We start from the raw sequence: 282,384 nt of genomic DNA, 5'->3' as shown, positions 1-282,384 counted from the left end.
CTCTTGGAAAGCTGGGCTGCACATTAGTAACTTCCCTTTTGAAATCTAAACTGAAAAATTATGTGCACTAGCAGATCATATTGTGCTCTTACTCTTGAAGCCAAGCTCCCCTCGGGTACCTATACAGCTTAAAAAAGCAGTGACAGGATATACGGCCGGACAGAGTATTTCCAGTGGAGCCACTTTCCACTGGACAGTGACATTTTGGTGGAATGTGTTGATTCTGTTAGACTTTGTGCCGAGAGCCAGTCTGGTAAGCAGGTGGGTGGCCAGAACCACAAACAGCAATTTTTTAACAAAATTCCATTATAAATTTCTTTTGTCTTTCTGACTTTTCCTTCCAATTTGAAATAAAAAAGAGAAAAATCTGGAAATGGTAATTTTTCTGTGTAGCAGGAATTCCTAAGCCTTAACCAAAAAAGAAACTATTTGTTTATTTTTCCATTTGGCTCTTCCTCTCTGTTTCTCTGGCTTCTCTCACACAGCTACCCTTCCCACTCCCCCTTTTTGTTCCTTCTGCTCATTTTTCCCCTTTCACCTCTTCATTTCTCAGCTGAATTGTTCTCTCACTCCTGGCTTTGCAATCTATTTCACGGCTGATCCTTTGCCGAGCGTGAACTCAATAACACTGGAGGTGAACTTTCACACTCATGTCGATTCAGAGGATTAGGGTAGACAGGTTTGCCCCCTCTATGCAGTAAGTAAGGTTAATGTATAAACTTCCTCTCTCTCTGCTTTATATTCTCCTCGTTTTTATTATCTTAACTTACCGTTTTGTTTTAAAACCCTGATCCGTATCTAAACATAACCTCATGTGAACTGCCTGGCCACCACCTCCGCCACTTCGCCCTGGCCCAGCTCCCCTCCTCGAGTAGCAGAGTTGCTGTTTGAAACGAGACTTTGAATTGGAAATGATTTTGGTGTTCAGTGCTGTACCTTCAGTAATGCAGTTCAGTAATGGAGTTCCTGCTATAGGCACCTTTTTCCTCTCGGCCTGAGAAAAGTTTTACCTCCCTTATTAGTTTCACTAGCAGTAGCACAGGTTGTTTTAATATTCTGTGCTGCCTGTAACATATTGCAGATGTACCTGTGTGAAATGGTCTCTCGTTATTGGAATGCAATAAAAAGAAAACAAGCTTCTCGAGAGGAAAGAGGGTAAAAGAAAAAAGTTAACCCAGTTTGGGCCTAAAATTCCCCAGATTTTTATACTGACATTAACATTTTATAATACAGCTATTAAATTACCTATAGAAGTGCATTTAAAAGGGCTCTGGGCTAAATTTCATATTCTTTCCTTTACTCAGTCCCTGTATCTCTGTTGCCGAAGCAGTAATAGCGTTCGCTTGATTAAGGCAGGAGAGTAACATTTGCAAAAGCGTAGCGGCGATTCTACGACCTCTTCCCTGAAATTCTGAAGCCTGGGGATACGCTTGTGTCCTGCCACAGAGAACGACGCGGAGGGACCTGACGCAGCAGAGACCACCACACGGTTTCGGCAGCAGCGGGAGTCTGGGCATCTCGTCTGTGCTGTGCCCCAGCTCGGGGCAGAGCATTTCAGCTCAGCTGCACCTGGTTGACCTGGCTGCAGGGTGCTGGGGACCGGGGCTGGTGTTCGCACGCCTTTCTGCGAGCATCTTTCTAGTTTTGTTATCTGTGCGCTGTGTTTCCTCGTGTGGTGCAGATCTACTGCGAGTCAGTTTTTAGATGGGGCTCAGGCTCCTAAGTTAACTGGAAACTTGCAGAATGTCCAAGGAAAACACGAGGGCCAAATGCTTTCCCCTGAAGGAAAGCCCTCATCTGGTATAGATCTGACACACCGTGTCTCTTCTCATTAAGCACGCAATGTGTTCGGGTATTTCAAATGAGGCAAGATATATCCATGTATTGGTTGTCCCTAAAGGGAAAGGGCCGAATAATCCAACGGAATAGCATCTGTGCTGATCTGAAGTACGTTAGACGCAGCACAGAAGTGGCAACAGGATCAAAAGATGTGTCTGTGCACTTGTTCTGTGCACCCACCGCCACCTCTGAAGGGCTTTTGTTCAACTGAGCTGGCAGATGAACTCATTCTTAACTTCTAAAAGCACCTTCAAATTGCTTGCATGCATGTGTAGAGGTCTCCAGCTTGTAACTTGAAGCCAGTACAAGCATTTTAATTTGTTTTAATTCACTGCCTCTGTGAAATGAGACCAAGGCAGAATGTCCCTCTCTCCCTCAGAAGAGCACAGGGTTGTGCCAGTGCATTTCTCAAGGCAAGCTGCATTATTTCACACCAACTTACTCCAAGTTCTGTAAGTTTCTTCATTTTTCCTCAGGGCTTGCGTTTTCAAGTGTAGTGTGCATAGCTGATCTCTTCCAGTCTGAATGCTATATTACCTGTTGACGGTGGAGCTAGAAATAGGAGTGGTTTCTTAGCATGAGAACATCATCTATGATCTGAATGGACGTAGTGTACTAAAATATAAAGGTTGAATTCAAACGTGTGGTTGTTGGTCCCATGCCAAAACAGAGTTCACTAAAAAATGAGTCCAGGTCAGCATAGCCTGGGATTCTGACTTGTGTTTGCATAAATCCATGAGTTTTGTGATCTAAACCTAGGGAAAAAAACCTGTGTTTGGCCCTCTGCACCTCAAGAGATGAAGAGCGAGAAAGAAACTGGATTATTGTAGTGAAAAGAAAAAAAAAATAAAATCATTGTGCAGCCCTAGTTTGTAACGGGCTGGGTCATCAACCTGGTGTAATTTGGCAAAGCTCTGCTGCCTTGAGCGAAGCTGCCCCAGTTTATACCAGCGGAAGACCTGGCTTGCCGTAGTTTATCATTACTGTCAGCAGTCTCTGTAATTTTAATCTTACAGCATCTATGAAGACCAATGTGTTATGCACAGCTTCTCTTCTGAAACCATAAGGGAATCATAAGCCTTCTGGTAATCTTGGATAATCCCTGAAGCTATGAGTCACTGGAAGCAGAGGCCCTTCATAAATCGTTTGAACCCCTAATTATCCAACACGTGCGGGTGAAAAGTGAGAGGCAAGAGCAGGGCCAGCAGCAGACAGAAAACACTGGACGAGCGATTTTCAAGGGGACTTCCCGTTAATATAAACAACCTTCTTTCCTTCCTAATAATGCACCTGTTAGCAAATATATTCCTGGAGAGCTGCTCTCATGCATCTGCTTACGACTTCGCAGAGGAAGTAGCTAATTGACATTAGGGGACTTTGAGGTGTTTCCTGACTATAACTGTGCAGTATTTAACACTGCTTTATAGAGCACAATGCTCAAAACACTGCCAAAAACTCCGGAGCCCTGCTGAAAATGTGGAACAAACAAAAGGTTTCCGTGTCCAGGATGGTGACCTAGAATTTAATCTGTTTCCAGGTAGAATTAATAGCACTCTGGCACGCAGCCCAGTCTCTTCCTCGGCACAGAATGAGTCCCGATGAGAGCTTTTTTCCTCTCCGAGTGACTAATCGCATCCCTTTTCAAAGAGATGCGATTCCCTTGATCATTCTCTGTTCCTTCGGGTGGAAAAAATCAGAGCTATTGAAGAGAAATCTGAGAAACTGCAAGAACGTTTTAGAAGCAGGGTGCGGGCAGCGGCGGCAGCAGCAGGTCTCACGTCGTGCCAGGCTCAGCACCGGCTGCGCAGGAGGAGGGACGCATTCAGCCCCTTGGATGTGTACCGCTTTGAAATCACTTGTTGCAATAGCCTGGTGTATGCACTACCCAGCCAGGGTTCATGCTCTAATCTGCAGCCTACTGATAATACAAATGAGCAAAGGGTTGCACTAAGAATGCAGGTTCTTCTTTGGGCGTTATATTTCGCAATTCATTCGAACGGAAAGATTTTTAGGCAAGTTTCTGGAAGGAACAAGGTTAGTAAGCTTGCTCAGCGAGCATTGTTTTTCCCTATCTTTTGAATATTTCGGTTGATTTCAGTGCTATTGAGGGCTTGCGTACCTTGGAGAATCCACCAAAGAGTGAGAGACAGAGCTTTATGACTGTCCCAAGCGTGTGAAAAGCTGCAGTAGAACCCACATCTTCATAGACACAGGAGTCAACCAATCCTGACACACAAGCAAAAGGCAGCTCCATTAGTTCAGATTCTCTTTTAATTTAAATACAGCTTCTGCTGCTTTTCCAGTCAACCACAAGACAGAACTGAAGGAATTTCTCAGGGGACGTGTGGGGCCTTTGATAGAAGTAATGGATAGGGCCTTTTTCGATCAGCGGTGTTACTTCTGGTCATTGCTCAAGACAAAACTGGGTATTTGTGCTTTGAGCGTGGAATTCCAGAGGGGAACGGGCTGGTGAAAGTTCAGCCAGCAAGAAGGTAGAGAGGATTGAGACTCTGTACTCATATGCTACAAAACGGCTGTTGGTTTTAAGACATCTGCAAGCCAGGCATGCCTATTTGGTGTCTTAGATTAACTGGAATTATTTGGGCCATTGCTGAAGTGTTGCCTCTTTAAATCTTCAGCAGACCAGTATTGGTTAATGGGGTGAAGTATGCTTCTGGGGGAAAGGTGGGATATAGGAACTACCCCATCTCCCAAAGGTACGTTCAAATTTGCCCCGATAGCTGCAGAGCACAGCTGGATGGTGAAAATCCTGTGGATTTGGCTGTGGGCTTGTTACAGAAATTATTGCGGCAGAGCACTCTCAAGCAACAATCTATTATATTTCCGGGAATATTTTTTTGTCTTCTCACTGTAGCTGGAGGTTTTGCTCTTTTTTTGCTTTTAGTTTAGCTTGCCTAATCTGTTCCTCTCTCTCTTTTTTTCTCCTTTTAGGAAATTCATTTGTGAGCAACTTCAAAAATGGAAAATATTTTTAAAACTATAAACAATTTCTTTTGTTTTCTTGCGGGGGTCCGTTAGCTGGCACCGGTCTAAAGAATAAATCCCATAGCTCTCGCAGCCAATTTGTTTTGGTTTTCTTCTTTGGTTTATTTTATAATTACACAGGCCGGATGGGTGGAGATCAGATGGGTATCGTTGCGATTCCTGTTATATCTGTCATCCCACAAGCCTGCTTGCTTTCCAGAAATGATTGGTGTTGATTTCAGCAGTTCTATCAGCTAGTATATTGTACTATTCAGTGCTTCTTTCACCAAAACACACCTACTGTGTCCAAATGCAGGAACAAGGTTACTTATCCACAGCCTGTATGTACATCAAGAAAGCTCTAGCAAATCCCCGAACGTTGTGAAACAGCCTCTCCTTTGCTCTGCATAAATTTTCCATTTACTAAACAGCTCTGCCTTCTTTCTCACCTGCTGGTATGACTCTCTCTGTGCAGAAGAGGCAGCCAAAATTCCACTTTTATTATTAAAAAAATCTCCCAAACCCTAAATCCTTTGTTCTGCTGAAGACACTGGAAGCAGCTCTGGGCTGATGGAAATCAGCAGCAATGTTGACATATACTTCACAGGGTCTAAGCTTTCATTCAGTAATATTATGCCAGAGTGTAGATCTTCAAAGAATTTTCTCACTAGAGAATTTCTCAACCTCTACTTTCTTACACAGAGTCAAGCTGGGAATAGATGCTTCCCCATTAATTTAAAATGGTGCTTGTCTAGATGCCATATCCTTAAATCAAGGCAGTATTACTCTTGTCACTGGATGATTTTGCATATGTGAAGCCCCAGAAGATGCAGACACTGGCACCACACAAAATAGGTAACAGAGGAGATTAAGATACTTTATGTGTCTTGCAGACAAGAAACCAGACCAGCTGCCTTGATCTCTGTCAAATGGGAAAAGGCGTTAACCAGAATTAAAAAAAAAAAGAAACCTTTGTCATCTTCATTTGCTCATTTTAGTACTCAGCTCTTACGCAGAGGTAGGTAAAACACTTCTGGGCATATTTAAACTACTCTGGTTTTCCAAGACTTCATTTATACCCAGTTTTCATGAGAGAGAGAACTTGAGGACATCAGCAATATGCAATAGCTCAGGACGGAGCAAAAGACACATGCAGCGGGAATCTGCATTAGGACAATGATGGTGCTCAAGACTAAGAGAGCCAGTGGCCAACCACAGAAGAGTCGGGGCCAAGTTTAATGTTACCTTAAATAGTATATCAGTTCCAGGCAGGTATGAATCCAAACCTCTGCAGAACTGGGTATTATAGAAAACTCATATAGTTTTGATCTTCAGGAACTGTGAATAAAAATTAAAAACAAGGGAATGGCAGAAAGGGAGCTATAGCAACCAATAAAGATGATAAAAAATAACATGAGCGAGAAATATCACTTAACGTGTCACTAGCGTTGCAGGTTCATTCTACCATGTACTGTAGCACATCCAAGAGTGGCATGTGAAAGCCAGACATGAGTCTTACAGAGGAATAAGGCTGATGTTAAGGCCATTTGCATATGTATATGTCTTTGGCAAAAGCTGAATTCATCATACACTGTATTCAAGACTGTTGGTTGAATCAAAGCTGTAGGTATAAAATAAAAGTGGCTTTTAACCTAAGTTGGTTGGTTTAGTATTTGACTTGAGGACATAAAGTTGTTGATCTTCTGTTATTTTTCAGTTGCACTGCATTAAAGTGTGTTCAGACAGCTTGATAAAGTATTTTTCATAGAACCATTATTGTGTGACTGATTTATGTGGCCACTTTGATGGTAGGGAAGTTTAATTAGTCATAGCTGCAGTTCTTGAAGGGAATTTTAACAAGGTGCCTCACATAGGAAAAGCACAGAAGTCTCTTTGTTCTGAACAACCTCTAACAGGGTGTAGAAGGAGACTTTTGCTCACTCCACTCATTCTGATAAATTAGTAGGTTGCTTTGAGCAAGTAAGCGGAACAAGATCACAATACCATCGAGCATCAAGTCTTGGCCCACTGAGGGAGCAGTTGCACCATTACTAAATTGCTGCAGAAGATTTATACCGTCACAACATCAATGCTGGGATTTCCTTCCTTCCTTCATCGAAATGGGGCTTCAGACTCCAGAAGCCCTTTTCTAGCTGTCTCTAGCTACATGTCCAAAAGCTAAGCTATTTGCCTTGTGCATGGAGACACATTGGTACAGCTAGGGACTGAGTCACCTCATCCAAACACGGGAGTTTAGGATAAGCTGATTCAACTGCTGTAACCAAATCTGCTGAAAACAACCTTCCATGCTTTCTGTTACAAAAAACCCAGGTGGGGCTGGTATTGCAAGGTCCCACTAATTCAGACTGTGTAGCCATCTATAGAGCATAATGTATTGTCATATTTATGGCTATTAGGTTTTGGAATGAAAACGGATGAACAAGTTGTTTGAATCCATAAATCTGATAAAACTTTTAATAAATCTTTTGGTGTCGTCTAAAAGGCAGTGCCTACACCACCAACTAAAGGAGGCCAGGGATCATTCTCTGTAGTAAAGCCCAGCTGGCATCGCATGGATCCTGTCCACAGACCCAAATTCACTGTCCTCTCAAAACAGAGATGTCAGGCTGCTTTGTGGGAAGGGTCCCGGCCAGGCACTGGGCTTGGGCACGGTCTGCGGCAGCACCAACAGGCACCGGCCAGAAGCGGGCAAGAGCACGCTCATCGGTTCATCGCACTTGTGAACCAGGGTGTGGGCTGTGCCCTGCCTGTTGCTTATTTCTGAGGGTAGACGTAGTTAAGAGGCTTTAAAAATATAGTTACTATTGAAAACACTTCTTTGAGCAGCAAAAGACCAGAGGCTCAAAAGGGACAGTGTTCGCCAGCAGGGCAAGGTTATGTTTTCAGGTTAGGAGGACTTACAGATAATTTCATATGTTTATGGATATAATTTCATATGCTCTTTAAGAAAGATCCCCAAAGGGAAAGCCACATTGCCTGCATGGTCTCTAAGTGAATCCTGATCAAACGACTTTTGATTACTTTAGCTATATCAGTTAGATTACCTGATAGTGTCTTGAGTCCTTCTCTAGGTGTAGAGGTGGTGGCTTTCATACATTTTGTAAATGCTCTGAAAGCTATAACAGTCTGGCAAGAGAGCCGTGGAATGGAACAATCATTTATTTCTGGCATCTTAGCTGTATGGCGCATAAAAGAAAAAAGTAGGCTGTGCATTTATCAGACATCAGAATTTATGATAAGACTAGGAGAGGTCAAAAATACTATCTTCAACTCTTTCTTTTTGATGAAGAGCTTTAAAATTCTGAGGTCTAGGACAGGTCTGAGGTTCTCAGTTTTGAGGGGATAAGTACAGCGAACAAAACCTCTCTCTGCAGCATCGTGAGGGAACTACCTCTCTAGCTCCGAGAAATCCAAAGGGAATTGTGCCAGGGAGTTAACTCAGTCTCACAAGAACTGCAAAGGAGATGGACGGACACGAGAGAGGGACTAAAACCAGAAACTATAAATCACTCCCACGGTGTCTGGAGCTAAACTGAATTTCCAAATGTTAGTGAGATGGTTTAGAAATTGGCTTTTGTGAATACGTCTCCCGTTTGCCATAGGGATCCACTTTGAAGCTTATGTACATGGAATTGGGAAGCTATTTTGTGACATTTTGTCTTCATCTTTAATCTCCAGAACGTGAAATCCTGTGACTCCATACAACTCTCACATTTGACTCAAAGCAATAAGTTATTAATAATAAGGATGAGTGTCAATGATGGGACAAAAGGGTGAGTTCCCAGGTTTACTTAGATTAGAGACTGCCATATTCAACCAAATCTGTGATAACTGCAAACGTGTTAAGAAGTACATAAAAAGATGGATTACAGAATAAGACTACCCATTTCTAAGCATGCAGACCCAATGGTTATACAAGCACAGGCTTTAAGGAAAAGAGGTATTTCTCACTGTGGGCATTTGTGCACTCTGAAAAAAAAGACATTACATAGACTCGAGCAGAATTTTTTGGTCTTGGATATATATTTTACTGCAAAGACAATGGGATTCAGATGTGCCATAAAAAACCCAAAACCGAAACAAAACACATGTATTTCTTAGGTGGCGTGAGATAAAGAGCTGTATTATAGCCTCTTATAGTCGAAGCATCTCAAAACCAGACGTGGGGATTTTTAGTCCCCCAGCACTGCTAACGCCTAACAACTTTCTAAGAGTAAGGAAGCAGAATGTGTCTCCTGTTCCTCAGCCCCGCTGTTGCAATATCACTGCAGATGCCCGTTGTGATAAAGGTTTCTCGTAATGTAAACAGTTATCGGCTCTTCCACTCAGAAGGGGCTGTGCGCTGAGCCAGCTCCTGTGCTGCTACCTCTCTTCCGAGGGTCGCAGGTGTGGGGCTAGAGCCCTGCCGTCATCCCCCCCGGCCCCGGGGAGCCCCCGCCAGCTGGATGCACTGCTGTGCTTGGTCCTGCTCGAGCAGCTCCCTTCTACCTAAATTCAGCTGGAGAATATCGCCGATGGGGAAGGAAGCACGGCAGCCTGGGTCCGGCACGAGCGATGCGGACCTCTTGTGGTGGTCAGAACTCAGTATGTTCCTGCTAGTCAACTGGTGGGTATTTTGCAAAAAAAATTAGCTGGCATTTTGCTCTTAAAGTTTTTTTTTTTTAGAAATTGAAAATTCTTTGCAGCATGTTATTCTTTCTCAAATGTCTTGGTGTTTTTTTTAAAACAGTCTCATGCACAGACTTTTATTTACATGTTTTATATACCCTGTAATTTGTGGCTTCCTACAAATTTTTCCTTCAAAATGTAACAAATTAAGCAGAGACCTGAAATGTTATTAATACAGGTCTTTGTAGTGCATTTCCTGTCATTCATACTTCCACGTGTCCAGAGAAATCTGATAATTGAGAGAAGTCAACAGCAGTCAGAAGAGTTGCAAGACAAACTGGGAAAAGCAACAGTAATTACGCAACAAAGTAATGAATATATTAAAGTAAATGGAATTCTTTTCTATTGCAGAAAAAGTAGACATAACTAAGAGTAGGGACCAATTAGTGTTCTTCTGTGTGACAAGGAGAAACGGTAAGGTAAAGGGCAGGTGGAACAATTAAATTATGCAGGCAAATCAATCTGGGAGGTAGCAAAAGTGAATGATTAACCAAAAGCCCTGGTTTAACCCACCAGATTACTACAGCACGAGAATTAAACAGCAGCATGTGCACAGTTACCAGCAAAAATATCTGGTGTTACTTCAATTTCACAAAAAGAGTAATGTTTTAGACTCACATAGATATGTATAGAGATATATAGATACATATTACAGCTTTTGTTGTGCAAGAAATCTTGCAGACTTGGCCTTATTTCAAAGAACGGTGGCTTTGGGCCATATCAGCGTGTTACTAACAAGTATTCTGTTAGTTCACTCTTGAAGGCTTCCCCAGGGAGGACATTCCGTGGGCACCTGCACTTCAGATCTTGGTGATACCTTCAGAGCCTCCCAGGTGGATTCAGCCTGGACACAGTAACTTGTATGACACGCATCCCATGGCACTCACAGTACACTGAAATGGCCTTTTTAGCATTTTCCTCTCCAATTTGGAACACGCTGCCTATACTATCTGCTGGCATTGCCCAGGAGCTAGACGTTTGTCGTGAGGAGCCTTCCTCACACCCCCACACCCCCACCCACCCCCGCTATCAGCCCACCTCGTATTCCTACAGGTAGCTCTCTATTCTTTGTTGCACATAGTTTTTCCTCAGTGAGGTCCTGGTAGCAGTGCTTCTGGCCTCGTAAGCCAGGTGGCTACACGCTTCACATGTATTACCAAGTTTTTGGAAAAAAAAAAACCCAACCTCACCAAACGTCGTGGGCTCTGGGGTGAACACAGCCATATTCAAGTCATCCTTGTGGAGAGCTGCTAACGGTGGGCTCACCTGGAGAGCATAAGGGAGCACACCACAGGGTGAAGTACTGAGTATCTGAACCAGAAGTTTTCCCTCCCAGAAATCCCAATTTATTATGGACTCCCCAGGGTATTGTCCAAGACTAAGACGTTTGCCCTCAAAGGTCTTGGAGTCGCAAGAGCATGCGGGCACTACCAATGCCTTCAGAGGAGCATGGCTGCTTTTTATATTTGTTTTCTTCTCAGCTTTTCTCTGAAGGGTGCACTGGGAGAGAATATACTGCACTCCTCCAAATCTGTATCTGCATTGCTGGACACATTGCCTTCTGCAACTTTGAGCAGCTGCACCAGGACCAGATGTTCAGCAAATTCACTGGAGTCTGAATTAGCACTTCGAAGTGTTTTTTTTCTGTAACGTGAATGCCTTTTGGCAAAACTAAAGGCAACCAACTCATATGGCATAGGCCATCAAAGTACAGTAAGAATGCAAATTTTTAACTGGTGACCGGTAGATGTTTTCTCTATTTTCTACTTCTGATGTTTGGAGTTCTCCAGTGTCCCAGGATAGATTTTACTGACATATAGAAAGAGAAGACAGTGACAAAGACAGAAGTTTTAATTATACAAAATGCATTGGTACAGTTTGCATTTCCTTTTTTTCTTTTCTTTCAGTCTTATTGTGATTTTTAGCTGATTTTCACCACTTTGGTCAAGAGTTGTTCAGTTTCTGATTGCTGAGAGCTGGAAAGTGGTTAGTTTTATGACGAGTAGTCAACAGCTTTTACAGGAGAAAGTGAACACTTTTAAATTAGCTTTCTTTGATAAGAATATAACTCGGTTAGAATCAGATGGGGTCACCAAATTGTCGTTAGACTAGTGCTGATGAGGTTATTGCCACTGCTCCAAGTCTCATACTGATTCTGCCCTTACTGCGAGGGCTAGATTGCACATTGCTTCCACTGCAATAAGGCACTTAGATGGCTCACGCACATCCATCTTCACTAACTTTCAGGAAACATAATTGAGTCTGAGACTCCAAATCTGGGTTTAAATTGCATTGTAACACTGTTTTCAAAGACAGGTACACTTTCATGTGTCCTGGAAAGAGTCAGACACATGCTTTGATGTCTTCTTTCTGATAAAAAACAACAGCGCCTGCAGCCCAGACATTACTTTTGAACAACTGCAACAAAAAAGGGAAAGTATGTGGAAGGAAAGGAAACTACACAAAAGAAAACCCTTTACAGAGAAATGGTAGACTTTGTATGATATTACTCCATTTTTTTCTTACGAAAGAGAATACACTAAGGTTAAGAGTTACATTTCATAGGAAGATAGTATCAGTAGGTTAAGGTAAGCAGACTACTCTTTTCAAGCTGAAATCAGAACGTAAACTGGGTGATTGCACCGGGTTATCTGCATGCTGTAATTATTCTAACTCTCCACTGGATGTCAATACTGCTTAATACAAATGTTGGCTCGGAATTCACTGCTTAGAGCAGAGCAAGCCCTGCTTTTAAAGGCGATTACTGTTTAAGAACATAATTAGGGAAGCAATGTAATACAGCAGGTGAACCTTGCCCATTTGGAGGTAGGCAGAGGACAGCCTTTAATAGCAAGGGCACTTCTTCCTCCCTGCCCTGAAAAGTTGAGGTTGCAATTGCATTTCCATTACATAGCTGATGTGCATCTCGCTGCAAAAATTTCTGTCCTGAACAGTCTGGCAGAATCGGGAACCTGGTGTCTAAGATTTCTACTAAAGAGAGATAAAGTACTCTAGCAAAAACCACCCTAAAACCATTGCAAGGCTACCTTCGACTTTTAATAGAGAGTGGAGGCTTACAGAATTCAGGCGCTTGAAACCTGGTGTACAAAAGAAAGACACACAGATTAAGTTTTCGTTAAAAAAAGTTGTTAAAACCACATGGCTGATATTAAAGCCAAAACTACTGATTGGCTTGAGGAAGCCTTAGTCAAGCTCTGAACCTCCAGGAGCTTCCACCCATTTTGCTCCTACCTACAACTAATCCCTTGGTGCAGAGTTTTCCTCTGCAGAGCAGGGCATGGTGGAGGTGCTGAAGGAAAACGCAACAGCAGCAGGACTGCAGAAACAGAAGAGGAGATGGTGTGAAGGTAAGGAAAGAGGAGGAATAAAAATTCCCTGTCCTGCAGATATAGGGGTTTGGAGGATACCCTGTATTTCCTCTGAAAACCCAGTAAACACTCCCTGGTAAAAATTCCATTACATGAGTAATTCTGTGGTGCAAGTGCAGTAGAGTTTAGTGATCCCTATTATCCTGCTGCTGCTGTCAGGACACGTGAAAACATGATGCCCCTTGAAGAGGAGAGGAAAACCGTGCTGATCACAAAATCTGAATTAGAAGTAGCAGAGTATGATTTTTAAATGAACAATATTTTAAAAAATCCTTTTCTGGTTTTCTTTTTTTTTTTTGGCAGGTGACTCTGAAAGACAACCAGTTTAACATGGTACTTTTGGCAAAGTTGGGGGTTTGGGGTTTGGGTGGGGTTTTTTCACTATGATATATAGCAAATCGGCTGAAACGAAACCTAGAAAACAAAATGAACAGAAATGGTGTTTCAGTGACTGAGCTCCCAAAGCTGAGCTGATGCCAGTGGCACCCCATGCTGCTGTGATTCCGCCTAACGATGCCTGTGGTATTTAACTTTTCATAAGGATTTAATATTTGACACTGTGACAAGATTTTTTCCAAGCATGCATGGAGTGTTTTTTATACTCTTTTCTGGCATATTTATTCAAAATGTACTATATTTAAGATTGCTGTAATCACATACATACATTGGCTACTGGCCACAATGTTTGAGCTATTAATCATACCCCAGAATCCATGGCAGATGTAAAAATTAAGTTTTATTTATCAAACCTACTCATTGGAAATGGCAGCCCAAGAAATTTACTCCCTAGGATTTTGACTTTTCTTACATACTTCTGGCAATGGGTTCAAGGTTTTAGAAAGGTGTAAATCATATATTTGCTCAGTCCAGACAGTGTTGGCACAAGACTAAAATTATTTTTCCAGAAATGCAAACCCTTTTGTTTGGATGGCCTTTATTTTTCTGCCAAATTATACCACCAGTGCTATTTCTTTAGCCTGACGCTATTTTCCACTATAATCCCATCTTTCAAGAAACAAACCAAAGTCTTCTACCCTTGCAGAAATTTCAGACCCACAGATATGACTACCTTTCAACTGAGTTGGGAAAGTGGTCTCCAGCGACGGGCTTAGAGGATTCTGGTTACTTTTTCCATAAATAGCTGATTGAAAGGCCAATAACCTGATAGGCAAAACCAGGTTCAGGAGGAAGACTGTTTCTGTGGTATGACCCCCAAAGGTCTGGCTCTGACAACCTTAGTAGTATATGGGTTTATTTACAAAAGAGAGCGTCATTGTAAATAACCAGCATGTTTCTGTTTGCTAGCATAGGAAAAGCTCCTACAACCTGAACTTTCTTGAGTTTTCTGGTAAAAAGAACAAATTAGGTACAATAATAAAGAAAAGAAGAAAAAAACACAACTCACAAAGCTAACCTTATGGGACAAAAATACATCCACCATATGAGCATACAGAGTGCTACAGATTTGTTGCTGGGGTTTTTTTTGCTAGCAAATTGTTTTTGTTTTGCAAGCATTCCTTTTAGATACATATATAATATATTGAAGTGTAAGAACTAAATTAATTCCAATTGTCTTCTGCTTGGACTAAATATATGTTGATGTCTGGGCTTTATTTTATCTGCCTTCACATTCCAAACATTGTCATAATACATCTTTTTGTATTTGTACCACAGACCTACATAGCACGTTATCATTCAAAAATCAGTTTCTTTCTTGAGCAGCTTATAAAGTAGCCCAAATGAAGAAGGTACCTGAAGGGCAGTGTGTAAGAGAGCGTACGGACACCCGTGGAGAGCACGTCAGCGCAAAAGGGACTCCTCGACCAAGGTAAAGCAAGGGATGTGGTTGGGATTTGTTCTCCCAGCCCTACCTGGTGCTTGCATGGTAGAAGGCTGGTTGTGTTGGTCTTTCCTTATAAACATTGGAGAGAGGGTGATTCAGACACGACATGAGCTAACTCATTAGGTGCCTAATGCTAAACGGGGTGAATGCTTTGTGTCCAGGGAACAGAAGACTGTCCCAAGTACAGCGGGTTGAAAAGGAAGTTGTCCAGTTTGCAGGAAAAGCTGTTAAAAAAAAGATACTCATTGTTTAATCCAGGCTGTTCTGGCTGGGACCCCAGTGCCCCCCCAGGTGGGCAGATATCCCTGTCACCAACACCGGCGTTTCCCCCTCCCAGGTGAAGGTACTACCACCCGCCGGCACAGCCCTCGCCCTGGACCTGCCAGAGCTGTTCTGGTATGGCACGGCACGGCACGGCACGGCACGGCACGGTATGGCACGGCACGCCGGTGAGACACGGGTATATGGGGCAAGAAGAGGAGACGTCAGGCAGGAAGATTCAAGCTCTGCAGTCTGCGCTGCGTGTCCTGTGGGACGGGGACGTCTTTCCCCCCCAGGAGCCGCGGTTAGTTGGGGAGCGTTGGCTGAGGGACCGGCTGGGTCCAGGCTGAAAAGATGGAGGTTCCTCCTGCAGCATCAGGGGTTTCACCCTTCGTTTTATTCGCCTGTTTTATTTTCTGGGAAGCAGAACTTTTCTGGTTTCTCTCTTTCGTGAGGAAAGCAAACACAAAGAATATCCAAACTCCGCTCAGTCTGAACCGAATCAGTGTATGACTTGGCGTCCAAACTGAAATATTGACTATCTGCAAAGCCCTAAAGGAAACCATCGTGCTGATTTGAGGTAGACGGATTATCAGTCCAACAGTTTCAATAGGCTACTTCAGGCATTACTGTTAATATCTGTGCAGCTGTTACGAGGGGAAAGGTAAGCAGTATCTACCAGGTTCTGTCCGTGACTTGAAACGTGGTGATACAAATTCATCAGCTATGGCACTGCTCAACACACTCATTATTTATTTGTTCCTAAATAGTCCTCTCCGGTTTTGTTTTGTAAGTTTTCCTGCATTCCTCCTGCTTCAATGTCTCGTTGTTTGCCAGCATCCTACTTGTACTCAGAACGGGTAAGATTTGTTTTCCGAAATGTCAGCATTTCCAGGTGTCAATTTTCTTCCCTTTTCAGGCACAGAAGTGCCAGCAGAAGGTTGGCTCTCTTTTTCTGGCTCTACTATGCATTAAGTTCAACCTTTCCTGAAAAAGGTTTGTGTTTCAGAACAGCTAATTTAAAAAAAAAAAACAAAACCCAAAACCCCTGACCCAAGCCCCCAAACAAGACATTTAATGGAAGAAAAAGCTCTCGGCTTCCGTTTGAAAGTTCTTCAAGAGGAGGAATGCAAAGGGCCTAGCGAACACAAACAATTCTCATCCATGCCCCTTTTCCATGCCAACATATTTCTTCCTTCCAACTTCTGATCACAAATTAGTAGTTTAGTAACTGACCCTGTAGTGTTTTGGACTATTATTCTATTTGGGTCTGCTTTCACCTAAATAACAACCATCTGGTGGTGTCTCAAACCAGATTCGTGTGATGGACTGTATATAATAACCAGTTCAAGGATTGTCAGGGGAAGGGTTAACATTCTTGCCCTGAGCAGAAGGACCGCAGCTGCATGCCGTAAACTTTGCACAAAGATTGTCAGGGTGGAAGGGCTGGGTCAGCTGTAAAGAATTAAGCAAATCCCCCTACTACAAGAAGAGGGAAGAAGAAGAGTGGAATTAAGAAGTCCGTTTCTGTTCTTGTGTTTGGTTCGTAGTAAAATAGATAACCGAGAACATTTGAGGCGTACCTCGACCCTTAACCTCCACACAATTTTTCCTCATGGAGGGCCTTGCTCCTTGATCTCACAGAACCTGAGTAATTCATCTTCCGTTCCAGTAACGTCTGAGGTTTGCAGAAGCTGTGTGGAAAAGAGACCGCATGAACCTGCTAACTCATTCGCTATTTGTCTGGAAATCTCTATCCCTGCCGCCCATCTAATGTTACGTTCCTAAAGGAAAGGTGGAGGGTTTACCCTACGCTGAAATGTTCCCTGCGCAAATCCTTCTTCAAGTGCAAGATTGAATTTATTAATTGGACCAAGTTACAGTCCCAGGGCCGTGGTATTGCCAACTTTGAGAAGGATAAAATCAGTAATAATTGGCTTGAACACTATAGGGGCATTCCTCACCGAAAACTCCTCACGGCACTACAGTTGAGAGCTAACGTGTACCCCACTAGGGAATTCCTGGCAAGGGGGAGACAGGAGTCGCATATAAAATCTTGCCGACACTGTCAAGCGGCATGAAGGTGTATTGTTTTCCTCAAAGTGTTAATACCCTACTTCAGCACAAACAGAATGTCCAAAATGCAGAGTTCCCTGAAAGGTTTATCACAGGGCTATGGGGAAACGGCAGATCTTCCTGCTACAATAAGTCATGGGGCAGCTGGAAACAAAAGTATGTGTCACAGGATGTTAGAGATGGAAAAAAAATAATAAGGGCTGGTTGATTTTGCATATCCAAAGGCTCTTTTGTGGAGAGGAGGAATGTGAAATGCTGGAGCATGTTGCAGAAAGGAGGCTTTCACAAAAAGACGTGGCTGAGGATGCTATTACAGCTGGGACCATGGTAAGGGTATAGTCCGGACTCCTTGTGATGGCTGGGGAAGGCCACATTCTGCTCTCTTGTTTCTTTCTGCTGTCTTGGGTTCTCTGAGTTTGTCGGGGTGCCAAGGGTTACCAGGCTTTGGGCTTTTTCTTTGTTCCTTTTCAGCTGTGGGTTGGGAAATAATTTTCCTCTATGTATCTATGTGAATGTAAGGTAGGTATGTATACACAGAACCTAAGTGTGTATAGATCTAAATATATGCACGTGTATACATACGAAAGCTTCTTTAAGAATGTAACTTTTTATATACCGAGTTGTGCAAAAGCACAGCCACACACTTGTGTTTGTAATCATACCGAATCCTACTGAAATCAATAAGACTTCTTCCAGCAATAGCAGATGCGTGGGGTACGTTTTGACAGTTTCAAGTACAGGCTGTTTTTTTTGTTCTGAGCCCAAATCTAGGCACTTGCTGTTCATCGGAAGGCTGGTGCACCTCTGGTGCCTTTGGAGGAACTGCCTGAGGGAGCAGCAACCTACCTGAACCTTCGCTCCTGCTTTTCCTGAGTTGCGTGAGCCGATGCTTTATGAGCTTACTTGTTTTCTCTGTAACCATTGCTGCGCTGCGTGTCACTGAAGCTGCTGTCCATCTGCAAGATTTAAAGCAAGACTTGACTGTAGCTGCTATTGACAATGGAAAAAGCAGATTTGTTCTGGCTTTTTTCTTTTTTTTTTTTCCTGGGGTAAGACTATATTTGATATATGAAAACATTTTTCAAAATTATTAGATCAATCTCTCTGTAATTTGATTTGTTGGGTGGGAGGAGGGGAAGAGGGAGGGAAAAAACCTATTGTAGAATGTTTTTCAATAAAACTAAAACAACTAAGACTCCAGACCAACAAACACACATGTGCTTAGTTTTAAATCTGAGTTAGACCCATGGGGCCTATATTTGTATTTGATTAATGACAATTATTTGAAGAAAGATGGACTGGGTGGAATCAACTGGAAAAAATATGTAGCTATAAAAATGTATGCTTGCTGTAACCTATTTTTATACTGTTTCAGTTCTGTTATATTCTTTTATCTTGCATATTTGGCATACAGCTGTAGGTTTCTAGCATAAGGAAAAGGTTGCACTGTCAATTTCTGTTTAGTTTTAATCAGAAGTGTGTAACTAAGTCCCCATTTGCCAACACGAGCCCAAGCAGAAACCCTATTAACACTAGGGAACCTGGTTGCAGAACTGGGACCTTAATTTGAATGAGCTCCAGGGGCTGATCTCCCTTTCTTCCTTCCTCTGGTGAGTTCAGCAGCCCCGCTTGTACGGTTACAAGATTGAGCTTACAGTGCGATAGCACGATCACTTCGTTAACCATCGCCTTAACACCCATATGTGTTTCGTCCTGTCTGTACGCAAACTTGGCTGTTTGCAACCAGGCATTTGAGAGCAAAGTTAGGCGGACCTGGCATCTTTCAGATAAGAGCTTGCCACAGGATCTCCACGAGAGAAGAAGTATTTTTAACAATAGGAGAAGTGGTAGAGTGCTAGGACGGGTCCTACTTACGATAGCATTGTCACTGCTCCTACCCCAGCATCACTGCTCCTGCCTCAGCATCACTGCTCCTGCCTCAGCCTGGCCACCTCCTTTAGACCAGTTTTAGGGAGAAGAGTTTCAGGATTGCAGGAGAGGAGGTGACGCAGCCACCTAACTACTCTTTTCCTGCTGGACAGAGGTCCTTGTTCCTGCTGCCCAACACTTTTTTTCCGCTGTGGTAGACAGGAGGAGGAAAGTTGGCACGGGACCTGCTCAGCCTCAGCTCAGGTTAGCAGCTTAGAAAAGACACTGCTTTGAGAGCACAGCTCAGGTGGGGAGGGCATGAACGCGTCCCCCCCCCCCGCGCTATTCACATTCCCTTTGCAGTGAGTGGTGAGAAACAGCCTGTAATTCACCTCAGCCTTAGGGCAGGGGTAGGATTCAGGTGTCTGGTGTGGTCAGTGGAGATATAGTGGGTGAGGGGAGTAGCAGTCTTCTCTGGACTGTCTCTGGCTCAGGCTTCTAATTCCTAGCAAACGGCTTCTAGCTCCTTCTGGAAGTACTCGTTTTCTAAGTGTATGGGTTTTCCTTATGCAAACTGGAGAGCCCAGACTGGTTTAGTTCACTATAGTCTCTTCTAGAGTTGGATCCCTAACTTAGAGTTCAAAGAGAAATACAGACAGATTTGAGATGTCTAAAACCAAATTGCAGTTCTGCACATGTTAAGCAGTGCCTAAGCTCTTGAGATGGCCAGACAAGACCCCAAGATAATGCCCAACCCTGGTGCTTTACAAACAGTTGACCGATAAAAATTGGGACCTTCGCTGCAGGAGCCAGGTTACGACCGCGAACAGTGAGTGCAGGTGGGCATTGCCCTCAGCACAAGGAAGGCATGCTTGCCCTCTAACTTTCAGTGTAGTGAGCTTCTGTTTAGAAAACGTAGGTTAGGAGGACTGGAGGTGGCCGTCTCTGTATTTCCTAGATTAAACACCCTGAGCAGAAAGCCATTTTACCATGTGAAATCTGGTCTGAGGAACCTAGCTCTCCCAAACCATCTGTAAGGACTCCCTTGCCGCATTTCAGAGCCGGGACACAGAAAGCTCAAGTGAGATGATAAAGGTGCCACCACCCAAGTTCCTTTGTGAAGCTGGTCCTTGGCTATACCTCTACAGCCAAAGGCTCATGAGGGTTAATATGTCTTAAGTCTAAACTGCTGCTCCAACCTCAGCCTGAAAATACCTTCCTCTCCGAGCTGCTGGGTGCTGCTGTACATCGGTTAAACGGCCGCAGAGCTCCGCTCCTGAGGGACCTGCAGGCTTGGACTGGGGGAAGTCTTGTACACGCAAACACGGTTTTGTGTACTTCTTTGGAATCTGCCCAGGTAAAAGGTGATATATAAACAGAAGATCATCGTTGCTGTGCAGTGAGGATTGCATGTCTAAGCCTCATTAGCTCTATGGCTGAGATGATAGATTTTACCTTTTTTTGTAGTACTGCCTAAATGGAAACCACCAAAACTGAGGCAATACATCTACACAAGACTTAGCCATTTAGACTGCTCCGTTCTGACCAAAGGTTCAGATTCTGCAAACGTGTCTATTTTCTCCCAAACTGAGTAAGAGAGTTGTCGCAACGGGCAAACACGAGTTAACAGAAATGACGCTGCGTCTATCTGTAGTGCACAAGGTTGTTAGACACATAGGAAAATTTATCCACAACTCAATACTGTGAATTCAGTGGCTATAACAATAGATGCAATAAACCCCAATCCTTGCAGTAAAAAGCCTTTGCCTGGTCCCCTTTGGGACTTCGGCTCAAGAATTCCCAGTCTCTCTCCCTTCTGCTCCCACCGCGGTACAATTCCTGGGTCAGGAGTACAGGGCTGTAGCTGGGGTGAGGCACCAGGAGGGAGATTTGCCTTCCCAGAGCCTGTAACTCTGGGCTATAATCACACACAAATTTCCTGCGGAGACTCTTTGACAAACTGCTGGGAAGGCGCAGGAGCCATGGATTCATTTAGCAGAAATTGCGGTTTGACATGTCAGGGATTACTGAAGTACAGTAGAGGTTTCAGATTTTATTTTCTATCAAAGTGTGTTTTGCATCTCTTTAAGGACTCTAAAGTAAATAAACTGAAGAGTGCTTGAGTAGCCTAACATAGTTGTTATTACACCAGTTTTTTTAGACATATTCTCATATTTAACGATACATTCCAGAGCCGAGCAGGGAGGCCTGTTCTAGCACTGTGGCATGCATATATATAATTTTAATATATAAACTACTAATGCAACAGAACCATGTGTATGTGTAGTCAAGGCCAATTAAATTCCACATACGTTATCAAGTGAAAATAATTATTGGGCCCTATTGAGTGCAAATTTCTGCAGCTGCCTATGATGACAAGCTATAGAAAATGAAATGTTCGGCTTCCTGACATCATCTCAACATTTTCCGGCTATCGGACTTGTGAATCTCTGTACTTGGTGAGCAGAATCTGGGCCGGAGCAATGGTTTGAGCCCCAGACCTCCCTCATCTCAGGAGACTACTGCGAGAGCTACATTTTTGGCCGTCCAGTGGGGGTCCTCTGCCTGTAGTTTTGAGCAGAAATTCCACCTTTGAGCAGAGAACACTTTCCCAATCACTGTTTCATTGAAGCTGGCACATACTGTGAAAAGCTGTATTTTCAGTGAGTCAGCGCTTTCCGAGTAAAATCTGTTTTGTCGGAAATTTGGCTACTAGTTTTCACCCTGTGCTAGCTGCGCACATTCCCTGTAAGGAGAAACCCCCGCTGAGAAGGATGTTTCAGCTGCAGTAGGTGAAGCCTGACAGGGGATTTACCTGCTTTTTCGCATTCCCTCCCACGGATGCATCCGACCGTGTCCTCTGGCTTTCCCAGCCAGCAGCCTGATCCCTGTTTCACAGGGGGGTGATGCCTGGGAAAAGAGGCCTCCGACAGCACCGATGCTTGGTTAAAGGCACAACACAGGAGGGTGAGCTCGGAGGGGTGAAACAGGGAATAATCCTGCACAAGGCATGAATTTAACAGGAGATGTGCTCTGCTGTTAAAGCAATGATTTCCGTGCAGTAATGAGTGTCACAGGTGAGATCAGGGTCTTACCTATCTTTAGTACACAGCCTCTGGTTTTCTCCAGTGCAGGTATTCCATTTTTAAATTTGTTTTTGTTTTGTTTTTTTAAAATAAAATAACATAAAATAAGCATGTATGTATATATATGTATATCTCAATACAAATGGGAACAAAAGTGAATGCAAAAAAACAATGAAAAGGACAATTGGATGTGACCAACTGACACAGGTTAATTGATTTTAATATACACAGCTTAGGAAAGGCATTTATGGAAGGAAGAGGGAGGAAAAAAATTTTAACATGCGAATAGTGAAGTAATGCTGTCAGAGAGGAGCAACTACTTCAGCAGGTTGTGAGTGGGAATAATAAAGTGAAAGAGCTGTAAATTAGGGAAGGTAAAATTCACACCAGGAAAGATCAGAAACATGACAGAACTGAACAACTTGCCTCATACATGTGAAAAATCAGGCAAAATGAGACCCGATAAAATCCGAGAAGCCCAGGTCTTGGTGTTTTTTGGTTTTTTCTCTGAAGATGACGACAAAATTCTCAGTAGTTTCAGGAGGAGCTGGTTTGTGCTGTCCCAAAGGGTTAACCATAGTTCAGCTCTGGGGCTGGAAAATCTCCCAGTAGTGGGGCAGAAGGAGACAGGGGAAAGGCCCAAGTGGTGCTTCATCATCTTCCCTCTTCCTCCTCTCCCCTCCCTCCAAAAGGAGGATTAAACACCAAAAAAAAGACCTGCAATCTTAACAGTCTTGTTCTTAATTTAAAGGCTGTTCATACACAACCTAAAGGTTAGGTTGAATTAGTCTACAGTCCACAAGCTACTCTGCCTTATTCTGAGGGGTATGAAACATGAGGAGCAGGAGTTGATATTTATAATCTTACAATAAGTTATTCTGATCAAGAACAGCCTGATAGCAATTCATGTATATTCATTTCTTCTAATCTGTCTTGAAGGACATTTACATAATCAGTTAAATGAGAAATACAATGTGGTTCCTTTATCCTACTGCCTTCATTCATAAGTATTTTGCCTTAATCATGGTGGAAAGTTCAAATGACACCACATTTCCAAGAGTAATCATACCTTCTTCTCATCTCACAAGACCCCTTTCACCAGAGAAGAGCACTAAATACATTGGCATTCTTTGCATGTGGCACTAGTTTCCCTAGTTTCTGGGATATAAAATTGTAAATCTTGGAAGTTTCATATTTCTGCTTAAATATGTTTCCCAAATTCAGTTTGGGAGGGAAAGAAAATTACTGAGCTCTATCAAAAAAAAAAAAAAAAAAAAAAAAAAAAAAAGCGCGCTGGTAAACTGAGTTTTGAGCTAGAAGTGAGAGAAATATTTATATTGTAGATAAGTGGGAGTTTTCATGGAATCTCATGACAGGGATATTTCAGCAGAATGCCCTGCTCTGCACATTCAGGGAACATGTAATGGGACACCACATAAATGAGTGGAAAAAAGTCATCACAGCACTTTGAGAGGGAAATAATTGCACTTTATTACCCATTTGGGCAGCATGAAGGAACACCACTTCCAGTTTGACCCTTTAGTGTTGCTAAAAAGTGTCATTTAGTTTAATAAAAATATCATTATCTTTTACTTAAACTACAACTCTAAGTCATTATTAGAGCTGGGCAGAAGAAGGAAATTCCATTTCATGCAGTACTTTGCCATGTCAAATTAGACTTCCCTCTGATTTGGCAATGCAAATAAAATAAATGTGAACTTTCTCCAAGAGCAGGAACTGAGGGTTGGCCAGAAGGTCTTGAAGCTATTGTTGGACCCACCTGGCTGGAGGCTGAGGAGCCAAAGCAGAAGGTGCTAGAAATGATACAGTTCTTCTGTAATCATTTTTGGTTTGCAAACCCGGGCTTAGCTTTCTGTATGTGCTTAAGTACCACTGACTTTACTGGGATTAAGCTCACGTTTAAGTTTGAATGGGGATGAATCCAAGAGAGTTCATAAATCCTCTCCTGTGAGCTTGGAGGTTGGTGGCTGGAAGCCAGCACAGCTGTACTGGTGGTGCTCCCCAAGTACGCATAAGGACATGCTAGGCCTGCCAACCCAGAAAAACACAGGTTCTTTCTGCTTGAAAAGGTTCAGCTGGAGTTTGGAAACTCCACCTCACCATTGTACACTCCTACAAAACAGAACTGATGCAGTGATAGCGTGTGCTAGGCAAGGGAGCTACTTCTAAACGTAGAAGTTTGCCCATAACCCGATTTTAGATAATAAATAAAGTTTGTTTAGGATGTGATGTGATGTACTGTCTCTGCATTTCTCTGTATTTGAAGACCTATCGATTGCATATGAGGTGCTAACATAAAAAAAGGGGGGAAAAGGAAGAGATAGTATCTTCGTATGGCCTTTCCCCATCTTTCATCAACGCCGAGCAAGTTACCTCTTTAATCTGCTTGGGCTGTGCTGGCTGGAGGCCTGGGAACCAAAGTCTTCACTGGCAGCCCCACAGCCACTGCTTCACTACCATCTTGGCGGAGTCAAACTCATTTTTATTAGCAACCAAGTTATTGCGTAACGTAGGCAGCAGGAGGGCATTTCAAAAACAATAAAAGTTTTCAAAGATTTATGATCTAATAAAGACAGCAAAATATGCTTTATACATAAACTATGAACACGAAGAGATCGGAATTGTCTTGAGCTTGAAGCATAATACACTTGGTCCTGCCTAGCAGCTACTTCTTTATCTGACTTTACTAAGGTGACCAAGAAGCAACTGGGGTTTTGTTTACATATTATTAAAATCAAAATCACAATATGCATCAGGTCATGAAAATTCTGTGATAATAGTGTTTACAACTATAATGGTCAGAAATTTCCTTTCATTTAATGTTAAGACATGGCATGCTTTAAAATCTGTTAGAAGAATGTTATTACATTAAAGGATGGGAAAGTAAAGGCTGAATATTCAATAAAACTTAAATGTGAAGAAATTTTTGTCAGTCTTTGTGAATACGCAACATACAAAGCCTTATGAGTCCTCTAAGAAGAGATGGAAACATAATTCCTACCGTCATTGCCTTACTTATAAAAGCAGAAGGTATTCAACAAACTGATATTCACAGATTTCTGCTGACAAATATCGTTGTTCAAAACTATATATAAACAAAACAGTATTTTGAAGAGATGGTATATTGCATTTTCTGTTTCTTGTACTAAATTTCTGTAGTATTATTATTATTGCTGTCTGCATTTCAAAAATTGTTCCTCAAAATCCTGAAACATAATTTTTTCTTCATTTCAGTGAGCAAACTAAGGAACCTGATTTACATGGCAGCTTTTAGGTTTGCTGCTGGAATTGTCTTAGACGAAAAGCTGGACTTTGTGTTGAATGATATTCTTCATGAGCAATGCATGGGGAAAAATGTGAACTCCTCCTTGATAAAACATGTCCAAATTGAATGGTTTGGGGAGTGTTGATCAAAACCAGAACACTTCAGTTAAAATAAGCGAAGACAGTGGGTTAGGAGGGAAGCAGTGCAAATACCTCCTACGTGCCCTCGCTACGGCTGGCTTCCCCAGCTCAGTGATGTTCCTGCCCTGCACTGCAGCCAGGACGCCTTGCAGGACAGAGCCCGGCTGGACGATGGTGGGACCATCCTGCATCCTGGGACGTGTAGTCTCACAGAGGAGGTGAAATCACACAGCTTTTGCAATATTCTAGGGGAAAAAAATCCCACAAGGATTGGGCTATCTTAGCTTCCCATCAGCTAAAAAGGATGAATAACCTGCTGATACTTATCAGCACTTCAGCCAAATAGCGTTCAGGGTATGTGCAAGAACCTTTATTGTTTCCTGCTCCTCTATCAGTAAAATGTCGCAACTTGTAGCTTTTGGTTTTTTAGAAATATTGTCTGATAAATTGGGTGATTAGATCAAATACAAACCTCTTAGCAGTTCAGTGCTGTCACTGCTTTCTTGGGCATATCCCTCACGCAAACTTTGATATTATCAAGTGTTATTGCTAAAGAATATATACTTGACCAAAGATATCTGTGCAGGCAGTCTATAAACTTTCACTATAGCAGAACCTTACATGTATGGCTTCTTTATCTAACCTGTTTCTCAAAAAAATCTATACAGTTCTCTAATAGCCAGCACTATGAAAGCCCAGTTTCCAATCACTTTATTCTTATAATTGACTAAATCTTTTAGCGAGTTATATTATACACTGGGGAATCCACATTGACTATCACCAGTCACAATACAAGGAACTTCTTTCCTTTATCTGACAGCATATTCTCATATCTTTTGAAACCCTTATCTTAATACCAGATTAGGCTAAAACTGGTCTGAACATTATAGGAAAGGAAACAAAGAGGACTGACTGAGCAGATGAACCTTGCCTGCTTCAGAAATCAGTTAAAATGGCTCCATGCCTCTAACAAAGGGATAAGTAAATTTGATATTTTGATTAGCGTGATTGATAGAGCTTTTCTGGTGGAGTAATTTAATTCTCATATCCTCATAATTTTTTTCACTTTGCAAAATATTCAGGTGTCATCCCATTTTACTGGAACTTTTTGAAAGGGAAAAAAGGAGATATGCAATATTAAAATACCGAGTCTGCCTTTGTCAAAAGTGCCAATGATCTGTAGTGCTGGGAAGTCCGGTGTGGCTGAGGTCTAGAGTGAATTAAACCCTGGAAGTATGGCTGTATTTTAGTGCTGAGCCATCAGGTGTGAATATTTGAAAAATATTCAAAGAAAGTGCCCTCATTTGTTACTACTGGCTGGGCGTCCTGACCATAAATCTGAAGTAAGGAAAGGCATTGGGCTGAATTGGCACCCCCAAATACTGAGGCTTGTAAAACCCCCAAGTATTCTGTTATGTTGACGCCTGTCTGACTGGATCCAGTCACCTTGTGTGACTGCTTTTTGACATGGGCAACTGCGTGCAGAATAGGACAAACACCTGAGGGGCAGTTTATTCTGCTCTCTGCAGCTACAGCTGAATTAGCGCTTTTCTTCCATGACAGCTATTTTGTTAAAACCAAAGCGTTTTGTAAAACGTAGCAGTATTCTCTGAAAATGTGATTAATGAGGTTCTCAGCTTCAGGAGTGTTATCGGGGAGAGAAAAGCTTTTACCTGGAAGGAGGGAAGCACAAAGTCAGCTTCTTCACTGCCTGGTTCCTTGTGGGGAGCCGAGTTTGGGTCTTTTTTTGTCCAAGGGGAGTAACTAATCTGTAGGTTATAGACAATATTCCAGCTGGTCTCCTGAAATAGGTTTCTTTGCTTCATCCTAGTTTAAAAGGAGGCGTTGGTGTTGTTCATGTTAGAACAGGCCTTGAAACCTCAGTATATTTCATGAGCTGGAATTACTGCTTTTCAGCCAGCCCCAATGTGACCTTTGGTTTTTACCGTGCCCAAGGGTAGTTTCTGTGATACTGTTTGATAGGTTTCTGGTAAATCCCCAGGAAGGTCTAATGGCGACGAGATAAAAGTGGCTGCAGAGATAGTAATGCTCGCCTTATTCTAGTATCTTGTTCAGAGCTAGAAGATCGAAACTGTAGTTATGATGCTTATTCCGGCCCTAGGAAATAGAGAAAAATATATACTTAACCAGTGCAGGAAAACAGAAAATATCTGTTTATTAATAATGAACATAGAGAGATACGATAATGTAATATTCTGAGGTTTTTCTATGTCAGTGGGTGGTCAGCAGGGCTGGCTGATAAATCTTTAGTACTACTATAGAGGTCAAATAAATTGAAGAGGCCGAAAACAGAGGCGAAGAGTTCACTGAAGACCTGACCGAGCCAAGAGCTCAGCATCAACCTGCCAAACCCCAGTGACCTGAATACTACCGCTGTGTACTCAGCTCCTTAAACAGAGGCTCAAGGCAGCTGACATCTGTCTACAAAGTAGTTTTTCATGTACCACAGATCTTTCTGCCTCCCCTGGTCAGTGACTGAGCTTGTCACACAACGTATAGGAAACTGCTCACCACAAGTAAGCATCCAACATGCTATATCCATTTAAAATGACTGCATGGGAGAATGTTTTACTCTGTTGCTTATTCTACTGAGTATCAGATCTTTATGGTTTGTGATAGGGATGCTACTTCATGTCCTGTTTCCATCAACAGTCATTAATACAACCGTTCGGACATCCAAGCCACAAAATGCCAGCCGAGACCTGGGTCACAGGCAGTCTATTCATCTATATTAACTGGGAAAAAGGAGTAGTCTATTGACAGAAAAATTAAGAAGAATGTCAAACCTTTTAATGATGTTTGACCTAGTTGTCTTCATTTTATGTGAAAAGACACCAGGCATAAAGGGAAAGGAAGAGTAAACAGGACTACAGTCATAAAAGATATGATTGTGGAAGTTTCTTCCCTGAAACAGAATTACCAGTACACTGTACAGTGTTTCTAGCCTACAACAGAGGTGTCACAGCCATGTTGCTGCTGCTTGTTTTACCAGCATCCTTTCTGAAGCCATCGTAAGTCTCTCTTTCTCCCTCCCACTCTTCCTCCCTCCCTCCCTTGAAGTCATGAACTGGTCCTGTTTCGTTTAAACCAAAAGAAATTATTTTGCATTATCTGTACTAAATGTGACAGAGGCTGCAAATAGCAGTAGCAGCACTCAGGCACAGAGCAGTTTAGATAAATAGGAGGGTAACTTGTTCATACAAAACAAGTCGTAAATTGCCTTTTTGGTTAGTGACCCTTTTAAAAAAATCTTCACTAGCTGTATTAAATATACTTTCTTTAACTAGATTATTCCCAGCTGAGTGACTAAAGCTGCTAGGAAAGCATTGGCTTCATCTTATTGGATTGTTAAATGTTAAAAAGATAAATTATATTTTATTCTAGACAAAACCATGGATCACAGCATGCATTGCTTATGTTTCATTGTATACTGGATTCTTTTTGCCATACAGTCTATGCACACTGAAATTTAATTCCTTAAGAAATTTGTGCAACTCCCTAAATAGTTACAGACAAATGCTGGTTATGCCTTTGGTATTTTCCCTGCAAATGGAAAAAGTAGAAAATATAAATTAAACCTTGAGGCATTTCATTTCTATTATCAAGTCTCCTGTGATCTCTTTAGAGAGATTTTTGGAAAATTAAGGTCTGAGCAGTATTTTAGCACAAGATTTCTTTCCACAGATGCAAAGCATTGGTAAAATGCTATAATTTTTAATGACATGATAACCAGGCTTTGTAATGTTTGTTGGAGATATATATATCTACACGTGCATGGAACAGAAGTTATTATTCCTAACTTTCTGAACTATTTGGTTCAAAATTACCTCAATATCTGCAATCTGGAATGTAGACCTATAGTCTAAATTGCTCACCTACTCTCCCACCGTAGCTGATAAAAGGAGTATATCTCCTGCAGGCAGGTCATCCCACCTCACAGACATCTCTCTTAGGATGGGATGAATTACTCTTTGCAAATATTTCTCCGCTAATTGAGGAAGGAGCCCGTGTGGTGAACTTAGACTCAACGCTTAAACTTTTCAATATCTAAAAGGAGGAGAGCTAAGTCTCACTTGCAGACAATATGCTAATTTTGACTAATTGGGATAGGCTTTGTCCTGCCAAACCTTAGATGTCAGCCACCCACACCTGACAAAATCCCTGGAGGCTGCCCAGGCTGAGGAGCAGTTCCTTCATTCTGCAGTGGCCACGTAAAACAGACTGGAGGAGTTGTCCAATTCCAGACTTCCACACGGGTGACTTTTTTTCTGGAAACCACTGCACAAGCTTCCCAGAAAGGCCGTGAAATCTCCCTCCTTGGAAAGTTTTCAAGACAAAGCCAGTGCTGACCTGATCTATGCTGCCGATAGTCCTGAACCAGAAGACCCCCTGTAGATCACTTCCAGCCTACATTTCTGTGTTATTTTCCCCCCACTGGTGACAAAACAAGTCCAGATAATGAGCTTTGACACAGGCACTGATGATTAGGTGACATGAATACAAACTCTGGTCTTAGGCTGCTTCTGTACACGGTTTGCCTCATTGTGATTACAGAGAGAGATTCCTGGTGGTCTATGTGAACCAGAAAAAAGTCTTCAGTATCAATAAATATTAATTCATGGTTAAGCGTGTTAATACCTAAATGTAGAATGTTAAGGGGTATCTCCGGCTGGACTAATTTAGGGCAATCTGAGAAAGACATTTAAGTTGGATAGTGTCAATTCTTCAGAGGGAATATCCACCTCTTTTTATAACGATGGAAGCTTAGACAAGCAGCTTAAACTAGATGTCTAACATGTAAATAGCTAAATATGAGAGATGGATGGAATATAGCTGGGAAGTCAGCTTTTTTCTAAAGAATCTTCTGCCTCCTTTTCTTGCCTTTTTTAGTTACCAGGGAAGCAGAGACTGTATTGTAGATACAGCTGCTTGAAAGAAAAAAAGAAAATATTCTTCTTAAAAAGAACAGTTTTATTTGCTCTTTTTATTAAAAAAAAAGAAAAAAGGTGGGTTTAGAATTTCCCCTTTTACTTTTTTTTTCATTATAAATTAATCCTTTCACCACATACTGTTTTTTTTTTTAATTTTATTTGTTTCACAATAAATTAAAGTCTTTTAAGTTCTCATTGGAAACAGGAACATTTCAGACAAACCAAACCTTTCTTTCCCTCCAACGCTTTTCATAGTAAAGTAAAACACTTGTGATCTTGCTGAATAAAAATAAGGGTTTGGAATGTGTTCTTGGATAATGAAAGTGTCCAGAAGAGGAGATGGAAAGCAAGAAATTTGTAAGCAATAGGATGGCAGAAGAACCCTAGGCTGCAGTAGAGGAGAGCATCAATGACAGTGAAGAGACTGCTGTGGATCACTGCAGTAATGTTGTTACTATTTTTGGAGCGTTACACATTAGGTACCTATCAGAGATACCAGCATCTGTTCTTCAAAGATTTGATCAATTTAACAATTCAAGTACATATAATTATTTGTGAAGAGGGTTGTTGTTGTGTTGTTTTTTTAATTTGTGGGTTTAGCACTTCTGTTATCTCTCACTCTTTCTAACTCCTTTCCTGCACTGAGGTATAGCATAAATCTTATTTTAGGGACGTGTGCTGTCAGCCACCATATTGTCTGAATCCTTTCCATGTAACGTAGAGGGCAGCAGTGAACTCCTTGATAGACCTTATGGAGGTTCTGGCTCTTCTCCTTCTTCTGTTCTAGAAAACTCTGTTTGCCACGGGGTGTTCTTTGGGGATGTTCTGGTTATGATAAGATGTACTCTATCAAATAAATGGGGCTGGCAAAATTTCTGAAGTGTGGTTAGAATCTACATTCATTTAATCTCTTCTGAAACTTCATTCCATATTTTCTTTCTGCAGTCACACATGAAGGACTAGATCCTCAGCTGTTTTAAGTCAACACAGCATCACTGACATCAGCGGCCTGTTACCCAGGATAATCTGGGTGTTACAACACTCTGGCACACAGAAACCTAGGCAGTGCGATAGTTTCCAGACCTGAACTGGCTCACACAGAACCGGTTTAAGCCTCCCTGCGCTGAACTGCCCCGTGTATCTGGGACTACTTCAGGTGCTGAGCCATGTGAACAAGCGAGACTTGTGAGAGTTGAAGCAGTCTGGTTGTCCCTGTGCCCGAGTTACCAAAGCTTTCCAGGCATGGGTGGGCAAAAGTCAGCGGAGGCATTGGGGGAGCAGCCCCGTGGAGTCCAGCAAGGCCAATAAACTGGGCATAAACTGGAGGTGTGAGCAGAGCCAGCTTGCTTTCCAGAAGTGGGGAGTCTCTTTGAGGGCCAGATCAGTGATACAGGCTCAACATTCAGCTGTGTTCCTCGGCTGCCAGAACACTGTCAGGCACTAGATTGCTTCTGTGGAACAAGTTCAAAAGCGTCTTTTCATAAGGACACAGTATATCCCAAGGCCTATCTACCTGTCTAGACTATCTGTACAATCTATTCATATGTAATGGAGACTGATCTGTTGGTTTGTAGGAGCTAGAGATCCAGTCCAAAGGCTTTGCCTGAAGTTATGCTCACCTTCTTTGGTATTTGAGTTCATGTCACCTTTCTTTCATAAGTAGAAGCTAGATATTTAACACCCATGAGAAAATACTTTTCAAATTTCTCACCGAAAGCTTCGCGGACGAGGAGAGAACAGACATTTAAAGAATCAGTCGCCTAACGATAGGTGTCTTGTGCCCATTTAGATCCCTGAGGACATCCTGTTTAGCCTGCAGGTGAGTACGGGTCTTCTACAGGTACTGACAGCCCCAGATGATTGTGCTACAGCAAACCAAACGGCACTACGCCTTTTTTGAGTCAACGGAATTGAGTCCTAAGACTACTCACTGAATCTGTATTTGACTTGCTGGGCTAGAGCTTCTGCGAGCCATGGGCAAAGGCGGCAGCCCACCAGAGAGTCCAGCGATTCCTGCATAGGACGGGCAGCCACAGAATGTTAGCGATGTTTGGAGAGGCCCAAGTGTTTAGGAGAAAGTTGATCTGTCGGACCGTGAGTAGTGAACAACACGGACAAACTGGAGAAGATGCTGCCTCTTAAACTGAGTGTAGGGAAGAAACACATTTTTATGAAAACAACAGGTAATGTCAAAACAAAAGGTCTCTGGCCTTTTTTGACCTTTTTTCTTCTTGACTTTTTCTGGAAAACGTTAACCAATCCTATTGTGCAGTCCTTCCACTTCCTGCAGGTCTCCCTCTCATACTGATTCATATACATAACCGCTGCTTATCAAACCCCTGTGGCTCACTGTTTCTGAGGTGGGACACAGAGTCTCTGAAAAGGGAGTAATAAGAGGCTAAAAGGGATCATATGGATGCAAAAAGTGCTCTAACGAACACTCAGCAAACACAAAAATTGATTGCCTTTAATTTGAGAGAAAATCATATTTGTTTCCAAGTTTATACTAGTTTTGACATGCTAGCAAGTACTTGAATTAATGTAGCACTTTAAATATAAAAATTGCAACCCAAAGGGAAGGAGCAATAATTTAGCTCAGAAAAACCATAGAGCTCTCTATTTCTCATTGAGTTGGCAGAGAAGCCCTCCCATATCCTCAGAAGAAATGAAAACAGATGAAGAAGTCCTGCATAGTCCATTCTCTAGTAGGAAGCAGATCATATTTCTCACATCTGTTACCAACATGGCTGATCTGCTCTGTTCCCATCAGAGGGATAGTCAGGATATCAATGATTTGAGGTTTTGCCTTTTTAGGAGATATATTTCTCATCTTGTTATGTCTTTTGTTAATTTTATAGCAGTTTGATGTTATGAAGGAGCTCCTCCTTTTCTGTCAATAGTACAAGGTCACCCTATCAGAGTAACGTAATACATCACCAGCTTGCATGCTTCAGGCATTTGAATAGATTAATTTTGTTCTGGTAAAATTTAGCAATGCATCTTTACTTCCTGCTTTTCTGTGGACAGTCAGTCCGATGTTAACGTCAAAAGTAACCGCATGTTATGGTGATATATTAGGTTTAAAAAAAAAATCAGATACTGTGAAGATCTGAAAGTACAATGTCATAATACTTTAGTTCTGGGAAAGTTTTTTTAATTTTATGAGCTATAAATAATGAAATGGAAACCACCTAAACTTTTTATCCATTTGCCAACTTGCCAATATGCAGCAAGGAGAGAGACAAACAGGTTGACAGGCCTTCATGTCTGAATGTCATACAGAAAGAAATTCAGGGATGAAACTGAAGGGGCACAGCACACCTGTAGGTTCCACAAATGATTTTAAACTGCAGAAACTGCAGCCTGAAACAGTTCTGAAGTGTAAAAGTCTTTCTCAAATCCAAAGAGCTATTCCTTTGTAGTGAAAGCTTTGGAAGTCTTAAGTAAATTGAGTCTCCCAAATTTTAGAGACGGAAATTGCCAGAATAAGTCCATATGACTTGTGTTCTTGTGAATCTCATATTCTAATAAAATCTTATTATTTTCTCCTACTTCTATCAAAGGTTTAGAGCACACAATAATATTTAAACATAATATGTAAGGTAGTGATTAGAAAAGACCTTGACAGACTTGTGTAATAAGGTAGCCAATAGTGAAATCTAATCACTTCTAGAAATTACTTCAGAAAAGAAAGAGGTTACGTAAAATAGATGCAGGAAAACTGGGAGATCACTAAAAAAGTAGCTGCAACCATAATTTTTGTTGTTTGTATTTTACATGGGTGAAGACCAAGGGAGCACTGGAGGAGAAACACAGAGAAGTAACGAACAATCTCAGACTGCTGAACATCAGCCATCAGTTAAAGAAATACTGAAATACTTATAATGAGATGGATAAACCACACAAGAGTTTGAAGGATCAAAATCTGCCACTTTTTGCTCTGTAGAAACACTTGCTACATATTTCAGGATGAATTGTCAGTTAAAGGCTAAATTTGCCATGGGTTATCTTGGGGACCAAGGACTGGAAAGCATGTTTCTGGTGGATCACTTGAAAAAATCAGTCTCTCAGAACAGCAGAAGAGCCTATTTCTGCTCAAAGAGGTGTCACAGAAATACACACCATTAAATAATATACATAGAAGCAGCAATTTGGACAGTTGATAAGAAAATTGGTTGGTAGTTGTGAAAGCTACACAGGCAAAAAAAGAAGGTGGGAGCAACTGCCACTGCATAATGATTTTCATGTAATTTATTAGGTTAATACACAGGGCTTGTTTCTGTTTTTATTGGGCCAAAACCCATGTGTGTCCATTTCAAGGTGAAGAATCACTGGGGCTTTTAGTTCTGAATCAGGACAGCACTTAAGGGATAAAATGCTTTATTCTTCCAAGTGACTGAAAAAAAGCTGAGATCCTTACTTTGTGTCTTAACTTTTGGATGTCAAATGCATTTTTAATTATGTTGTTCTTTCTACTATGATTAGCATTGTTAGCAGCTGGTTTTGCTCAAGAATCAAGACTATTGGAAACCAATATGTTTCTTAAACTAGCTATGTTTTTCCTCAAAGAGAATTCTGATCTAATTGGCATGTGTATTAAAGGGATTTCCTGTTCTAAATATACTGGTTTCCTCAACTGTTGTGACTATGTGTAACATATGTCTCCAAAAGCAGAGTATCCTCAATTACCAATGTTCCAGAGTTCATGCTGTGAAAGCTCAAAGATCTCATACAATTTCTAAATTTCATTCTTAACTTCGGAGTTCAGTGGGATTTCAGGGCATTTATGACCTTTCACGACATGCTCAATATGTCGCAGGATCAGGCCCTTAATTATTGCCACAAGAAAGTATTCAGAATATGACTTTCTGGATTTTGTCATTCAGAATGTCATAGAACTGGCTCAACAATTGCAAGAAATTCCAAAACATCTGGAAGGAATCACATTTCATACTGATGGTACCTACTAGATTTAGGTAGAAAAGCTCCAGATAGTGTATCTTTTTTTTTTTTTTTTTTTTTTAATGCTAGCCCTGTTGGAAAGAAGTTGATACACACATAGCTAAGTTCTTAAAAATGTAGAAAATCTCACCAGACCTGAATAGGGTTTAACAGAAGGATTTAGAAGAGACTATTATGACAGCCTCGGGCATGTCGTAAGTGGGTCAGATTGGATATAGCAGAACAGATAGAAGGTGAAAGAACCAAGATTTGCAGGAGAACTGGAGTTTTAACAAGAAGTATTAAGTGGAATATGAAATATTACATCCATATGCTAGAGAAACCACATGTCGAACAGAAGGAATGGTAGACTATCAAAGCAGTGACTTAAAATTTGTTGGGTTTGGCAAAGCAAGTCATAATCAGTACAATAAACAGAACACTTGAATACTTAAATAACCTTGAAGAAATGTTTTAACTGCAAACAATATTTTCCTCTTGATTAAAAAAAAAAAAAGTGGCACCAATTCTGTTAGGTACTATTATGTTTTAGGTTTTGTAAAATTTGAGGGTACCCAGCATTGCTACATTTTGTTTTTTCAGAAAATACTACTCTCTCATGAAAACACTACCACTTGTTAAATATTGCATGAAAAATTTCTACACTTTGTGGGCAGTAAGTAAAAACAAGTACAGCATATGCAGCAGCAAACTGCTGAGGAATGGAAGTGCTACGTGTGTTACCTTACAGTATTAGTTCATAAAAAACACCATGCATTATTTACAGAATTACCTCACACTGTGCAATGCTGGAAGCTTTATCCTTTCTTTTAGAACTTCTGAGGACACCATATCATCTTCAAAACTCTGTTTTCTTTCAGCTATTACAGTATGTCACACTAACCAAGATGCTACCTGGAGTCAGAAGTTTAAATTGATTTTCTTGTTTTTGCTTTAATGTAAACTGAAGCAAACACCTTTCATAGATTTCAGAGAGCTGTTACAAAACAGCAGAGCTTGCTTAAAAAGTTTCCACAATGTCTCATCATTTACACTAACAGTGTATGACTCCAGGAGTTATTACTAGTATTTACAAGCAGATATTACCCCTGAGGCATAGGACAGCAGTCTTGCAAGCTGGAGCATGTAGGGTGTCTCATACATCTCTGAGGCCAATAACTTCTTGAGAAATCTTATACTGGAGATGTTCTTTTTTTTTTTGGCTTGTGAGGAATCTAATGTCAGGCTGCAGCAACTTATGTTATTTAGGTTTGCTGAACTTTACATGTGTTTTAGCTACCTTTCTGTGCTAAGATAACAAATTGCACACGAATCGGTCAACAAGAGCACATCTATAAACAAATAATGCCCAGCAATCAGCTTTTCATTAATCATTCCCAGTAAACCACAGTGACAGTCTGAAAAAAGGAGATGTTGGTGGAATTGGAACGTTTCTTCTAGTTTCACAGGTATGAGAGTGCTGGGTCTCAACTCCAAAGGTCCAGAACATCTCTGTTATACCACATCGGACAACAAGGTGTCCCAAACAGGACAGTATCAATTGTGATCCAGCCTTTGTTTTCAGCTAGAATGTATGTAAACACACATTGTGAACGACTTGATTTGGAAAGGCCAGAATACATGGACTTCCTCGCTCACTTTGAAGGGGCCTGTCCCTCAAGGAAAGGGTATGTGATCTCTGCTGTAAGATCCTCCCAAGAAGCCTAATTTCTCTCTGAACATTATGGTTCGTGATAGACTGAAGATGAAGTGCCTGAAATGCATTTGCTGTGATTTATAAGAAACTTGGGCATCAAAAAATACTGTTTCTGTTTGTCAGGCGCTGTTTCAAAGCATGTCATTATGAAGAAGTCCCGTCACGCACAGCAGCCTTCTGCAGCATGGGAGAAAACCTATGTGGGCATGCACTTGTTCTTTAGTGTGGGTTATCAGTGAAGCAGCAGAGAGTGATCCATGCGGTTATACTTGAAAGGAGAGGGGGCAGATACAGGGTGGATTCTCAAGGCAGGGTTTCGTTGTGAAAGTAGGGCTCTGCACAAGCGTCAGCCATTCAGATGTGACCTGCAGGACTAGCCGTACTTTCAGGGAGGGTGGGTACGTACAAGCAACGGTGTGGTAGGATGCTTGCACCTCCTCCTGCTTGAGCCGAACAGTGACGGTCCATAACTCTAATGCCTTTTGTGATGGTTGCTCCAGTCACCTTTGCTGTGCAATTAAAGAATTACATTTTGGAGCAGTTTTCTACTGCAGTAGATATGCAATCCTTTCAACGCACTCAGATGTTTTTACTGTTCCCTTTTCCCCATCGATTTCCAGGCAGAAACTGCAGTGGTACACTCTGCTGGGGCTTCATCTGTATTTCCATCCCACACGGGTGCATCAGGAAACGCTTAGTGGGGAAGAGCTCTCCTGTGCCCCCTTCCTCCCTCCAGAGGCAGAGGGCATCCCTCCTTCCTCCTGAGGACAAGGCAGAGGAAGACGGAGATGGCTCCATTTAAATATGGGGAAGTGGGAAGGAAGTCAAGAGGCAGAAGAAAGCGTTTCAACTCTAAAACTAAAGCATTTCAATTGAGATTAAGGTTTCAGTTCAATAACTGGAGCACAGCTTTTTCTTCCCAAATTAAAATTGGCAAGTGTGTAATGAAGATTAATTGCATATTTTGCATATTAAAAATATTCAGGTTTACTTACACCCTACAATCGAGATTTTTTTGATACTGATTTGGGGATATTAACGAGTCATGCCTGTTTAGTAGGGGTGATTTTTAATGGATAGAAAGTGCCCATCAGTGGCTACAAAGAGCCTCTTTGGTTCCTTTTCTTTCTTCTTTGCAACAGTTTAATAGCCTTGGCTTGCTTCAGCTATCCTTAACTGCAGTACCATTGCTAGCAGAGGATGATTAAGAACTCCTTAAAAGAAAGGAAACTCCTTCAATCCCATTGCTTACTATAATTTACATTACCGGACAGTTTAAGCCTGTAAAACTACTTTAAAGTATATGAAGTTGGTTTGAGGGATTGCACATCCCAAAAGCTAGATCCTTTTTTTTAGCCAGGCTGCCCTGAAAACCTCTTGTGTTTCTTGATCCCTAGACCAAAGGCCAAATCACGGCACAACTTGGAGCAGGCTGTGAAGGCAGAAGCTCATTCCTGCTTCCTGCTTCTTTGTGGAATGGCCCATATCTGGGACCCAGAGGAACTGATGGTACAGATGGTATCGATATAAACAAATAAATTTTATGGTATCCAGTATCATGCCCACTCATATGCTGGAAATTCCCAGCCCTCCATCACCTTGTCCCTTTTTATCAGTGCAAGGAAGACTGAATGCAAAGCCAAAATCAGGCTTGAAATGTCTGGTTAGTTTTTGCTGGGCTGTAAAGACCCACAAAATTCATCTGGAAATTCATCTGCAAGTTTGAGCCAGACAATGAAGCCAAAGACTAAAGGAACATTCAGCATGGTGAATTGCTAAGGGTGTTCAAAGGGAAGCTCTTCCTCAGTTTATCCATTCTGGGGTCACTTATGTTTTTTGTAGGGTTTTAAATGCTAGTCTGCTGCTGGCTTTTAGCCAGGCCTATTGCTGGCGCCAGAGAGACTCATCATTTTATCAGGCTTGCCTCTGTTTCACGAACATTTAATTGTTTGTGGGATATTCTTAGAACACAGAAATGATAGATCTTTCTGGCATTCAAATGAATTCATTCATTTGATTTATTTGTTTTCCCTAATAGCACAAGAGGTTTCAGTTGAATATTTATTTGGAAGGGCTTGGTATATAAAGAAATGTGAAGAAAAACAAATGTTTTTATTCCATTCAGATTAGCTGGCTGTAGTGCACATGGAGAATACACAGCCCATGTAGATGCAGAAGAAAAGCCAGTATAAATGTTTGCTTTACAGTATTCAATAAGAACTGCTAGAGGCATAACTTGTTCCTGGGAAAAACTGCTTGAGCTCTGTCTTCGGTGTTAGCCACATAGCTTTCTGTTTTTCAGACTGGGCGTCTTCCTTCGACATTAGTATCTAGAGGCTCTAAGAGCGGAGTACCACTCCAACACGTGCGGAATACACACAGAGCAAGTGTACTGGTGCACGTTCACTTTTAAGAAAGGGTAGAAGTATCATTTCCATTTTCTGGAGGAAACGAAGGCTCAGCAGACTGTATGCAGATGGCCACATGCCTGACTTAGGGACTAGAGTACCATGGTGTTTACATTAAAGAGGGCAAAGACTAACTCAAACTTTCTGCTCTCCAGGGCATCACATTTGGATCCCTATGCAGGTGGGGACAGAGGGATGAGAGAGCGGTAACACAGCAAGGAACAATAATCAAGGGCCCTGTAATTCCTGTAATTCAGTCCATCTAATTTAGAGGTTGGGATTTCTCTCCATTGGCTACATAGGCAGCACGGATTGACAGCCTGGATGAGAAGCCAGTTTCACATACTTGCTGCTGTTCTGAAAGAAGATGTCATCCTGGTAGTGCTGACCACTAAAGGATGACCTGTGATCATTAAGGCAGCTGACTGTTGTAGAGGCATTGCAGCAAATTGCCCAATATCATGCAGTTGAACGAGTGACCTGACAGCAAATTGTCCTGTGATCTCCTAAATCTGGCTGCATAATTGTCACAACAAGAACCAGCACAGATCTAAATGACAGGTGCCGCACTGTCTGTGGACACATCCTACGATGTGGGAGACCGTGCCACATTGCTGGTGTAAATGATGGAGATAGGAAAGGAAAGACGATGATGTTTCTCTCTCTCCATTGTATACCTGCACCTGACCCCATGGTAATGCTTCTCTCAGCATCATGTAATGGAGCATATGGAGGCTCAGCAATGCTACAGATTTCCTCAGTATATAAACTTTTTCTGGTTTAGTTCTTGTTTTAAAGAGTTCAGACACAGAGTACTATCATGAAAGTGAAAATGTCAGTTTTACTTTTAAAAATCGACTTCTAAATCTCACCCCTGTAGATAGGAAAATATTTACCAGTATGGTTTGCACCTGGAAAATACAGCATCATCAAGGTTTAATGATTTTTTATCAGAGAAAATAATTTCAATCTTCCCATATTAATAAAGCTGAAAAAGTTCATCTGGACTTCAAATTAATGGTGTTTCAACATTATCAGAATGAAATATGCCTGTGTTTTCATACCTCCTTTTTTTTTTTTTTTTTTGAAATTATGTTCCACAACACTTTTTAACAATTTAATGGTTTTGTCTGTTGAGGACAGAAATTCCATTTATGAATAGCTCTAGTTGTTGAGGAAAGCTGGAAAAAATGATCATGGCAGGCTCAAAAAACAGAAGACCAATAAAAAGAAACAAAAAATGTAGTATTTCTTAATATTTGGATTTTATACTAATGCCATGAATGTTGGTGGCCTGACACTGTGGTTTGGCAGTCCTGCGTTCATTCAATTCCTAAATATTTTTCAGCTCAGTTGTGCTTTCAGACATTTGTGCATATGAACAATTTGCATATGAGCAAGGCATCTGTGCAGAGTTGAGCCCATTTGTTCTCAGCCATATTTGTTATTGATTATTTATTAGTCAGTCACATGCGAATAGCAACACATTGTGGAAACTGCATTGTTTCAGAAACGCTATATAAACAGGACTTAACCAGTCCCCAAACCAAATCTCAAATATTTGTTGTGATAAAAACTGTAACTCTTCTATTGCTTTTTAACCACGGGTCTTGAAGAGCGTCCCAGTGAAAAGGCATGGTGGTTACAGAAAGGGGGAACTGAGGCACAGAGCAGTGAAGTGACTCTTCTGAGGTTCTGCAACAGGTTAGTGACAGACTTCTGTATCCCTTCAGGCACCTTGGCCTTTCTTGGCTTGTAAGGATGCTCTGTTCTTGGTAGTGTTAAAACACTGAAATGCTTTAATGGCCATTTTTTTTGACAAATTGTTCTGTGTGTGCTTGTCCAAAATGGGTAACTATTGACTTATGCTGCTAGACTCATATGGGATAGATTAATTTATAAACTGTGATTTTTCACAACCAAAATGTTCTTTGAGTAGCAGGGTAGTAGAAATAGCTGTTAATACATTGCATATGCTAAGGGGAAAAATTTAATTTACCTAAGACTTTCTTGCAATATATACAGAACTCTTCTTATTCTGTCCTATATACTGAAATTTATTATTGTTTCCCTACTTTGACTCCTGTATTTTCTGACTCCTATTTCTTCTGTACTATCCTGGTTGACACCAGAAGATTTGAGCTATACCAAACTTCCATTTAATCTAAAATTTGAGATTATGTCCCCGTGGACCAATGACAATTAAAATTGACACTATTTATAGCCTACAATTATACATATGTGTGATCAGGCTAAAAAGGATATGTCCCATCTGTGACTTTTAACGTTTTCTCCATATGTACTGTTAAGTTCTAAGACATCACAGTCAAGACATATCTTATGACATACCGTGGAAGGAACTATTACTATAATAGGTTTTCATAAATATTTGTTTTAAAAGTTCTTATATAAATTTCTAGGCAAGCGTTGGAATAAAGCAGTGTAAAATTAAGGCTAAATTTTGCTGACCTTAAACTGAATAAGAAGTGAAATTACCCCTTCACATCAGACCCAGTACATCAATGCACTTTTGATGAGATGACAGCTGAAAGAGATTTGAGAAGGGTTCTGCATGCTGTCACTTAGACATTAGGGCTAATCTTTTCAGACTATTGGCAAAATGAGTTGGCCACAATCAGGTTGAGGTTTGAAATTTACATAATTCATTATACAGTTGTCTTATGGTTTGGATTTGGTTGAGAAGAGCAAGTAGGCACCATTGAAAAAAATCGGTATCTTTCATGTCGGTCTGCCGGGGGACCCTGAAGATCAAAATCTGGCTTTCCAAGTGATAGAATTCATATGGAATCTGGTGAGGGTTTACAATTTTCACATCAGCAATAGTCAGTTTGTTTCCATCAGAGAGGTTAGAAGCTGTCATTTTGATTTTTTTTCTGCCTGCTGGTATGTTACAGCATTCACACCTGCCAGAAAATGTCAGAATGTTTATTCCAAGAATAAAAATGTGGGCACATGTCCGCCTCCCAAAATAAATAGTACAGCAGATATATTCTGTAGCGCCTCCAATACTCACAGGTTGGAATTAGTCATTCTTCCTGTGAGAGGGTGGCCATCAATCACTGTCAAAGGGAGCCTTAGGTTTGGAGTCAAGAACAGGGGTACTTGGATCAATGGACAAGGAGCACAAGGAGCCTGTAGGAGAGGATATGCCTTTTTGTATGTGTAAGTGGCAGCACTATAAAGTCCCAAGAGCATCTGGGCTTGAGGAAGGAAAAATTGCAGTATGGAGAGTTTGCTGGTTTGCCAAGCAAATCATCTTTCAGTCACAACCTTCTCCTCCCACAAGACCGAAGGGTGAATATTTTCATACTAAAAAGAAATCATTAGATTTTTATCCCTGCCAATGGAACATATTCAGCAATCATCTGCATTGATTTACTGGAAAAAAGGAAATCTTTGTTCTGTTGTGAAGTGGTACCACAATTTTAAGATGGCAAATGTGTAAGAAACACCAAAAGTGATATTCGGAGACTAATTTAGTCTGTCAAGCTTACTCTTTTCAAATAAGTTCTAATAAACCAGTCTATTTTCAAAATCTTCTATTTAAGTGATCTGAAACTAAAACAGAACAAGTCAGGAAAGCTTTACAGGGAATGGCAATATTGTCTTGTATTTAAGTGCTGGAATAGGAATTGCCTAAATTTCTGGCTCAGCCACAGACTCCTTGGGTGACCCTGGATGAGTTATTTAATCTCTTTGCCTCAATACTTACAGAGAAGAAAATACTCCCTTTGAACTTGTTGCTTTACAAGGAAAGTATTGAGGGGCAGGTAATGTGGTGTAGATTCTCATCTGACACAGAGAATCCAACAGAGCTTCCTCAGTGAGGAACACGCCAGCTTCAGGCTCTGTCTACAGTCAGAGCAGGGGGATAAGAAGCTCCTTCGACCATTAATTTAGTCCAACTATGGTTGGAAGGGCCCTTTGACAGCACCTCTGTTCATGCATTCACAGGAGACAAAACAGGGCGACGCACTCCTCATTTGGCATTTGGCTTAGCTGGTTGGCCAAAAAATGATTTTTTTTTCCCCATGCTGTTATGACCTCCTCCAGAAGAGCTGGTAAGTTCTTTCTTCTTTGTGTTTGATGGGTCAAGCTCCATAGCTAGACTGTTTCCCAAGAACCACTGCAGGAAAAAACACCTCTTATGCATGACTTCGTCTAAATACAAGAAGACGATGAGGCCTTAATGGCCCTGCATCTGCAGTTCTCACAAATTCTGTGCTTTCAGTCTTTTTTCTTAAATGTATTTTATGAGATGTCTGAAGCATTGTTTTGGTCAAAGTTCTGCCAGTAACAACCTCTTGACTTTCTGAACCGCACCTTAGATGATGAGTTGAAACAAGCAAGAACCCTTTGGCTGCCAAACAGCTACTTATTCACAGAGCAACCAAGTCCTCAGCTTTTCTACAAAAAAAAAATATTTTTGAAACAAGGCTCGTAAGGCACTGAAATATTGTGACCAAAGCATAATGGCAATCTAAGAACAGATGGGAAGCTGTGGCACAGAACATAATTGCAATACTCACACTATTTATGAATTTTATTATGTTGGACTAAAGAGAATGGAAAAAAAATTCAAATATTCTGTTTGAAAATGAGGGCCTGGTGAGGTGCACCCATGAAACACGTAGTTTTTTTTACAAGAAGAACCTATTTCAGCAAAAGAGATGGAAAATACCTAGTACACTTGGTACACTAGTACATCAATGTCCTGCACCCTCCACACCCCAGAAGCCCCCTGAATATAAGAAATCATCAAGGTCTCTAAGAAAAATAAAAGTAGGATAACAGAGCAGAATTGTCCATTTCCTTGCAATGCAAACCACAGTCAGAAAACGTATTGTCTCCCACTCCTCCTTATGCCTTTTTATTGAGTGCCTTCTATTTCATAGATATAGGTTTATATAGATAGGGTGATATCTGAGTAGGGAAACCAGAAATGGCTTACTTGGAAAAAAAACCCCAGCATTTATTTGATTTTTAGCCTCCTTAAATGCAGGTGAAGATAAATACCTGCATCACAAACCACAGAGTTTTGTAAGTCTCTGGCAAATGCTTGCTGGCCTTTAAAATCTCTGAATTTAGCATTTATTTCTCAGCAATGAAGTGTAACCAAGGAGACACACATTCACAGACAGAATATCTTTAAGTAGCATAGGCTCCCAGACATGGACAAGAAGAGTAGAGAATTGCTTGCTTGCAACCTATGAATTAATGTTACCGTGAATATGTGTTCTTAGAAACAAACATCCTGCAGACAAAACCTAGAGGTGGCTGGCGAAGGCAGTCATCAGTCCAAATCTGACAACCATCTGATCATATATTTGAAGACAGTTGTATTAGCTTCATCCTAAGGAAGTTCAATGAAATCTTTGAATTTCTTTGAGAAATTCCACATGACAGTAATTTCAATTCACATAAGAATCTTGATGCTACAGGCTAGTTAAAAGACTTTGATTTTTGTCTTTCTCCTAGTTGCTCCTAGCAAAATAAAGAATCAGTATCTCCCATAGTACTTGGCACTTTGTAGTGCAAAAGACCATCCATGAAATGTTCTGATACGGTGTCAAGAACGATGTGAAGTTTCTGGACAAAATGAGAGCAGATGACAAGCTGAGGTAAGTAGTAATGACTCCTGAGTGTAGCTGATACAGACACTTGGCAGTCACATACGGGTTTGAAGTTTTTGTGCTTTTTTTTTTTTTTTTTTTTACTTCAGTCATCTAACAGGGAAACAGCTTGATCTTTTGAAATTAAATTAGACAAGCTGTTAATGAAGACTAATTGCTTTGCATAATTTAAAATATGTAGAGAGAGCTCCCTTGATCTGCGCAAGCTGTACTTGGGTTAGCACTGGGGCTGAAGACAAAAGATATCTCCAAGCCATTCGCCATCCTCCTAATCTGTAACCAGACTGAGAGCCAAGATGCCCCTGAGAAAGTTATAGCAACCCAGAAACAGGCATCACTGCTCTTTTATTCTGCCCTGTCGTATAGCTTAGCTGTGCTTTCATGTTTTACTCCCAAGGGAATGTGACTGTCCTCTCCACCCAGCGCAAGGTTCTCACTTCATTGACAGAGACCCTTTTCCGTGCTGTGCTGGAGAAAATCTTATTATCTCGTGAGACCCAGGAGCCAGAATCTGCCCTGGAGGTTCTGCACTTCAGGGGTTGTGTTTGTGGGATGGGGGCAGAGACTGCAGGGAGAGGAGTGAGAGCGGAGCTCGCCTTGCCCAGCGCAGGAGACGTTAGGCACCGACTTAAAGGATTGGGTCCCCAGCAGCATGAGCAGACCTCAGCCAGGGTGACTGGGGTCGTGCCTTTTGTCGTCCTGGTGGCACGTTCCCACGTTCCCCCCTGCACTAACCCTGTGGCCAAACACCAGGTCTCTTCAGGGAGCTTATCCGAAATAGAAAGCTAATCTGATTTTTTCCTCTGGATTATTGTTTGGCTGAGCCAGCTCACCACCTACCACACATGAGGGAGAAAGAGCAGGAATGTACAGCTGGAGGTGGAGGTGGGACTTGCCACACCACTGATTTCGATCAGCGTAAAGTGCTGTTGAACGGCACTCCTGAGGGCGATTCGCAGCCTAGTTTCTCTATATAAAAGTAAAGGAGTCACTAGAGAGCAGTAGACTCTGCATAAGGCGAGTCAGAGCACCTAAGCTAACTGCCTCAAGTCAGCAGTGTGACCCCCCATGTTGAAACACGCTGTTATGCACTAATGATGCTCTGGACACACTTGGGTGACTGGTGGGTTGGATTTTCTTCCCCAATGTTTATTGATTTAGCAAACGCGAAGAAAGGAGTGCCAAATCTGGCAGCTATTAGTGACTCCATGCTGTAGCCTGCTTGTGAACATACAATGTTCTGAAATATGTTCTAAAGAGCCTCGTTTAACACAGCCCGATTTAACTCAGTTATCCTCTTCACAGACGATCACCTCACTAGCAACTCCTCTGCCTCTTCTTCCAGTCTGTTTTCTTGCTAGTAGCGTCATTTCTACGTGAAAATACATGGATACAACTCCGTCCGGTATGTCTGGGAGCACTCACCCTGCCAAAATTTAATCATGTAACTTTATGAGCTCAGGTAAGAAAAGGCATCTCTCCCTGAGCTGCTGATGCACTCACTGGAAAAAGAGAAGCTCTTCCAGAAGCGTGTGAATTGCACTTTCTGAATCACTGTGGGAGACCCAGTTGCTCTCTAGTGATCATATAGGGAGCCTAAGAAAACTAACTTCTAATTTAGACATATGAAGTTAAGTGCCCAAAATTAAGCACTTGGACAAAAGTGTCATAAAAATATTTTCCATTTTATCTGCAGAGTGAAAAAACATTAAGCACACAAGCAGCCAGGCAGTGTAAAGTGCTGCATTTTGAGATCACCCCATTTCTAAAGCCCATCTCTTATAACGTATGGTTAGGTAAAAGATTGAAAAATGGCAGGATTTCTCTATGGCCATGAACCAGGACCACCTTTTAGTTTTGAGAGAAGTTATTCTTGGTTTACATTGAGGTAAGTGAGAGGAAAATCAGACAGTGCAAGTGAAGTTAAGGCATTTGGAGAAACCTTTTGCTGAACTACGGAAGTTTTCTAGATGAGCTCAGTTTCTGAAAATACGAGTTGCTGCACTACTCGGTTAAAGACCCACGGTATTTCCAGCCAGAAAAAAGTGCTTCCACGTTTCTTTCTGGAGAACAGTGACATCTAGTGACCGGCCTGACCCACACGGAGCACTCCCTGGGGTCTTCTTTCAGGCCGAGCCTGCTACTTGGGCTTAGTTTGTTTTTCTGCTATTTGAACTTTACAGTTCCTTGAATCTCAACGGCACGTGCTGCTCATCTCTGACAGGGTCTAATGAACATAAATGGCAAAAGTAGCTGTGAGCCAGAATGGTGAGGGAGTGGGGTGACTTCGAAGAGGGACTTAACCATGGCAAATAAAACGTAGGCATGTGCCCTGGGACAGATTTGCTGCAGCGGACGAATTATGGTGGTAGCAGAGTTGCCTAGGAGACAAGCATCAAGCTGTCAAATGGTCAGGAGCTGCATTAGCCAGGAAACCACAAAGTCTAAGCGGTTCATTAGTTCAGTACTTTTCTGGTGGGTTTTCTGTTTCTGGGCTCCTGGGAAGCTCCCGGCTGAATACGCAGCTGCCTTCTCCTGCTGGAGATCCCAGGGCACGTAGCCATACTCAATTCCACTTGCAGCCGGGGGGACTCCCCCAGATACTAGGCTGAATTCATCCATCAGGTAAGTCCGCATTTTCCTTCACTACTGGGGTTCAGCCCAGGACTGTGAGAGTGTGTGGACACATCCATGTAAGAGTCAAGATGTTAGAGCTTTAAAATAAAATGCTTTTGGAGCTAAAAATACTATTCATTTTATGTTGCAGCTCTGTGACTAAGTGACGACTGGGATGATCCTCCAAGGACCCCTGAGCGGGGGAAGGGGTGTCAAAAAGAACTGGAAATGTTGCTGTGAAGGAACTATTCTCAAAGATCGCAGTGAATCACACAGTGAACTTGGGGATTACAAACGGTTTTGAGGTACGCACACACCAAACTGGAAGTCTTCGGCACTCCATCAGCATCCACAGCTGGACACTTCATTAGCACTTTGTCTTTATAAAACTGGAGAAGTGATCTTTCAGCTGTGTCATAAATGACCATTATATCCAATCCCATCTGTCCAGGCTGTAATCATGTATTTCATTGTATAAATTACATATGTTTTATTAGTATTCTGAGACATACTGGGCCAGATTGAGCAGTGTTTTTTAAAGCAATTTAAGTCTAAGGAAACAGGTTTTCTACATCTATGCCAGTTTAAAAAGGCACAGTCCTTTTACACCTAGATTATCATATGATATTGCTTTCATCTGCCAGCATTTGAAGAAACACAAAAACGATGATGAGAAGGCCTAGACTGGTGGAAAACGAAAGGTAATCAAATCTTTACATTATATGCGATGTATTTCCTAAAACTGGAGAAGGAGAAGTTTATTTTACATAAATGCCTTATCATAAGCTACTTGAATGGATGAAATCCCCACTGTAATGTGAGGTTTTGATCATTTCCTGTGTCATGGCATTTACACTGCTGGGCTTTTTTCTTTTCTCTGTTTTTTCTTTTCCTCACTGCAAAGGCTGGAAGTGTGCACACATTTGAGGAACACTTGTGCAAATATCTCAAATGTCAGGAATCAAATCTGAAGACTATCCCATTGTATTATACCTCTTCTTGTTTTCTCTCAGGGAAAACCATAGTATGTGGCCGTCTAAAGGAAGCTGCATCTTAACGGATAGGCACAACAAGACCGAAGTAAACTCTTCTAGGAAAACTTAATCTTGATGTTTCCCATCCTCTGCATATTTGACTTAGCTACCATAACATTTCTGTAACACTGTGACAGTCAGACACACCTCTAGAATCTTTTCTAATCATTACAAGGCAGACACATTGAATTTTATGGAAGATAGTTGTTGAGTCCAGAAAAGGAGCTCGACTTCTTCTTAGAAGAGTACTGCCGACGGTCATAACCACGCTGCCACCAACACGGACAAAGTCTCTCAAGTCTCATCTGATCCCTCTTTGAACGAGGGCTTTTCTGCAGAGATCTGCTGCAGAGTCTGCTATAATGAGGGAAAGAGCTGCAATGTGTCAGTAGAAACATGATACAGGAGCCAGACTGCGTGGCAGCCAGGTTATGGGGGCCAGCCATAGCCATGTGAGAGAAAGTGTTTGGAGGACAGAGGGAGCAAAATCAATTTTTCCCTTTACACCACCAACAATCTGACAAGGGCACTGCAGAAGGACTGGGATCAGGTGTGGAGAAAATTTATCCTATGGTGAAGTTTTTGAAAACCTGACTGGTTTAAGAGTGAAGCTTCAGCATTTAAGAAGTTTTGTCAAAAGGGATGTGCTTTGCTATTTCCTTCCTTGCTTCTAGGACATCTAGTTTAACTCCTTCATTTTAGATGAAGCAATGGATGGGAAATGTTTAATGTTAATGTTAAATGTCCAAGAGACAGCTCTTCAACACTAATTTGGGAATCTGATGCAGCTTCCTGTCAGATTACAAACTCAGATGAGAGGTCTGACCTAGGATTGTATCCAAAAAAGACAGAGCTAGAACACTGAGGCTGTATTTAGCCATTCTCAGCTGGTTTAGAAGTATGTAAGATTTAGCAATAAACTCTAAACAATGAGGGATTTGGCTTGGCTGTGTAAGTATAAACATAATGTTTCAATTGAAACCTTCCATATCAGATAATTTTTCTCTTCAATTTGCATTTTATAAATAACTTGGAATTGTACAGATTCCCACGAGTCAACAAGTTGAAATCATTACACAGACGTCTTCTATGACCTGAGCCACTTTGAGCATTATAGGCTATTTTTGCTCTCAGGGTACCAGCTGCTGGAGGATGAGTGATGCACTTTGCCTGTGGCTTAGTAGCTATTTTCTGGTAGCAAAATGTAGAGAAAAGCAATGCTGATTCAAAGACAGTTATTAGAAAAATTGTAATGTTAATCATTCCAATCTTGTCAGAGTCTTCTTCTTAATTTGAAAAGGTATCTGTGATTATTTTTATACCAGTGATGACTGGAGAACATAAAAATAGGTATTTATGGGTTAGGTTTTGGAGGAATTACTTTCCACTAGGAACTGCTCTGGATAAACAAAGGAATTCCTCATCCTTTGTTAGTTAAGGATCAGTTTCAAGCATTAAAAGAGAAAATACATTATCCATAAAACAATAAAAATATTTTTTTAAGACTCCATACAAAAGTTTACAATTCTTCAGTTTTTAACACTACTTCCTTTTATGCTGCAAGTTGGAAAGTGCATAAAAGGCTTTGTGCTTTGTAGGAATCTAGTTATATTTTGGAAGTGGTTTGCATACTAATAAAGTGTAAAAGCAACTGTAAGTGAAAAAGCAACTGAGGAAGAGTTAGACCACCATTGCATGTCACCGGAAAGAGCAAGGCTTGTCTCAGAAGGCTGAAAGAACATTATTTTCAAGAAAATAAACGTTATGACAGAGTTGAGTATCAGAAAGATATTAAAAGAAAAAAAAGATTATTCTTTTCAGAAACACAAGAAAAAGTAGTCACATATTAGTAGCAAAGGTGGACACAGCTTTGGTTTGGTGCCACATGATGGGAACACATCAAGAGCGTATTAGGGGTGGACAAAGATAATGAGTCTGTAGACAGTAAGAAGCCCACACTTCTGACCTGATGTGGTCCTCCTTTACCGAAGTTATAAAAAAATGAGATTATAAAACAAGTAGCCAAAGAAAGCATTTGTTCCTATTCTCAAGTTTACCGCAATTTTCATAGTGTGTCCGTTGGCTTATATAAATGAAGAAACAGCCAGATAAATGAAAATGAATCGTGAAGCAAAAACACTGCAATACACCACTCGGGAATACTGATTTTCTTTTCATGAATGTTTCTGTAATATGATGACAAGACTGCATTGTCCTGTGAAAGACAAAGTGGTAAAGCATTGCCAAGAAATTAGATTGATATATCCATTTTGAAGTTACTACCAGGATCTTGATTTACTATTTAAATTAAAATATTAAGGGGAATAGAGAACATTAGAAAGCCTTATTTTTCATATGAGACTACTGAGATATAGTTATATGATTATTACTTCTGACAACTCCCCAAATGACTTATTTTTATAAAACCACTTTCCAGATTTTATAATACTTAAAGTTTCTATCCGTTGATCATCTATAACCCTACAGGTTAGGTTATCTGTGATACATTACACAGGTCTGATCAATCCTTAGCTGGAATTACTGATTCAGCTGTACACTAGCTTTGTTACTTATGTTGCGTTAAGATAAGACTTGCTGCTACTTGGAAGAAGTATGATATTCCAGACTCCATATGGTTAGACCACACTCAGTGATGTAGTCTTTGTTAAATCCTTTCCACAAAAAAGGATAAATAAAAAGAATTAAAATGGAATAGCCATTCCTTTGTTTTGTGCTCTGGTTTTAATTTTTCTTTTCCTTTTTTATCAACTAAAAAATCATGGCTAATAAGCACAATTATTTTCATTGTCTTTAATCGTTCTGTCCCCTAGGTGTTGGCGAGGGAGCCCATGTGACTAGGAGAACAGGACTGCAGTCCCTAAACTGGCATTAAAAGAAACAATTATTAAATGTTGGCCTCTCATTTTTTATTTCTGCAGATTATAAATTGCAGGGGGGAGCTTTGTTTATTTCTTTGTTTGGATAAAATTACTTGCTGCTCAGCAAATCGGAACATGTTTTTTCAACCCACAAAGAATCTGGCGTTCTTCTCCAAACTACAGTGTTTACTTTACTGTCCACAGACCCTCATGCTTCTATTGCCATCTCCTTCTGTTTCCCTGACCACTTTCTGTCTCGTCTCTTGTGTTTTCCCCATCTATTACTGAACTTCAGTTTTTCCTTTTGCAATCAGACTGCATCAGAGTATTAATGCCTGTGCTGTCTCATGTTGCTAAGATTTTCCTTTCCACTCGTACCTGTTTCCATATTCCCCTTTGAGCTTCTCCTTTACAATGCCAGCAGCAGGTAGAGAAAGAAGTTCCCTGTACTCTGTTCTGCCACCTTATGACTCCCTGCTGCTAAGATTAGTAGTTACAAGGAAATCCTCCTACCTTTCCAATGAAGCATACACTTTTGCTCTGATGGAATGTCCTACAAGTATTCCAGCCAGCAACTAGAACTGGAGTATACTCAGGGCAGATGAAATTTTGAGAGAATTTTGCTTCCAGCTGAAACAAACAGCACTCACCGCCTCCAGAAACGCTCAAGTACACACACTGAAAATGTTAGTTCTCATCACTTTGTCTAATTTGGGGCAACATTTTACAGTAACAACCATAGATACATCCTGACATCAGAATGGCTCTTAGTTTCAATCAAAAGCTTGCCTATATTAGAGATAGTATCTTTTTCATGGGTACCTCTTGGCATTAACAGGTAGAGTCGAATTTGTTGCAATAAAATTAAGCAAACTCTCCAAAAGAGACACAGAATATTTCAGATAAAATCTTTAAAAAATTATAGGCTTTAGAAGCAACTGGGAAAAAAAAAGCACCCTCTAGTAGAAGATGCCAGGAAACCTTAATTGGAGACTCTTAAAAATTGGAGATGTTCCGACATTTTTATTTAAGTGTTCTCTGACTCTTCCCTAAAGAATAAATGGTGTTTTATTTGCGAATCACAATAACACTTTCAACTCTCAACAAAACTAGGTATACATGGATATCTAGGCTTGCTAGGAAATTGTCATACAGTCCTCATAATTCATAACAATACTTCCAAACCTGTAGACTGGAACTTGGATAATGTTTTACTGTAAAGAATTTATTTTTAAATTGTGCACACTAGGCATTTTATCTTCTTGATGATTCCTTTATTACCTTCTTCAAAAGTACATTTAACTTGAAACATTACTTAAACATTATGTTATATAAATTTAATATATTATTATATATATTTTTAAGTGGGACATGAATTTATTATAGACTGCTGCTTTCCAGTTTATATTTATGAAATACACAAGCAAACAAAACACCCAAGAAGTAATATTTCTAATAAGAAAATCTGTGACTTCTTTAAAGATTTAGGAGCGTGCTGCAAGCTCCTCAAACTCAGTGCATAGACCCATACTGTCCAACTTACATCAATTTGTTGCCGTGAGACTGGTCTTCCTTCCAGAATCATATTAAGCAACATGGCTAGCATCTGCCTAACGTTGTTTATTCTTTTCCCCACCTTCTGCCCCAGAGGCAAACTGTTTGAGAGAGATGTTACAACAAATATTATGTGCGTTATGCTGTGGCCTTATGCTGGATAAGGGAAGGTTGAAGAAATATGCCTCAGACTTGGAATAAAAGTAAATGAGCTTTTGCCATGGCTCTTAATACCTGTGGAATCTCATTCCATGGTCTTGACTGGTCACTGAAAAAGACTTGTTTAGGACATCCATGAACTTCAGCAGGATTGTCTGCATGTGTTAACTAGCAGTGTGAGTAGAATGGTGAAGATTTGATACTTTAAAACAGCCGCCAAATTAAAAAAAAAATAAAAAATACCTAGAGATAGATAAACATAGAGTTTATATCCAGAGATTTTATCGGGCCCAACCTGAGATGTCTTGGGGTGATCAGGTACCTTCTCCCTTAGCAAACGTATGTATAACTTCAGCCTGACATGAAGAGATAACAGTCCTACCAATTATCTAAACTTTCTGGCTAGGGCAATTACATTAAGACCTTTACATTTACGGTATGTCATGTGTCTAATCAAAAATTAATCAAATGATACCCTAAAGCAAAATAATTAATGAAAAAATTCTTCTACCCACTGAATCTCTGAACAGTGTCAGGCTGAATATTAATCATACAAGATGTTTACTTGTTATCTGCTGAGGACAACTGCTATGACACTTGTCCCCTAATGTTCCATGAACATCAATTCGATATTGACAGATGACAGTTTCCTGTCCATGTTCTTGTCATCCAGCCCAAGGTGCTGCAGGTTTTGATGCACTGGAACCTCAACTCCTAGTTGCAAGTATATTTTAGAAACATCGTTTGAAAAGCCATTGGGCAGCCAAATCAGGCAAATTTTCATTAAAATCAAGCTTTGTGCTTAGACAAGAAAATAGTGAATGTTAAACCAATCTGAGAGAGATAACTGGCAGTGTGGTCTTGTTTACTGGGCTAGGAGAAGAAAGTCAACTTTGCACAAAATTGCATATTCAATTAATAAGATTTTGACTGATTTCTCTTTTATTTCCTATTTCAAGGAATGGTACACTTCTTGAAATATAACATCAAAGTAAACCGTCTGAGGCTAATACTGCAAATAGACAAATGCCCAAATTCCCTCATCGTATCTGAACCTGAACTTACCCCAATGCTGGCATCTATGAATTAGATCAGAGTTGCCTGAAGCTTGATTCACTTGAGACAGAAGCTCATTATTATTATTATCTCTACACAAATTTAGTTACTTTTGGGTTGAGCGGTTTGAATCTAGTGTATAAATTGTACTGTGCGACTTACTTTAAATCTCAAGCATAGCTACATCATTTAGAGACGTGCTGTGTAGTTATTAGTAACCATGTGTAACTTGCCTTCCATATTTACATGCATATTAGTATACACACACATAGTTGTGGTTTTTTTACCGGTATTTAATGAGAAAGGCATATCCTATTAAATTACTTTGACATAAAATAACTGACGATACAAATAAGTGTAGTTCAAGAGAGATATTCCTAGCCTTGACTAAAGGTCCTTTAAGGATAATCTGAAACTTCTTTTTACATCTTTTTCTGACTGTGTTGTAATTGACAGTACCTGACTTTATAAATCTTGATGCCCCTGGTAGAACATTGGAGGATGATGTCTTTACTGCCCTCTGGTATGAATGGCATAAAAGAGAGAACTTGAGATCAGAGAAAATGGTGACACGGTACCTGGGCTGTATGAAATCAGAGCTGCCACTTGTTCTTCCAGATATTTGATATGAATGGACCTGGACAGAGAGCCAAAAATGTCTGCTAACATAGAATTGTTGATTATGTCCTTGTGGAGGGTTGTTTATCACCGATTCAAAAACACAGATATCTCCAATTAGAAATCTGGAAAATTGCCCAGGTGAACAACTTTGTAAGGAAGTGTAAGAGTAACCTGAGCAAATATTCCTATCTATATGTAAGCTAATTATCTTAAATTCCCATTACTGCCGGTGGAGAAAAATAGGCATTTTGGGGCATGATTCTTCCCAAGGTTGGCATCTAAACCAGGTCAGATGAAATATGTTCTAGGACTTCCTATTTCTCTCTCTTGATAACTAAGGGAGCTCAGCATGACTAGCTTAGGGGAAGATATCTACCTTGCAGATAGCTCAGGTTAGGTGAAGTGAACCCCACACCTATATTTGGAATATTTTGACCTGTGTCTTCATGTCCCACTTTCAGGCAAAACAATGGAACAGCTAAGGCAGCAGAGCAGAAAGCAAAGCTGACGTTTCTGGCACATTTGCACAATTAGGCTTCAGATGGAAACAGTGCTAAAAGACCTTGCCATGGGCAAGAAGATAAATAGCCATCCTTACTATTTCAAATCTGTTTAAAAGTATTTTACCACTAAATAAAAAATGCTGAGACAAGCTATCATCAATCTGGTGTGAATAAGCAGCTCCACATCACATTCATTCCCCTCCTCCTTCACATGAAAAATACAGAGAAAACCATAACGAGCGCCTGAATTGCCAGCTTCATTTCCCCTCTATCTGCAGCTTTGTAAATGCCTGAAAATACTGTAGAACTCCATAGCTTTTGGGCACTGCATTGGAAAGCAGGTCACCCAAAGCTATATATCTCCATATCAGAAGAAAATAATGTAACTTCAGTGGCAATCTAAATGCATGAATGAAACTGGCTGCCGGAAGGGAAGTAATCAGCATGGCTAAATACATTTGCAAGTACTCATGTCTTGCTCTCAGTACTGGTTAGGGCTACCCCAGCCCTTTACAGGTCTCGCTCAGTACTTTAGCTGCTCATACCGGGGAGTAACAGTTGTCTGCTTTGTGTCTTTAACAGGCAGCTTTTGGTCAGGTACCCCTTAATCCATTTGATTCTTTCCAAACAGTCTCACCAAACAGGAGTGAATTGTTTCCACTTAAGCCATAGTCAACTTCTTTAGAAAAAAAACAACCCTAATTAAAATTATATAAAAAATATAACATGGTCTTGCCAAAATCTGGATAATGGTCTTGAAGTTTCAGATCTACATGCATAGCCACAAATGAGTTGGCTCAGAGAATAAAACACCGTTGCATACTCTCTCTCTCTCTCAAAGTTTTTGTCGTCTCTCAGCTGAGTCAGTGTCAGTTTTTCATGTCTATATTGGAGATTCTGCCAAAAATACACCAGAGAGTCTCAGACCACTTTAAAAGGCTGTAATCCTATAATGACAATACTCATTAAGGAATGTGATGCATTTGCATTGGTACAATAATAATTTTGCCCACAGGCAATCTCTCAGGACACAAGCTACTCCCTGACCCTCTGCCTGTAGCTGTTACCTTTCTGCACTGTATTAAAAGAACCCCTCTTCCCATCCTAGCAGTATCATTTAGTGTGAGACCTAATTGTACATGTCACGAGCTTTCCTCTGCCGAGATTGCTGTATACACACATATGCACACACCAAAAAGTAGGGTTTTTTCTCATTTGCATTCATCTCTCCAAAGAATCCGTTAATCTATGCATATAACCTCCTCTTCACCCCTCCTCTGCCTCCAACCCGCTTTCATTTATTATCACACAGTGCTTCAGTTTTCTGCTGAAGCTTGTCAAGGGACAACATATATGACCATCCGTATCATTCATCTTAGACAAAAGTGTGATTCTCTCTTCTTCAGATATATTCTCTGCTTGCTAATCTCTGTATCGTTGCCCTCTTAAAGTGAAGACTGGTTTTGAATTTGGCTTTCATTGGTTTAGCTTCCTCTTAAAGCAATTTCTTAATGGAAGTCTAGTGCAAAACGATTCCCAGACAAGGAAGATGGTCTACTCAGTGTGACAGGGGAGGAAATCAGTAAGAACTCTAACACTTGGACCAGTCTCTTAATTGTGACCAATATCGAGTGTGACATCTCAGCAGCATACTCAATCTGTCACATCAGAAGAGAAAAGGTACTATGGAAAATACATTGAAAAGAATTAGCAATATCCCATACCATTTACCTCACTTATGAATATTGTTAATATTCAGCGTTCAGCTGAACACTTAATTCAGCTCTAGACTTAATACACTCTCTTAGAGTAAATCACACACTAGTGATCTCCACTCTGTTAATATCATGTTCTATATTTGGAAATAAAAAAATAAATAAATAAATCAGTGAAGCTAGAGAATTCAAGCTGATGCAACATGTGTTAGCTGGCTTTCTGTGTTACAGCTTCCCACTCCACAGTAATGCTTCCATTTTGCATTGATGAGACTGCCTTTTAAAAAGGATGCATTGATATAAAATTCAGCAAATTATTTAGTCTTAGCTTCCTACTGAATTCAGCTTAAGTAAGAGTTGGAAGCCTAAATGTTTTCTTGGATGTGGGCTCAAAACCATATCTCAAGACATTTCCCCAGTGGAAAACAATTTTCTTAACAGAGTAGTGGTGAGTCATCTGGTCTTTGTGCCTTAGGGCTCTGCAAGTGAGGTAAGTGGATATTGCTCCAGCGCTCAATCATATGAAACCACAGCTGCCTCATCTGTAACCACATGGGGACAAATCAATACCATTAGCTTCAGTGGAGTTATCCTGTTGACATATTTGACCCTCAATCCTTACCTAGAACACACAAGGGTGATGACTTGTGGACAATAACAAAACATCAGAGTACTGTAAGTAAATTTTTCTTTTGTCTTTCCCTAGGAGTTGCTAAATTGTAATTTGCACTGCACAACTCACTGAGGGAAGTTAAGTAAGTATAGCCACCTACTTGCGTTTCCTATATGTAAACCTCTGAGGCCTGGGCACATAGGAACTGCAGTTGTGGGGGCACAAGTGGGGTGCACTGCACAGACAGACTTTTTTCTTTCACTTCTTTTAGCTTTTATTTCTACTAGTCAGAATTAATAGGGTTAAACTGGAACAGGACATGCTGCAATTTGTATATAACCCCAGCAAATTATCATTTCAGTAGAGGGAGCAGCAGAAATCTCATGACTTAGCAGGGCATCTGAGGCAAAATACCTACAAAAGATATTGCTGAGATGACAGGGCTCAAATACCACTCCTTGCTCAAAAATCCCCTTGATCGTTTTAATTCCCCGTCTCAGGCAGAGCTGGAGATCGAGTGCTGTCTTCCGTCCCGAGCCTTTTTTCACTTACGTTGCTGTCAAGCGAACGACCTAAGTGTCTATACGCATGTGAACAGCCGAGCGGGGGCTGGCAAAGGAAGCTCATTTGCATATGTACAGTCACACATGCAATCGCATCTAGATATCAGGCCCCGTGCAGCGCTTCCCACCTTCATATGAAGAAAAATTCCTGCACACAGGTTCATTTAAAGCCAGTGAGAAGCAGGCAAGCTCTGTTAATCTCCTTTGTTATTTCCTACTTAGGACGCATCATTTCAGCCGCAGCCCTGACCGAGCGCGTACACAGCTTGCCACGTCCAGCAGCAGGCTGTGGACGGATCACTTGCCGGGTGACACATCTGCCGCTTCTTCTCAAGGTTAGCCTCCAGTGACTCTTGTGATCAATTAAACTCAACTTCAGAAAATGATCTTGTTACAGGGCTGCTTCACGTTTGGCCTTTTTATGCGGGTCTCCGATCGCCATGTAATCGAAATTCCTAAGTGTCTCGCGAGTAGGTATTGCATCAGTCTGGTCTGAACCACTGCCTGGAGTTCACCACATCCCAAGCAAATGTTACTTCGTTTCTGTATCAGCCGTGATTCCCATCACGCAGGTTTTTTTGCCAACTGCTTACTTTACAACACAACGTGTTTCACAACATATCGAAGGGGAGGACTGCCCCCGCTGCAAGCGCAGAACCACACACCGCCAAAGTCCTCCCAGGCACGTCAAATCTCCCGAGGGGAGCCCCATCAGCCCTGCAAGATTGGGGAGACTGCAACCCCCACCGCTTCTCTGCTCCAGCCGGGAGCTGAGGGAGAACAACCCCCCCCCCTCCCCGCCACCGCCTCCTGCCCGTACGTGCGGCTGGACCCGGAGATCTCTCCCTTCTCCTCACATCCCCGGCCCCTTCTGTTCCCCGCGACCCTTCCACAACCCCGGCGGAGGAACCGACCCCCCCCCCCCCCCCCCCAGACCCAGTCACCGCCGCTCCCCGCCTCCCGCACTCGCCCCTCGCCTCACCCCGCGCTGAGGCGGCAGCTGAGGGCAACGGCCCGCCTCAACCGCCCTCCCGCCCGCACGGCGCTGCGCATGCGCAGCCCCCTCCCAGGCATGCTCACTGACGGGGGCGGGCGGGCGAAGCGGGAGGCGGCGGCGCGGGGCTGCCCGCCTCGCCTCGCCTCGCCTCACCTCGCCTCAGCGCGGCTCTCGCACCATGCGGCGGGCGGCCGCGTGTCTCCGGGCGCTGTGCCTCCTGCTCCAGCTCCGCGCCTCAGGTCAGCGGGGGCGCCCGGGACGGGGCGGGGGGTTGCGGGGGGAAGGCGGCGGGCACCGGTTTGAACCCGCCGGCGCACCTGTTGTGGCGGCGGCGGCGGCGGCGGGCGCGGGCTCGGCCCCGGCCCCGGCGTCTGTCAGCACCGCGGACAGCGGGCGGCGGGAGAGCCCCGCGCTACGCGCCCCGCGGAGCGGCCCCGGGGACCGCGTGGGGCTGGGGCAGCGGAATCAAAAATCGTGGCTTTCCATCCCTTTTTCTTCTTTTTTTTTCCAAAAAAAAAGAATAAAAAAAAATAAATAAAATTATTACTCGGGGCGGAGGCGTTGCTACTTGTGTTCGCTCGCGGCAGCAGGGTTTTTGGAAAGGGAAATTTCAGCTGCGACAGCAGGCGTTTCGGCTGGAGCGGGGATAATAAATCCTCTCTCTGCTTTGCTAGCAAAACGTGTGCCTCATTCAGAAATGTGGTGAGCGACGAGCGCCCTAGTACGTACGTGAAGTTCCACCGCCGGTTTCGTTCTGATGGTCCTAGCTTGTATCGCTGGCATAAACCTCGGGCTTCTTTTAAATCGTGGAAAAACTGCTTCTTTTCAGAGCCTCTCTCTCTCCTGTGCAGACTTAAACATACCTACTCTTAGGACGGAAATCAAATCTGCGGTAACTGTGTAATTGTGTTAAGTTCTCAATTAGTAAAGTTGAAGAGCTTCTTTGTTTTATCATTTACGCCAAGCATAGCTACTTCTGAAGTAGTAAATGGCTGTTGCACCCTGCTTTTAACTTCGCTGAAGTTTAATTAAGAACGGCAGTTAAATGCCCAGGTGCTGATTCTTTTGCTCCTGGGAATGTTGTTTTTAGGAGAGATTTTTAAGATGCAACTGATTTGCATTGTTTTCTTGCAGAATCATTAAAAGTAATGGTTGAACTTCATGTCTCTCTTGATGTGGAAGCAGTGCATGAGCACGTATGCTGCCTCCCCCCTGCAAAAAAATTAGCTATGTTATGAACATAGTTGTTTATGTGGATACATCGGGAAGCAGGCACTGCATTCTTTTGTTTGCAGTTGTCAGGAGAAGTGGTTTGCCTCGTTTATTGGTATTTTATTGCCCTGGAATATTAGGCTACACTTCATAAAATCTCAGGAGCCTCTTTTCTGTATATCTGTAGTTAGGAAGCTCATGCTGTTATGCCTTATATTCATATGTGCAAGAGATTATTGACTGAAAGATAGTGAGCGTTTCGTGATCCATTTTAATAAAAGCCTTAAGCTGCTTTTAGGTTGTTCTTTTACAACATGTATTAAAAGGATCATCTGTACAAAATTAGTGTACATCCTCTATTTGACATAACATGCCTTCTGATCTCAGTGTATCCTCTATTAATAGTGGACTTTGCATTAGTTTTCATGCGCTTCATTTTTCTATCCTACTAATGGAAACTGGGTTTATCTCCTACCAGTAAGCCATTTACTTTCCTTGCTAAGTTTTACTTGTTTCATTAAGTTCCTGGGAGTGCTTGCAAGCAAAGCTTGGCCTTTATTATGAAAATGTCTCTAATCATGAGAAAAAGAGAGTAAAATAGATGTTTATATGGTGGTACTTTGTTCCCTGGGCAATCTTGGAAAATAATTGTTTCAGAGGAGGCAACAGGGAGGATGGACAGGAGCTGAATTAAATCTTTGCATATTGGGCACGGCTCCCACTGAGCGCAAGAGCTGGGCTTCCTCTAAGGCAGGGCTGCATAAAACTTGCTCCTGTTGGAAGTCATCAACTTTCACAACGGTGAAATAACATAGCAAGCTTAAACTGCTAAGGTCTCTCTGTTTCATCTGATGCAAGTAGAAAATATAGTCTTACACAGGCTACCACTGTGGACATCTTTTATGTACAGGCTAAACTTATGAATTATTGACAGTGATTTTTCAGCTTTGGTTCATGTGGAATCACAAAACGCATTCCACTTGCCACTAGTGCTAGGTCACAAATTATACCCTGCATATCAGTTTTTTTGTAATGTGATGGAAACTGCTTGGCTTTTTTGTTCTGAGACTGAATTTATATGAAGCATGTTTCTAGGGAATGCTAAAGACAGTCAGCAGACATTAACACAATCTCCCTTGATATCAGTTGGTGATAATAGATTTTAGAGAAAACATAAGTCTACATTTACTTGAGCTAATGCTACAGCAAAAAGAATTAACTCTCTAATGTGTTTAAATAGTGCTTTGTAAAGGAAAAATAATGCATGTCATATAGCAAATCTGATCTCCTGTGGAAAGACAATTCTACTACGGTTGTGTTACAGTAGACACATATGTATTCACACAAAAAATGGAAAATATTGTCAAAAATGTAAACAGGAATTTTCATGTACTTAAAAAGGTACTGTTTTACTAAGTTTAGATACTAATTCCTATAAAGCATGACAGCTGTGTAAACAGAAAATTAAATCCAGTTGTGCTGTCGGTATACCCATACATTGCTTGCTGAAATCAAAGACACTTGTGTGTGCATCTCTGAAAACAGAATTAGGCCCTTCTGCTGAGTGCAGCAGGTGAAGTAATCAACCTATATAGAGCTTGCTGTTGGATGAAGACCTAAATCTGCAGCAACTGATTACGGATCAGCATGAACCTTCAACTTACATCACGCATTGCATGAGAGAGTGCACAACAGCGCAGGTTATACTTGTTTTTAGTAGGTATGATCTAATACTTGTTCTTGCAATAAAAAACCTACTGTCTCCCAAGATGACTAGGAAGCATTGTTTCCTTGTAAAAGAATAGCAGGTGGTAGCAAAACCACAAAGTGATGCATTAGACTAACTTGTAATTAGAGAGCCATTTGAGTCATCCAGATTACTCAAGTAATTAACTATTTCTCACCTCATTTTCTTTTTTAACAAATTTTGTGAACAGGATTAAAATATATGATTAATTAAATACCCAGTCACAAGAAATAGGCTAGGAAGATCAACTAGACTAGAAAAAAACTTACTTAGTTAACAAACACCAGGTCAACCCAACACCTGCCTTATGTTAAAAAAATCTCTTTAAGAGAGCACTTTTGCAGAATTTGCTTTTAAGATGAGCAAACCCTGGTCCTGGAAAAGTAAAGAGTTAACAACTGAAGATTTGGTCAGGTCATCCAAGCCATGGGTTTTTGAGCAAAGGCATTACGCGAGCTGCTAAGTGCTCCTGTTACCTGTTTATTATTCTTTTCATCAGTGAAGGGATGCATTGAAATCCTTAAGTCCAACCTTAAGGACCAATACTTTCCTACTAGCCAAAAGGAAGCATGTAGAACCTTGTCTCAGCCTCTTGATGGATCCATTCCCCAAGCCCATCAGGTGAAATTCAGGGTAGGAAATAGTGGCATTTTATCTTCTTGGGGCAATGCTGTAATAACATGAGGATTGCTTATATCAAAACTGAAATTTCTTTGACCAGAGACTAACACTCCTTTGGGTAGAATGCACTAGGTGTAGAAACATATGTTATAAATATGCTAGACTGGTTCTCAGTTAATTATTACCAAAGAGTGATTTTACTAGTTCTGCTGGGCAGAAACTAGTACTTCAGCTTTCCTGGTCAAACATGCACTGTGTGGTATTCTCATGGTTGGAAATGACTTGAGTGGACTGCAGGTTTTACTTAAGTGTTTGGGGGGCCTAAAATGCACATGCTCTGTCACAAAAATAAGAAAATCTGGGGTCTGTACTTCTAGGGTTGAGGTGAGATCTGCACAAAAAGCAGTCACAATCAGATCCATTTCAGTAACCTCATGCTAATGAGTGAATAGTGCTAGCTTCTAAATACATCTAGAGTGAGTGTGAAGGGGCTATTGATTTTAAAAATGTATTGGAATTCTGCTTCGTTACACTAACATAATCTAAATGAAGCTGGTACTTATAATTGCCTTCTTTAGAAAACATATTGCTGGCCATGAGTGGGTGTTTTTACTAGAATAGACATTTGTGCCTTTTATTAGTAGACTCGTGGATAATCAGAGGGTAGTCATTTTTCTCTTTAAAGGTTCTGTTGGGGAGAAATAGTTTCATAATCCAGTATCTGACTTCATATTTTTGAGGAAGTATTCAGTTGGAAAAGAGACTCTTGTCATGTTTTTACATGTGGAAATTCTTGCTATTCATAATTTTGAAAGACATCATCTTCTACAAGAGATTTATGTTCAGGACATCCATTAGGAAATTACTGAGGTTTGTGATCTTGGAATCCCTGCCTAATTTCATTTGTTGTATTATGAAAAGACTGAAGCATCTTAGACAGCAAAGGCTGGTTTCAGCTTCTTTGGAGAGTGAAGCAGGAGACTTGCTGAAAAACCATGAAATGTGCTCTTGGGGGAATGTGTCTCTCTAGGAGGCTAATGAGATAACGATGGGTGGCCATGTTTGGTGGTGGTCCCCTCCATGGGGATGTTATGAGGCTTGATGTGGGGGACTAGAAGGAGGGGTAGGACTCTTACTCCATAAAGCACAGTCATCGTCCTGGAGGATTTTCAGCATGGTGTTGGAATAAGTACTTGGAGAAGCTTAGTAAGATCTGCTCAGAAATCCTCAATGTGATTTCCTAGAGCAGTATTACTGCAAAAAACCCCAGCCAAAACTTTAAGACTGAACCTCACTTCCCTTCATTACTAGCTTCTGATTTCCTTGGAGATACTATATATTTCGTGGAGATACTATATATTTACATCCACGTTATGCAGAGCAGAATTTAGCCACAACCTTTATTTGGAAAATGACAGTAATGACAAAATTAGCAAATTGATGCAGCACTTTCTCACACCTTCTGGAAAAAAAAAGTCTGATGTGAGACTATACAGTACATTAGTGCCAGGGCATAAGTATGGCAGAACACTTAAGTGCCTTTGGGACCAATGGCTCATCTCTTAATTCACATGAGCAGACCTAGTGAAATCAATGGTCTGTGGTATCCAGTTGCATTATTGACATATCAGGCAGCAGGCCTATAAAACGAGATGCAAAATGTCTTTTTGAAAAAGATACTACTAGTGCTTAATTCAAATTCACTGTAGCTGCGGATATTTTTGGCCAGGGCATTTTTTTTTTTTTTCCTACTGAAAAGGACAAATTCAGCAAAAATGAATTTGCAGTTGTTCCTATTTTCAGCAGATTGCTTATTAGAAAAGGAGAAAAATTCCTTGCAATCATCTCCCTCTCCCTCTCCCTCTCTTGTGTGTGCTGCCTCCCTCTCGTGTGGTACTCTTGTGCTCTCACACGTGCATGCATGTGCTTGCTCCCTCTTACATACACAAACACACACACAAAACCGAATTGTATATACACCTGCACACATACTTACACACACATTTTGTACAAATTGATTTTGTCTTTTTTGTTTTGGTCAAAGGTTCTGAACAGTTTCTTTAAGGGCAAATAAATTTTTTTTCCCAAATTTTTACAATTGTCCCGTTCTTTTCTTGCTTAGCTCTGGTGTACGTTTCTTGCTCTGAATTTTGACTTGTCACGGGTACTGTTCCTCTGCTGCAAAAGGCCTAACCTTTTGATTACTGGACCTAGCTAGGAAAGTGCAGAACCCTTCCTATGAAGAACTGTGACCTTTTAGCCCTGTAATATGGTGTTGCCATTGCTGGTAACAAAGCCATAAGCTTTGCACGGAGTTTGCAACACGTCATGACTGGAGCCGGTCAGGCCTGCTCTGTCCAAACTTTACTTGACCTGCCTTCTTTACTTGGTTTAGCTCTGACAGCAGTTTCTCTAATTGACTAAGCATCTATAGCTGTTCTAAGGTTGTTTATCTTTGCATGGTACAGCTCTAGTTTATACAGGTAGCAGTAACACGGGCTTTGTAGAACAGCAGAGGCACTGAGCTTGGAGGCACAAGATGCGGCGTAGAGGAGTGCAGGCGTGGGACAATAAGAGATGGGGCACAGGCTTGGCACTGAAGACCACACGCTATAAAAAGCTCAGTAACGGGTAAAAATGCAGAGCTGGAGCTTGAGAAAACGCTTTTAGGGGGTTAACAAAGAGAGCAAAGAAATAGTATCTAACATATGTACATGGCACCATTTATAGTAAATTCAGAGGTAACCCAGAGCTGCAGACCAATTGAAGAAAGAGAAAGGTGTAAATGCATGTTAGCAAACATATATATGGCCCTAAGAGGAAGGAAGAAGAGAGGAGGAAGAAGAATCCCTCAGCATGAACATCATATTCCTCCTGGCGAAGGACTCCAGACAAGTCCTCGTAACATCCCTCCATTGGCAACACCAGTGTGAAACCACGGACCTGAGGAGCCAGAGAAGCAGTGGAAGGGTGAACGTTAACACCAGGTGTCATGGTTTAACTGCAGCCAGCAGTTAAGCCCCATGGAGCCGATCGCTCACTCCTCCCCCTGGTGGGATGGGGGAGAGAATCAGAAGGGTAGAAGTGAGAAAACATGTGGGTTGAGCTAAAGACAGTTTAATAGGTAAAGCAAAAGCATTCACGCAAGTAAAGCAAACCAAGGAATTCATTCCCCACTCCCCACAGGCAGGCGGGTGTTCAGCCGTCTCCAGAACAGCAGGGCTCCATCACACCTAATGGGGACTTGGGAAGACAAACTCCATCACTCCCAACATCCCCCCTTTCCTTCTTCATCCCCCAGCTTTATGTGCTGAGCATGACGTCCTATGGGCTGGAGTATCCCCTGGGTCAGTTGGGGTCAGCTGTCCCGGCTCTGTCCCCTCCCAAATCCTTGTGCCCCCCCAGCCTGCTCGCTGGTGGGGTAGGGGGAGAAGCAGGAAAGACGTCCACTCTGTGTAAGCACTGACTGCTCAGCAATAACTAAAACTTCCCCGTGTTATCAACACTGTTTCCAGCAGAAATCCAAAACATAGCCCCACCCTAGCTACTGTGAAGAAAATTAACTCTACCCCAGCCAAAACCAGCACAGCAGGGAAAGGGATAGACAATTTTAATTGCATTATTGCTATTATTGTAATTTTTTGTATTATTATTCTTTGTTTTTCTATAAAAATTAGATCTAGGCTAATGATGTTTCTTGAATTAGACTGTTAAGATTTTCATTACATGAACAATAAACTCTCAGCTTTACTTATATGTGTAAGATGTGCTTCACCCTTGTTCATGAACAAGACTTTGAATGTAACAAGGATGAGAAATTCTAGCTGAAGGAGGCTGTGAGAGGCTATGCAGGAGCATGCCCAGTGGAAGATCGTTAGGTCTAGCAGCCTACTTTGGGTAGGGAATAGCTTCATTTGTATGGCTCTAACAGGTTTTGTCTTAGGAGGAAGCTGTGGTGTGAAGGAAGGATCTGATCAGGCTTTGTGTTGTGGCGTTATTCTCTGAATGATGGAAAGAGTCACAGTCTGCAAGTCCCTCTGCTACGAGGACTGTTATACGTGGGAAAGTATTTTCCCAGGTGAATTCTTTTGTCAATTTCAAAACTTCCAATGTGTTGTTTTATGCATGTGCTACCAAACCAGCAAGTGGATTCATATTCTTCCTTTTCAGTTTTGTGTGGTTTGCCTCACAAGAGCACTTTTGAAAGTATGTTCTGCTGTACAGCTAATGATGAAGTCATACTTCAGCCACTGTTTAACTGTATTTTATTGGTAATAATTTTTGGTCCACCTCACTGAAGTTGAACAGTAGTCTGTGTTTGGCTAAAACTGGATAGCCTATCCTAATGAGATTTAGATTTGGTTGATGTACTACTTCGCTGACAGGAAGACATACTGTTAACTAGATGGTACAGATGCATGGCATATTGCCTCCAGACAGCTTTTGTTTTCATTTGTGCTTTCAACATCATTTAAACCATTTTTATTTCCCACCAGATATGTTGACTTCTCTTGATATGTTGGCTTGTTGGTTTTTTTTCCTGGCAAGATAGATGAAACAGGAATAAAGCAGTAGATTTTATATCTTTCAAAGTCCTAGCCAAAGGAAAGTCCTGTTGCCTGCACCAGAAGGGACAACCTTCACAGCCCAGCGAAGACAGAAGTCTTTTAAGCCTATAGTAGTGTTTATCCTATGTCTAGAAATTACCAGTAGTTAGCATTTCCCTTAACATCTTTGCAGTCAGGACTCCTGACGGTTAGAGCCATGCTCATAAATAGCTAGCATGACATAAAGAATTTTAGCACAGATGCTAAGAGAGATTTCTTTTTCCCCCTCCCTCTGAGCCAACATCTATTTGGCCCTTGTATAGGCAAGAGAGAACTGTAAACTCTGTTCTGCAGGGTGTGAGTCCATTTCCATCTCAATGGACTAAAAAGAGGCAGGCAATGAATCTCCTAGCTGTAGGAACATTGACATTATTGGAGAGGGTTGATCAATGATCTGCATAAGTACGTTGACCTGCCTTTCACCGTGATTCTGGGTGGCTGTTCAAGAAGAGATGAACCATTCAGACATTGGAATAGGCTGCCCAGGGAAGTGGTTGAGTCACCATCCCTGGAAGTATTCAAAAAGCGTGTAGACGGGGTACTCCATAACATGGTTTAGTGGGCATAGATGATGGTTGGACTCGATGATCTTGAAGGTCTTTTCCAACCTAAATGATTCTATGATTCTATTGTGCAAGAGGTGATGGAGACCAAGCCTATCCAAAGTCTGACACTGGTTTTTAAGGTGTGAAGTAAGATTGTATGGGACAAAGAGCATCTTTCAGAACAGCAAGCTAAGTGGAAATTAAAAAAGCATGGGGAGCTCTGGGTACAAAATTGAATTACCCAAGTTAGTAAGTCTTTTTACTGAAAATGAGAAATTATTTGGCAACAGCATTAAGTACTGTTAACTCAGATTGCATTTGCGTTAAATTTATGTTTGAAACCAATCAGTCAAGTTTCAGCATGTTTTTCCCTTATGAAATGACTCTACATTTTCTGCCTTTTTTCCTCCAATTTCCATTTTGTTAGCATGAAAATCTCAAGCTGTGTAATATACCAAGATATCTGTAACTATAAAGAGACTTCAGTGTTATTATAGTGCTGGTTATAGTATTAATTGTGAGTTTTGAAACATAGGCGCTATGTGTCTGTATTCACATGTGCATTTTACTTACCAGGTATAGCACAGCAGTTCTGTTGATGGATTTGGGGTGACTGCACTACTTACAAGTATTAAATATACAGTATACCACTCATTACAGAAAATGGGAATGTTCAGGAACATACCTTAGTATGAATCTAATTTGTTCAGATTAAACAAAATAATAAGACTTAAGACAATGACCTCAAATTGTTTTGCTAGGCACACGTCAAGACTTTAGGCACCATTATCTTGGCCCTATCAGGTTTAGAAAAGAATGATATGTCCCACTGGGACTCTCCTTTTCCAGTCAAATAAAGTTCTGGTTTCTGGCTCTAGAGGATGCGAGATAAAAAAAATCTGTAAAGCTGTGATATTTTTATGTTTTGAAAAGAGAAAACCGTGCTACTGTGTTACTGTAATGGATCTTGACTATCTTGAAGTTTTTTATCTGTCTATTTTAGCGAAAGTTAAGGTATTTGGGAATTGGGAGTCTAACAATTTTCTGGCAGGTTGCTTTAAAATAAAATGTCAACTGTCTGAGACTATTCAGGGAGTCAAGACAGTCTAGAGAAATCTTGGGATTTCTCTGTTGAGCAGAGGCCAGCTGGGAAGTCAGTGCCCACAACATCTTTCACATCAGATTCACTATTTATTATAGGCTTTCATTTCTGCATATATAATACAAATTTGTAGTGCAAGACAGGCTCAGCAGCGTGTGCTATCTAGCATTCTTGTGATTTACCCATCTGTTATAATGAGAAAATTTTGCTGCTTCCCATGTACTGGGATCATATGGATATTTCACATGGACTTCTACTGACCCATTCTCCATCATTCTTCTGTAGATTGGATTTTATTATTTTTTTTTAATTCAGGACAGAAATTGTTTTATCTTGTGTGTTTCTGCAGACAACTAAGAAAATATGGTTAACACAGTTCAGATGAACATAGCAAGCAGAACAGTTGGAACTAGCAGAACAGGGAGTTTCATAGGGATTTTTCCAATTTTCCTTTCAAGAAGGATGATGAAGACAAAGATGGCAAGTGGTGGCAATGGTGGAAAACCTGAAATTAGTACAAGAAGTGAAGATGTTCAGATGTGAAACTATGCATTCTACATCACCCTGGAGCTTCTTGTTACACTTTAATAGGTGGAGTATTTCCGCTGGTAGAGGTTCTAGAAGCAAAACTCCAGGGACTGGAAATTCAACTAAAGATAATCTGAAATTTTGAGGAAGGACAATACTCTTGTACAGGAGAAGCTAAATTAAAGAGGCGGGTTACCATGGAGGAACATGAAAGCAAGATCAAGACAGGCTTTCTTGATAAAAAAAAAAAAAAATCTAAGGAAAAGAAGCAGCAGCATGTGAGGAGTTGCGAGGAAGAAGAAAATGTCAGCCAGTAGGTAAAGAACAGAGGAAGAAGTAGCAATATTCATCAGGAGCCGAAGTCCAAGAAAAAGAGCGGTGACCAATCACTACATTGTACAGGCAGAAGAACTGGAAGACAGAGTCAACAAATCATGCCAATATGAAGTCAGAGCGCAGCATCTCTTACTAAAGGGAATAGGAATGGTTATTACATGAGATGATGGTCTCCATGAAGGAAGGGTAGGGTGTCTTCCAGGAGCAAAGGTAGATGCAAAACTGCTGCTAAGAGAAGTTCTGATGTGAGTTTGAAAGTAATCATTGATTATTGTTCATTTTGGAACAAACAATGAAGTAACATTTTCCACTGACATACAAATAGCTATACTTAGCTGAGAAATAGGTGAAGACTCAGCATCCTTTAGATTGGAAGATGCAGCATGGAATCACAATCTGAACATTTAGTCTGTTCTCCTCAATGCCACGGCAGAATAAACTATAATTCTTTGTAATACACTTGAGGGGAGGGAATTTTAGGAGAAGGAATAAAATTATTTTAGTTAAAGGGTGATATTGGCACTGGCTGAATATTACAAGTCAGTCATGAATAACTCTACATTCTGAAGTAGAGTTCAAACAGGGTAGTGTGAGCAGAATATCAAAACTCACTTTAGGATTAAGTTTGCTGAGTTTATGGAAGAGATACCTCTAGGAATTCTTTTTTTTTAGCCTTGTCCTAAGCCCCATTTTCTGAATTTCTGTGTATGTTGGGCTACCTGAAGCTTAAAAGGCACCAAAATCAAAATTTTTTGCTCTCATACTTCAGTTCTTGATAGCTTCTGATGGTTTCCCTGGTGGCCACAAAGGAGCATTTGCTTTTTCTGTATAGGTACAGGACTTGATATGGGAAACCCAGTCTTGTCTCTCTTAAGGGTTGGAGGCTGGCAATATTTAAAGGTGATGTGTAGCAGAGGTGCTGGTGTTTCTAATGACTTACTTTTCCGAATGTCTTACTGGTGCATAGTGGTTGTGTTCAGAGCTGAAGTCCTGGGGGTCAAGAAGGAATATTTTCCTGCTTCGTCAGATTAAGGGGAAGCTTTAGGTTGCCCTGTAGTATCAAGGGTGGCCCACTTGTTAGGGTCACCTGAGGCACCTATAGCAGTCTGGGAGCCAAAGTCTAGTAAGATCAATGAAGTTTTTCACATGGGGCACTGTGAACGCATGTAACCTACTTAAGCTACTGGGGCTATGTGGACTTCTCGGAAAACCAAATTCAGCCTTGTAATTTTCTTGGAACATGTTTGAACTTCTGCGCTGTCAGCTGGTAAAAATAGATTTGTGTGAGTGCAAAGAGTATGTTGTGTAATTAGACTTGTTAATTTCTCATTTCTACAGGATGGGCCATTACCAAAATATGTTTTGTTGTCCAACTAGAAAATCTGCTGCCATGGACCATGTATCAAATCTGCTGCAAGGACCTGTGTTACATTTATAGTTTTAGCATTCTAATGGAAGCGAGCCTGCTGGGATTTAGTGGGAAATGGTGATACTGCTGTTAAAAAGTACTGAGATTCATGAGCAGGCAAGCTTTTAGGGGAGTTCCTTTAACTATTGTTCTATCAAAAATTAGACAACTGTTCAAATTTTTCAGTGTTACTCTGGATTCAGTCAGGATTAACTCTGAAGTCATACTTGGGATTTACCTTGGTATTATTCAGTGAAGAATTTGGCCTAGTACTTAATTGTATTATTTTTTTCTCCTTCTTTCAGTAAAAATAAATGAAATAAAAGGGGAATTTGGAATATTAAAGTGGGTAGGAAATGCAATGTAAACAATTCCAGGAGAACCACAGTGGTTTTGATTCCCTCAGAAACAAAGGAGTAGGAGTGAAGGAAGCAAAGAGGAACCACAGGCACCAAATGTGTGTGTAGTTACATTCCTGTATATTATCTATGACCCGTTTTGGAATACTGGTTGTCTGTGAAGGAGACGCAGACATGAATCTAGCAAAGAGGTGACTGTGAGAAGTAGGTGACTATGAGAAGTGCTGATGTTTCTTTGTTTTTATTTTGCCATTCACACAACTCTCTATATTGCGAGGTAAGACCAGCCCTTAGGATTTTATCAATGAAGCCAGTCCCCCCGAAGCTTAATGAGATCCCAGCAAACTTAAGCTGTAAAATTCAGCCATTTCTAAGACTATACTCTGCAGTTTCTCTTTTTCCCCCACTCCCTGCTCTCAGTCATCTTCCCAAGAAAAACGTGACAAGAGCGGTACTCGTGTGACCTCAGTGGTCACGCAGGAAGATGTCAGTGTTTGTTTTTACCACTTAAAAGAGTAGCCTTAGGTTTAGCATCGTACTTTGTAATATGGGGATCTCTAAGTGTACTGCAAAATGCAGGATTCTGTGTTCTGTCTTCTTCCTACTGATTTTCTGCTCACGTATGTTACGAATTGCTTCACCACCTACTGACATGGACTCGCTTTTGGCAGCATTTCCCGATGATGCGTAGCAATACTGTAGCACAGATAAGGTATTGTCCTTGATTTTCCTAACCGAAATTTCATGAGGAAATTAGGTCAACAGAATGTAATTACCTACACTGAAATGTCCTAAGGGCACTGGGTAGCGCTGTGCAAATGACTGATTATTTTGATTTGCTTACAGGAGCAAAAAAATTAGAGGCAAAAATCAGTCTGAATAGAACAAAATTATTTCTTGTTCGACCTGAATTCAAACGTGTTGGTTCTGAGCTGTTCTTCACAGTTCATTACGAGAATTACAATAACATTGATTTTATATTTTTTTTTAAACTAAAAATCAGCACACAAATACAACATTGCCATTAACTCCAACAGTTTCTGAAGAGGCAATTCCAAGCTGATCAGAGCGAGCTCTCCGGGTTCACTTCTCTTAGAACACAAAGTCTCTTTTGTACCATAGTGGGTTTCTTAGAGTGCTCTTCCAGGAGGTGACTAATGCAGCTTCAGTTACTTTTTATCTATGAAGGAGCTGACCCTTGCCTATTTTTCTGCTCAGAGGGACAGCCTGTCTTCCAGGCTGAGAGCTGAACTGGGCTGTTGTAGCTGTTCTGTTCTTCATAAAGGCACTAAAGATTCACCACATTTCATCCGTTTAAAAAAAGAAAATCAAATAAAACTTTAGTTCTGGTTCCTTTTATAAAGGCATCATTAGGAAGTATTTTGACTATCAAAGAAAACTTATTTTTCACTGAGACATAGTTTATTAAAACCATGTAACATAAAAGAGATCTTTGTGCCCAGCACCAAGGTATGCAAGGTCTGGCTAAATCCACACACCTGTATCTCCTCTGCAGAGAGCCAGGTGCTCTGTTGGCTGGCCAGGCAATGCTTGAGTGAAGGTTGGGTCATAACAAGAGTTGGCATAAGGGACTATAAGGCATCCCGATTTAAGCAGCTGAACAAGGAATGCAGAATTATGATTATGGACTCAGGCATCTGAACTTTACCTTTCTTCTCTTTCTTACATGTTTAAGTCTGATTTTTTGGTCTGGTTCTTGGCCTTTTCTCCTCCAGTCCCCATATGTAAAAGATGATCACAGCAATTCTCGTGTTTGGTATTACTGGGTGATTAAGTACATCAGAAAGTGGACTGCATATGTTTTCCTATTGGAGTTGATACCGATACAAAAGTTGGACTTGGCTTAGCTCGTGCTCTGTTCTTGCACATCATTTTGGAAATGTAACCCTGGCTGAAAGTATAAATAATATTTTTTAAAGCCCTGTAAAAAGGAGTTTAAGAATGTGATACATTTCACCTACTTAGTAAACTCTCTGTAGTGTTGTTAGGCTATTGCTGTATAAATTGCATTGTGGAATTTTAAGGGAGTTCTTGTATTCCACAAATATTCTTTCCAAATCTTGCAGAACCTAAAGATCTCATCAGATTTCCGGTGCCGTCTACAGAATATCGAAGAGAGACATTCTAAACTTATTCTTCTCTTTCTACAGGCTGCTTTTCTGGAGACAATGACCACTTTTTGGCAATTCATCAGCGAAAGAGTGGAAAACCTGTGTTTATTTATCACCATGTGCAGAGTGTGGAGAAAAGTCTGGATACAGACAGTTATAAGAATTCCAAACAAAATTTCCATTCTTCTTCCCACTCCAAAATAAGCAAGTTGCACCCTGCAATAATTGTTAAATCAACCTTCCCCAGACCTGCCTACGACCCATCCCTCAATCTGTTAGCTATGACTGGTCAAGATTTGGAAGTGGAAAATCTCCCCATTCCTGCAACGAATGTGATTGTTGTGGTAAGTGCCTTTTTCTGGGTTCTGGAGGTTTTTTGTGAATAAAGATGCCTGTAGATAAATATAGAGAGATCGTAAGGTAGGGTATCCAAAGTTCATATTCCACTGCCTGGCTGATCGTGTAAATCTAAGTAATGACCACACATCTTGAATCTCTTCACTTCAGTGGAATTTGCATTCATATAGACTCAGCATGATCAGCAAGCACTCTGATGAACCGGTGCAGAATATAGCCTCTCTGTAGGTAAAGAACTTACCTTTGCCTCAAATGCTGTTAATCCTCTTGTCTTGATTGATGTTTGCACTGCTTTTGCTGGATGGTTTTTAAACTTATTCTACACAGGGCACAAGAAAATGTACTTCAGGGAACAATTCTACAGAGGTAAGGAGATTTTAGAAGGCTGACGCAAAGGTTTTGTTCACTTCTGTTTCTCGAGTAAATCCACCATTATGCTTACATAGCTGTTTGAAAACAAGCCTTTTTCTCGCAAAGAATAAGAAGTATGTTTTTGTTGGTGTAAACCATATGCGCCCCTTCTGGGACACACGGGCTGGGACCCTCCTCGCTCAGTTAACTGTGTGTGTGATCTTTCCCATTCTCAAAGAAGTGATGGCAGTGTTCCCTCCTGCAGTGGAGGGCATGTCAGTGGAGCCGTATACTGATGCCACCCTGCTGCATCCTCACCCTTCATGCCTGGGGAGCGGCATATTGTCAGCAGAGCTGTCCTCTGTGGAAAGCACAGCACAGTCTGTGTATGTTCTGCACAGACACTGCTTTGCCTCACCCTGGTGCACAGGTAACCCTGCCTGATTATGGAGAAGAGCGTTGGGCTCATCCTTCTCCTTCCTGGAGGGAAGAACAACCATTCATAATGGCTCATGTACTCATTAGAGTGAACTAATAAAGATTAAAGTGAAACAATGTGACTAATTACAGTCAGCAGCTATTTGCCTAATTCTGTAAATTACTCTGTACAGAAGGTGCTAGATTAAAAGAGAATGGCCTTTACAAACAAGGAAGAGAATAGAACATGCAACACGAGGGCACATTAGCACACAAAGTGTTTCAGAATCGCATATGAATTCCTTGTACTGTTTGTACCTCCAGAGATCTGCCCTCGTGAGTGCACCAAATGCAATAAAGGCTAGTGACACAGAAAAGAGTAATTAGGGGGAAAAAAGGTTGTAATTTTATTAGTCTAACATTAAAGTTTTAACAGTTAAAAAATACTATTGGGGAACTAGGCTCAAAAAATTGTACCCTGGACTTGTTGCATCCTACATGAACAAGACCTCCTAATTTGAGATTAGATGGCTAGCATAGTCAGTGGACTAGATTCAGTTGTATGTAAGTGTCCATATTAGAGCAAAATAAGGTACTGACAGCCTTGATTCGCTGGGGACATGCCAGCTGTACAGAGTCCCAATACCGAACGGTATTATCAGGAGGAGGAGATGCCAAGCAAGCTGGATACGCCTATGCCCCGAGCTAGCCTAAGCCAGCAGGGCCAACCCCATAGTAAAGGTACCTGCTCCCTTTTTTCCATAGCAAGCATTGTTTCACCTCCTGTGAAGGTGAAACCTTTCTGCTAGTGCAAGGAAATCAGAATAAGCATGGCCCCTCGTTTTTTTCATTAAATGACACTGTTACCTATGGCATGTTATTTTAGTAGAGCTTTGCACGCTTTTGGAGCCCAGCATTCCTCAACTTGCAATGGAAGAATACTGCAAAATATTCTGGGGCTACCCTGATTTTAGCTGACTGGCTCTGTGCCTGCATTAAAAGCTAAATGAGGCAGATTTTCAATTGGCAATCAGATAAAAAAAGATCTATTAAATCTACATTAAGTTCTCATTAAGTGACCTCGGTCTGAAGCTTTGCTGCTGCATTTCTAGGATGGAGCTGCTGCTCTGAAGCCTTCTGTTCTGGCTGAGAACCATATGTGCTTTAAGGGGGGGCATAACAGCATGAGCTAATCATGACATGAAAGCTGTTTGTTGCTTGGGATCTTCAGCTATCTCTGGATGTGTTGAAGGGCAGTGTTTTTGGTTTGTTTTTAATATCATCCTTTCAGAAGAAGCCTTTGGGGAAGCGTATGTTTTCAAGCCAAAGCGCTGAGAGTCAGACAGCTCATTGGACTAATCCCACCCTAAGAAATGTTGAAGGTGTCTTCCTCCAAAGGGCAGCTGTCCCACAGCAGGGTGGTTGCCATAATCCAAGCACAGCCCCGCTCCTTCCAGGTCTCTGCACTTCAACGTTTTGTTTCTCCCTCGTGAATGTCACCTGAAGTAGATTGTAACGTTAATGTCATTGCGAAGGGAGTCTGTTCTGTTTTGAATGCACGTAATATCGCTCCCTCTTTGTTTCCAACTAGCACTTACTGCTTGTTGCTCCTCTTTGATTTTTATCGTATAGGGCAAGCGGCAACATTTGTTGTTTTGCCCTGGCTGACCCTTTTTGTTCCAGCCTTTAGCGATGTTGTTGGTTGCTCAACTTGAAAGGGCAATTGCTAGTGTTAATGCTTCCTGTAATCCAGTTACATGACTAGCGCACATTGTGATTTAGTATGAAAGCCAGCGACGGGGCTTATTTTTTAAAATAAATCAACGGTGTTGCGGCTCTGCAGAGGGGAGGAAACTGAATTCAATCTAATTTCAGTGACTTGAGGTCCATTTTCTCCATGATCGAGGTGGAAAGGTAGGGTGAATGGATGCCTAATGTAGAACTGTTATAAGGTTACATTTTGTGCTAAGAACTAGACCATCTGACAAGGAAAATGTTGCCAATGCACAGCAGAGTGCTCTGAAGCCAAGAATTCTGCACGTATTGTGTCAAAAAGTGATGTTTTGTGACTATCAATAAAGAATGCATGTTAAGACGTAATTTTACTGAACACGGGGGGAATTATAGTGCTTGTTCGCCTAAGGGAGGAAGAGCAGGGATTTATTTTCTGGGGGTGAGTTTTATGTAAGTAAACGCTTTCCATCATGTTACCTAGTATTAAGTTCCCATTGGGGTTTGTTTTTTTTTTTTTGTGTGTGTGTGTGTGTGTGTGTTCAATGCACGTTGTTTGCTGAGGGAAGCAAGGACAATCCAGAGCTCTTAGAAGCATTCTGAGTGTTCTGTAACTGCCTTAGTGCTTACCCATATGTTCTGTTTAGTTGTCTGGCTAAATGACGTGAGACCAACTTATTTGAAAATTGCTTGGTTAACATATGGAATTACATAGTTTTTTGTAATACTTGAGAGTTTCCTATTTGTATGGGTTTATTTTGGATCGCAGAAACTATACATTCATTGAACATATTAGAGAGTTAGTAGTGAAATGAACAAGTTCTCCAAATGTTTATTTGTGTTTATTCCAAGTCTTTCCAATACTGAATCTGAGCACCACCAGGCTCAAGGCAGTACATGGAAAGTAGAAATAGTGGATAACCACTTATGATTAAAACTGTTCCTGTCTAACACACTTGTTAAAAAACCCAAACATATATTCACATATATAGTTAGGGCTGAACTTGAGAGAGAAGCAGAAGGACTTGTAATAAAGGTTACAGCTCAGACTAGGTCTAAAGTATCACCTCAGGAGGTGCTAAACCATCATCCCTTGTAACCTGATATAGTTTGGTCTGTCCAGAGGATCTCTCAGGCACAGAAGTGTGTTGTACTAAGATTGGACCAAGCTCCTCAGATGCTTTTTTCACTTGTAGCCCGTGAAGTGTTTCAGAAATGTAAAGGTAATAAACTTGCTCAATATATCAAGACTTTCCCTTTCACACCTCGCTATTACTATATACCTTCTTGTATAAATGTGAAAATCTGTGTCTTTCTGTTGCTTAGAAAGGTCACCGCACTGTGCAGTAACCTAAAATTCAGTGCATCTCTTCAGTTTTGTTTGGTTTACATGAGTGTTACTGAACTGAGTTGATTTAATTAGAGTTTCTCTCAGCTAATGTCAGTAGGACATAAGGTTCACGGCCAGCCATACAGAGCTTCTCTTCGCCTTTACCGTGGCATTTTGTGTAAGGCTGAACACCTCAGAGCTATAGCTCTGCCATACCATTACGTTTATTTTGTCACCAGTGTTTGAACCATCTACCTTCAAGCACACTGAAGAGCACAAGCAAGAGCTTCAGGTGCTACTGCTTTGAGAGGGGATTCAGCGGAAGAGTAAAGCACAGAAATGTATGTATCTGTAAGTAAATATCCACATGTGAACTAGGTATTCAGGCTTCAGTATAGGCAGTGGAAATCTAGCCTATTGGTAGTCTATTAAGCTATCTAGCACTTTTCTAAACAATTTCTGTATTAGTAGGGAGTCAGTACAGGTGAGGGACCATATCCAATAGTCAGACTCGATGTGATCATCCTGTTTTGGAGATTAGGACTGACACGGGCTATTTCCACATCAGTTTTCTCACTGCCTGAGAGCGGTACGAGATGCATTTAATCTGCTAGTAGAACGTAGCCTTGGTGTCTGCTTCAGGGTGAGCTGAGTCTCTCCCTAATCCCAAATGGCTGTGGTGGCAAGATTTCTACTGATGATAGCGGGTTCTTAAGCACCGACTGCGCACTGACTACCTACATATTTATATATATTCATACATGCACACAGACATGTACATTTAGTGCCATCTTAATCTGGAGCTGATCCCATCTTAAACAACATATTTTATATTGAAATAATGTGGAAAACCTTTCCAAATCTAGGCACAGTTCAAGTAGGTGGGCTGCTTCTGGGTGGCTTTGGGTAGCTGAAAACCATGAGGCTGTGAAACCGCAGCAGAACTGCTTTTACACTTATGTCAAATTCATCCCACAAATACCGCTACATCCTCTTGCCTAACTTTGCTCATATTACATACTTAAAGATGCATCTTTTTCTTGGTTACTGACATGGCCTAACACGTATAAGTTTATTCCTCCATCAGTTCCCCGTTTCCTGATGCATGAGGTTTAATTACCAGTGTCATGGCCCAGAACTCATCTACCTTATATGTTCCTGTATTTTATTTCATTATTCCTACCACTTTTTTTTCAGCTGGAAATGTCTATTTTTCTAATTCTTTGTACTTTCTGTGAAGCTAAGGCTTCCGCATGGAATGTCATCTCTGAGTTCCTCTAGTATCACACACGATGTCCTACTCTCTCCTCCTTCATGTATCCACTCAAGACTTACTTTTGGTGCAAGACTTGCTTTTTTCCTTTTAAAGATCAGCCAAAGGGAACCAGACTACAAAACACACTTTCTTGTGAACGATGAAATTGTCTCTACTGACTGGCTTTGTTAGAGTGCCGTAAGAAGAACTGCATGAGGAGAGCTTGATAAAAAGGTGGGGGCATCCAATCCTTCCAATCATTATCAGTCAAAAAAACCGTTTTCCCTATAGGTACCTTTTTTGTAGACATTTAATATAGTTTTCTCTTCATAGAAATGGAACAATGTCTGTGGAATTTGCTTTTTACTTTTCTTTAAATGAAAAATGCATGTTTTTTCTCACTGGTATTTTGGTAATATAAGATGCCCTCTTTTTCAAGTCAGAGTTCTACTGAATTAGAGGAGTAGGGTACAGAGAGCCTTCTGAGTCACAGCACGAAGCTGCGTGTGATCTTTCTGTGTACCAGAAGGTAAATGGCCTTCTGAGAATCCCGAGAAGATGTTCTTGTGTTTTTTCACTAGTAACCTGTTCCAACTTTCCCCAGCTGTCCACTCCACTGACTGACTGTTTTCCCATAATCTCTTACTAGTCTTTTCCCTGATGTTGAATACCTTGCCTTGATATAAGATAAAGTCTCTTCCTTTTTTTCAGTTCTCTTTGTTAGGAACTTTTCTGTCTTTCAAATACTGTGGCAGCGTCTGCTGGCACAGCATCCACCCAGTTAACTGGCCCAGTAAAGCTGTGGTGAACAATCTGTAAAGTTCTATATAAATGTTTCTGTCTCAGTCTGATAAAAATGCATAGAAGTCTGTGAAAAACTTTGATGGCTGAGAGTGATCTATTAGACCAGAAATTTAGGATTGCTTTTAGGCAACAGACCAAAAGTCATTCTTCATTTGGAAGGGAGAGGAGGGGAGAGGAATAGATCAGGCTGGGGATGTTCTTGCAACAGAACAGGCAGGGTTTCTGAAGCAAGTGGTTTGTTGTTGCTCATGCACCGTTTGCCTTCCATCATGTGTTGCGTGATACGTTACGTTACAGTTAGTTTGGAAGTTATTCAAAATGCTAATTTTATCTTCCTATTACAGCCTGTACAGTAAAGTCCTAATTCTCACTGGGATAGAAGTAGATGTATGTATATGTAGTTCTATCTATAGCTAGATGTAGTTACACTATGTTGTAATAATAGAAGTGACTAAGGAGCTGCTTTTTGAATACAGCACGAACCTGGGGTCTCAGCCTTGAGTCTGTCAGGTTCCGAATCCAAAGGCCATTTACCTTCCGCGGCACAGAAAGACCACACGCAGCTTGGTGCTATGACTCGGAGGGCTCTCTGTATCCTACTCCTCCTGTTCAGTAAAAGCTGCCGAAGCTCACTCCCTCTGTAGGCCTTGTGAAGAGGTGGTCAAAATACTTTTGAAAGTATATTAAGCTACAAAATGGCGTGAGCATAAGGCAAAAAATATGTTATGAGTGAGGAGAACAAGTAGTCCATAAAGTGGCAGGTCAACCAGTGCTGGGGCAAACAGCCAAGCTAACTGTCTATGAAACGTAACAAAAAGTCAGATGTCACTTTTTGTCACTTAACATCTGTTATTGCTGGCCTAAGAGAGGGACTGGCACTGGGCCAGGCAGAGGAGGCATAAATCATGTCTCTGCAGTGACTTCTCAAAGGAGCCTTCTGAGGAGTAAGATCTCAAAATCCAGTAAGGTATCAACTGTGTCCCTCTCCATTTCCAGGTCATGTGTTTGTCTTGTGCTTGGAACAACAGAGGACAAGTGTCATGTTCATAGACAGTGAAGTTTTAAGACCTTATTATAATTACAGTGCTGAATTGCTAACAAGCTCTAAATGTTAGTCACACATTACAACAGTGGGCAATATCAGTCAGTACCCTCCGTGTGATTGTTATAATCACTGTTGTGTCCCTTTTCACTTTACATCATGACCCTGGACATCAGGTCTTCACAGTATTTGGCTTCTAGACTCAAGTCCACCTTCTAATAAGAGATTGATGCTCACCATTATCTTAGTCCTTTCTTAAGTAATTATACTAGACATAACATCTGCAGTAAGCCTTGCCAATAGACCCAGTAGCCTACAGCTCTGTCATTCTAGATTTTGTTTGCACAAAGAAATCTAGAGAGTCTGCATTAGTTGGCCTCATTTGCTTTCTGCTTCCTTCTGTGCACTTCAGCAGGGATAATTGCATGCTGAACCATTATCATAGTACTGTGTTTGCTGTCAGTCTTTGTGGAAAACAGGAAAGATTGCATTAGGTTGTAACATGCACTAAAACCTCCTTAAGGCACTTTTTTGTCATCTGACTTGCAAAATGTTGAAAGAATGTTAGTGGGATATTCAGTAGCCCAGTGCTTTAATTGATTAGCTTACTGCTAGCAACTTTGGGGTTATTTTCTGTAACATTCAGTGGGATGCTAAACTTGCACAAAAGCTAGTCACATCTTTCACAAATTGCCTAGATCCTCTTTGGTCACAAAGTTTTCCTTTTCCTGCATTTTTTAGTGAAGGGAAGATGTTTCTTGAAGTAATTTAGTTTTCTTCATAAGCTGCACAGTTTAAATGAAAACTGGATTTCAGGAGCAGGCATGTTATATGTTTTTAAGCTAAAGCCTAAAGTTTCATTGACAGTTAGCATTGTGCAGTTCATCTGTAAGAAGGTAAGTGTCGGCTGTTCCATACTTCTTTCAGCTGTACGTTCCTATATTCCTTGCCAGTCCCAGCTATAAAGTAGATACCTGTGCGTAGCAGAATGGAATCTGCCGATGTTTTTCCATTCTTCAAGTTGTTGGGTTTTGTCCTCCAGGAAAACCTTTATTAATTGATAATTTTTAATTATTTTTTTTATTTTTTCGCAAAACAGAGATTTTCCATGATATAGGATTGAATTCAGCCACAGTTGCAGCCAAATCAAAGATCTTCACTTCTGCTTAAGCATTTTCAAGATATCTCAGAGGTGCAGGGGAACTGAAATGTGAGAGAAAGGCTGTATGCCCAAATGTAGGATTCCTGGCTCAAAGCCTTGCTCTAAAGGGGGTAGAGGAGAAAACTGAACCTGAGTCGTTCTTATTTCACATGATCTAGTCACTGAGCTAAAGGGTACAGAGTACCACTTATCTCATACAGATGAAATGATTTCTTTGACCCAAACCACATCGTTTCAGCCAGCTGAAAATTCAGAGAAGTGCTGATCTTGGGCTGATCCAGTACAAATTTCTTGTATGTGTTTTGATTTGGTCTCCAAAACAGGGAAAAGACCCACAAACAAACAAACAAGCCCCCTGCTGCCTCCTTATTACTTACGTGGCCCTATTTATTCCTGTGATTGAAGTAGACTTCTCTACCATTTCTGTGCCATGCTGTACCGAATTCCAGGAGAAAAGACCCAGAGATTTAAACAACAGTGGGTTTTCTATCCCTGCCCTTTGTTCGGCTTTATGACAATGCCCAAACTGCACTTTGGGTGTTTCAGCAGTCGGCTTTGGCGGTAGCCTTGCACTCCTTACCAGCTGGAACTGCACTGACTCCATTACCCTGAACAGTACTGACGGGCTTGTATTTCAGCAGGTGTTCAGGAGATTGCTACACCGCTATCAATGTTCTGTTTTCCTTTTACAAGTGAGCTGAAACCTGTTACTGCCTGAATTTGACTAAGGAAAAGGAAAAGTTTCCTGGCACGCAGAGTTCCAGGTGCCATCACTGGAATCACACACGCTTGATGTCCAAAATCATAAATGAACAAAATGGCCCTACTGGGGTCATGAGACCCACCAATAAACAAATCACAATAAATCTATGTGTTGTGTTGATAACAGTCAGGAATAAAGACTGAAGAAGCCCTTTTTCTTCTTTTTTTTTTTTTTTTTTTTTTATTTTTTTAGCACCCTCAGAGAGCTATCTTTGTGAAAACCCAAGTCCCCTACAGTAACATTTAAAAGGCAGATAAAGGGCACTCAGATAAAAAGACAGCAAGACAGCATGTGTTTCTTTATCAGTCAATGTTTTGTTGGACCTGGCAGTTCAGCCTCTGGAATAATCCTTTTGGTTCTTCACTTCTGACATCATTGTTAGGAAAAGTGACAGCTTCTATAAAGTTCCTCAATAGATGGTTCACAATGTGTTCTTGTATGTAACCCCTTAAATATTAAGCCTTATAAAAACTGCTTTTGAAAAAGAAAAATAATTTTTTTTTTATATCATCACTACATTAACATGATATTTTTAAAACACAGTGATATTTTGAATCAGACAAACATTATTAGGGAGCAGAAGAGGATCTTTTGAACAGACTTTTTAAAATGCTTCATAGATCAGGTATTACTGCACTTTGGCATCTCTTTTGCAAAAAATAAATACTGAATTCTGAAATGAAATGCACAGGCTGGGAGAATATTGGAGTTTGAAAGTGATCGCATAGCTGTCAACTGAATGATGTGTTTTCAGTCACTTCAGCATCGAAATGGTTCGTGGAAAGGGAGATAACCCAGGGAGGTAAGCAGAGAGGTGCAAAGTCTTTGTCTGTCTTTTGTTGTTGTTGTTAAAAGCATTTAAGTAATGTTCTGCTGTCCTTCCTTTGAAGGTCAGTTCTGACTGACAATTTGTAATGGCGCTAATTCTTATTTGGCTCTGCACCACAATAAACTGGTGGAAAATACTTTTAGTGGATATAGTGCTTTGAATTGAGTATGTGGTATGAAAAGTGTTGGGGGTATATATCAAGAGTGCTGATATAATAGCATTGAATAGTGCAGGAGAGTGGTTGACTGCTATATCTATGTTTATTTAAACATGAATTGAAACAGATTTACATTTCAGCCTTTATTAACTGTTGGAGAATAATAGTGGAATGCCTACTTTGTACAGATTTGGCTGAGGATATGCATTCTCCTTGGGAATGCTCATTGTGTAATACACTGTAGCATAGAAATCAATGACAGTATAAATCAAGATTTTTACATTTACAGTATGCTAAAGTAAATTTTGCTTGATTTACACAATGTCATTGATTGAATTCAATTTGATTTTTTGCCCATTTTCCTGTTGGTGTTTTTAGAATAAGAGGTCATCTTTTTTGCTGGTACTAATTGTACTAGTAATCTTGTTTCCTTTTTGAAAAGGCACTGAAAGAAATAAGGATCACTTCTGTTACAGTCCTGTGGTGTTCTGGCAACACTGAGAGCTGCTGATATGCTTTCTCTGTGCAACACATAAGGTATTGTCTAATTAAGAACACAGCTCTGGAGGCTTACCTTTACAAATAGATACGATATTTCAATTTTATGTAATAAAAATTATTTCACATTATAACAGTTTAGTTTCAAGTACTGTACCATGTAGTTCTATAGTAGTGCAGTCTTCTGAGCTGACAGATCATTAAACACAAATGTTTTAGGTTAGTGGAAAAATGACCTTAAATATTGCACTCCTAGAGCCTTTGCATTCTTCAGGCAAAGTAAAACTAAACCAGTATAGAAACTATATTCCTTGTCTTAAGGTGATGATGAAAAATAAGCATGAAGCAGACGTTGTCACCAAAATCTCTCTCAGAGGCCTTCTCTGGAACGGTGCTGCAGAGTGCTGTGGCTCTGCCTAATTAGCCACAGTAAAAGTGTATACAGGCAATAGAAATTAACTTGAATATTAAAAATACTCACTTCCTTTCTTCCACTTTTTTCTGTTTAAACTATAGCTGCACTAGTTAAAGACCTCTCCCCTTCGTCCATTGCCTACTGTGACATAAACTTAGTTTTGAGTGTTTCTAGATTGACCCTCATAGAAATACTCTGTTAGAGGATGGCTGGGGTGGGAGGAGGGAAGGTGATAATTAGCTGTAGGAACACCTCTCTGGCATGCTGTATACATACTTCTGTGGTTGGAACAAGAGACTATTGACTGGAGTTGGGAGAACAAGGGAACATAAAATGCAAATTTAAAAGACCACCCAGATAATGGAATAGCAAGAAAGCTACTGAATGTTGATGAAGAAAAGTATGAAAAAAACCCCCAGCAACTGACCCCTCTAGAAATAGGTAATAGGACAATAATTACCTAGATAATTTGAAATCCATACACTAAATCAAAAATTTGATTGTAGCTTTAATTTTTAAATATGCTTCCTAAGAATCTGCCTGAAAATGGATATAACCTTTAATGAAATAACTGTAATGTGAGGCTTTCAGTAATGAATGAATTAGAAAACCATATGGATGCATTAAGTAGAGTAATAAATGTGCCATACACAAAAGTAGGACATCCATAAATCATATATGATGTCCCTTCTCATCAGTTCCTGGCTCTTTGAGTCTTAATTGAAAGCCAGGGTAGCTGGATATTAGAAAAACTAGATTTGTTAGTCAGATAACAGACAACTTTCATTAAAGCATTAATTAATTTTAGAAGGCTGAGGGCCTGATACATTAAAAATACTTGCAGAGCAGTGCTACTTTAGTCATTTTTTTTCTATTTTAATTACTGTCTTCCTCTGGTCAATGGAAGTTATTAGTGTTCTACTTTAACTTGCTCAGCGAGCATGATGGGATACTATTGTGTTTATAGAATTAAATATTGTCTTGCTCAAATAATTCCAAATGCTTCAAATGGCTGCATGGTACAGTAACAAAAGTAAGATAGCTATTCTTACAGTAACTGTGAGTGAGCTTGTTTCCTCTTTCAAAGGAAGAGATTTGGAAGACTTGTGTTAGGCAGTTCATTCTATGCACAGTCCTTCATGCCAGCAGAGAAAAAGGAACACTGCAGAAAATACCTTTTTTGCTTTTTCCTTTTCACTTTTCTTGTATTTAAACATACTAATTTAAAATATCTTTTTATCACCTTTAACAGTTTCCCTCCTGGAATCTAATCTCATGAAGAAGATGGCCAAAACAAACATTTTGCATCACTCTTACAAAATGAGAGCACAACATACATGCTGAAATTAATGTGAGACTTAAGCTACAAGCTTACTCTGCCAAAGAGGGACACGTCTATGCCAAAATGATCAGGGTTGTTTTAATAAAATACTTCAGGAAATTTTTTAACAAATAACTGGATTTCCAATATTGGTTCTAAAAATATAAAAGATTCGGTCTGACTAATATTATTCAGTATGAATAGCACATCTTTGTGGTGGTGATAATATGCTAAAAAAAGTAGAGACAGGCAGCTTATTTTCAAGGATCAAATTTATTTCTGTACAGGTGGTAAGAGTAGGATGTTTTTATAATTAATTCTCCATTATTCAAAGTGAGGGACTAAGGGATGTTGTAGATAATGAAAAAACCCCCGATAGTGTAACAATATAATGATATAACATAGTAAGATCATGATGTAGGGGTACTGGGCACAGAGTTAGCTCATATCTATCAGGGTTTGCTAGCCAAGGTCTAGCATCACTGCACAGAGCTGGCCGTCTCTAATCAAAAAGTCCCTTGGAGTCCCAATGCCAGGGAATGTGTTGCAGAACATGAAGAGCATCGGTATCAGCGCTGAGTTACGGTATCCTCCTGAGTCTGAGCTACCACTGCTTAAGGGCAGCTTTGGTCTCTCCACATTCATGTGCCATTAAACTGAAATCCGAGGGCAGCTGAGCAGTGACTATATTTCTAGGCCAGAGAATGTATTTCTAGGCCAGACTCAGATGCTCCAAACTGCCCTACCTACAGTCAAACACCCTTTCTCTCCTCCTCATGTAGTTGATCTTTCTTCTCCTGAATGCTACCAGTTTGTTTGGCTGGCCAGCCAGGTGCATTCAATGGTTGGCAATGCTTTCTCTTGGCCCACATCAAATTCACTTTTGCTTTCTACCATTATCTTTCAGCGGACCGTCAAACTGGCTTGGCTTACAGCTGTAGGCTTTCCTAGGGGCTAGCCAAAATTTCCTTGCGTGCCCTCTTTGACTCATGGGCTGCCAGTTGACCAGTCCTGATCTGTTATGAGCACAGCCCTATAAATTCTTTTCATTAAAGGTAAGAGACTTTGAAGAATCCAGTGCTTTTGGCATGCTGCATATTCATCTCTTTTGATCAATCACTGCAGAAATCAAATCCTTCAGAAATGCCTGTCTGCTGCTTGAAAGGACTGTTCAATCACTGTGGCCTCATTAATGTCTTGTGCGTTGCCAGTCCCAGGGATCCCAGCCTTTGCCAAACACAGCTGTCTAAGTTTGGCAAAGGCTGCTAGCTTTTCTTTGTCTTAATGTTGTTATAACCCTCTCTATCCATTGCTCTGCTGCTATTGATCTTTGCTCTCTTGGCCATGTTACTACTATCGTAGTTTCTTCACTTGTAATAGAAAGGCATTGACTATAATCTTTGGCTCCAATACATAGTAATTTATTTTCTTGGCTTGTCTACTTTAACATATAAGCTACATCTTTGCTTTCTTAAATCTTATTCTGCCTGGAGGCTGACTGACTGCCTCTATCTTTGGCTTTATTTTTCTTTCCCTTGTCTCTAATTGTGGCCTTCTTTCAAAATTACTTTGAGGCTGATGCATTACAAAAGTACCTTCGCTTTGCTATCACATCAGCTGCCAACTAGCTCTCTAGCAGCTTATTAGTTATGGAGTGGATCACTCATTCCTTGTAGCAATTGAGCTGTACAGGAGGCTGATCAAGAACCACCGAAATGAAGTCTTTTGAGTCAAAAACTCAAGGCAGAGGTATCCTGAAAAGAAAGTTCCTTTTTAAAGAATTTTGAGGCTTGATGTAAATTTCTGAGGTAAAAAAAAAAATTAACTAGGATAAAATGGTGTTTTGAGTTTGCATGGCAAGGTTTTAGTAGCAGGGGAGGGGTCCGCAGGGCCGGCTCCTGTCAGAAGCTGCTGGAAGCTCCCCCGGCTCCAGCCGGACCCGCCGCTGGCCCAGGCCGAGCCCCTCAGGGACGGCGGTAAAACACCCCTGGGAGAACGGATTTATGAAGGGGAACCTGCGGTGAGTCGGGGGACTGAAGTGTGAGAGCCCCAGCCCTGCAGACCCCCAGGTCAGTGCAGAAGGAGGGGAGGAGATGCTCCAGGCGCCGGAGCAGAGATTCCCCTGCAGCCCGTGGGGATGAAGACCACGGTGAGGCAGGCTGTCCCCCTGCAGCCCAGGGAGGTCCATGGTGGAGCAGATCTCCACCTGCAGCCCAGGGAGGAGCCCACGCCGGAGCAGGGGGATGCCTGAAGGAGGCTGGGACCCCAGGGGAAGCCCACGCTGGAGCAGGCTCCTGGCAGGACCTGTGGATCTGTGGAGAGAGGAGCCCACGCTGGAACAGGTTTGCTGGCAGCACTTGGGACCCTGTGGGAGACCCACGCTGGAGCAGGCTGTGCCTGAAGGACTGCAGCCCATAGAAGGGACCCACGCTGGAGCAGGTCGTGAAGGTCTGTCTCCTGCGGGAGGGACCCCACGCTGGAGCAGTGGACGAGTGAGGAGTCCTCCCCCTGAGGAGGAAGGAGCGGCAGAGACAAGGGGTGAGGAACTGACCCCAACCCTCATTCCCCGTCCCCCTGTGCTGCTGGGGGGGGAGAGGGAGAGAAATCAGGAGTGAAATTGAGCCTGGGAAGGGTGGGGGAAGCTTTTTTTTAAGATTTGGTTTTATTTCTCATTATCCTACTCTGATTTGATTGTTAACAAATTAAATTTATTTTTTTTTTCCCCCAAGTCGAGTGTGTTTTGCCCATGGCCATAATTGGTGAGTGATGTCCTTGTCCTTATCTCTACCCATGAGCCTTTCATTATAATTTCTCCTCCCCACCCCAGCAGGGAGGAGGAGTGAGCAGGCGGCTGCATGGTGCTTTGTTGCCAGCTGGGCAACAAATGGAACTATTTAGACCCTGTAATTGGGAGGTAAGGAGGAAATAAGAGTCATGCATCACAAAATGGCCAAGATCCCAGAGCTACAATGGCATAGAGCTACAATGGACACTCAGGTTCCAGCGCCTCTTTTGCCACATCCTGGTAGGAGCCAAGAGTCACGAAGAGGAAATTATTTAAATCATCCAAGTCTGGTTATTTGGTGTCTTTGTTTACATTTTAGGATAGACCTGAGACAGGCTCATGCAGGGGGTGTTGTCAGTGCACTTGAGACCGGTCTTGCCTTTGATATATGGGAGTTCCAGAAGGCCAAGTCTCTTTTAGACACTGAAATGCTTTGCTCTTCTTTCCAGATCAATTTTTGTTTAATTATTTGGACTGAGTGGAATCAGTGGTGTTGGCAGAAAAAGATTTGTCTGGAAGTCTAGTCATTCAATTAATCATGTGGCATACGGAGGACAAAGCAATAATTGCTTTGCAGTGCTCCTATTCTGAAGCATACACAGGTCAGGGACTTGAGCTGACATCTCCCACAGCCAGTATAAAGCTCTAACCACAGATCTCTTGCTTATTCTGAAGTAAATTGATCTTCTTCAGGTCTTCAGCAGCTTGGCCCCTAGTGAGTTTATCAGCAATGTATTATTTCTCAGCAGTATAAGACCTGCAATTTTGAGAAGAAATTCTGGGGACGGGAGCTGGAGAAAGAAGCTATTCTTAGCTGTTCCTTTGCTAACAGCCTGTACAAAATCAGGAGGCAGCGTGTCGGCACGAGTCTCAACACAGATTATCCTGATAAGGTTATACTGAGTTCCTCATACAACCTAGGTAGCAGGGACTTTCTGCATCCTTGCTAGAGAAAACAGTTGAAGTAAACACTATGAACTAAAAATGCAGACAAGTATTTCTGTACAGGGAGGTAAGACCACATGCAGCCCATGTGCTTTATCTGGTAAAGTGGGAAGGCAGAAGTTGATATTCAGAGGCAGTACCAGACAGGTTACATAAACAGAAAGGAATGAATAAAACTTTAGTGTGGTGAGTCTAGCACACTCCATTATTCTCTGTTTGGAAAGATCGCTTATTACCCATGGAAGCCTTTTAAAAATTCTCCATGTATAATTGGGAGTCATTTAGTTAAAATCATAATGTCAACTAGACAATCATTTCAGCCAAACTTACACTACATTACTTCGGCATTGTTCATTCTTTCCTGAATTGTATTTTCTACTGGGACTTACAATCTAATACTACCGATGTGAATTGATGTGAAACTTATGAGAATAAGAGTCCTAACTGCTTGATATGTTTTATGTTGCCCAGTATAAAATTTGTATTTCTCTCCATTTAATCAGGCATGTAACGTATTCAAAAGCATTGATTCAGATTGGTGCAGTTTTCATACATCCTTCCTTTTTTTTCATCCTTTTCCGTTTTGGCTAACCATTTGGTGCTTATCGTGCAGTTTTCTCTACCCTTTTTTATCTCTGTCTTTCATTCCTGTAATAAGTTTGCTGGAAATACCTTGTCTGTAGTGCGTACTTAAGACATTTGTCTTACCATCCTTTCAAACAGTCCCCGATGATTCTGGTCTTTCATCTGCTCCCTCCCTGACTCTGCTGTGTGCAAGTTGTATAAATCCTTTAATCCTTTCCTCATCCAACCCTTGGCTTGTCTTTTTTTTTTTTTTTAACATGTGTTTGGTTTTCAGGCTATGATAGGGAAAATATCTAATCTTACCCAAAATCTTTCATAATAAACTCGAACTTGGAAGAATACTTTAAATAGCACATTCATCTTCCTTGATCATGCCCCCATATAGCTGCTGGAAGTGAAGGTCTGCTTCCCTCCCTGGAGTCCCGCACTGCCCTCCTGCACACTTCTGCCTGGGCACACATCCCTTCTTCTCACGCCTTCTCATTCTTCTCATATTCTACTGTTCTACCCTCCTTTTTGCATCTCTTCAGTGCTACCCCTTATCCCAGGCCTACTACCAGGGCCTTGGCTTGCCTTTGGTTTTAGTCACCTTCACCTTTGTCTTTCTTTTCCCCTTTGTCTTCTGCTCCTTCCTTTAATCTTGTAGCCTCAAACCATTTTACTGATCTCCTTTTCCTCTCCATTTTTACATATTTCTTAGCCGACACTTCTCTTTGGTTCCCTTGACAGTCTTCCCCTCTGCTGTACATGCTTCTTTTTTGCCCAGGGCCCTTCTGTTACCAGATCTCTGACAACCTTGTGGATATGCAGACATTTTCTTGAACTGTAATGTACATCTTCTCACCATATATTGTGACAGTACAGCAGGTGTTCTCAACTCTGATTTTAGTTAGATGTTTTGGCCTGGGTTGGTTTTTTTGATTATTTTATTCATGGCAAATAACTGCTGTGGTTCACTGTATTTCTAAACCTGTTTGCTTATTTGCTTGCGTTAAGCTAGGAAAAACCAACTAGAGAATATTCCTGCTGTTGGTATAGGGTTGCCTTGCTTTTGCAGTGCTCCATGGACTTCTGGATTCCAGGTGCTGTGGGGACTATTGTGAAGCATGTACACCCATGTACTTACAGATCTGGAATTAAATGATGGTATAAGTGATTTCTGAAAATCCCATTTATACTCGGGACGAAGATATACTTTGAAGTCCAAGATTAAATTTTGCCATTTTTGATGAAGTATTATAGAAAAAAATATATTTTCACTTTGAAAAGGTTCATGTTTGCCACATGAGTGGTGACTAAAAGAACTAAATGTCTGCTCAAAGACAATAAAAAGTTATCTCAGCTGAAGTAAATACTCATTTAAGATTAGTTTATTATAAGGTGTACATGTCAAAGGTCACTTAGCAATATAAAAATGTCCAGTGTTTCTTAAGTGTAGGCCACTGAATGAATTGAATTTGTCCTCTGTGGAGTTTTAGAGGAAAATGTCTAGCGAAAATACCTAGAAAAATAACAATATCGTCCACCAGATGTCCCTGTACTCACAGGTGGTAATGAACAATATTCATTCAACTGTCTAATTGCTTTTATTAAAGGCAATTTACACACAGTTTATGTATTTCCCAAGTCTCTGTTAACCACTGTGTAATAAGATCATGAATAAATGGCAATTACGTTAACAGTATTTGAGAGCTATAGTTATGAAAATAAATTCCAGGAATTCACTGTTAACTTCCTACTTGCCATCTCAGTTTTGCGTGCTTTCCCTTCTCTTGAGAAACAGTCTATCTTTATCACACATCGCATGGTAGAAGTGATAAATATTGATCTCTTATATTTGTAGTTTATATAAATTTATATACATAAATATAATTAGTCATATAAATATTACCAATCAATATGTTCTCGTCTACCTATCTATCTATAAAAGACTCTAAGTTACTAGAACTGACAGAACTAGTGAGTTGATGGAATGTGTGCTTTTGTGGAGATTTCTTTTGACTTTGGTAGCTATTGGAGCCGACTCTAGTCGTCGTACCTGCGTTCATGGAGGGTGTTTTGTTTCTCTCAACTGCTCCCTTAGCTCATCATGCAGCATGTTGTGGCCAAATGTTGGGCTGTCACACATCCATGCACATTTAGGGGCTACAGCAGGACTGTGAAGTATCTCTTATTGAGTGGTGACTTAGGCTACTGCCCTCAAATCTGTTGGTAATCCTCTACCTGACCATACCCACAGTGGGAACGGGGCAGGTCTGCCAACACGCGTGCCCTTGAGCATCGTGGCCAATTCGAAGACTCAGCCCGACTTTCTAGCCGTGCCACGACACAGGCAGGACGCCTTGTCCTCCTTTTCCCTGGGATGACTAAGCTGCCAGAAGAGTGTCTGAATCGCTGCTGGGAGCAGAGGGGTTAGCACTGCCGACAGCTAGCGTGCTTAGGGACAGACACCCTTGGGCAGGGAGTGGGACTTTGGGTTGGAGTGGCCTCCTTTAGGGTACGAAGGAGGTACATCTCTTGGGAAAGGCCACGTGCCTAGTGCTCCAGTGGCTGCCCTGTGTCGTTTTTCTCTCCTTTTTGCTACAAGGAGCTGGTGGGAAGGGCACAAGACGTTTGTGTTAGCAGGACCTGGGAGAGACACTCGGCAGACCCAAGCGCTCCCTGCAGTCTTGACGTACCTAAGCTGATCCAAGGTGTCTGGGGACCTGTCGTGTAGACCTTGCTTTGGGCCAGACGTATTCCTGCAAGAATCCAAACATATGAGCTCGGGCAGACTACGGGTTTACAGAGCCAAATCTTGTGTACCTGCTAAACAATACACTTGTGGAAATCTCATCTCGAACAGGAGCCACTCATTTATTCTCAAGAGTAGTCCTGTTTTGTGGAATTAAGCTGGTGCTGAATGCATATTCCCAAGAATGCATCCTGTATTTAGTGCTGATAAGTTAACTTGAAAGTGTGGCTAGCGTTATAGTTTTATAACTGTGACTCTCCAGATGTTTCTGTGTTTGGCAATGTATTTCTTGAGTAGAATGTTTGGTTTTAATAATGGTTTTATAACCAATCTGCTGCTTTCTAATCATAGTTACGGAGTTTTGCAAGATGTATAGCCTTGAAGATTTCTGTTGAATGTTTATGGATTTATTTATGGGCATTTCTGTTGTCTTCTGCCTTTTTTTAAAAAAAAAATTAAATGGTATCTAAAAAATTCTTATTAAACCAGGTAAATGTTTATTGCCTTTTGATAATGATGACGGAGCAAATGATACAGTTTCTGTTGTTTTTCAATGTGTTTGTGATTCTTTTAGGGAAGAATATATGCATGTGACTTTCCTGATTGGTGAGCAGTTATGTAAGTTTTCATACTAGATACATAGATTGATTCACCAGTAGGAATTCTGTCTTAATAAGACGACTGCCTTCTGGTGTCTAAGCACTGTAAGCTTGATTAAGGAAGGGGAAATCAGTGGGAGCCAAAGGAGGCAGGAAGGGAGTCGGAAAGAACAAATTTCTTAACTAATTTGGAGAAAATAAGCCACTTCTGAAAGCAGCAGACATCCTTATCTTGGTGGATGTGCTAAGAGTTTGCCTTTCCTAAATTAAGATGTCAACTAACCCTTTATATTTGTTACGTAAAAATGTGTCTTGTATTTATGTATATTTGCGTGCATGTATTTCAAAATGGCATATTGCATGGACAGTTAAGTGTTTTCTTTTGACTTTTTGGTTTTCTGTTTCCACAAGGCATTATTGTCTCTCTAGAGCAGCTATCAATCAAAATATTTACAAAAAATGTTTACTGCCATGGCCCAGTAAACAAGGCATGAAAGGTTATTCCGAGTCTGAGTATTAGAAAATGCTACTCAGATTTTCAAATACGTAGACCCATACAGAAGTAATTTATTTTTAAAATATTTTTTTCTCCTAAATATATTTATTTTTATTATTTTCAGTTTGTGATATACCATGATATTAATGAAAAGAAGCTTTCAGGAAGAAGATTTAGTGGAAGTAAAAGGTTTTATGTGCATTTTAGCCCAACAGAGTGAACTAAATTTATTTCAGTCCACTGAGCTAACTATATAACCTAATCCTGTTATTTTATTTGCAGTTTCCTGGATTATCTCTAGCTCTTTAATCTCATAAAGTACCGTGTTTATTAAACTGCTTGCATGTGTTGGGGAAAGGCATTGGCTGAAAGAGACAACAAAATTTCTTGCACAACTTCCTTAATTTGAATCTAGGAATGTACACCACCTGAAGCAAAGGCAGTAATGAAGTCTGATTACGTAAGTGCTTGTAATTTTTAAATAGATTTGTGCTTAAAACTAGAAGGAATGGTATAAAATAGGCAAAGGTATAATAACCAAGTTGTGACTTAGCTGTATTTTAGCAGTATGTTGCTAATACTGCAACAAAAGGGCTCTTGTCTGTAGTTACCTGAAAATGCTCATTACATCATGTGATTTTAATGAGCTAAATTTCAGTTTATAGAACAATCTAGCACTGATTAATTCTACAGTGGTGGTAGTTATGAAATATTACAATACTTGTGCTAATCTTCTATAAAATTTATATTGTACAAACATGGATAAGTTTTGGTCAGCAATGGCCTTTTTTTATAAAACTGCTTCCATAACACTCTTTTTAGAGGAGTTAAAATCCTCTTGCTGTGACTTCTTAGAACTGTGTTTACTGACAGTGAGTGTAACACCTGTCTTTAATACGGTAATGCTTTATGAGGAGAGTTGACAGTGGATTTTTGAAGTGAGGGAAAAATATAGGTGGTAGAGTAATTGTTTTAAGTAACTATTAACCATATACATTTGGTTAAGAGTAGTTTATGTGCTATTGTAAAGTGAAAATATGGCTAGAAAAATTGTGAAACAATTCAGCAACTCTGAGTATTATTTATACGATGCCTGTTGTCCTGGTTTCAGCTGGGATAGAGCTAACTGTCTTCCTAGTAGCTGGTACAGTGTTATGTCTTGAGTTCAGTATGAGAAGAATGTTGATAACACTGATGTTTTCAGCTGTCGCTAAGTAATATTTAGTCTAAAGTCAAGGATTTTTCAGCTTCTCATGCCCAGCCAGTGAGAAAGCTGGAGGGGCACAAGAAGTTGGCACAGGACACAGCCAGGGCACCTGACCCAAACTGGCCAACGGTGTATTCCATACCATGGGACGTCCCATCTAGTTTAGGAACTGGGAAGTGGGAGGGCAGGGAATCGCTGCTCGGGGACTGGCGGGGGGTTGGTCGGCGGGTGGTGAGCTGTTGCCCTGCGCATCATTTGTACATTCCAATCCTTTTATTACTACTCTTGTCATTTTATTAGTGTTATCATTATCATTATAGTTTCTTCTTTTCTGTTCTATTAAACCGTTCTTGTCTCAACCCAGAAGTTTTACCTTTTTTTTCCCCGATTTCCTCCCCCATCCCACTGGATGGGGGAAGTGAGTGAGCAGCTGCGTGGTACTTAGTTGTTGGCTGGAGTTAAACCACGACACTGTACAATGGAAAAAAGGTCTTGGATTATATATATATTACTATTTCTTTAATTCTTTTCTTTCATGCTTAGTGTACCTCCATGCCTGTACGTTTTTTCTATCACCTTGGTGTGGATTACAATATGTAGGCATATGAAAAATACCCGTGTGTACTTTGGGCCTGCAGGTGTTTCTGTCCCAAGTTTGTGTCTCTGGGGATCCATTCAAATGCTGGAGCATCTATTTGCCGGTGTGTTACTGAGGGAGGGGAGCTGAAGGTCCAACCCTGGGGACACTTGCCCAAACTGAACGTGCCTTAGATAAATAGCGGCACAGGACATCGTACTGGGTTCATTTCTACTTTGACGATAAAAGAAAAGGCTCGAGTTCACTCGTAGTTTCTGCCTACACAGGACTGAGCTCTCAGGACTTGTTCTGAACCGCTGTTGGGATGATATCTGTGGTTGCGAATACCTTTCTGATCGCTGCAGTACTTGCTGTTGGTCAGTGTGACACTGAGCTCTGCCCAAGAGCTCCCGGCCAGAGCCTTTAGACCACTGCAGCTGCCCGGAATGCAATTGTCCTTCATTTCTTGTCTCGTCCTTTCTTTCTTCCCATAAGGGCTAATAGCACTCACGATACGCTTTTTTGAGGACAAACCTAATGCCTGATTTTCAGTGAACTAATCTGTTTACATTTGGCTTGGCTCCATCAACGACAAACAATATTAAGTCTATTAAATAGCATCCTGGTATTTTAGAGCATTTGTGCATAAGTTTTGCAAAACAGTGCTTGAAAGTTGTTTACACAATGAAAAAGGCAATTCTCCTAACTTGGCATATTAGGTATTTCTTACAATGTTTGGATCGCAGTCCAGTGTAGATGTAATATATTCACAAAGGCAAAAATCCAGGAAAAACCTTTCCTTCAGCAGAGTAGCTGAAATGAACAAAATGTTCCTGTTCTTTAATTGCTTTTCTTTCTATGACTTGCCATATCACATAATAACATGAAATAAAACAAAAGTGCATCTGTCTAATCTTGTAGCAGTCATTCAAGCTGAACTCCCACGTACTTCAATTCTAACCTCTTCCTTTTGGTTGTGTTCCTCTTGCTACAATAATGGAGGTGAAATACCTGTGACAGAAGTACTAGAGAGGGTGGCACGTGGGAGAACACTGGTTTACTTGGATAACCGTGGCCTTGTCAAACAGCCTGTATGATTCAGTTTTGGGGAGGAGGCTGGGAGAAAATGATCTTCTGAGAGCCTGCAGCCTTTGGAGCAGGGCAGCTTCCCAACGCACATTTCTTCTGACTACAACCATAAACCTGTCAAGGTGCACTCATGTTCCAGAAACTACCGCACTCTTAGACATTTTAGCCAAGCAACTCCATATTTTCAGCTTCTAAAGATCATTCTTATGAGCATCTGCTTTCTGGTTTGATCACGTAGCCCCCTTAGAAGCCAGTGTGGCAAATAAGGACACATTTATGGTGCGTATTGCAAAGAGCTAGCTGTAAATGAGCCGGATCAGGTATTGGAAGCAGCGTGGCCATATCGCGTAGTAGCCGTAGCTGTGGTTAACTTCTAAGTTTCAGGAAGGTGTTTGGGTTTCTCTGCGTTGCACCTCAAAATGCCGCGACTCAGCAGGTGGGTGCTGTGGACATTTGATGCACGGGAAGGGACCATGCGGCCATAAAACCTCTTTTCTTCTGGTTCTTAGCACGAGCGGGAATGGTGCCACTGAATGTTCTCCGAGATGCAAGATAAAATAGTAAAATAAGACCTCTGTCATAAATAGGTTATCAAAATCGGTGCATGATATATATATATGTGCTAAATAATATGTTTATTAGTAATCATGACTAAGAGGAAAATCCATTCTTAAGTCTCTGAAATGTATTAAACATTAAAAGATGGAATGACATTCTGTTCAGAAACTTCAGCATAAAATGAGATGAGGTACTCAGTGGGAGATGTTGCCTTATTGCTCGTAAATTAAAAATGAGTACTTGTATGTGTTTGGTTACTCTTTTCTAAGAAAGAATTGCTAATTGTTAGTAACGAAGTAAAAAATACCAAATACTGGTATGATTAAATATTTACTGGATAAAAACCAGGGAACAGAATCCAGGACTTGCCTCCTTCTATGCCTAAAGCAGTCACTAAATTGGAGAGTCACAGTCACATTTGTTCTTAATCTCTTCCCTCAAAAATCTGGGTTTCTTATCTATACACTGAGGCCGCTTCAAAAGGATGGATGGAGAATGCTGGAAGTCCTAGAATAACCTCAGGCTTGTTAGACAACACTCACTCTGGGAAATGTGGTTTGAAGTCTCCTTGTAAAAGGGAGAATATTGGACCCACAACTTTTTTACTTTGGATTACATCCCTAATCCCTAAATTACTAGAAGGAAGGAATAAGGGTACAATAACTCCCACAGTGTATTAGGCATAGGAACAGGCTGAGCATAAACAGAGTCCTCCCCCAGAGCTCTGGGTATGAATCCTTCTGATGTGGGATAGGATTTAAACCGTGTCACTGTCCACAGTCATCTTAGTTTGGTCATCAGCTCCAGAACAGATTTTACACATGACCTGACTGTTTATGCCTCAGTTTCCCCTCCATTCAGATAGGATATTATTTGATTTTGCCATATACAGAGGTAGCTGCAAATATATATTCATTAACAGTTTGTGAGTTTCTCAAATACAACAGTAATGACTTTAGAAAGGAAAAAGCCTTCAAAAAGTTAAAACCAGTATACCAATATCTCTGAAAAGGTGCTTCCAAAGTGAATTTTCTCACACTAACAGCAAGGAAAATCCATACTCCCAGAGTTTCATAGAGGAAAAGATACTGATTGAATTGTCTAGCTTTCTGGGTTCTTATACTTTGAGTTTACGATGGGTTTATATGATAGGATTGAGTTCAGTAGCAGGAAACTTGATCCAGAAATATGGTAGGTGTTTCCTGTTCTGTATTACCTGAAATAGATAATTCTTAGTCCACAGCTAAAAGCATGGCCTTGTTTTCACTGCAAACTTTTAGACATTAATTCCGTGTGTTTAGATTTGAGTAAAATCACTCACAGTTTACATTAAAATCAGAGTTCCAGGAAACTTATTTATTTTAATACTAGGTCCTGTAGAAGATTCAAAGAATAGAAATTTTCTGTGCAGGATATCTCTTTAAAACTTTAAGACTTAGAACAAAAATCACAATACAGGCTTGTTGGTATTATGTCACAGGTAACACATTCAGTAGGTTGGATCTGGATTTACCTAATGAAGATATATCATTTGTTATGAATCTCTCTCTTATGAAAAACATGGCATTAATAGAACTGTAAAAATTCTGACATGATGAGAGGTCCCTCTAGTAGAAACAAATCTAGATTTGCTTCTGTGACAATTTAAGGAAAGTATTTTAGTAAAACTATCAGTAAAACTGTGAATCAGACTATCAATATGTTTATTTTTTTTTTTGAGTGAAAGGCTTAATTTGCAGAGGAGGTGCTGCATGCAGATGTTGCAGGTAAGGCAAAAGCAGGGCATGAAATTACAGGCTGCCATCTGTTTTAACAAATTAATTTTTCAGTTCTGCCAGTCAAAATTTAAAATTCATGATTAATGCATGGTGCTCAGTGTGAAGCTGTTAGAATGACAGGCTGTTCAACATTGAATTCTACTACAGCTAACAAGGCAGATCAGGGAGGTCAGAGCTTATTTCTTGGAGTCTTACACAGGCAAGGAAATCCTTCTCCTCATCCTTAGTATCTTGATTTCAGAAAGCTCGCATCATCTCCAATAAGTTTTCTTGGAAAAGAGAAGGCTATGAGAAAGAGATGATTGGTAAGACTCTATTCATGTTATTACATGTCTTTCAGTATTTTGCAGAGGTTGGTGGTTAACACTGCAGATAATCGTCCTAAACCAGAGAAACTCTGTAAGCAGTAGTGATTATAAATTGTAACAATTATCTCACAAAGGATGTTAATTATAAAGGTAATGGGACATGCTTTTAAACTCCTGTATATCTTTCCTTTTTTCTCTTTTTTTTTTTTTTTTTCCTTTTTAAAGGAGAACCTTTGAAATTTTTGTGTTATATTTTTGTCCAACATAGTGGATATTCTATAGAAAATTATGTAATTTGTTAGATCAAAATTCACTTTCTTAGTTTTCAACACACTCCCAGCCTCCAATTTTACCATTTATTCTTATTTTCTCTTTTGCTGTTATGTAATTCAGTAGAATTAATTGTACCTGTGCTTTTTTCAGGGTTGATTTTTATTCATCTTTTTTGCATTTTCCATTCTGTAATTCTTAAAAACTTGAAATGATTTGGATAAGTTAAATAAGCAGTAACAAAAAATACAAAGCACAGAGAGAAAAATAGGAAAACTGGAAAGGAAATGAAAATAAATAGCAAAGCTGGAATTAATTTCTTCTATTCCATTTGATGGCAAGAAACTTGGACTGGGGTTGAAGAATTAGAGGGGGAAAAAGATGTATCATAGTTTTTCTTTTCCAAAACTAAATCAGTGTAGGAATTCCAACTGGAATAAGGTCAAGTTTGCCCATTTGTTTGTTGGGGGTTTTTTTACTTATAAATTTCATATTAAAAACATTTAAAGGTTGGGGGTTTTGGTAAAAAATAAGACCAGGTTATTTTTCAGTGGGAAAAGTTTCAGACAGATTATCTCATTGGGTCTTCTGGGGCTTACGGCTTTTTTGCTCCTGTGGATTACAGTCATGATTTGGAAAAGTTTAGGAGCTGTTCTGTTTGCAGTGATCTGAGCAGCATTCCCAAACTGCCAGGTACCAAGTTGCAGTTCTGAGAGGTTACAAACGCCAATGCCGACAGTCTATTGATCACCAGCTCCCTCAGCTAAATCAGCTGGGCAAAAAGAATTTCTAGGTTTCATTTGCACTGTTGTGCATTATCCCTTATTTGACGTACGATATTGTATGTGGATGATGCATAGTTAAGGAAGAAAAATTAAATCTTCATTACGAAGAAAATATTGTGATCTGGATCCAACTCTCAAATATTAGACTTTGTATGCTTTCTCAAATGAAAGAAAGAAAGCAAGCTACAAGAAAAAACACTTTAAATTATATCTCATCTTGCAGAGTCTGTCGTGGAGAAACCAGAGAAGTTCTAGGTCTCCTAACTGCTCCTGGAGGTTTCCACCTTTCCCAAGAACTGTTAATTGTATCTGCCATGTTGTCAACTCTACATCCTTGCAGTGGCAGTATGGAGGTGAAGAAGGGCAGTCCAAGCGCCAGGTTTTACGGAGAACAGGGCGGCGTTCTGCAGTTAGAATCAAAGACCAGTGTGGGGCTGTGAGGAACGGGCACTGGCAGATTGTGTACGTGGGGAATCGCTCTGCAGGGCGGCTTCACGTGAATGATTCAGGTCGATATCTCTTGAGCAAAAAGTTTGCAGTGGAAAGGCATTTGTGATTTAAGAGAAAACCATACTTATGTTTTTCAGATTAGCAGACCTTCTCGTTATTATTTTTGAAATTTTTGTTAATGGCCTTGTGATCCTGTTTCAAATTTTCTAACAGCATGGTAAGAACTTAAAAATGGATTCAATTAAAAATACATGTATCTTTCAGAGAAAATAATTCCCTCAGAAACAGAGGAAGTCACGTTATCTTGTTTAACTCCTGGCCTTGCCTTAGTAACTGGATAAAAGAATTTGTATCAAAGCTAGTCTTCACACAATGTGTTCTCTACTTTAGAGTTTCTGTAGCTTACAAATTATACCAAATGTACTAAAGGCTTTCAAAGCATGTGGTTTCTTTCTAATTCTAACTGTGATTGTGTGTGTGGATCGGATTTGCAGGACAGTCACTTCAGGATGGAATAGAATAATTAGAAAAGGTCAGTATGTACGAAAAACAGATCTATCTACAGATTGTGATAGTACAATTTCCAGTATTCTAGGGAAAAGAGGTGATCATTCAAAGCAATACAGGCAATATTTAATACATTCTGTTTCTTTTATGCATGCATATGTGCACATGTGTGTGCGTGCATGGTATCATTCAGTGGTGTCATCATTTTGAAAGTGTTCTCCAAAGCATTTTCCCACGTGCATGGTTTGCCAGCACATTTTCCTCAAAGTAGCACAAAGTCTCCTTGCACAAAATAGCACCTAATTGCCCTGTCCTATGTAACTCCCCATATATATATATATATATATGTATGTATGTATAGGTATACACATTTCATATTTATTTTTTTTTTTCACACAGTCAGTGTTTATGTGTGGTTATTATGGTACAAGTCTCTAAAATGCTTAATAAACTTAATTTTCATAAAACAAGTCTGTCAAATCAGGTTTCAAACACCCCAATTATTTTGGGGTAGAGAATTTTACAGCCACAATATTCAATGAGTGGTGATTTTTTGAAAACCTGTTACTGTTTCTATGCTTCAAATGTACACTGCAGATTTGCACTGAGGTAAAAAACTAAGTTGTTTCTAGGTTGCTTTTTGTTTATCATATTAAAAACCATGGTCTGTTCTTCCCTGGATGCGTACATGTAACTCCCATTAGAATTACAGTAAGTATCACACAAACACGGAGGAGATAGAATAGTTCCCCAAGGCCTTTATGTTATCCTCCATGCATTAAACCATGTGGAGCGGAACAAAATAGTCTGAAAATATGAAGGCTTTTGAACTAGGGCTATTGAACTGTATTATCCTTGCTGCACTAATTCCACAGAATCAGCAGCAGCAGCAGAGCTGATACAGACAGAACCCCCCCAAAAGTACACAGATAATTTTTTCTAGCCTTCTGGAAGGCAGTGCGGGACAAAAGGCTGCTCTGGTCTTGTAGATATGGTTGGTAAGTTGCAGAAAAACTGAAAATTATTGGGTGTAAGGAAGAAATTTTGTCGAACACTTTTTTAAAAAGTCTGTTCTCATTCAATAGTGCCTTTTATCTGTGTATAGGTAGTATTGATACATTGATGACTAAGGTCTCTCAATAGGTCATTAAAGAAATTATTAGTGTTCTTCAGCCTTAAAGCTGGTGGAAACATGAAATTTTCATTCTGAATAAAGCATTATGTCTTTATAATATTAAAGAGTTTAGATGATTTGGGGAGAAAGTATATACTAAAGCGGTGTATGCTACTGAAACGGCCTTCTATAGTAACAACTTATTCCGTCAGAGGGTTTTGACCAAGTTTTTAGGTTGCTTTTTCAGCAAAACTAGGACAAAAATGTAGCAAGCTTTTGGCCAGTAGCTAAACTAGCTCTAAAGCTAATAATGCAGGTGTGCAGTTTCCATCCTCCAGATGTGTCAAACTATTCTTTTAAATGTGACCTCACTCAGAAATATCAGTTCTTTGCAGAAAATTTAGGGAAAGCTAAAAATTCTAATGAAAATGTTTCTTGGAAAACAATTAATTTCTTTGGATTTTTTTTTAAAAAATATTTGGGGTATATTGCATATATCTTTATGGAAGATATGCTTAGGATTTTCTGAGCATATTCTGAATGAAATTAACAGCTTGGTCAGTAATTTAGTTCTATTAATATATAATCTCCGTTACCATGCCTTTATCTGTTTAAAGTTCATATGCCTTCCTGGCTGTGATCATGAACTCTTATGCAGTAACCATAGCTTGCAAATATTTGTTCACTTATTGCTGGTTGTTGTCCTTCTTACCTGTAATAAAGCTAAGTAAACAGCTACAGGCAGCATATGCTTATCTCATTGGTAGGCTGCAAAATGATGAATCAGAGTGAATAATTATTTGGAAAATAGACTGCTTCAGAGCAAAGAAAGCCACCCACCTTGTGTCATCTTAGAAACTTTAAATATATTAGGAGAATATTGGCTAGGCAGGCCAGACTGATCCAAATTAGTAGGATGTTAACATTTATTTGTAATGTAAAGAGACAGAGTAAAAGGTCACAGAAAAATTTCATTACTGTAAATCTGCCAAAGATGTAGCTTCCCCCTGATATGGGAGAAACTGTTCTGTAAAAGATGTGCGTTCACAAATCTCATTTTTATAGGACTTGTTTCATTGCTCTCTGAATTCAGTAGCAAATGTCCTGATGGTATTAATGGCGTACAGCTACTTTCCCGCAAGGTGCGCTCATCTCTTGCACCTTCAGGATTTTATTCAGCAATTAATCCCTTCACTGATGTTTGAGGAGGTCAGACTCTCATTGGGGTGTCTCCGTCCTGGGATACAAGGCTGGCACGAGAGGTTACATGGAAGGTGAGAACTGGTGTTGGGGCAGCTACTGCAGGAAAGAAGCTATGGGCAGTGCTGGGTAGGAGGCAACGGAAGGAAAAAAACCCCAAACCAACCACCAAAATTATCACTTCAGGAACAGGAGATTTCTTGTTTGGCTTCTTTACTGAAGATCAGGTTTAGTTGGTTTTGCATTACGCATTGGTGACTAAAGGTCACTTCTTTCTAGTCCTTTTCTATCATTTCCTTCCCATGTTACGTTTCATCTTATGTTTTTTATGTTGCCTCATTTCCTTTCTCTTTTCTACTCATTTCATCCCTAGATAGGGAATGGGGGAGGGGGAAAGGGAATAGTGGCTATCTCTAGTGGTATTTCTTCTTGACGTTAGATTTATCTGTGTGACTCAACTATATTGCTTCCCTAATGATTGATACTGAATTTCTTGAGCTTCCACTTCCCCAGGCACATTGACAGCTGACAGAGACAAGTAGATGAGTGGAGGTTGCCAGTCCATCCGCATCCTTCTTCCCAAAGGTCTTTCATTGGGTCCCTCCTGTCTCCTCTCCAGAGGCCCTCTTCTGAGGACACTTGCTGCTTCCTTCTCTGACACCACAGGAGGCCACGTTAGAGAAATCCAGTCTTCAATCTTCCCCATTTACTCCTGTGAAAAAGCTGCTTAACCATAAAGATTTTAAGCTGTATTTCTATTCAAAGGCATTCTTCATTTTGGATCTTCTTCAGGCCTTACACTACCGTGTTAGACCCCCACATACTGCCTTTCTGGTTTTGCCATATATTTCATAGAGAATCACTGCAAAATCTTCCGGTATCCTCCCAAATCATGTTGCAATTGGAGTGCCTGTCCTTTCCATCAAATGTTGTGTATCATCCTCTTCAAAAATGTTGTCCTGCACCTGTCACTGTGTACTTTTTTGTAGCAATTTGGTAAGCATGTCGGATGAATGACTTCAGTGCTCCCATGTAAGTATGTGTATATCCTAAAGTTATGTGAAAGCAGACAGTCAAGGAGGTCCGCATGAAGAATCATTTTAAGCAATTTCTGTTTTTCTCTATTCTTCTTTCCACTCAGTTCTCCAGTGAGCTGGGGAAAATATTTCTGCAAAATGATTTAATTTTTTATGAAGCTGTAGAAAGGTGCAAGAGCTGTATTACCTGCTGAGAAAAGAAAGCCCAAGTGGGCACGTAACATTATTTGAACTTGTCTGCTTTAGCAGGAAAACATGTACTGCATACATTTAAAAAGTTGTCTTGGCCTCCCAGGGTGAGCTGAGCTGAGCTGTTCTCACTTGTTACTAAATTTAGCATGACTGCACGGAAACAGAAAGGAAAAAAGCAAATAAACCTTGAATCTTCACTTCCATGAATAGTTAATTGTTAACTGCATAATGTCTTGCTTTTGAGATGATATTGGACAGACATTCTTCTTTATTACAAGTGCTGCGATATTATTCGAGAGAGGAAAAAATCATAGGAAAAAATCTGCAAATAAATGTGGTCCTCAGACAAATAAAACCTTCTGAGTTTTTTGTTCCTCTTATAAAACACTTAAGCTGGCCGTCAGACTCTAACAAGGAGTACATCTGGGAAAGTAAATCAATGGTAATGTTTCATAAAAAAAAAAAAAAAGGAGCTCAGATGCTCTTTAAAGGTTTTGTGGTTCTGTATTGGTTGTGTTAATGAAGTTCATTCTCTGAAGATGATATAACTGCACATGCTAATGCTTCCTGCATTAGTGAATGAATTCCCTTTTCTCTTATGGCAGAGCAAGTCTCTAGTGAGAAGCTGAATTCATGATGAGATATAGGTCAATATCTCCCATCTGACTAGGGCAATCCTCCCACCAGCCTGCAGAGAATGTGGGTGGTAATGAGAAGGGCGCAGGTATTAGCAGAGATTAAAATAAATGAAATGAGCTCTGCTTGTCGGCAAAATTATCAGTTATTCTAGTCTCGCAGACCTGATGTTCAAATGAGTAATAGGAACATCTCTGATGATACAGGATAAAATGGAAAGTGGAAAAGCAAAAAAGTCATCAGCTTTTCTGCTTTGGCACATAATTCATGCTATGCCTGAGAGTGTTCGACAGAAAGAAACCTTCCTTTAAGTGAGGATACCCATTTCTTGACTTGCTTGTGGCCTTCTAGCTCTCCCAGCACTGACAGCTTCAAAAAGCAGAAGAGAATACAAATGAACTGGTGTCAGTAAGTTGCCGGTTAGGCTGCTGTCAGTAATGGGAAAGGTGATCCCATGCAGCAGGAAACATCAGGCACTCAACTGTAATTATATCATGTTCGAGATGATGGTGAGCAAAAAAAGATACGTCAATGAGAAGCAGGGGCTGTGATTACCCTTCACAACATCTTCCAGCTCTGAGTGGCCATAAACTGCCGCTCCTTCAACAAGTGATTTGATTTTTATTACAGCAGGAGTTTCTAAACCTGATTCCTACGGAGAATATAAAGGAAGGATTTAAGCCTTTCCAAGGGCTCTCTAAATTTGCATGAGTCAAGAGTTGTGAGAAAACATTTTTAAGGCAAGGAACTTTTAAGAGTGACCACTTCCAAGCAGTGACAGGATTATTCGTACGTGTATAGTTTATTTCCTAGGGCTCTCTAGTAAAACAAATAATATGGATAAATGCTCTAACACACATTTCCGTTGCCAGCAAAGAATAGTTACTTCACCAGGCTCTGAAGAGCTATGATGAGATGCTGCATAGAGATACATTGGCTATTAGAGTGTTCAGTGCCCGCTGGATGACTGGTCGGTTACCGCACATCCTCTTCAGCGTTGACGTGACTTGCCGCAACCCAACTGACACAGCGTGTTTCAATTAGGTTTGATTCCCTTACCTGGAAAGGTCTGAAAAGCTAATTGGCACAGAGGTACTTCTGTCTCCCAGTTGCAGGAAGATAAAATTATGCAGCAGACAGGGGAGAGGAAATACACAGGGCGATGATGTTTCTTACTGTCATTAAAATTTTAGGTAAATCTGGAAGAGTAGGGATCATTGTAGCTAGAGGTAAGGAGAGGGAGTAGTTAAATTTCTCCCTGACAGGGACAGGGTTTTACGTTTAATAAGACAATCTCAAAAATTAAAAATACCCTGTCTTAAGCAGAAGAGCAGTGCTATATGATACACTCAGGTGTTTTGGAAACTGTTACTGCCAGTGAGCGGCTGGCAATAATATACTTTAAATGTCACATTTAGAAGAATTGATATATTATCCTTCGTCTTAAATGCAAACATTTTGAAAGATATATGGAGAATTCATGGAAAGCTTTCATTCCTGATGCTTGTAAATAATTAATTAGTAGGGATCATTTACTGCTTTATGTTAGAAAGGGTTTAAAAAAATCCACCCTTCTACTTTTTGCCAGTGGAAAATAAATGCTAGATGAGTGCCTATGCTCATTTTCCAGTCTTACATCTTCCTATTCAGGACTGTAGAGAGATCCATTTTTTCATGCACTGCCGCTACCATCTAGTGTCATGAAAAATGCTAAACAGGATTTTTATTGTGTGTACTGAATTAATATCCCTGGGTACTTCAGCATAGTTGCTGTAACAGAAGACACAGCCATTCAGTTACAGTATTTGTTGTTACAGATTTCTAGTTTTGTGACAGGAGAGAGGGAAATAACCAAAAATAGTTTCAGGGCAGATCTTCTGGTTTGCAACTACACCATATGCCCACCACGCACAATATGTCTGATTATTCCAAAAATTGAAGTGTAGATGGTAAAACATGATGAATGAAATATATGGCTGGTATAGCACTACTGACTTCAGAGAAATTACACTAGCAACAAATCTAGCCCAATGACCTAACAGGTACATCTATTTTCAGGCACCTACTTGTAGCTGTTTGTCATTTCAGTACGTTTCTGTGTCACATCAGTGTAATTGAGAGGTTCTTTTCCACTCCTAGAGAGCTTCCAAACATTCTGAAACTAATTGAAAAATCACTCCTCTGTTTTTTCCTCTCAGTTTATGAAGAAATTGAGCCCGTCTGGTATATGTCCCTTTCATAACAGCATCCTCTGTGGGCCTTTAATCAAATCTGCGTTCTAGCAAGACATTCTGAGTTTCTGCTTGCTCTCTTACAAGTAAAAGCGTCCTTTTGTTCTCAGGGACACTGTTTTTATTAGATCACTGTTAAGGGTATTAAAGAAAAGACTCTAGAAATAGTCTCTCACCGTCCCTCTAAAAAGTTACATATCTGATTTATATGTTGTATATGAAACCACCGCACACATTCCACCCCACTAGGCTATGTGAGGACATGTAGCATAATATCATCCACCAGCAGGCTGTTACTTATTCCATAGTTCATAAACTGATAGACTTTAGGAGGCTTATGCAAAAGTGATTTAAATCCTAACATTACAGCTGTCAAAACCCAATCCCCCCCGCCCCCAAGAAGTAGCCCACAGAAGTGACAGGTTGCGACAGGGGCTTGCATCTGAAAAAGGAGGGATGTCTAAAGTTATTGGGAACAGACCAGAGAGGAGATGCACAGTGAGGAGCTTTGGCAGAAGTAAATGATGCCTTGTGAATAGTTTTTAGCTTTTTCTTTGACAGAGAAATAGCAGTTTTCCTACTGTTGCATTTGCTTACTTACTACAAGCCTACCCCAAATCCATCAGCATAAAAGGAAAGATTCTGACTGACTTCAGAGAGCTTTGGTACCAGATTTTTAACAGGTCTGTACTTTCTGCTTTGTTTGCCTAATTCTCTTCTCTTTATTGCTGCTGGAGGAACACCACAGCTCCTTTGTCCTTCTCTCATAAGCTGAGTACTTGACCTTAGCAGCGTCTAGTTAGAAAAAAGAGATCTATAGCTTGTGTCTGGTTGTCAGAAAGATTAGCGTGAAAATCAGTTATTCAGGGATCCATGTTTGAACTTACCATACTTGTAAGGTCTTTCACCTGTTCCTTTAGAGCTCTGCCTGATCTTCTTTTTCACGCCTTTTATTAAATCAGCACTAATAGATTTGATTATGAAGATGTGTAGAACAAAGAAAAAAAGTGCCTTCACTCACTGTCCTAAAACTAATTTTTAAAGTCTAGATAAGGGAGAGAAGCAGTGTGGAGCACTGAGATAGTCTGTGCTTTAGCAGAACTGAAGAACAATAAATCCTCCAGAAGTGTAAAATCGGCAAACCCTGATCAATGGCTCCATGTCCACTTTCACCACCCAAAGATCTGGCCAAATGATATGAGCAGATTAAACAAATCCTGGATGAAAATTTTTTTTCTAATTTTTTTTTTTCATCTTTCAAACTCAATATAGCCAAAGTGGCAGATACTGTGTGGCAAGCCAGCGGCAAGGCCAGATTCTGCATGGCTTCATTACAATAGCAAGCAGACAACTCTGTAGCTGTTCCCCTGTATTTTTTAAGGTTCATTTTTCTTGAATAAGGATGAAATTATCATCACAGTGCCATCTCTGTTGTTCTCATTTGACATTTCTTTCTGTATCAGTCATTCTCATTTTTATATGGAGAAATTCAAGACTGTTGTATAGTCTTTTCCAGGAGGTTATGGGTCAGCTAGGGAGCAGAATGGGGTTTGGCATCTAAAATGCATGCAGGAACGCAGGCTTGTTGGCTTAAGTAGATTAGCAAGAAAGTAAAAATTTTAGCAGTGCTTAATGATATCAACAGTGACATTTTCAGCCACTGTCCTAGAAGGACAGCTGTAGCAGTTCATGCTTCCCAAAGAAATAGTAGAGACTGTTTGCAAAGCTCGGGAGCACAGCTCTGCATGATTTGAAGTTCATTCATGTTTGAGGAGGATTATTCTTGACCTTGTAAATCAAGAAAGCATATTTTTAAAAACAAAGTCAAAAGTGATAGAATAATTGCAGGAAGTAGTTTTAATGCACAGACAGCTAAGGAAGTCTTGTTTTTTTAGCACAGTCACTGTTTTAAGAGACTCTTCTTTGACATCCCCAGAATTTCACAGGCTAATAATTAAAGTGAGCCAGGCAATTAAAGATAAGAGATAAAAGTAGCACACAAATATAAAGGAACATTTCTTGCTGAGGTACTAATGGAAATAATTAACTGTGAAAGTCAAGTAACAGTGGAGAACTCAATATATTCCAGCTCCAGGTTTTATTCAGAGACATTTTGCTTTCATCCTCTGGTTTCATCTGCAGGGAGTACACAAGTTAGCGGCACTATCTTGAACTGAAGTAGGAAGTTCATAGCAAAAGTTAGTTTTAAAATGCAGATCTTTCTTTTTTTGTGAAAGTTCAGTCCTATTTATACAAAATTGATTTGCGTTCTAGAATAGAGTATTTAAATTTGTGCCTGTTATTCTGGTTTATTTAAGGAAACGCATTCTTCTACCAGCAGGTTTCAGAAAGGCTTCTCTGGCTGAGGAAGTGATCAGTAGAGAAACAAAAGTTTGTGCATTCCCACCAATGCACACTTCACAGGACAAAATGGTAATGAGAGGACGAATTCTTAGCTATATAGGCATTGCTAAGGCTAATAGGGATGTCAGGAGATTAATTTTCTTTTGGACAGATTTGTTTTTAACCCACTTCAAATGAACCAGAATCAGTAAAGCTGACTCAAATATTTTTGGTAAGCAATAAATTTGTTACGAAAAAATCATCCCAAAGAGAGTTCACATTCAGGCCTAATTCAGTAAGTAGCTTTGACTGAAAAAGCGAACTAGTGGGAAAGGCAGAAAGGACACAGAAAATGCCCTCTGTGCAGCAGCTGAGTCTCTAGAATACTTCCCAGGGTATGGAGACCCTTCCTCACCTTCAGGGAATTTTGAACTTAGTTTCTGTACTATCTGCTTTTCTGCATTAGATGGTTTCATTGTCTTCCCTTGACAATTTTTTACCCCATGTAAGCTGGTCAGCAGAACAGGAGCTGTAGCGTTCAAGCACTGTTGGTGCCCTAACCACCAGGCTAGACTGTCTTTCTCTACTGTTTACTGACTGAATGTACTTTATATAAAATGGAGGAGTTTCTGAAAGAGAAATCAGGATTTCCTTCACCGAGGGTGCTACCTGGCCCTGTGGGTGTCACTTTCTTCTGGAGATGACAGTTAAGCTCCCCCAGCCACAAGGGTGGCAGAGCAGTGGACCTTACGTCTTGCATTTCCCATGGGAGACTTCTGACTGCTTTACTCTTTCAGCGTAGGTGGAAACATTGACCAAATCTAACTTTTCATTGTCTTTATTTTTTCTGTGAGTGCCCAAATGGAAAATGTCGGTTACTAGGAAATGCTTTTTTTGGTTCCTCATTTCAGTGGGAAGTCAAAATTTGTAGTTTTGCTTCACGTATGGAGTTTGTCAGATAGATGAAAGCATTGAGTATTTCTGCAACCCTACAGTCAGCAAGGGCTGGAACAGGAATATTGAGCTCCAAAATGCCCACCTCTTCCTCCTGCGCAGGAAGGATAACTGCTTTCATGGTGTCAGTAACAGAAGGCATCCATTATTTGGTGCAGACAAGCAAAGTGGGGGGACGTGGCAAACATTTTGTCATTTATTACATGTAACGTGTCAGAAAAGAGGGCAGCTCTCAGGCCTGCTGAGCTCCGTCTTGCAGAACTTAAACTGGCTGCCTTTATTGCAGGTCATTATTCACCATGACCGTTAGAAGAAGAGGAAGGTTTGCTGGAAAACATCCCGCATGGGTCTGTGGGGACAGGGGGGATAGAGCACGTACTCTTTATTTCCTGCCTTCATTACTTGTTCTGTTTCTCCCACCGATAGCTGAATTTCTGCGATAAATGGCAGCATTGTATATAATACTGTGTATAGTTTGTAAATCAGTTTGTAATGTACTTGGACATCCTTTTAGATGAAAGGTACTCACCGCTATGTCTGTGAATCACAGGCTCCTGTCTTGGCAGGAGGTACAGTAAGGCATAAACTTTTTGCCACACATCACTCTCCTCCCACGCCTTGCAGTTTTACAAAAACAAGGCATCTCAGGAGTTCCATGTTTCATTTTTATATCATTACACCAAATCTTTACCTCTCACTCTTTTAATAATTTCCTTTGCCTTTCTTTTCCTTATCCTGCATCAGTCATATTAATTTAAATAGTGGAAGGTCTGTACAACTGCTAAAAAAAGAATGTCTCAATTCCTCTCCCTGTCCAATTCATATTTTATGGTTCAGTCTACTGCTCAAGGTATTAATTGTTAAAATAAAATGATGGCACCCATGAACGTCATATCTGGATCTTTTAAAAAGTTCGCTAGTAGTTCCGATATTCATTACATATAGAAAGCTACTCAAAAAAGTGATGACACGCCAGTAAATGCCATGAATCTTTTAAAGCCTGCTTCTGGTGGGAGAAATATTGTAACACATTGATTGTATTTGGATTAATGTGGTTCATCACTCTGTGTGATTTACGTTTTTCCATATAGTAGTTTTGCACTGGATTTGTGTGTCAGTCTCAGGAATGGTCAGAAAGGATAATATGCTTCTAGATCTGCCAGCTGCCTCCCTAATATATATAGGGGGTTTGCAACAAGCTGCAGACCCCACTGCGGACGTGCTTAGGGGCATCCAAATCCATCAGGTGTAGTCAGGTCTTGGAATACGCTCTCCTGATGTGCTATTTGAACACACTTTGGTTATCTGCCTATGGTTGATTTATTTCACTAACGATAAAGGTTTTTGAATGGTGAATTTTGTCCAGGAGATATTGATCACTGTTTTTTTCAGGCTTTGCCAGATTTAAATGCTGAAATTAGTGTTACCGTGGATTTAACGCTCCTGATGCAGAGCAGTGAATAGGACAAGTTCCTGTGTTTCAGCTACTGAATTCATTGTCCAGCATCCTACTGCAAACACGTCTTCCTCCGTGGCTTTTCTTCATGAACCCGAATTTCATCTTTGCACCACGTGTGACTTGGCTGTAACTCCTGTTCCACCAGCCCAGGCAGGAGATCGGTGGTCTCTCCGCAGAGGAGGGGCAGAGTAAGTAGGCTGTGTAGGGTAGTAACATCACAGCTATACCATCACAGCTATACCATCACAGCTATACCACCCCAGCCCAGCCTGCGAGTTCTCTGGACCCCGTTTGCCAGAGCCTTTCAGTGTCAAATGCCGTATTTTGAACCTTTTTTTTTTCCAGAGCCACAATGCATCTGTTATTGCCAGAGTTTTTCAGTGGAAACAAGCATACTGTTCAGCTGGTGCTTGTCCAGGTTAGGAAGGTGGTTACATTTTTAGAACTTAAATTGATATTTAGCTCTGATTGTTTGGATGAGGGCTTTTCAGTAACAAATGTTGCTTAATTATTGCCTCAGATTGGAGGCGAGTTATTGTTTTCTGACATCAGTTTCTGAAGCTTGTCTCTCTGAAAGCTTGATTTTCTCCCACCAAGGTATTGACAGATGGAAAAAACACATTTGTTATGGAGATTAATTTGTTAGTATATGTTCTGTATACCTTATACCGAGAGACAGCTGAGCAGTAGGAGTTAAGTGGTAAGTCCATAACAAAGATACATGCTAACAGTGGAGAGCTGTTATCGTACACAGTCAAAACAAAGAGATTTTTGTCATTACTTTGATTTATATGGAACAAGATAATATACATTTTAGCCAGCTCTTTTTGTGCTATTTTTGTAATGATGTTGATATAGTCATGTATAATTTTCTATGAGCTTAAAGCACAGGAGTGATTTCCCACAGTAATCAAAGCAATGTTACCCTGATAAATTCCTCTTGCAACGTCCCCATGTATCACAACAGGCAAAGTACGCTGTAGGCCTCAGCCCTAGTGAATGAAGTCATTTAATGGTCTTATATTTTATTTTATGTCATTTAAAGTTTATTTATGCAGCACTATGACTGACAAAACTTTTATCAGGCCTTGATACTGCAAAGACACCACGTCATTGCGGACATAGGGTTGTTGTCATCTTTCGCTCTCTGACATAGTTTGCAGTTATGTGAAAATGTCGATAATTAAATTGTACATGAAAACTTTGTATCCTTTTCTAAGGACTTTGTGCATTCAGAGTCGGTGTATGGGTAATTTTCAAATTATTCTAAATACACAGAAATGTACTTTTGAAAGATGTATTTTTTTTATGCCATTAGAGGCTGTGAAGGACACGGAGGGGAAAGATCAGCAGCATCACAAGCTACAGCTCTGTTGTCATCTCCTAGCTGAGATTTTCCACTCCATTGTGCCATTTCGCAATCTCTGCAATGGCTGCTAATCAAATTCTAACAACGTGGTGTTTGACTTGATCATTTGAATGACTAAAGTGACTGTTTTTCTGGATATCATGTTGTCATATGTTTGAATTGCTCTATTCTTAACTTGATTTGTTTTTTTTTTTATATATGTGAAATGATTTGGATGCATTTCACATACAGAAGAATAACACAGCTGGTGAGGGGGCGAGGAAGAGTAAGCTGTAGCTACCAAAAAAAAGGGGATAGCTTTTATCATATGCCATTATGTAGAGAGTTCTCGTCTTCAAACCACATCCTATGCAACTCTTCATCCTTTGTCTAAACGATCTGCATGCCTAAATGTGTCCTTTACAGAAGGCCAAAAAAAAAAAACCAAAATCTGTTAGTGTCCTGCCTTGCAATGATAGTAATTCTGCTGAAACGAAGTAGAATTAATCCTAGTGTAATGACGGAATTAGACCGAGCACCAGCTTAAACAATTGTCTTAGGCATCCTGGGTCTAGGTTCGATCTCATATTCCATGAACTACAGAAGGAAAGGACTGTGGTCAGAAATGATCAAGCAGAAAATCTCTCTGAAACTGTGTTCTTGCATGGCACCTTTATGGCCCTCCATCAGAAACACTGGGCAGGTGAGAAGGCTGGAAACTGGGTAAACTTCAAATCGTATTTAGGCTCAGAAGCTTATCCCAATCTGACAGCTTCTGCAGAGTGCTTTGATCTCTAGCAAGTTCTAAGGGGGAAAAAAAGGAGTTTTTAATATCAATACCTAAGGAGATAGCCTTCCTGCAGCTTCCATATGCTCTCCTGCTATGCTGCTAATGAATGAAGCAAAATCTAGGGTTGAAACCTGTATTACAGAAGCTAGTGGGGGCACTGCAATTGAGTTCAGTAACTGCAAACTCACACTTACATAATTTATTTAATTATCACCACTTTCTAAGGAGAAGGTTTTAAGTGGCTTTCTTCAAGCTGTTTAGAACCTCTTACACATGACAAAATTTCTCTTTTGAAATAAATGTCAGAATTTTGCAACTGTTTATGACAAGAATTAATGCATCAATAAAATGCTTTTATTGTTGAGAAATACTCCTAAAAGAAAGCACATAGAAAAGAAAATATGAAATATTGCAATACTAGTTAATTGTAAAAGTGGGTTTTTGAAACCAGATGAAGAAAACTTAATAGAAGCACAATAGAGCATGTGGAGCATATAATGTCAGAGTATGTTCTGAGGTTTTTGGGGGGAAATCAGAATGTTGTAGTGGTAGCACAGCCCAGAGCAGCTCTGTAGCCTGACCTGTGCACTCAGCGCCCCAACTCGCATCAGGGGAATGGCTGCACCGTGATGTTGCCTCCTCTTCGCAGGACGGCTTCATCCATCGCAGAAGGAGCTAGGTTCAGATCGGATGAAGATGGTGGTTCTCCAGACAGTGAGCAGGACACCTTACCCAATGTTGCTGTGGGTGCGAGAGGTTTACTCAGGTTCACAGAAGGACCTTTGAAGAGAGATCTGTTGCAGGTTATTATTATGGCAAACTACAGTAAGCCCAGAAAATCCCCCAAGCCAAAAGTGGTTTGATGCAGGATTAGTAGCAGGGGAGAGATTTCATATGCTTGCCCTGTCCTTACTCCTCCCTTCATGTCTACTTAGGGCTGTGCATGAGAGCCAGAGCTGGAGGTTTGGTCAGAACAAGTAGGGCTGCGTGCTTCTGTTGTTGTAAGCGCTGGCATAGTATAAGTAATGTTTTAATTTTATTTCATGAGAGCTATTTAAAGATTTTATGCCAATTTATGCACAACTAAGCATGAAATAGAATACATATTTCAGAAAATTTCATGCTGTGAAGTGCTGTGAAGGAGGTGCCTTCCTCCTTAAAGTGTTACATGCGTAACAGATTTGTGAATAGTGATGAGGGCCGTCGTTGAATACCATGCACTGTACATGATCCTATTATAAGTGTTCTATAAAATGCAAAGGCTAATAAGCAGCAAAGCAGCAAAATACTGAAGCATAACGCTGAATATGTGAGTGATTTTGTGGAAGTTAATAGGAGCACTCATATTCCTTGAACGATCGTAACAGCTGCTCTGGAAAATGATTGCAAAATGCCACTCTTGTTCTTGGCAGGTCTGTGCCCTGTGTTTATTCATAAACACAGCTGTTTAATATTAGATACAAAAGTAAGTTTCTTATTGTTTTATTGTCGTCAACCCTGTAGCTTTGGGAAAGTGATCTGGATGAAGCACTTAAACAGCCAGGCAGAGAGTTTCTTAGTGAAAGAAAGAAACATTTTTTTTAACTTTCTTACTTTACCGATTTTACTTTTTCCCTTTGGAAAAAGTCCATGTCATTTCCCCTTATAGAATTACTTCCAAATTTTTGTTCTAGGAGAGAAATTGCTGTAAGTCTGCAGTACAGCTACGTTGCATAGGATAAACTCACTGATTCTGGCTGATTTTTAATGTCATGTTTGATTTCTTATCATAAGAGTGGTTGAGATTGGAAGGGGCCTCTGGTGATTGTGTAGTCCAAACTCCTGCCCAAAGCAGGGTCTCTCAGACCTGTGGGTTGCTCAGGACCTTCTCCATTTGGGTTTTGAATATCTCCTAGGATGGAGACTCCACGGCCTCTCAGGGCAACCTGTGCCAGCGTTTGACCACTCTCGCAGTGAAAAAATAAGGGAAACCTCCTGTGTTTCAGTTTGTGCCTATTGCCTCCCCATCCCGTCACTGGGCACCACCGAGAAGAGCCTGGCGCTGTTTTCTTTACTCCCTCCCAGCACATATTTATACACATTGCCAAGCTCCCTCCTGTACCTTCTCTTCTCCAGGCTAAGAAATCCCTTTTCAGGAGTTCCCATCAAGTTCCAGCAACTGCTTTGGAGCCATGGTCTTCACAGAGCTGAAGTGCTGTCGACTTCGGTGCTTGTGTGAACAGCAGCGGGTCCCAGATCGCAGCTGTATTTGGAGTTTGTCAGGAATACCGATCCCTTTCGTTCACAGCCATAGTCTTTCCAGTTCAGCAGAAGCCTAGAGCTATTGCCTGAATCGAACGTCTACCACTGCCAAAGGCATCGGCACTTCTCCCCCAGCTCCAGCTTGCTTTGGGCTCGGCAGAAACCTGGAGCACTTGCTGATTTATAGTGTGTAGCCTCTGTAGGGTGTAAGGCCAGGAGCTAACCTGAGGAACTTGGTTTTCCTCGTTTTGGTGACATGGAAGGCAGTATAGTCCTGTAGGCATAGACCTGGCTCCTAGGCTTTCTGTGTTACATGACCGTAGGACTGAAGGAGAGCTTTTTCTGGCATAGATACTCATTTCAGTGTTCAGGGTTATGCATTTACGAACCATGCCTGAAAGCTCTGGACCAGGGACTGGGAAGCACCCATTAGTTGCAGGCAGGTGAAACAGGATCCAAAGTAAACCAGGGACATTAAAGCCCCGAGTAACCATTGAACACCTTACCCTCTTCCGTGTACGTCTAGGTAGAGTAGCAAAAAAAGTAAATGGTGCTCCCGAGGCCTAACTCACTTCTAGTTCATTTCTGTATGCACACTCTGCATCTTTACATTGTTCTGTAGGAAAACACGTTCTGAGATTTCCCCAGAGGAGAATGCTTTTTATTAGATTGTTATATCTGTCCGCTGACCCTAGACAGAAGTAGGAATTATCATTTAATGTGAGGAACTGTTAAACTTATCCAGCAGAGACATGGCATAAAAAAAGCATTTTGCTTACATTATTTTTGTACTTTAAAATCATTTATCCTTGGCATGTAATTTAGAAAATAGGGTTTGATGACTGTTGGTAATTGCCTGTATTTTCTGTGATCAGTCTGTGTAGTGTTCAAAATTGATGTTGCTAATTAAATAACAGAAACAGGAACCAAGAGTTAATTGCAGTCTGTGCAGGTTGCCCCTCAAGTGTTTTGTGTCACCTGGTAAGTCTCAGCTCATTAGCAGAAACAAAGTCAATAAGTGTTTACAGATCTGGAAGCAGCTGGAGAGTTACAAAATCACCATGTCCCATAGAAGCTGCGTGGATGTGAACGTGTGTGGTCACGGTCGTGGTCGTGCTCCTGATCACCAGCATGAGCAACACATTAACGAATTGAAAAGCGGTAGAGAATGACAGCCTCCATGTAGTTCTCTCTGTTGATTACCGAGATACAAGATATAATAACTGAGTTTTACCACCTCTCTGACATGGCTGTGCAGCTTCTAGTTGGTTAAAAAGCCGAGTAGGCATTGTATTCACATAATTTTAGCCTGCATGTTGTCCTGGTAGCATCTATTCACTCGGTTATCAGATAGAAACCTTGACTCACCTTCTGAGTCACTCCTTTTAAAAATAGATTTCTTTGCAGGTGTACTACATACGCTTTTCCAAGATTTGTAATGTCTTGAGTTTAGCCATATTAAGTGCATGATGTTCAGGTGAACTTCACCTGAATCACCTGGTGTGTCTGACCTACCTTATTTTTTATCCTGTGTTCCCTGCTTCTGAGTTACCTTCAATCTTCTGTGCTGTCTTCAGGCTTCTGTATGACTTTGTGTGGCTCAACAGACCTCTAATAAGGATGTTGACTAGCGCAGAGCTCGGAGCAACTTTCTGAAAGAGATCATTTGCTCCAGCGTATTTACAGGTTTACCCTGCTGCTTGCTCTTTCAGCATCCAATGTGATTACTTTGGGAATGGAATATATACAGTATACATCACATTACTATCACCCCTTGATTTCTTATCCCTCAAAAAATCACTAGAAGTAGTTCCTTCTTTCTTTTCTCTATCATTATGAGAATTTTGCCATCTCAGTGTGTATCCCTGTTGATATTTAAACAAAAAAGGCTTAAGTAGACTTAAATCTCATGGCCCTAGATATCCATTGATAGTTTTTCTTCCTTTAGCCATTGCCAGCAGTTCATGTGACTTTTTTTCCCCGTTACAGTATTTACATGGTTATCTAAAAGGATAGAAATTAGCCTTCTTCACAGAAACATAATTTCTGTTATTCTATTTCTAGTCTTTTCACAAGCTTTGCAGTTTTCTTCATGAGGAAGCACTTTGAGTTTTCGTAAATTGGGAATGTCTAGATGTCAGCACTCTCTGGATTTGAAAGCAGTGCAGCAGGCGTTCCTAGAGGGCCAGAGCATATTTGTAGCTCACAAAGTATTTCTCTGTCTCTCCTAAAGGGGCTTTTTAATTGTGGCCATACTCAGCTGAAGTATTTACAAGTTGGAGCTGTCATGGGCAGACTGTCTTTCCAGATCTGTGGGACATGTGAGACAAGAGCCTGAGGCTGGGGTAGCACTGCCACTGCCACGGTCAGTGTTTCCAGAATTCAAAGCAGCCCACAACTGGATTTGCACTGTGGATAGACAGCAGCCCCAGCCTGAGGTCATATTCGTTATGAGGCTCTTTAGGAAACCCTGATTTACAGCCTTTTTATAGAGAGGGAACTCCTATCCAGAAAGACAAAATTAATGACACTACAGAAGTGCAGATATCACTGGTGTGAAATGGTCTCTTTCATCAAGTTTATTTAATGAAATTTGAATGCTGGAGGAAAAGATGAGTGTAGAATTCCCACTGGGGAAGCAAACTGGATTGATAACATTAAATCTGAATTGGTAGTTCTCTTTCCGTTTTTCCAAGTTTCTAAGCCAGTCTCTTATTGCTTCTTAGTACCAGCTCTCATCCTCTACCTTCCCATTATTTCAGCTCTGAACCGAGAATGGCACTGTGCTTCTCTTTACATCCAGATGTAATACTCCGTCACTCTAAAGTAAACAGCCACATGCCCTAATAGTAATTAAAGCTCTACGTGTGTTCTGTTGTACTTGAATTTGAACACATGGCGTTAAAAAGCCTCATATATACAAATAGTCATCATCCATAAGGATATAGAGACTGTCAACTAGCAGCTTCTTTCTTGTACAAAAGTTTTGTGAAAAACATCTTTAAATGACAAAAATTGTCAGCTTTCTTATGTAGGTGTATATTCTACTTTCTTTTACTAATTCAGCTCAAAAATTAAAATAAAATTAAAATTTAAAAGGTTTGAGTCACTGAATGAAGATTCGAATTTTTGACTTAAATTGCAAAATGCTTGTTCAAGTAGAAGATTAAGTCTATTTGGACTCCTGCAAAGTGGAAAGGAGTTATTATTTGTTCATTGCATTTTGCAAAATACTTTTGCGACTGGATTTTTCTCATTTGTGAGTTGCTCTATGGTCTGTCTAATCTATATGTGAACTGAACTGTTAGTGCAGAAGATAGAGGAGAAGACACAGAATACAGAATTACAATGAAATTTAAGAACTTCACAGTTAGTTGAAAGATTACAGCTTAGAATCTCTAATCACAGTCTAATTTTAAAAGACTGATGAGTCATAAATATGTTTTCAAATTATATTAGGTAAAAAAAGACACCATTCAGCTGACATGACAAAGTTCCCATCTTATTCAGGTTATGCAAATAATTTAAATGCTTGTCTTGTATTTTGCATATTAGTTATGTAATATATTATCATGTCAATTAACTGCAAAAGTTGTTCTTAATAAAACAGAAGAATCTTTAATGGTGTAGAATACAGGCTTCAAACAGAAAAGAACATAACGGATGAAGTACATAAAAATAACTCAGGATGAAGTACATAAAAACCCCTTAGATTCAGTGATTTGTAAATGATATATGGTTCATTTGTAAATGATATATGGGAAGTCCTCTGTTTCTGTACTTTAAAATCTATGTAAACCTTAAAATTTTGTACCTTTGTTAGGGTTAGAGCACTAACATTTTCTGACATAAAGTATAAAGAATAACCCCAAAGCCTGGAAAATGAGATAACGAGGGATGTTGGCCAGGATTCTGTGCTGGGTGTCCAAATCTTTGGTTTTACTTATAGCTTTGATATTACATACCTTCTTCATGTTTGTAAGATAAGCGCTTTGCCATGACGCACTTCTGTTTCTTCAGACATAATGAATATTCTTAATCCCCACTGTTAGATCCTTTGGTGTGCCCACATGAAAAGAACTACAAATGTAAGCTGAGAATCATTTTTTTATTACCACAGTGTTCTTTCTCCTGCATCCTTGCTCTCTCTGTCACCCAGCATGACATAAAACCCTCACTGTGTGTTTGAAATTGTTTAGGAAGAATACAAGCGATTCTGCATTTAACGGAGGAGACACCATACTGGACCATGTTATACCTGCCTGACAAAAAGGACTTGACCCAGGAAATACAATGTATGCAACAGTAAGGGAAAAAATAAAATTACCGTATGGATGACCAAAAGACGTTAATACAAATAACGGTACCGACTATTACAAACTCATGCTGTTGGTTAGATCAGTGTTGCAGCTGTCTAAAATAGCTCCCAGGAGATGCATACCAAGTAATTCGGCAGGAGCTGCTTCAGTCTGCGTGGGGCTGGTGAGCTCTTGTTAGACACAGGTCCTGCTCTGTGCCTCACTTGCGGAACGTCACTTCATGTACCTGTTTGCGCAGATCTGTAAGGATGATGAAAGCATCCCTTTTGTACAGTCCTGTTCTAGCAGGACACAGGGAGAGCCGCTGCCCACCGGCGTGTTCTCCCAGGGGACCGCACCTGGGAATGCTTACGTACCTGCAGGAATAGCTGGCAGTCAATGAATGGGATTTGCTTTCCTTTCAGCTGGCTTATAAACATCCCTGATTAAGGCAGATGAAAATGAGATGCCTAAAGTCCTGCGCATGAATGGGACCCTGGCAGCAGAGGTTGATCGGCTCTCAGAAAAATAAAAGATACCAGAAAGTTATTGAGGGACAGACATAGGTCTGTTAAATATGACGGCCTGTGTTGATGAGAGGATAAAATGGCTTGTGTGTGGACGGACGGAGATGAATTTTACTGAGTGGGTTTTGTCTAACATGGCAAATATGAAGCACATGTTTATGGAGTTGAACAAAGACTTCTCCCTCATATATTCCTGTATCCTGTGACAAGAGGTAGATGAAGAATTGAGGGCAAAAGGGTCTCAGCTATGATATTCAGCTTCACTGATTTTATCTCCCTTATTGCTTGCGGTACCAATTTGTGGAAAAATCACAACTGGAAAAAAATCATATTTTGAAAACCTTTTTGCTACAACAACAGAGAATATTTAAGAATATTTACCTTCCTCTTGCTGTTTCCTTTGCTTAAAACACTCAGATTTCTTTAGAAAATGGTAATTTTGATTTTTTTAAAAAATTTATTTTCCTCTTTTCCCTTCAGTCATTTAATTGTGCAATTTCTGGAAAGTTTTCTGGGAATGTTATATTTTAATGGGAGAAAAAGCATAGAAACAAGAAACTGTAAAGGTGTTTAGCTATTCCTACATTTCTTTGTTCATCCCAGTGTGAGGTTGTTCCATTTTATTGTCCATTATTTTTCTTCAGCTTTGTTTCAGCTAGTGAAATGAGTATTCCTCCACTACTATAGACAAAATCTAATGATGAAGCTGGTAAGGCAAGTGTGTTAGTTTTAGCTCTAACTCAGAAAAAAAGGCAGAGGAGGGGTTAGTTGACAGACTGAGGACGAGCCCTGCCAACCCTAATGACCTTGGCAATCAGCTACCACGTTAGCAGTAACCTACCACATTTTGCACTGAAGTAACACACCACCCTGCTGCTTTGGTCAAGCAGTAACGATGGTTTCTGGATGTCCAGATATCCTGTGAGCACATATATAGAGCAATTGTATTGCTCTTGTACGACTCCTCCAGCTTGTTCTGGTGAAGCTGAACTTGCTGCTGCTGTCTGCAAAGCCACGGTAGCAATGTTACAGTAGAAATGGTGCTGAGCCCTTTGCTGTACACCTCCGGTGCTGCGTCACGCCATCCTGTAGTGGGTCTACACCCTCGTGTTGAGTTGTACGGTAGGGGCTCTGCTGTGCAGGGCTGACAAGAGAGGGGCTGAATGCATATAATATATACATTCAGACTGCTGCACAACACTGTGGCTTCTCTGTCTTTGGAGGACTGAAAGATGGGACGTGAGAGCAGTCCAAAATATATGATTTGCCAGCACTGCCTGAAGAGAAGGGAAAACACGGCAGGGACGTGGAAAGTGAGGGCAGTGCAGGAAATAATGCTCCTTCTAGCTCTCCAGTAAATTTGTAAATGATAGATCATTGAGATATTTAGTCAAAGTCAGCTAAAAATCAGTTGCTCCCATTAGAGGTTGTGTATAGAAAATAGACAAAAGCCACAGTCGCCAATAAAATTCCTGTCTTTCTCTGCATGATAGTGTCAAAAAAAGTATAACATATAAATATACAAATTTAAATTATATTCCTCCACTTTTCCTGAGACTTTGTAGCTTTTTGTTTTGTTTTGCTTTTACGCTTAACTTGTGAACTTGTTTAAGTAGATACACCTCCACTGATAAATTTAGGCCCTAAGATTTAGCTGTATACTGACTGAAACAGAAGCCATACGGCTTTTTTTAACAGGCATAGATGCTATCGCTGTGTCTCTTTTCTGGGGAATAAGGTAGATGTCCTGGGGTTTTTATGAAGTCTATGAGCCGTCTTGCCATCATTTGCAGGACTTGTGTTTTGATACGACAGGTATACCGCAGATATTGCTCTGGATCAGAGCCATACACTCGGTTTCTGAGAAGTTGAGTATTTCTGCCCAGGTGTCTCTTCCCACCTGCACAGAGCAGCAGCCGCAGAACCACCGGGAATCTCCCGGGTTCCCAGGGTGCAGGAAAGAGGCAGGAGATGTGCATGAAGGTGCACTCGCTGCATTCGTACAGAGGAGCACTACCTCTCAAACACAAATGGCACTCTTTGCGGTCGCTTGGGGAAATCTGGAAGACTACTTCTTGTATATTTAAAGAATATTGTTAAAAAATAAAAAAGAAAAAAAAACCAAAAAGGAAAAGGAAGCCTCACCCGCCAAAGTTGCAATTGCTATTTCTCACTGAAAGAACTATTTTGCTTTTGTGTGCGAGAACAAGAGAACCGCAAGCAAACAGTCTTTAATATTCTCCTTTAAGGGTGATCAGTTCTGAGTATAAAAGGGGGGAAAATGCATTTTTCTCATTCTAAACATCTGAGGTTGGCTTTGACAGCTGTGTTCCTGTTTAAAAAAAAAATGAACACAGAATGCTCTTCTGATCGTAAACATAAAAGACAGAAACTGCAGATCCATGAATTGGGCTCTGTCTCCCAGCCATTTTAGAGCAGTAATATCCCATAATACAAGGCAGCACAGCTTCTTCATCTTTGACCTCACAAGTGGAGTCATCTCTAAAGAAAAGTCCCCCAAATAAGCCTGAAAGCCATTTTCTGTAACTTTTTCCCTAATGGTCGAGTCAGAAAAGGTGTCCTATATTAGGACATTTGGGGCACAGTGTATGTATCACATTTCCAAAGTCAGAAACCCTAATCTTGGGCTGCTGGTCAAAAAACCAGTATTGTTATTAGCTTTAACAGGAATCATTGAGGTAAAACTCTCTTTAAATCGTTGAAGATTTTGTGTTAGTGTTCTCCCTTATGCTGTGCCTTCTCTGTTCAGTACTAGACAGAAGAGGAGAATCCTTCATCTGCCCAGCTGACCAGGAGAAAGGGAATTTGTACCTCATAGCCTCTGAAACACATTTGGTATTAGCAGCTTCTGGAGGTCAAAAATCCTGAGACAGTTGCCAAAATCAGGAGGTTGCCTTTTCATCTGCTTTCTGGTTTCTGAGCTTATAGGATTGACACAATCATTAATGGTTTTGTTGAAACTTTGAGATAAAGGGACATATCCAGTCACATGAATCCATGACAGGATAAAATGCAAAGTATCACAAGTTTTGTCTAAGAAAAACCGCAGGTCCTCAAGGGTTTTGCTTGATTTTGCTTAACTTTGTTTCCAGTTCGTAATAGTAAAAGGAATGTAAGGCAGAAATTAGGAGGGTGCCTTGTGTTGTCCGCACTCAGTTTATATGGATCTGGAGTGCTGAAGAAGGAAGGGGAAAGTCAGTGATACAAGTTTCATTCCAGTAATTTGTGATTATGGTGATGAAAATGTCTATAAACAAACTTCAGTGGGCTAAAAGGCTGAAAGCAGATAAAGACCCAAAACAGACTGGTGAACTGTGTCACACTAAAGAGCCCTTGTTGTTGGACATTTGTTTCCTGAAGATGGGTTCCTGATCTCTCAAAAGCTGAGGTGTAAGAATCACTTCTTACTTGGAAAGTCTCAGCTGCGTTGGACAAATAATCCAGACTGTCCTGGGACACGAGCTGTATTCAGGAATTGCACAAGAACAGTCCTTCTTGATTCCAGTTGAGCCAAATGTATTTTAAGACCTTTTTTTTTTTTTTCTTTTCCCCCAGATGTATTTCAAATTTTCTTCTTCATATGCCCAGGAACCACAGAGATCTATGATTATCTGAAAAGAGGGAAAGCATTTGCCTCTTTCTACAACATTGCCACGTGCATGTTCAGGCCGATTTTGCTTAGCTGAAACTACCAATAAAAATTGTCTCTGAAAATAAATGCATGAGAAAGCTAGCACGTCAGCAGTACTGAAACCTTACTTTGATTTTCAAAGCAAAGAGAAGGGTTACTAAGAAGAGTAAGTAAGTGGGAGTCTTTTGGCCACATCAGTTCCTGAAAGATGTGGAAGTTGCTGTATTGTCGTAGGGTTCTAGTTTTGTTCTGTATTATTTTGTAAGGTTGCATACATATATATATATGTCTGCTACAAACTAAATTTAAAATTCTGGAGATAAAAAGAAAAGGATGATTTTGGGATGGTTTTTTATGTCTGTCATTTTTCTGGAAGGCATTTTGATGTATTGAGAACCATTTTACAGTTATAACAGGAATCTAAACTTAAGTAACTAAGAATTGTTTGAGCCATAAAACTAGCTGAAATGAGGGTTCTACAAAAGGAGCAAGGAGAAACAATACTGGTGTTCTGGCATTTAGAGCTTTACGCTGGCTCTACCTGGAGATTTAATAATTAGACACAAAACCCAAATGTATTATAAAGCACTGTGCTGAACAGGCTCAAAAGGGTCTGTTTGCTGTGAGGATTACAGCTGGCTTTGGGATGATGAAATAGGATGTGACTGGTACAATCATGCTGTGCATGAAAGTTGTACCGGACATAATAGCACAATGCATTTCTTCTGTAATGGAAGGGATAATTTTTTTTTGCTAATATTGAATAAGGACAGATAGGAGAATTTTATGGAGCTCATTACACATGCCTCTCAAAGAACAAAAAGGTTGAAATAGTGTTCAGCTGAGCTCTTCCAGCTCTCCTTGTGTTTCCACCTCTCTGTATTGCCTTGTGCTTTTCCATCATCTTGTCCTTTTCAACTGCCTACCGTGAGGGAGGAGGGCAGGGCGAGGTGGATGGAGGAAGGAAAAAGCCTAGAAGACTATCAGAGCTTTGAAATGAACTTCGGCTGTTATTTTAAGAAAACTGAAATACTTTGTGATGAAGTAAATCCCAGTCCTTGAGGAAATGCAGCACCAAATTAAAAAGACAGGAATTGACTTTTGGGGGCAATGTTAAAATTATCTGTGGAAGAAGTTGAAAGGTTCCATCCTATATATCTGCCCCCCATCTTCTTACTAAAGTATATAAAATCCTGTGAAACACTCAAATACTATTGTCCCCATTTTATAGACACAGAACTGAGCCAGATTTACTGAGGCAGACTTGCTAAGGCCAGAGGCACAGCAAAATTTTGGCCTTTCATCCTTACTAGTAATCGATTTGGAGTAATTGCAAATGCTCCCAGCGTAGTACTCTTTAAAATAGATGTAGTACCATTGTGACCGGTTTTTAAAAGAGGAGTAATATACTTCCACATGCAGGAGAAAACTGTCTCCTTCCGTCACTAGGTACTTAAGTTCCCCAAGGTGGTGAAGCAGAAAGTTCTCTCTGTCCCAAAGAAGCTCTAGGTATTATTCAATGACAAGGCTACGTCGAACTCGTGTCCCACGGACAATAGATAACCTTTCCTTCCCCTCCCTTACACCCCTCAGCAATGACAAGCATCCATCCCATGGGCATTTAGGGTAAGGGATTCTGCAACCCTCTGACTCAGAAAAAGTCCTGTTAACTTTACTGGGCTCTGGATAAGGTTATTCCCCTGCTGAGGTGGGGCTGTGGGATGGTGGGTCTCATACAATCTGTAGTACGTCAGGTGTTTGGAAGCTGTACATACCTTCTGCCTTCCAAATACGTAATGCATGATTAATGCATTAATGATACCATAGGAAAGAGGTAAAGGGAAATGAGTACAATGAGCATCGGGAGGACAGTCTAACACACCCTCTCAGACCGTCACCCCACTAACTACATCACATGGTGGTACAGGAATGACCCACACGACTCAGAAGCCGGGAGAATGACATAACCCACCTTCTAAGATTTCCTTCAGAAGAAGGATAGAAGACTATTCTGCGTCTTCTCATTAAATGCGATCAGTAAATCCACATTACCGTGTGACACAGTGGTGTCAGATGACACTGACCCTTATCTTTTCTAGGAGACTGCAAAGCCCAGAGATTAATGCAAAACATAGGTCTGATAGAAATCAAAGCGTGCCTCTTGAAGACAGGCATTAACAAACCTTATCCTTAATAGGCTGAATGCATTCTCATACGCTTTAATCATCCATGAAGGTCATGGAGTCTTTCTATAGCTGACTGACTCACTGTCCAAGCGCCTGCAAAAGCTCAGCGAGGGAATCCTGGCCAAAAGCCAGACCTCACAGATGGAGCGTTTCTCACTCTTGTGTTGGTGCTTCCTACAGAAGTGGTCAAATCAGCCCCAAATCAGCTGATCTCATTGGAGAAATTAGTTCTTCTCCCTGCGAAAAGAAGTGTAAATCTGTCACACAGCTGAGACAAACCCGTTTAGTCACAGCACCCACCCACGTCCCGAGCAGCTTTGCCAGTCTGAGCCGCGGATGCCAGCGGAGTGCCCTGGCCTCACCCCCACCCCTGTTTCGGCATCTTCATCCTCCGCGATGATCCCCGTCCCCGGGATCGTCCTCAGCGGCTCCCTACACGTGCGGACAGGACTCGTACGAAACCCAGTGTCTAGTCCGGGATGATGGCCAGCGCTCAAACCTTTTGACTGAGAAACATTTCCTTTTATCGCACTAGGGTTCCTCTTGGTTTCTGACGGTTAGAGGTTTGCCTTCGACTGTATGACAAGGTTTATAGTATCTCTTCTGTGCAGTTTTCGGGGACATTAGTGACTTCCAACATCCGTCTAAGCATCCAGCCCTTTTTCTGCCTCTTGTTCAGTTTTTGGCCTCAGCAGCATCCTGTGGTAAAAAGGTCTGTGGATTAATTGCAGTGTGTGAAAGGCTGCTTCCTTTTATAAATTTTGATTTTCTCATATTTTAATGAACATTCACTTGAAAATCAGTATGGGGGAAGACGATACGGCTGTCTTAACTAATTAGATTAACCCTAGATTCCCCATTAGTGTTACTTCCGTCTTTGATTTCTTTCAGAGAGCTTATAACATGCATAAATATTTAAATGTATATGCCCTCATGAAAAATTGATCAAGAGCCAAAATTGTTCTTTAATGCTATATGAGAAATGCATAAATCCAGGAAATATTATACTTACTTTAAACAAAGATTTTCCATAAAAGATGTGGGGGTTTTTTCTCTTGCAAAAATGTGAGTGAAGTTGTACAATGTAACATCTTGAAAAGCAGCATCCAAATATACAAAACTTCCCCGGACTAATCAGGACTGAAGCAATCCAAGTATCGCATTCCTATCACTTTTTCTTAATATTAATACAGAACCAGTTGAGAGGGGTTTTTCTCATCACCCAAATACTCTTCGGACAAGCACACTTAAATTTTTACAGGCTACATGTGAAATTTGGAACTGTTTGGCAGATTTGGGTTTTCTGCAGCTTTGGTGGCTCCTAATTAGAAAATGGGTGACTCAGAAGCATGTTCCAGGTCCAGAGCATTTCTCAGTGCTTTTCACTGCTTCTTGTAAACTCAAACATACACCTGTAATTTTTCTACTATTGCAGGTGACTTTCACTACACTGTCGTAGAATAGCCAAGACTCCCCCTTACAATTTTTCAGTAATTGGTCCCTGACCTTAGAAATATTTAAATGTCCCAAGATTTATATTTCTAGTCACATCATGTTTTAGCAGCAATATATTATGTATGAAAGTTTGAGTAGGTCACTGCAGGCAACTGCTGATACATAGGAACATGACGCTTCTTTAATTAATCACCAAGAATAATTGATTTTATACTCAGGAGAATTTTATCTTAGTTTACAGACATATTTCAAAGTTTAATGTGGACTTCACAAAAGGGCAGGTTTCTCCTCTTGGAGAAAATAATATTGTAGAGGGAGAGGCAAACGGGAGAGGAGAGAATGCCACCTTGGACACCAGTTTTGTGTAGGGCAAAGTGCCTTCAGAGCGGCACTTGGCAAAATGCTTTGTTCTAGTTGCATAATGCTGGCTGAGGACATGCTGGCTCCCGTGCGATTCAGGGACTACATGAGACACTAAACTTGCTGCGACACATGACACACATAATGTTATAAAAAGCCAAAATCTTCTGGGGATGTGTGTTAGGTGCCTGAGCCAGCCAAAGGCGTTAACCTGATGCCCAGTGCAGCTGCGATCTCAAATCATTGAACGGCAACAGGAAAGCAAATCAGACGTGTTTAGGAGAAGAAAAGAGAAAATGCAGGTATTTTCACGATTTGTTGCCAGATTTTTTGTAGCCCTTTACCCAAACTGTACAAATACAGCTGCAACTATCACCTTCACTCCTGATAAAAACATCCTTTTTTTGGTTGTACAGCTGAGGCTGGCTGATGAGGGTGACGAGATGAAACACGGTGGCACTAATTTAGTGTAGACACTGTCAGGGTGCAGGCAGCAGAACGGGGTGCTCAGATGGAGGGACCCACCCTCAGCCGGGCCCCAGTCCAGTATTTGCGTTAGCGCAAAAAACATTTTATAGCATTTTTGGTGACTTTCTTAAAACCTGAATGAGTAAGTGGAGCACGGGCAGGTAAGACAAGTCTTTTGTGAGCTTTCTGTTTTGTTTGGCCTAAGTAAAGAGAGGTGATTATTTTTATTTTCATTTTTAGAGCTGAGTTTCTTTGGTTTTAGCACAAAATAGAACTTACTACCCAATGGCCCTTAAGTATGTAAAATTTCTAGTATGTATAATTTGCTCATTTACTTTTAATATTTGTTCATAATGGTATTGTAAAAAATTATACTTTAACCTTTAACCTTCTTCATCCTTGATTATTTTTCTTCCTGTGTGTTCAGGTTAGCTGGAGAAAAGACCTGTGGTGGTAGGATCAGGAGGAGTTTAGAGGGGAGTAGTGAATGTATAGAAAAGGAATTTGAGGCTCATTGCAGAAAGGATATCACTGATGATAAGGAAAAGATAAGAAAGGGAGGCATCTCTGAATTTTTCTGGAGAAGCAGAACTTGACTTGGCAAATAATATTTTATTGTAATATCCTAAAAATATTATTTCAGAGCCTGTGTTATACATTCATCCCTTTCATGTTGTTTTGGTGGTTTTTTTTCTTTAACATGAAAATCTCTATCAAAAAGCCCCTATAGGATCTCAGTTGTGAATGGTCTTTGGTGTTTTTCTGTGCTGAGTTTCGTTTTGGGGAACTCTGTCTTCCCAAGTTTTCCACTACAAACAGAAAACTCCTTCCCTTCAAACTACCTGTTTTGCTTGGATCAGATAAACCTAGAAACTGTCGCTACAGTTGCAATATCCAGGTCGGTAATTGTTCAGGAAAATGAGTCCTCCAGGGTGCTCGCCTCTAGGCTCAACAAGTCGCTATTGCCAACAGCGGTAGCAGATTCAAAACTGTAAACTCCTTGGGGAGTAGGTTGCAATCCATGATAAACACTGCAGATGAGAAAAGGGTAAATGATTAGTGCTGTCTAACTGGGACGCTTCAGCCCTTTTTTTCCAGAGCAAAAGGAGCAACGTGAGGAACACAGTAAGACATAACTTGTGTATCTATGCTAACGCTTTGTTTTATTTATTTCTACGGATTTACTTTACAGGGGTTAATTTCACGTTTTATTGCAGGTGGTGTTAGAATACCTGATGATTTCATCTATGTAATTATAACCTCTAAATGGCTGGACAGGTTTCTATTCTAGGAGTGATTCTCTTAATGACACTTTATATTGTTTGTCTAATGTACAGGTATTGTTGCATTTGTAGTTCATGCATTATCAGTTTTCTATCCCAATCTCTTGCCTTTATGGACTAGAGGCAACACAGTATCTAGGCATGCCATCAGGATGGCATAATAATATTAAAATTTTAAAATTTTAATAATGTTTTAGAAATTTTTGACTGTTAGGAATAGTTAGGACTTTATTTTTTCTTTCTCTTCTCTATCTTCCTTCTCTCTTTTTATTTTGTTTTTTCTTTCTCTGACTAACTTTTCCCAACAAGAATTGTCATAGTTAAGAATTTGCAGAAAGGCAATTTTGTACCAGACCCTCAGGTCAGACTTAAATTTCAGTCACCTTCAGGAGGGCACATGCCAGAGTTGAAAATATAATGCCCCCAAGTGTTGCCTTCATCACAGACCTTGATAGTGTCAGTATGGGTTATTGTATGATAACATTCATGTAATTGAGGAGACCCATTGCCTTTTAGTGCTGAGGAGGCATAAATTAGCCTGGATCTTGTCAGAAGGAACTTGGGAGAAGAGTATAATCTTGCCCTGTTCCTATCATTTTCCATAAGCACCCAGAGTTGGCCACAGGGTACTGACCTTGATGTGTCTCCAGTCTGGTCCGCTCCTGCTTTATGCCTTTATGAATCCAGTACAAACAAGGGGCTAATAGAGAGCACAGAGCACGTTTGTTATGTGCTGCTCACTCTAAAGCAGGTGCTCCCGGGGTCCCATCGAGGATTTCTATACATTGTCTTTCACTGATCGAGTTAGAAATCCCGTTCCTAAAGTGGCAGATTCTGTGTCGCTAACTTTGCTCTTGATAGGAAGAGGCAAATGCGCTCCCTTGTGCTGCCTGATGTAGGAAAGTGGCGGCCTATGTGACTCTCACTTAATTTTTTCTATAACTGCTGATGAACTAAGCTTCACAATAACACCAGCACTTGAGCAGCAGATGCCTTGAATGGACAGCAAGGCAAGGTTCTTATAAAAAACGTGAGCTTTTTCTTCCTCTGATATTTCTTGGGGTTTTTTGGATGAATAGTCACAAAACCCCCTTTATTGCTGGACAAGAAGCACCCTGAGGTGAAGCTTAGGGACAAATTTCTTCCCACCCACTTGGGAGGTTTCCTAAAAGGGTCCTGAAATCTCCAGCTGCGAAGCCAGGTAAGCTTTCTAAGCAGGCTGACGCCAGACTGACAGAGCGAGTCCTCTGGTCATCAGGCTTCCTCCAGGACCACCAAGGACATATAGCTCTTACAGAGACACACACACACCGTGCAGACTTTTATGATTATTTGTTATAGGACACAGTGGACCAAATTTGGACCTGGTAGAAGGAAATGTGACTTACCTGAAGATAACGGAGTTTCACCATGTTTTATTGTCCCTGGATATGATGAACCACAATCCCAATATACCAAATCTATAAGAATTTACTACCTCCTCATAGACTTTTTAAGATCTTCTGTTTTATCTGAAGCTAGATATTTTTCTGGCTGTTTCATCTCTGTGTCTTTATCAGTGAGCTGTTAACACACTGTTTAACATTTAACTATTAATGTGATCTGATCCCTGTCTCAAATACATTTAAGTGAATGTGTTTTGATTTTATGCCTACTAATTTTGCTCAGTAACAACGGTTAGCATTATCCCCATAACTCAGGGTCACTGACTTAGACAAGCGGTTTCGCACTCTTTATACCATCCTTATGGATGTCTAGGGACCCTCATGAGAGCCTTCCTATTTCAGCAACAACTCCCTTTCTCATTTACCCAGGGTCCTCAGACAGGCTGTCGACTTTCAGCGTAGTGACGGTTTCACAGCTCCTAACCAATTCTCCTCCACCATGGCCGGAGCGAGCCGGTCTGGGGAACAGAAGAAATGGTGCTCAGATCTGATAGATCTCCGCGTGTCCCCTCTCAAGACATTTCTCTGTTTCAATGTCAAAGCCGGAGCAGTTTTGTAACCACTCAGGATGCCTGTCTAATTCGAGAAGAAGATTTTGCATATTGAAAATGCCAGGATAGAAAGGGTAATTTAAATTGAAGAATCCTATAATACTTCCAGCTGAATTAAAGCTCAGCTGTGTGGTAAGAGCAGATCTCAGCTGATGCATCAAGACCTGACAATCCTATTAGTGTAAAAAAAACGAGAAAAAGGGGAAAAAGATTAAAACCACTCACAGCTGATGGAAAAATCAAATTGATAGTGGAAAAAGAAAGCAATTATTTTGTGGTTTTACATCATAACTTATAAATACTTACTGATAAATAAAGAACAAGAGTCAAATTGTGTGATGCTGTTTTTTCTTTGAGAAAAAAGTTGCCTTTCTTTCTAGACCATAACCATATTCCCAGTGTGATGTCTGACCCATGGATATTTAGTTCTCTTTATGCAGCTTTGGTTAGGAAGGAAGAATACTTACTTGGATCCTCAGAGCAGCAAGCTGGCCTATGGCTTTAAATAGGAAGTTTAAAATAAAAAGTCTTTTTCAGCCTAGGTTGACTGACTCAGTCAGAACTTACTGACCTCCTAAGTCAGAAGTTGCCAGAAACGTTGGAAGCCTTCTGGGACCATCTGACACACTCCTCTTGCCTCTCTTCTCCACCACATGCTGTCTGCAAAGGGGATATGGAAGTGAAGAAAGGGACCCCAAAGTCCCACATGGAACTATTGGTCACCAGGCGTCACGTGAAGACCCCAAATCTGGGTCTTCTTGGAAACAGAAGATTTGAACCTAAATTATTTCCTGGGTAAAATTCCACTGACTTCACAGGAAGGATTTGAACTTCAGGACACATTTAGATTTCACTATGATTCTACTACAGAGAAAGAAAATGCTTCAGTGATGTAGTTGGTCTCTGCTGAGAATTGTAGTGTTCTCTGACTCACATGAAGAAGTTTTAGGAAATTCAAGCATGTCGAATGTATCCAGAATGTTTCTTTTTTGATCTCAGAAACCGCTAATCAAAATTAAAATTGTAGAATTTCACTATGACTGACTCATTCTTCACCTGCAGGGAGAAATGCTAAGATAATATTCAAAGCAAATCTTCATTGTGTAAATCCAACATCTCATTCTTTAAAGGTGAATTGATGTTTAATGCTTGACTTTCATTTTTAAGGTAATAATTGTGTTATCTTGAACACTGTGACTTATCCAAGGAATTTAGCCAAAAACCTCTGGAACATATTTTGAACGTAGTTGAGGAAAGGTGGTACTTTACTAACGAGCAGCATTTAAGATGCTTAAATTTTCTTTTGGATTTATTCTTTATTGTGATGCAAGTAGATTGCAGAGATTATCGTTCTGGGAAAAAAACAATTAGCGAAGAGTCCCAGAGATCAGTCATCTTGAGAACTGAACGTGTTAGGCAAGGAGTTCGTGTGAACTGGTTTTGTTTTTCAGACACTGCAAATGGATGTAAACAAGCTGAATATCACATTGCTTCGGATATTTCGCCAAGGAGTGGCAGCAGCACTGGGACTGTTACCTCAGCAAATTCATATCAACAGACTCATTGTAAGTACCAAGGGGCTGTGTGTAATAAAATGTACCTGTTTATTCTGAATTCTCGTAAATTTATTTTCCTGTCACTATGGAAAAGTGCAATAAAATAGAACAGAAAAATACTTTTTTCCAATATTTTTTTTAATTGCACTACAGAAAAATAGATCTCCATTACAAAATGATTTAAATTTTCTTTTGAAAGGAAACCATTCTCAGTTACAGTCTAGAGAAAAATTAAGTCAGATAAATCTCTTTTGTGTCCTATTCATAGGCAGATTGCTTATCCCTTAGCTTTCATTCCAATGCAGTTCTACATCACATTCATTAAGAAACGCTTATTCATGTTTTGTTTCTCAAAGGTTGAATATTGCTCAAAAAATACCAATGATTCTGCCTTTCAAAGGTATCTTCACAATTTATACTCAGACTTCACATTAGTAAATTAAATGTCTTCTCACAATGTTAATATTCATGTTTTGCTATTCAGCTATAACAGTCTATGCTCAGAAATGATCTTGTAGACTATGCTACCATATTTGCAAAATATGATGACAAATTTGCTTCTAACAACAAAGACTTTTTAAAAGCAATTGTCATTGTATGGTTTTCTATGTATGGTTAAGAGCATACATTCTTAACACTGTTGTCTTTTTATGACAGTTTTGCCATGAAGGAAAAAACCCCAACATTATGTGTGTATTGCTAGCATTCAATTCACACTGCAGAGGGAAGAAGAGTTATTTTATTTTATTCTACATGCAGGTTGAATATTAGGGAAGAAAATTGACAGGTTCAGCATAAAAGTATTTCCTGCCTTGATAGCTTGATAGGATTGTATACATCAAAAAGGATTATAAAACTCCTTCAAATAATGTCTCTGTGAGAAAGGATCACACAAGAAGTACAGCAGAAAAGATCAATAGGAATGCAATGCAGCCCTTTTCATGTTCTCCAGGGATGTCACTCATTTGTGACAAGTGATGCTAAATCTCCTTTGTCCCCTGCATTAACCAGAATGAAAGGTTGAAAGACATAGTCAGAGAAAAGCACAATTAAATGAGAAATGTTCCAGAGTTTGGGATGTGTATTTCAACATACTAAGTCACTCAGTAGCTTTCTTACTATGTTCTGTGGAAATTATGTAACTTAGCAGAAGAAATATGCTGTTTGTTTTCCTCCTCGCTCCATAGCTTTTCCCTTTCTCCTCACATTTGTGATCTAAGGGAAGAGGTAATGTCATTCTGCAGCTGCATATAGGTCAGAATACAGTAAGTACTACTAATTAATTAGTCTTCTCAACATCTGTAAAAGTCTGCTACGAGTTAATATTTTAGTGACTTAAGAAAGAAAGGAAACGTTTGCCCTGTTTGCTCTAAAAATCACACACAGTCAAAATTCACAAGGAGGAAAAATACATCTTAGGAGACTTTGTTCCCAGTTTGCATCCTTCTAACATGAGACGGTTCCTCCCGTGCAGAGTGCTGGCAAGCAGGCAGGGCACATCAAAATTCCTCTCACCTCACTTCAGCCTAGCCTAAGCTACTCATCTGGGCTCCTGTAAAAGCAGCAGAGGGAAGGGTAACTGGAGGAGGACAGGCATTGAGATCCCAATTATTTTAGGATGGATTAAATCATTCTCTAGAGATGCCGGTCCCTCTCCGCTGACTTTGGAGGTGGTTTAGATGACTGAAGTGAGGTAAGCTGACTCCCTCCCACCTGAGCAGCTCGTAGAAATGATCAGGAGCCCAGCAGCCAGGATGTGGTTGGGCAGAGGGAGAGCAGAGGGCCAGCTAGCCCCTTACATGTAACAACACATAGTGTGCCAGGAAATACTAACTGGGCATTTCCAGTGTCTCCTTAACCTTTCTGGTAAATCCTCCTCCCACAAAGGCCTTTTAAGGGGCAGAGGAACTTCTAAACAGAGGAGGCACGAAATGCTGGGAATGCTGCGTCCCCACCAAGCCTTGCCTTGTGCCTGCCACCTACACCCAGAACCAGGCACCTACCCACGCCGGAGACCACGTAGGAGAGCAGCCTCAAATCAGCTGCTTCAGCTTGGCAAAAGTCTTCACCTTGAATTGATGCTCCAGACCTGTAGGTCTGTATTCACTGCTTATACTCCCACTGAAAAATGCCCAGTCCCACCAGTAGCCAATGTCCTTACCAATCTTATTGAGCAGATGGACCAGCGGCACACGTGAGGGCACAGAGGGCAGATTTAAGGTAAACACGTTGGAAAGTGCCCCTTTCTGTGCGGCTTTACTTCTGAATGTGAAACTGCATCTACTAAGAATAGCAAAAGGTGTCGTTTTCTTCACTAAAGATAATGATGCACATTCGAGGTGAGGGGCAGGAGGTGGGGGAAATCAGGATTATCCCAGTTTGAACTGATCTCTCCCATCCTGTAACGATGAATAGCAAATAACGAGACCAGTGAGGTTCTTGCCTGCTCAGGCAGCAATGCAGGTAGTAGCTCCACGCGTACCTTGCACGTGTGGAACCCCCCAGGTCTGGACTCGACACCACAGCCTCAGCTAAGCTGGCCGTAGCCCTGGGGAAGCCGGTGTGTGGACACCAGCACCGTCTGGGGCACTGGTCTCAGGTGCTGGTCTAGTCTATCACAACCAGAGGAACCCTCTTGCAGTCTGTCCTTTTCCTGCCTTGCGACAGTTTGAGCATCACTGCACTGACATTTCTAATACAGCACCCTTTGGGCTACCAGGAGTGCATCAAAGACACCAAGGCAGGAGCTAATATAGGGGTGAGTCGGCATTCTCAGCTTACCCATTAAACGTAAACAAAACTTTTCTGGTCCTTTCATTTTGTTGTGCCATTTTAAGGAGTTGCGCTGCAGTTGGCAAAAAGGACTTTATACTTCGTTGTGCTGTGTCTGCAATGTGTTGACACGGGATTAGAAAGCAGTGCCGAAATACCACCGCATTATACTAAGCATTCCTGTTTAAGGACCGCTTTCTAAAGCAGGGCTGCGTTTCAGCTCAGATCAGGTGAACTGTCTACTAAAATCCTTGCTGGCACTTGCCCTTGTCCCCATCCCACGGCTCCTCTCCTCACCATGTACATTGACCTGTCTCGTTTGACGGTACTAGCCTCAGGAAGAGGGTACCTTGCCAATAGTGAATGAGACAAAGCACACATGCCCACGTAGGGTATTTGCATTTTCTTGCGCAGTCAGCTGGGATTGAAGGAGTCAGGGAATAGATATACTCTCCTCACAGAGCAGGTTGCAGCCTTTGTATTCCATGCTTTTGGTTTTGGAATTACATTTACAGTCTATAGACAACAGGGACTATCTAATCTCAGACCCTTCCTATGATTCTGCATTTTTTTTATTTTCCTAGGGGAAGAAGAACTGTGTGGAACTGTTTGTGTCCCCACTGAACAGAAAGCCTGGAATTTCTGAGGCACTCCCATCTGAAGAAGTGCTGCGTTCCCTTAATATCAACATTTTGCATCAGAGTTTATCCCAGTTTGGAATAACGGAGGTCTCCCCTGAGGTTGGTTATCAATTTTCTAACCTGTAGTTTGTTACGGATTAGGCAGTTATTACATCCCTGGTAGTTTTCAGGCTGAGGTTCCCAAGCATAAGGCAGGAAATGTATAAGCTAAGATGGTATTACTGCTATAAGGCAATTATACAGCTAGCCCTCTTAAATTACTTTAATAGTGCTTCGTTAGGCTATTTAAACATTAATATCCAGGTTCTCATCACACAGGTGGGCTACCATGGAAATCAGAGTTTAGATCCTAAGCATGCATCACTCGCCTTAAAGAAAGTGGGCCCAAGAACTTTTGGTCTGTTAGTGCGGGTCAGCAGCTATAACAATTTCAGTAGAGAGATAAATGAAATGCAGATGTTCAGGTGTGAGCATTACTACCTGTGTAACTTCTGTCAGACATGATTTTGAAAAACTGAATTTGTACGTTGTACTCATGCTTCTCTCTATTCTCAGGAGAAGTGAGAGATTTCATTTGTTTAACCTGCTCCAAAAAGAGGGCAAAAATAAAACTTGTAGCTATTATTTGTATGACTACATCCATTGGGGGGGGAGGGGGGGAATCTATTTCAAACCAGAGACCGCACTGCCATCTCAGTGTCCCAGACATGACCAGTGAGATGGACATCTAATTCTGGGCTGACCGATTGAACTATGCACAGCAAATGAAAAAAAGCAAAGGCCTTTTGGAAAGGAAATCACTGAGGTCACGGACATGGTCACATAACATTGCATTTTATTTAGTGTCTTTGAAGCCCTTACCTACATATAAAGACCCTCAGAATTCAGTGTGAGGTCCAAATAACTTCAAACATGTTATCAAGAATTAGCATTTTCCATGGAAGCTCACATATTGACAGAGGAGATGTCTATGTCCAAAAAAGTGGAAAAAAAGGAGAGGTTCTGATGAGCTGTGTTTCCCTCTATGGGTAAAGGCTTCCTTTTTTTTTGACATCCAAACCTATGTTTGAGCCATTGCTGAGTTAGTACTGGCTGTTATGGTCACCTGTATTTCTACTGATTAGAAATGCTTTTGCTCATTTTAAGTATTCTAACTCTGTTTAAGAATCTGGAAGATGTCTTTGGTACAAAAAATGAAATATAAAACCAAAGCCAGTTTAATGCAATTTTACATGCTGTACTACAGCAGCCTGCCACTATGAAAATGAGCGGATTTTCAGGTTTTAGCTGTTCTAATACAAAACAAAACCAAGCAGTGCTGTCCAAACATGAAATCAGGTCTTTATATCACCCATCAGCTAAGCTTCCTTTAGGTCAGAATTTCCTTTGTTACTAAAGCATATGCGTCTGACGGTTGTGATAGATGCAATTATCTGTTCCAAGTACTTCAGTTGCAGATAATACTTCAGGTGGACATGGGACAAGAACATATATGAATAATAGATGAATGGAGAAATGCCATCAGGCTAGGAAGAGATGCTGGAAAAAAACACAGCACTGAAGTCAAGATCTCATCTTGAGTTAGATACATTTCAATAATCTGGAGTGCTCAGATATTTGAATTTTCTCTCTGGAAAAAAAAATGTAGACAAGCAGGTGGAATCATTTAGAAAAGGACTATTAGAATGAAAGTTGTGCAGACTCTAAGTCCTCCTAATACTGTTGGAGAAACAAGAGATTGTATTAATATTATAAAAGCTAAGGCCCTGATCCTGAAAAAATCATGTAGCTTTACACTAGTAGGTATTCCTTCTGGATCTCAGTAAATTGTTTACATGTTTAAGACTTCACAGAAAACAGCAGCTAAAAGACAATGTCATATAATCTTTACTTGCAGCTTACTTTCAGTTACTAACCAGTTATTTAATCCTTTCTCAACTTGCTTTAAGAACAAATCATGCCAAACAAAGTAACAGCAAAGAAAATCGAAACAGACAAACCTTTGAAGGAAGATATAGTTATACAAAGCTTTACATAGCTTTGACACATTATTTTACCTATTGTGTGTGTGTATTCCTGAGCTATCAATCCTAATTAAATCATGAGCTAATAAATTGTACAGTCTTCCACCAAAAAGTCTGAATGTTTCACAGCCAGTATTGTATGTGCACTATCAGTGTATCTGCACAGAAAGGAAGCACTATCTGCATCTTTCTAGGTAGGTGGCTGACACAGAGGTGTTAGGGCTGGAATTTTTCTCCTTTTTTAGCTGCCTATTTCTCAGTATGAGCTGCCAAAGGCTTGAAAGTCTACTGGCTCTCTCTACAGTAAACAGGGAGAAAGAGATACGTTCAGCAGGCAGTTCATCCCGTCTGTGGGATACCTCTCCTGAGACTGCTTGGTTGCCTCTTTCTAACAAGGCTTAGCTCAAACTAGACCCCCAGCTGTAGAGAGTTAATGGTGGGGCAGATTACTCTGTCCTGAGAAACTTTACCAAGATTATGTAGGAAAACCCAAGTGGAAAACTGAAGCTTTCTGCTTACCATCTCAGCCCATGGGGTACTACAGACAGCAAAAGTCTGAGTGGGTGTCGGTGACTGGAACTACATTTCCATTCATTCCAGTAATAATTTGCCAGTTCACATCTGCTGATGCATTAATCACGGATTGATCTATTTTCAATTCAATTGCCTATCTCAAAATTCACATCCTAGTTTCTTATTCTGCACTAGCTGAAAGAACAGGTTCCCTGTATGCCTTTGCTGTAGGAACCACTAAAGTCCTTTGCTTCCTGGTGTAGAACGGGATATGTACCTCTGGGGATGTGAGGATTTAATTTAATGGAGTCAGTGCCTTTTCAGGCATCCAGGGCAATGGCAATACCTACCGCATGTCCTTTCTCTTCCAGTGGCCTATTGTAGTTGCAGCATTTATTATGGTCTAAAGTTTGTGTCTGAAGTGGGATTGAGGATTGTGTTCTGCTCCATGGTGTGTGTCAGGGCCAGGAGCAGCCTTCCCCAGAACAAACTACCAAATTGGTGGTGGGACTAAATTCAGTGACTCAGGCAGTCCATGTATTATGGTGGGGGAATCCTGACTTCCTAATGTCTTTAAATTGTGCTCAGAGAAAAAAAGAAAATACTGCTGGATTTCAGAGTTTAGTGGAGTAGAAGAGAACTTGAGGTGGTTTTGAATGACAAAAATAACTGAAGTTACTCTAAGTAAATTAAAGGTTACTGTCTTTTGAGAGATAAGCTAACTGCCAGCTGGGAAATGTGGCACTAAAGGAGAAATTTCCAGAGTTCGTGCCAAAATTACGCCATCCCAAAATGTACCATTACAGCCTCCTTGCACAAGGCTTCTGTTGGTTGCCTTTGAAGTGTGTGATATTAACTTCTTAGAGAAGAAATCAAAGGAAGCAATCATGCACTTAAAGCATAAAGAAACCGTAAGTCATTGAAGGGACAAGTGATCAAGACTAATAGCTTACAAATTAGGAACAAAGCAGAGCCCAAGGACGTGCTCCTGTGATCAGGCAAGGCAGACGTAGCGTTACACCTGCACGGGTGCGCCCCGAGCACCCCAGCAGGGACCAGAGCCCTGCAGAGCGGCCAGCTTTGACATGAAATCACACCACTTTATCGCACCTGCGTGTAAGGTAGAGTCTTTGGGGAGGCTTGGTCCTGGGAGATGCTAAGTGGCTGTTGTCCAGTGTCCTGGGAGTCTGAGAGGTCACCCACGTTCCTGCATGTTTTCACTGGAGGTGGAAGTGATTTCTTGGCAGACTTTCCTAACCTGGCTTAGCTAACATAGTTAAAATAGCAGAAAAAAACAAAGCAACTCAGCATGAACTTTGATGAACCCTTTTTCATCTCAAGTTCAATCCCCAGCTCTGTGTAAGCTTTCCTCTGCACTCAGAACTACAGCTTGCTGTGCTTTCATTAGTGTTTCAGCCCAAGGAACTAATTGGGGTTAACTGACCCAGCTTGCAAATCCACCTATTTTCCAGTAAAGGCTAACCTTTCCTGGCAGCTCCCGATACCTTGGCAGGATCTTTCAGTCACAGATTTTATAGTGACTTCTTCAGGTCAATGTCTCTCTTGGCATTATCTAAAGCTGGCTGCTTATTTTACTTGTTTGTGGAAATAATTCACTAGTTTTCCATAATAAGACCAGAAAGGCCAGAGAGGATTTTTAATGTCTTTTTTTTAAAAGAAAGTTTATAAAAAAATCATTTTTCTAAACACATTTGTTCCAGTTCAGAGCAAAGCAGATACCTGTGCCAGCACTCTTTGGTAAGGTTAGCGATAGCACGGGATTGTTAAGAATACATCGGTTCTTCCCCACCTTGAATTATGCTGAACTTAAACTGTTTCAATTAACCTGCCTCATTCTGCCTGAATGACTTACCTGATTGTGGAGACTCCTTAGGGAATGGAGTCAAACACTGGGGGATGATGCTCTTGGTGATGTCCATGATGATGAGCCTTTCTCCCTGTAGCCAGGTTTGCTCTGGGACCTGAAAGTACCTGAGCTACTGGAACTCCTGTGCCGTCCCACCTGCTCTGGTTTTCCCCTGCCTTTATCAGCTGTGGCTTTTTGCACCTTAGTTTGAGTTTATCTTCCTTCCCTCTGGTGGCAGTGCTACATTCCCACTCCTCAAAAACTATCCGAAAGTCTTAGTGGATTCTCAGGCAGGAGAAGGTTCCCAACTGAGTGAGAGAAATGCAGAGGAACATCAGTCAACTAAGATGCAGCACATCTCCGTGCAGGACACTCATTGCCCGTGGTTGTGGACAGAAGTCCTCTCTTTTTTGCTTTTTTCCCTAGCATTTGGCCATCCTGCGAGCTTGTTTCCTGGGCGTCAACAATATGTAGTGAGTGTGGCAGTTGCCATCCCTCTTATCAGTTCTTCCAGACCAAGGAACAAAGTTCTGAATGAGCAGCACTGATGTTTCAGAAAGCAATTCCTTATCGTGGGCGTGGGATGACTCAGTTACTGTGGGTCACAGCCTCTTCTGTCATTAGGGAGCAGCTTAAGCAATGATTCTCCTGTCCTGCAGTTAGATCCGAGGGAGAGATTTCCTTGGTTAGGTGAAGGTACTACTAAAGTGTTTCAAAATGGGGTGTCAGATATGTTTAAATTGTGGCGTACATTTTTTTCCCCCCTTTTTACAGCATTTGTTGATATTCTTTGAACTTTATTTTTAGAAAGTCAAATCAGGGAAAGATGCATCCTGAACACATGTACCATTAGACAGACATCATGGAGATTAATTCTCTTAGACTCAGTTATGTATACAATGTCTATTATAAAATATTTTAAAAGTTTTGTGACACTGATGAATTACACTTAACTTAAGACTCGCACCCATTGAGTCAAAAATTCCTATTAGATCTTCATTTACTTTCTAGCGTATTTGTCCTTTCAGCGAAGAGGTACAAAACTCCCCCATTTCCTCACAAAAGGTCAGCACGGCCGATTCTCCTTCAGCTCCTGCTTTTTATCTAGATTTACTCCTGAGAAGTCTGAAACACTGGAAAACCATCAGGTAACCCACCCAGGGTCAAACACTTAGTTCATAGCTAATGGGCCAGAGCTGCAGCTGCTGCTGTCGCCGTGGGATTCCTATGGATCTCAACAGGAGCGGTCCTGAGCGCGGAGCAGCTGCAGATTCGGGCTCTGAGCCAGTACTGGGACCCGAGTCCTGTGCCGTGAGCGTGGCAGAATAACCTCGCTGTGCTGAGGTAGCAGATTGCACGGGGAGCTGCAGCCCGTTAGAGTGGCAACACTGTTTGAATTCATCTAGGAACAATTTTTGCAGAAATATCTGGCAGGATTTCCAGTTTATCTTTGAAAGCCCTTTTTTTTAAGTTGCTCACTTAACACCAGACTGACACTTATAAACCTTGTTAAACTGTCAATACCTGCAATACTTTTAAGCCCGGATCATGAAACGCTGTGTGATTATGTACACACATACAAATACACTAATTTTACAAGGTCTCTTTCTGTAGTTTAGAAGAAGGAGGCAAAGGATTTCCATTCTGGTTCCTAGAGCTATGACTTCCAAAGAAAACTCTTCTTTATTATGCTTTCAGTTCTAAAGCAGTCAAGTTGCAATTATATACATGCATTTATTTTAGCAAGCAAGTCTCTGTAAATTAACCATACTACCAAATCCTTCTCTAAATGTTCACATTTTGTGGCAGTGTGATCTGTGAATTGTCTTGGATCTGCACTGACTTGAATCTGCATTTTCCTGGCCCTTTTCAAAGCAAGCGAGGCACAAACCTGTGCTGAAAGGAGGACCATGAAACCTATGTTGGGATCCAGCATGGAGCAGGTTTTTGGCAGCTTGTCTTCTCTTCCCCAGGCCATGATCTCCTCCTTCTCAGCAAGCTTTTCCCCATGCATTCAACCTCATCAGGACTTTTTACGTTTGGGAGACTGATGGACACAAGGAGTTTGCCTGATGTATTAACCGTTCGAAAGAGCAGGCTAATGGGTGGCTAAGCAGACTTTGGAGCATGAAGTACCCATGTAAAGTGCTAGAGGGTCCTTGCAGTTACACAGGTCTGGTGAGCAGCCACTCATCTTTAAATGGAGGAACTCCTTCCTCTGTGGAAAACTCCCAGTCCTCTTACACAACGTCCCCAGAGTGGAAGAAAGGCTACCTTGAGATGGGAAGAGAACTCATTAGTTAAATGAGAGATTTAATTAAAGCCATTAGGGAATTCCAGCAGAAGGGAAACACCAAGACCTTGAACATTTATGGTGGAAACAAGAATTTAAGAAAGTCGTTTTTACTCAGTCTGAGTAAATACGCAATTGAGAAGAGAAAAGCAAGTAGCTGAAAATTGGGAGAGCAATGTCTACTGACCTGCAGTCGCGGAAACACAAGATGACATACTTTATTCTAAATAATATACTGCAGTTAGACTGCGGGTACATGTACCCTGTTTCTAGTACCAAATCTCTATTTGGAAACATAGTGAAATTCTGGTAATTTAATAGCCCAACCAAGTCCCCACGCTGCAATAAAGCCAAAAATAAATGCTTTTACAATTACTATTATTTCATAATCCCCAGGAGTTCCCCAGCAGTGCTGGAAATTTTAGTGTGCACAGCTGTTTTAGAAATGTACTATCAGCAGGAACCCAAAGATAATGAGATTACTTTAAGCATCATCAGAATTATAGATAGACGGGTAACGAGATTACTTTCAGCATAACCAGAACTTTTTACGTAGGCGCGTGTGTGCGCGTGTGTGTACTCTAAAGGTGACGGTGTCAGGGCTTCCCGGCTCACAGAGGCAAACCGGCAAGTCACCTGCTCTTTGCTCCTGTGTCAAGTGTAAACAGTCCCGAGGCCGGTGCGTGGGTGCCGGGGACGGCGATAAGCGCTGGGAAGAAAGAGGCAGGGCGAGGGGTTCCCGCAGCCCACGCTGGAGCGCTGCTGCCCTTTCACCCGACGAGCCGGGGAGTTTCCAAGAACGAGCGCGGGTCTTGTTTGCTTTACCTTCAACCGCCCCGTGAGTCCTGCTGGAGGATTGATTATCTCGGCGGCCACGGAGAAGGATTTGGATCATCTCGCGTGGCGTTAGGACCCCTGGGTCTCAGGCAGACACAGGGAGTGCAGGTGGGGTGCCTGGCCGAGGTGGGTATGCAAACAGCAGCGTTCGAAGCGAGCGCCATAGAGTGTGGGATGTGGGTTGTGACAAAGCTGAGGAGGGTGATTAATGCCTGACGAGAGCTATTTAATCTGCGCACGCTACTGTGTAACTTTTTTTCTCTTCCTCTTTCTGTTTTATTGCTTAAAAAAGAAAAATGTTTTGCAAGGCCAGCATGAAGCTGACAAAATCTGGAGCAAAGAAGGATTTTATGCGGTTGTCATATTTCTCAGCATCTTTGTCATTCTAGTAACTTGTTTAATGGTAAGTTTCCTTTTTACCTTTTTTTTGCTGTTCTTTACTTCATGCTTTTCTCAGTCTGAAGGATAGTCACACATTCTTTACATGACGGGTGTTTTCTCAAAGCTATTAAAGACTCAGCTACAAGGTAAGAGTTGGTCGCTCTCATAATGCTGTGAAGGGAAACTTTGAAGAACCACATTTCTTGATATATTTTGAGTCCAATTGAAGACTGTAACCGGGAGGAAGCTGAAGAAATAAATAATGGGCTCTTAAATCTGCAGAGTAACTGTACAGTGACTTGAGCGGTGACTTCTCGACCTTCTTACTAAGGTCCCAAGATCCCTGAAGTCATGCTAGCTGCCCGTATTTCAGTTTTATTGGATAGTAAAAACAACACCACGTCGATACAATATTGTCAATGCACAGTTGTTAGAGTGGGTGTCGGTATTCACGTATCGAATATACAAATTTTAAACTGAAATAACTAGTAAGTACGTAAAGGAGAGATCACATTTTTGAACAACTTTGCCATTCATGTTGTATGAGTTCACTGGCCAGGTTTCTGGGCGTTAGACATACTTATAATATGCTGAATATGAGATGTGCAAGGGTCACACGGAAGATGAACAACACTGCACCACCACTGACTTCCATAGGGTAATTTCTGCATTTTTTCCAGTGTTGCATCTCACATGTTTTCCTTCTCTGAATTGTATAATTCTTCTGTGGGGCATAAATAGAAGGGTTTACTGAATTCTATGACAATTCTCAGCATTTATGAACACATAGTATCTTGGAGTCTTTTGAGATATTTTTCTTTCAAACACATTTAATGTTCTTTAACTGAGATGGATTTCCCACCTACAACCTTAAGGTGGAAAGAATGTTTAAACTGAATATATGAATAAACAATCATATTTATAACAAAATCTTATTTAAGATTTTGAAGTCTCCCTAAGATTTGAAAAGCACTTAATTTTCTCACAAAAATTGTTGCTTTATATGATTTCTACTTCCTAGTCATCTCCATTTCTCCATGCCATCTCACTCAAAAATAGGAGGGTAACTCTAGAAGTACTAACTTACTCAAACTTTTTACTTCGGAGAAGCAGACATTTTGGTCGCTACTGACTGTTTAACTGGAAGGGTATAGAAAATGCTGTCTGTCCTTGTCCTGGTACTACACAATATTTTCATTAATTATTTGGAATGCGTAGATGGTATTGGGAATTGTAGGCATTGTGGAGGACAGTATCAGAACTGAAAATATTCTTAAGGTGCTGGAGAAAAGATGGGAAGTAACAATGCTGCTTGGCAGGGACAGGAGCTCTAATTGTGCATCAATACGATGTAGGAAGTACGTGGCAAAGCAACAGTTCTGTAGGAAAGGCTCCAGCAGTACCGCAGAGCACATACTGAATTAAATTAGGAACATCACATTGTTCCAAAAAAATACACTTGCCCTGGGATGTAAAATGAGGATATGATCTCTAAGATTTGCATTCAGCTTGGCTCTGGTAATAATTTGGTTATAGTATCGTGTCTTACTCATTCTCTGTGGTCTCTTTTGGGTACCACGCTTGTGAAAAATGTCAGGCAGTTATAGTAGGGAGGAGATACAAGAGTGATCAGAGATACCGAAGACATGAAATAATTTGGTTTATTTATGACAGAGAAAAGGAGAGCAAGGAGAAACATGATAGTTCTCAAACATGGAAATATTTCAAAGGCTGTGGTAAGGAAGAAGATAATACTTTCTCCACTGGGGATAGGACAAGAAACGCATTTTTTGAAAGGGTGATTTGGCTGACTCATTAGAAAGAACTTTGTTATTGCATGGGTGACTAGACATCTGTCAGGAATAGTTTGGGTGTAGCTGATCTGGAGTTAGGGCAGAGGTAAATACTGGTAGACTCCTTGAACTCCCTTCCAGATGGATTTACTGTGATGCTGTGGTCTTTTCTACAGGCATTCCCCTTTCGGTCCCCTCCCAGGTCCAACCTGTACCTTTACTTGTGCTTTACGTGTGCAGGCTGTGTAAACGGACACTGTCTCAGATTTTGCCAGGACCTGCTGATACACAGAGTATGTGCAATCTCTGAAGCTAACAAAGGGCTCACACTGGTTTTCATCCCACTTTACGTGTGTCAGAGCGGCAGATTTATGAGAAGCAGGAATTCAGTATTTCAGATTTCAGCCATTGCAGCCTCTCAGACCATTCAGCTTTGGCGTTAGGGCTCGTCCTAAGGAGCTTTGGCTGTAGCAACCATGAGAGCCCCAAAAGGCAGCCTCTTTTTTAAAGCTCCAGGGTAGGCATCTATTTGTCCATAGGTAGTTATTTGCAGTTTAGAGGGTCCAAAAGCAGAAAGCTTAGCCCGCATCTGTAGATAACTTGGAAGTGTCCTTTAAAGTGTGGAGCAGAAAGTACTTTAAGTGATGGTCATGATGATCAGCCGTGCTCCGTGTAAGGCAGCGGAATGGTCGGTGTTACTGCTTTGTTCTGTGTACTTTCTAACAGAAATTGTAAAACAGCAGCCTTGTCCCTTAATTGGGTTTTACAAATCATGATGCTTCCCTGCGCTGAGAGCACACGATGCATTAACAGCTTTTAGGCTTCTTCATGCTTCCCGGAATTTAACGAATATCTGGCCTCTATACATAAAAATCTACAGTGCAGAGTATTGCTAAACAGTGTAAGATAGCAGCACATGCGCTAAATTTGGACTTGTAAATTGTACATCTGAGATCATGTCAGGTATTTACTCAGCTAGTCCTTGCTGTCGTGGTATGGGAACCTCTTGCATCCCAGGAGCGATAATTTAAAAGCCAATGTGGTGCAATTTTGGTGCAACTAATGCCACTGTTTACTAAAATGTTGCCATTCCTGCTGTTTATGAAAACATTACTAAAATTGCATTTTATTCATAAGAATCCTATGATTCAGGTTATTACCAGCTTCAAAATTATTCTGCCCCCAACTAGCTTATGACTCTCCAGGGTTTACCACCTGCTGCATTGATGGACCCATGCTTGGGTTTCAACAATGCAATCAAGGGTTTATCCTCTTTGCCATTCCCATGCAAGCACAGTACAACTCCTGGACCAGCACAAAGTTCCTCGCAAATAAGTAGAGTTCTGCCAACGAATCTATTAATTAGCCAGATTCTCATTGTATGTGGAAGCCAACAGACAGCTCGTTGCTATCCTCTTCACAGGCTGATGGGAACCTCCACTGGGAACACTGTACATCATTTATCAAGTTTGGCAAGCAAAGTGCTAAGTAAGAATAAATATTTTTAGCACTCCTTCGTGTAAAACAGGTCTCTATTTTTTATTTTACATAGAAAGAGAAATAACCGAGCCATCACCAAATTTACTAAATAACACAATATTTGACAGTGGGTTAAATTATTTGCTATCCTATTTCTTACTAATTTTGCCTGTTTTAATAAACCAGTATGTTTGCATATCTTTTTTTTTTTTTTTAAATATGTATGTACAAGTATCTCTTGAGTGATTTGGAAGTATCGCCTTCAGATTATGAAATATTTGTAGCTAGTTGTGATAAGAGGGTTTCCTAAATGTTTTTCTTTTTCCCACTAAAAAAACCAAAAAGTAGGATTTTTTTTTATTTAAAATAATTAAAGACATGAACTTTGAGCCACCTGACCTGTCCCTGCTTGCAGCAGGGGGGTTGGACTTGGTGATCTTTAAAGGTCCTTTCTGACTCAAACTATTCTATGAATCTATGATTCCATGAATTTTTCCTTGTCAACAAATTGTGAGGATCTAAATTTTTACTACTGTCTCTAGTGTTTTATGAGTTATGAACAGTTATTTCATGTTTTGGGGAGATAGTTACTTAAATGATAAATATTTTTTTCAGCTTTATGATTGTATTTTGGAATTTCTTTAACAAGAAGGATATTGAATAACAAAAAATGCTTCCAGCATCAAATTTTCACATGACCTATCTCTTGTTCTTAAACTTATGAGTTTCAGGATTCATAAAGTGGTGCAGGACTTCTGAAAGCACTTTGATTATAGAATATGTACCACTAACTAATATCGGCCTATCAACTTCAACTTCTGCCAGTTTAAAGATTTAAATCAAAATTAACAGTATGTATTTTTATCCTACTGCAAGAGTGCTTAAGCCAATTTGAAATTAAGGGGTTTGTCTGTAAACCAGCCCTAGATTGTCTGAATTCTTTTATTCTGCTTCTATAGAACTTTTTATAGTGTGTTCAAATCATGGTATCCAAATGCCTCCCAGTAACGCATCTAACACCTGTCATATTTCTGTTCTTTCATCCCTTCCTCGGGGTTTGAGGGAAATTTTGTTAGCCAATTCTTCTCATGTATATGCATGTATGATAGTGCTGCTCATGCAGAAATACACACACAGCCTCACACACATGTCGGTAAGTATTTGTTAGAGAGAACGCTTTTGATTAGAGTGAACTGTCTTAATTTCCACGGTTTCTGGGAGATTTTACTATACAGTCCTGGGTGACCTAAATATCTCTAGGCAGATGAGTTTTCCTATCGCTGCTCCACATAACCATTGCCAAGATCTTTGTTCTGGAGACACAGTTATCTCATTGGGATTTCCTGTCGATCTCTGAAGATGAATAAAAGCAGTTTCCACTGGTATTTTGAATGGGTAGTGTCGTGGTTTAAGCCCAGCCAGGAACTAGGCACCATGCAGCCGCTCAATCACTCCCCCCAACCCACCCGAGTGGGGTGGGGAGAATTGGAAAAAAAGTAAAACTTGGGGGTTGAAATAAGAATGATTTAATAACTAAAGTAAAATAAAATTTAATACTACTACTAATAAAATATAATAATAGTAAAGAAAAGGATTATAATAAAATAAAATAAAAGGAAGAAAGAAAGAAAGAAAGAAAGAAAGAACAAGAAAACCCCAAGTGATGCACAGTGCAATTGCTCACCACCCGCTGACTGATGCCCGAGCAGCGATCGGCCCCTCCAGACCCACTCCCCCCAGTTTATATACTGGGCACGACGTCCTACGGTATGGACTATCCCTTCGGCCAGTTGGGGTCAGCTCTCCTGGCCGTGCTCCCTCCCAGCTTCTTGTGCCCCTGCTCGCTGGCAGAGCATGGGAAACTGAAAAATCCCGAATTTAGGATAAGCGCTACTTGGCAACAACTACAATATCAGCGTGTTATCAACATTACTCTCACACTAAATCCAAACCACACTGTACCAGCTACTAGGAGGAAAATTAACACTATCCCAGCCAAACCCAGGACAGGTAGGTAGGAGGTACTGACCAAGCTAGGGTGTAACTTCTCAGCTTTCCTTTGCAGAAATCTGAGCAGAAATATAAAGAGGTAATGTCATGCTGTCAGCACCCTGTCATTCTTGCATATAAGCTCAGTCAAAGAGGAGGCAGAAGGAAGAGTTATTTTCCTTTTGGACTGTGGCTTTGAACCCTAGGCTTAATATATGAAAATATTACAGGTGTCCCGCCTTGTGTGTCCTGGAAAATAGTGCTTCATGTTGTTCAGTTGCTCCATGCTTCTTGATTATCCTCACAATGAATCTTCTGGGGTATCAGCAAAACTTTTCCTAATTTAAGGGCTTCATATCTGTTTCCGTCCATACTGACAGATGTGTTTAAACTGATTTGAAATATGAGTACGACTAAGTTGTTCCCTTTGCAGAGCTTGGTGATTGGGTTGTTCACTGTCTTTTTGTCCATTTCTGTTTGTTTGACTTTTATCTGGAATTCATTAAAAACATGATGGCCCTGACCATGCTTTCTGAGGAAAGTGTATTAGCTCTTAGATCGATTGTGGTTCTTTAGCTTTTTTTCAGCTTCTGCTGGTGGCAGGCTCTCTTTTTTCCTAGGGTCTAATAATAGAGTATTAAAAAGGACATGAAATAATACTCGTCCAGGTTTTTGAAAGTCAAAAACATAATTCCCTGAGTCTCCATGGGACAAAACTATGTCAAAAATATATCAGTGACAAGAAGGTAAGGTTAATGCTGTCATGACAGTGAATGGCTGAGCTGTGTATCTGTGGGTTACCAGAAAAAAATGAGACCAAAGCAATCACTGGAAGAAAAGAGGGTTAAAATAATTCAAGCCTCTGTTTCCTCTTTACTGCTACCTGTGTCCTTGCTTCACAGTAGGGCTGGTGTTTTTCTGCAGAATGATGGCAAAGAGCAGCTTATCTTATCCATGCAATTTAATTCTAAACTCTTGTGAATGAACAGATGGTTTACGTAGCTAAGTCTTGTTTAATGGGTGTATTGCTAATGACATTAGGTCAGTTCCCAGCTAAACCTCTAATGCTAATCCTTGAAAAAACAAACCCATCAGATATACCCAGTCTTCACTGGAAAGCTCAGGAGTGATAGACCTTTATGCGGTGCTAGTGGGGCAACAGCTGTCAAAGAGCTTCTGACTTGCAGGGGAAAAATGCTTTGGTCTAGGCTTTGTCTTTAGGGCTTTGCAGACCAGGGTTCAATTCGAATGTTTTACGGCGACCGATAAAGCAGAGTAGAAGGTATAAGGGTGTCTGCAGACACTTTCAAAAAGCTGGGTAAGTGCCTTTCACCCGCCTCCACACACAGTACTCACAATAGTAATTCTCCTAAGTTTCATAGGTTGTAAGGCACATTTTGAAAATGGCAGAACTACGGCTCAGAAATTGTTTTTTGCGTTCCTCTCAAGAGAGAGAAGACGTGTTAAATAGGCATAGCACAGGTTCCTCTGGAGTGACATTGCTGAGCACACGCTGCCCGTCAGCCCTCGCCAGGCCGGTGTACAGCAACGTCAGTGTGGAGTTCGGTGGAAGAGGATTGATATAACTTCTGAAAAGCTTTTGCTGCAGATGCCTGACATCCAAGTTCATAAGCAATAGGTGGGCAGAGAATCCTGGCATTACAGTATGTTCAGACGCCAGTGGCTTGGTAATTGTAAAACACACTTTTCTGGACGGATAGCTTCATAGGCCGCGCATCACATCAGATTTATTCCAGAACAGGTTATGTTTCTCTGAGGAGACTGAGGGATATCCTTATCCTGAGGAGTATTTCAGAGTAGTAGCAGCCTACCATTACAAAGGTGGCCTTGTAAAGTTACTCTGTTCAACCATCAGCTCCATGCAAAATGTGTAAGAGCTTTTAAGAACATCTGCTCTAAAACAAATCGAGGCTGCTATAATTAGAGGCATGTACCTGAATATATCATGAGCATCTATTTTATTTTATGCCATTGTCTCTCTTGTGTTAAAATTCTTACGATTTTTTCTGCAATTACTCTGTTTATCAGTATTTCCTTCTTCACAGTGTCTTTTGTAACTGTTTTCCATTCTATGTTATTTACCCCTTTAATAATACAACTGATGGCATTACAAATAATTACTGGCTCACAATGAGAACTGTTAAAATCCCTGCTGCCCACGTGTACACACTGTGGTTTATGTAATGGAAATATTTATCCCGTTGTGGGAAACGCCGAGTAACACAACTTGTGGCTTACCTTCTAGGAATGAAAGCCACGTATAGCAATCTCATCCAGCGTTTGTGTTACTTTCCTTGCCTTGTTTACCAGGGACTTGATATTGCGCTTTCCTCTTTATTTCTGTAGGTTCTGTACAGATTAAAGGAGAAGATCCAGTGGTCACTGAGACAAGAGAAGGAAAAGAAGCAGGAGATCCACCTCTCGCCCCTTCCCCTGCAGACATCTCAGTCCGAGTATAAGACCACGAACAGCATGGTCCAGCCTGGACAGGCTCCAAAGGTTGTCAATGTTGTAGTGGACCCTCAAGGCCAGTGTGTTCCTGAGCTCAAACCTCCTCTGTGTGCCAGTCCGTCTCCTTTCAGAATGAAACCTGTGGGACTCCAGGAAAGGTAGGATGACGCCCGGCGCGTTCAGCATTTATTCTGCTTTGTTATACTCACGCTGCATGATTTCATATGTGTCGCTTCTGTCAATGAATGGGAGACTTTGCCATACGGACATCTGAGAAGTGGGATTTTGGTGTGTTAATATCTACCTCATGGGTATTCTCTCCTTTCCTTTTCTTTTCATATGAGCAAAGGTCCAGAAGTTTGGGCTGAGATTAACTGCAGTACTGGAATTCTTTTTGCTAAGTTGTATCTTCCACTTCCCAACAATTACTCCAAAGAAATAATTTTTCATTTTCCATTGATTTTTGCCTTTTTGATCCTGGAGTTCCTGGCAGAGGGCACAAGGGCTGGTTATGTTTTGTCAGCAAAGGACATTCTCATTGTCAGGGAGTCCGTAGCACATGGGAAACTCAGAAGGGAGAAATATTTACACCAACTGACTGCATTACCAATCTCATACCATGTTTCCATTATCACCTTTAGATAATTTTTCTTCTTAAATCCAGCCTCCCATAATGATCAGGATACAGTCTAAGGTCTACAGGCTTTACAAAAAAGATAAATAAGTGATTAGTAATGAAACCGACCCTTGTGTGCAGCAACTCAGAAATACTTGGTCACCAAACCTCACCACTCATTCTGCCTTTCAAAAACTGGGCCAGTGCTCTTTTTATAAAACTAGTTATTATTCCCACAGGAGAATGCACACTGACATCTGTCTCTCCTCTGCTAGAAACCTATATAATTTTCTTGCCTGATGGCTGCAGGCCGCTTTCATAAAGCATCAGTGCTCTGAATAACTAACGTAGCATGTAGCCGTGCAACTGAACTCTTCTACCCCGGCACAGACGGTAAATGAAAGAACAGACGCCACGCAGATATGATGGGGAAATCAGAATGAAAAGGAGACCAAATGGAGCCTCATCTGTGAGGACTCTCGGAGTTGAGCAGTAACCCTCGTTCAGCTTGAACCACGGGATTTCAATGACAGAGATTTTATCAATGGCTATATGAGCCACAGACAGAGCTAAGGGAGGGGGATTGATTCTTCCATGAGTAAAAGATTCTTTCAGCATCTTTTTTCAGCATCTTATGACAGGCAGAGCTGTCATAAAATAAGTGGTGGTATCACTGCAGCTAAAAAAATAAGGAATGGAGGAAACAAGTAAGTATGAAAGTTGCTCTCATTCCACAAGGGCCTAGAAGTAGAGCACCTGAGCATGGGGATCACATAGCTAGTTTATAATACCTGGTACCTAACATAGCATGTGTAATAGTTGAGAGGGAGTAGGGTGAAGGAATTTGTAGAGGGAGTTTATACTTAAGGATCGGGGAAGAAATTTTTCCATTGCTCAGACAAAGAAAATAAAAAACTCTTGATCTAGAATCTTTACTTCCACCACCACAGATAGGAACTCAGCATTTAATACTCCTAAACCAAATTTCATCCTTTGGAAGGACAAAGTTCTGGGTCAGATGTGTCAAAATGGAGAGCTGAGATACAAAGAGGAAACTAAACCTGGTGTTTGATCAAATAAACCAGGCATTTTAGCTTTTTTACTAAGGAAAAAGAAGTTGAAGGAACTTAGCACTTCAGTTTCTAATGTAAAAGAACACCAATAGGCCATTGTGAAAAAGTGAAAACAATTGTGATAATATCCCATTCTGCAGTTCTTTTTGTCATGTTTAACACAGTTACATTTTATTAGTCCAAGCCCACTTCTAAGAAAGCGGTTTAAGGTTCTTTCAAGCTCAGTGATACGGACGTCTGGGGATGTGAGGGGGAGAACGTTAGGGAATAGGTTGTCTTCTCTTCCTCTGAAATAAGCAGCTATTTTTGTATAGATTTCTTTTTTTATTTACTATACCCTGTACTATGAACAAATTTTCACACATTTTGACACACACAGAAGCATTGGAGGCAAAAAGTAATACTGCAGCAACACATTTTGCCTCAGACATCATCCAGTGACCAGGTACGTGGACAGTTTAAAACCCCTTTCCACCTTTCTGCCCCACAACAACCTTGCACTAGGCAACCGTGGGCCATCCTCATGACACATTGGAGCCGTGGACCTTGCAGCATGGGTCTGCACCCTGCAAGCAGCACGCTGTGCACACACCAGTCTGCTTGCAGCCCTTTTTCTGACAGTACAGAGTTGGATCAAGCCTGGAGGTCCCCTCCTGCCCATAGCCACAGCTCGGGGGCACCCATTCAGTAATGTTTGCTACCCAGATTTTGGGTTCTGCCAGTGGAAGAAGCTCTTGGCAGGCTAGTGGGGATATGGGAACTCCTTGACAAACTTAGCATCGAGATTCCTTTGGCCAGGTGGCTTGACAATGGTTCCTGAGCAGTATTTTCTAACTATCCAGACTCCCTGGTTTGATTCCTTAAGTGTGATCCACAGTCATGAAATGCCTCATATGATCCAGCCCAAATGGTATCTCTTGAAAGAGAAATCGATGGACCATGGGCCAAACCAGGGAGTGAGCCAACCGCTGTGCCTAGCCATCTAGATGAGAAGTTTGTGGCAGTATCTCTGAAGGATGGGACAGAAGGGCGGATGATGCCTGCCTCTAAAGTTCCCCCTGCTCTGCACACTAGGTGCTGCTTTGTGGAGCACACCTAAATGCAAAAATACAGTGGAACTGAGTTTTCACAAAGCACCGCATGAGCACAGCAGCATCTGCTCCTCTGGACCTTTCCATTTGCAGTAGGAGTAGCATTGGCTGTGTCCTGGTTTCAGCTGGGATAGAGTTAATTTTCTTTCTAGTAGCAGGTATAGTGTTATATTTTGGATTTAGTGTGAGAAGAATGTTGGTAACACACTGATGTTTTCGGTTGTTGCTCAGTCGTGTTTATACCAAGTGAAGGATTTTTCAGCTTCTCATGCCCAGCCAGCAAGAAAGCTGGAGGGGAACAAGGAGTTGGGAGGGGACACAGCCAGGACAGCTGACCCAAACTGGCCACTGGGGTATTCTGTACCGTGTGACATCATGTCCAGTATATAAACTGGGGGGAGTGAGCCTGGGGGGAGATAGCTGCTCAGAGACTAACTGGGCATCAGTTGGTGAGTGGTGAGCAATTGCATTGTGCATCACTTGTTTTGTATATTTACTACTACTATTATTATTATTATTATTATTATTATTATTCCCTTCCTTTTCTGTCCTGTTAAACTGTCTTTATCTCAACCCACAAGTTTTACTTTTTTTTCTTATTCTCTCCCCCATCCCACTTGGGGAGGGACCAAGCAAGTGGCAGCGTGAGGCTTAACTACTGGCTGGGGTTAAACCACGACAGGCTGGTACAGAGGCAGACAAATTGTTAATTGACAACCGCCCATAGATCAAAATGTTTCTGGGAGTTTTTCCAGCTTCTTAAAATGTATTTTGCTTCTGAATACCGGAGCCAAGTCCACATACGTTTGTTTCTGCGTGTTGGGAAAGGCTCTTAGTCAGCTCTTTCCCTAAGACACAGCTCCCCCAGCAGATTAGGCACCATTTGCACTATCCCACGTGCAGAACGCCGCAGATGATTTTTCTGTGTCAGTACACACCCCGGTGCTTGGTGCCTCGCTGAATGCAGTTGGGAGGGGGTCTGGGTGCAGGGTGGGTGACATTGAGAGCTGGTAGGTGGCACTGCCACCCCCCCCAAAGCCCTTACATCTGGAGTCGAGGTGGCATCTGCATTTTTTATTCTTTGGCTGTAGCTCTTGGAGGAGGGAAGGTGGTCACATAGTCAGGATGGTGACTGGCCCAGCGGCACCAGGAGGGGAGTTATTTTCCTGGATAGTGGTTGGGGATGTGCGCCCATGGGTGGTGTGTGGCTGGGGAAGGGATGGAGCGGTGGTGGCCAAGAGCGGAGGAGGGACCGACAGGTACGGAGGGGAGAGGGCTGTTAGAACAAAGAGGCACTGACCCCTTTCTGTTACAATCAATCATAGAATCATAGAATCGTTTAGGCTGGAAATGAACTTTAAGATCATTGAGTCCAACCGTCAACCCAACACCGCCGTGCCCACCAAACCATGTCCTGAAATGATAGATGCTGGGGCAGGCAGGTGAAGGGTCGTCTTCAGAGCCTCCTGGCATCCTCCGGATCGGTCAGTACAGAATGCTTCAAAGTTGCTCTCTTCTGGTGTTGTCACAACTGCTGCTCTTTTGCAGCAAAGACCTTCTCCATCGGCAACCCACACAGAGCCGTTACTGACCAAAGGAGCGGGAGAGCTCATGTTCTGCCGTGGGTGTCTTCAGTGATGAACTGTCACAATATCAGAGTGCCGATGCCTGAGTTTAGGACATAAATGATCCTTTTCTCTTCTGTGAGCATATCCACAAGTATTGCATCAGTGTTTCTTTTTCTACTTAGGCTTTTATAGGTCTATACAAATAAGATAGATAGGATTTTCCTTCAGCAGGGTAAGGCTTCTTTTTATTCTGCTGGTTGGCTAAAAATTCATCTTGATATAAATGGTCCCAGCCAAAATCAGAATCTGGTGAAGTGGGATGTGATGTTTTAAATTTCATTCTGACATGTCAAGCATTGAAAATTCTTAGTACGAGCAGTAAGTTTTTAAAACACAAGTATGGTGGGGATATAAACATAAATATAAAAGCTACCACACCAGTACAGTATTTACTTGTTTTACAACTGGATTTACTTTTCCTCCAGCCACTGCTGCTGTGAGTTTTAGTTCCAGTATTATTTCTGACTAGGACAACTGTATGTCAACTAACTAGTGCACAATATACTGTTTTGTTCAAATTAGTTACTATCTATCTAGCATGCAAAAGTACATGGAAGAAAAGAAGATGTGGAAAATAGCTCTTCTACTCTGTATGTTAAAAACAAACAGTGCTTTGGAAAGTATTCTCAAGCTTTTGTATTCCATCCTAGCCACAAAGACCTAAAACTGTGGCTATTACATCTAAATAATCAGTGGGGAAAATAGCAGCACCATGTTTTCTCAGTCTGTTACATATTCATTGGAAATTCTGTCTAAAAGGGAGAGCTCCTCATACTCACAAATCAGGATGCTAGGGGTATGCAGGACTCTCATTCAGACCAAGTAACATTTTACATGTTCTTCGTGCTATTTTTTTTTCTATGCAAATAAATACCAGAGAGTGGAGAATATAATAGGAAAGAAGTTTGGCAAATAGAGCAAAAACCTGGCAGATAAGTGAAATAATAAAATATTTTAAAAATGTGAAATAAAAGAATTCTATAACGGTATGGAAGCACTGCTGGAACACAGGAAAACAGAAGATACTCTGTGAAAGGGAAGGCAGGCAACACCAGCGTGAGCAAAACTGGAGGGGAGAGGGCAGCTCACTGACATCATGCAACGTATGCTGTGCAACCAAGTCTGCAACCTCTAGAGAAGATCTGTAGGCATCAGAATAGAGAATAGTAGGGGGGAAATCACCTAAATCAATGTCAAGTGTAACTCCCTACAATCATAACAGATAGGACCAAATCTTGGCTTGAACTCTGAGTGCGAGAACCATGTGTGATGTTACTTTTCCCCACAAAGCACAGCAATACTATAAAAACCCTATGCCACAGTTAATACACTGTAACCAGTGGAATTTCTCTTAGCATCCTAAAGATGCCTGTAAATTGACAGCGGAATTCTTTTCTCCAGTTCTAGGAAGTGTTCAGTGGACATACAATGACTATAACTCACTGTAAATATCATGAAATAAAAGTTAAAATAATGTGCGTTATAAAGCTGCTAAATGCTCCCCTCTGTCCACTTCCTTATAAGAAGAGTAAAAGAGATATTCTGATGGAAAAGAAAGGCAATGTATTGTTAAATAATTTTAAAAAAAATGTATTCAGATAACCCATAGTAGTCTGTGGAACTCACTGCCAAAAGATAAAGTTTGAATCAGGAACGTATTAGCAAGAGGTACTCACACATACAGTCACACAAAAAATGAGAGCAATTATTGTTCTCTGCCTTTGGCGTCCTTCCTCAGAAATATCTTGTATTTGACATCTTTACAGAGAAAACTGTGAACAGTTTGGGCTTCAGTTTGGAGGTGGAAGAAAATTCCTGTGTTAATATTGATAACTATTCTCTTTTATCAGTTATTCTTCATAGACGCACAAATTAAACTATTGTTCCAGTCACCTGTACAATTTCCGTGCCCTGTCAATTGCCATTAGAATGACAAATGCTGTGGATGACAATCACTAACTGTAATACCTATTCTCCTGGTGTTAGTCAAGCAGTATCCGTTAAAATGAATCATTATCTTAACAATACTGTATACCAAATAAAAACTCGTCAGAAATGTTGGAACCAGGGTAAAAAACCTGATGTGCTCTTTGCTTCATTAATATAACTGCAGCTGCATCTCAGGATATCACCGTTAAACCAAATCTCCGCTCTAATAGATGAGAAAAATTCCCAACAATTCTCTCTGGTTCTGTTCTGAGTTTTAGATCACAGAGCACAGTTGCTGCAAATATAATTATGGTGTTGCTGATCTGTTATCTTTATACAAAACCGTCCATTGTGAGTAATCATTTCAAGTAATGCTCAGAGGGTAGCACCTTGCAGTTGGACTACTGTAAACATGCCAGTTTTTGTAGTTTATGACACAAGCATGGGAACTTAATATATTTACAGGAAGGGGCCTTGAATTTCCTGGCTAAAATATACTAGCTTTGCATAGATTTGGAGGATAAATTTACCCTATTGTGTGGAGCTGAATATGCTTTCTGCATTCTTAATTTAAATCCTAGGGATTGTTTTCAGGAAAATGTCAGTGTAATTGTTCAAAGCACAGCTATGTGCCAACATCGAAGTACTAGCTGGAGAACGATTTTACGGTGATATCCTATCAGAAGGAATTTGCAAAGCACCAGGGACCAGTAAACTGAGTTTGAGGTGGTAGGCAGGAATTTTTGCGCTCCGGTCCGTCTCTGCCACCGACTCATTAGAGCACTTTGGATGGATGTGGCACGTAAACCTCCTCCGGCCGCACTGCTAACCACTGGAGTGAGACCGGCTGGCTGGCGCGTCTGTCTGAAGAGACGCAGCGAAGATGAGAACTTAACCTGAAGTACAGTAAAAGTCCTACACGCTACTATTTGTCCACATCCTTTAAGAAGAGTGAGAGAATACGATAAAAAAACAAACCACTTTCTGAAGGACCCTGAAAATGCGTTTCTCTTGCTTGGCAGACCTCTCAGCTATATTCTGTCCTGGTCTGTAAGATGCACTAATAACTTCAATACACCCAAAACCACTTATTGCACCGAGGCCAGCTAGCAGAGAGTCGTTTGTGTCCATACTGCCAAGCTCCCTTTACCTCCGAAAGAGCGGGGGCTGGATGCAGACTGCCTACTGGGAACGGTTTGTGCATGTGCTGGTTCCCAAACCGTGCCAGTGAATTGCTTTGGAGCCCTCTTGTTGGCGAAGGCTAAAACCAAGCCAGGGCTGCGAGGCTTGAAACGCAGCAGTATCGATTACCGAGTTTCAGTGCCTGGGATCGTTTCCTGGCGCTGTTTAATTTCTTTTTCTAGATGCAGCTCGCACACGACGAAGTGCGCAGCTAGGGTAGCAGCTGACGTGAGGGGAGCAGTCCTGGCTGTGGGCAGCTGATTATGGGCTGTGCCTTTTAATAACGCTCCTTTTGGCGCAGGCTGTGCCCCCAGCCTGGCACCCTGGCATCCCTCCTCCTCCTCCTCGGGCCACCTCAACTACCTGGAAGGGCACACACCGGGACTGCTGGCGCCTGCACCTTGGGTAAGGGCAAGGGCTGAGAACCTGGGCTACCGAGGTGGGAGTAAGTAACGGCGAACGTGAAGTGGGGTCCAGCCCTGAGGGTCTCCTGCTCAGTGCCCGAGAGGTCTGGTTTGGATTCATGACTAGAGAGAGAATAATGCTTTACCTCCAACTTGCATTTGTGTAACAACGTCTCTGTTCGTGCACAGTCACTCTGAAAACTTTTTGCAAGCGCTGGACCCCTGAGTTGCACGAACGTCAGTTCTGTCCAACCCATTACAGACGTCTTTGCTTATCTGCAGCGTAGGAAGAGGGCAGGAATGTGAATTGTCCCCTTTCTCTGGAGGGGAAGTGAACTCAGGCACCAGCCTAACAAAGACCCTTTAAAAGCCATATTTTAACTATTTGACTCCAGGCTGGTTGAGAAGGTGTTTTGGTTGTGGTTAGAGCTCTTTGAAGCAAAACTCTGTGGGAGTTATGATCTAAATAAATAGTTGCAAATAACTATGTACCATGGCCCAAACTTACAGCCACGGTCCCTATGTCTCTAGAACCTCTTGCAAATTCCTTCAGATTAGCATGGGCAGGCGGTACATTACCACTCCTAGCTCCATCTCTGCTTTAAATTGTCCCGCATCCCTTTTTTTTTCCTCTTGCAAAGAACTAAAAGCTCTTCAAGGCACGTGACATTCTTTCCTGGGAGTGGATAATTCAGGCAAATTAACCCACCCTCATTTGGAGAAATTCTTCTGGTGCAGCTTCGTAGTCCTCTTCTCTGAGATGCTGGGGAGTGTTCCTTTTAGCACGCAACGCATGCCTACCCTTGGTTTTGCCTTTACCATCTTGTGAGGTTTAGTCAGGAATTTTGTAATAATTTTATTGTATTCCCAGGTCTCTTATCTGGCGTTTATTCTTGTTACTCCAGTTGCTACTGGTTTTAGCTTGTACACAGGAAACCGCGGTGCCAATCAGTGTAGTTCCCAAGGTGACAGGAAACCCTGTTTGGTCGGATGTTGATTGTGCTTGTCTTTACTGCTCCACCCATCGCATTTTCTTCCTTTTTGGCTTAAGTTGAGACAAATTAATCAGTGGCCGCCATCTGGTAGACAGTTTTGGTGGGTTTGCAGTGATTCGTCCAGCCGATCTTTTGAAAAGTAACGCACAGCACAAGAAACCGAGGGGAAATATCCATGTTAATATTTAAATGACTCTCAGGCCTCGGATCAGACGAGTCATTGTTGCCCTGGGCACATGAGTAATTTGAGATGTGTGAGTAATCCCCTTGTCTTGTCCAGCAGCGGGTTTGGGTTTTTAAGCGCCGTTTGGTCAGAGGGTGAAACTCCGACGCAGCTTTCCAGTGGCTGATTTCCTCGGCTCCTCTCTGCCTCCGCTTCGTTTCTGTGGTCGACCATCGCAGGCAGGGTTTCTGTAACCGCTGTCCTAATGTGCAGGCAGAGTGGGACATCTGGGAAAGCGAGGAGATGCACATTAGCTAAACTTGAACGCTCCAAGTATCTCAACTCAGCCCGTAGCAGGATGTGTCCACCTGTGACATTTACAACCAAATATATCGCCTTTTCACATCAGCAGGTTGGAAATGCCGTGCTAAGGGACAAAGAGAAGGGAACCAGTTTCAGTATGAGATTGGGTAAGCAGGATGAGGTGCATTGCATCGCGTGAGTCCTTGACTAGAACCCCCAGGTACTGATTTCAGTAAAATAAACAACTGATGTGGAAGCGAACATCCCTAGCAGATATACAGGGGTTTGAAATTTACGGGAAAGGTTGATTTTTCAGCTTTGGGGGCTTTATAGAAGTCTCCTTGAATTCTCCTGTTAATGTCTGAAAAAGGCCAATGCCTCAAATTAAAACAGAAATATTCACCTTTCCTCTTGTTTTGAAATGTATTTCTCACTGATCACGCTATTCCTTCTGGCTAACTCTTCTGCAGGGCAGCCTAAAGCTGAATTTTAGCTGCTCAGTTCCCCTTAATTTAAAACATTAGGAACAGACACAGAACACAGCTAAAGAAAGAAAAGAAAAACATCAAAGCACGTCCAAACCTGCACTATAAAATATCCAAGAATGTCTTTGAATTGCAGGAAGCCATGGACTGGACAGTACTTACTAAGCATCTAGCTTATATTGTAGCCATCAGTTTAATATTCCAGGCCATGAATCTCTTCTCTGAATGCAATCATAATTCATTTTATTTCTGTGCATTGTCAGGAGAACACTTACAAATTATGACAGTTGACTAATCATACTGCTTCTTTTCAGAAAAAAACAGTTCTGGAAATTCAGCAAATATCTCTTACGCAGTCAGAGGTAGTATGTACAGAAAGCTTAACATTGCTAGCTAGCAGAAAAGTCCTTTGTTTGCAAATACACCTTTCCTCAAAGAATACTGCATGTAAATCTGCGGGTCAGACTATTTCTCAGCTCTTGTGGGAAATTCTCTTTAGCATTTTTATCAATATAGTACCCAAGAGCCTCGGTCACAGATCAGGATCCCTCTGTGCAAGGCTCCGTATACCCACAAAAATGAAATGATCCTCTATCCAAAAAACTTACAGTCTCAACATCAGACAAGGTGGTAGATGCGTACAGACAATCAGGCAAGCCTCAGGAAATGCAGACGCGGTAGCATCATGGCAGAGATGAGGATGCCCAGGGTATGCCATGAGAATGGCTCAGCCCTAGAAATACTGCCCAGAGGCAGTAGCTGATTTCATACGACACTGACATTTCAGCCAGGTTCTCGCCGGAGTTGTTTGTCTGCTTTCATACCATCAGATCCAAGCGGATGCATCAGTTTGGTTTGACTTTGAACCTTCTCTGAGTATGGCCAACACGTTTCCGAAGCTCTTACTGTTTTCATAGTAAGGCAAGTGAGACATTAATTGGTTAAGTGACTGATCCAAGTTGATATTGCAAATCAGTGCCCTGTCTTCACAAAATACCTGGACTCTTGAACCCTTCATTCTGTTCTCTAACTGGTGGAGTCTGTAAGAAGCTACAACAGTGGTATTTCTTTCTGGGACAGGGACTTCCCTTATGTTCCCTATCCAAGAACATACTTTTGATGCTTAACAAACTGTGTGTATTGTTGTTATTAATTTGTGGTATCTATAATTATCCCGGTTATGCTAATACTGTGATTTGATAACAGGAGCAAAACAGAACACAGCGACTTCAACTGACCGCTCGAGTATGCGATAAGCATCAGAAGGGGAAGTACTGTATATAATTCCCACACAGAAAAATGTCGTTAAGTACAATGTTTCTCTAGGGAACTGGGTCCCGATGCTTCGGGATGGCCAATAGCAGCTCCCTGGAAAGCCGCGCTGCCAGCGAGAGGTGGGGCCGGTGCTGGGCAGGAGGCTGCGGACCCTGCCCCTCTGCCAGGGCTGGCGCTTCCACTTCCCACCGTCCCCCTGGCAGCCACATCTCCCGTCTCTGAGATGTCTCAAATCCTTCCTGAGTTGTAGCAAATTGCACCGGAGGGCTGCTGCATAGTCCAGAGGCTTTCCGTTCCTTTCCCTGGATGTGATAGTGGACGTCACAGCCTAGCCTTACAACAAATGATGGAAAACAATCAGAACGGCAGGAAAGCACACAACAGCTAATAAATCCAATTTGCATGGTCTCGTTTCACTTTAGCCTCTATTTAGCTTGGTTTGCCTCAGTGGATTTATAGAGGTAGCTGGGAAGAGAATTTGGCCCGCAGAGCACAATACTGAATAGGTTTGCGAAAGAAGGCGGCATTGTGAAAAGCAGAAAGCTGGTACTGTAATTAATCCCAAAGGCAATCCTCTGGCTACAGAGAATGCATTTGCAATTTACTGATAAGATTAGAATAAAATAAATGTTTTCTGCTTCATCACAAGGATTCTCCCAAATGTAGATGGCCTAAATACCCCTCTAGTCCCCATGTCTAGTGTTCGTTACTGCCTGGCTCCCAGCTACGGAGCTCATTGTCCTGGGACAGTGCCGAGGTCAGAAGGTGGGCTAAGAAAGCTGTCTGAAGGAAAAATCACAGAGGACACCAGACTCAAAGGTATGGAAGCAAGCTTTGGTTCAGGATGTTCCTAAACTACAGATTGCCAGAAGCTGGAGGGCATACTAAAAATAACAGTGTTAATTAAGTAATCAGTAATTCCTGCTTGATTTGGTCTTGCATTCTTTCCCTAAACCTCCTCTTGCTGGCCATTGTTCAAAACAGGATACTGGTCAACCTTTGGTCTTACCTAGTACACCAAATTTACGTTCATATTTCTGTATCACTCCCTTCAATGTATGTTAATCTAACCCGTGTTACATCATTAGCTGCGTGGAGCCCTGTGTGTTGAGAGTGTTTGCACTGAGATAGATGGGGTGGAGGTCGGGCCGGGAGGCAGTTTGGTTTATCTTTCAGATACGACTTCTCCCTTCTTTTTATTTCATAATGCAATGTGCGTTTAGAGGAGCACTGCTTTTATCAGAGCCCTCACATTTCCCTCCTCTATTCAAATTCACAGAAGTGAATTGAAATCAAGTGATTTAAGTTCCTTCATGCCGTGAATCCTTTGCTAATAGAGAACTATGAATCTGAGGCAATTATAATTATTTCACTCTGAAATTTCCAATCTGTGCTGACTCATTGATGCTGCGTATGAGGAAGAGTAGATCCAGAAAGCCTTCGCTCTGGCCCCTGCTTTCATCTCTGGGCGCAGGTACAGATGCATTTCGCTTCTCTAGAGCCCAGCCTACGCACTCCCCTATAGGAACGTCCCTGCTGAAGGCAGGCAGTGGCCAGGGCCGTGGCCTTCAAGGGATCTGCTGAGCTCCGTGGAAAGGAGCTCCAGGTCACTCACCTGCCGGTTCCTCATCAGCCGCTCAGCCCTCAATGGGGCTGTACAGCTTGGCAATAGCTCTTTTAAAGGTCTAACTAATCTCTGAAGTGCAAGATAAAGTACACCTTGGTATGCAGACATTTACAGCTGTCTTTTAAAAGCATTTGAGCATTGCTCCATTTCAAGTTACAAGCCTAAGTGGATTTCCTAAACTTCATTTTCAAAGGGAATCCAGGCGCTCCGCACATTAATATACTTGTTTGAGCAAGCCTTCCCCTAGCAAGCAAGGCTGGCAAGCCAGACTACTACAGTGAATCAAGAAGAAAAAGCTGGGAAGAGAAAGGTTTATATACCTGGCTTAGGTGTCACCTCTGGAAACTTGAGAAACAGCTAAATGGGAGACCTAAGGGCACATGCGTGGTTCCTGTCTCTAAGAGCCTAAATCCCATCAACTCATAGTATAAATTAAGCACGTAAGTCACTCTGGAAAGGGGACTGTTTCTTCCAAAGTGTATGAGCTAAAAGGATTTCTGGTCTGTACGGGCAGCCTCGGATGCTTTGTCGGCTGCGAGCGGTGCGGTTTTGCCGGCTCCCTTTACAGAAGTCCACAGATGGCGCAGCTCGGTTGAGCAATGCTGTGGGTCTGGAGGTTTTACATTCTTCAGGAACTGCTGCTGCTCAGTAATTTCTTCAAAGTGCACTAACAATTCATTTGTCTGCTTGGAAATCTTCTGTGTGACACTTGCAGTAGTTTAAAGATAGCGAAGACCAAGTCAAATAAACAAGGAATGTGCTTTTTTATTATCTTAAGGTTGACAGGGTGTAGTAAGCGCCTCTTTTCCCAGATGTTCCTTCCTGTCTTTCCCAAATGGCAAACTCACCAGGAAAGAACTCATTGTACTGATTAGTCTTCAAGTCACAATAAAAAATAATTTTCTCTTACTGATACTGTCTGAAGATACTGCCCAATTACATTAAGAATACTCCTACCCATGTCTTTTTCCAGGTCAGCTGGTTTTGGTTGAAGACCCAAAAGAGTATTGAAGGACATTAATGTGTGAATAGATTATATATTTGCTTGTTTGGATTTAAGGGTTTTAGATTACATTCCTTAGATGAGCAGCAGGTGCAGCATGAAGGTAGAGTTTGTGTTTAAGAGATTAATTAGTATGGAATACATGAAGCTAAATGGAAAAAAAAACCCAACCAAAACCAACACAAACTTTTTTTTCATCTAAAAGCTGAAAAACCTAAGATCAGTCCATTACTTATTTGTTTGCCATAGGGCTGACCGACTAAATAGTAAAAAATCTCAGTTAACCAATCTTAAAAAAACACTTCCTAGAAGCTATTGCTGTAGTGTTGCACCTCTCCGTTCTCATTTATTAGATCCGTTCTCTTAGATAGGCGATGGTTCTCTGAATACTGCAGGCGAGCACCCTCTGGGCATGCTGTAGTGCTCAGCAAAGGAGTGAGGCTTGCGTGTGCTGGCAAAAGTGATCAGGCTTTGCACCTGGACAAGAGATCTAAATGGGAAATGATGGTGCCCGGCTAAAGCTCCTCCGAGGTATCATGGAGGTACTTGTGAGCTGAAATCATAGAGGGGTAACTCATACAAGTTTGACAAAAAATATTTTGCAAATGGATTGATTTTTTTCTAATTTTCAAGCAGAAGATACAGCAGACAGAATATTTGGGGGGTTTAACAGTTCTTGTTGGCTTACCTTAAATAATGCATCATCTGAGCACATTAAATTGTGCATTTGTTTAAACTCTGCAGCCCTAGCAGCTAATTGTTATTCCTCTCCATTCTCCTTTCCTTTTCCCTATTCTTTTAATCCCTTTTGTTTATATTCATTGTAGCTTGGTTTAAATTAGCGTGTGCATTAATCGGAGAGAGAACAGGTCATCCAGTATGTTTGTGCAACGAGGCCTCCAGTATGAAATAGAGCAATGCTGCAATGCAAGCAGATAATAATAGCAATAAACAAGACTGCATTCAATTAAAGCTCTACTATCTAAAGCAAATTAACCATAAATTAGTAAACATTTATTCAGCTCTTTGAAAAAACAGCTCAAATAAGCACAACAAATTAGCATCTTCATTTATTTTTACCTCTGAACATTTAACTCAGTTTTCACTCATGCTGAAAACACATATATGTGAATACGAATCAGAAATAGAGCTTTATGTTACCATCCAGGTTTTATTGGGGAGAGAAGTTTGCGTGACAAAACGCAATTTGATTGTAGAAATAATCTACAGGAAAAGATGGGAGGTTGTATAAGCTTTGCATTTTTGAACAGTCAGTTCCCGTAGCCGAGCGGCGTAGCCTTATCGAGGGCAGAACAGGAGTGAATTGGCAGTACATTAGAAAGCATGATTAAAAGAGGGAAAGTTGAAACTACTCTCATGTCAGCTGTTTTCCTCTACAGGATATTGAGCCATTCCTGTCCTAACCAGATACTGATTGCTTAAAACTTAGTCCAGAAGTACTTGTCAAAACCGTTTCCTCCGTTCATTTTGACATGCTGAGCTGTGAGTAGATCCTGAGAATTGTTTGCAATTTAGTGCTGGAGGTATTGGCCTGCTCTCGCTCGCGGCTGTGGGAACAAGATCAGACCCTCTGGAGAGAACATGAAGTGCCTCCACTTTCCAGAAAAGCTATTTAAACTTTAGAGCTGAGGCTCCTCATCGGTTTCTATGGACTCAGAGGTGCTGCCAGGAGGTTTCTTGTGGGTAGGAAGCAGCAGAGGATTGGAAGTCTTGCCTCACAGCAGCCGTATATCCCTCTTCTTCTCCTTCCAGTGGGCACACAGCTTGCTGTCGTCACTTCCAGACCCCTTCCTCAGAGTGACAGGCAGGAAGCATCAGTTTTTCAAGTGACAAATAAGTGGGAAAAAATAATAATGCAACACCGGAATACTCCGAGGAGAGCGGTGTGATAGAGCAACCGTGAGCAGGAATGGCAGATGTTCTTTCCAAGAAGGTGCACTGGATCAGCATACTTCATCCCGTTGCCTTCCTCATGGTCCTGAGCTTACATATCTTCCACCTCTGGCTTTCTGGTGATAGGTGTTACCTTCAGTGTTATATCCCAATTACTGCCTCTGCACTGTAAATGAGGCTGTCCAGTCGGTGGGAGGCAGAGTAGAAATACTATGAATATCAGTTATATTAACAACTGAATTGCTAAGAATGCTTGTGGAAACATTGGGCTAGTATCTACCTATCTGTCCAGGATCTCCGCTCTGGAGAGGAGGAATCAGAGCCAGAGGAAGGTTAATTTGTGAGAGGAATAAGGCTTTGGAAATGAGGCCAGCAGCCTACAGAAAAAGACAGGTCCACTGTTCCTAGGCACGATAGGAGGTCAGTAGGTAACTTCTGGTGTTTTAAGTAGCACTGGTATGTCAGGGGATAGGAGGAGAGGGGGGAAGATCAAGGTTTGACCACCTGCACACCAAAGTGCTGAAGGTGGAACTCTGGTCCTGCATTTTTTATTTTCATGCGTAGTAAAGTTGCTGCAAAATGACCAAACATGAGCTGAGTGGAACAGGTCCTTCAAGGTATCAGGCTGTATCAATTTAGACTCGCCATAAAGCCTGTTACCCTTTAATGCAAAGTAAATCAGACATTTTATATTCATAGTTACAGATTTTCGATCAAAATCAGTTTGTATTCCTCTGCTGTTGTTTTTTTAAGTAAATGATTGTCATAAATAATGCTGAATCTTGAAATCAGTCGAAGAGTAATTTCCTTTAGAGAAGAGTACCTATGACAATTGATTGCAAAACGACTTAAGGTAACTTGAGAAATGACACAGATTTAGGGAACCTTGGGTTTTAGTCCTGCTTCTAACACTAATTCTTCTTTGGCCTGGTTAGTTGGTCGATTGCAGCTGCTGATTTTTGAGTACTTCAGTTTGGGAGCGATGTAGGTTTTGTTTGCTTAAAAGCGTTGATAACCCGGGGTCTGAGTGCGTTCCTAAAAGCTGCAGCACTTGTTCAAGTGAAAAGCAACGGCAACCCAGAATTGTCAGCAAGCAAAGCAGAGATCATTTAGGAAACTTCAGTTATCATCATGGATCTGCCAAGCGTAGCATCAGTATAATGATGCTTCATAGGGCACCTAGGAGTGTAAAAATAAAAAAGTACATTATAGGCAGTAAGTACTATGTGCAAATAGTTATTCATTAGGATGACATTCACATAGTTACATAATGATTTTTTAGTTCATTTTTATTCTCAAACTAATACTGATGATATTGATTGGCCTTTGTTGAAAGTAGGAGTAAATAAGAGGATAATTACATTAATGGGTATTGTATATTATCAGTTATGGGGTTTCTATCAGAGTATTCTCTAATATGTGCTGCAGCACAACAGAAAATGGAAACTTATGAGCTCTACATCTCCAAAAAAAGAACGTAGACCTAGGAAAAAATGAATCTTCTTTTTGCAAGTTTGGTGCTCAGTAATGGAGTTTTACCACATGCTTAGAAGACTTGTTTGAGGTAGTGTGCTGATGGCCAGAAAGAACACGAGAGGTTACCGCACCCGTCAACGTAACCATGCTCGCATTCAGCCCTACTTTCCCAAGACTTCCAGTAACATAAGCAACACGAGGTGATGATATATATTTTAGGCCAGCACGTACAGGGCAAGAATCATATGTAAGCATTTGTGAAAAACACATAAACCTTTCTTATGCTTGTTAGAAGCAACTATTTAACAATACTGTGAATGTTACTTTAAAATTTATTGAATTATACTTCACTTCAAATAAGAGTTATCTTTTAAGTTTCTGAGGACTGACTGTAATGGATATTATAAATCTGGATTTGTGAAGAAATGTCTCAGTCACACGTTAGAAGACGTGCGTTACTGTTTGCCCAAGGCTGGATGAAAATGGCAGTATTTTCAGTCCTTTGCAAAAATTATTTTAACCCCTCTGTATTCCTGCTCTTCTACGTTTTCTTTTTCCAACATTGATTTTTCTTGAAGAAGTCAATGGCAGTCATGCAGTATCCTATTTTTATTTACTTTATATCAAAATTCAGGATTAATAACAACAGAAGCATTATGTCCTTTTCTGATTTACTGTGCTTTTCATACCCCACCGCAGCTTTACGTATCACGTTTATTCATCCACACGACCGTGTTTTCTCTTAGCTATTTTGCTAAAAGCGGCAGGAAAGATGAGACCTATATTTTTTCCATTGTCCTTTTTCACAAATGTGTATTTTTTTTCTTTTGAATTACTCTACTGAGACACAACACCAGATAAGCAGGTGAAGCCTGGCCTGGGTAAGGTAGTAAGTGGTGGAAACCACGTGCCTGATTGATTGTGGTCTCCCAGTGCATTTGCAGCAGAGCAGAACCCACCCGAATTCGGTGCATTGGCTGATGAGATGGACCAGCAAGGGAAGAGACTCAGGACCCACGGCTAGACCTGGTCTGTGAGCACTAGAGAAATAAAACGCAGAGGGGAACCGCGGTGTTTTTCCCGTCATCCCCGCAGTAAAACCCGGGGAAGAGTAGCCCTGCGGAGCGTCTCCCGGTACAAGCGGGATCGGAGGACCCAAAGCGAACTCCCTCCCCAGCAGCGGCAGCCAGCGCCGCTCTTCCCGCTAATTAATGGCTTCCTTCCACCTGCACGGCGGACGCAGATCCCGCCTGGGCCGCGCAGAAGCTGGGCAGCGGGACGGAGGACGGAGGGTCCAGGAGGAAGAGCCTCCCACGTCTGCAATGCCGGGGTCGGAGGGCAATGGCTCTTGGAGGGCAGCGGCCATCACCGCCGCTTCCAAAACCGCTGGAGAGAATGAAAAGCCGAGGACCGGGAATCTGGGCGTTGCATTTTTTCAGGAGTGCTGAATAAACACGGGAATGTGTATTTAAAGAAATTGCCCAGCTTAAATAAACAACTGGGAAAATGTGTCGGGTAATTGGATTTTTCATAATCGCCAGCTATGGCTTAATTTTAGGGTCAGGGAAGACCTGGAAGTGACCTCATTGATGATTAATAGGCTTTAGTAACCTGGTGGCCCTCTGAGGTGGACAGGTGGAGCTTCCTTTTTAGAGTTTTCAAACAAACACTGCATTAATCTTTTTTTTTTTTTTTTTTTTAATCATGATCTGTAATAAAATCTGCTTCTGTAAATGTATTATTAAAAATACTCCAGTGGATTCTTATCGCTGGACTTGTTCCTATTACCAAACTGAAAAGAAGCCTGTGAGTGTGTAATAAGACCCCCTCAAGGATACTAGACAATACACAGACAGACACAAGTGGTTTCCTGATTGCACTTATTCACGTACCCAGTGATGAGGTGGCTGTCCCAGCTGGTGAAACTTCGGAAGAGTTAGTCTCATGCTGTTTTTAATGTAATGTTGTCACGAATGTTTACAATTCCTCAGATTCCTCACATGATGCTCTTCCCCATCAAGACGCAACCTCGAGGGGATGCTGAGGCAGGTGTATCACAACAAAATCTTCTCTAATTTGGCTCAGAATATTAACATAGGGAACATAAAAAATATAAAGTTATTTAGAAGGTAAGAAAGGGTTGTAAATATTCAGAAATAAGGGAAAAACCCTTGTGTATGGCTCCTTCACTCTAATTTGAAATGGAAAGATACCTGTATGTAGTCAGGAGAGAGATATATATATATCTCCAAGAAAAATTAGTTGTCTGACTTGAAGTGTTGCTGGTCTGATTGTGATTTCTTTATTCAAAACCTATTGGAGACAAAGGATAGTTACCAAAAATGGGCTTTGTTTTAGGTGGTACCTCCTTGTTGCTCCGTGGCCAGCCTTGTGCAGTCCCTCCGATAAGGTGGGAAAAGTTGGGCTCCCTACCTAACCTCTTTCCACTCAGCTAGTAAAAGAGAAGAGAATTCTGGCTGTCCTCTCTTTTCTACAGAAAGTGAAGAATTTAACTGTTGGAGAGGCACAGAGAATCCCAGAAGTCCAGAGCAGGACCTGAGACTATAAGCATCTCCGATTAGGACATACAAGCGCATGACGGGTTCAGACCCTCCTTCATCTTTCAGGACAAAGCAGTATGTCCTGTTTTCAGCCCTATTACTCAGCACAGTCTTGAATGCAATAAAGAAGTCTGTGTGATTAATGTTAATATTGGCAATAGTTAGTATTGCTAATGTAAACATTATTAGAATCTTTTTATTAACTGAAGCACGCTTCTTCAAAAGTTGTCTTTGAGATGCCTGTTTCTATGGAAGAATTACCCTTAGAGCTATTATCTGTTGTCTATCCTCTTACAGACTTTCTGGAAAGACTGCTATCCTTTAGGTAATTATTTGCTGCCCTATATTCAGTTTTTATTCAACGTGTAGCTTTTAATGTGTTAAATACGTGGCTAAAAACTATTTCTTCTTTCCAGAGTAAGTTATTTGATTCTCAACACCAGTATTCGTCAATAATCCCCATAAATGGTAAAAGCTGTAAACTCAAAGTTATAATTAGATCAGGTATATTTTTTTTGTTGTTGTTAAAAAGGAAATAGCCTTTTTGCCAAGACTGTCAGTTATAACAATGTAAAAGCCAAAGAAAATATTAACATTTTCACAGCACTTTGTTAATGAACAATGAGAATGCTTTTCCTCTATATTAGGAAATCTCAGTAGGTTCTCCCAGAAGTATGTCTGGGTCTAAATTGCTACCCATTTCTCAACCAAAGGTAGCCTAAACAGTTTTGGAGAGGTTCATCGCACACCTCTTCTGTGGATTTCTGGACTGTTGTCAAAAGATTGGATTTGCGATATACGCCCTGAGAGCCACCTGTTTGAAGGACTGCCTTTTTCCATGGAATAAATTGCTAGTCATGGTCAGAAGAGGTGCTTTCGCGGGAGGGCTTTTGTGAGAAAGCGGTCTAACGGGATGTTTTCCGTGGAGCTGGGGAACTGGTTTCTCCCGCAGCAGGGGCATTCCCCGGGGAGCCGGGATGGCTACGGGATCCAGGACCCTCCCGCAGGGTCCGGCAGAGAGCGGCCACCGTGGCGTGCCCAGCTCCCAGGCTGTCCCGGCTCTGGATTTGGGTACGAGCCCTGGTACCGCCGACCGGGGCTTCGCTACGGCGCAGGGGGTTTAGTGAGCCACAGAGCTCTACTGGTAGCCTGTGCATAGATCAGTTAGTCGTCGTTTCTGCTCAGGATGCTACTTCGCTTCTGCCGACCTCCTAGTGAAATTAGCAGAATCGTACCCCGCCTACTTCGCTCTGCCAACAGAAATTGTCCCCGTCTACCCCGGGAGGCAGCAGCTGCCTGCGGCCGCCTCGGCTCCATCTCGCCTCTCCCACCTCTGCTTCTGCCGCTGACTCACCGGTACCATCTGCGGGCCTGGGCAGCAAAGCGCTTGCTGTCACCCACCCATCGCCTAACCCGAAATAGGTTTATGGACACTTTGGCACGACGTGAGACTCACCGATTCCGTCAGGCGGTCTTGTCTCTCGGCCGTTGTTGCTTTGTGTTCGGCTAGGTGACGGGCGAGTGAGTGAAGTCATTTCTATTCGTGCGGACTGGCATGACAGAAATGGTTTCATTTAAAATAAAATTACTGAAGGATCTGCTGACATGTATAAGAGGAAGGGAAGCGCGCTGAAGTTGTGTCAACAAAAAAAAAGTGTCAAGTTCGTACGGTTACAAAGAAAGCAATAAACCCTAAGAGTACTTATCCTGGTGGCAGAAGAAGATCAGAAAACAGAACAGCAACACCAGCACTAAGTAAGTAAGGAGTCCCAGTGTCTGAAAAGACAAGTAATTTGCTCAAATATGTGTGCATACAAATACCTGTGGGCCTCCGATAAATAATGAAAGGGCAGTAAAACCCAAGTATTAACACAAGCACCTTTTGCTGCAGACTAGAGGAAAGGATTCCCCCCAAACTAACAGCACTTGCCTCACCGATACTACCTGATGATGTCTGTGTGACATTTATAATAATACGTGGCATTACTGTAAAAGAGACAGTTGTATCTTAACAACATCCCAGTGTCCAGCGTGGTGTGCAGTCACACTCACCCAGCGGCGGTTCTCCTGCCAACAAGAAATGCACCCAACCATGCAGAGTTCTAGCAGGAAAAGTGGAGACACCAGATAATGGATTAACCAGTAAATGGTTAATGGCTGGCATATGTGCTTTTAAAAACGGGCAAGTTGTAGAGTTGTATTCTGATCTAGCAGATCTGTTAGGAAAGACTTGAGACAGAGATCTTATATAGAAGATCTTGAAGAAGATCTAGAAGATATAGTTGTGTATATCTGAGCATGGTAGAGCAACTAAGAGCTAAAAGAACTCCCCTGTAAGCATACGTTAACGGAGAGACAATAACGTGCAGAGGTAGGAGTGAAAGTTGCGTGGTCATATCTCTTTATGTGCATAGCTGCTTGGTAAATGTTAGAGATGTTTACACTGAGCTGGGCACCTGTAGCCCAGTTCAGACAGCTGAACCTTACAGTCTTATAGCACTGATTTCTGATTAGTAAACACAAAAACTTTGATTAATGCGTACAAATGTGTGTTTAGTCATCACAGTTCACAGAGCGTGGATTTATTGCAATCAATATGCCTAAAGTTAAGGGTTGAGTAGATAACATTTGATTGATGGGTTGAAACTATGAAAAAAATCAGGTTTTTTAAGTGTTGTTTGGAGAAAGTAACAAGAAGAGTAGTTCTTGTACCGAGCACACAGAAGCGTGCTTTATTTGTATTTTCATGGCTCAAAGGTGTTGTTGAATCCAATTTTATTTTCCTGTAGAAATGTGAAATGTTGATAAATTTGATTATCCTGCAAGAGACGTTTGGCATTTCCGAATAACCCCTCTAAGTCTGTGACCATTCCTCCTCCTGGGATTCAGCTCATTTTTTGTGGTTTATTGCCTCTCCCTTCTCTCCCACCTGACATGAGATATTGTCCACTGTCTTGGTAGCCATGATGTTTGCACTGCCTTTCCACCTATTTCTGCTGATTTTATCACTTTTTCCCCCTCCATTCTGTATATCTAATTTGAGTAGATTCTTAACCATATAGCTGACATAACTGTGAATTTATTTCCAGGTTGTTATATGTATCAGTTAGAAATGGGTACCTTTTTTTTTTCTGTGAAACATTTCTTCCTTACTAAGATAACACTTTCACATTTGACATCTGTAACGATTAAGTAGCATGTAGGGAGCAGTTTCGACTTCTAAGAATAATCCAAATAGTTGCTCCCTAGCACACTGTTCTTGCATCCGTCGTTAGATTCAGGAATTAGGAGAAGATGTAAAATCTTGGTTTTCTGGCCACCCAGTGCTTCCAGTGAAACCAGCCTTGCAATCTTTGCATACCCAAGTCTCCCAGTGACTATACAGAAAGCCAGGGTGCATAAATAACTCAGGATCAGCTGCAAGAGTATGAGACTTACAGTAACACTGATATAACTGTTTTAATTCTTTTCTAACACAGACGAGGATCCAATGTCTCGCTGACTTTGGATATGAGCAGTTTGGGAAGTGTTGAACCTTTCGTTGCTGTGCCAACCCCACGAGAAAAAGTAGCGATGGAATACCTACAGTCGGCCGGCCGCATCCTGACACGGCAGCAGCTTCAAGACGCAGTTGCATGTTCTCATTTACTTCAGACAGAGTTCATGGTGAGTTTAACAACAAGCTTTAAATGAGGATTTTTGACATCATTGGCACAACAGGAACCGTGGGGAAAAAATAATCGGGCGAGACTTCAATGTCAAGGTACAAATCATTTCCGAAGGGCAGATTAGATAGTTTCAAGGTGGTGTTTTATGTTTATGCACTAAAGACAGATAAGAAATCAGTTATATCCGTGGATAACACAGATTCCTCTCGGTTTGAAGTCCCATTCATAGATGGGATTAATGTATTAGAGCTACAATACAAACAGCAGGACTGTAACACTGTGACAGTTTCAAAGAGATCCTAAAGGCTATGATGACAGAAAACACAGTAATAATTGGAGATTTTGTTTATTCCCATATAATCATCACATATGTTTGCAATTTGAAGACTAAATTTTTAGTCACTATAAGTGACTTTTTGGAGCAGACAGTCAGTCCAAAATATCTTTAACAAGCGTGCGATACAGCAAGCCTAATATACTCAAGACCAACACACATGAAGTGTCCTACAAGTGTATTTACTATTAAAAATGGTAAGAATCTAAAATTGAGACAGTGGCCAGGTAGAAACAAGTCAGAGCAGAAAAACTCAGTTAGGGAAAACACATTATTACATACTACTTTAAGAATACCTGAAAAAGACTGCTATTACAAAACAGCCAGGTGAAAGAGGCTATCGGAAATAAGGAGACACTCTTTACAAGAGAAGTAGAACAGAGCATAAAATGAAGCCAACTGAATATGAAAGCTGAAAAAGGCAGGCCAAAAAAGGCTTTGAATTAAAAAAAAATAAAATCATAACTTCATTTTTAAATAGATCAAAAGCACAAAGCTTAGCAAAGAGTACGAGGATCAATAGACGATCAAAAGGGTAGAAAAGGGATTTGGTGAAGCTGAAGCAGTAGGAAGTGACTCCATTATTTGCATCTGTGTTGACCATAGAAGAACTTAGGGAATTTCCTACCTCTGTGGCAGGAGTAGATTCAAACAGGTCACTGGAGGATCTGTCTGATATTGAAGCATTAATGGAAAAGATTCTAGAACAAATCAATCAAATGAATAAAAGCTACTCGCTGGAATAAGCTAGTATTCACCCAGGAATCCTAAAGGAGCTCCTATGTGAAATTATTGCTGTATTAACTGGGCAGGTGTAATTTAGCACTTGGCCCCCAGCAGCTGAGGAATCAGAGGGCCAGAGGTAACGGGCGTTTTTCAGAAGGGCTCCGGAAGAGATCCAGAGAACTGCAGGCCTAGAAATCGGATATCTAAATCGGAGAAATTGGAAGGAATTTTAATAAAGAAGCCAATAGATATATGAACAAATGCGATACAGCGGGGAATAGTCAACACAGTGTAGCACTGGAAGCACTGGTTGCTTCTCAGAGTAAAAGGAGATCACTGGTGGAGGCCCAGAGACATCTATTCTGGAGCTGATACTGACCAAGATACTCTTAAATCATCTGGAAAAGGGGATAAGTAGTAAGGTGGTGAAGTTTGATGATGATGCTGAATTACCAAGGGTAGTAAAATTAAAAATAGACTTCAAAGAAATTACACAAGGGATTTTATGATGGTGATGAGGCAGAGGAAATTCAGGGTTGATAAATAAAATGTTATGCATTTGGCAGAAAACAGCTTTGTATACTTTGATGGGTTCTGAAATAAAAAGCTAAGAATCTCGAGAAAAGAACTAGAGAATAGCACAGGAAACATCTTTATGACATTGGAAAAATCTATATAGCGCTCACAACTGCATGCTGCTCTGATCTTTCCTTCTTGGAGCACATACAGAACGAAGTACGGTGAACATAATCTCAGAATAAAGCAGGTTCTGTATCAGGAGATACTAAATAGACAAGGACTTCTGCTGAGAAAAGAGGCTGTGAGAGGCTCTAACAGAAGCCTATAAAATCATGATAGCAAGGAGAAAGGGAATATGGAGTGATTATTCATGGTTTTTCATGCTACAAGACCAGTGCAATACAGAGAAAAGCTGGTCCTGTTCGAGTTCCCCCAGACCCCTCGCTACCAGCTGCTGTCAGAAGGTACCAGAGAGGAGGAACCAACAGAACCCACCACCCGACCCAACCTCAGCCTGGCTTCTTTAGCTTTTACAACTCACTAGCAAGCTAAACTAAACAAGCAGAGCTTTTTAAGACTGGTTGAATAGCTCAAATTTAATAAATAGAGCCACACAGAAACATGTATCCTAACAGGGCATGTAAGAGCAGGAAGACCTGTACAACCCCTTGGGCGTACTACGGGTCTAACAAAGACACGCAAACAATTCGGTTCTTATGAAACATGCCGGAGCACCTGATCCCTCAGGTTTCATTTTGTTTTCAATTTGTGCATGTAAGTCACTAGAATAGATGATGAGTGCCACCTTCCTCTAAAAAGAGTTTTTCATTATGAATAATTGCGTCCTACGAAGCAGTCCTTTTATTCACCTTTAAAAAGCTAGGGTTTATAGTAAAAGTCATTTGCTTAAGAAAAATAAATCCCTCAGTTGTTTTACCAAAAATTGGTCAGAGAGTGTACGTGGAAAAAATTACAAGCATCCAACACCCTTTTATCACCAGTTACGCCATCAGTTCTCTGCCGTTCTGCTGCTTAGGCAAGAAACAACTTTATCATGCTTAAACCCTCCATGTTAGGAGACAGTTTGTACAGACAACCTGGCACCTCTGCAGAATCTTACTTACCAGAATCCTCTCACACAGCACCCGTGCATGGCTTTGGGGCAATACTCACATTTTATTTGTCCCTCCGGGGGGCACAACGTGACTTTGGCCATTCAGTATTTCCACAGAATTTTATTGAAAAGATCATGACTTGTCTATTCCATTTTTAAACTATTTTTTGAAATCTGTTTTGAGATGAAGCTGTTGAACAGTATCTGTTTAATATCTTTCTTGCTACAGATAATAGCTTTAGTAGGAACTTGAGGCATGCAAAGAACGCAATATATAACCCTCACTCATTCTGCTCGCTCAGCTTGTTTTAACTAGCTAAAGAAATACAATAAGACAGTCTTCTTGAGACTAAAGTTATTAGTTCCCATGAAGCCTTCCAAGTGTGCAAAAAGTGGACAAATGTTCAAAGTTTTCAATGGAGAACTGAAACATGAGCAGTTTCGGGTTATTTTTAGTTCTTTAATTAACATTTAATTTCTCGATTAACAGTTAAGGGGGCATTAGCTTTATTTTTTGCATTGTAAAAAATGATAAGTTGCCATCAAAATACTTTCCATAACATTTATTAGGTAAAAAGAGTTATTTTCCTTTTTGTTTTTTTTTTTTTAATGCTGACAAAAAGGTTGGCTACTTTTACTTGGGAGAATACACCTGACTTGCGAGGAGGAAGAAACATAAATTGCCCAGCATATACTTCTTTAGTAGCCTGAGCTGCTACTATTCAAAAGACAGAATGTCTGAAGTTGGTGACAGAACAGAAAAATTCATTATTCTCAAAATATTGGAATGACAGAAAATACAGTCCTGCATGGGAAAGTGCCAGATTGTTAAATCTGTAAAATTTGGCTCTCATAAAAATGGCAGGATAGGTATAATAAATATCTGCCTGACTTTTCCTAAATTTTGCTATATTTTCTGGAATACTTTCAGAGTCCCAAATCATATCTCTCTGAGTGTATGAACAGTTGTAGCATTCAACGGCTAACGTGAGCCAGAATAGCTGTTATTAGAAGCGTATCGCCCGGAGAGGTGAAGTACAAGAAGAGACGTGGTCAGTGGGGCTCCTCCAGCCGCCCGGCCGTCTCCCGCTTGATGCCTGCTGAAATTTTAACATAGTTCATCGGTTGGCGAGATACTGACAGATGCAGAAATGCCACCGAGCTGAAAACAGAAACGCATTTCTCTCGGCCAACAAGGTCAATTAATAATATTAATCACTTACATCCTGTAAACACTTTCTAGTCAGTGGGCTCCTCCCAGTAGTAAGTACTTGTGGGGCCAGGGGCACAGACAGAAAGCTGACAATAACACCGTGCATCACAGCCACAGGCAAGTCACTTATTCTGAAACTGGCTGTGAAAAGCAAGAGATTATTCCAGAAAAAAAAGTCCGGATATTATGTGGATAACATTCCTGCTAACGTGGGGGAAAATAAGCCCGGCAGATTGCAAATAGCACAATCATGTGCAAGTTAGCATACAAAGTCTGTAGCCAGATAGGCAATATACATCCATTTGCTTTATTAAACATCTATATGTATTATATATAATTAAATAATTACAAATAATGTATAAGCTGCACACATTCGTGTGCTCAGTTGCACGCATGCAGTTACAGATGCGTACACATGTGTGCCTTTGTTCATGGGCTACTTCACCTCTCCGGGCGATACGCTTCTAATAACAGCTATTCTGGCTCACGTTAGCCGTTGAATGCTACAGCTGTTCATACACTCAAAGAGATATGATTTGGGTCTCTGAAAGTATTCCAGAAAATATAGCAAAATTTAGGAAAAGTCAGGCAGATATTTATTATACCTATCCTGCCATTTTTATGAGAGCCAAATTTTATAGATTTAACAATCTGGCACTTTCCCATGCAGGACTGTATTTTCTGTCATTCCAATATTTTGAGAATAATGAATTTTTCTGTTCTGTCACCAACTTCAGACATTCTGTCTTTTGAATAGTAGCAGCTCAGGCTACTAAAGAAGTATATGCTGGGCAATTTATGTTTCTTCCTCCTCGCAAGTCAGGTGTATTCTCCCAAGTAAAAGTAGCCAACCTTTTTGTCAGCATTAAAAAAAAAGGAAAATAACTCTTTTTACCTGATAAATATTATGGAAAGTATTTTGATGGCAACTTATCATTTTTTACAATAAAGGACTGTGCCTCCCGCGGCTTTTTCCAGTCTCTGTAGGTGACAGATGTAGATCCTATTAAACACAGGTTTAACGTATTGCTCTCTCTCAGCTGGTACATAGTTGAGCAGGGAAAACTTTCGGAAACCATGCGCTGCTGGTGTTTATCCCAAGCCAGAACTGAACCAGGGAATATCCAGGTCAGCCACCATCCCATAGCAGAGCCGGTTGGGACAATTCGGAGCCCAGGGACCAAGGGGAAGAGCCTCACAGAGGTCATCACTGGGAAGGGGTGAAAGTCAGAGGTGGGTATGAGGGGGGTGTAGGAGCTCATTTTGTAGTTCCGTGGAGGGGGAAGGGGCATGAGGAGCAGGACAGAGGTGAGATGGTTTGATCTGGAGGAATGGGGATGAGGTTTATGCAGGAATGGAGTCTCACAAATGAGAAGATCCTGCGCTTAGCACAGGCATCATATGGATGGTGGTACAGGGAGCTGAAGAAGGATCGGGTGAAGGACCTGCAAGGAAGGTGTATCTTAGCAGCAACACTTCGGCTGGCCTGAAATGAGAGGGAGAGAGTTGTTTTTTTGAGGAGTCAGCTGAAGAGAAAGGAAGAGATCAAGGAGGGAGGGAGGGAGATTAAAGAAGGTCCACTAAACACATGGGCATAAGGCAGAGAAGGTAGAAAAATAAAAACCAACGTAGAAGTTGCAGCCTCATGTAGTAAGATGTTCAGAAGCCAAGTTGGGAAGCAGCAAAGCAGCAAAGCAACTCATTACGACCCAGCTAAATTGTACTTAACTTTGCCTTCTCTTCACCCAGAAAACTTAAGAGGGTAGCTTCGCCTGCTTGGCGAACCCATGTAAAGATCTACTGTTGGGTGCATCCCTGGCAAGCTTAGGGACCTCGTCCCTGCTCCTCCAAAAAAACCCCCCTGCAGCCAGTCCTGCTGGAGGGCTTGGGTCTGAAGGGCAGCGGCTGTGCGTCTCACCTGCGCCAAAGTCGTGGGCAGGGCTGGGCCTCCGGAGTTAAAAACCAGCTGGTTTGGGAGGAAAATCCTTGAGTAAAATTTCCAGTGGTGCAAGTGAAAGGAGGTTTGCACTGAATAGGGTAGGAACATACCTTTTGTGCTTCCTCATGTTCCGATGTGTCTCTAAGAGGCAATTATTTAACATGCCGCTGTCTCTTTGGATAATGTTCTAGGCTAGCAATGAAGTTTTCAATCTGTAGTAATGACTGTGCTTTTAAGCAGAGGTATTAATTTACCGAAGATCAAATTCCAGCTTACCCCAGGATAATTTTAATAATGGTGGCCAAAAAAGTTCAGTAAAAAATGAAGATTTGAGTCAACTGAAGCATTTGTTAATGTGATTTTGCCAGATTGTTTTGGTTGATGAAACATCCCCCACAATCAGGAAAAAAAACCAACCACCTACATGTTTTATCTTGCCATTTTCAAAGGGTTGTTTTTATTCAACTGTAAGAACACTAACAATGTTTCAGGACCTCAAAATCAAAATTATTCTTCCCCCCCACAGACCAAGTGAAACATTTTTTTCAATGAAAAATTGGAGGATTATTACTTTTGATGCTGACAAACAATTTGAAAAACAGTAATTTTAAGTTGATCAGGAGTTTATCATTTATATATTTTTGGAACGTCAAGCAAACTGTCACATGAGTTGCTTGCACATCTGTGTATTTAAAGATGACAATGCAGATCAGTCACTAAAAGATCAAAATGAGAATCAAAAGAAATAGCTTCAGATTTTTATTACATTTTGAATCACTGAATGCAAAAGACTAAGGCACTTCATTCTAGTAGTCTCTATAAAAAGCAAGTGAGGTCTTTGACTGACATCGTTAAGGGCTTTGCACAAAATTTAAAAAAAAAATATGTTTGCTATAAATTTATATTTATTTTGAAAGTTCCTCCCCCGGTTATGTAAGATGTTGTGCTTTTCTGCTACAGTACTGCACTTTTCAACTCCACTTTTTTAGAACTATTGTGAATTTTAACCTCTCTCCTAATCCTGTAAAAACTTTGCTTTTAATAATTCATCAGAAGTGTTCCTTGGAAGTCACCCTTCAATATGCAGCTCCCTGTGTTTATTAAAGGAAGGGTGTTGACAGGCTTGAGGTGGGAACCACTTTTTTTCTTAATAACTTTGATGTCAAAAGACAGTTGTGTAACAGCAGATGGCCTTCTGGTGATAATTTCCTGCATGGCTCCTTTGGAAACACCAATCTGATTTACTTTATTTTTTATAGGAAATACCAATGAATTTTGTGGATCCCAAAGAAATTGACATCCCGAGTCACGGAACTAAAAACCGCTATAAAACAATTTTGCCAAGTAAGTGAATTAGCCCATGGTTTCCTACTATGACATTTAGTCCTGCTTTGAGAACGTATTGCTGTGAAAATCTACCTGTCTTTATCTTCGATCGTTGTGTACCTATTCAGAAGTGTATTTATAGCCTGTGTAGAAAGATAACGAAACCCCAGCGCTCTAGGACTGGCAAATGCAGAACTCTCACTGGATGCCTTAGCAGGCACACACTTTGGGAGCATCCCAACCACGTGCTGAAACGCAGCCCGGGTCGGTGCTGGTTTTCTCTGGAGGACAGCTCAGGCAGATGGGTAGAGAGGTCTGCCATGCCTCGCCGTAGCTCCGCGATCTGGAGGATGAGAGGACCAAGGCTGTTGCCTCCATCACAGCTCACGCTGTCTTGCAGTCACTGAATTCCCTCTGGCTGGGTTAAGCTACTTGGGATCCTGACCCACATTAAGTGGCCCAGACAAAAGAAAGCAAGTCCATCCTATCCTCTCTTGTAGTGGACTTCCATCTTTATAAGTCCTCTGGTGGGTTTGGGTTTTTCCTTCTCCATGTGCCAGTCGGCTTTGTGGAAATCTGTTTGCATTAGTAAGAAAGCCACTCTCACACAGTGCTGCCTCATAATTGCTGTAAACTTCTTACTGCTTTGCTGTACTGCTTCTGTATTTTCGTTGTCCCAAGTTCTTTATTTCTGACCAAGTAACAAGTGCTTTGTTATAATCAGAGGTGATTGAAAACTTTTCAGTGGAATAGTTTTCCTTCAAAATACACCTTTCTCTGAAATGCAACTATTTTCATAGCATTTGTTGGGGAATAACATGATATTCCATTTCTCTTTTATTAATCATTTTGTTTTCTGTTCAGTTTCAAAAATGGTTGCAGAAGTTTTAACGTTGCACTAAATATAGACGTGAATAGTTGAGTTTCTATAACTTTTGACGTCACCAAAGTGGAAAAGTTCATTGATGCAAAATGTTGGAGGACACTCCCACAGAAAAATGTAAACACATCCCTTTGCTTAGGTTTGGAATGAAGAATACTTTTAAAATGACAGCATATCCTATCAACTAGAAATATGTTTTCTAATCCTCTCTGTAATGTCCTTGTAGGCCTGTTATATGTTAGTCATGCAAATTCACACACTTTAGATGACAAGATTTCTCTCAGCGAGCCTGAACGCATTGTAATTTGTTCACATCATACAAAGGCCTTGCAGTCAAATTAGAGAAAACTGATGGCCTTCAGCCGCTAGATTAGTCTCAGAAACGTGATATGTAGCTGGGAAAGAAACTCACTGTGTGGAGCCCTCGCTTCCCTTCCACCCCCAGTAAAATAAAAATCTGCGCTGTCTTCAAGGCTAGTTCATCTATTGCAACCAATAGCTGAGTGCAATCCAGGAATGTTGAAGGGAATTAAAGAAAGTAAGCAAGTGAATGCCAGTTATATACCAAGTAATCAGAAAATTCAGCGTCCCTTAGAGCCTGGCCCGGTGTCAACAGGATGTCCACGGAGGGTGAAATCCTGACCCCTTTGACGACAGCAGGACTTCTGCCATCAGCAGCAGTGGAGCCAGGATATCTCCAAGCCTCCCGCCGCCTGACGGGCGGATTTTTGGAAGGACGTCTCCCTTCCCATAGCATCTTGCATCCGAGCTGCCCCGGCCACCATCAGGTTCGCCTTCAGCAACGCCTTGCAAACGCGATGAGCCCCGTTTCACTGCAGCATGTGTTTTGAATCGGGACGCGACAGCTGGGCCGTGGTTGATGCTGATGAGCTTTGAGAACCAGCGTGCCTTTGTGGTTTTTGCCTCCGGTTAGCTGGGACGTGCCGCTAACTCCGCGGCACGTCGTCGGTCCGAGCACGCTGCCGGCGCGCACCGCAGCTACTCACGGACAGGCACTTTGTAACCTTCCTCGACAGAAATCAGAAGGTCTGTTGTGTGTTAGCACCAGGCTTTTTCAAAGAAGATATTTTGAGGATGGAGGCACATGCTCGTAATAAATACTCGCACCCCCCCCCAACCCAGTCCGAGAGGGTTTGGAAACGATTTGAGCGATTCAGTCGAACAGCTTTCCTGGTTTCCTGCTCAGATGATATCAACCTGCTGCTTCATATGCCCGCGTCAGCTTTTCCATTCCCAGCGCTGGGTGCGTCTCCTGAATCGGGGCACCTGTGGTGACAAGTGACGTTTGAGCTGATGGATTATCTCCTAAAATTGCCCAGTCCTGCCAGCTCCACCCTCTGCGCTGTGGAGGATGTTCTCATTTTCTAGGAGATAATTCTGTGACAGAGGGCATGACCCGCCTGCCTGAGGGCAGGTTCGTGTTAATAGATACTACCCAGCCAAACACACTCGTGTGGAATAAAATGAATGCCTAATGAAAACTATTCTATATGGAAAACTGTAAAGTGCAGGAAGTGTTACATTTCTATGAAAGGTGTTTCCGCTGCAGTATAACGTAGCCAACGCTCTTATGCAAACACTAGGATGCCTCTTTAAGTTTTTTAAGTGTTATTTGCTTTTCAACAATGTGCTGATACCACGAACGAGGAGACAGGATCAGAGCCAAGTGGCAAAACAGTTCCTTAAAACCACTGTTTCTCCATCCTTCCTGCTGACTGCCACCCCACTCACTGGTCCTGTTAATCCCCGCTCCGTGCCTTCAGCTAAATTCCCTCTGCCACCCACCTACCGCATTTCTCACCCCCTCTGAGCAGCTGCCCAGTCCTGCGCCCAGATTTCCCTGTCTCTCACCATGCTCGCATCCCTGGGGCAGAACACCGGCCCCGCTGCTCCCTCCCCATCCTCTTACTCCACATCTTTGCCTTTGCCTGCTTCTCTCCTGCAGCCCCGGCTACGCGTCCCCACAGCAGGACCCCAGCTTCCAAGCCCTCTCTTTTCCCCTTCCTGTCTCACTTTTCCACCTCAAATCGGGAGCAGCATTCCCGTGGGGCTTCATAGCATGCGTGGGCTCTTGCTTACAAAGGAGCAAGTGGCTTAACACTGTTCCGTGGGTATCCTTGTGTGTGCAACACACCCCAGGTACCTGGATGTCATTCCTTCCCCCTTTCTGGAGGGTACCCTCAGGGCAAAAGCCGACATGAAAACACGAAAACACTCGCAGCAGAACAGCAGATTCACATTAACGTGAAGGTAGAAAGTGCTTGGGGAGGTCAGACCCACAAACCCCCGAGCTGTTCTTGAAGTGCTTGTGCTAAAACTGGCCCTGGCACTCCAGCTGAAGACGAGGGGAAAGTTGAATCTAAATCGTATGAACAAAGCACTTTATTATGCAAGCTTATAGACAGATGCTGGAAAACCGTTCTGTTGATGTTGAGAATCTTCAAGCTGCCTTGCGCTACGGTCCTGACTGCGAATGGTCATGTTTGCTCCAGTCCTGCTCCCTAATGAAGGCAACAGGATCACCAGCAGGCTTTCAAAGACTAAAGAAAAAAGTCATATTTGCAAAGCAGGAGTAAAACTGTTTAACCTTAGTGGAATTCAACATGGGTTAATCAAGCATGTTTGTATATCTGTGTGAGTCGACAAAATGTGTCCTAGTTGTGGTCACCCATATCATAACTTCTATGATATTTGTAAATAGCCAGTATTACAGTAATTGATCCATGTTAGACTGCATAGTTAAAAATGTAAATGGATATTAGGCAGACCTGATTTTTAGTAGATAGGAAAGATTCCCTTAGCATGAATGAAACTTTATTTTGTAATGCTGAAGCATGTTTTAAAATGCAGAAGCACTCACCATGATAAATCTGTTAAGTTTTCCGTTGAGAAATCCTGGATTATGTTGGAAGTGCCAGGAAATGATTCAGATGAGATTAAAAAATCATGCATAGTTTACAGGTGTTTTATACATGAGATGTTTTGAGGCAGTTGTATTATTAACAAGTCTAATAGCCTATTCCCCACCTGGCAGAGATCGTGAATGCAATCTGGTATAATTCTTCCACGTTCTGTGTTACAATATTTACCAAATAATAGCAGTATCCGTAATTCATTTATAGACTGCTAGCAAAACCAGGCAAAACAGAGGTGGATTAATTTCAAAATGCTTCAGTATCTGAAAGATTTATGATCTTTTGGGCTGCAAGTGTGAAAGCAGTCTGCCTCACAAAATTTTCATCTTCCTTTCCTGCTCACAAAACAGAAATACCATAAGGACAGCCCTTCTCATAGTACTTTCGTCCTACTTTTGGTAAGGCAGCCAGGACTGGACTAACAAATGACTTATCCTGGAAACGCTACAAATGCGAACATACCCGTGTCCTAAAGAACTCAGAACACAGTAGCAGTTGAAATGGAAGAAGGAAAAACAACCACAGCACATCATACCCACCATACCCACCCACGAATACAGCCTTTGCAATGGGGCAAAGCCCCATGTCTTCATGACAAAGTGGTGTTCGTGGGGTGGATGATCCTCCAGTGTCGATGGCAGTGGGGGGGCTGTTCAGAAGTGCCACCACATAGCCCAGTTTGCTCCCTGCACCGAGCAGTTTCATGGGGGCAAGCTACAGCCCCTTTAACACCCTCCTGTTCCTCCCTCCAGCCTGGTAAATTCAGGCCAATATTAATTTGTTAAAGATGGATTTAGAAGAAGCTGCTTCTGCTCTAGTGGGAGAGCTATTCCAGACTTCCTAGATACATGGAAGAAAACAGCAGTAATTTTGCCTCAGTCAAAATTGTAGGAGACATTTTTTATTAGTAATTATAAGTGCTTAACAGCTCTGCTGCGTTTCAAGATGCTTTACAAACATTGATGAATTCAGCCTTGCAGACACCATCTGTGTCTTTCTGCTGTAGCTTCAGACTCTCAGACTTTGCCATCCATAAGGAAAAGATTATTACCTCCAAGGTATTTGTCATTCAGGAGGAAGCTAATTACTTCCATTTGTGTCTGATGATTGCTTAGTGGCTCTGGATCTTTAGCAGCACTCACGTTTTCCTCATTTCGGAGCTGACTTTACAGCACTTACCTATTTCATAACCCATCAGGACTGTTAATTTATAAAAGATTCCCATTCAGAAGCAGTGCTTGTTTCGTTGATTGGAGTTGGAAGGAGGTCTCAGAAATTGTGCAACTGATTTAGCTGCTCCTTAATAACAGAGGGATTTATCTCAAGACGTGGTAATGAGACTGGATGTTGAGTCTGCTTGGAAGAGGTTTTTTAAGGTAGGGGTCAAGCTACACCAGAATCAGAGGCATTGTGTGAGCTAGAGGAAGCGGGTGTTTTTTCAAGGCCACGTAGCCTGAGGCATTTGTGGAAATGGCTAATAATCACTCTGTGCTGAAAAGGAATGAGAGGTTTCCTGTCCTCATATTGTTAGGGGAAAAAAAAAAGCTCTAAGTCAAAGAGTTGGGAAAGCTAGTACAAAGAGATTTTAACACAAGCTAACCAGGGTTCATGTTGTGCTGTTAACGCAGAGGACAAGACTTCCATGCACAGGCTTTGAAGGAGAAGTCATGCATTTATTTGCACAGTTTCAGAAATGTACTTTCAAAGCACCAGCCTGGTGCTGCAAAGGCTTCACTCCTGTCCAATACGCTCCTGTGACCTCCAGTGGGAAAAGGACATAAAGTATGGTTGGGATCATCCCTCCTCTTCCTTTGATTCGCAAAGGTTTTATCTTGTTCTTAAGAACAGGATGAAAAGTCACAAAAGAAATCCAAAAGCAACTCTGAAAATACCAGGATTTGCTAAAGTTTACATACATCAATTATATATTTCTTGTGTAAACAGCAGGGCCACATAACAAATAGTGTTTTCTTACCACTTTCCACTTCAGCATCCGTGTAGGTATCTTTGAACACATTGCCTAGATTGCACTCAGCAAAGCGGCTATCCAGAGAGTATTTCCAAACCAGTAGGTGTCTGTATACTGTCAGAAAGCTGCTGACTCAAATTAATTGTTTAAGCAAATTGCCAGAAGAAAATATTATTTTTTTCAGTACAGAAATATTTCCATATCATTTTGTTAACAGTATGATATTTTTTCAGAAAAGGTGTGAAGAAAGTCAAAGTGTGCCCCTAGACAGACACAACATAAGCACCTCTCTCCCCTTCTCCTTATCCCTTTCTGTTATGCTGTGTAATTGAGAATTTACTGGCTTTAATTCCAAAAGGGTAATACATGGGGGATCACATCATCACAAATAAGCAAGCAAAAACTTCCTTTGCAGGAGGGATTTAGTAACTCCCAGCTCTATACGCAACAGAACTGGACCCCACTCCGTTTTAGATCATCCAAGACAGTGGAGGAAAGAAGAGCATGAAGGAAAATGTTCCTGTATTTTGGCATTGTGTCTCTAGTCTAGTACACATGAATGGTCACAAATTGTGTCAGATGAGAACACAGGACTGAAAGGAAGGATGTGGGTTACCTACTCCGGCCCCTTACAGTGGACTTAAATTGGTACAAATACATATAGCTGATTTCACCACAAGCAGAAGGAGCTTTTCTTCATTTAAATCCAGCTGTAGTCATTGGAACAGTACAGCTTCAGGCAAAGGTATCAAAGTCGAATCCAAAGAACTTGGTGTAATTATCTAGCATCGTACAAGGATCCGGGTTTCAGTGACAGTCTAGGCAGGTCAGCTCGATACTCAACATAGGCAGACTAGACATTGCTGAGCATTGCCTGGACCTGATAGTGTTGCTTCAATGCCCACAGCTTGCTGAGATACTTCTACACAGCCCAGCCCTGTGCAGTATAGCTGTACCTTACTTACACGTGATGATCCTTTGCAGAGGGAATAATTTGATGCATAATACTTCAGTGCTTGACAGCCCCGAATAACAGTAGATTATGTTCTTCAAGTCTTTCTCTATAGAAATCTTCTAATTATGGGTTTTCTTTTCAATTTCCATCTTCCTTGTGCTCTTAGATCCTCTAAGCAGAGTGTATTTGAAACCAAAAAATCCATCTGACTCCTTGAGTACCTACATAAATGCTAACTACATTAGGGTAAGTAAATGTACACTCTTGTGCTTTTGAGACAATATTTGATTTTCCACGTGAATAGCTGATTTTGCCAAGGTGCGACTCATTTTATTCCTACCCACCTGCATTGATAATTCCTAATATTTTTGTCTACATTGGTGTGATAGAAATAGTTTCATGAGCTGTTTGTAACAAAGACCACATAGCCATGAATGTACTAAAATGGTTGCAGTAAAAAAACAATTTATCAAATAGTTTATAAAAAAAATTAAAAAACACTTGCATTACTATTTGTTTACTTCAGTATTTACTGTTTAATATTGTCCTGCTGCCTTATAGTAAGGAAAGAGGGTTACCTTTTAACAGTGGCAGTGTTTTGGTAAAGAGAAGATCAGATTCAACAGCAATATAAGCTAGCTGTACGGTTGCTCATTGCAGTCCTGTTATCCACAAACAAGTTCAGTGGTGATGGGTTTTTTTCCTGCATAACTATATCAATTGATAGCCCTGATATCATCAGTTAAGTAATTAAATAAATACTGTAACAAGTTTGTGAAAAGGAGCATAAACAGCTGTGTTAAATATACACATGTGCACCAGCCACACACACTTGTTCACATCTTACTCCCTATATTGAATGGTTACATGATACAAAGATTTTTAGCAGCATGAAGCCTGTTGGAAAGCATTATTTCTAAGTGTCAGCTATGTTATAATCCTTGATCACACGCGCGCGCACACACACAGCGCCTTCTTGAACGCGTGGCACAGCGTATGCTGAATAGACTACTAAGAAACTAGTTCAGTTGTGTTTTAGGAGTATAGTCCTCTACCTGTAAAATTAAATGTTTTGATTAGAGCTTTGTACCAGATCCTCAGCTGGAATAAATGTAATGGTGCAACTGAAATTTGGCCCCAGAGCTCTACAGTGATGTTGCTTATTTAAATAACAGTACATGAATATATATGTACACATCCCCCGTGCCCCTTGCCCTGCCTCACTTTACATCCTGTACTTTCAGTGTTTTGTATGAAAGACATCCTCACGTAACTAAGCAGAGTGGTTCTTTTTGGAGAACAACTCTTCCATCAGCTAGGCCACGTTTTGAGTCCTCTGAGGTCTCCCTTTACCCCATGCCACCGCCCTTCGGGCCAACATACGGTGATTTCTCCTGCTGCTAACACCCGTTCAACTGTCAGCAACTGCAGAAAAAATACAACCCAGCGATGAAATGAAATTTCACATCCATGTATGCAATATCATTAGGCTTGCTGGGATCCTGACAGCCTTGTCTTGGCCAGAGTACGTTCAGGCAGACTGGGGAGTAGAAGGAGGACCTTTTATACCAGCTGAGGATCTATCCCGTTGGTTCATGCAAGGACTAACAGCTGTCGGGGAGAAGGGCACCCAAAAGGGGCACCCAAAAGGGAGACCCATGGCTGGAGGCTCCCGCACCACCTCCAGGCATTCTCCATTCCCTCACCCCCTCCGACTGGCAGGCTCTCCTCACCTGCATTACTGTTGGGCACCCTGTCACTGCGCAAACTCACAAGTTCTCCTTCTCACCCAAAAAACCAAGAAGGCAATCTCTTGGTTTTTCCCATTTCTTCTTGCCTTTCCCTTTCCTCTGCTTCCCCGCTGCTTGCCTGACCTCTCTTTGACCGCCTATACACTTGGGCATCTCGGGACTCCCTATACTGATATTCTGTCCCTCCTATAAGGTCCCATAAAGGTCCTTCTCCCTTAGCAAAGATGCATAGCAGAGTCTTTGACTCCACAGGCATTCATGTATTTTAAATCTTTTTTCCTGTCGTGAATCTTTGTAGAAACCAGTTTCAGAGTTCTCTGTTTTTTCTGTGGCTTGTTGACTGCAAACTATCTTGTAAACACTGCAGCAACATAAATCATGGATTAAAGTACCACTGGATGATGGAAAGCCCCAGCAACTTGGAGAACAGTGTAAGCTAGAAGCCAAGTAAGCAGGGAAATTTGAGAGGGATTGATGTATTCTCGGGACCATTTCAGTTCATCAAATCAGTAGTTTCCAGAGGCAAAACTGTTCTACTGAAAAATTTCTGATCTGCTCTACTGGTAGTCATAACTGCTTTCAGTTCAAATAACTTTTTTTTTTTTTTTTAATTCCAGATTCATTTTTCTGCTCTTTTACAACATTCACCCGTAATTTTGGTCGACCACATGAATTTAAAGTAAATGCTTTTGTGTCTGTTTCTAAACCAGGGATATGGAGGCAAAGAGAAGGCTTTCATTGCAACTCAGGGACCCATGATTAACACCGTGAATGATTTTTGGCAGATGGTTTGGCAAGAAGACAGCCCTGTCATTGTTATGATCACAAAGCTGAAAGAAAAAAATGAGGTATGACAAATAGCCAAACTGAGAAATTATTCCTATGGCTGCATACTGTAGACATAATCTTAGCAGATATGGAACCGGCTCTTAAATACTCTGGTAATGGGCAATGCGAAAAGTAATGTTGGCGTAGCCAAATACACCAACTGCAATTGCATAGTAATCATAAAAGAAGTATTAAAAAAAAGACAAAAAGGACTTCCATTTTCTAGATCTGTGCTGTTGGATTCATAATTTTTTAAGAAACACCTTATTTATCTGTTGGTCATCTCTGTACTTCTTGTTACTGTCTGGTATATAAAGAAGCACAGAATGGTTTGGGTTGGAAGGGACCATAAAAATCATCTAGTTCCCACCCCCTCCCACGGGCAGGGACACCTTCCACTAGACCGGGTTGCTCCAAGCCCCATCCAACCTGGCCTTGAACACTGCCAGGGATGGAGCATCCACAGGGGCAACCTGTTCCAGTGACACACCACCCTCACAGTAAAGAATTTTTTCCTAATATCTAATCTAAATCTACCCTCTTTCAGTTTAAAACCGTTACCCCTTGTCCTACCCCTACAGGCCCTGATAAAAAGGCTTTCTCTGTCTTTCTTATAAGCCCGCTTTATATATTGAAAGGCCACAACAAGGTCTCCCCGGAGCCTTCTCTTCTCCAGGCTGAACAACCCCAACTCTCTCAGCCTGTCCTCACAGGAGAGGTGCTCCAGCCCCTGATCATCTTCACGGTCCTCCTCTGGACTTGTTATGATTAGAGGTTTCCTGACATGGTTGAAGTTTGCACTTTGCTATAATGGCAGGTTTTGAATCCATTCCAGATATTACAAATCTTCTGGACCCTCCCAGAAATACAGTTTGGGCTCCCAAATGCCAACACCATGGAGGGACTTAGCAGGAATGGAAATACATGGCTCTCTACATTAGTACCAAGTAGAGATGACAATTGCATTTTAATTGCTAATGGCCATCTAACTGCCTGTTATACATTCTGTGACTTTTGGATCGATTCCTAACTACATCCTTAATAGTTTTATTTAGTATTCCTGTAAATTGTTGCCAGGCTTTCCTTGATAATGCCAGAGTCCATATTTGTGACTGCCAGACATTAGGAACGAAAATCACTCTCCCATGCAGAGGGCCACCACAAAGCTCTGTTTTGGAAGATTGAATCTTAAAGAAGTGGTTTACAGGGCTTGTGAACAAGAGAGAGACAGACATAAAGGAGTTTGACTTTTTTCTTGAGTCCAAACTGCTAGAGTTGGTAGCAATTCCCGACTCCAGGGAGGTGCCTCAACCAGGTCGCAGCACCTTGCCAGGTAAGCCCCAGGGCCGTATTGCCCCTGCTCCGCTCACACCCCTGCTCTTCAAACTCAGATGCATGTGATGATAGGGAAACAGACTTGATTCAGGCAAAGTTCCCAGTCGGAGCGATCAAGGGACCAAGATCCTGAGTGTGTTCCCAGGGCTCAAACTCACTGCTCTATTTAAATGTGGACTCAGTAGACATACTCGTCTTTCTTCTGCCCTTGACCACTGCTTGGCTCTTTGTCCCCGTGAGTTTGGGCTTCTAACATGAACTGAAAATCCAGTGGATTTTAAGAAAGCTGTATGTAAAAAGTAGGTTTGCCCTGTAAAATATCCCAAGACTTAGTTCCAAACCAGGTGCCATTTTCACTAGACTGTTCAAACAAGTGTCCAGAAGCCTACATTAAAAAGATTACTCCTGAAAATGTAGAATCCTTACCCCAGCCTAATTGGCCAAAAGAATAAGTATTTTACTGAGGAAATGCTGACTATTTAAGCACTCACATCTGACACTGTGTAAGAAGAATGACTTGAAAGAAGTGCCCAGTGGTTTCCAGCGTGTCAGGAAGCCCTGTGTTTACCTGAGTTACGCAGGCTCTAGGCACTGGTGTTTATCCGCATTGTTGTGGCCTGGCCGTGGTAATTTCCTCCTAGTCGAAAGGGTGGGGAATCTCAAATCGTTCCCAGGCTATATAGAGAGGCAGTGTTTGCACAAGCTGTCCTGCCCTGTCTAGAAACCTTAGGAACTCTCCCACCGTTAGCAGGTTCCTCCCGAAACCCTGCTTGCTATTGAAGGGAAAACAGCTTAGCTAGTGGCTATGCTCAGCATATTAACTTCACTGTTTAAGTATTGGCTCTCTATAGAGAAGGCAAGAGCAGATGTTATTTAGCATAATAGCCCTTGATATTTTTTCTTCTCTGTGGTCTGTTTTATTTCCATCATTTTCAGGGAGGTACATCTGCAGTATACACACACACCAAATACCTTCATATTTGAAAGCGTATTCATCCACTCATCCACATCCATCCCTGCACAAATAAAACCCGGTACCTGAGTCTCAGGTATAGGCCCCATTCCTCAGTAGGTATAACGTCAGTCAGCCTCCATTTGAGCTATAATGTACTATAATGTATAAAGTAATGTATAAAGAGGGAGCTCTCAAATGAGAGACATATGAAAAACCTTATTCTCAACAGCAGATTAATTTATTTATCATAACTAAAATTATCTGGGACATTAGTGTCCTAGTTCAATATACTGATGTGATGAATTTTGATAACAATGGGAATTGTGTGAAATGATGGTAAACAAAGGTTTCTGTAGAGTTACTTCCTTCCGTGAGATGAAAAAATGTCTAAGACTCGCTGTGGTAACAGTTTTTGTAAGAGGGATGGACATATAATATGAAAGTAGAGTGCTGAGCAAAATACTCATTTCAACTGTGTGAGAAAAACGCGGAGCATTAAATTATTGGATTTTCTTTCTTTTTCATTTTGAAGTCTGCTAAAAAAAAAGGAGATTGATCTGTAAGCAAAAGTAATGCTGAAGGAGCTATGGGTGCTGTGAGTATTTTAAGCAGAATCTGTAAAACCTGTCCTCAAAACTACGCAATGTCTGAACAGATTGGAAATCTACCTGTGCAAGGAGAGTCCACAGCAAATTTGCTTCTGCCTGAATAAATAATGAGAAACTTGGAATTCTGGGCTATAGTTTTAGGGTTAATATGAGGAAAACCACATCTCATCTAGTGATCTAGGTACCCTTCCTGGTCCCTGAAGAGCAGTAGTCACCTCCAGAGAGTGATCCATCCCACTCTAAGAGAATGAGATAAATCACCCACTGAAGGTGACCGTCTCTAATTCTGTAGTAACATTTTAGCGCACGATCTTACAAAGCTTTATCCATGAGGCACGTAAAATCTTCATGTATTACTGAGTTCAGTCAAAACAACGGAGCAATGGAAATTAGACAAATAGGGGGGTGTAAGAATTTTGCAGACTTCTATATAATTTTATAGAGTTTATAGACTCCTGTTGTATCAGCTGTTTTTCATAGTTATGCTAGGTACACTGTAGATAATACGCATTTAGTTTGCCTCCAAAACTTACTAGCAACATTACCTGTTAACCAGGAAACATATTTTGGGAAGCATAAATAAAGAATACTGTGCAGCATTCTGCAAGAAGAAAAGACTAGTACTGACAGATGCATTAAACAATGTGTGTTTATTCAACTCGGATAATGTAAATCTTGTTGTCAGTAATTATCTAGGACAATCTTGTTAACTCACTGTTTAAAGCTCATATTATTTTTCATGTAACATTTTTCCCTCAGTTGGTGTATAGGCATGCTTATCTACACACAGCAAAATAGATTTTGGAATTCGGAAATCCTGCCTTTTACAAAATTCACATAAGCCTCTTTGAAGATTACTTATTAGTTAAGTATTGGCACCGTAGATATGTCTTAGGTTTTGGAAAAACTTAAGAAGATTTGGTCCTAACTTTCAGGATTTAGTATACAAAGGCAAATCCTGCAAGACCTCTTAGAGCATACCTCTCACGCTTGAGTTAGTAGTGACAGTAAATAGAGGGCAGGAGTAAAAAGGGATCCTGGAATTGAAGCTTCCTCGTAATTATTCGTTACTGTTGTGTGTTGGCCCGGTTATTGGGACATTTAATGTGTAAATTTATTGGCATAGCTGTATGGAAAAATAAACAAGCGGAGCTGAAGTAAAGCAACTTCACAAATATTTGAGAACTGTCAAACTAATTTTGTTCAGGGTCCAAATCCCAGGAAAATAAAGCAGGTAAATAACACGTCAGCTGAGAGTGCCTTCCTCCATTCAGCAGAAATGGGGGACCAGGCTGCAACAGGAGCGCTTCTGGCAAGTTAAAAAAGCCCGTGCTCCTGAGCACAGCCCCACCGCGGCAAATAGCAGGTGCCAGCCCCAGTCCGAGGCAGGGCCGGATCCTGCTCAGTTGCGGGGGTCCAGGTCAGGAGCGGTCCCATGAAGCCTGGCACCCGGCGAGCAGGGGATGGGGTGTGCAAGGAGTCAGGACAGGGGATGGAGGGAGCCCAAGCCTGCAGCCCTGTCCCAGGGGGAAGGACGAAGCCTGAAATCAATTAAAGGTCACGTGAGATTCTGTTTCTTGTATAAACTTCCTGTTCGGGTCAGGGTATGTTGGGTTTTTTCTTTAAAAAAAAAAAAAAAAAAAAAACAAGGTCAGGCTCCAGATCAGATATATAATCATTTATTAGCAAAAAGCTAATCAATGGAAATGAATCCGAGGGGGGAATTTGAAAGATGGCAGGAATGAGATGAGATTTTCCACGTGAAAGTAAGAAGATTCCCGGGATTTTGCCTGCCAGGCAAGTTGGTTAGGATTTCTTTTTTTTTTTTTTTTTGAGCTTAAGCATCTTTTAAAAAAGCCTGCTTATAGCTGTTGTATGTTTGCATAGAGGATTGTACATTCAATCCCAAACTCACAAAATATGTGACCTGTTTAGAAAGTGCTGTAATAGATGAATATGCTGAAAGGGAAACTATGTGGCCTGAAAGCAGAGCAAGGAACAGAATCAGGACTGGCACAAAGAGTGGAGGTGGAGGACTAGGTGATAAGAACAAGGGAATTCTTCCTTTTTTCTGCTACATGCTATATGCGATAAGCTTTTACGGATTACAGATGTGAGGCTAGAGAGCAACCTTCTCAACTACTGTGTTTAGTTTTTGAACAGGTTTGAAGTATACCTACTTGAGACCAGTGGAATTTTCTTTTAGGTTCAAGTAATAGCTTGGAGCAATTTAGTCTTTTTTTGCTGATGTTCCTGGGACTTTCTATACTATTTTCTGTTTGTTGGATATCTTTATCCCTCCTATCTTCTATCTTTATCCCTCCTATCTTCATCTTTATCCCTTTTTTACAATTAAATTTCAAAAACATGTTAATTCCCCCAAATACCTGTTTTCTTAGAAGTGCCTGAACCAGCTGATCCCAGCTCTATTCTCAAGGCTATTTTTTAAAGCAGTACCAAATGGTATTTTTAAAAGATGCACGGAGACTGTGTTAAAAATAATCCATTGTATCTCACTAAATGTAGACGGACTGTTAAATGAAAGTTATTTTAATGAACGGCCCCATTTCATTGTCCACCCAGCACAAGTTGCCAATTCCAGTTCTGGGAAAGAGTCAAGAAAAACACTCTTCTGGAGTGCCTGAAGGCTTTGTAGTGAGCGTCGTCGCATGCTCACATTTATCAAGAAGTCTCAGGGGTTGACTCAACTATTGTTGATTGTCAGGGTACAATTGTGTATTTAGACTTTTCTTTTTCCCATATTAGCACTGAAAACTACACTCCCAGGGAGGGGCATGAATTGCAGATCTGGCAGATGATAGTAGCTCTATGTGTCACATGGGGGGGACTGTGGAACTTGTGAACACTTTTTTCGTACAAATTTCTGAGTATTTTATTGCCATTCTTGATGTCTTCGGGGAGACAGCAAATTTAGGATGTTCGAGTAATTCTGCAAAAGACAGGATTTGAACGAAACCAGTCAGATTGGCCAGCATTATTTCAGAAAATGTGGCTTTCACACACCTTACACTATTAAGGTAATGAGCATCTATTTTTAGAAAAGTATTTATGCAACAGAGACGATTCGGTTCAATCAGCTCTTGGGTTATCAAGTAGAGTAGCAGCTTAAAGATCACACCTGGTGGTAAAGCCTTGCATTTCACTGGTCTTTTTTCTGGATCATTTTTAGCAGGATTTAGTGGGAGTTATGCTTTATGGCAATTAATGATATTAAAGGGATTGTTTCATTTTGCTGCATAATGTATGCTACTGTCTAAATATATACCAGTTTGTTCAGCACGAGTTTGTGAGGAAATACAAACAAGTTCATTCTGGGACTCCTATTATTGTAGAACTGGCTGTTCTCTCGGTGTGTTTTTTTTACCTGTGCATTGAATATTAAAAAGGAGGTTTTCTTTAATTGTTCGGGGTTCTTTTATTTCATGAACAAGTCAGACTGGCCAGCATTATTTCAGAAAAAGTGGCTTTCAAACACCTTACACTCTTAAGGTAATAAGCATCTATTTTTAGAGACGTATTTATACAACAGGGCTGTTTGCTTTCAGGTAGAATATAGAGATACTTTAATAGAAATGAATATGAAGTTGCAGTTGACTTGAAGATAAGCAAACTATTGCAGGGGAAAAATAAAATGGTTTATATTGTAAATGCTATTTCTTCTTCTCCCTTTTAGTAGATGCTTGTCAGATACATTGCTGAAATAGTGTAACACTACTGATTCATTAAGAATTCTGTATATAATATTGTGCAGCTCTAGCAAGACTGATGGATTTTTTTAACATTCATTTTGAGTAAGTTATATAGTAGACAGCTCAGATTCTGCAAAATACTTTAACATGCACATTAAGTCCCCTTGAGTTCAGTAAGATCTAAGGGCACATTTACATGCTTTGTTGTATCAGGGCTCAGGAGACTAAAGAGGATAGAAACTCTTGTGAGGAGAGGACAAATTCTGAATCTCTTGCTCAGAAGGAAATCCCGTTTGGAAAGAATAAACTTTATAAATTTAATTCTATGAATTAGAGAATGTTCTAGAAAAAAAAAATCTTTGATTTTGAATGTGGAAAATAATCCCTTTAACTGAACTTCATGGAGCTTCTAAGAATAAAAACAGCTGTTCAAAGTGTTCAGTGGTAGAGATCCATATTTGGAAAACTCAGATCCTGAAAATCAGGCCTAAATCATTCATTAAGAACACTGCAATATCTTATTTAGGAATGCTTCTGACATGAATAACACCTCGGTTGAATTCATCTGAACTTTCCAGACAAATACATTCTGTGTAAAAATGAGATAGGAATATGGCCCCAGGATCCAGTTTGTTGACGACACTGATGCTTGCTTTCCAGAAATGCGTGCTTTATTGGCCAGAAAAAAGAGGAATCTATGGGAAGGTTGAAGTCCTTGTTAACAGTGTGCAAGAATGCGAGAACTATACTGTCCGTCAGCTTACAATAAAGGTAACAATCCGTCAGCTTACAATAAAGGTAACGATCTGCATCTGAGAAGCGTGGTTCCTAATGCTTTATTTTTTTAATGTTAAATAAAGTGGGTTTTTTAAAGGGCATAATTTTTTACAGGAGGGGTAACTGAGCTACGAAGCTCACAGCTGCAAGGTATGATCGAGACCAAAGCACTGGAACACTTATCGTATTGCTGCTTTGTATCACTGTGGCCATAAAAAAGGCTTCAAAAAGAGTGCAAGTTTCCCTCTCTTGAATTACATTTGCTTTGAGGCCTTTTTAGCATTGCCAAGGCGATGTAAAGGGATTTTAGTTAATGAAAGAACTAGCATAGCATCATTCTGAAAAAGATACGCTGCTCGTGTTGTGTGCTGAGTGCATCTATAGCCCATTGGAGAATCTAAAAATATAAGGAGTATATAAGCAAAGTTTCAAGCTTTCATGGTTTTGACTAAATAGTAACTGTGTAAAATAAGGCAGAGGTTCCTCTTCTAAGTTACTCCCCATATTACACTTACGTGCTATCGGATTGCATCATCTGCTGCTCCTGACAGAGCATTACAGTAAGTAATGAACTGGGGAAATTTGTTTGGTGTTTCAGCCCAGGCAGTAAGAATTGGGCAGAAGTCATACTGCCCAACACTAATCACTCTAGCCCATATTTAGCCCCTTTGTTTTTTGAAGTAAGTGGTAGCAGCCTCTGTGGGAGAGAATAACTGGACAAACTGGGATGTTTGATTAATCTAGAAGGGCAGTTCTTCTGCACCTTTAACTTCAATACTCTAGTAATTTTAGTATCAGATCCATATGGTAATGTCCTTAAAAGGTAGCAGAAATATATAATAATTTAGAGATTCAGAAGCCCAGTCAAGCTAATCTCTCTAGATCTTACCACTGATCTAACACAGACCTCTGGCGATTCCCAACTGACAACACAGTCGGCAAGTCAGTAGTCAGACAGACGGAGCAGCACTTACACAGCTGGAAAAACAGCCAAGTTTTCAGGTGCACAAACCTTTCTTACAGTTGGGTCCCTGGGAACACGCCTGTTCCCTGCCATTGCATCCTCTGAGTCTAATAAAAAAAAAATTTTTTAAATCTCTCCGAACATTTTTACTGTCTTTTTACCTTAACATTGAGAGATATAAAAAGAATTGTTCACCACAAACGTGCTTATAAAATCTTCATGTTATTTTCAGCAAGGGAGTCAGTCCCGGAGTGTGAAACACTACTGGTACACGTCCTGGCCAGACCACAAAACCCCCGACAGCGCTCAGCCCCTGCTGCAGCTCATGCTGGATGTAGAGGAGGACAGGGTGGAATCGCCGGGCAGGGGGCCCGTCATCGTGCACTGCAGGTAATTAGCAATCCTTCTCCTAAATGACGGCCCAAAGCAAGGCCACAGCGAATCGCGTCAAACAGGCCTCCTCCTAAACAAAGGACGTATTTGGGGAAGAGTAAAATCCCCCAGATCGTCTTCATGCTAATTGACTTTTTCAGTTCATAGTTGAAGATTTGAGTTCTAGAGAGAATTCCCTTGTTGCTGGCAAATCATTTCTGAACTGTTCTCCATTTCTGCTAATGAGCTCTGGTTTTGAAAGACCAGCTAGAAAAATTAGTTTGCTTCTGTTTCTTATTCATGACTTGTTTTCTTTTTCGTCTTGTTAGATAATTACATACCTAAGTCAAATGCCATGCCCTGTGACTGATTGGCCTAAATGTTGTAAAGCAAGTCAATTTTGAACAGCTGGCATCAGGTACGGGTTTGAAGACTAAAATTTGTGAACGTTTTCACAAGGGCAGTTGGTTTGATACTCAAGGGCAAAGTGTTAGTACTCAAGAGCAGAGCGTTGTTCACACAAATTGTAATGCACCAGAGAATGTCCTTCTAATAATTCTAATTACATTCCATTTTATTGCTTTATATTGATTCATTGCCCCATGTTGCAACTGAAGTGGTACGAAGTAGTACTGGATTTGTCATATTGCTGGAAAGAAGTAGGTGAAGCAAAACAGAAAACAAAAAATTAAAATCAGTGTTTCCTTACTTGCTTTGTCTCATAACTGTGATGATACATCTCCCACAGTTGGGATAGTACTCCTTTTTTCCCTAGAAGTACATCAAACCAGAACTTTTCATCTTGAACCACTTCTTTTCAACTCCATATTTAGGAGATTTAGAGAAATGGAAGCCAGATTTGAACCACCCATCATTTTTCAAAACCAGAATGTGATGAATAGGGAACTTTCCCAAATTTTATGCAGCTGTTTTTATCAGGAATTGTAGTTTCCCTAAAAAATCCACAAATCTGTGGATGGCTGTTGGGAGTCCCATTTTTCTAGTAAGGATCTTCAGTAATGAAGGTCTGCAGAAGAACGAGGTGTCTTTCTGAGGTGAGTGATATGACAGTAAGATCCATAATCATAAGCAGGAATTTATTCATTATTAAAGACCCAGATGTCATCTCAGTTGTGATTAAAATTAATAGTTCTTCAGTGACAACTCAGCTGTCTATACGCTCGCTACACGATGGTCTACAAAATGGGTGAACTCACTCATGCTCCATTTTCTAGTCAGATAGTTTCTTCCCTTTTAGTCTGAGTTGCAGTTGAGGTCATCCAGGTCTTACAGAGCCTGTGCACACTTTTTAACTTGGACCTCAGATACAGCTGCACAATTCTCAGCTTTTTCCAAAGGATCATTACAGTGCACACTCAAACAATGCTCCTTAATCTGAAGTAGAAATGCTTTAATAATCTCTGAATATTAGGAATTATGGCACTAGTGCAAAAAAAAGGTTTTCGTACATGTCTTCTCGCAGCCTATCAGCGTAGGCTGTCTTACACACTTCACCCATGAGCCCATTCAGGATTCAGGATATAAGAAGGACTTGACTTCTTTTAGCAAAGTAGTTCCTATTCTGCAAAAGAATAGGAAAAAGAGTAAACATTTGTTTTGTTCCTTGTAATCAGCCCTGCTGATTACACACACACACCAAGGACACAGGTTTCCAAAGGAAGAAAGTTTTAAATTCTTACTAATCTTTATAGTGGCATTCACTGGAAGGCTATATGTTTCCTCTCATGTCACTCATCAAAAGCATGTGGTAAATATGGAAAATATCTCCTTAATCTGTCCTTTGGACATGTAGTTAGTACATCAAAATAAGTTTGGGTTTAATGGCAACTAGGTGGTTTGGGATTAAATACAAGTTTTAGTTGAGAGATTTCAAATACAGAGGGAAAAGATTTTTTTTTATTTAAATTGAATCAATAAGGAAGAATTAGAACACAGAATTATATTCTGCAAATGTAAAACTAATTTAGCCTCATTTAGTCAGTGAAACCAAGCTGACTGAGAATCTGGACCACAATGCCATTTTCTACTTCCCAGAAGAACCAGCAATTTGGCATATTGGAGGACTTGCAAGAGTTTCTTAAATGAGAATAAGGAATAAAATTTTCATGCTCAGAAACTTGACACTGTTATAGTTACTGCTGGATTTTTTTTGCTTTTCTTTCCTCATCAGCTAGTGCATGAACATGTTCTATAAAAAGCAGACTGCCTGCATTTCTTAATCCCCAAATCCTAACAGTCCAATATTCCACACTCCCAATTAACAGACCACAATCATTACCAATGAGCTACTACACCTTAAACTCCTAAAAAAGAAGGGAAAAATAGAAATATATATATAATAGAAATATATGTAAATAATGGAAATATATATATATACCGTGTTTGAGTGCTCGAAAATACTTCAGAGTAAGTAGCTCTCCATATTTTCTGGATACACCAGGAAGGAAATGTCAGGCAAGTGAAGAACAATGAATTTTTTATCTTGCACTGTCTGAAATAAAGCTATGTAATAAGATAGGACCGGCACGCCTGAGCTGAGGAAGAAAATACATTAGAAAACCCTAGTCTTTAGTCTTTATTTAATACGTATTAAGAACTTGTCCAAGAACACTTAATCCACCCACAAAAATAGGGAAAAAAGAACCCTTCATTATAGCCAACTTCACTTACATCTGAATTATTTAAACTCGTTAGCCCTGCTTTCAAGGTTTTCAAAATATTTGAAAAAGAGAATGATGGTATGCATTAGATTGCTTTCTCCAAATCCCTCTTTATAAACTATGGCCTTCTCCTTTTGGATAGATTTATCCCATAGATATTGATGTCCAAGGAGACAGGCTGTCAACTCAGGATCTCCATCTCACTCAATCCTTTCTTACGCTGCCAGTTTTACGTCTCATTATCCCCTCATGGCTGGCTTAGACATCCTCATATATTTAATATTGCTGAGTCCTCTTGGAAATTTTCACTTCCAGATGGGAGGGCTCTTGAGTCTCTACAGCACTCCCATCTTTCATTCTGTGGTGAGTAGACTGTGATTTAATTCAGCTGTAGCAAGTGGACATACTCATGGTAACACTTTGCATTCAGATATATCAAGCTTCCATCTGAGACACTCAATGTGTTCTTCCTGGCATCAATTTAAATAACTCTTGCAGTGCTCTTATTAGGCAGGTAGCATTCATACCCATAGCAGAGATGAAGAAAGCAAGGCACCAAATGGTTAAGTATTTACAATAAAGCCAGGCGTGGAGATCTGGACCCCTGACTTCATGTTTTAACTATTTTCCTCACATTGTCCTGCCATGCAGCATGACAGGGATGAGGTGCATTGAATTCCACATTACTTAAGCAAGAAACAGAATGGGGCAGAGATTCTCAAAAGTGTTGGAGGCCCAGGGAGTAAAAATAATGCCAAAATGGCCATTTCCAAGCAGGCATCAAGAAAACCTGGACGGTTACAGCACCAAATCCTTCTCCCTCCTGCAGAATCACAGGAGAGGGAGTTAACTTCATCAGCAGGGTTCTACGTCCTCTTTACCTTCATGGTTAGAGGTACGGTTAGCAGAACCCCTGTATACTTTGAGGGCTCCAAACATAAAGCCCCACTGACTTTTGCCTTTAGGTGGGCTTTTCCCCCATCTCAGTGCATATCTCCTTCATTTGTTTGGACTGTGCCAGAGAACATTTGGACTTTGTGGTGCTAACGGAGATTGTTTTTCTTACCATACACTTGTGGGCAAACTGGAAACGTGTAAGTTACACACAACAACTGGACTGCTGGAACAGTGCGCCCTTTCATTTCTCTCTAAGAAAGCGAGCTGAGAAGTTACCATTGCTAGTCGTGCACCCAGGAACTGTGGGTTCTAGCAGTTCCATATTTTGTACCTTTACTGCTTTCATATCTCTTTAGTGTTTTCCATTTAACTCCTTTGATCTGTGAACTCCATTCCCCTATTAAATTTTGCTTTCTTTTCAGTGCTGGTATAGGAAGAACTGGATGTTTTATTGCCACAGCCATTGGTTGTCAGCAGTTGAAGGAAGAGGGAGTTGTAGATGCACTGAGCATTGTCTGCCAGCTACGAGTGGATCGGTGAGTTCCAGAAGAACCATAAATGAGTCAATGATTCTTAAAATCAGTCAATGATTCTGAAATTATTCTGAAATCATTACTGAAATGATTCAGTAATGATCAATAATGAATCAGTAATGATTCTGAAAACTTTTTCACAGTTGAATGTTGCTTTACATGAAATGGCTGCCATCACTTTTGCTGACGCTTACGACAGCATTAGCTGAATATTCAAAGTAACGTTTGTATTTAGATCCTGAATAAGGAAAACTGTTTTCTGGGTGAAACTGTGTGAGACTCCTCTGAATGAAATTCTCCTGAGATGGCAACCCTGCAGTTGCTGGGCACTGGGCACTCCTCTTTTCCCCTCCTGGAGCTTTCTGCTGTCTGCAGCATCCCACTAGGGCACAAGAGACACAGGGCAATCTGGAGGCAAGGATTGTCTTGGAGCCTGGGTTGACAGGGACATCCAGGCTCACTCAGTGTGTAGTTTCTTTATGGAGCGGAGAAAGCCAAATCCGGCACTGCTGGCATTCCCTCGGCTGTGCTGGGGGTCCTTTTGAACTGAGTTGGCAAACTTACCCAGCTTAAGAAAATAGCAAGGCATTTGTTGCAGAATTTTCTTAAGCCAGATCAATTCCCTGACTGAATTCACAGCTTGGGAGCAGGAACGCTGTAAGCCAGCATTGTTGCAGAATGCTTTGTTTTGTGAAACCATGGCCGAAGAGAGATTTGTGTTGGAAAGGAGGATGTGGGTATTGTGCACAATGGAAGCTGTTGGTTTGGTTGTACTTTTCTTTCTTATTCTGCTTAGGGAAACAGGATTTTGTGTAAAGTAAATAAACAGGGTTGCACCAAGAATAGAGAAGTCTCGTTCTTCTCCTGCTGTAGGTACCAGGTCATATAATCTCCTTGCAAGTATCTTAACTGCTTTTGATATGCCTTTCTTCTTTAAATGGAAACAACCCATAAGGGTGATAATGCTACGGAAGAGCTTAGGTCAAAGGGACAATACAGGATTTTTGCGTTCTGAAGAGCTCTGAAAGGTACTGGAACCACGACCTGCAGAAGGACCAGAATCTATATAGCTGACCATGTTTATGGATCATCTCCTCTGCCTTCCCCTCCAACATGCCTTCAGCATGCTAGAGATTGTAATGTGAACCTTACTGGGCAACATGAGCCACTTGGAGTGTAAAATTCTCCAAGGGGACTTCCTGACCTAAAAATCTCAGGAACAAAAAAGATGGAAGAGCTGAGGGAAAAATGCTTACTCTGTTTTAAATTATCAATTCCAAATTTCCAACACGCCATTCTGATTATCTGTTCACCTCATTGAAAAAGGTTTCTAGTGTTCTCTTGCATTTTAGTATTTCTATTATAAGATAATCTTTTTCTTACTGCTTTTACACTCTATTGTAGAGAAGTGGAAGCAAACTCTGGTCTCAGCTACATCATTTTTTTTGTCCTTATTTCAGCCATCAAAAAAATAATCCAAATTTTCAGCATTATAACTGACCACACAATTTCGTCAAGTGTATCTGACTAATGAACTTCCTTATATGTATTAGTATCTTAGATAAACTTGGAAAGAGAATGGAAATCTGACCCAAATACAAACATTCATAACAGCAATCTTGGTGACACAAAGCTTGTTAGAAAAATTAAGTCTTGTGATTCGCGCATTTTTGTATTTTTTCGTGTTTCGGATTATATAAATAGACTCCAGAGATCTTGCTTAAGGTGCCTCAGCTCTTCATATTCTCAGGCATTGCCCAAGACAAAAAGTATATCTGTGTTTTAATTTTTAAAGACATTTTTCTGGGCAAAACTTAGTAATCAAAACCTCTTTTTCTTTTCTTTTTCCAATTGGCCATACTGCAGAATGGATCTCACCCGACAGTCAGTTTATAGCAAGGATTGCTAAGGCAGAGCTTAGCAGCCCCTAAGACTACTAGTAGCCACTGCCAGCCCAACCAGATGGTGGGTTCATAAAGTGGCCGAGTACCACTGTTACGTGGACAACGCTCCATGAGACCAGCTTCCCCTGACGCCCCAGTCCTGACTTGGTGGTTATTGGCAGGTGGCTTGGGAGATAGTCATTACACGTGGCATGCAGCAAGCAAAATGAATTTAATGTCCGCCAGACTTGGCTGCAAGAGCTGGCTCTGGCCGTAGCTGCGTTGCACCTCACTTATCAGCGTGGCCAACATTAGCAGCGGGGTTCAACCAGGAGCAGAGCAGGGACAGCGATGAGGCTGTCTTCCTCACGATGCTGGCCAGCAGCTGAGCTCAAACTTATTCTTTGTACATCAGATTGCCCTTACAAAACAGAAAAAAAGAGAGTTCAGCAGAAAAGGATGGTTTTATCTCACCACCTGGGAGCTAGAAACCTGCCTCAGAGGTACACTGAATATTTCATCCCTGATTCCACATCTCCACTAGGTTCCCGGCCAGGCTTGCTCATGCTCAGAGCTGCACCATCCAAACGCAGACCTACTGCTGCAATGAACGCTCTCGATGGTATCCACCAGTGTGTGAACTTTTTGTTACATGGGTCCACGGCCACATTTCTACCAAAGTGAATCAAGCAATAGGAGAAAAGAGCTGCTCTTGAGGGACTCACAGTAATGCTGTAGTGATTTACCAAAACATTCCCATTGTCCAGCACACTCAGTGAGAACCAAACAAGCATCCAGACAAATTGCAGATGGTGGCAAAAAGTTATGCTGAAAAATAGTTTAATTAACTGCCTGTGTAGCCCCTCTGGAAACAGAGTTTTAAATAGAGCTCCAACAGGGAATGAGAGAGGAGAGAGCTGCTCCTTGGTAAGGTATACCCGGGTGCCGCTTTCTTCTAGGCTGTTCAGTGTAAGTTAAGGGGTGAAGGGATCTGGCAGTAATTGTCGGTGCTGAGCTAACACGAGGAAGTGGGCCATCCACTCAGAATCTTGACTCAGGACAGAGGTACAGCTGTGCTCTGTGTGGATTCATAGAAAGACAGACCCACAGATCTGCTCAGCTTACTTTTTTTCCCAGTTCATTTTTTATGCTTTGCAACAGAAACAGGAAACGTTTGATGTGAGGCATCTTCAAAACTTACTGTGAAATCGAGAAACTTTGCACATTCTTAACCTTAAAGGCACATTCTTGGAATGACGTCTGATAACTTTGCTCTTGGCTCCTCAGACAGGATGAAAAGAATTTCCAGTGTGCGTCAATTCATTGTTTAAGTGTTTTGACTAATCGCCGCAGGTTAAAAAAAAAAATAAATCCCAAACCCTGCATCACATTCACTCCGGAGCAGACCGCATCCAGCTGCACTCGCAGCAAGCCCGAGGGCAGGGTAAAGGACCCTTCCCAGGCAGAGCTGGTCACGGTCCCCGAGCCCTCAGGATACCAGGGGCTTGTTCTTCCGAGCGCTGCCCCAGAGACTCCCGAAAAAGCAGAGAGCCCAGCAGCTCGCAGCGGAGCTGGCAGCGTGGGTTGGCAGGGGACGGAGCCTGCACACCCGTACGGAGGTGCCGTAGCCGTGGGTTCATCCCTTCTGGGCACGAGGGACGCGGGAGAGGAAACCTCCCTCCTTGAGCAGATTTCCTCCTGAAATGCTCTTCCACGCAACCTTTTGCATTAACTGATGTCTCAGGGTCACAGATGATTCCTTGCTATTAAACGTGAGCTTTGCACAAGAACAAAGGGGAGAGAAGGGCTTGGGGGTATTCGTAGATGAAAAATCTGACGTGAGCCGGCAATGTGCACTCGCAGCCCAGAAAGCCAACCGTATCCTGGGCTGCATAAGAAGCAGCGTGGCCAGCAGGGTGAGGGAGGGGTTTCTGCCCCTCTACTCCGCTCTGGTGAGACCCCACCTGCAGTACTGGGTTCAGCTCTGGGGTCTCCAGTACAAGAAGGACTTGGACCCTTTGGAACAAATCCAGAGGAGGGCCACAAAGATGATCAGGGGGCTGGAGCACTTCTTCTGTGAAGAAAGTCTGAGAGAGCTGGAGTTCTTCAGTCTGGAGAAGACAAGGCTCTGGGGAGACCTTTTTACCACCTTTCAGTATATAAAGGGGTCTTACAAGAAAGACAGAGAAAGCCTTTTTTTCAGGGCCTGTAGTGATAGGACAAGGGGTAACGGTTTTAAACTGAAAGAGGGTAGATTTAGATTAGATGCAGGTAAGAAGTTCTTCCCTGTGAGGGTGGTGAGACACTGGCACAGGTTGCCCAGAGAAGCTGTGGCTGCCCCATCCCTGGCAGTGCTCAAGGCCAGGTTGGATGGGGCTTGGAGCAACCCGGTCTAGTGGAAGGTGTCCCTGCCCGTGGCAGGGGGTGGGAACTAGATGGTCTTTAAGGTCCCTTCCAACCCAAACCATTCGGTGATGCTATGGTTCTGTGAATCCCGTGGATGATAGCACTGACAAAGCCAAGTTGTCTGAACCTCAGTATAAGGCTCAGGTGCCCCTAAGCTGACAGGCGCGTCCATTGGTTTGCCCTTAGAGGGTTGAGAAGCATCATAACATCTCGGTTATGCTTGCTAACACAGGGCAGATGCGGTAGCGCTGGGCTCAGCCCCAGCCAGTCTTACGCGTGCCTTCTTGGGAATTTTGTACGTTACTTCAGCACCGAAGAGGAAGGAGCAAGGATCACCCCCGCAAACAGCCCAGCGCAGCCAAACTTGTTTTAACCTTCCCTTCCTGCCAAGCACTTCTCCCTGGATATGTTCCCTTCCACACAGCGGATCTAACCTGGGAAACGCTCTCCCTTTGAGAACATCTTGGGAGAACATCAGTGGGGAAGCTGGCTGGGACGGGGTTGCGTTGGGCAGGGCAGGACGCAGCGGCGAGGAGGAAGGAAGGAGGCTGGGCAGCGCGGAGGAGCGGAGCAAAGCCCTCCCATCACCTTGAGACTCTTCGCTGGATCTCCAGGCAGGGGACAGGCACAGAGGAGAGCAGCTGAGGGCAGCAGGCAGCCAAGGGTTAGGAATTTGTGGATGTCTTTGCCGGCAAAGCTAAGAGGCTGCTGCGTTCTGCACCGGATGGGACCATTTAAGGGGCGGTGATTGAATTCCTAGGAATAGTATATCGTAATAGACACGCAGCACGCTAAAAGGTGTTTGACAGTTGCCTGCGCTCACTGGAGGAGCACAGACAGCTGGTTGCTCGCTTGAAGAAGTAGGTTTTGTTTTAATTATGTTTTTCCTGCCACAGCCATTTAACCATCCAGTAGCACTGAGGAAAATAAAAGGGCCTTATGGTTGTAGACAACGTTCTCTAATATTAAAGGACAATACTTGCTGAGGCAGTTTTAGCATTTTTCTACATAGTATTGTGTATCAGTAGACCCTTTTTTTGCTAGGGTGTCTGAAGGGACCACATGGGGGTTTGTCAGACCCCCTCCTCTAAGATACCTGTCTTCGACATTGCTCTGGATCCAAATCCCTCACAAATTTGCTTGTTTCAGTGAAGATCTAGCTGAAGCCAAATACAATACACATCTTAATGTCTTTCTTCCTTCCCACAAAGGCCATTCAGTTTTTCATCCCCCCAAAGGTAACTAGCTGCTCCAGGGTATGCTGAGGATGAACTGGGGGCTTGGTTCTTCAAGCAGAGCAGGTATCTCTGAACGCCCTGGCAGATGAGATAATAAAAGCAGAATTAAGTAAACTTGAGGCTTCACTCCATGAGAAGTGAGACCTGGAAGACCTTAGTACTGTCAGAAAGAGGCTCAGTTTAATTTCAGAGCTGAATGGTACCACTCTTACTATATATATCACACCTACCTCCTGTAGGACATCATCCCCTTCCCACCACCCTGCAACTGGCACGGGAGGTGTGGGACCTGATCCTCGTACTTAGACCTGACAAAGGGATTGCTCTCAGGTGAATGTATTAAATGTAGGCATCTAATCCAAGCTGGCCGTAACTAGTCCTTTTTATGGTCAAGTTAAACTTTTTTGTATAGTTGGTGCTGAAATGAGTCACTGCTGTAAAATTTCTTAGGTGGCTGCTGTTCAGACAGGATGCGTTGTAGGCGTTAGAAAGAGGACAGGAAGAGCTGGTCTCTGCACAGGCGATCAGAGGGTCACCAAAGGTTGCGTTTTTAGTAAAGGACAAAAATGAAAGGCCAGATTCTGACTACTCCCTTGCTCCATCACTAATATTGCTGCATCCATGTATCTGGCCTTCCTTGCCCAAGTGACTGAGCGAAATTCTCTTTGAATTTGTTGAATTTGAAATGTAGGTTTTAACAATGTAGATGCCAGATGTTTTCCTCTCTAGTTCTTACCCTGAAGGAACCAGGAATGGTGCTTCATGCTGGGCACGTGCTGGATAGTGTAAGTTATGAAGAAAGTGCTTTTGCTCAGGCAAACCTCCCGCTTACTCAAGCAAACTCTAAGTCAGAAATTGAGAAAAGGGCTGGTATTATCTGGTGGTCGTGGGTTTGGCAGGGGCTGGAGTTGTTGCATTCTTAAGAAATAAAATTTCATTCCGCTGTGTTTCCTTTTCAGGGGTGGAATGGTTCAGACCAGCGAACAGTATGAATTTGTGCACCACGCGCTGAGTCTGTATGAAAGCAGACTTTCTGCAGAAGCTGTCCAGTGAAGCCGAGGGGGGTAAAACCAAATGTCAGTCTCTTGAGGTAATTTCTTTCATTACCTACCAGCAGCTTCTTCAAGGAGTTTACTGCAGTGGGAAGAGCGGCTTTGAGGCCAACTTCTGGAAGGATTGTGGACGGTTTGGCAAAAGTCTGGAGATTGCTGGACCCTTACTGTATATGAATGTATTGTGAGCTTCCCAAAAATGATTTATAAAGAAGGTACCGTACTGAAACTACACATGGATTTCGCATATATATCTAAAGGTGGGTTTAATGCTGTAATACTGATATCTGCCGTATGGAATGTATGTATGTGCTACTGCTGCAGTCGGATGGACATTGGAACTTCTACAGAAGAAATGTTTATCAAGTGTATAAATGCTTTAACGTTTGCAAACTGTCTTGTGAATGGACTGTCAACTGTACTGTAAAGTGCTATTACTGATTATGTGGTGAGCTTGTTTCTTGGCCACATAATATTCTTGCTGCTAAAATTGCAAGTGTTCAATTATGGATTCAAAAAAAGAAGATGAGATAATAAAAAAATTGAAAGTCTTGTTTTTGAAAATATTCAAAAGCAGTTAATATTTTATATGGAAATATATGTTCTTCATACTATTAACTATTAAATGTGTATTTACCGTAGGTCTTACAGAGCAGTTGCAGAGCACAATGTCTGTTATTCAGTGTGTATGTACTTACCCTGTACTGTTGATTGTCTTAGAACATGCTTCTGCTACAGACCTGAATCCAGTGTATTTGTAAAATCGTGTAAGTCATTTTACTTTTAAAAGAAACTTTGTAGCATATATTAAATGGTAAGGATTTTAAATATTTGTCTGTCTTTTATTAATACGGAAATTTTTGCTTATGTTGTTTATCTGCTCTATCTCTTTCAGTAAGAGATAGATGCCTTTAGTGATATGGACTGTTCCACGACAGGTTATTCAAGAAAGAAAATGCTGCTATGACTGTTTCCTTTACTGTTCAGTAAGAGTTTGTTTTTAAGAGAAACGCGAAGTTGGCATTATGACTTACAGCACTGGGAGGTCTGTTTACAGGGTATAATGAGTTTTTAATGCAGTGATGTTGACTTTGCTTCATACTGCTAATAAATTACACTTGATATAAAATATTTACTGAAGTCTCTGTTCTTGCCTAGGGTAGTTAATGCACCACACACTCTTGTACCCCCATGACCAGGCACAGCCCCGTACAATTTGGTTAGCCTCCACCATGGCTCCGGACCACTGGAGAACCAATCCAGAGGACCCAGGCAATCTCCCACTGACATGGAGCGAGGTGGATGACCTGATGGGAAGGCAAAACCAGCATCGTCACTTCATCCCTCGAGGGGAGCTGGTGTAAGACTCCGTGCAGACCTCGGAGCTTGGTCTCCTCCTCTTCCCCTTCTCCCACCCACCCCCCCGCTCCACTTGGCTTTTAGAACTTGTGGAGTTAGCAGTATCAATATTGGGATTTTTCTTGATTATGTATAGTTACAAAAAATGTGTGTTTGTTCCCTGGGTAATACAGTATATACTTATTCAGCACCATCCAGATCACCTGCAGACTTGCAATATTTCACAGGCAACGAATTACACAAAAGTATAATCCCTTTTCTTTTAGCCTAAAGAGATTCAATACCATGTCTTTTAGTTTCCCAGGTGTTTGAAAACCTCTCTTTTGCTTGTGTTTTTCCAAAATAAAGCAACTAGTAAACTCTGAAGAATCATATGAAAGGACAAAGTGGTGTAAAACTCCCCAAAACAATTGAATAGAAGGAAGTGCTCGTCACTGACTTTTTCCCCCTGTGAAGGCACATTTCCTTCCTAGCCTTCGCTTCACTTATCTGAGGTGGGTTTTTTTAAGAGAAGCATGGGGAGTTGCTAGAGGGAAAATGGATTCTTTATTTCACGTCCTGGTTTCTACCTGTCTTGCCTTGACATTCTCAGGTAAGTGTCTCTCCCCACTTCTCCTCGGCCGTGTTGCTCTTTCTGCCGCTGAGCAGAGCCCTCCGGCGCAGCTGGTGACTTACAAAAACCGAGTCACTTCTTCGCTGGGGTTCATACGAGAGGAACGGGGGGCAGGGCAAATGTAGCCCGTTCTGTTTAGATTTCTTTCCAAAGGAAAATAAACTGTCTCCTTCTATGCTGGAGATACCTCTTCTTATTTTTTAAGAAGATGTCCAGGAGCTGAGCTTTGGGACAAGATCTTCGAAGGGGAGATTCCTATTTTTTATTCCTACTTTGTGAAACTTCCAGAGCCAGGAGCTTTCTGTGATGCTTAGTTAGAAAATACCCAGGTCTGTAATAACAGGGGGATGACAAACCTCAACCAAGGGAAATAAATACACGTTGGGTTTATCACTTTGTAACTAATGAGGCTGGAAGTGTTCAAGTAACTGAGATTAAAAAAAAGAGAAAAACCTAAGCAACATGTGGCAGGGAGGCTGCATTTGAAATAACCAGTTCCGTGTTCTGTAGCAAGTATGGATTTTTGTGTTGGTAACTTTGGGGTTTTTTTGATGAATGCATTGTATTTCTCTTCATTTGAGTGTTTGGTGTTGATCTTTAAGTGTGGTGGCACAAAGAGCTAATCTAACATGAATTGGGATGGTCACAAAACTAACAGCTAGAGACGTTGGAGTAATTCCAGTAAAACAGATGTACTTCCTATCAGTAAAGAGCCTCCATTCCTGTAACAGCACAGGCACTGAGAGGCACACAGATTTGGGAAAGTCTTCTTACATGTTTTCTTCAGAAACACTACGAGTTTTACTAGAACGATTTCCAGGCAGTAAATTATACTGTAAAAAGACTGTCGTAAAACTGAAAAAAAGACTGAGAGCTTGTGTAGATCTCTGTATGCTTTCAAGCAGGGGCAGTGGGGTATTTAGAATTGGTATTTAAAGGTAATAGTTGTTGGATTTCTTTTATATCCAGTTTATTCTTTTCTTCATTTTTATATGTAATGAAGGTCAGGGTGACCTTTGCCACAATAGTTTGCTTTTTGCATTCTCACTCTTTACATTACCATCATGTGGGTTGCGAGTTTGGGTTTTTTTTAAAATAGGTTCAGCATATGGAAGGTTCATGAAAAGTTCAACACATAGAAAGTGGAAAGAAAGATTTATTTGTTATTGTATTTTAAATCATCGAGAATTTGCTTTTTGTTAAATAACCGTGTTTAACCTATTGTATTTTTCTGGAATTCTCCTCTTCCAGAAGCGTTTCTGATTATCCATGTCCAGAAACAGCAGTGTCTTTCAGAAAAGAAAGGAGTCATTATGGAAAAGTGCAATATGACCAACCTCAACCAGCAGTGGCAGTGGATGGCAGATGACAGGCTCCTCCACGTGAAATCTGCCCAGTGCCTGAGCATCTTTACGCGGTCTGCCCTGTCATCTCGCAGCATTATCGTTGATTGTCCCCAGGCGGTCAGGTGGACTTGCCACGAGGAGGATGGGCTCCTGAAGGTGGCCAACAGCTCGCTCTTTCTCACAAAGCAAGGTCAGAAGGTAATGGCCAAGCAGAGTAAGAAATACCTTCATACATGGATGCAGCTAGAAGCCAGCGAGACGGGAAAACCTGTTTATGTAAATCTGTGCTCAAAGCAAGGTGAGCTACTCCTTCAAGGAAGTATCCTGGAAGTTTTGGTAACAAAAATGTCTGTTTTATGCTAACTCAGATGTTCAAAATGAAATTTTATTCATACAGAAAAGCTTTTTTCGTAGTTGAAAAGAGTTTAGAGAACCATAAAAAGAACAGCGGAGATGAATGCTCTCTTTCTCACAACTCGTGGGGCTTTTAAGCCAGTTTATATTTTCAGGATGTCTCTCCTTTTCTCTACTCCCACTCTTTGGATCAAAGTGCTTATGTGTAAGCTCAGCTCACTATTCTTGTATAATTTCCTTTTTCAATCTTAAACAGAATTGTGGGTACTAATTCCTAGTATTTTAAAAAAATAAGGATGTATAAAAGTCCTTCTCCTCCCCACTCTTTTTATCATACAAATCCAGATTCAGTCTGTCAAGAGCAAAAGACATCTGAAAACCAAACACGTGCACAATTATTTCTCTGATTAACCCAAATACATGATTAGAACAGACATGGCTTACACATTCACTTGTTTACACAGTGTCACTTTGCCCTTAGATGCAATATATATGAGAACACTCAAAGTCCTGAAAATAACGAACTGAATCAAAAATCTCAGAAATTCTTGCAGTAGCACTTTGAGATGCATGGGTCTGTGCACATACTGACAGGTGTGTTGGTAGGCCTCGGTGATTATGTTTCCATATCCATAGCAAAAGAGAAGGTAGAACATTTTGAATACTGCTTAATAACACTTTCCTTAATGTCCTGTTGTCAATCCTGCCTGACAATCCTGTTGACATTCTTCTTGTGCATTATTAAGCAGTTCTTCATGGTAAATAAGAACAACCTGTAGAATTAAGCTGTTTATTTGGGGAACACACAATTTATTCTTGTCTTTACAGGATTAAAAAAATGTTTTATGACGCAATACTTTTGCATACGGCCAAGTTTTCAGAGTGTTTAAAACAAATCCTTGTTTCTTCTAACCTTTCTAACCTCCCAGTCATTGTAAGGCAGAGTTTCAGCATATTTGCACTTGCAGAACTCTACTCACAGTAGCAGGACTACTCATCTGAGTGGCGGTCTGAAAGAACAGCTTGCAGAATCAGGGAATGGAAAACTGGCCAAGATGCCATTCCAGCCCTCCCATGTGTTTTAGAGATTAAAAAGGCAAAATCATTTGAAGTCCTGTGTATAGGGTGAGTATGGCTTGCTTATTCAAAGACACCATGAAAAGTTAAGATGAGGTACGCAGGCAGTGTTATTTTTTTAGATAGCTGGATGAAGTGTGGCCTAACAGAGTTAAAGTAACCTTACATCCTTTTCTTAATCATCCTCAGAGGAGAAGCAATTTAAGACCAATGAGTACTGAGTAAGACAATTGTCACGGGGTATTAAAGCACCTTCTCATCTATACACTGTGCTCGGTCCTTTAATGAATTTACCTTCATTTTCCTGAAATTCTCTTCATAGACAGGCCTGTAGATCTACTTTAAGAGTCTCACTGTGTCAGTTATCTCCTTTTTGACAGCTCTGGGAAGCTCTGCTGAGAAATCAACAGTACATGATGATCCTCAATACCTAACTAAGAATTCCAGGTATATAAGAAACTCATGAAGAGTTGAAGTAGTGCAAAGAGGTTAATCTTTCTAATAATAATAGTAAGTACTACAAGAACAAAATCTAGTGCCCACAGTGCTGGTCCTGACATCCATATGTGTGTCAAAACTTTCAATGTTGAATACGTAAAATTAGTCTTCCAAGAACATCTGTCTACTTTCATTGAAAGCAGCAGTGGATCAGCCTAAAATAACATATTCAGTCTATATTTAGCTAAGATAGTAAAAACTGAGTAAAGTCTTTGGAGATGAAATGGCTGTAAGTTTTTCTACTCCTGACTAACACCATATTTTGATATAATTTACCCTTTGTTTTCATAGTACTCATAAAATAGTTCGGTTTTGGCAAAGGAGTAACTCACTGAATTGCATCCCAAACATCTTATCAGCCCAGCTATAGTACAAGCTCCAAACCCAACAACTGCAACTACCTTTTATTCTGGACCTAACTCAAATACCAAGCATGATTTTTCTGAGCCTGGGGAAATTCTGAGCTTGGATTTGGATTTCAAACCAGCCATCTAAGATGTGTTTGGATATCCATGTTTTGCTACAATCCTGACCTAAATGACTCTTTGTGGAAATCAGGATCAGTCTAAATATGTATCCCATCTCTGTTCATCAGAGATCACTTTAAATCTAACAGCAGACAGTCCTTCTCACGCAAACCCATGGCTGAATCTGGCCTCTGGCTGAAACAGCTAACATGAAGAAAGGCCAGGAGGTATCAATCTCCCTTGAGATGGTGAAACTTCAGTTCTCATCAAATTCATGAGGAGATTCTGGGCAGAGAGAGGGATGGTCTCTATAGTGCTAAGGCCTTCTTTTCACTAGCCGGCTGTTGGGTCAGAGCTTCTCTAAGTGCAGGATCCAGGAGAAGGGACGGGAATGGAAACAGGGAGGAGGAAAACATGGGGGAGGTGAAGGGGTAGAAGGCAGGATGACTGCAAAGAGCAAAAATTGTTGCATGTAAATAACAATTGCAAAACAAACCCCGTCTCCTCTTGTATGTCTGGAAAGCACCCAGAGCATTACTAATGCTGACAGACTAACACCAGTGTCACTTCTGAGTTGTGTAAGCAATTCTTACACGCTTCTTTCATTCTGGGTAGATTAGTTTCAGTAAAATATCCAGTTAGAGAACAGAGGCGATGCTATGTGACACCTCGAGTATTATCAACAAACTTCAAAACCACTGCAGACCAAAAATTATTCACTAAGTGGAGAATGAGTTCCAACAGGGAGACGCAAGTCCAAGCTGTACGCGGCAGTTACTCACTGAGATCCAGAGATTGTCACACAGCCTGTAGAGCAGCCTGGATGCAGAAGGTGACATGAGCTGTTTTGTAAGACGATGCTCTGCGTTGCATTCCTCTTCTACCATATTATACATATTAGGGACATCTCCTGAAGGAACTGTAGCAGCAAAACCCTAGAACTGTGGATATCAAGACAAAGCTCCATTCAAAAGAGTAGCTGGTTTTGTGGTGGAGAATGGTTTTATTACTTACTGTTATGTGCCAAGTACTTAAGAACCGTAGTGGAATCTACAAGATATAAAACAAGCTGGACAAGGAATTCAAATACCAAATAGAGCATCTTCTAATCTCCTGTTTCATTTGCAGTCTAAAATAGACAAAATATCAGATACTATGTATGAGCCAAAGCCTGATGTGCCATCTGACGTTCAGGCTGTTACCTCCACAGGCCTTCCTCCTTTTCTACCCCGGTTTCTAGCCCTGTATCTTCACTTTCACGTGGGCTTCTCTCTCCCTCTTATCCCATTCTCAGTTTGCCTGCTTCGTATCAGAACCTGAGCTTACTGAGTTCACGTGCCACTGCTGACACTTCAGCGGGTGAGACGGAGAGCAGAAGAGCCCAGAGCAGTGCGCGCTCAGGGCATGCTCCGAACCACTGGAGCAGCAGCAGCAACCGCAGAACATGGTCAGGGAAGACACATATATCTTCTTTGGAAAGTGGAAGAGCACCAAAGAAAGGTGGCAGAAGCACAGAAGAGGCAGCAACTCTTACCATTTTTGCGGCCATGTTAATATCTCTGGGCTTTAATTTTTCCACACCTTTAGTGCTTGTGATGACTGCAACGATTCATCCATAGGTTCACAACAGGTTGGATTTTTGAGTGTGTAACCTTTACAAATTTCTCCAGGATAAATTAGAACAGTGAGAATCAATATTTTCATTCCAACTTCAAGTTGACCCAACATTTTTTTCCTAAAAAACATTCACTCAAAGCCATTTTTATCTCCCCGAATTATTATTTTACAGGATTTTGTAAGTAAAAGAGTTTGCTAACATCTCTGTGAACCCGTGAAATACCAAAAATTACTTGAATCTTCTTTCTTTGGTCAAAGCAATACATGGCTGACCACTTTTGTTCAGCTCCACCTGGAAAAATAAAGGCATCAATGTCAGATCCTTGGACATAATGACAAGATCTTTCACACAATCACAAGACCTTGTACACAATCCAACAGCATACTGACAGAAGCTCAAAGATAAATGTGTTTTCACATTTTGCTTAAAAGAATTGGAAAAATCTGTAGTACAGCCTAGGTCTTTGGTTTTCTTAAATTTTCTAAGTCTTAGTGAGGCACAGTGCAGAGAGCATAGAACAAAATCAGCTCAGCTACTTTCACAGGGAAAAAATGGAATGATATGAACAGCTTCCCAGAGCAACCAGGAGGATGGCAAGTCCTGCTTTACTATTTCATCTTCTGCTCCGAGTGCTAACAAAGATGCAAATTCCAGACAACTATACTGGTAATTTTCATGATTACATTCTCTCCCCTTATTTTGTATGGATCTCTGTGTAGAAGCTGGAGTGGGTTTCAGCTTCTACGTGTCTAAATGTAGGTGTCTGAAGGAAGGGCTTGTTTCAGTTTTCCCAACAGAGGTGCTTTTTGCCATTTGAGATGCTCCAGGATGTCCCACCTGGCCTCTGACTGCCCACCCAGTAAGGCATATGTCTCCCGTAAGTGCTACAAGAGCCCTGAGCAGATGCCTCAGATGCCCTAGGGCAGTTCAGATTGCACTAGGCAACTACATTTAGGCAACTGAACCAAGTCGTGGGTGTCTGTAGTGGGGTTAATGGAGTGTAGATAACTTTCAGTGACCAAAAATCCACTTCAGGGTGAGCGGGGTCTATCCAGAGTGTCAGAAATAGGGCTCATTGATAGAGCTATGGTATTATCACCGTAGTTATCTGGGATGTTCTGCCACTACTGGTGCTGAAAGAGCCTTTAAGTGGCTACTTCAGCATTTCAAAAACAGCCAAGTGAAAGAGCAGCTCAGGATTAGACTGGAGTTTGGAGACATTTGACCTGTCTGACATGAGATACAAACATCGCTAACTCCTACAACATTTCAGATAAAGAAGGTAAATGTTTTTCAAGTAGCATAGATTTTGCAGTTTTTCAAAGGTCTGCATTGAATGGGAAAGAAAGGACATTTAGTGGATTTTGTTCTTCTATCACACTCCTACATACAACAGAAATCTGAAGTAAGTTTTTTAAATAGAGTCTTTGTTTCTGCAGTCTATTTACAAGTAGTTAGACCGCTAAAAAGATAATTCATTTTGTCCTGCACATACAGCGATCTTAAAACAACCCCTTCTAGTTTCAAGTCCTGCTGTCAGCAAGTTAGATGCAGTCTTACAGAGTATTTTTTCTTATACAATAGATATCTGATGTTTCACTAGCAGTTCAGCCTTAGTTTTCTGAAACTGTGCTTTAATAGGGTAGGCAGATTGGTACGATGCAAGCTATTTCAGAAAGCTGCACCATGCTGGCTCGTCTGAGTCTGAAGGCACCACTGTAGGGCTCTCAGTACTTGACAACTAATCAGCGCTCTTGCTCATCATACATGCAAAATGTATGGATTTCCTTTTCTTGTAAGCGGCCTGCTGCTGTGCAGATGGATGCAGTCTGCAGTACACCCCATGGATGAAATATGCGCTTAGTCAGAATGTCATAATTTCTCCTGGGTGTGCTACTGATTATTACAATGGTATGTTCACACACTGTATATCATTCAGCCACTAGTGATCAACGTCAGTGTCACTGCTGCAGTTCTGCTCCCATGAACAGTTTTATGACTGATTTTCAAAGACACTGCTAGAACAATGCTAAACACTTCTGAAAAATCCCACTGTTGAGATTTCTGGGTACTTTACTGATGTCCAGATGGGAGGTGAGTTTTTTCTGGTTTAAAAATTTGGAACTCAAGTTGTGTAGAAATCTGTTTGCTTGGGGCTTATAATATGCAGTTTTCTTTTATAAGTGCCTGCTATTGAAGAAGAGCTATGACAGTCCTTATGCTAGGACCATAGTGGCTTTCCTTAGAAAAAGAAAATAAACCTGGATCCTGATTTCCCTGAAGTGAGGGCAGATATGAACCCTACCCAGTCCAGTGTAGGATACATGGGAAGTGCTGGTACGTATATCTGAAGCTCCAGTATGGCATAGTGCTATGCGCAAGCCATTTCCATCCATAGGCTACAGGTGACAGACTGCTGTCAGTCTTTGCTGGGAAAGAGCCTTTAGCTGGAAACCCAGCGTAGCCCCGAGCTTAACAAGAGGGGTTGGGTTGTGCAGTGACCACGTGCTTGTTCACGGTACCTCCTTGGGCTGGTGGAACTTTTCTGAGGACCAAGCATTTCGCTTCCAGGAGGGTCCAGCTCTCCCCTCGGCTCCTGCACCAGGAATGCTGGTTATCCCCTGGCTGCTGAGTCCCATAAATGTCGCTGGCAGCACCAGCTTCCCTTTTATGGAGCAGCAGTTTTCCTAAAGCACAATTGCACTGGAACGCAAACGTCTTCCTGTTGGAATTGCTGCTATTTGCCTGTAAATAAAGCCAAGATTTTTTTTTTTTAATGTGTTTTAAAGTTGGGTGTGTAAATCTATATTTAGGAAACCAATTGAGTGGCCTTTTTTTCTAAGCAGCTGCTGACCACTCAGATGCACTTTTTTTTCAGCTGTCTTTCTATCAGTAAGTTCTACTCCCTGCTGAATTTGGAGATATCTGAGAAGCACAGAGCCAGCAGGCCTAACTCTTTACAAGTCCTTGGGGCTAGCATTTCTAGTTGCCTAACACAGACTTTCAGAGACTCGCAACTAATAGGAGATCCCCAGGAACAACAACTGACGTGGAATTTAGACTAAGTCTGGACTTGTGTCAGCTAATGGGTTTGTTTCAGCAGCTGACAACAGCTTGAGCACAGGGCTGCCCCTGCCAGACTCTCCCCTGTCCTTTTGGTGGGGGCCATGAAGGTATGTGACGAACAGACACTGCACCATAGGCACTCTGCAAGGGAATTCGGCAAATGCGTCAGCATGAGGATGATCGTGCAGTGTTGGACCAGACCTGAGGGTTCGATGAAAACCTTTGCACAGGTATAAGACAGAACAGAATTAGATCCATAGTATTGTTTTCAGTGCCTTGATTTGGAAAACTATTTGATCAACACTTTTTGTAATTAAATGGAGACTTGGAGACTTTTATTTCCAGAGAAGCACAGTTGGATAAAAGGAGGGGAAAAGTTTAATCTGGGTATCAGCCCATTCCAGCAAACAAGTCCTTTTCAAGAGGATCCAAAACCGTGTACCAGGTGAACGCACTGTGCACAGGAAACACTTGCATGAAAGTGTCTCATACAAGGGCTTACAACCCCACTTTTATTTCTGGATGCCAATGAGAGCGATGCAAGTTTCTTTATATAGGCATGTTAACATATATATATACTTACACATATACAAAAAAACCCATCATGTTGACTTCAACTTCATGGAAGCTCACCCACTGATCCTTTGGGTAAGAGATAATCACATGTTGGCCTGCTAAGACATCATAATTGCACACCAAGTAATTACATTGGGAAGCTTCTGCTGCAATTTAACCCAGTCATTAAATTTTTTTTAGAGGGTTTGTGAGCTAAAATTGTTATAAATGGCAACCAGCCCAGTGGCTCAGCAGCAAAACAAGGTTCTGTCATGCTGGAGACCCCAGTTCAAGGACAGACAAAGTATCTTGGGCGTTGAGCCAATGCACACTAGCTGTGCTCCAGCGATGGCAGGGCAGCTTTCTGTGAGGAGAAGGGGCCAGTGAGTAATCCCAATCGCTTAGCTGAAATGTGATGCTACCAGATGTAGAGGCCACCAAAGCTTGAACCCTGCCCTCACAGCCACAAAGAAAGGATATTAAATACATACCAATGGGGAGGAAGAGCCATGAAAATGTGGAGGAAAAATGTGTAGTAAAATCTTTCCTGCGCTCTAATTGCAACTTTGGCGTTCTCTGAAGAATACGTGACTAAAAAAGCAAATCCACCATTATATTTGCAGACACTTCAGTTAACTGATACAATTGTTAGCTGAACCTTGGGAAGGGAGCAGTCAGGGGTTAGCATGGGCTCTGCATGGGACTGATTGAAAAATGCAAGAGGAATGTCCCATGTAGGCACAAGGAACTTATCTTAAACAAATAACTTGAAGAAAAAAGTTCTCAGACAAATTATCTTGAAAAATTATCTTGAACAAAGCCATATTTTGAACTTACACCAACAGATGGCAGATGAGGAGCTGGCCCATGTGCTTACAAAGGCAGGGGTTTGACCATATAAAGCTGAAACCATGTGCTGTTTGATAGACTCAAGCAAGTGAAAAAGCTACAAGTGAAAACATTGTGCTGTTAATGACAAAGTACAACCTTTCTCTTCACTTCAGAATCATTGATGGACTGTATTTAAAATGAATGGTATGACTGTTCAGGGAAATTAATTTTTTTCTGCTTTTGTTTTGCACAGACTTTGGTATTGATGCAAAATATATGTTTGCACTGAAAAAAACCCAACTATAGAACTGACAGGTGTGCTTAAACTACTTAGAAGTTGTATCAGCCACAGCTATTGACATCTAAAGAATTGGTTATAAAAATGTACAGCTGAGTTTAATTACATTTCTTTATTTGTCTTAGATCTCCAAGATGCAGACACTTCTGTATGGAGTACTAGAACTACATCCCCCCCTTTAAACGCTGTTACCTCTAGGCCTGAAAATCTGCTGAAGAGTAGCACAGAGATGTTCATAAGAAACGTGACTGAACACTTCAGTAAAAATCTCATTGAAAACCTCTACTTTGACTTGAAATCTGCGGTAACAGAGAAAGCCTGGATGCCAACAACTACTCTTCAATACTCTAGCACTACAGAAGAGGTAAGGCAGAAGAATTATTGATTGATTTTTATTAAGCCTGCTCCACTCTGTGGAGCCTGATAGCTATTACAGGTGGATGTTTCGTGGACTAAAAAAAAAAACAGCTGCAGGACTAAGTTTTGTTCTTTATTTTGATGGGATGATTTGTTCATGCTGATAGTGCCCTTTGCTAGGAGCACAGCTGCAGAAAAATTCTGTCCCTTCTGTACAGCACAGTCCTGGTGTGCACAATGCATTGGCAAAATGTCTAAGCTCGAGGGAAATTCTCAGGATAGATGAGGAGCAATGGAAAGCTCACGGATGTGGCAGGAGCCACAGGAGCCTGGGTATCTGCTCTTAGTGAATTAGGCTCTGCCACTGGTTTGTTGCACGATGCGAGGGTCTAGCTCTAATTACACTCTAAGAATCACAGTTTGTTTTATGACCTTATTTAGGATAATTGTGTCCTAAAATTACACACATGCTTTACAGATCAAAGCAAGTGAAATCTGAATGCTTTAACTGGCCTTACAAGGAACCGTGGCCTTGACCCTGGTCAGCTTTTCTACTGACTGATAGGCAGAGTGGAGACACGCAGCCGCTTCTTGATCTCTGCTCTGTCCAACCACCAACAGCCCTGGCAGAGGAGGGGAATGGGGGTGCCAGCCCCATCCATAGAAGGAGCTAATGGTGGGCACTCAGTACCCCCACATCAGTTTCCAGTCTTCCTTTTCTGCAAGGCCCAGTTAAGTAATCTGAGAGCAAATTTGGAATCGCCATTGGCGAAATGTGCACGGGCAGTTAGAGCTAAAGCATGCCGGGCATCATTGGTCACTGTAACTCTAAGAACGCATAGTGGTTTAGAACCGAAAACCCCTAAATTCCCTGTGGCTTCTTCTTCAGGAGACCACACTGCACTCGGTGTATTGGTGCAGGCAAACATGTTGTTCCAGTTACTACTTTGGGTGTCAGTGTTACTGTGGATAAGACTAAGAAACCTGTTTTATATTTGGGAGGGCTGTGGACAGAGCAATCTGTACAATCTAGTATGAACAATATCACTAGAGACAGGGAGAAAGGAGAAGTAGTGTCACCCAGGACTATGTTGACCCAAATAAACAACTCGAAGGTTTATGGACCCTGACGCTGCTGTTCTAGTGCTGAGGAGGGGAAGGGACCGAGCCGATGATGGATGCACTGCACCCCATTCCATAGCTGATGGAGAGGGTTCTTTTCAAATACAGTTATTCTGGCTTGGTGCAGGCATGCTGAACTTGTTTCCCCATGCCCTCTGTCCTTATGCATACCTCCTGCGCAGAACACTGGTCTCCTCCAAATGGAAATGTCCTATGTAGTCTGGTACTATGCTGCCTGCAGCACTCCCGCTAAATAATCCCACCAGTGCCAGAGAAATGGCACCGTTTGAACTGAAGCTACTGCCTCCTGTGTTCCTACCCCAGTTCACCTCTTGATTCACGTGATTTGCACTGAGCAAGTTGCTTAGGTCAAAGCTTTCAATCCAGAATCCTGATGATAAGCACTCTAAGCATATCCATGAAAAAAAAATTCATTAATATCTGTCCCTTAGAGCCTCCAGGCAAGTCTGGACATTTGCATCTAGATACACCAATTTAGACACACAAACTTAATATCTTTGGCCTCCATCTCTGTTTCCCTGTCATTAGAGTGGAGTTTAAAACATTTCGGTCAAACTAGCCGGGAGGTTTAAAGGATTAACCGGATTTAACATGATACTTTGAAAAGGCATCGACTAAGTAAGTGCTGAGTATTGTTGTTAGGAAGACAATACCTTCCCTGAACTGCATTTGCCCGGGCTAGGTCCTCTTGTTTGCAGAAGTAAAGCCTTGATGTTATTTGTCCCTGAGCATACCCATTTTGGGGGGGCACAACGGTGACACTTCAATCAAACAAAATGTTTGGTTTAGAGCAGGCTTAGATTTCAAGTAAAACTGCAGCTTGCACTTTCAAACGATGACAAAAGCTATGCAAAGCCCATTTCCTCTTCATTAGGGAGACAGAGAGAGAGGTTGGTGTTAAAAAAAAAAAAAAAAGTCAGGAAACCTTGGGAAAGTGTCTGAAAGGGGCTTTGGAGCCTGCTATTAGGGACACGTCCGGCCACTCCCAAAACTCACTTCCAGTTCTTTTTTTTTTTTTTTTTTTTTTTTTTCTTTTTTAATTAGTTTCTTGGCTTGCCACACAGATCGGTAAGTGTTAAAGGCTGTGTGACTGCTGATTTGCTAAAAGCCCATTTATTCAATACTAGTCTGGAAATAGTTACTCGCATTATGTTGGCTATTTTATATAAACATATTGCCACCAGTGAATGATGGACCCCTCCTGTTTTATTCCAGTGCTGGCATAGACATCTGTGTCAGACCTTACCCTTACAGCAGCTTTGTGCTGGATAACGTACAGAAGGAAGTCTCAAAACCCTTAATAAAACAGTAATTTTCTGGTAATACAAAAAGGTAGTTTTAAAGATTTTATGATAGCAAGAATAAAAGTAATAAAGTAGGAACTTCTAAATTATGGGCATTGCGGAGAAGCAGCATCATCCCTTTTCTCCACACGTTATGTTAGCTGGAAGAGACAGACAGACATTTCCAAGAGTCTTTGCATTTTACTTGTGGTAGGTTCAATTTCTTGCCTGATTTTTTTAAGTTTGCACTGTTGTCTGGGTTTTTTTTTTCCTTTCACATATTACATCTACTTAACTAACTTACACCTACATATCCGAATTACATCTTCCCTACAAATTCAGATCATGGATATTGTCAAAAATCCTTACAACATGAGCTCCACTTTCCAAGAAAAAAGCAGGTTATTCCGAATATTGTCATTTTCAGAGAGGGGTTTGAAGTAATCCAAACATCCTGATAAGCCTTTCAGATTTGCTCTTCTCCAGTGCTGGAAAAATATTGGTATGGTTTATGCCACTACGTCTAAAAAGCACGATCATCTAAGGACGAATTTACACTGGAAAACTCTCTTACCTTGAACTGATTACAAGACAACTATGCCATTTTAGTCCCAGTTTAGGTCTAATACACACACCTTGTGTTTTCCATCAACAGTTTATCACTGTACTTAGCTCTTTGGGGCACGGTCCCTCCTTTTTTCTGAAGTACATAAAACATCTCTTCCAAGGGACATCTTGTTCTGCAGTGGGCTTGAGAATGGCATAATAATCAACACATATTTATATCATCTCTTAAGGTGATGTTCATAAAGTTATTAATCATCCTGAGTTTTGCAGAATAAAGCCCAACACTTTCAGTGCCATGTCCCTAGGACTGGGCACGGAGCTCCGCTGGGACAGATGAAGCTTTCCATAGGTGCAGGTGCCACCCACAAGCACTGAAACTTTTGTTTTCTGAATGGAAGAATGAGAGCTAAGGTTTTTTCTGACATTTGTATCTTGTTTGACAGGCTGATGCCCAGAAAAATCCTACAGCAGCTCCCCTAAAAGGCAGACGAACGTTCGTAAGCCCTAGCACCTTTTTCTCCCTCAAATGGGGCAAAAGTGAAACAGAGATGGTGCTGAATTAGCTTGAGGTGCTGCTTTTAAAGGTTAAAATCCCACTTGCATCATACAGCACAGAAAGATGCAGGAAAGTGCCGTTCCCATTGAAGAAAGTAAATGTCAAATTCCTCCCCCTTTATGCCATCTCAGATTTACCCCATGGCTGCTGGGTTACTGTCTATTTGAGTATCTGAAGGTCCAAAACACTTCTGGCTATGCTTCTTCTCCCTCACCCCACCTCACACACACATACACGTGAGTTTTAAGAGGCTGAAACCTAAACAAGAAGGAAATGGGAACGCGTGACAGAAACGGAGAGCTGTGCCGCGGCTGCAGACGATTCGGACTTGCGCACAGCTCGTTTGGTGCAGTCCGAAAACGGAGACTTTCTTGCTTTCCGTGGCGTGTGTAATTTTAGCTTGGGAGTTATTCAGGGGGATGTGGGAAGGAATTGTTTCAAGGACGCAAGTCGATGCGGAACAAAACAAAAAGCCGAGATACAGACGGGCTACTCCTCAGCTCGGTGTCGGGCTCTGCCGCGAGTCTCCTTGCCGCAATGCCTCCGGTCGCAGTGCCACAGGGCCAGCGAGAGGACAGAGGCCTTGGTGGTCCATGGCTAACCCCTAAAAACGTCCATGTTTGGGACACGGGAGCTGGAATGGTGGTTTAGTGATGGCTGAGGCCAAGAGAAGGGTGGGTCAGGAGATGGGGCAGGTGCGAGGGGTGGCAGGTGGGAGGGCACCCGAGGTGAGGTGACCACGAAGAAGGGCAGGCGTGAGGTGAGGCGGCCATGAGGGGTGGCGGGCGTGAGGAGAAGGGGGCACACAAGGCAAGGCAGGTGTGAGGAGAAGGAGGGATGCAAAGCAAGGCAGCCATGAGGCGAGGCAGGTGTGAGGTGAGGCGGGCCTGAGGTGAGGCAGACCTAAGGCAAGGCAGGTGTGAGGAGAAGGGGGCTGCAAGGCAAGGCAGCTATGAGGTGAGGCAGGCATGAGGGGAAGGGGGCATGCAAGGCGAGGCAGCCATGACGCGAGGCAGGCGTGAGGCAAGGCAGGCGTGAGGAGAAGGAGGGACACAAGGCAAGGCAGCCATGAGGCAAGGCAGGTGTGAGGTGAGGCGGGCCTGAGGTGAGGCAAGCATGAGACAAGGCAGCCATGAGGCGAGGCAGATGCAAGGCAAGGCAGCCGTGAGGAGAAGGGGGCATGCAAGGCAAGGCAGCCATGAGGCAAAGCAGGCGTGAGGTAAGGCAAGCATGAGGTGAGGCGGGCCTGAGGTGAGGCAAGCACGAGGCAAGGCAGCCATGAGGCGAGGCGAAGCGGCGTCAAGTGAGGTGCAGCCGGCATGAGGCGGGAGTGCTGCCGCCCCCCAACAACAACGGCACCTCCTGAGGAGCTGGGGGGCCCCATGAGCCAGGAGGAGCGCAGGGGGAGCAGCCCCGGGGGGAGAGCCGACAGAGGGAGGAAGCAGCAAGGAAGGAAGGGAGGTGAGGTGGGTGAGGACCCACAAGGAGCGAGGGGCGGCATCCCGGGACCTGCCTCACGCCGCCGCCCCCGGCCCCCCCCGGGGGGGCCGGGGGCGGCGGCGTGAGGCAGGTCCCGGGGTCGCGGCGCTTCGCCCCCCGCAGCGAGACGCGAGGAAATCGCCTCTTGATTGCGGAAGTCGGCGGGAAGGGCTCCGGCAGAGTCAGCCCGGGTCAGAATGGCAGCGTGGGAAGCGGCGGCCGCCTCCCCCGCCTCCTCCACTCCTCCTCAGCCGCGGGCAGCCCCCCCACCCCACCCCGGTGGCAGGGAGGCGGCGAGGAAGCCGGGGCAGCCCCGAGCCGCATGCAGCAAGCGGGCGGCCCGGCAGAGGGCTCGGCGGCCGCCGCGCGGAGCCCGGCGGGGAGCGGGGGGCCCCCGGGGCCCGCCGCGGCCACTTCGCTTCTTCGTACCCCCCCCCCCCCCCGCACCCACCCCCGCCGCCTCCTTTCCCCTCTTCCCCTCCCCGCGAGGGTTTTCGGTGTTAAAAACTGTCGGCGATGCTCAGCTATGGAGCGGGATTCGCCCTGTGGACGGCGCTGGCCCTGACCAAGGTGAGCGGCTGGGGCTGGCGGTGGCGGAGCTCGCCCCTCGCAGGTCGCAGCCCGGAGCGGTGCGGGGGGGACGGGGGGGGACGGGCGGGTTTGCCCCGCATCGGCACGCAGCGGGGACGGGGTTGGAGAGGTGAGCCCGGAGCAGGGTGGGGGGGGGGAAGGAGGAGGACGGCCACCGGCGGCTGGCGGGAGTCCGGCGGTTCTCTCAGAGCTTTTCCCCGCTTTCCGCAGGCCGCGCCGGGGGAGGCGGCGGGATGCAACGCCAACCTGACGGAGCGTCGCGTCGCCGGGCAGAGCGTCCGGCTGCGGTGGGAAGCCGCGGGCCGAGCCTGCAACTTCAGCCTGAGCGGGCGCTCGGAGGACGGGGAGGCGGTCGGCTGCCAGCCCGCCCCCACGGGCAACGGCTCCTACGGCTGCACCCTGCGGGGCCTGGAGGCCGGGACCTGGTACCAGCTCCGCATCGAGCCGTTCGCCGACGGGGAGGCTGTCAACATCTCCGTGCAGACAGGTACGGGCGGCGGGCACGGCAGGTGCTCGGGGAGGGACGCCGGGCTTCTCCTTCCCGTCCCCGTGCTTCGGCCGGCCGTGAGAGGAGGGCGATGCATTTGCAGCGACTGTAAGCCTACGGTGTTCGCTGAACGTAGCTATCCTGCGCTTGAGTTCTCTTTACCCTGCTGCCAGAAATAACCGCTGCCGAAAGTGAACACAGCAGGCTTGAAAGGAGAAGGTGTTGTGAGGAGACTAGGTCAGTGCTGGGAGTACATTTCTGCCGCTCCCTTCAGCTGCCGTCCAGCAGAATGCTTTAAGTAGTAGCCTGTAACATCCTTTGTGCTCATGCAGACCTGTTGGCTTCGTAGTTCCTCAGGTGATAGCTTATTTACTGTGTTAAAAATACAATCTGTTTCATGGCAGGTGGATCCTGTTCAAGGATAACTTACTGTTGCAGCCCATTTCTATACTTTTATTCTCTCTAACCAGAGTCTAAAAGTCAGAAAGTAAGGCTGAAACTTCTTGCTTGTATGTTTTCCTTGAATACAACCAGTGAAGTTTTAAAGATGTACAGTTGTGCATAGGGCACTTACAGTGTCATAGCCATGACTGGCTGTAAAAATGTTCCAGCAGTCTGCCAGAGCGCTGCCAAGGAAAGCACCCTTTCTGCATGCGTGTTTGTATATGCGTGTGAACAACTCAGCTGTGAAGCGATGAACGACAAAGAGCCCCTGGCTGCAGTGACAGAACTGGACTCTTTCTACCTGTATTAGTAGTTTTTTAAAGATGGTGAAATACAGTATTGTCCAGCAACCTTATGTCCAGGTAACATAAGACTCAAAACAGATGTCTTAGATGAGGTCCATCATTAAATGCCTCCCTGATTTGCTCCTAAAGTGTTAGTTTTGGAGAGGTACTTTGCAGTATTAGCATTGAAGATTACAGCAGCCAAATACTTAACAATTACCGCTTCAGAGATGTCGTTTACTGTCAGACCCTTTCCGTGCATTAACTGTACAAATGCACTAAATACCCTCCATTAATTTGCTTTGGTAACTTGAGTTAAAAGAAGTCTACTGACACATATGCTGGTGTGACAGCTATACATTAAGCACAAGTCATGTCACTTGGTAAAAATGAGTAATGATTTCTATGCAGATAGTGATTTACATCTATGTCATGCATCATGTCAACTGTTTTTAACATTTGAAATATTTGAAAACTGAAAGAATAAATCAACCGTTACCAGAGTGACAGCTATAAATCACCATTGTTACTGGATAATAGAGATCTCTTATTGAATACTTGCGAGAAGCAGAGAAGAAGATACCACTTTAGACCACATTTTGATTAATGCATAATCATTTGGACAGTCGCTTGTACATGTCATTTATGACCTTTTTTTATCAGTAAATAGATTTTGCAAGACTGTAAGATAAAAGTGATTGGAAGCAACTGCTGATTATAGCCATATTTGTAGCTGATGTCAGAGTGAAAAGACTGATTAAAGTTTAAGTTGAAATACTGCAAATTAGTGGGCCACAGTTGAAGTGAGGTTTATGTTTGGTTTTGGATAGCACAGATCAGTCAAAAGCATGAAATAAGAATAGAGGAACTGTGGAGGTTTCCTGGAAGGACAGCAACTCACATTGCTCCTTGGTTCCTTGCTTCCCTTGATTCAGTCACATCAGTTACGTTGCTTGATGGTGTTAAAAAGAAGCAATTTGCTTCAAAATTTATCAGGTTTTTTTTTTTCTAAGGAATATATTGGGTTTGTTATGCCTGTCAACAACCCATGCTGTACTGTCAATACTATGCATTTCAATGCAGTACAAGGAAGGATTATTCCTCTGTATGTTTCCACTAGGGGCAGCACTTCAAACCAGTTTTCTGGAAGCTCTTTTTCACCTGTTCCTTTGTAACTTGATGTCAGTAGTTTTGTTTTACAATCTACTGAGCCTGAATGTCCATAGGCGTGTGTTCCTGGAAACTATCCTGTGAATATGGAAGTAGGAGCAATATTTTCAGCCATATTGTAAACAAAATTCCCACTGATTTGGACGGTAGCGGAACTGAGCTATCATGGGCCGTCTAAAAACATGATGTCTGACCTTGGTACTCAGTAAGGTTCCCTTCCTGAGCTCTTTGTCTAAGAAAGATAGGCTAAGCTGTCTTTTGGAGGTGCCCAGCTTTCTCCACTGTCTATAAAAGGAGCCTAGGTTAAACCAGGCACCTGAAGTTTAGGTGATTGAAGGTAAGTGAGAGGAATCCCATCTCCTGTGTTTACTTTTGCAAAATGAGGTTTTTGAACATCTGTATTGTCTCGATACAATAAATGTACATAGAGAAAGTTGCAGATTCATTTATATACCTAGTTCAGAAACTTTAATTTTTTGCTCATATTCAATCCTGTTAAAATTTTCATGTGCTCGTTCCTGTTATGAGTTCAGTTTTTGTCACGTTTCTTATACAAAGTCCTGGAGTAGCTAAGCTCATAAAATCCAAAATATTATGTTAAATTTTGAGTGTGATCTGTTCTGACTAGGGCCTTAAGGTGAAAGTGATGAGTAATGCATACCGTAGTTGCAGTTGTAATGTGAAGGCTTGGAGAGGACCAAATCCCTAACTTAATTTGGCCTTTTGAGTATTTAATTTCACATTAAAAATCATAGTTATGACAATGAGTAAAGTCTATGTTGTTTGCAAGTTTGATATTCCAATAAAGTGCGCAGCTGACCAAGACTGCGTAAACTCTCAACGCCAGACCCTTTGTGAATCTTTGAGTGGAGAAGCAGCTTCTACTTCACTTGTGGATGCATAGGTCTGAATCCAATAATGTATGGAATACTGGTACAATAATCTGCACTGGTCCACTAAGGTGGAGTCTCTTTGCTCAAGAAATTTTGGTCTATGGGTTATCAATTTAAAAGGGCAAGTATTTAATCCTCTAGAGCAGAACTACAATAGGTCCTCCAAAATAATGGAAAATACAATCACGTATGCACTATAAGCCAGGTATACACAGGCATGCAAACACACGTACAATGTTGGCAGTTATGCTATTTTGGTAGAATAGGAAATGAAGAAAAAGCTGATAACACCATTTATCCTCTCTGAGCTACAGATAAATTTTCCACTGCAAACCTGAGATTACAGATGCTAGTAGGCACAAGTCTGTATATTTATTTCACATTAATATTTACCATTTGTTAAATTTTTTGAATATATATATACACAAAACATCACGTAAAACCAAACAACTACTCAGCATGCTTGACATTGTAAAGTTGGGACAACACATGCACCTGTCAGTCCTTTCATGTTATCTTCTTTATTGTTCTCAGTAAAACTATTTCTGTGAGCGCTACTCTATGAGAAAAGATGGTAGGGTTGTGTCTTGATTTCAGATAAAATACTTTTTAAGTTCTCAATCTCCAAATGTCTGTGTGCCAGCATGACTATGTATTTCAGTAGTGTATTTTCAGTGAATGACTAGGTCTTTAATTAAAATTCTACTTAAAACAATAGGATATGAACAGATCCTAAATTACAGTTAAATTTGTGAATTTCAATTCTGAATTGAATTCAAAATACTGGTCTTGAGTGCCATGAAAAACAACTTGGCAATTCCCCTGCTTTCAAATATATCTTCTAAAATAGGCTTATAAATGCCATTTGCAGCATTGTTTTCTACAAAAATATTGCAGTGATATATTATGTTACTGCCTAATCCAAGCCACCTGTACTGAGACAACTAACAGGTAAGTAATTTTTTGTCAGAAAAATTGGTAAATATTTGAATGAAAAGAGGTTAAAAATTCTACCTTCTAAGACACAGACTGGTAGAGTATTCTTCCATTGTAATATGTAACTCTGTAAATGCCAGAAGCGTGGCTTGGCCACGTGTTCACTCCTGAAAATTTCAAATTATTTGAGACAAATCTGATTTATTAGCCATCTGTAGGAACTACTACTGTGGACTATAGGCTGTATAATCCTATCATCCATAATCATGTAATAGTTATGATCATCGTCTCAAAAGGCAGAGTACAAGAAGATAAATAACCATGTTTTAAAGGTTTTATAGGTTGCATATCATCCCAAAGAAATGGATATTTGTACTTCATAAGGATAATGAAACCAACCCTCTTTACTTAATATTCAGAAAAGTCCTTGTGAAGTAGGTTACTGTTTTATGAATAGGGAAAACTAGGAAAAAAATGGATAATTTGGTAGGAAGATGACGGAGACTGGCAGGAATTCCCTGTTAGTCAGTCCTGGGCTTGTATCTCTTTTTTTTTTCTCCTTCATAAGGCAGAAGTGTTTCTGTGCTTACAGGCTGTATTTGGGAGTCATGTCATTGGGATTGGACATAACCATATCTATTGTTTCTGTAAAATGCATCTGTAGCAGCTGTGCACACAAAGCATATTCTTTTCCCAAAAAGTGAAAATGGAGATGGAATATAATTCAAACACCATTAAGTCTGCTGGAAGATTCCTGTGTAGACCAGGAGACATTAATTCGTATAGTATCAAATGGTATAAAAATATCTTTGTGAAAATATTTTATTTCTGTGATATATCAGTGTTGTATCATTGCCAGCAGAGACTTGTATAACAATGTAAATGGCTTTTTAAGTGTTTGTTTCCATCCAGGGCTCTTTCAGGCCAGGCACTTCCCAATCTCATTGTTCCTTTGTTCTAGCGGATGTACAAAGCACTGAGTGTTTTGTTTTCTGGACCAGATAGATTAGATAAAGTCTGAATTTCTGAACTTCACCTTCTAGGCACGCAACTCTTTTCTTTGCTAATGCACCTTAGAAGACAGATTACCCAGGACAGTATAAGTGCTTCTAAAAATGCAGGTGTCTTCTTTTGTAGAATTTGGCAAATAATGCAGATGACAACGTTGATTACTTCTGCAGGACTAAGGAGCAGTCAACCTTATCCTAACTTTGTCAGAGAGAGTGTTAAACTTCTTGACAGTTATGACTGGTCTCTTGATATCGGTCAAATGAAAACTTTTTCAGCTGGCTGTGCATCTGACCATATATAGTGCTGGAATTTATTTCTGACTCCCAAAGTTTGACCTTTCTGATTAGAACAATTGCCTTCAAGGAACAAGATTATACCCCCACTATTCACTTTTGCCAACATAATAGTCTTTAGTGGCTTAGTATATTTTATAGGTGGAGCTGGTAGTCAAGCCTATTGTTAAGATTTCCTGACACTTTTCATTAAAACCTCCTGTTTCAATTGCTGTAACTGAGTGAATTTTTAACTATTTGGCCTGAAGTTTCATGTGCTTGGTCTTTGACTTGAGTTTTAATTTTTTTCTTTTTTTTTTTTTTTTTTTTTTTCAGATTTAAGCAGAGTTAGTTTGGCCTTTAAGAAAGGTCAAGAAAAGAAGATAATTATTTTTATTGATTGATTTTGTTAATTTAATTTTCATCTCTTTTTCTGAAGAACACTAGCATCTCTGTGGTCCAAAGCAATAATCTGAATTTAAGCAGAGACCTGGGTTCACAGGGACACAGTATTTTTCACAGAGTCACAGAATAGTTGAGGTTGGAAGGGACCTCTGGAGGTCATCTGGTCCAAGCCCCCTGCTCAAGCAGGTCTACCTAGAGCTGGTCACCTAGGACCGTGTCCACACAGCTTTTGGATGTCCAAGGGAGATACTCCCATGAAATCCCTAATATACTTGATTGACAGAGCATATTGCCAAAACCTGGGCACCAGTATGTTCTCAGCAGAGATTTGTAAGAAGCGATTAAACCCTCTGCACCATCCAGGCTTTGAAGAAAAAACAGCTTAAAGGCTACTAGCCTCACGATACTCCTACTGCTGTATTCGTAGGGTGAGGCTAGGTTGGACTTTGTTCTTTCAGCCTTTACAGTGCAGTTTTTAATTATGTGATCTCACACTTTTTTGTCTGCCTTGTTCAGGGAATCAGGCAGCAATGACTGCATTGGAAAAATGGTCTCATTCTTCTGTGTTCAAGGCACTGTTTATATGGAGACCTCAATTCTCAGCCTGGATGCACCATACATTCCCTGTCTGATGCTAGGCAAGAGTAGCACAGAATGTACTCATGTGGAAGCCAAATTTAGTTGTTAAGTTGTTGGGAAACCTTTATTCTTTAGCTCCCCAACTTGTGAATGCTTGATTTTGCTGCTTTGGATTGTTTTATGATACCTTTTTAATATGCAATTGCTTAACGTTACCTTAGTACATCAACATGTAATACATTTGGTTTGATTTGCATGGAAGTCTTGTGAGTGGTGAAATACACCTGGAGAATATAAGCAACCAGAGTCTTTTGTTTTGGTCAATGTTTGCCATCCATTTAGAGTGTATTATATTTTACAGGTGATTTTACTTGAGAGCTCCTTAATAAATGACATAAAGAATGCTGAGAGTTTCCCAGAGAAATAGTTCCTAAAAGTTTATAATGTATTGTTTGGGGGTTTTTACATTTATATGAACAATACTGCAGCAAAGCAGAAGGATATTCTATCGGAATCTGTTTGAAGTGGCTGAAGTGAATACTAAAACCAAAGGATTGTTGCCCTTAAAATTGTAGAAATGCTCATGCCCATTAGTCATAAAGTGTTTAGCATGAGTGCTAGGAAATGAAAGCCACTGGTACCATTGTATCTATAAAGCTACGTTACAGTGAGGCATTGAGTGCTGGGGTTTCATGTTTGCTGTTTCTTATTAAAGTTGTTGCAGTTTTACTCTCAGTAGATTTCCAAGCTGGTTATATAGATCCACAACTGGAAGTGTTTTTCTACGTGCGTGTGTGTGTGTGTGTACACATGTACCAAGTAACATTTCTGAACTCTGCAGGACTCACTTGTAGACAAGTTTCAGTGATATGATATTCATAATGGAAAGAAAAAGACTTTTTTAAAAGCATTGGCAGCATGATGATGATAAAGGGAGAGTTTTGGAATTTTTTTTGTGCTACTGTGTAAAACTTCAGACTATCCCAATGCAACAAATACTAGTTTATGTTTTCTGTTGTGTTTTTTTTTTTTAACTACAGATCCCCTACCACCGCCTCATTTTGAAATTAATAAGCAAAAAACTACACTCACAAGCTTGCAGGTTCAGTGGGATCCTTCCTCAGGAAAGGTGGACTTGTATAACCTAGTATTATTTGATCATGATAATAAAAAGATACAAGAAGTCTCCATACCAGGAAGAATTCCAAAAACAGAAAATACTTTTTCCAGTCTCATCCCTGGGAATAAATACAACATTGTCCTCAGTGCAATTGCTGGAAATAAGAGTACCCCAGAACTTCACATAAGTGGATCAACTGGTAAGACTTATTTTACTGTAGTTCATCTAAATAAAACCACTTAGGGTATTTTGCAGTTCTGCATTTTGAAATTAACAAATATATATAATTCTTCTAGCTGACAAGAAATATATATATAGATATAGATATATAAAAAAAAGTATTGATTGTAAGTAGAAATGAACAAAACATGAATCTCTGAATACATAAAAAGTTGTTTGTTAAAAATGGAGGCATGTTGTTATGGTGTATTTGGACATAAATTTAGGGATGGGTTTTCATTAACCCTAAAGAAACTCAACATACTTCAAAAGTAAATCTGTTCAAAATTGCTGAAATTGTGGAGATAACCACTAGGCCTTAAGCAAGTGTTTTTCATTCCAACAGTGCCATCCCCTGTGAAAAATATTCAGGTCAGCGTCAAGACAGACACTATCCATGCTTCATGGTCTCCTGGCTCTGGGCACGTGGATCGTTACAGGCTGGTGTTACTGGATAATCATGTCCCAGTTCATGAGATTCACCAAGAAGATCCTTTGACCTCCTATACTTTTTCAGGACTTACAGCAGGCCACCTCTACAACCTCTCTATCATAACCCAGGCTGCAGGATTGGAGAGCAGCAGTTCTCAAACAGTCAGGACAGGTATGATTTCAGAATTCATCACAACGGAACAGGAAACTGAGGCCATAATCTAATAATATTACAGGACATATGTCAGAATAATAAATGATTTGTGTTCCAAGTATATATTCCTAGACTTCAGTGGCTGAATTGCCCTTGGGCAGGTGTTTCTCTCCAAAGGCTATAGAGGGAGTTAGAGACACCATAAGCTTATTTAACTCCCTAAGTTAGCCCTGCAGCAAAGTTAGCTGCTAAATTAGCTTGGAGGTGTCTGCAGCTAACTTTGCTGCACTGTTTAATGTATGCAGCTCCATTAAAGTAAAGTTAGGTGTTAACAACCTGAGCCCAAGTGCCCTAATATCACCTCATATCTGTGAAAGAGGTTTATCTGACTCCTGTATGAACTTCTTCAGTGAATTGAGGCAGTGTGTAGTCTGGTTATTTCACAGTACTGAAGACAGTTTAAACTCCGTGATTCTTACTTAGCTGGATGGGAGATGTAGAGCTTGTGAGTTTTGCAAAAAAATATCTTCTGTGACTTTTTTTCTTTGGATTGCAAAATAGCTGCACTTCTGACAGGGAAGTGAAAAAAACAAAAGCGTAGAGCAGGTTAAGAACTTTAAAATTGAATGTTGGGGTTTTTTTCACAGAGAAGTATTGATTCACAGAACCCGTGTTTTAGAAACCAAGTTTTTTTCAGGAAGATTTTTCAGGATAGAGTTCTGTGGTCATAGAGAGAAGGATAAGGTAACATCCTACTAGAGTCCAGTGGTTAAAACACTCCTGTAAGCAAAAACAGGGTCATGCCTTTGCTTTCCTTACTTTCTGGGAAACGTAAGGTGCAGGTTCTCCTACAGAAATCTCACCATGTAAACATAATTTAATATTAAGTGAACAATATTGCGACATCTAGGACACACAGACGAATACTGTTGCCAGCTAGCACTGGCCATTCTGGGGATGATACTCGTTTCATTTTATTTGTTCAGAATTTTTTATTTCTCCCTGTTGTGGAGTGCAAAAATTTTAAATCTCACAGGTCTTCTTAGAACATAAAAGCACTCCTTCTAGCTTGCAGCATGGTCCTCCATTTTAGTAGCTAGTGTGCCCAAGCCTGAGAAATGAAGATACTGGAGGTGACTATGCTTTTCTTTTGGTGGAGCATATGAATAAAGGAGTTTGATTCCCATCCCTTCTATACTGGTGTAAATCAGTCATAGCTCCAATGATGCGGTAGTGTTTACTCTACCAAAATGTACACAGGCATCTCTGTTCTTAGGAACATATGCCTGGTCTGTTTTATAGTCAAAATGGCTAGTGTGAGTGAAGACATGGCTAACAGATTTTCTATTCTTGAAACAGGAGTGGGCATTGTAAGAGGTGTCACTCTAAGACACAGAGTATCTTAAACAGGGCTGGGTTCAGTTTTACTGTGACCTGACTTTGCCCTTTTTCTCTGATCAGGCACAATCATTCATACTCCATTTCATACAACTATGCAAAAGCAAAACTTAACTATGACAGTTTGGAGGCAGCAGGTCTTATATGTTCTGTGGTGGAAGTATTTTATTATCTTTCTTTTTTTAGCCCCAGCTGAAGTCTTAGATTTGACAGTGACTAATGATGACAGCTTAGATGCTTTAAAAGTTAAGTGGAGAAGACCTTCAGGAAACCTCAATTTCTATAATATCACTCTGTCTCATCTTGGATCAGTTAAAGAAGTCAAAACTCTACAGCCACCGGTCACAGAGACTCACTTTGACAAGCTAACTCCAGGACGTCTTTATCAGGTTACTGCCCGCACAATCAGTGGTGAACTGTTTACTGATCGGATGGCAACTGGCAGGACGTGTAAGTCTTCTGCTTCAGTAAGAACATTGTAACCAATGCTATTTTTGCCTACACTGGCCTTGTAGAAAATCATTGTAGGAGACAAAATGATTTGGATTCCAGGCAAAATGAGATAAAGAGCACAATATTGTTCCGGGAGTACCCCTTCCTGACTCTCTGGCAACAGTTAATCTGGCAGCCAAAAGCAGCTCCAGCATAGCTTGGGAGCAGGAAACAATAATGCATTTTGGACCTTATAGTTGGGTGAGTCTGTTACAAAACTGTTCCACACTACTGCACTTCTGACCAACTTTGTTATCTTGAATTCAGCTCAGGATAGTATATAAAATGAGTTGCATTATGGGAAAGTCTGCATGTAGTCAAATTGTTAATGGATTTTTAAGTAATTTTGCAAGCTGTAATATTATCCCTTGCTCCAGACACAAATCTACAAATAGGAAAAGATTAGGTCTCAGCTTTCTTTACTGCCAACAGCATGGATTAAGGAAGGCATGTGGCATCCTGGGTAGAGCTGGGTTATGTTTTGTTTAACTTCTTTCAGAAGTATAATTTTCTTTCAGGTATCTCTTGTATGAGTTCTGAATCTGAAAAATCCTGCCATAATTTTCCCACAGCATTACTGGCCACAAAGGCATGTCATCTTCTCCACATCAGCCTCACCCAGGCAGAATTTAGATGAGAAAAAATATCTAAGTGGGTGAAGAATACATACGTAAATTGTTAGTAGACTCAGAGCCAAAAAATATAAAATGTGTGTGTGAGAGAGAGAGCAGAGTATTTGTTTTAGAGCATATTTATTATCTGCAACTAAACATCTCATGTGAAAGGCACATCCTTGACATATCTAGCTGCTACCCCATTCTCAGTGCAGGCTGGAAGAGACCTGAAAAGCCTTTCATGTCCAGTAAGTACAAAGCTGGACTGGTTACATGCATGTCCTTTTTTGTTTGTCTAGCCTACCAATAAAGACCTTTAAGATTACCATTTCCATCTGAAGGGAGAGCTTCAGGCCCTCACTCAAACCACCAGTCCCCAAATTTGTGACCCTAGACCCAGTACTTTCAAAGTTGGGGATCTAAAAATCCCATTTCCAAGGATGCTGATCATGTGCAATTCCTTCCCTTGACTTTTCCATAGATACCAAGACCTTTGAAAACAGAGTCACTTCAGCAGAAGCTTTGTGGCCTAAAGATAAGTTTGTAAATCCAGGCTGTCAGGTCTACAGCTACTGAAAGGGTTAGATTCCTAGGATGCCTCAGTAAGTCACAGAGAGAGCTGGGTGCCCAAGAACATAATCTACATTGCTGTATATTGAGAGGGTGCCTACAGTAGCAGAACCTGCTGAGGAACGTTGTGGCAAGGAATATGGACATCTCAGGGACTGAAACTTTGTGCCGTAAGGGTGTAATGACATCTGGCCAGTCTGACAAGCTGAACTTTATCTGGTAAGATGTAAGTACATCAGTGCTTCCTAACAAAACACTGTGTGCTTTCATCCAATCACTCAGCAATTGAAACACATCTCCCATATTCACTAGCTTGTGGGAGATCTAGGTTTGATACCTAGCTATGCCTGTGGGAAGTGAAACTGATATTTTTGTGGTGCTGGTAGAAATTGCTCAATCCTTTGCTAGGTACTGAACAATTAAATGTTAATTAAGCCAGAGAAAACATGAAAGCATGATTCTAGCCTTGTAGTTTACAGTTAATACTTGCTGATGGTCTCAGGGCTCCAATGCTGACCTCTGAGTATCTTAACACTAAGCTATAGGTATCCTAACCTAAAGGTCTGCATCTGTCTTCCGGTCTGTGCTTGGTGTGGTTAATATTTAATTATTCCATGAAAATCAGAAAAGCTTCAGTGGTCCAGTGTGACCTGCAGCAGTAGGGCAGAAAGGTTGAGCATGTAAATTCAGGACCCTTGAAGTGGAGGACAGAACAGAGTGGATGCTTTAATGGACCACCATTTGAACCTCGGTGCCTTACAGCTGGGAGGGACTAGGACATACAAGGCCTTTGTGGAAGACGCCATCAGACTTTGCATTTCTGCTGCTGAGACCAGAATTTGGCCCATAGCTACTGAAGTTTTGGCCTTAGCTTTGAAAAATTGATTGAGAGTTTCTAAGTGAACCTAAGTCCAGGAAGCAACTGGGAAGCTAAATGAAAACTGCAAGCTGCATCTGAGAAGTGCATGGGGGAGATTTTGCCTGCCCTAAGAAGGTTTCCTCATTTCTGATGTCAGAAACCAACAGTGAAAAAGTGAGTGGTTTGTGTGGGGAAGAGTAAAAATTAGCTTTAAAATGAACCCCAGCCTTTGTAACAAGACACCTCATTGTTGCTCTAACTGATCCAAGTGCTTCTACAATAGCTATGCTGCGAGACAGGTTTTGCCAGGCTGCAGTTACGTCTTCCCAGAAGTACCCCACTTCAGAATTACTCTCTCAATCTCTGTATTTCAGTTCCCCAGAAAGTTTCTGAGCTGAAAGCTGGTGGCGGTGGCTGGCTGAGGTCTCTGCGAGTGAACTGGCTGCCCCCTGCGGGAGACTGGGAGAGGTACCGCCTGCTCCTCTGGAACCGCTCGGCCCTGCTGCTCAACACCACCCTGGAGAAGGACACCACGGAATACCTCATCCACGACCTGGGCCTCATTCCGGGGAGGCAGTACGGCGTGGACGTCGTCGTGGAGAGTGGCGATTTGCAGAGCAAGACCAGCTGTACGGGCAGAACAGGTCAGCATGCTCATCCGGGAAGTGTGAAAGTGCAAAATGGTCAGCTGGGCTCTGTGGACAATGAGAAAGAAAAAATACTTGGGAATCCACAGAGGAATTTCACGATTAATACAGTAAAAAGGAGCTCCCTTCTAAACAGTAGAAATAATTATTTTTAGCAGTTTTGTGAAAACTTTCAGGGTTATTTTTGTGGTAAATGTTTTGTTAGTGAAAGTTTGGGGAATTATATCACCATTCTGTTATGACTGAGGCATTATGCTACATGTACAACACCTCACTGTTATATTTTTTAGCTGATTGTAGGCACCCTATCTAGTTCTTAAAGAGAACAATACAGATCTTCCTCTATTGTTCATCAGTATTTTCAGTGGCAAACTGACTTCCTTCCCAGCCTGTATAAAGAATATCAACGGTGTTAACCAAAGATGGCTGAGGTGTGTGTTAGTGTAGCTGTTCCATAACATCCCAGTTCTTGTTCCTGTGCTCCAGAAATAAAATGGGGTAGTCTGTTCAAGTCAGCCTTTCTGAAGGAAATCCATATGCACTGCAGGGACATAAGTGGTATTCTTTTGCAGCAGGTTAGTAAAGCCACATCTGATTGCTTCAAACTTAAAAAATACTTGCAATATAATTGTTAATGTTTCTGCTCTATGAATGCAAAATAAGTGCAATTCAGAGGAAAAGAAGACTTGGAGAGGAGTATCAGACAAAGCTCAAGCCTGAGCCTTACCTCACTGGAGAATGTGAGATAAGATAGGGCCACCCTACTTCATCCTCACCCTCCCTTGTGCCTGCCTTTCCTGTTACACCCTTACCTGTCATTCCTCAAGGGCTTCATTTTGTTAATTTTGCACAAGGGCAAGACCAGTAGAAGCTACAGAACTGAAGCTTTCTCTAACTTCTAGCCAATTTGATCAGAGCAAGGCACATTCTCATCTTGCTTACTTTGATACACATTACAAATAAATTAATTTAAGTTTATGGTGTTACTTTTAATCGGTGCAGCTAAGTGATGAGAACATGATCCAATAAATATTATCCAGCAGTGGATGTATCACAACTGTGTTTGACCCACAGTCAGGTACATAATGTACTTGTTATGAAGCATAGGTATTACACTGTATTCTGACTAAGTTTTCTGTTACATAAACCCTCAGTCTTGGAAATTGAGTTGTATTTCAACTTAATAGGGACAAAATCAGATCAGGGGACTGCTTTAGGTAACAGATTCCCTCTGTGTGCATGCATGCACACACACACACACACGAGCACACACAGAAATTCACTGATCAAATTCTTTCTTTTATAACACTGTAAGTTTGGAGTGTCTCCCAACTTGACTGAGATATGAACCAGTGCAAAATCAATGTCACTCTGACCCTGTAATTTGCATCCTTGTTTGTTACAGCTAAATTGGTGTAGATTGGTGTAAATCTGTTTTATGGTACAAATGTTTTATATCCCTGTGTAGCACCCACAGTTCAAGAGGAAGCTCACTGACTTCACCACATTTCCTTTCATAGTGAAATATATATCCTGACATAAGTTTAAATCTAAGCATTACAGCCATAATGCATTGCTGAAGTCTGCTGCTACAAGCCCTTTACTGGAAGAGTAGCACAAATACTAGATTTTTAAGACTAGCTTCCTAAAGAAAGGTAAAGAATCTTCTCTTGATTACAAATTCTCTGTTGCTGTCACATTTGTGTCTTACAGAACAGATTCTTTATAGCAGCTTGAGATATGGCATGTGTGTTCGCTACAAAGTCTGTTCTCATTGTGATATTTGTATGCTTTTACAGCTCCAGAGCCTGTTCTCCAGCTCCGTGTGAAGCATGCTAATGAATCTTCACTTAGTGTCATGTGGATGACCCCTGCTGCAGAATGGGACAGCTATGTAGTTTCACTGGAAGACAGGGATCTTGCTGTCATAAAAAAAGGGCTTGCAAAAGAAGCTAAGGAATTCACTTTCACTGACTTGGTACCTGGAAGAAAATACACAGCTACCGTCACTACCATTAGTGGGATTTTAAGCAATTGGACTTCAGTGGAAGGAAGAACAGGTATCATCCTGTCAGACTATTTTCATCTTTATTTCTGTTAACCATTAACAACTTTCTTTGCTTTGTAGTGAACTGAATGAACTCAGTGTCTAAATCATATAAGTCTTGAATTTATGTTTGTTTCTTCAATAGAAAAGTTATGTTTCTGAGTCTCTCATTTCTGACTGTCAGTTATCTTGCAGTATTTATTTAAGATTTTGGGGAAATGGATATGTAATTCCTGGCAAAACAGTTTTCTGAAATATTATGTCATGTCTGATCAATCTACATTAGCACAAGATTGCATACAAGAAGAACAATTTTCACTGGGTATCTTCAGGAAGGTCACTTCCTTGATTCAAAGCATTCATCATCTGAAAAAAAACCCCCACCACCACACAGGAAAATGTTGCTTTAGGGAGAACATTCCAAGGTTGACAGACACAAAACATATGTGACCTTGAAAATGTATTTTGAATCTCTCTGCTCTTCTGATTCTAGAATCTGTATCTGTTACTTAAGATGATGACTGTGACACGAGGAAAGTCCCATTCCCACCCCCTGCAGGGTGTTAATTTTGTGCACGTGTACAAGTTTTAAACCATATGTGTTGCTTTGCTTTGCTTGACTTAAGCGTTTTCCAGTGCAAGCAAAGTCTTAAAATACAGCTCTGGTCTGGCACAACACAGGGAAAAACAAGCTGTTAGTGTATGAATCTAATCATGCCTATGGCTTGATAGTGCTCCTTACTTAAACGTTTTAACTCCTTCCAAGGCCTGAAAAGTTTGACTTACACTTTCATTTCTCTGCTATGTGATTAGATATCTGGGATTTCACTTCCTTCTGCCTTGTGCCCCTTTAGGAGGCCTATTGAGGCATAAAGGTTACAGTGTCCCACTTCACTAGTATGAATCAATGCTTGAAAACACATCAGGCAGGCATAATGTGTCAGCATTGCATTCAAAGTGATAAAGAATGAACATCGATGAATCTGAACGTAGGTCTTCATAAGCATTCCAAACCTCTGAATCTTCTTTGCGGTAGGACAGCTTACTAGCTTTACTTGCAAAATACTGCTGTAAACATGACAGAAATACATCTTACATGCATCCCAGATTGGTCAGCATCTGGTGAAGCCTGAAGTATCACTAAAAGTGCCTTTAGGCCAGAAATGTGACACTTCAGTGTCATGTTGGAGCTTACTATGTTATGACAACATTATAAAACAGGTGGGATTTTTGATTCAGTTTTTTATCAACATTACGTTGTTTTCAGCATGTGTGTAATTTTCTAGCTTTTGTTAATGATTGCTACTCCAGTACTATAGGTTCATATAAAACAAGAGATGAAGCTTGCAATCACATTTTGTAATGTTAAAGTGTTCTTAATTTCAGTTGTGGTTGGTCATGTAAACAGAAATACTTAGGAAGAAGTAACTGTATTTCCTTGCTTTGACCAAATATTGTCAAACACACAAAAAAAAATTGGGGGTAAAATTTGTGCTAGATATTCTATTCCTTTTGTTCTTTCTTCTTCCTTTTTGGTCTGGCTAAGTAAGTTCACTAGCTTATACTTAGATAAATGTTATGTTTGTTTAACAATTAATTCATCTTTTGATGCTCGGAAAGTTAGTATTCTGCAGATCTTCTGACATAAAAAGTAAAACCAAAACCATCCGTCTTAGTTACCCCCAAAATTAAAGGGTGTGACACTTCTGGGAGGTATAGATGACTGTGCCTGAGATATTCATCAAACAAGTTTGCCATTTAATAAGAATGAGAGACAGGGAATAGGAGAGGAAAGAGAGAATGAAAGACACAGACTGTATTTGAAATAATGTTCAAAAACCCAAGTGATTTCCTAAATTGATGGCTTTTGTTTAATGGTATTTATAAAATGCCATCTCTTCCAGTTCCCTGATCTTGAATCATTTTGGTCTGACTGAGAAAAGCTGTGCTAAAGTCTGAAAGACCTTTTGGTGCCTTAGATAGTTTCCCATAGACCACATCCCATCAGACAGGAAGCAGTCCACAGTTAGATTATTTTTAGTCCTGTTGAGTCTGGCTGCAAATTGGAATGTTCTTTTGATGCACTTCCTCAGTGTGACTAAACTTGGGTTATTTGGGGGATTTTGTTTTGGTTTATTTTGTTTCTCCTCAGTAACATGATGGCAATTTTCTTTGCAGTGCCAGCCCAAGTGACTGGTCTGACTGTGGCAAGTCAGGGATCAACCAACAGCTTGTTCACTAACTGGACAAGAGCGCTGGGAGATGTAGACTCATACCAAGTGCTACTGATTCATGAGAACGTTGTTATTAAAAATGAGACTGTTCCCAGTGAAACCAACAGATACCACTTCTATCCCCTGAAACCTGGAGGACTCTATTCAGTTGTTGTCACCACCGTCAGTGGGGGGATATCTTCAAGGCAAACAATCGCAGAGGAGAGGACAGGTAAAAAGGAAAATACTCCAGCAAGTCTTTTGTGAGTTCCTAAAAGCTGAATTTATTAAAGCGAATGGTCTTGTGATTAAGCCACTGCACTGAGAATTCAGCAATACAGGAGTTTAAGCCATATAATTCCTCTGTGTGACCTCAGGCACACCATGGGTCCAGATTCATGTTAACATAGCTTTAGGGAGCTAACTGCTCTGCTTACAACAGGAACGCTGTACAGCAGGATCACTCTGTAGCGAAGACAAAAATATGCCCTGAGAGTGATGTACAGCTGTGGTGGGTGAATCACTCCTTGGAAAGGACTTTTGTGTTCCGTTGACTAGACAGTAGCGTGGGATGATTGCTCCTTACTTAGGTGTGCAAATTAGCTGCCTAAAGGTGGTGGGCAGAATTTGTGTCTCAGTTTCTCATAACCTGTTCTTTTTCTCCAGTCCAACATTAAAGAATGTCCACCAGGGTTAAATTACTCATTATGAGGCCCTTCTATACTGCATAGGACAGGTTTTACTATTGCATCAAATTCTGTAAGTTTAATGACTCGTGAAATGTAATACCAGTCCTTTGGATATTTAAACAGAGGGAAAAATTGGCAACACAGTGCAATTTCACCCTTTATGTGAATTTGGCAAAGGCCAGGCATTCTGCAATTCGCTCCAATGTTCTCCTTGAAAATAACTATTTTCAGGTAAAAAAAAGAAAAGAAAAACAATTGGAGAATAGTAACACTAAAAGGCTTAAAGTACCTAAACATAGTTTGTAAAATGTTCTAATTTTTTTGACTCTGACAGCTGATGGCCAGCCCCTCTACTGAGGTAAGTCAGTTCAGTGCATCAGAGTCGAGTGAAAATGTGGCAGTTTGTTATGATTAAGGTCTGCCCCTGTGATATAACTCTTGATAGTTTCATACCTGGTTGATGGTAGTTCTGGCAATATGGAGCCTTTTTGCTCACCTTGCTGGCTTGAAAAACAAATTGCATTCATGTTTTGGCCACTAGGCGTCAGAGAACTCATTGTAAATGAAACACATTCTGCTATGGGCCTCAACTTCATACAAGCCTCAGTAGTTATTGCTGTTACTGATGAATGGCAGTTTGAGAGAATAACTCATCTTCTGGGATTTTAGAAGTGCTGGGATCGTGCCACCAAAGACAATTTCCTTCACTGTATTCAAAAAAGCAGATGAGTGCTGCTGAGTCGGAGTCAGTGCAGAGCTTCTCAGGAGTCCCAGACTGCTTATTTTGCAGGGTGGCATTCCAGGCATTCTCACAACAATAGGAATTGGCTAGTTAAAGCTCTTCTGGTTTTTCCTCTTTGTTGCACAGTTCCTTCCAGCGTGACTGGAGTAACAGTAAATAACTCAGGTCGCAGTGACTACCTCAGTGTTTCTTGGCTGCCAGCTTCTGGAGATGTAGACAGCTATTTGGTAACACTCTCTCACGATGGCCAGATTGTTCAGACTCTCACCATTTCCAAATCCTTCAGTGAATGCTCCTTCAGCAGCCTTACTCCTGGGACGCTTTACAATGTGGTGATAACCACGAAGAGTGGGAAGTATGAAAACTGTTCCTTCAGCCAGGAACGAACAGGTAAAGAGAACCTCTGAGGAAATCCAGTCACCATAACCACTATGTATAGCCATTATCAATGATCTATCAATATCTGACCAAACTGGGATGGGGGGTTGGAGGGTCAAACCATAAAATTACAGCTTTACAGACTTAGTTTTATTCTTATGCCCCTACTGCTGCTTTATGTTATACAAAATTACTTTAGCATGAATGAAAATCATACTTTAGTTCTTGTGAGAGCAGAAATCATGTACCAGTTTTGGCTCAAATGCATTTTCCTGCCTTTAATCCCTCTACTTGGCTCTTCAAGTATATCCTGCAGAGCATCCCCCCCAAAAGTTACTCAAATACTGAAGGAACAGGATAGGATGGGCTAACTGCTAAAACATTAGTAAGTTGTCACATAAATGAGTAACATCCATGTCTATTGCTTTTGGTCATGCAATGTTCAAGGAGATTATAACAAGAACAGAGAAATTTCAGAGAAAGGTGGCAGTGCTGATGGAAAACTTTTAAAAACTTCCACAAAGACTGAAAAGACTGAGACTTTACATTTGGTAACCAGTAGAATAAAAGAAAGATAGTAAGGGGTGTTAAAATGGCAAAGAGTACCAAGTTAGTGCAATTTTATTCTTGTCATGGTGTAAGTGAAAATCCAAGGGACAGCCATTTAAATTAGGAATAGCAAATTCAGGATTACTGTGAACCTGTGGAACTCACTGCTGCAAGCAAAACTGACCAAGTTCCAAAAGACAAAAAATTGGAAAGGCAAACCATTGTCATGTGATGTAAAGCAGCCTGGAAACTGCAGTTACTATTTTAGAGGGAAGGGTATTGCTTAAATCCACATTGTGGTCTTTTTGCAACTTCCTCAGAAAAGTCTGGTAATTACCACAAATATAGTCCACTGCAGCAGCTCCTGTTACTTCAGGAAGTTACTGCTTTCTGAACCTTCAATTGTGTTTTTTCTTTCAGTCCCTTCAGGTGTTCAGGGACTTACTGTCAGCAATTCAGCCAGAAGTGACTACTTGAAGGTGTCCTGGTTACATGCCTCTGGATATTTTGATAATTATGAAGTGATCATCAAGAACAACAATGATTTCATTCAAACAAAAACTGTCCCAAAGGATGAAAATGAATGTGTGTTCACTAATCTGGTCCCAGGGAGGCAGTACAGTGTCACGGTCAGCACAAAGAGTGGGAAATATGAAACTAGTGAAAGGGTCTATGGCAGAACAAGTAAGTAAACACCCTGGAAACATCCTGAGACACTCTAGCATTTTTTTCTATTTACCATAGCTGGGGTCAAAAATCTTGTATGATTTTAACATAGAATGTTGAGTGTGTCTCTTTGAATGTGTGTCATACCAGGTTTGGAAAGCAGTATTTAGTTTATGACCAGTGTTTAAGTTACAGACATACAGAAGGTGAAAGAGGAGACCTGTATAGTAAACTTGGAAAGCAAATCCTGAAACATGGAAAACTGAAAAACAGTTGTACAGATTTTCATGGAAGCTTAGTATTTAAGCTTAAACTATGCCAGAATGTACAAGACATTTTTTTCTGGTCATGGAAATGTATAAGGAAGAAGATAGGCTAGACCTCACTCTACTCAAATAACCCCAAGAACTGGAGTTGGAGATCATGGGGCAAGAATGGTAATGTGGTTAGTTGTGAGTCAGCAGGGATGTGGATGCAATCTGCTTGTCTTCACCTAGCTCTACATGTAAGCTAATGAGTCATGCTAAGAAACCAAGTTTATTAACACAGATGTAGCACTGGGCAAAAATAACTGACCTGCATCTGGCAGGAGTTGGGAACCGCGCAGTGTGGTGCTGCATCACATAGGCAGATTGCCTCTGGTCTCCACTAGCTCAGGCGTCTTTGCACCACATTTGTTGTACATGCAGGTTGTACTCAATTTTTGTTGGCTACGCAAACTCCCTGCAGGCTCTGTTATTATTTGTTTATTATTTTTATGCTGATAGATTGTGGACTCCCTGTCCTGAAATGGGACCTTCTAGTGTTAGATATGGCGCAAACCACAAACAGCAACCCTTGTCAATAAGTGCAATCTCCTGCTTTTCCTAGGGAGCTGAATGAAAAATCTTAGCTCAGGAGCATGACTTCAGAGCTGCTATCTTTTTGCTGTGATCTGGTAATAAGTGCTGAGAAGTTTCCTATCTTTCTTCTCACCTTTTCAGTGCCAGAGTCAGTGAAGGAGCTGACTCTTAGTAACAGGAGTACAGAAGATCTGCAGGTAACTTGGTCAAAGGCTGAGGGAGATGTTGATAAATACGAGATTCAGCTCCTTTTCAATGATATGAAGATCTTCCCACCCATTTTCCTTGGGAACACCATTGAGGAGTATTGGTTCACAGCTCTGACTCCAGGACGTCTATACAAAATTCTTGTCTTGACCATCAGTGGAGATGCACAACGTGCTACTTTCATAGAAGGCCTGACAAGTAAGAAATACTGTGGTATTCAAAATGTCTTGAAGCTTCTCTAGAAGAAAGAATGAGGCACAGAAAATCAAGGGTGAACCCTGATCTTATTTGAGCTCCTGTAACACTGGCACAAAGACAGCAGATCTCATTGAAAATCACACTTGTACTTCAGCCAGCTTGATCTGTGCTTAATAAACAAAGGCCATAGCTACCAACATTTGATTGTTAGAAGATAATCTGATTTGTTGCATAGAAATGGTACTGAGATGTCAGTGTTTGGGTTTCTGTTATTCCCATGCATGCCAGTTGTTTGCTTAGTATCTCTAGCTAAATCACTTAAGCTATTTTACGCCTCTATTTACCCACCCTAAATAGATGGGTGAGATTATAACTGCAAAACGGCTAACTAACTAAGTGTACATAAAGAGCTTTGATTTTCTAAGATGTTTCTAAAGCATCATTTGGAGAAGAGGGAGGTTATCCACATAGAAACTTTCTTCTGTTTAACTCACAATTTCTTTACTTTTGTTCCTGTAAACACACACAATTGCTTTTCTAAAATGGCACAATCCTACACAAATGTCTTCAGCTTTACTTGTGCTTACCCATGAGTGAAATTACTTGTACCTGTAAATGCTCTCTGTCCTTTGAATCATTTGCTGTGGCCATAAAAAAGTAGGCATTAAAAAGTCTGAATCAAACAGGAAATTTGTGAGCAGGTACCTTTGTGTTCCCTTTTCTTTCCAGTTCCAAGTGTGGTCAGAAACATTCATGTGTCACCTAACGGCATGACAAACAGCCTGAAAGTCAGCTGGACTCCTGGAGGTGGAGATGTTGATTCCTACACAGTGACTATATTTCAGCAAAACCATCAGCTTGATTCCCAGAGTGTCTCCAAACATGTCTCTGAGCACATGTTTCACAAGTTGGAAGCTGGGGAGCAGTACCGAGTGGTGGTGCAATCTAACAGCGGCACCTTGCACAACAGCTTAGCAGCTTTTGGGAGAACAAGTACGTTTCTCTTGAGACAAGGAGCAAGTTGCATTATGTCTTCCCAGAAGCTGACCCTTATTTAATTATGTTTATGAATGTACCGTTGGGTATAGGGACACCCAGTCTCCTGGGAAGCTTTTATCTCAAAGGAGTGTGAGTCCTCATTCTTGCAAACACTTAGGCATGGGTCTGTTAATACCAGTGAGATCTGTCACATGAGTAGCTTTACCTGGATGAATGTGTGTGGAATTCAAGTCCCCAACCCAAAGTGTGCCTTCACAGGATGAATGCAGTTCCATTCCTCCCCAGTCCTGTGCCTGTACCCATCCAACATATACATCTGCAGGGCTCCATGTAGTCAAATACTGCGTTCTCGCAGAGCCCACTGCATGGTCAAGGCTTGTTAGATAATGTATTGCTCCAATATACTGTGTGTTGGAACACACAAAACAGTGGAACACCTTGGTTTTAATCCATCTTCTATGTTTAGCACCTGCATGTGTTTGCTGTGGCCCTGACATTTGTGCAACAGCTGGTGGCTAATGTTTTCTATTCTGTGCCACTGTTTTGCACCAATTTACCACTTCTTTATTTTTCAGTTCTTTTTCACATGCCGTTCTTAACTGTTTTGGTCAGTTCATCTGACTCTCCTCCCTCTTTTCACTATAATTATATGTATCTTTTGCTTCTCCATGCCCAGTTCAGATTTCCGTGATGCTCTGTAGCTTCATCTGATTGTACTTATGTCTAGGAATTATTTGCTTGGGTAAACACATGCACAGACATTCCTTTTCCCGCAAGTGAACATGCAAATGTGTAAAGATATTTTCTATTAATTACTCTATTCACAGTTGTGTATTGAATGGTCCATATTTCACCTGGTAATGTCCTGTCTTTAATTGTTGCTTCCAGTTCCAGCCTCTGTCCAGGAATTATTAGCCCATCATGCTTACAGCAGTCATTCCTTGTTAGTAACCTGGCAGAAAGCTCCTGGTGTAGCTGAAAGGTATGACATTCTGCTCTTGAATGAGCAAGGAATCCTCCTGAGCAACAAATCAGAGCCAGCTACTGCCAAACAGCACAAATTTGAAGATTTATTAGCCGGCAAGAAGTATAAAATACAAGTTTTGACAGTCAGTGGCGGGCTCTTCAGTAAACGAGCAGAAACTGTTGGCCGAACAGGTAATTAGAACATCTCGGTTTATTTATAGTTCCCTCAGTCAGGTATCATTAAATACATGAATCATCTGTATATCTTGATTCTGGAAAGATTCTAATATGAACAGACTCCAGATATTTATGCATCATTTTTCCTGCTGTGTGCTTGGTATGTGAATCTGAAATTTGTTGTCATAATAATGTGGTTGTGGTTCATAATAAGGATATTAAACCAAAGTGCTGAATGCTTCCCTCAGTCTATCTGTTATGGAACTACCCGAATGCTTTATTGTCATCAAGTTTTTAATTCACAGTCTCAAGGCTCTTAGCACAGGATTTGACGTGAATACACACACCTCAACTTAGAGCCAAGTCCTGCAGTCCTTACTCAATTAAAGATTCTTGTAGAAACTAATGGACACTTCTGTGTGAGCACAGGGTGGAGAACCAGGCCTGCTGGGAAATACAAACATTGTATTGGAGAGACTCAGTGGCACCTCATAAAGCCTTTCCCCTTGCTCCTGAAAGTTGCTGTTGACATTACTTACCTACTTGTGGTTTAATTGAAATGTATTCCAGTAATGAGTTGTTACTTTATTAAAGGTTCAGCTTAGTGGCTGGACACTTTGATATTTACTCTTGCATTCATCCTTCTTCCAGTTCCAGCAGCTGTCACAGATCTGAAGGTCACAGAGAACACCACTGACCGACTGTCCTTCAGCTGGACCACGTCACAAGGGGAGCTTGATTCATATGACATCTTCCTATACAACCCAGACAAGTCCCTTCATGACAGGATTTCAGGAGAGCAGCACCTCCAGCAGTGTTCGTTCCAGAACCTGCGGCAAGGCAGGATGTATCGAATGGTGATTGTTACCCACAGCGGAGACCTCACTAATGAGTCATCTGTCTTTGGAAGAACAGGCAAGAGCATCTAAGAAAACCATCCGTCTCCAGTGTGGTGCTCATGGGCGACACCAGTGAGCTGGTCTGAGTCTAATGCTCATGGTAGATTAGAGCAACTATTAGGAATATCAAAATTGGCTCTTATACATGAAAAGCATTAGACAAATAAGAGGGTAAATTCTGAATGATGTGGTTATAAGAGGAAGAATGAAGCAAAGACCTTTACAATAGTTCTCAGGTACTCAGGTCAGGAGAAGGACATCCCAAGGTATGCTACTTAAGCCTTAAAAGAAAACAGCTGTCTCTCATCCTAAAAGCAGTATTGATCTATGAGTGGAAAAGACAAAAAGGCAAAGCAAGTAGAGTTAATGGGGTAGACAATCTACCAGTGAAATAAAACTTGTTTCCCATGGGAAGCTCTGGCTGCAGCTCTGTTTGTTCAGCCACATGTGGGAAGCAGAGTTTCCTAAGCAACTCTGGCAGCCCTGACACTCTGTGAAACCTTTCTTTATCCTCTGAGGCACCATATAGTAACCTCTCTGTAAGACTGCCTCTGGACAGTGGTGTACTTTCTTCAGCTACCTTAAAACTGGATGTTTCCAAACACTGGGAAAAAGCTGCTTAACATTTGCAAAACTATCTATTATAAACATTTCAGCCTCTTTTGGGGACAGTGGCAGTTCAAAATAAGAAAGGAAACCATTGAGATATACTTCCTGATGCTTCCTGGCTTTTTGGCCAGCTGTGGTAGCTGTCATTACAGGATAAGTGTAAGGTCTGCTTGACCTTGTTGCTTCTCCTCAACTTAAGGATGTTCTACATAAAGTAATATTCATCCCTTTTTTTCAGTACCAGCACCAGTTGTTGGTCTCAAGGCATCCAACCGAAACATGACAGACAGTCTGTGGTTCACCTGGGGTCCAGCAGCAGGAGATGTTGACTTCTATGAGCTGAATCTTTACAACCCAAATGGGACACAGAAAGAAACATGGCACAGGAAAGACCTGAAAGAGTGGCATTTCCAGGGGCTCATTCCTGGCAGAAAGTACACGCTAGTTGTAGTGACTCACAGTGGTGACCTGACCAACACAGCAAACGCTGAAGGAAGAACAGGTAAAAGACACATCAGTCAAAATTCATATTAGTTCATAACTATGCAACAGACTTATTCTGAGGGAGGATTTATTATAAGAGTCACTGAAGGTGTATAGATAAATGACATCCTTAAGGGTATAAAGCCAATTGGAGTGTGATTTTGTTCAGCACTGTTTTTCTTTCAAAGGCTCAGTAATATGTAATGTCTGTGAAAGTCACCACCATCAGCACAGACACAGTAACTGGCTGTATACATGGGATAATATAAACCACTTTGTGATGCATGAAAAAAGAATGCATGTTTCATCTTATTTGTCTTGTGTAAAAAATTTGTTAAGAATCTCTTTTTTTCTTTTCCTTTTTTTCCCCCTTTCTGTCTAGCACCCAGTCCTCCTAACACTGTATCGTTTACTGATGTTGCAAACACTTCTTTATCAATCACATGGCTGGGTCCTCCAGACTGGACAGACTATGACGATTTTGAGTTGCAGTGGCTTCCAAAGGATCCCCTCACAGTATTCAATCCCTACAGCAGCAGCAAATCTAAAGTACGCATCATCTATGGCCTGCGACCAGGAAGACTGTATGAGTTCAGTGTCAGAACTGTCAGTGGCGACAGCTGGAAGACATACAGTCAGTCACAGTCTGCAAGTGTGAGAACGAGTAAGTAACGATTTCCACTATACCCTAACACTCAGCTGGAGAAGACGCAAAACTGTTAAATCTTACTAACTCCTTTTGCAGTCAGTAATTTCCATTAATAAATTCATGAATGATGGCAATGAATTCAGCTAGATTCTAAGCCCTTGCTGTGTGCAAGGTCAACTGTTTAAAGATTGAAAATGGACATACATTTACAATCTTCACATCCAGAGTGGTTTGGTTGCAGAGCCTAAATCAATCAGTTTCAGGGATGAAATAAGGCTGAATATCCAAACTTCTCTGACAGTAGGATATTGAAATAATCAAAATGTTTTTTGAACGATCAGACAGGAAGGATGAATGAAACCTCCGTGCTGTACTAGATTTGAAACTGGAATCAGAGTGTTTCACCACTCTGCATTTCTGTTGTTGTCTGTGGATCCACATCATCTCTAGCTGTCTCTAGCAATCTCAGTAGCAGGCTGATTTGAAAAAGTGAACTGGAGTTGTAAAAATAACTGAGCCTTGGCAAACCCTCATGTCGCTTGGGGTGGGATTCGGCTCCAAACTGACATTTGTGTTTAGTAAGATGAATAGCTGTTTAGACTTCATTCAGCATATTAATTAAAATTAGAGCATAGCTACCTCTTTCACCTGTATTTAATCACTTTAATGTAGATGTCTGCCATGTGAATGTGAAATCCCATCTTTGTTACATGTTATAAATGATGCTCCAATATTACATGGATAAAGCATACTTCTGTGGTATGTTTTAGTAATATGGACATACCACATGCTACCCAGGAAACCAGATCAGTCATGAGATGACAGTATCAGTATTGACTGATACAGTTGACCACATGTAACCTCCAAATAAGTTGTAACAGAGTTCTAGAAATCCATTGCTTTGCAATGTTGCTGTTCTTGTTAAGACTTCAGCAAGTAGTTTTGTTTGCTTTTTCACAACTAATCAATTAAGCTTCACAAACCTGATGAGGCTGATGTCACTAGATCCAATTTCAGATGGCTAAAATGAGTTAGACAGCCTTGCCTAATAATCAGGCAGCGCACATTTGCAGGAGTGGTGGGAATTCTGGCTCTGATCAAACAGTTGATGCAGAATCTAGGGGACATAGGGTGAGCAGAGTGTGTATGACGCTTTTCCCTTTTCCCACTGAGCTTCAACTTCTCAACATTCCTCTAGAACCAGACAAGATACAAAGTCTTCATTGTCGGCCCCAGACTTCTACTGCCATTGCGTGTTCCTGGACTCCTCCTGATTCTGACTTTGATGGGTATAGCGTCGAATGCAAAAAAATGGACACTCGTGAAGTGGAATTTTCTAAAAGGATAGAAAAAGACAAATCTCTGCTTAATATCATGACTCTGGTTCCCCACAAGCGTTACCTCGTGTCCATCAAAGTGCATTCTGCAGACATGACGAGTGAAGTAGTTGAAGACAGCACCATTACAATGATTGACCGTAAGTGGAATTCAGAGTTGCTGTGAAGGGAGGTAGTGAGCAGCAGTAAGCAGTTGCTTGTGTTGGATAGACAGAAAAGGGAGTTCTGAACTCCACAATTGCCAATGTGTGGCACTCATAATCTGGTGGCCAAAATAGAGTGAACCTGTCCTTTGGTCCCTGTTGTGACAGACAATGCAGGATTTTAACTATATTGCCTCTCGTTATATTGCCAGACCTGCTTGTTTGGCTTGTGTAAGAAATATACAGCCTGAGAAATGAAAAATTATCCTGTCACTCTGATGTTCAGCATCAAAGATGTCCTCATCATCACACACCTTTAATTGTCTTCATGGCTGCTGCTTGGCCTCCTGTGCCTGGCTGTTTCCCTTCACAGATGGTGGCCATCCTCAGCACAAATATCCATCAGTAAGGACATTGGATTGTGGCACTGGGTCCTCTTTGGGCTCTCTATACATTCTTCTGAGGTGCTACCTGACCAAATCACCTGTAGGAGTTATACCTGAGGGAGGATCACAGATTTCCATAGCATGTGCTTTGAAACAGCTTCTTCAATTTCTCCACCCATAGGCTGCAGAGTGGAGGGTAGCAGTAGCATCTGCTCATGCCTCTGCACTGCCAGGCATCACCACAGTCAACAGCCTGCCATTGCTGGCCCTAGACCTGCTCCAATTTTTGCAGTACCTCTGGATTCAGTGGCACAGCACAACGCAGAGGCCTGAACCACTCCAGGGCTAAACTTCTCAAAAATGACAGAATGGCCAGGATGCCTATAATCAGGGATGCTTCTATAGCTGCTTATTAAAAGCCACATTTGTGTGAAATGTAGATCATAAAAATTATGTTTGGTTTGGGAGCTAGTGAGCTAAGCTATAGAGTTCAGTCACCAACCTACCTTCTCCCTTCCCCCATCAACTGCCTTTTAATTGCAACCATGTCATCTTCCTCTACCACAAAGGGTGCTACAAATTCAGATGCAAGAACTAGCTACTCATGTCACAAGAAGTGAGACTGAGTCCTATCTGAAGGTTAGCTGTTTCATGTTTGTTCTTACTTGTTTTGAACACTGCTGCTCTCCCAGACTCTGGTTAACACTGGAGGCCCTATCTCAAACACAAAAAATTGCAGCTCGGCTTTGTGGATCTAAGAAGTTTAGCTAAACAACATATAAATGTGTGAATTATTGTTTCTTTTTGCAATCTAAAACCTTTTGAAGTTTAGCTACCTGCTTACATATTTGATAGGTTTCCTATACGTGCAATATAGTTGCAATAATACAGATTTTTACAAGATTCAGCAATGTAGATGCAAAGGTTTTTCCCTACATACTTCACTTTCCTGTTTACTTCTGCTGTGTCACAGTTCAAGGTATAGCTCTCTGTCATACGACGAACATTTCCTATGGAAATTGTGCAGTCAGTCTGGAAAACGGTACTCTGTATTTGAATGCTGTGTCTGGCTGATGGAGGACTGTTTTTCTGGAAAAGGAAGCAGAAAATGCTTAAAATAGGTAACTTCCTCTAGTGAGTGTGCCGAGTGGCCTTCAAATACCTGGCTTAAATCTGTGTCATTTTTAGCAGCTACAATTTCTGATTTCATGGATTTAGCAAGACTTTAATGCAGTTCCATGTCGGCTTCTGCAGGAATTCCTAATGAGGAGCTGCCACTGTTGTTATGGTTAATTCACTGCTGGCTTGTTTCATCCTTTGGCAGTTTCCCTGTGGGAGGTTAAGACACTTTCTTCATTGCAAAAAGAATAGAATCGGAGACATAGGTCCAGACAGCCAAGCTTTATTACGAATTGCATTTCCCTTACTAGGTCTAGCTCACAGCAAATACATAGATAATGCTTTCTCTCTCTTTTTTTTTTTTTTTTTTTTTGTGTTGTTGTTGTTTAATTATGCAGGTCCTCCTCAGCCACCTCCAGACATACGAGTGAACAAAAAAGAGGTGCTGATTACCAAATCCTCCATCAACTTTACTTTTAACTGCAGCTGGTTTAGTGATACTAATGGAGCTGTGAAGTACTTTACTGTCGTTGTGAGAGAGGCTGATGGTAAGTGTCATGATTTAATACCATTCTTTCTATAGCCTATAGGAGTTACCTGGGGAGGTACACAGCTGTCACTAACACAGCAAAGGAGCTTCTCCTCACCTAGTGGCTGAGTTTCGTAGAGGTTTTGGATCTACACCTGCTCCCTAGCCTGGGGACTTAGGAACTCAGTCTTCTCCTCAGAGAGTCAGTAGCAACTGCAGAGCCCAGCCAGAAGCAGTAGTTAGCTTCTATACTCTAGGTTACGCTCTCATGTATGTTCAGGAAATTTCCACCATAGGAGACTTAGGTTGAATGCCATTGGCAGTGAACACAGAAGAAACTGCCTTGCTGTGCACAGATCTCAAAAGGTGGTTGAAATGTTAGGTGGGAACACTAAGGCAACTGTTTTGGAGAACCTCACTAAGCCATGCTGAGAAGACAAAGGTAGCATCTCCCAGATGGTGTTCACTTAGTGAAGAAAATGGCTTTGTGTGCAGCACTGTAAAACAGAACAGAAATTGCCCTTGTAGCATGCATGTAAACCTCCCTTTCTGCAGTTGACCTATACGTGACAAAACAAATGGATATATCAACAATTAATACTTTGTTTTTAGAAGTGGCTTCATTTACTGGCATGCCAGGACATATTTTGTGACCCTTGAGAAAGTTTCTTAATCTCTCTCTCCATCAGCCCTTAGGAAAAAAAGCAGAGATGATGTTTCCACTGGCTACTCTATCATGTTTGTGCAGACTATAAAGCTCTTTGAGAAAGGTACTACTCATTGCCATGGCTTTGCCTACCTGAGTCTTCTACACATTACTGTGAGTTTCCATTCAGGGGACTCCTGTCATTTCTTATTGCAGCTTTTCTCTCTATACAGTAGACTTGTCAGTGTGTGGATATTTTTTTACATGCTTTTTGAAGTAGCTGGTGGTAGGATCCGGGAATCTGGATCACAGAGATTCCACCAACAGCACAGGAAAAAATGGCATAGCATTGGATTTGACCTGTGCATGCCTACAATTGCAGCATTGTATCTGGAAAAGTTTTGCTGAGGTCTTGTGAGAAAATCTGTCTGAAGTTTCCCAGAAGAATAATAGCAAGGTTGGTACTAAAAACAAGGTACCCTAACCACTGTAGCTTTGTATTCACAAGGTAGCCTGTGCAGCCTCCAAGAAGTGCTAGAAAGTTGGATAAGAATATGTCTGTCAACAGCTAGAGCCTATAAACTGCATCACATTAATGGCTGTGATACATAAACTTTCTTTCTCTCTCTGCACGTGATGTAGGTAGTGAAGGACCAAAGCCTGATGAGCAGCACCCACTACCTTCCTACCTGGAGTACAAACACAATGACTCCATACGCATCTACCAGACAAATTATTTTGCCAGCAGATGTGCTGAAAACCCTGACAGTGACTATAAAAGCTTTGACATTAAGCTTGGAGGAGAAATGGAAAATCTGGGAGGAAGGTGTGATCCAGATCAGCAAAAATTCTGCGATGGACCCCTAAAGCCTCGGACTGCTTATAGGTTAGATTTATGTTGGTAGTTGTGCTCTGTCACATTATTAGGCATGGTGCTGTCTGGATGCTTGGTAGACTTGAGCTTCTGTAGATGAATAACTGGGTTGTACGATGTTCTTTGTGTTTCACTGTGAATTTATAAAAGTTTTATCCATGCCCCCACTCCATAGATATGAACCAGTCCTTCACTAGCATGGGAATGATATGATTAATTATGCACAAAACTCTGTGCAGTGAATAGGTTTATTTATTTCCCTCAACTTGATGGGCAGCTCTCCTATAGCTGCTAAATCTTTCTTTGCAAAGACTTAAGACGGTCAGCGAAGTCAGAAGACTACTCAACAGGAGAAGGCAATGATGCTTCACTCACTCTGTTTGGCACCACTACCCTACACCAGTCCTTTTGAACAAGCTAGAAAAACCTGGAGGTTATTCTAACCTGTGGCACCATGCCCAGGCTCCAGAGCTAGGCCCATGTTAGCTGCAGGGTGTAGAAGAGGGCGACTGCCAAGACCAGGCTCAGCAGTTATGGAGGCTGTGAGACCAAATGTGAGCTCCAGTGCAGCTCAGTCACGCCCTTCCTGCAGGCAAACACTCTCCCAAGAGGTCTGCAAGCTGCTCACTGGACCATATGGACAGAAGGCACCTGCCAGGCAGTGTACATCATGCCTCTCAGCTTTTTCATCATCATCAAGATAGTGCTATCCTACCACAGTCTGCTCTCATTATGGCGTGTTTCCCAAAAATTCAGACTGGGAAATGCCCAGGTTAGCAGGAGAACTAAGACTGTAACATTTCTCCGTTAGCACAGCCCTGCCCAGCCACGTGAAGAAAAAACATCCCCACCAAGAAGCATTTCTGAGTCCTCTCTCCACTGCAGCTTCTGCTAGTCCTGCCTTCAGGCACGGTCGGGCTGTGTGTGCCAGCAGCCAGAGCCCCATCTGTTACCTCTGCCAGGGAACCTGAGAGCTCTCCACCTGCACTAGCTGGGCTCCCCCAGCTATAGTATTTAACTCGGGTGCCCACATTAAGAACTGTCTGTGGTCAGTGGAAAGGTTTTAGTTTTCTCTAAGGGGCAAATGAGTTCTTACTTTTCTGCTGTTGGTTCTGAACATCTGATGAGCTCTAACTATAAAGGTACTGATTTTTTAGGATCAGCATACGGGCTTTTACCCAGCTCTTCAGTGAAGACCCAAAGGAACTCCCTAAACCGCTCTTCACAGACACCTTCTTCTCTTTACCAATCACTACAGAGGCAGGTTAGTTTCAGGCTTGTTTTTCAATGACTGTAGCATGTGATTATATATTGTGCCTCAGAACACTCTGGATCCAGAACTATTTGCAAAGAGTGGAACAAAACCAGATTGTTGTGCATGTCCTGAAGGCTGCTCTGAAATGAGGCTGGAGCTGTGGCTCATCCAGCCTTAGTTTGAAAACTCAGAGGATTGCTTGATGCAGCTGCTGACAGTAAAGGCAAGGGTTAATGCTCAGTGACACTATCACCAAGAAAGCTTCAAATTGCAAGAGAACCAAACTCCCATGTAATGGGGCTGTGCTTTCTTTTACTGTGGTTGGAAGTCAAAGATTTTGTGTAATGTTTGGAAAAAATAAGGACAGAAAATCAACGGCAGGTTTTAGCTAAGTGTTTAAATGCCTTGCATTTCCTTATATTTAACCATTTTCTTTAGCTGATAATAATATATCCCCTGAAAGTTATTGATTCTTTGTTTCTTCATACCTTTTCCTCAAGATACATAAATACACTGTTTTGTTTCTAGAGCCTCTGTTTGGAATTATTGAAGGTGTGAGTGCTGGCTTGTTTCTGATTGTGATGTTAGTGGCTGTTACTGCTTTATTTGTCTGCAGACAAAAAGTTAGGTAAGTTGAGTCCCTTTATCAGTCTCTGTTATTGAAGTTAGGTCAAATTATATTCATTTAAGCAATACAATATTTGAAGTGTGGAGGAATGCACTGAACTATTTGACAGATAAAATCTATATCCCCCAACATCTGTACACACTAAGTATAGAACTAATGACTTACATATTAAGAGAGCTATATATTCTTGATTCAGATACCTACTGATGTTAGTCAGGATTATCTCGTAGAGGATCCTTGTAACTTTTAGTTTTCAGTAGGAGTCTGAATATTTCTGAACCACTGGTTTATCATTCAAACCGAATGTCTTTTGTCAAAAATGAAATGTTTCAAATTCATTTCATCTACATTGTAGATTCGAAGCTCTTGAAACTGTTCATTTAGACTTTATTATTTCAGTTCAAAAATCTTAAGGTGTGGCATTACCTCAAGTGTCCAAAAGATTAGTTCAAACTTTACTTATTTTTTTGTCAATTATAGTTGTATATTTCACATTATAGATGAATCTTAAATAATGAATTTTAAATGTATTTTTAAAAAGTGAAATACTCTATCTCAACTTTGAAAAATTTAAACCATTTTGCGTGACTGAAAGAGATATGACATTATTGATGTGAAATTCCTTGTGGTTTCTGAAATAAAAAAAAGATCAACATTTCCATTATGTGGGAGTCTCTGGAAATCTGAAATTCAGTTCTTTTTCTGATACAAGATTAGGTCTATTTTGTTTTGAATTTCTTTTTCAGATGCCAGAATTTCACATTGAAAAAACATGTTTTCTGACTAGTCATAGCTTTTAGCTGGAATGGATTTACCCTTTAGCAATGCTATTCTTAGGCTCTATGAACAAATTCAGTGTATTCCTCTATATGCCATCCAAAAAAAAGAGGCATAAATCATTAGCAATAGTAAATAAAGTCTGCTTTTGCATGTATAGACTTGTGCACTCCTAACCATCCCAGTACACAGAGCATGAACAGAGTGCAAATTGATGTTTTCCACCTTGCACATCTCATTGCATTTTTTTAGTGTAGATAACCTTCAGATAGAGTGTGGTTTCTTCTTGTGAGTTAAATAGCCAGCAGGACTGCAAGTATACCAGTATGGTTTTCCCTCAACATACATAAAGAGAAAGCGTTCTCTAAGGGAAGGGTGTTGAAGGAGGAGATGGCAGTGAAAGGATGCTAACCATATGGAGTCAGTACCACTTCTGCGGCTTTCCCAAAGCCTACTGTGGTACTGCCACTTACTCCTGCTATGAACCTGGGCATCTCCTAGAGACCTGGTCTGCAGAGTGGATGTGCTGGAAACTGTAGACCTTTTACAGCTCTGAAAATCTACCTACATGTTCCTCTCTGCATGTAGAGAATCAACCAGTTTAGGGCCCATCTTAGCATAGGATACCCTCCATAATGATAGACTGGGCTTTGAGTGTTTCAGAGCAAGAAAAAAGTTGTATTGCCTGTGCACATGCATACACTCCACATCACTATTACCAAACAGAAATACAAGAAAACTCTGTGCCACAGCTAAGAGCAATGTCACAAATCAAATCAGAGACACAAATCAAAACAGATTTAAGATAAATTCCTTTTTTCCAACTTACCAACTTTTTTCCAACGTAAATTATGTTATTGGCAGCTCTTACCAGTATCAGAACATAACGGTAAAACAGAATACCTTCCTTTTTATTCCAGCAATGGCCACGAGAGACCTACAGCAAGGCTGAGCATTCGCAGGGACAGGCCACTGTCAGTCCATCTGAACTTGGGCCAAAAAGGGTAACATCAAAAGTTTTGTTTCTAAGAGCAGTATTTTAACATGGCATCATGGATGAACAGTCCCATCTGGTCACTCACTGATGAAGTGTTTCTTTTTCTTTTGAAATCATTTCTAGGAACCGGAAAACTTCCAGGTAAAAAGAAAAAATTAATACCTAAAAAACCTTGATAACCAACTGGATAAATTATGACTGTGATTCATCCTGTGATTTTCTTCCTCCTGTTGAATATTTTAGTCCGATCAAAGTCAGTCATTTTGAAGCACACTTCACCAAACTTCAAGCAGACTCCAACTACCTCCTGTCCAAGGAGTATGAGGTGGGATCCTAACCTAGGCAAAGGACTTGCTTTATGAAGGGGCGGGCTGGCTGAATCAATGGGTTAGAAAGGCCTGCATTCGTTTGTCTTATTCACACAAGTCCAAATAAGTTTGAGAGTCTCACCCGAACTCCACTTTTCCTAGTGCAGAAACCAGCTCTTATTTGGCATAGCATATTCTGGTTAGCAGCCTCTGCCTGATACCTATCTGGCTGAGGTCAGGAGCATTCATTTGTGTGGCACATCTGTGTGATAAAGCATGGAAAGCACCTGCCAGCCATGTGCTTGCTTTAAACCAGTATGATTAGCTATTTAATTTCAGATTGTTTTTTTAAAAAAAACACCCATTCTCTGTCCGTGGCCTTTGAGAGCTGATAAGTACTGTGTCCTCCTGTGTTGTCACATCCTTTAATTATTTTCACCTCACATTTTATTCCTACTTTTTTTTGCAGGACTTGAAAGATGTGGGTCGAAACCAGACATGTGACATAGCACTTCTGTCAGAGAACAGAGGGAAGAATCGATACAATAATATATTGCCGTGTGAGTTTTAGGTTTGGTTGTGTAATATTACATCACACCAGCTATTTTTCACTTTTTTCAGCAAGCCTAGTGGAAAAGAGAGTGCAGCCAATCCCTTCCCTCCTCTCTGTCAGAGATGAAATACCTCTGCCAGCTCAGGTTCTGGTGCTTGGAGGCAGATGATGTATGGCCCTGAATGGCTTCACACAGACCAGTAATTTCATTTCACACTAGAGGTGTAATGGCTAGTGTTCAGTCTAGAGAGAAAAAGCTCCAGCTATTAGGGCCGTTCAGTCACTGCTGATAACAAGGATAGTAGAAATAACAGTAGGGTTGTTTACATACAGGGTATCATCCATTCATTGCTTTTTGACAGCCTTGCCAAATCTTTCTTCTTCAGAGGACACAGCAAACCTGCTATGCAATGTAAAGCTAGTGTGGTTCTGGTTCTGCATGGTAAGACACACATGTAAGGTTAGCCCTGTTCTCCTGATACAAGACCTGTCATTGAGAGTTTACACCTTTAATCTCCTATCTGGCAGTTTTGGAGGTAACGTGCTGTGCATCTAGGACGAACACCAAATGACCTGCTGTTCCACATGCTGCCCTGCTGCTGGATGGGGTATGTGCTTAGAGCACAGCTTCACAGCATCTCCTGTGTTCTGCCTGCCATGCTGGGCTGGGGAGCATGCCCATGATGTACAAGAAACAACACCTGCCTGAGAGCCAGCATGGCATTATCTCATGAATCAGTGACCTGGTGACTTAGGCATTCTGTATCTCTCTACAGAGGGTTCTCTACCCAGGGAATATGGTTAACCTGCTCACACATTAGCTTGGGAGCTGTGCAGACCACTGAAGCGCTACTGCTCTTTCAAGGGCAGTGCTGGGCACTGCTCTCCAGTACAGCACACTGCTGCCAGGATCAAAGAAGGATGCTGTTGTGGCTCTTTTGTTGCCATAACAAATCCTGTGCAACTCAGCAGAGGAAGTTTGGGATATTAACTGGTTCCTTCTTGTCCATCCATCCATCTCCTAGTCTTTGGAACACTCCACAGCACTCATGAATGAAAGAGGCAGTACAAATATAAACAGTTATCCCTCTAAAGTAGCCCTCTATATAAAATCCTTGTAATAATGCTGCCAGTCCTTTCACAAATGCATTTCTGTAAATGGGAGAGGGAGTGATAATCAAGACCTAGTCATAAGCCTCCTGTAATCAATTTCTTCGTAGATGACACATCAAGAGTGAAGCTTTCCAATGTGGACGATGACCCTTGCTCAGACTACATTAATGCAAGCTACATACCAGTAAGTGACTCAAGGATGGTATTTTACAGTCCTCCCTCCAGTGTTAATTTGTCCTTCATCTAAAACTGAATATAAAGCTGGATGCTTAAGGCTCCCCTCCCCCTTCATTTATTCACTTGAGCTAAAGTCTGAGAACTCATTTTGTGGGTGTGCTGAAAGGCTGTGTCTGACTGCCATTAAGTTAACTGTGAGTGATTTACCCAGCACTTAAGGATTCTTGGATTGCTATAGTTATGTAAGATAGCAGGTCTAATTGGCCAAGGACACATTTTTAAAGGTCACTGGTTTTATACAGTGTCCACAACAACTGTAGCTATCACTCCAGGTGGCATCCTCATTGTGGAGCTGTAGCTCATCCTGACAATGTTGGCACCATGCAGGATGGTGAAACTGGCTGAGATTAAAATAATGCCCTTTGCCAAAGAGTTGTGATTGATAATAGCAGTGGCTTTAGCAATCCAGATTTCAAGCCAGAACTCAGCTAATTTATTAAAAACAGTAAATAAAACAAAACCCCCGAGTAGTTCCAAAATTGCTTGAGACTGTGCTGAACACAATAGAACAATGAAAAGCTTTGACTGCCGCAAAAGGAACAGTATTTAGATACACTGCCGCAGTCTCTTCCTTTTCTCTGCTCCAAGCAGCGTTCTGTTTCCAGGTCCAAGCTGGTTCCAGGTCCAACAATTCAGCTCTCAAAACTATTGTCCCAGCAAGGGCATTGTTGCTGCAGAGTCCTGGCTGCAACCCCATGGCTTGTTCAGTTGCTAGAAGATCTTTTTTTCTGCCTTTATGAAAACTAATGGAGTTCTCTTTACTTGCAGGGCAATAATTTCCGCAGGGAATACATAGCAACTCAGGGCCCTTTGCCTGGCACCAAAGATGAGTTCTGGAAGATGGCATGGGAGCAAAATGTTCACAATATTGTCATGGTAACCCAGTGTGTTGAGAAGGGCCGGGTGAGCAGTGACTCTTCATTGTTATTAATGACTGTTTTAACATCTGTTGAAAGTTTAATCTTATTATTTGCATCATACTAATGCCAAAGGCCCCAGTCAAGGAGATACACAGTAAGAGATAAGAGATATAATCTAATGACTGGGGACAGATTAAGGCTGTGAAGTGAGGATGCAGTGACCATCCCAAGATTGTGTAGTGTGTCAAGGCTAGAGTTAGGAACAGAGTTCAGTGCTTCTCGTCTCTAATCCAGGACTTTGCTCACTAGTACTAATATAATCCCCTTGAGCATGCAGAAAGACAACCACCAGCAAAAAATGCCTGTTTATCACATCAACTCTGATCAACTACTACTTTAAATATAAGCTCTAGAGAGCAAATGTTGATCATTAAATACATTGAATTGTCTCTGATGCATAAGCCCTGATGTAGTAAGCAAGGACACCACTTATGCACTTAACAGTCTTACTGAGTGCAAGTGTAGGTAGGTTATTTAGCTGTCTCAGCAATCAACACCCCCCCCCCCCCCCCCCCAGGTATGACCACATCCTGCACCTTTTGTAAGACAGGGACTAGATCTGTAAAAAGATTACACAAACTTGCAGTAGTGATCATCTAGTGGCACATATGGGGATATTTCCTTTCACTTTACCATTTTTTCTTGAGGAGATGGGGAAAGCAGATGCAGGACAGGCAGCCACGTCTTCTGCACCTCACTGGCTGAGTGGGACCGCACTGTCATGTCTCAGCAAGAGGTGGGGAAGCGGGCACTGGAGGCCCAGTTCTCATCCCAGCAGATCTCTGAGAAGACTTGGTGTAGAAAATGTTGTGGCATCCAGAAGACGGCATCAGTGAAATGCTTCCCATTCCCCCCATCACAGACATCTGTGATGAGAACTTCCACTTCCCAGCCCCATCCTAGCCCATTCCCATCGCAGGCCCTGTTTGTTGAGCCGACATGGTGGGGGTTGGCATCTCACTCTGAATGCAGCTGTTGCCTTTCTTCCTTCATCCTCAGGCACAGGAAGTCTGAAGTCTGCTTCTGCCAGTGCTGGATGAAGGCATTGTTTACAGCTGTTACTGACAATAAATCTGTATTTTTCTGTGTCCCTGTAGGTGAAGTGTGATCACTACTGGCCCCTTGACCAGGATTCCTTGTACTATGGAGACCTGATCGTTGAGATGCTGTCTGAATCTGTGCTCCCAGAATGGACAATACGAGAGTTTAAAATCTGCAGTGTATGTTTGTGTTAATCTTATTTTATAAAAAAATTAATTGGCTTAAAACCACTTGCAAGGCTAAATTAGGAAGGTTTCTTCTGCTGTAGCACAGTTGCATCATGCCCAGCTCATCTCTGGTGGCAGCTGTGGCATTTGCTCTGAAGGTGCATGTTACATGTGTCCCCTCCTCTCTTGTCTGTTCTGATGACCCACACTTTTGTATCCCAACAGGAAGAGCAGCTTGACTCAACAAGGCTCATTCGTCACTTCCACTACACTGTCTGGCCAGATCATGGTGTGCCAGAGACCACCCAGTCCCTGATCCAGTTTGTCAGAACTGTAAGGGATTATATCAACAGGACGCCAGACACAGGACCAACTATTGTGCACTGCAGGTATGTGCAGCAGCAAAAGGTCAGCGACACAGAGCTTTTGTGCATACCCTCAGGAAGATCCCAAATGTTCATCCCTGTTAGGCCATGGGCAGCCACAGAACCTGAGACAGCTGATGGGCTTAAGTCTCCAGATATATCTGAGCAGCATTCCCAAGGCATATGCACTTGCTCACAACCTCACCCTGGAGATGCCCCAAAAATGACTCTTGGGGAACCACTGTGTCTCTGTGGGATCACTGGAGAGCACTAAAGGTGTCAGCAGCTGCCACTGCTCATAAGCTTTTGCATTCTTAAATTGCCTGTGTGCTGCTCTTGTGGCCCAACATCTGAATCACAAAGGGTTGTTCTGAAAAGGTAAGATATGCCCAGGGGTGAATCTGACTACATATGGATGTTGAGACTAGCTGGAGATCCATCCTTTCCTCCATTCTGCCTGAGACTCCCTCTCCTTACTGCATTCTCATGCTCTTCTGCTATTGTGCCATCTCTGGCAGCTGTAGGGCTGCAGTTTTTCCTCTGCTCTGTGATCCACCTGTACACACGTATACAAAAAAAGCAAGACTGGACTGCCTGATCCATGATCCACTGGCTAGCTGCAGGAGAATATAGGGTTACAGAGTGAGAGAGTGCAGTGTGGTGCTGTGTGTATCTTCTGATAAAGCCATATGCTCACTGGTACTACCTGAAAGTAGTATCTGTCCCGTCCACCCATTACATGGACTGAGGCATGTATCTTACATGACCCCACCTGTGTCTGCCTGTACATGATGTGCTGCAACATGTCAGATGTCTACTGTATCACCGACCGGTCAACTTTCCTCTCTTCCCAACCTCCTGTCTCCAAACCCCACCTCCCAGCATTTTAGCTACTGGGGACTCTGGGATACTTATTCTGCCCTTCCGCAAAGCACAAGCCAACTGATCTTTTAGAATCAAGCCTACTTGTTCATCAGTGGAGAGAAGAGGTTTAGAAGTTAGTCAGGTGCAGTCTCTCAGTGTATCTCGATGACTGAGTTAATTCATAGCAGAAAGCAGTGTGGGCAGTAGCAGAGATACCTCTACCATCGCTATCCTTTCCTCCTTCCTAAAGAAATTCCACCATAAAGTATTTGAAGTCCCAGAGATGCCATTTGAACAATGAGCTTCTCACCCTAGAGATCTGAACTTTATAAAGCTATCATATGAAGACAGTGAATGCTTTGATCCATCTCCTTTTAAATGTTTTGGATTGTTTTCTTTTCCAGTGCTGGTGTTGGCAGGACTGGCACATTCATTGCACTGGACCGAATTCTGCAGCAGCTGGATTCAAAGGACACTGTCGACATTTATGCAGCAGTACATGATCTAAGGCTTCATCGGGTTCACATGGTTCAGACAGAGGTAAGTTTTAAATAGCCAAATACAGCCTTTAAATACAGCAACACCAGCTGCAGTATATAATAATCAGACTCTCATCTTAAAGGCTCTCAAAGCACTTCACAGTTACTCCACTGTAAAATACTAGTTAGATATATTTTAGCTCTGTGAGAATTTCTAGTTCAGGGTTGGCTCTCATACAGTGGGTCCAAACCATAACAAGTGGTAGCTATGCTTTCTATAGATTTCTCCTGTTGGCACTGGCCCACAATCACCCCAGCAGTGTTATGCAGCTTAACAGCACATTGTTGTGCTAGTGCAGTGTCCAGTAAATGAGCTTTAAGCAGAGTTAGGTCCTTCAGGGATGGGTTTGGAGACAAGCCTAAACCAGACAGATAGGTTGACATAATAGGGAAAAGGAATGGAGAGCAGAGAAAATTAGATGTACGTAATTTTAAAACTCTAAGCACTGTGACCTTGTGGCTTTGCAGTTCATTTTTTATTGAGCTGCTCTATCATTTTCATTAATGGTATTGGAAAGTTGATCAGCATTCTCCTAACATACTATGCAAAAGCAAGTACATTTATTCTCGAAGTGCAGAAAGAGTACGTGTTTGGGATTTCTTTCTGTGCTTTTAAAGCTGCAAGAAAATCACTTTACACTAATAGCAGCTAAACACTTAGGAGCTGATTTAATAAAGGCGAGTTGTGGAGGCAGTCTTTACACTTTGGCTGTGAACTGTTAATAGAGGAATCGGAACAAGTTTGATGGGTCTGCCTGTAGCTTGATACTAATGGAGCTCTCTTGCAATTTGGAAATGAAAACATCAGTGGCAGCGCTTCCTGATAGATGTAAAATTCATACATGGGTATAAAGAGAGGCTCAACAGGGAATGCAGAAGAGATTTCCTGGAACTATCTTAAACACAGAAGACCTCCTGTTGGAGGGGAGACAGATTGTCAGCCTGGTCTGGGTATCCTCAGAGACAGATCCATCTTGCCTTCTACATTCCTATCAACCATAGTCAGCAAAGGCAGACAGGTGTCTCAGGGGGGTGGCTCTTTTTCCCTAGTTGGAAAAAAGAGGCAACTACCTGAAGAATCTAAATTTGACACCAGGCTTATAGACCACCAAAGTTGTATGATACAAAGCCCACCTTTGGCATGAGCTTGACATGACATATAGGTCAAAAGGCAGCCAAACCCAAGCAGAATAATAATGAGGAGGACCCCACCTTCCCACTACCAGCGCTACATGCACTCCTGCCCCAATAGCAGTGGCTCAAGTCTTACCCAGATCCCTGTTGTAACCAGTCCTGCCCCTGGAAGAATTGACAGTCAGCATCCTAGAGACGGGTTGACAGAAATCTTTTGCAGCTCACACGTACTTAACCTGTAGCATGCTTGTAGACTGACCATATATCTGTGTCAGTGCACAGCCACTGAGCTGCTGTATTCTCAGCAAATCTTATTAAACTGAACTGTCAGTTGCATCTGTATATGGTTTCTGATTTGGACCTGCCTTTCATCAAGGTAGCTTGGAGCACAAGCAATGCAATCTCTCATCCTCCTGCAAGAAAATGAAGTAAATTTATTCTGGAGTTCTGTGATGATTCAAAGTTTGCAATTAGCCATGAATTATGAAGTAACTCTTACACATCTTTTAAGAAAAAGTAAAGGAGATGGGGAGAGGGGGAAGAAAAGTCCACACCACAAACTCCAATGTGTTTGAAGACCCTATCTCCTTCTGTTACTGTTCATGTCTTGGCTTCCACAATCTGTTTGGAGGTTGGGATAAAAGCTAGGTCCCCATCTGTTGATGTGGTGGAAGCCAAATCCCGCTGGGGAGCACAGGCCAGCAAATAGGACTGTTTGCAATGAGATGCTCCAGCCAAAGATCACAGCACCATCCTGCTTGACATTATGCAGTCACAGTAAAACAGCAGCAATAAAACACTGCCCCTGCTTTAGATTTGGCTGAAAGCTGTTTAAGACAAGAGACTGCCCCTGGAGATATGCAGGGGAGTAACAAAACTTGTGTCCATCAGCTCAAAAGGCAGTGGGCTCAGCACAGCAGCTGTAACACAGACAGAGAAGCTGTCCACCATTTCAGTCCACAGTGGTCTCTGCCAAAGGAAGTCTCCATGCCTTGGCCAACTTTCCACCGAATTGGGTGCAGGATTCTGCTCCACAGAGACAGCAGCCGTATGTGCATAACAGCAGGCATCCTCACTTCCCAGAGCCAGACCACTGAGAAAAATGCACAGAGCAGTAGCTGAATTTCTTGTGAAAAATAAGTAAAGAAGATGTAGGGGGAGAAAATGTGTATGCTTATTGGAGAAATTATGTCTTTGAGATAAAGTAATATTAAAAAGGTACACCATGATATGTAAAGATGCTCAGCCTAATTTGGGGGTACCTTGCTACACTAATCAAAAAACAGTAATGACCCATGTCAGAAACCACAAAGACTATCAAAGCATGGGAATTTAACAACCTGTTCTATCAAGGTAGTTTGATAAATAGTCAATAACAAGCTGACTCTCCCTACTTTGGTTATGAATGTCATCTTAGCTCCCTGCTATGAATGGCACTCTTCAGAAAAGACAGTCTGTCATTCACTGCATAGTCAGAAGCAATCTTATATTTTATCAAAAAAATACTGCTTTTGCCAGAAATTTTGGCTCTGTCAAAGTTCTATGACATATTTATATATTATGATAAAATTCTGTGGAGAAGGCTTCTTTTCAGAACAAAAAAATCAGGAAATTGTTTGTGTCTTCTGTGTGATTCCCTGCACATATTAATTCTGTTACATGTACTTTATACCAAAGCATTCAGAAGTAGCTATCCAACACAGCATCGTGTCAAATTATGCCTTACAGTTGATAAGAGCCTTCACTCATGACATGATCCGTCAAAACATATTATGTTCATTTATGTTCTACTGGTAGCATTTCTGAAAACAGGTGATCATAAAACTTTACTGTATTACTAGTGTGAAAAGGAGATTAATTCTAGAAGTATATTTTCATTTTTAACACTACCCTTGATTTTGTGCGAGGGAGTTGGCCTGTAATGATTTTTCACAGTACAGAAAATTAAATTACAAAATTTCCAAGAATGACTTAAAAAAAAATAATTCTTTTGCAGTGTCAATATGTGTATCTACATCAATGTGTGAGAGATGTGTTAAGAGCCAGAAAACTTCGTGGTGAACAAGAAAATCCTTTGTTTCCAATATATGAAAATGTGAATCCAGAGTATCACAGAGGTAAGTGCAAGTTTATCAAATTGTAAAATGTTTCAAATGTAATAGCTCATTGACAATGTAATTGAGGGGGAAAATTGTGCTATCCTTTGCCATCAATTTTTATTCTCTCCTGGACCTTCATTTGTTCACTCCTCTGCTCTTGTCAGTCTTACAATTGCATCTTTGTTTCCTTCATTAGTAGTCATTATAACTTCTCTTCCTGCTCCTACCTTAGCTTCATGCTCTCTGTGTCTCACACTTCACGGTACCTCTGCTGTTGGGGGAACTGAATCCCTTCTGTATCATGATACTGGCTTCCTCTTTTACCTCACCAGTGTTTACACCATCCACTTTTAAGCACACTGAGGCTGCTGGCTGGGCTCACTGGGCTCTTCTGTCATTCACAGAGTTTGATTTCTCTCCTGAATCACCCTCATTTGCTCTTGACCATACAGGCGGCCTTAGGAGACTTCCCATCTGCCTTGATGGGATAATGGAGGTGTCCAAGGCTATGGTCTTTCTTTCTCCCCCAACTCTCCATCCTTGTAGGCTCTTTTTCCTAGCCTGTATCCAGTCCCTTGGTGATAACAGTTGCAGGAGTAGCAAACCTGGCACTAGCACTGCCCTTCACCTCCTGTTCTTATGGCCAGAGGACCAGTCCGGAGAAGCTGTAAGCAGAGGTAGCCTGTGTGTCCTGGTAGAGCTGATTCCTAAGGGCTGTAGAAGTTTTCAGTCAGACAGCAGGATCTCAGTAGTTCCTCAAATTTGGGCATTAGGAATTGAGATTATATGATGAGAGATCAAAATAGTTTTCTTGATCTAGCCTGTAGAAATCAGAGTTGTCATCAACAGGTAGAGCAGGCTTGGAGGAGGCCAAGGACTGAAACAACCAGGGTTCCACAAGTTGGGAGTGCCAGCAAAAGCAGAGGTGGGGTCTGCTCTTCAGCAGCCACATCAATCACCAGCCAGCACTGCTGCCACACAGCCACCTTTCAGAGCACTGTAGTCAGCTGGCAGATTTGAACATGAAGCCACCTGGGGTGTTTTAATTTTTCTAATCTCAGTTTTCCTTGCTTTCAGATGCTGTTTATTCAAGGCACTAAGAATGTTACAGACACCTGCTTTTGTGACCACATTTGTTAACTAGGGGTTTTGTTTGGGTTTTTTTATGTATGTATTTCATGCACTAGAAAGGTGCCAGACCTTTCTGTTGAGACTGTGTATAATTTATTGGTCTGGTGATTTTTTTAAAGATATATAATTTAAGTGTAATAGATATTAATGTATATAATTGTATTTTGGCATTATGTAAATATGTATTTTTTCTATATTGTTTATATTAATATTAAGCTTCAGATAATACTATTTTTTCCTTATCACAGTTTTTATGAACTGTTCTACATAAACTATTTTAAATTGTATGGCTAACAGGACTGCTGCGTTTAGGGCAGTATTAGCATATAACACACAGGAAAAATCCTATAAGAGGAGAACCTCTTTTTTTTTAACTAGTTCAGTGTTTGTGAGATGAAATAAGCTACTATTAAGCAAGGGAACAGTAGTCCTGTATAGAAATTACAATGCTACTCTACACTTTAAACTTACTGCTTTTGATCTGACAAAAATGGGTATAACCCATAACACAATGGCATACCTTTTACAGAACTCATTAACAGCCCAGCAAAACAGGGTCCACCTCACTAGAAGCAACTGTTTCAGTCTAATGTGACATACATAGTAGAAAAATATCAAACAACATACGCTGCCATGAAGTCTAGCAGACCTTTCCCCCCCCACATGCTTTGAGGGGAGACAGGTCCCATTCTGATTTCTTTACACTGGTTTAAGAGAGCAGAATCAGACCACAGCCTGTGTCTGTGCGTTTTCACATGCGTATAATTATAATAAGAAAGGTGTTCAAGGAAATGCCTCAAATGACATTCATGTTAACAAACAGACCTGTAAGGATGTGAAGTCTGGCAACTTCCATAGCTCATTAAAAACAATGCTATACCATGCTAAAAAAGTAGAGACATTATAAACGTATTGATATAAAGACATATAAAGGTATATACCTTTATCCCACAGTTTACACAACTGGCTTTGGCCTTAAGCTGCTTGCAGCATAGCTTCCTTGGCCCAAGTGTTGGTCTTCTTTGAATGCGACATGCTTTTGCAAAGGGCAAGCATGGCCCCAGCCTGTCTGCATAGAAAGACTCCTGCACTTAGGTGTTGCCTGATGTCACCACCACAAAGGCAGTTGGAATAGAAAAAGGCTCATCCGTAAATCGAGGGATGTAGGCTGGCAGGGCTGTGCTAATCATTGGATGACTCAAAGCATTTAGTGATTAGCAAGAAGTACAATTGAAGAGCACTCAGCAGGTATCCTGCCCAGCCAAGTGGATTAGGCACATCCTCTCTCCTCTGCAAAGAGGCTTCTCATTCAAGGAACTGAACACTCTGTTTAGCTGTTCTTTGTCTTTATAAAACACTCTTCAAACAAATAGAGAAGAGGCAGTACACAGTTCTTCTCCATCATAAAAAGAAGGAAGGGCTTGATAGTTCTTGGTTTGTGTATCTACCAATACTTTACCTAGAGAAAACTTAGCCTGCTGCTGAAGACAAGTGCCTAAATTCCACTTTTATTTTGGAGATAAATAAATACTTCAGAAGGCCTCCTGAGAACCAGCCAGTACACCTAAGTGCCTAACTGAGGAACTGCTGTGGCCTTGGGCCAAGACTATCGTGATTTCACTATGGCATATTGGAGCCGCACTCTCCTTGCGGTAGGAACACTACAGCACTGATGGCTGAAGAAATCTGCTAGGCAGCTCTGACATAGTTTTCTTAGATCATTCCAAAGCAGAACCAGCAGGACTATGCACACCCATGTCACTCTGTTTTTTCTAAAGAGAAGCAAACAGCCTGATGGTCACTCTTCCTTCCTGCTCCATCTGGAGTCTCATCCTTTCTTGACCAAATATCCTTGCGTGCCTCAGAATCATAGAATCATTTAGTTTGGAAAAGACCTTCAAGATCATCGAGTTCAGCCATCATCCATACCCACTAAACCATGTTACGGAGTACCCCGTCTATGAACTTTTTGAATACCTCCAGGGATGGTGACTCAACCACTTCCCTGGGCAGCCTATTCCAATGTCTGACAAGCGTCTCAGTAAAGAAATTTTTCCTAATATCTAACCTAAATCTCCCTTGCCGCAACTTGAGGCCATTTCCTCTCGTCCTATCTCCAGCCACCTGGCAGAAGAGACCAGTACCCACCTCAGTACAACCCCCCTTCAGGCAGTTGTAGAGAACGATCAGGTCTCCCCTCAGCCTCCTTTTCCCCAGACTAAACAGCCCCAGCTCTTCAGCCGCTCCTCATCAGACTTGTGTTCCAGGCCCCTCACCAACTCGGTTGCCCTTCTCTGGACACGGTCCAGCAACTCAGTGTCTTTCTTGTAGTGAGGGGCCCAAAACTGAACACAGGACTCGAAGTGCAGCCTCACCAGTGCCGAGTACAGGGGTACGATCAATGCCCTAGTCCTGCTGGCCACACTATTTCTGATACAGGCCAGGATGCCGTTGGCCTTCTTGGCCACCTGGCCCACTGCCGGTTCATATTCAGCTGGCTGTCAACCAGCACCCCCAGGTCTTTCTCTGCCGGGCAGCTTTCCAGCCACTCTTCCCCAAGCCTGTAGCGCTGCCTGGGGTTGTTGTGACCAAAGTGCAGGAGCCGGCACTTGGCCTTGTTGAACTTCATATAATTGGCCTTAGCCTGTCCAGATCTCTCTGTAGAGCCTCCCTACCCTCAAGCAGATAGACCCTCGCTCCCAACTTGGTGTCATCTGCAAACCAGCTGAGGGTGCAATCAATCCCCTCATCCAAATCATCGATAAAGATATTAAACAGAACAGGGCCCAACACCAAGCCCTGGGGAACACCACTTGTGACCTGCCGCCAACTGGATTTCACCCCATTCACCACATCTCTCTGGACTTGTCCATCCAGCCAGTTTTTCACCCAGCAAAGAATACACTTATCCAAGCCATGAGACGCCGGTTTCTCAAGGAGTATGCCATGAGAGACAGTGTCAAAGGCCTTGCTGAAATATCAGCCTTCACAGCTACTCAGAACATATAAGCTTGATTAACCTTTTAGGTGTCTGTGTATGAAAATACTGCTCATTCGTCTTGTACATCCTCTTTGGCCCCACATGAACCTCAAGATTCACCACCCTTAGTGGGATCTGAAGAAGAAGGGAAGTACCATTATAGTGGAAGCCATTTTCACAGTGGGAAATAGAAGCAAAACCACAAAGAAATGTGCAAATTTTCTGCAAGCCCCTTTTTTCCCTGTTTCCTTTGCTAGATAGACTCTAGGTTAGCAGGGAAGGACAAACAAGTATGGCAGCTTTAGATCGATCATTGACCCTGTTAATAACAGCTGAACTTAGGGTATCACAAAAATTGCCGTTGTGTTACGTGCGCTGCATTTAGTCCTTTCTTTTTGCTGCGGTAGCTGAGGACTGAAGATCACCATATTAGTTACCAGCAATAGAATTACACTGTGAAGACGTACCAAATGTACCCTATAAATTATCTCACGCTATATATCACTGTGTCATTTTTTATGCTAAGGGAAATGGAACTCGCTCAATAATATATGGTCTGGGGGCAAAAGTCTGATTGTATACTCTGTATGCATTTTGTTCATCATTTTCAGAAAGACACACATTGTTCTGCTCTTTATTTTAACATCATTGTTTCTCAGCTCCCTCCTCCGCACCTACAGAGTTCACAAATGTGCACCCAAAATGATGATGTCATAGCAGACAGCTATTTTCATCTTTTCTCTCAGCTAATAATGGACACAGTTCATAAGCTTCTTCCTTCTCATCACTTAATAACATGACAGATGACCTTAAACACTCTGGCACAATGCTCTTGAGCAGCCTTACATCTCTGCCTAGCTAGGTCACGCGTGAGACTGTACGCACACACATTATTGCTCTGGCTCTGCTTTCTAGCCAATTCTGCTCATAGGAAACCAGTGTAAATCCACTGAGAATAAGTAAAAAGTATCTATGTAGCATTTTGTTAATGTATGTAAGACACCTACTTATCAGTATAATTAATTATATTTACTGTGCCTCTAAGCTGAATAACAGGACTGATGGGAAATTGTTAATGTAACAAGAATGGACTTGAAGGAGCCTGAGTTTCTGAACAAAGACAGCTCTTAAGGAAAAAGACATCCTTTGCTGAAGAGGATGTTTCTGGTTTGAATGTCCATGAATGACGTTCAGAATTCCCTTCTTGATGTTTCCCAATAATAATGTTATAAAGCAAGGCTAGTGTTGTCGCTGATCCATAAGCTAAGATTTGCACACTTGGAGCCCAGTCCTGTGAATCTCTGCATTGTCCACAAAGCTACCTGATTACTTTCATGGAAGTCAACTGGAATGCTTGCATGAAGAATACCATTCCACTTCTGAAGGACTTGCAGGGTTGGGCTTTTAGGTTAATTCAAATTTTTGTATTGAAAGTTATTTAATAATGAAAAAATTGTAATAAATGTTTTTTTAATCTGTGCAATACAATTACAAGATCCACTACCGATTGTAGAAAACAAAAAAAAAAAAAGATTTTGCATAGCTGGAGTTGATAAATGATATTTTTTGTAACTAATGGAACACAAAAGTGGGTGAGGGAAATAGGCATACTGTGAAGATGTCATAAAAGTGCAACTTTATACATTTTTCTCTGCTGCTATAATTATTTATACAGCTTATATACGTGCCTAAAATTGCCAAAAATATTATTTTATGCCATGATATACTATGAATTTCCTTTCAGTTGTAGAACAGAGAAAAGAAAATGTGTGAGCTTTAAGTTTATATTATGTATTGTATATGGTTATTTACGCTTTGACTTTGAAAGCAAAAAGTTAAATACTAGACAGATAGGAGTACATGAGCACTTAGCCGTGCTCCTCAGCCTGGGAGTTAATATATGGGCTAGAGGGATGAGAACAATAACCATCTAATCACTATATTAGCATCTCCTCCCAGGGCCACAGATCAGAGAAACACGTCTGACATTCAGAGATACAGCCTACCGCAGCCACGGCTTCACTACCAAGGAGCGGCATGGCAGGTGCTTACAT

General features: G+C 41.4%; 2 protein-coding genes across 3 annotated transcripts; both read left to right on the top strand.

Moving 5' to 3' along the window:
- Nucleotides 1-59,539: 59,539 nt before the first annotated feature.
- Nucleotides 59,540-214,937, top strand: PTPRR (protein tyrosine phosphatase receptor type R). 2 transcript variants are annotated; one of them, XM_049792027.1, is made up of 14 exons: nucleotides 59,540-59,684; nucleotides 74,082-74,386; nucleotides 135,369-135,482; nucleotides 138,830-138,985; nucleotides 146,713-146,823; nucleotides 154,430-154,692; nucleotides 177,739-177,925; nucleotides 185,032-185,116; nucleotides 192,008-192,087; nucleotides 194,303-194,440; nucleotides 201,689-201,799; nucleotides 203,002-203,159; nucleotides 207,142-207,255; nucleotides 213,739-214,937. In XM_049792027.1, exons 1-14 carry the CDS (start codon nucleotides 59,624-59,626, stop codon nucleotides 213,830-213,832), a joined length of 1,977 nt encoding a protein of 658 aa, XP_049647984.1. In that variant the 5' UTR covers nucleotides 59,540-59,623; the 3' UTR covers nucleotides 213,833-214,937. The 2 variants fall into 2 exon arrangements, with proteins under 2 accessions (XP_049647984.1, XP_049647985.1); XM_049792028.1 differs by lacking the exons at nucleotides 59,540-59,684; nucleotides 74,082-74,386 and adding an exon at nucleotides 94,966-95,078 and having other exon boundaries at nucleotides 213,739-214,936.
- A 790-nt stretch (nucleotides 214,938-215,727) lies between these two features.
- PTPRB (protein tyrosine phosphatase receptor type B) lies at nucleotides 215,728-277,250 on the top strand. Its single transcript, XM_049792084.1, has 33 exons — nucleotides 215,728-215,782; nucleotides 217,055-217,447; nucleotides 226,039-226,277; nucleotides 232,100-232,376; nucleotides 239,411-239,689; nucleotides 240,056-240,313; nucleotides 241,880-242,143; nucleotides 244,603-244,872; nucleotides 246,675-246,935; nucleotides 249,101-249,367; nucleotides 250,693-250,956; nucleotides 251,914-252,177; nucleotides 253,143-253,406; nucleotides 254,136-254,399; nucleotides 255,294-255,563; nucleotides 256,200-256,463; nucleotides 257,295-257,558; nucleotides 257,922-258,203; nucleotides 259,387-259,665; nucleotides 261,572-261,721; nucleotides 262,991-263,234; nucleotides 264,380-264,486; nucleotides 265,006-265,105; nucleotides 266,803-266,886; nucleotides 267,003-267,020; nucleotides 267,123-267,204; nucleotides 267,657-267,747; nucleotides 268,961-269,037; nucleotides 269,859-269,993; nucleotides 271,108-271,230; nucleotides 271,444-271,607; nucleotides 272,852-272,987; nucleotides 276,117-277,250. The coding sequence occupies exons 1-33, from the start codon at nucleotides 215,728-215,730 to the stop codon at nucleotides 276,261-276,263; spliced, it is 6,636 nt and encodes a 2,211-aa protein (XP_049648041.1). The 3' UTR covers nucleotides 276,264-277,250.
- The last annotated feature ends 5,134 nt before the right edge of the window (nucleotides 277,251-282,384 follow it).

The sequence above is a fragment of the Accipiter gentilis genome, chromosome 34, assembly GCF_929443795.1.
Source record: "Accipiter gentilis chromosome 34, bAccGen1.1, whole genome shotgun sequence".
NCBI lineage: Eukaryota > Metazoa > Chordata > Aves > Accipitriformes > Accipitridae > Astur > Astur gentilis.
This window is presented reverse-complemented; position numbering and strand designations above follow the sequence as displayed.

What these genes read in the sequence shown, in the direction of transcription:
- PTPRR (XM_049792027.1), top strand. Translation starts at nt 59,624, where the DNA reads ATGCGGCGGGCGGCCGCGTGTCTCCGGGCGCTGTGCCTCCTGCTCCAG. An exon ending in TACTTCAGACAGAGTTCATG is followed by an intron (nt 177,926 to 185,031) that starts GTGAGTTTAACA and finishes TATTTTTTATAG; the next exon opens with GAAATACCAATGAATTTTGT. An exon ending in AGCTGAAAGAAAAAAATGAG is followed by an intron (nt 194,441 to 201,688) that starts GTATGACAAATA and finishes CTTGCTTTCCAG; the next exon opens with AAATGCGTGCTTTATTGGCC.
- PTPRB (XM_049792084.1), top strand. Translation starts at nt 215,728, where the DNA reads ATGGATTCTTTATTTCACGTCCTGGTTTCTACCTGTCTTGCCTTGACA. An exon ending in AAACGCTGAAGGAAGAACAG is followed by an intron (nt 257,559 to 257,921) that starts GTAAAAGACACA and finishes CTTTCTGTCTAG; the next exon opens with CACCCAGTCCTCCTAACACT. An exon ending in AAGCCTCGGACTGCTTATAG is followed by an intron (nt 263,235 to 264,379) that starts GTTAGATTTATG and finishes CTGATTTTTTAG; the next exon opens with GATCAGCATACGGGCTTTTA.